Genomic DNA, 228835 nt, shown 5'->3' with positions numbered 1-228835 from the left:
TTGTTCCTCCCACATGCAAACAGGAGTAATTAAATCAAATCTCCACCACTGCATTTCTTACCATCCCCACAGAAAGCTTTGGAGCCAGATGGTGCAGCTTGTGCCCACACTTGAATGGGTGAGCTGTGGCTTACTGGTTACCTCTGTTACCACACCACACAGCGGTAGGTAACTGTTCCAACACCTTGCCTAGGTTGGGAGGCACGCTGCAAGGCTTTTATTTAAGCAGTGTCATTTTCTGACCTTTATTCAGTTTAAGCAGAATTGGCAGCACTGCCTATGTTTAAGCTTATTCAGTATTTTCTCTTCTCAGTTCCTGTCTCCAGTTATTACATTACATTTTTAATCATTTAGGATGGTGTTGTCTGAGACAATAGCTATCTCAGATTAAATTTTACACTTAAAGCAATGTTTTTCCCCTTGCTGACATCGCCAGAAGACTCTCTGTCTCTCCCTGGAGATGGAGAACAAGAGAGATTGAGAGCAGCAGATAAAAAAGGAGGAAGGGCATGCCAGAAGGGGCAGCCGTTTGTTACCCTGTTAAAGCAGGCAGAACGGACCCATTGCTGCCGTACAGCAGTTCAGAGCCAGCTTGAACCAGCTGCTCCGTGTCTGTGCTGTAACTAACTGAAAAGAAAAGAGACAATCAGCTGCTTTGAGAAGACCCTGCTTGCGCTGCAGTGTATAGACGCTCTACAATTACCATGAATTCACTGGCTGTGTGAATTTCTTCTGTCACAGGCTGTCACCTCACAGTTTTAAATACATCAATGTGCTTCAGAAGGATTTGCTCAAGAAAGTGAGCTTTTGTGACCGTTCTCCTGATGTCAGAGTTGCCACGGTTCTCTTTTCTGAGGTGACCTTTCCTTTCCAGAGTGACATTGTAATAAGTTACCTCTCACTGATAACATTGCAGAAAACAAAATTAGCATAGTTCCTACCATTAGGTTAGTATTCATGCATGAATGTGTTTGACCTTGCTTCCTTAGCTATTTTTCTTCCAGGAGCAGAGCTCTGTGTTTAAAGAAGAAGTACAAAGTTCAATAGTAAGTGATAATCATGCTTGGCTAAAGATTGGCAGTTGAGCAATTGGCTAATATTTGGGTTAATCTCAGTTAAGGTATCACCTATAAGAGAAACAGAGAAAGGTCTATTTTCAATCTTACTTTCCTTCCCATAAGCCAACATTTTGTATTTTACTACTATATTCACACCTTTGACAAATCTCTTCTTTCTGTAGTAACTCATTTTCCTGCTCTATCAAGAGAGGTGGATACTTCCTCATTGGTGAAATGCTTTGAGAATTATTAATATGAGGTTCTCTGTCTCTCTTGCTCTCTCCTTGTTTAAATTGGTAATACTAAAGATTACTCAGTGCTAGACTGAGTCCAGAGGCAGATTTAAATGTGCACCAGTGTTCTGGAAGAAGATTTTTATCTGAGTTAATGATTGATCCTTGCTACACATCTATGAACTGTACATAGCTAAAGTTTACAGGAATCTCTAGCTCCTTGCAATAAAATCAGCAGGTACTGGTGCTCTTCATAATGTAAATATATTCATCTCATATTCCCAGCCCAGGCTGAGTAACTGAAGTCAGGAAATAAATCAGGCTTTTACCTCTGCGTCACTGCCTTTTTTGTATGTTTGCAAAAGTAAAACCTGATGTTTGCAATTGCAAGCACATGAATAAAATCCAGGAGGTGATCTGACTGTCTCATTTTTAGTGGGAAATGAAAGGGGGTGGTAGGGTGAGGCTGTGAGAGATCAACCCTTTTCTGGGAGAGAACGATTTCACAAAGAGACCAAAAGAATGAGATCCTTGGCATGTGATGGCAGATGTCCCAGCTGCACCAGTTCCCCCCCAGCTCACTGCTGACCTGCTCTCTAACGTTAAAAGCAGAAGACCCACTCACTTGACTTCTGCCTCATGGTCCTTTGCTGCTGCACATGTGGTATGGGTAGCACCACCATGGCCTCTCTCTGCTGCTGCACCTCCCGTGTGTCAGACACGGCTGGTGCTTCACACAGATGGCACCTTGACATCAGGAGAAGGTGTGTTACCATTGGGTCCTGTGCGTCAAGGAAGCCCACAGGAGCCCAAGGAAGCTCAGCAGGAGCCTCACACAACAGCACAAGACTCTGGAGGAAGGTGAAGCCCCCTCGCATGATCTCCCTGCACAAATGTGGCCATGTTGCATGCATGACTCTGAGTGCTGATAGGAGGTATTCTCAGCACTTGGGAAACGAGGAAGTTGCAAAGTCATCAACTTGCCTGAGCAGTCCATAAAATCTTATTACTGAAGACATAAGAGCATAAGAGTGGCTGTATAGGTCAGATGAAAGGTCTTTCTCTTGCCCAATTTCAATCTCTGACAGTGGCCAAAAAAAGACATAAGAGTGGGGCAAGTACAGAGGGGTACTTCCCCAGAATATTCTTCCAGGCTCCAGCAATTCATGGGCTTCCTGGGAACTAAAGGTTGTGTTGAATCACAGCCAAAGGGAGAACATCCCTGGAGTGTAGCTGACTGCAGTCCTTCTCTTCTGTGAGGAAATCCTCCAAGTGTGGCAAATGAGGCAGCATGTTACAAAACAGAAGGCCATCTTTCAAAAAGCCCTAGAACCTTGAGTTTCCAAAGCCCAGGAAACCCCTGTGCAGTGGGAGCACCACTTCACAACTGGTTTGCCTCTAACTGCACCACATCAAGCTCTCTGACAGACTCAAAAGCTCTCATCCTGCATACCACAGGCTGCTGTTACCCTCTCTCATGGTGGCACAGGTGAACATGTTCTGTCCCTAAACATCATATCCCAGTTAAGTGGATAAATGGGTGATTTCAGACACTGTTGCTACATAAATGAACCTAATGGTATGTCTCACAGCTGTATAGCCTTCTGATTGCCTTTTTCAATTAACCTCGATTAAAATTTAGAGAGGCAACAGCTTTGGCCTGAATGAACCATTTTAGGTAGAAATATTGATGAAAGCATTGCAGTTTCATCTCTGGCATCAAAACTCACTTTTAAGTGCTAGGACTTGGGCATCTTTGAGAATTTTCTCCTTGGAAGAGGGGGACTGTGTTACGGCCAACTTCTTTTACGTACACAGATAAATCTTATAGGAACTGGGCCTCCTTCCAGAGAAGACATTTCAGAGGAGAAGGCAAGTGGATGGAACACGGTGGGGCTGTGGGTGAGTGGGGCACTGCGGGGTTCACCACCACCCCCAGTGACAAGCCCGGGCAGGCGCCCGCAGAGCACAGGGGAGCTCAGCACCAGCGGGGAGGCAGCAGAGCAGGTGCGGTACCCAAGGCACCCACTTCCCTGCGTGGTCCACGGGGGAAATTTTCGCTGCCGGCCCGCGGGTGCCCGGCTCGGGGAAGTTGCTGCGCAACCCCGGGACGGGCGGCGGAGGGCTGGGACTCGCCATGCCGGCGGGGGACCGCGCCCGGGGCTGGCGGCCGCTGGGCAGGTAACGCGGGGCAGGGCGGCGGGAGGAGGCGCCCGGCCAGGTGCTGACGGGAGGGAGGGAAGGGGCGGGGAGCGGCGGGCAGGTGTGGGGCCGGCGCGGGAGGCGGCCGGAGAGGGAGGTGTTGCCCTCGGGGCTATGCCAGCCCCAGCGCCCCCGCGGCGGGAGGGACGCTGAGGACCCCGCCGCTTCTCCCTCACTCTCCTTCTCTCCGTCTCTGCCCCCACCCCAAGGATGAGCGGAGTCGAGGGCGCGCACTTCAGGCGGGCGGCTATCCGCAGGAAATTTGGCGCCACCACCGTCGTCTCCCACGGAGCAGTGCCCACCTGCCCCGCGGGGCCCCCGCCGGGGGCGGCCACCCGGAGGACACCCGCAGGTAACGGCCTTGACGGTTCCTTCGGCCCGGGCCGCTGCCCCGGGTGCAGCTGTTGGCACCGCAGCGTTGCGGGGGCACACGGAAGAGCCCCGCAGCCGGGGGTACCCGGCAGGAGGTGCCGGCGGGCAGCCGGGCCCGGCTTGCCCCGGGGGGAGCGGGGAAGGCGGCAGCGCAGTCCTGCCCGGGTCACGCAGCCCTGAGGGTTCGGGGCGGACTTGCTCCTGCGGCGAGTTCCCACGGGCTTTCTCTGCCCATCGGGCTGGCAGCGGGCGGCGTGTGTAAATAACGAGGTGGTGTTTCCTCGTCGAAGTCGGGAAGGAAGCTTCAGCGCATCAACTTTTGCCATGCGTGCTGGTGCGGTGCTGGCACGAATGTCCCCACGGGCGGCCGTGGCGGCTGCAGATCCGCTTCACCGAGGGGCTGAGTTGGGGTGGGGGACACCTTACCGAGCCCTCGGAGTTGGGGGCAGCCACAGTGCAGCTCATACCCTCATCCCGGCACGAAATGTTCTGAAGTTGTATTTTTATCAGCTCTTAGATGGGCAGGAAAGCAGTCTGCCTTCTCTGACAGACCCATGTGTCATGCCTGCCCCTCCCAGATGCCTCTTTCTTTGCCCCCTTGAGCAACAAACCTGTGTTAGACCTGTTTGATATGTTAAGCTTCAGAAGGCACCTGCTACACCTTTAATGCAGTGCTGCTGAAAGGGATGGTCACCCTATCTGGTTATCTGTGTTACCTTGGCCATGCTGGAAAAATAAGCAATTATAAAATCCAGACTTCACAAGGCTGTTGCTTATGAACAAGTTAATGCCCACAGCCGTTTATCTGTCTAAACTTTGTGATTCTGTGATGTGACACCAGGTGTGGCAGACTGTGCTTCTGCTTGTGATGTCACAGTGGCTTGATTTTATGGATGTGGAAGGACAAAATGGATGAAATAAACCTTGAAATCTCTGATATATGCTTGTTATATTGTTGGGTATGATTAAATGACAAATATAGGGACAGAGATTTTTTTGCTTGGGGGCTATCTTTTTACAGTTTCCCAGGCAAGAGACCTGCTTAGTTTAACAACAAATATGCACAGATAAGAACAGATTATTGTGGTGCTGTTCATAGGGTGTTTAACAGAACTTTAACTGGTAGTGACTTTGGATATGTGCATGAAAGCACGATTTTTTTAGCAGTGGGTTTTTTTCCAAGGCTTTACTTGTGTATTTACGTTGGGGGAAAAGGTCTATGCATAGTATGCAGGCTTAGTGGATTTCATTTTCCTCTAATAGAAGTATGCTTACAAGGGAAACCCTGTGTTTTCTGTGAGTTTCTACTTTAGTTTCATTAGGCTTCTGTAGTTACTCACTGTTACCTTAGACTCCTGGGTAACAGTTTCATACTCATCTACAATATCTTATTGTTACTCTTTTCATCTATGCACACACCAACACCACCCCATGACTTCTATTTACTAACCATATGTGCCATGCGTAGCTTTTCAGTGTGAGCATTCTTGTGGCTTTTAGATGGCAGAAAGGTTGTGAGGGCCATGACAAGAGCAATATGCTGCTTATCAAATGTCCCTGAACAGCAATAACCCATTTTATAGTACTTTCTTACATTGTGATTGCAATATTAAATACAAAATTCAGATAAGGAAATGAATCCTAAAGATATGGGAAATAAAAGGGAGACGTGGTGATGATTTTTAGCTTTTCTCATGGATGTACATAAATCCTCTCTCTTTTTTTTTTTTTTCATTCATAGTCCATTTCTCCTAGAAAATTAGGTGAAGAAACCTTGTGTGTGAAAACATAATATTTTCTCTTAGTGGGACTTTGACTCCTTATCTGCTTCTCGTGTTGGCAGTGGCCACTGCAGCATGTGCTCCAGCACCCTTTAATCCCAGGATAGCTTTGTAGCCTCCCTCTCTGTTCTTTGTAGTCAGAGCATGCCTGCATTTGCTTCTATTGTTGATAAAAGTGATCAAACTGCCTCAATTCTGCAAGCATAAACATTCATCCAGGTGGAGCAGAAAGCTGGGTGTGTTCTTTTGCTTATTAAAAAAAATGGGGTGTTTACACTTTTTTTGGGTTAGAAAGTGCTAACTGGATTTTAAAGGGGTTGTGTAATGTAGTATGCTTTTGACCTGCTTGAAAACTTTATGGGGAAGGAGGAGTTAGTGTAGCCCACTCACCTCTGATCCTCGTCTCTGCCAAGTGTTGTGAAATACGCTTGTCACTTATGTTACTGTTTGGGGACAGGACTCTGGCAATTGTCTCAGATCTGTATCTGGACTGCAACTGGAGAAACTAGATGTCTTACATCAGCTGTATTTGCTTAGAAACGCATTAGAAAAAAATCTGGATTATATGTGGCAGGTATATCAGAACTCTTCTCAGACTCGTAAATTGTATATTAATTAGTGGGAAGACTTAATAACAACTGTTATAACTCCTGTACACCCAATAGTTTCCTCAGAGCCTTTGACACTGGCCTGATGAAATAGACACTATCACAGGATTTTTATGCTGAGAGATGGAAGACCTCAAAGTATTTCCATTCTTGGTGCTGGTTAAGAAATTTCTAATGCTACAGTGAGGTTTCTGTTACAGCATTGAACTTCTGTTGTGCATTGCAATCTAAGTGTCTGACTTGTAACAGAAGAATCTTTCTCCTCTCCAACATACTATAGTCTAACTCATTCAGGTTAATTGTCATGTGCAAAATTGCAACTGAATTTTGTTAACATTTGAGTTTGGAAAAGCTTGGTGTATTAAACTACTTACAGGACAAAGCAAAAATTATTTCCTATTAGAAGTTGACATTAATTTAAAGTTTTGGATGAAAGAGTACTTTAATATTCAGAGATACTTTGAAATGCCTAGCAAAATGTCAAGGCTGATATCTAGAGACAGTTTAGAGAAGAGCTTTCAGTGGAGTAGCATGATTAATAATCTGTTTTTGAGGGGAATAACTAGTGGAGATTTAATGTCTTTTTTTTTTTTTTTTCCCTGCTGAATTAGAATTCAGAGTTGCTACTAACTGGAACAAATCTTTACTTCAAATGCATGTGTGCATGTTAACTCAAAATCAGCTATCTGCCAAGAAGCAGACATAGGTGACTGCTTGCCTGGTCAGCACCTTTCACAAGACGAGCTCTGCAAAGTGTGAGCATGACAGTACTTTGATTCTGCATCGGATTAAGTTATCCTAGAAGGCTGTATTTCGCCTTAATTGACTTGATTTAGCTGCGTAATGAAAACATCGCTTGGGACACAAGGGCACAGTAACTGGCTTTCATAGCAAGAAATAACTTCTTCCTGATATCAGTACAGTCACCCTTGTCATTGCTGCACAAGTTAGCACTTTGTGAAATTCAAATCTTGCACTGGTTCCTTGTGTTTGTTTGCTCCAGTGCAAATTTACACCCTTTCTGGACCATTTTCACCTGTTCTCTTTTCCTAAATTATACTGACATTATACTGCATATTGGCAGTCTCAGACATTGCGGTGTGCCTCTTAGGGAGCTGAGGTAATTTGCATTCAGGACAGCGTTCACTGCAGCAAGGTGTCTGCAAACACTGACAGGGAAAAAAAGTAGTTCCCCACCACTACAGTTGTATCTCTGCCTGTTAAACAGATATGATTTTATAGGATTATGTTAGCAAAACTTCAGTGGTCTTTTGGGTTTTTATTTTGCAGTGGGAGATAACCAAATGAGACTCTAATAACATGCTGCTCTAGGCTATGAAAAATGTCTATATAGTTGAGGGGTTTATTCTTTAAAAACTTGAACAATAACTATGCCCTGCCTGATAGTTTTGGTTGTGGGGTTTTTGTTGTTGTTGTTGTTTGTTTGTTGTTTTCTTTAAACAATTAACTTTGGACTCTCATTTTCCTTGCTCCTGGCTTTGTGTTACCCGTTGCATTTTGTAGACTGGTCTGCAGTGACTGAAAATCTGATTGCTAAATAGTGTGTTCAGGAAAAAAAACTAGATTAGCCTTAATGATCATATAAGCAGTGATAGGAATCTGTAAATGCACCATGAAGGAGAACTATTTGCACTGCACGCCTTTCTGGTGAAGGCAAGGGGTTTTGAAATTTTTCTGAAGCTGAAATTATTCAAGGAGAGCTGATACTTGCAAATGCTGAGAAGGGATGGTGAGTATATAGGAAGTGTTTCTAAATATTCCTCTCCTTGTAAAAATGAGGGGAAAGGAAAGTATAAAAAATTGCTTTATGCAGAACTTGCATGAAAATACATTTTCCATTCTGTTATTAGAGACCTTCCTGTTTCTGTGGGCTAAATTAATCCCATGGGGCCCTTATTGAAGCAAATGTGTTGTGTCAAAGTGCCAGGAAATGGAGCTTAGCTTCCTGAATGTTATTTTACTATTTTCTTATTCCTTTCTTCTGCTGCTTCTCCTCCAAATATTTGGAATCAAAATAATCTGTCTGAAGCCAATAAGAATGTAGCGTTTGGTTCATAGACTATCCAGAAAAGTAGCTTATGTGTATCTTGGGTTGGCTTGGCAAGGCTATTTAGTTCTTCCAAACAATGTCTGCTTTACCCAATGATTGTTTGTTGGTCTTGTAATACTGGCTTCCTGGTGATCAGGATGGTGATTTCCTTCAATAAGTTCGAATTTGTGTTCACGCTGCTTGTCTTGCTAATGACAACACAAAGGGTTTCAAAGAAGAGTGACAATTTGATGTGAGTTTGTTGAAAACAGAATAAGTCTGCTCTGTTCAGGAGAGGCTTCTTTAGAACACGCCACAAGAGGGCAAAATTGCAGAGGTGCTGGTAAATGCCATTCCCGAAGTGCTTTTAGGCATGTCTGAAATTGGGAAGTAATAGTTTGCATAGGCAATACCAATTAGTTTGTTGTACAAAATCACAGGAGCAGGTTGCCTTTGCAGAAAAATAAATATGGTTGTGAGATTTTCTGATTGGAGGAGGAGAGCTTGCTTGGAGAATGTGTTACTTTTGAGTGACTGGTAAAACACAAATATTGATAAAGGAAGGGTTTCATACCAACAAAAAGTTATTATTTGTCCTTCAACGTCTATTTTGTCCTTTGTCTGTTAGTAGCTGTGCTGCTTATAACTGCAGTTGTCTGACTTGTCACCCACTTCTTAAGTCATGGTGAAGGTCCATCTCATCTCCTGCATTTCAGTCAAAATCCCATTTATAACTGGGCAGTATTTTTATTTGATGCTGTTTGCCAGTATGTCCTGGGTACAGTGTGATCTGTGATAAGGCATTCTGACTGCTGCATTTTGCACTGTTATGTCTTAGTGTTACACATTCGCTGTGTAAGACAAATTATCTTCCCAGGAGGAAGGATTTTTCAGAGAGAAAGGAAAATATGAAGCAAGCAAATTTTAAAATAACATACTTGTAGGCTTTTTCCTCTAGTTCATTAATGCTGGGTAGATTTTCTTCAAAATGTTACTGTCAATTCAATATTTCAATCAAACTGCTGACTTCATATCTTGTAGCTGAGACCCCTTTTTCTATGAGAGAAAAAATGTTTTTCTGTTCCAGTATGGGTTACCATGTGTAATAATCTCTCCTGAATATGAAGTGATCTAGCATGAATACACTTAGATGATCAGAATGATCCCTTCCATCCCGTGAAATCTATGAATAAACTTTGCCTCCAGCTCTTGCTGGTCGAAACGTTTTAATCAAATGCGTAGCTGTGGGCAGCTCGATTTATTCAGGCTGTTATCAACAAACTCCTGTACTTCTGACAAGGGGAGAGAGAATTCTGTTTAGAGAGAGTATCCCCAGAGCAAGAGTTTTGTCGATAACCCCAACAAGAAAAAAGAGGAAATTGAAAGGGGATTTTTAACGTTTTCTTCAACTAGCTGCCTTGGAAGTAGCATTTTAGCAGAGATGGCTTTAGCAGAAGAAACTACTTTTGAAATGAATGTAAGGAAGGGAGGATGGGGCTCTGCTGAGATGTTGATGAACCAAGTAAAAATCAGAGAAGTGGTCCCAGTGCACAAATACACAGCAGGAAGGCGATACCAGAAGATATGGGGAAATGAATAAAAGCACAAGAGGAGAAAAATTAAACCACTGCAGTAATCTGCAAAGCCAGACATGTAAAGAAATGTGTTTTTAACGAGTTTCAGAGCAATTTGACACCTCTGATCACACTGAAACTCAGTAAAATGAAGCGTGAAATGGATTAAAAATTGGAGGCAAAAGACGCTAACTAGAAGATAGGGCAGAGTAGTGAAACAGTGTTAGTTACTAAGTATTAATGCTAAGTGTGTCACAGATGTTAATGTAAAATAAGCTAAATAGCCTGGAACAGAAGAAAAAACACAGTGGAACTGTAATGTGAGATGTGAAATCCTGTGATTTATTCCTGACTTCGGAACAAATGTTGTCTTGCAGCAGCTTACAGGTCTAGCCTTCCCCTCATGAGTAACTGCAGATACTTGCCCTCCCTCTCAAATAGATGTTAGTGTGCCCAGGTGGAGATGAGGATTGGGGAGAGAGAATGGTGACCAACGATCAAAAATAAGTCTGACTGGTTCAGTATCTGGTTTCCTATTTGTCTTTTTAAAGATTTGGCTTTCTACTAGTTTAGCATGTGATGTTTCCATACTAGGCTTTTGGTCCTGTTGTTGCTATTCTGACTGAGTCCTTATGGTGAGGACTTGCAGCTACTGTAAGGTCACCCATCCTTGTGGCTTTATAACTATGTTCTAACTCTGTCTGGCTCTTGCATACTTGAAACCAGTGGGGTCTGAGCTGCCCCAAGGGCTGGTTCTGTGGTACCAGGGCTGCTGGTGGCCCTTCCATGGGTGGCTGTCCTACGCCCTGGTTCAGTGCTGGGTGCTGCTTCTGCATTCTCGATGAGGTTTCTATGGGCTCAGTCTCTTTAGGGACTTTATGGCACCCAAAGGAAAACTCAACAGAGGAGTTTCTAACTGCCTCTTTATTATGTCTTCTGTTTCTGTGAATTGCTGGAAGCCTCGATCTTGAAAGCTTGAGAGCAGATCCTTCTGCCCATACCTGGTGGCTTCTGGAGGTAGAAGAGGGAGGGATGGAGTGTAGAGCAATCTGCTGTTGCTTCTGATTCTGGCTGGAGATCATGACCTGACAAGTCACTGTTCCTTGCAGAGACTGTCTAGTCTTTAAGCTCCAGCTTATTTATTTATTTACTTCAGGGTTATATTCTTTTATCTTCCTGCTGAGCTGAGGCATTCAGTTGCTTAAGCTGTTTAAGACTCCTAGGTTCTCTTTCACCATGAAACAGGTATTTTAAATCAAAAATCAAAGTTAAGGTCTACAGCAGACTTAAAAGAAACAAACAAACAAACCCCAAACAAACTATAAATTACCTGAATTGTAAAATTGTTATTTGAATATAATTTTTAAAATGTTTTGTCTTGTATCAGAAGGCCTGATGACAACTTGCAACGAGTAATCAGAATGATTTTCCTCTCTGCTCTTGCATGTGACTATTCACTGTCTTGTCTGTGATACTTCAGTTTCTTAATAGAATACTAATATATGCATTATTTGTATTAACATCAGTAATTGAATTAGGAAATGAAAATTACTGGCTAATTACAATCGCCTTCAGAATTCGTGATTTAAGAATCAAAACAAAATCACTGATACAGACACAAATTGTTCTTTATAGAATTGAAACCTTTTTCAGTTTTATGCGATTATAATGCTAGCCTTTTCTTCAGTTGACTCTTGCCAAAATGCCCCTATTTTAATAAAAGCATACTGTACATTCCTTTTCATTCACTCTGACATTGACTTTTGACATTAAGATATTACATTTCATCCACGAGGGCAGAATCCTTTTGTACTTCAACTATTCCCCTAGGGGCTATCAGTGTCAGCATTCAAGAAAGTTATATGGGATGCCAGACACCTGAGGATTGTTTTCAAGAGTTCTTAGGGATCTTGTTTATGTGCCCTTTGAAAGCCTATAGCTTCTGAATTCTTAAAAAAGAGGGCTTTTATGTCTTTGAACCAAAAGCTTGGAAATTCTTGGGTGAAAATGTGATTCTAGGGGAGGCTTTGCAAAACACCCAATTTTTGTGGTATATACAATAAAATGAGAATTTATGTCAGGGCATAAAGTTATTCAGCATTTGTGTTTTGGCTTATTTTAATTCTAAATATAGAACTAGGTGAAATTTATTAAGATGCACTTTAAATTTGAAAGCAAGTTGCATTTATTATTACTTAAACTTGTGCATTAACAATCACCCTGTTTTCTAAAATGAATAATGATTTTAAGTTGACTTTCATCAAGTTCTGATAATCTGATCCACCTGTTACTCTGTAATCACCTTCACACTCTATTGAGTTATGCAAGATAATGCAGTAAACAGTATTCTTTATAATTTATCAATCTATATCTGATCCAGTGGACAAATATGCTCACATGTGTTACAAATGAAGGGCGAGCTAATGGTTGAGCTGGCTGTGAACATGCTGTTTAGAGACTGCCAAGGTAGGTCAGGTACCAGGAGGTAATTGCCGCAGTGCTCTGTGGTGGCTTTTGTGCTTGAGTTGAATGGAAGGGTGTAAGCAAGTCAAAACACAACCACCAAGTCATTGGTTGTGCACATTATCTATCTCTAAACTTCCTTCTGTCTTCTCCCCGTCCTGTATCAAGCATAGACGATCTCTTCAGAATAACATTCCTTACATGCAGTCAAAGTGGGAGGAAAAAGTCTGTCCCAACTGCCATGTAGAGCCAACAAGAGACCTGGCTGGTAATGGCATGGGCTGCCCTTGGGGTTCAACTTCACTGTGGAGAATTGTCCCTTTAAGCTTTATCTTATTTTCTGTATAAGGACTTTACTGCTTGTGCACAGGATATATTAATAGCCTTTTATTCATAGAAATTAGAACAATATTAACATTGTGTGTATTAACAGAGAAGTTAGAGGAAGTTCAAAACCCCAATGAGTTACCTCTTCCAAGGGTCTTGATAGAGCTTAAACAAATAAGTGTCTGTTCATTCCAACTATATTTAATTATTTCTAGGTTTTGACAACTGTTAAAAGTTAACAGTATAACTTCTGCTTATGTAGCTGATACCAATGGTGTAGTTAACTAGTGTTATGTGGGGTTTTTGGTTATTTTCAGTAAATTCAGTTGTGCTGCAACAGGAAAATAGGTCTATCATTTTAAAATCAGAGTAATATTGGTATTTGGAATGTGGTGATTCTGTGATGTGAATCTTACCATTGTAAATATCGTGTCCTCTTTGTTACTTCCTAAATGCTATTCAGCAGTTGTGTGGGACTAGATCCTGATTAAAACTAATCTTAACTGGTTTTTGTTCCACACACAACTTACAGAAAATGTTGAGATAAGAAGGTGGTAGCCTCTAAATGATAAAGGAAAAAGGGGACTAAGTAGTTTCACTGTGCCTGTCTTATGATTAGCTGATTTAAATATTTACATCATTTAGAACACTGAGTAGTGTTTCTAGGGGTGTCTCATGCAGCTCAAATTATCAGATTACTTTTTTTTTCTTTTTTTTTTTTTTTTTTTTGTCCCCCACACAGGGTTTAACAATCATATGTAAAGGTATTTGCCAAGCCCTTATTGATTGTTTCTGTCCTGCTGAGGTCGAGGCATATGTGTTCAGCATCCATCTGAAATAGCATGCAGTATCTGATAACTGAGCCGGACCATGATCCTATTATATGAGACATCAGAAAGCCTTCACAGTCTTCTAAAACTTCTTTGATACAGATAATTCACACTTTTATTCTCTAAAATTAATGACTTGCACTATGGTTTTGTGAGAGAATATTAACATAGTCTTTTCAAAAAGGAAAGTGGTTTCAAAGCTGACACAGAGAAAAATGGCCAGTGTCAGGAGGAGTGGCTTGGTAATGCTGCAGAAGCATCTGCATGCAGAATGGCTAAGGGGCACAGCAGTTTAACATAACTCTTTCCCAGTTAAACGTGTCTAGGTATGATGTAATGAATATTCAAATATGGTGTAGTTACAGAAACTAAACCCTCACTTGTAGAGAAGTGAATATGCAGCACTCCAAATGAATACTCAAGTTATGTTGTTCAGGCCCAGGAAATGTTGTAAATTCCCCTTTGCAGCACTAGGCCTTCCAATTGTTTCCTTTTGCCTGGAGATGCTTGGGAGATATTTTACAGATGAGGAAAAATACAGAAATTCCCTATTAGAGTGACATTTTGGAGACTTTGCTGCAGGAAAAAAATCAGACCAATGCTGGCCAAAAAAATCTTTCACTATTTCATTCCTTTGGTCCCAGGGAAGGAGATTAAGAAGCTGAGCAGAAGTAGATGACATGTTCTTTGAAGAATCTGGGAGTGCATATATTTAGTAGTCTTCTGTTTTCTACTATGCTCTGCTCAGCTATATGTGCTTGTACAAAAGTACATACTGGAAGGAAAAAAAACCCACTCCTGCCCCACTCAGCTTCCCATATGTTCATTCTGAGTATTTGGGCTGCCTTTGTGCCCACGTACCACCCTGAATCTGTAGTTTGGGATGGAAATTTGTCTAAGTATTTTTCCCTCATGAAATCAAATAAAACAGCTGTTTGCTGTCAAATGTTGGCTTCAGTTCCAGGAAGGAAAATGCATTTAAATATAAAAAGTGAGAATATGTAATGCCTGCTAAGACTGACAAGGATTGCATACTTCTTATAGTCGGTGAGATGATAGGCAACCTTAAGTATAGGTAAGGCTAACAGTGCTGGAAACTGAAATGCCCAGAGCTGAGGTGTCTGAAGTGCTATAGTTGGATTTGATTTTTTTTTTTTCCTTTGACTATATGTGGAAGTGCAGATTGTTTGAAGTTGAAATACAGTGTTTACAGTGGCTCAGGGTGTAGAAGCAGGATTGGCTTTCTGATAAGGGTTTTTTTCCAGGTACACAAGGGATTAGATTTTTTGTGAAAGCAGAAGCTATTTAGTAACTGGAAGTAAGAAGAGGGGACTGCAAACTCACTGCATGGTGCTGAAAGGACTCTTTATCCTAAGGATTTTTCTTTCTTTTTTATTTTTCTTGGTGTATGGGCTTACATTCAGAGAGGACAAGAGGATTTTGATAGCTGGTAAGCATGTTAAACTTTAAATGAAAACTTTTGAACTGCTTTACAACAGCTGCTAACAAACCACATAGAATAAAACCTAGGTAATAGTGTGCTAATGAAGAAGAACCTCCACTTTTACTATAAGCTCTTGAATGACAAACATTCAAGTAAATAGAAGCAAATTATCTGTGTTTCTATGTGGAATGTATACTGTCGTCTTTGCCTATCTTTTTTCTATGTGTGGATGTTATACCACTGAATGATCTGCTGTTTAAATTATGATGATAGAATTAATTATTTGGGGAGTGTGGTCCTTAAGCGTAGCATGGTTCCTGTTAGCGCGGGTTGGCTGGGTGTGAGTTGTTTTCTTTGTTGGTTCTGTTTTTAATCCTGTTGTGGAAAACATAATTTTTAAAGACTAAGTTGAGTTAAAATCTTTTAGCAAATTGGAGGTCAATTTGAGGGACTGTAACCTTGACTGTGCAGGTCAATTAGGAGGTTTCAGTGCTATGTAAAATAAAGAGGTTTGATATACTTATTTGTGGGGATTTTTTTGTTGTTGTTGGAAAGATTATAGGTGGTTTGCCACAGACAGAAACTGCTGTAGGGAAAGAAAAGAATATTTTTTTAAAAATTATTATTTTTATAAACAGCATTGGGTCACTGTTTACCCATCTGGGACATAACAGCAACGTACACAAATATTGCCTAAAAGTTTGTGGAAAATAAGGAACACCTTCACAAGCTAAAGTAGAAAATAAGGAACTGAAAATAGTGATTAAGAAAATACAAAGGTCTCTGAGTAGAACGTGTTTCATGCCAGGTGTCTCCCAGCTCAGAGCGCTCTGAGTGCACAGGCTGCTTCAGCCGCTGTGGTGCTGCATTGTTGTAGCAAAAGGACTGATGTCTCAGTGCATTGGCTTTGTCATAGGCATTGCAGTAATAGGTGGTTCTTCTAAGGCACTTTTATTGGTAATCTGAAAAGATCCCCTGTGTATAAAACAGCAGGAGGCCAATCTAATCCCTAATGTAATTTGATAGACTGTACTGGACCTAAGCATTAGGATATGTTTGGATATGGATACAGTTTTGACATAAGCATTTGGGTATGGTTAATACTTTCAAGTATTAAACCTTCAGTTGTATAATGTGATTTTTTTTTTTTTTTTTTTTTTTCCCCAGACATAAATCCTGACTTACTGTTCATGTTAGCAGGTTAAGGGCAGGAACAATGTGTACTAAGCACATCTAACTTCATTTTTTTTGAACTCCAGTTCATTCAGAGGCTTTCGGTTAATGCTTTTTGTCTTACATTGAAAAAGAACAGTCTGCCATATGTCTGTGGAGTAACAGGGGAAAGGGCTACACAAACTGAGGTGATTCTTCAGGATTTTCTGTCCTCATGCATGTTTAAGGAATGTTGCCTGCCCAGCCTGTTAGCACAGTGGCTACTGCAAGCATGAGGCCAAAGGTAGTAAGTCACCATTTTTTTTTAATACTGGCTTTGGAATATTTTCTATTGACTGGCTAGTATTTCTTTTGCATCCCATATTGAATTTGTGTAGAAAATGTAAACTGAGTGAATTTTGCCTGTTGGAAGTAATAGTTAATGCATGTCTGATATTGTAAGATAATTTATTAGATAATAGGAAAGGTTCTAGTAGTCAGAATTTCATGACTGTTTTGATTGCTTGATTTCATTAAAAGTCTTTGTGATAGCTCAGCCAAGTGACTTGCATTTGTCTATTACTACAGCAATCAAATCTAGAAATATATCAAGAGCCTCAAATGTTGTCTAAAATTTAAGTTTTCCCTTTTTGAATGGTCACTTTGACTGTGCTTTTATCAGCATTGTGCAGTCTGGCTGATTTTTCTGTGGATGTTGTGAAGGACGGTGTCTGCTGCAGCTTTTGCAGAGTGTTGAGGCACTGGCACATGAGGGAGCAGCTTTGGTGGCACTGGAACCTTGTTCACTGAGGTTCTCCTTCTGTTCACATGTTCTTCCTGGCCCCCTTAGCATGGTATAGAAAGAAAGAAAGCAAGTTCTGAACAAATTTAATGAATAATCAATATACAATAATCTCTTCTGCAGAATGACCGTTTCTTATTTTGCTTACTTGTTGCATGTCATGGTGAGATCCAGATCCATCTGGGTATAATAAAAAATGCTCAAATAATTCACTGCCAATAATTTAATTTAGCAGCAAACTATTACACTATAGGCTGTCTTTTTTTTTTAATTTTGCTTTTGTGGTTCCTACAATGATTATAATGTAAAAGAAATAAGCGGAAGATCCTTTTTTCACTGCATGTTGAATCAACAAGAGGCTTTTCTTGATGTGACCTTGGACTGGTTGGTTTGTTCCTTCAACTGATTGTTCCCTGTGATTACTTTTCCTTAGCAAAAACGATCTAAGAATCAAGCCAGCTCTTACTGTTGGCTCCCTATTAACTTGTGGGTATTTTTCTTCTTGTTGGTTGTTTGCTTGTTTGGTGGGGTTTTTTTTGCTTTAAATATTATCCTGCTCCCTAATTAGGAGTTAGCAGAGATATTTAGGAATATACAGGTAAAACAATTTTCTGAAGAGATGCCTCATGTTTGTTTCCAAATCAGTGGATTGTGGACAATGTCTGCATGTTCCTTCTGATTCACTTGTATGATATTAAAGAGGAGGCAGGTGTGTACTTGTTCTATTAATTCTAATGCATGTGTTTGAATTAACAACAACAACAAAAAAGCAATAAAGAAAACCACACCTGTGCTATGTGACTCCTCAGAGGCTACAATGAAGGTAACTTCATATTCTAATTCTATACATATGACAAGAACCTGATTTTTTTAAAAAATCTAAACCTGAACTTTATTCAACTTCAGTTAAGGTGATTTTAATATAATAAGATCAATAAGGTAATTTATAGCAAAATAATTTTATTCAACTTCAGTATCTTTCAAAACTTGCACGATTTTGGTTTACAGACAGAACTGTGCCTTGCTATGTTGAAAATGTGAAAATTCAATATTAGTGCATGGTACCTATGGCAACTTAAAATACGAGCAGCTTCATTATGCTCTTTATTGATAAATATCAATAAAACATTGTATGAGATCCAACAATATGTAGGCAATTCTTGACAGATAAATACTTAACTCAGTGTTGGTAAGCAAGCTTAGGTAGGGATCCTGCACTTACTAGGCTCAAAACAAGCAAAGTCAGTGCAGTAGTTTCTTTGACTTCATATTTGAATTTAAAACCACCTTATTTCCCACATGGTAGCCCACTGAATTCTCCACAGACTACTACTGAAGAAAGAATAATAAATTGCTTCCTTGCTGGAACCAGAATGCATAGGGTACAGCCTGGTTTATTCTGTCTTCGCTATGTCCATCACAGCAGCTGCAGTCACATATCAAAGGGGAGAGTCAGCTTTAGATGTCTGAATATCACATTTTCCCAACTCTTGCTGCCATTTTTTTGGGCTGGAGCTGGTGGGGTGGCCGCTGTCACAGCCGTGATAGTGCTGTGCTCTGCTGGAGGGGTTGCTGCTGCATTTCCAGCTGGCTCCAATTCAGCAAAGCTAGCCTGTTTTTTCCATCCTACGAGTGATTATGGGCCTGTCTTGCAGATCGCATTTTGGTTTAGTGGGTGCTAGGGATGTAATTTTAAAAGCTGAAGAAGCTCCTTGGAGGTTCTGAGTTTTTGACAGAAGGCTAACTGGGAACAGTGTTGGTTGTATATGGAATGCTTTCGACTGTATGGAGGAACATGCTCTCTAATGGATTACAACAGATCCATATGTCTCTGAGTGATGTCATCATCCCATCTGACAGTTATCAAACCATTTTGCATACTTCCCCGTATCTTCTTTACATGTATGTTCAAATTAAGCTCCTTTCTCATAGTTTTTAACAAAAGAGAAAACTGTCTGATGTGGAAAAGAACTGCATTCAAGATGAATGTTCATACACTGAATTTTTTTGAACTCTTTGAAACTCCCGAGTATTGACCTACAGCCAGTAAACCAGCTTTAGTTTCTCTAAGGTTTAGTTTAACTGTGAAACACTTGTAAATATTCGGTGCCTGGTAACGTTGTGATTCAATAGAAATGGTTGGACTGACTAAATTGGCTGTGTGGTATGAAAGATAAGGGGATTTCTACCCTATCAACTGTATATTAATATCTAATCAGACCTAGTCTTTTTATGCTCAAGGTGAAAAAAATATTATTAGGTAGAACATAGGTTTGTTTCCCACAGACTTCATTCAAAAGATCTCCGTTTCACAGATTAATCTGTGATTAATCATAAAATGGTTACCTTTAACAGTAGCTTAGCATCTTAGTTTTCTATCCTCAGTTCAAAGTCTAGAATGAAAATAGAGCGATTTACCTGCATATTTCTTTCTTTGTGAGTGGCTAACTTGGAGCTGGAGATCAATGACAAAAATGTGAAATTGAGAATAAACTGCCTGTGAAAATGGATGAAGATGATATTGCTGGTAAAAGACTCTTAACATTTTAGTGGTTAGAATTCCTCTTTGCTGTGATTCCTGTGCCATCCTTGTCATATCTGGAATCTGGTTATTTATGCTGAATAGTGAAATCTTTCTAAAACTCTGTTTTGCTTTCTGCTTCCATGGCAATAGATGCCCTTATAAAGAAGCAAGTGCAAATGGAACCTTCTCATTTTCTAAGGCTCCAAGTAATTTAGTAGTTCACAGTTGCCTTCAGAGACTGCTCTGAAAGTTTAGTGAATCCTGCTGTGAATCTGAATCTCTGAGTGATTCTGCTGATGGTTGGCAAAATAAATTTGTATTGTTAGCTTTCTCTCTTGACCCTCCTTCTTGTGACCGAGCAGCATAACGAGGAATGGCATATGAGTTAATGGCTATATTCTTTTGGTCATAAGAAGCAGATGTAAAGTGTGCTTCCATCTAAATAAGAACAAATGATCCTTAGGACTATTTTGTCAAATCGTAGGCCAAAACACTGTACTATATATTGGTCAAACTAGTAAAAACATCTGACTGGTGGTTTTGAATGAAGTGTGCAGTTGTACTAAAGCTACTTAGAAATCATCCTTCATCTATCTCAAGTATTTCACATTGCCCACTTCAAATCATGGATGTGACTGGGAAAGTCAATCCTAGTTTTATTGAACTATCATTTTGAGTGATCAGCAGTAGCCCTCAGTACAGTGACCATAATTCTCAAGATGACATGGAGATCAATGGCATCATGGACTGAGCATTTCACAAGGCTGAAATCTTTCATTTGTCTGCAGTTGGAGATCATGTTGCTGCTGTTAGATTTCTGGGATTTTAAGTCCGACTTGAGAGGTATTTTTCCAGTGAAATGGAAAACCAGTGTTTTTTTCGTCTCATTAGAAGTCTTGAAACATGCAAAATTTTCTGTTTGGAATATCCATTAAAAACAAAAAAATCAGAATCAAAGAATGGTTGAAGTTTGAAGGGATCTTGAGGTCATCTTGTCCAACCACTCTGCTCAAAAGCAGGTCACCTAGAGCTGGTTGTTCCAGACCACATCCAGATGGCTTTTGACTGTCTCTAAGGATGGAGATATTAGTAATATCTCATTAATAAATAAGATAAGCAAAACAACCTATTGTAGATATCCAGGATTTTGATAAAATGCTGGGTCTGTTTGAAATGTTTGAAACCTACATTGTTAATATAATATCTAAATTTTTATTTTCTTTTCAAGCAGATGGCAGATAATACAACTTTGAAAGGGTTGAGATTCTTTACAACTTATTTCTTCAAAACCAGCGATGTTTCCTTTGTATTGTTGTCATTCATAGATGTATTTTTCATCTCAGGAGCAAATCATCAGCCTTCAAAGGTTCTGCAAATATTTGTTTTGATAAAATTTTTTGACCTATTTGTCATAGTCTGTAGGAACGGTGGTATAGTTTTACCTCCAGAATTGTCTTCTAAGCAAAAGAAACCTTAAAGGATCAGTAGCCCTCCCTCTCCTTTAGAAAACAGGCGGTGGCTACTAAGTGTTATTCCATTGATATATCTGTATTACTGGACAAATATGCATTGAAGCTTCATGTTGCTGTATAAACCACTTGAAAAGAGTACTGTGTACAAGGCTGAAGGTGATATTCTCTATATATTTTAGGGTGTTTTCACACCATAGATTATCATATTAGAGAAACCAGAACGACTTAGATGGTTATCTCTTTTGGACTGCTCTGCTAATACTGTGACTGCTTTGACAGAATTGTGAAGAGATGCCCTTCAAAAACTTTGACCTTGTATGCAATGAGTACAAGATTGTTTCAGCTGCGAGGCTATTCCAAAACTGTTTGATATGATCTCATTACTGTAATACTTGTAAACCTGAGAAGACATTACTTGGAAGCTGTGACATCTTTTGTGTCTTGGATCTCCTGTGAAAAGCTACTTTTTCCTTCAGACAGATAACTAGAGTAAGATGAAGTACGTTTACAACAATCTCATGTGTATTTTCAGTGTGGATGCCTTGTTTTAAAGATAAACTGGCACGGATCAGGCATCTTTTTCAGACATCTGATGGTCCTTGGGTACAGGTGACAAAAAACCCACTTGTTGATGTTAATTTAGGCTTTCCTATGGAAATAACAGGCAATACTCAGCACACAACTAAATTGCTCTGTAACACATGGTGAAGTGCAGTCTAACAATATATTCTTCTAGAAGATACAGAAGTGCACTTTCCATTCATCCAGACAGACTTTTAATGTTCACTTAATTATCTGCTTTCTGGAGCATGTGTTACACGTGCAAAATGCAACACTAAGAATGAAAGGGAGGTATTTGGAGTTTTGTTTTTGGCATCTTCCTATGCATCCTTAGATAGGAGCCAACTACTATGAGAAGATGTATCAGGAGGCAGGAGTAAAGCTCTCACTTTAAAAAAAAACAGTGTATTCATGAAGTAACTAGCAAAGTGTGATATTCTGGTGAACAAAAGCTCACCCTCATTTTGGCCTTTAAAGCCACAAAAGGAAGTGAAAACTGTGAGCCCTTCGGTTTGTAGGTTGTGCAGCCGCCTTGGGTGTTGGCATTGAGGATGTGAGCAGGAAGTCAGCTCAGTGCAGAAAGAAATATCTTTTGACCTAAGGAAAAGAAAGGAGTCCATAACAAGTACTCTTAGATGTCTTCACTGGTAAGTAAATAAATCACTGAGATTAGATGAAACTACTTTAGAATAGGAAGGGTATGGTATTGGTTCTGTCATTTTCCATAGAGTTGTTTTTTTTAAGACAGATATTTAATGTAGTGGATATTCAAGGGGGAAAAGTGGTTTGAGGTGGTTTGTTTACCTGGGAACATTAAAGGAACAAAAAAGAAAAAAGAAAAAATATTTTAACTGTATTATCTTCTGCTGACAGTGTTATTCAGAATTAAAACAGCCTTTTAAATTCCCGCCTGTAGTTAATTAGGATTATCTGTTTCTAAATCATGCTTAGGGAGAGCAAAAGTATTGCTCAGTGCAGTTAATCAGAGAATTGTGAGAGCAAGTTTGGAACTGTTCTGTTCTGCAGCCAGGATTTTCTATATAAATGTAAGAGCTAAATAGCCTGTTTTTCTGAGCTGCCGAGTTTGAGCTCTCCTGAAAACCGGTTCTCTAATTTACAAGTCTAAATACTGGATTTTTATTTTCTAACTTTAGATATGTAAACCAACAGGTTCAGGAACATAATTTGAAATATTGGTGTCAGTAAGTACATTTCTAGGAATTGTGGCTATTTTTTGAAATCTGACAAGTATGTATCATTTCTAAAAAAAAAAGTTTGCCTGCCTCTTTTCAGAGTGCTAAATTGTCAGGAAAAGCAAAATCTAACCTGGGCAAATGGCATCTGCAGACAGCTGAGGTTTGTGCTGCGGTGAAAATGTGAGGGCTAGAATGCAGTAATTAGAGAGGGTCGTCAATACTTGTTAATGAAGGCAGTGCTTGTGATCTGTCTTTGAAAGGGGAGCAAAGCAATGCTGCCCTTTATGTGGTGCCTTATTGACCTGCTACTACAGCCACTATCTGCTCGCATGGCTCATCCATGGAATAATCAGCATGCTTTCTTTAAGAATAAATAACCTATTTTCCAGAAGTGCTCAAAGTTGTTCAAGAAAAATCGTGGACACTCATGACTGCAGGGGCTGTGTCTGGGTACATTATACATGTGCACAATTATAAGGTTTTTTTTTGGTGGGGTCTACGAGCTCCAATAGCTGCCTTTTAAGAACAATTTTCACTTTTTTTTTTTTATGTAGCTTTGATTTTTGTTAAATAGATCAGCCTAACAGGTTTTTTACACCTCGTAACTTGAAGGAGAGCTATTTAGTCTGTGAGCTACTTGCTACTGTGGAAAAATAAAAGAAATATAAGGTGTTTGGCAGTCAAGCTTTAGACATACTTTGAGTGATTTAAAAACCTCGCTGAGAAAGACTTCTGCCGTGTAATTCCCTTAACTGCATGGAATGCCTATGCAGTAGCCAGGCATGTTACTACCCTGGAATTTGCATTTTGTCCAGTCCTTTATTTGTGGTATTCCCATGAACTGTTTTTCTGCCTTTTTTTCCTGTGATGCCAGCTTCTAGGAGGTGATCAGAATAGTCGGCTTGTGGAAGTAACCTCTTCTTTATTGTAGCTGTCAGAATGAGTTTGCCAGAATCAAAGATGGAGAAAGGATTTCTATTAGAAAGTCTTTGCATGACATTTATTTTAAGGCTATTCTAAATCTGTCTTAAGATGAAGCATATGTCACTGAGGTCTCTGCTATGCTATTTAGTTCCACAATTACAGAAGAAAGTACCAAAGATGGAGAGCTGTTCATTTTCCCATGGAAGAGGTAAGCTGCTTTTTTCTTTTTGGAGCAAGGTAAATGAAAGACAAAACTTTCAAGAATTCCTCTATGAAAAATTCCTCTATTAGCAAATAATTTTAACTAGTTTTATTCAAGATAGGTGCACTGCTGTAAGAAAAACTAGTACAAAACCCAAATTCTGCTTCTTCAATTTATCCTGCTTGTTGTGGTTATTAGAGTGATTTGTTAGTGACCAAGGCTGTTCTCAGAAGCTCTTACAGCAGCACATAAACATGCCAGGTGAGGTCATGATACAGTGCAGTACTCCCAGAGCAGCACCACGTAACCCAAAATGTCCCTTCCTTCTGCCAGTTCCTGGGGTGGCAGTGTTCATGATTCCTGAGTCTATCACTTCCAAACCTGCCTTGAAGTATAACGATTTACTTTTTCTATTATTTAAAAAAGCTTCAGATAATTAAAAAAAAAAAAAATTTAAAAATTAACTATGTAAAAAAGCTTCAGATATTCAAGACATTGCCTTCCTCAATCAATAGTGAGAACCATGACCATTTAAAATCATGTGTTTCAATGGAAAAGACCTGGCAATTTCCTGGTGAAGGTCTGCTACAGGAGAAAGCTGGGAAGGATTACTGTCTGTGCTGCTTTAAATCATCATTTGCATTGTTCAGTTGTTTTTAACTGAACACAAGTTCATTTCCTTGTGACTCTCCTGACAAGTTGAAGAGAGGATGTAGATGAGGTACTTACAGACATGGTTTAGAGGCGGATAGTGTTAGGTTAGTGGTTGGACTTGATCTTAAAGGTCTCTTCCAACCAAAATGATTCCTTGATTCTATGAAGTGACTTATGCCAGGACTGCTCTAACTTAATAGTTGCAAGATGGTGCAGTGAGAGACCACTGGTGCTAATAGTGGGCTTTAGATTACCAGCCTAATCTGATGGACATTTACAACTTCTTTTTCTGTGATGTTTACAAGATGCCCACATAAACTTTAATGGGGTCGAGCTGCTGGTACGTTGAAATCAGTTCTAGACACGTATATATCAATGGCTTGCTTTGTAGATTGTTTGTGTTCTGATGTTTACAGTCCTTTAATTTCTCTGTGATAAACTTAGTGTGGTGGGATCTTGATCTTACTGTGAAGGCTACTCCAAATATTACTTCTGTGCTAATAGGTAGAGGGTTATGAATTCAGCCAGGTGAGGGCCACAGAGGTGGTGTCCTTTACACTGGTACAACTGAGGAGAGAAAAAAGGGTAGAAAGTCAAGCTTTTGAGTATATTGAACTCCACCAAAATTGAATGTTGCAGTTCAGGCTTATTTTTCCCCTTTCTCTCTCTTGTGAATCTGCTCACAGTACTTAACTTGAAGTACAGCTGGGGCCTTGTTTGAGAAAGCATACCTCAAAGCACAAGTTTTGTATGACTAAAGAATGAGCTATATTGGGTCTATCTGTTTGTACTGTTTGACAGATGAAAGGCCTTATTTAGCTTTAGATGCTGCTTCTCTGCTGCCTTGATGGGACCATGAAGTTGTTTTCCTTCGACAGGGCTGCATGTGCTTTGAAGAGGAAAGAAAATGATGCCTTAAACAAGGCATTTGAGTGCTTATAGGAATTCTGGAAACACAGTGGCAGGAACTGATGTTCTGAGTATGAAATACCATTTTCAAGTGAAAATGTTTGCTTAGAGAAAGTATATTAAAATTCTATTGCTAATTCCAGTTCTGTAAATTCTACAGAAGCCATACGTAGGGGGAGGAGTTCAGTCTTGTTTTTGTAAAGCCAAAGAACAAAACATAGCTGACTGATATACTTTTCATTGTTTCTAGATGAAATGCTGTCTGTCATCCATAAAGGAAAAAAAACAAAACAAAACAAAACCAAAAAAAGCACCACACCAAACCTTCAGATCTTCCTAATCTGCTTCTTATGTGTCTGAAGTAACCAGGACAAACCAAGCCACATACATTTAAAAAAAATATAAATAAATTCATTAAAACGTCAACTCGTGCCAATCCTATACTCACTTCTTTTTGTAAACTTTGTCAAAGGGAGACTTCAAAATTCTTAGTAATAAGCAGCTATTACTTCTATATTAACTTTAAGAGATAATCCAGATATATTTAGTTTCAGCGTTAGTCAGATATATGACCCTAGGGCCTGCAATACTCTCAGGTATCACTGTAAACACCACAGTTATTAACTAAATTTTACATCTGTAATGTGCTTTAAGAAGGCAAAATGGAGGGAATGGAAAAGTGCAAGCTCTTTCCAAACCCGGATTGCAGGTTTTGAGCAGGTGGTGAATTAAGGGTCCTGTGTTGCATTGGAGATGATGCTATCTGCTCAGCAAGCTATTCACAAGAGGCTTAAGTGTTGTTTTTTCCATATTTCTTCCACCCTTTTTCCCATAAGCAGTGGGCTGTGGAGCAAGAAGTGTGTGAGGTCATAAGTGGGATATAATATATATGTGTGTATGTGAAAGAGACTGCTGATATTCATAGACATGCAGCAAGGGGAATGAGTGTTTTGAGGTACAGTGGATTGGAAGAACAGATAAAAGAGAACATAAAAGGTGTATGTGACAAGATGGTGTAAGCGGGATGAGTAGGAGGGTGGACAGTCTATCAGTTGTCCATTTAGTATAGAATAAGTTTTCTCCTTTGACTTTTGGTTTGGAAGTGAACATATGCATGTTCTGTTTTAACTGAATGTAGCAATTAAATGTGCTTGCATACTATCTATTACCAGAAGCCAAATGAATCATGCGGAGCTCTAATGTTCTTGTCTTTCTGGCTGATTTACACATAAAGGGAAATGTGCCATGCTTGTTTGGTTTTTAGACTTACAGCTCAACACCTTTCAGTTTCTGTACTTGACCTCAGCTGACACTGAGCCCTTCCCCAGGCTGTTGCAGAAGACATGAAAGCAGCTCTTTTGGTGCAGCTGATGGTCCTCTGATCCTACCAGTGCCATCCTTTCCAGAAAGGTCAGCCTACTAGGGTGACTCTGTCAAGGGCTCTTTGTTTTCATTTTTTTCAATTACTATTTATTTTACTTTTTTCTTCTTTCCTTCTGATTTCCTTAATGACCTGGTAAAGGGGTTGCCAGATGTTGCTTTGTACAAAGGCACTAGCTGGCTTAAAAGTTGATGTTCTTTTCTGACCTTCTGGGACTACTGGAAGTAATTTTCTTTGAGTTGTCTGCCATAGTTCATGAAGTCCAAGCCTTGTACTCTGTTGCCTACTATCATGCTATGTGATCTTCCTGTGAATTCTTGTCCTTGGCTTTGGGATCCTGACATTCGGTAGAAACAGCTCATGCTCTTTTTTTCCTCTTTTTCTCCCATCAGACTGCACTGTAGCTGAGGTTTGTGGAGCAGAAAGGCTGTGGTATACAGCACAGTAACTTCTATGCAAATCAGTTCTGATGAAATAGGGTGTTTATGGTAGTGGAGGTTCCTAGTGATTGCCTAGGTATCTCAGAGAACAGCTTGTTCCTATGTGAAACTTGACTCGTGTCCAGTTTTTAAAAGAAATAATAATAATTTTAAAAGTTTTATTCAATAATACTTTATCTCCCTGTAATAGTCAAAATAAAACTGGTGAGCCAATGTCAGTATGTGTGGTTATTTTTGAAACTTCCTCTTTCATCTTGACTATATTCCAGATATGTATTCTTCATACCTCCAGAAAATATAAAAAGTGACAGATAGAGATCTCTAAGCTTGATAAACTTCCTTTGAACTTTTACTTATCTTGACATTTGAACTTTTAAATATCATTGTTGCATACCAGAGGAAAGGATTGGCTAAAAAGCCCCATATCTGCTGTTAAGAAGGCATTTTTTAACTGATTTTGTACAGTGTGAATGTTAAATTGATTTATTTAAAATTGCCCTTAAATGTAGTCAAGCCACTCTGTACTTATGATGAACCTCTTTGGTCTTCTGTTCTGTCTTTAGCTTTTCTCTCTCCTGCTGTGTCCCTAGATACGATTCCTGAGGCCAAAGTAGGATTTTGAGGTTTCTGTTACATGGGCCAGTTTGCTCCATAAATAGAGAAGTTAATGGCTGGTTGGCTGCTTTTTCAGCAGGAAGTGTACACTACCTTAAAGACTTGTCTGTCACTGAAAGCTAACAACCATGCTGATTGCTCTGAAACAGCAGTGAAACACAATGACTTCTTTCTTATGTTGTGATAAAGGTGGAGGGGAATACTGCAAAATAATGAACGGTTAGGTAGCAGTAGCCCCTTCTCTCTCTATTTTTTTTTTTTTAAATTTTTTTGTTTGCTTTTTTTTTGGTTTTGTTTGTTTGTTCTTTGTCATAATGTTTGTGGTTTCCAGTGGCTTCTACTTTTTGTTGTGCCCATTACATAGATATTTAAGCTTTTATAACAATACCTGAAGATAGTAATCTAATCTTCTGGAAAATAATAATATTCAGCACAGATTAGCTCCCCACACACATTGAGTACTCATCCTTGTAACTCATAAGAACAATATTACATAGAATTCTAGAATAATTTCTGTTGGAAGAAACCCTCAGGATCATCGACTCAAACCATAACCTAACCCAACTCTAGCACTAAACCATGTCCCTAAAAACCTTGTCTAAACATCTGCCAGTTCCATCAAAACTGGTAAATTTTAGATCATTCTGTTGCTTCTGATTCAAAAGAGAGGGCAGCAGAACTTCTGGCTGGAATGTTTCCACGCGATTGTATTGCGTGGTTAAAATAAGTGTCAGCTGGTTCTGGGGATGACATCATGCTTGTGGGTCTGGGTTTCTTCCTGTTTTTTTCTTTGCTATGCTTTTTCCACCTGATGTGATATATTTGAAACCTAAATGTAGATGTTATATAATGAATCACTGCTTTTGGGTCCAGTCCTGTTGAACATCTTTATTGATGATTTAGATGAGGGGATTGAGACCATCATCAGCAAATTTGCTGATGACACCAAGTTGGGAGGGAGTGTCGACCTGCTAGAAGGCAGGAGGGCTCTGCAGAGGGGTCTGGATAGACTGGAAAAATGGGCCGATTCCAATGGGATGAAGTTCAGCAAGGCCGAGTGCCAGGACCTGCACTTTGGCCACAACAACCTCCTGCAGCGCTACAGGCTGGGCACAGATTGGCTGGAGAGCAGTCAGGCGGAAAGGGACCTGGGGGTACTAATTGACAGGAAGCTCAACATGAGCCAACAGTGTGCCCAGGTGGCCAAGAAGGCCAATGGTATCCTGTCCTGTATCAAAAATAGCATGGTCAGCAGGACAAGGGAAGTGATCCTTCCCCTGTACTCTGCATTGGTGAGGCCACACCTGGAGTATTGTGTTCAGTTCTGGGCCCCTCAGTTCAGGAAAGATATTGAAGTGCTGGAGCGGGTCCAGAGAAGAGCAACAAGACTGGTGAAGGGACTTGAACACAAGACCTATGGGGAGAGGCTGAGGGAGCTGGGGTTGTTTAGTCTAGATAAGAGGAGGCTTACAGGTGATCTCATCACTGAGTGGAAGTTATAGCCTGAAGGGAAGTTATAGCCAGGTGGGGATTGGTCTCTTCTCCCAGGCAGTTAGTAATAGGACAAGGGGGCATGGGCTTAAACTCTACCAGGGGAAATTTTGGCTGGATATTTGAAAGAAATTCCTTACAGAGAGAGTGATCAGGCATTGGAATGGCCTGCCCAGGGAGGTGGTGGACTCACTGTCCCTGGAGGTTTTTAAACTGAGACTGGACATGGCACTTAATGCCATGATCTTGTAAAGGGACTGGAGTTGGACCAAGGGTTGGACTTGATGATCTCTGAGGTCTTTTCCAACCCAGTCAATTCTGTGAGGTGGTCTGATCATCCTTCTCATCACTTTTGATATCAGCGCTATGCCATACAGATTTTTCTGTTTAAAAAGAAAAATCTGAAAAAAAAGTCATACTTTAGGTACAAGTGCACTGTTATGTAGGGAAAAACCTTGTTACTTTTTCTTGGTGTGGGGTTTTTTTTGTGTGTGTGGTTTTTTTTTTTCTGTGTGGTGGTGTTGTAGTCGTTGTTTTGGTGGTTTTTTGTGGTTTTTGTTTGGTGGTTGTTTGTTTTTGTTTTTGTTTTTTTTTAAACTACATTTAGCCCTTTGAAGTCCTAAAATACTTGAAAGTATGCTTGTCACCAGTGCTTCTCTAAAATCTCAAGAGAAAGCATTTCTGAGAGCCCTGTACATGAATAACCTTAAAATACTGAGAGAAATTTTATATCTGCTGCCTTCCCAGAACACCATGCATCACCCAGTAAAAATAGATTTGTGATGATATAGTAGTAGCAACATTCTCAGTCTAGAAGTTGCTCCCTTTGGAGTGGGATGTGTGGAACTGAATTCAGATGGGCACATGGGAGACTGGCAGCTCTGTGGGATGTGAGCAGGAAAAAAGCAACATTAATTGCATTTTTGGAATAGCTGTTTTGCTGCTGAACCTGGGAAACTGCAAGATGACTTTTAACAAAATCCCTGGTATCCTGGAAATTCACCCTCTCCTTTATGGAATATTTCCTTACAAGGTCAGTACTTAAACTCCCTAGTGGCATTTTTTTAAATATACTTTTAGAACAGCTAACTCTTTAAACTTGGCAGAGACAAGCAGCTGCAGCCCTAAAGTGATCCTTGTCATTTGACTACTGCTTTCCCCCACTGGCAAGTTTTCCTGTTGTTTTCCTTTTCCCTTTTGTGTCAGGTAACTGATGATATTTGTTTGTCCTGTAATGGAAAAGCAGTTTCCTCCGTCCTATATTGGAACAAAGTCTGATTTTTATTTTTATTGCTGGGTCACATTTGTTTTATTGCCTCTCTTACGTAACTGCTTAAAACCACCATGGGTGCCATCCAGAACTGTGTGTTCTTTTTTTTCTTGATTTATAAATATCTTCACAGCCTCGAGTAATTAATGATTTTTTCCTCCTTGTATGCTCATAGTCAGTGGGTTTAATGCTGTTTACCCACACAGACGTCTGCGTGGAGAATTAAGGAATATGCTGATGACAAAAAGTTCATTGTAGAGCCGAAGAATTTGAACTTAGATTTCTTAAAGTAATTCAGTATCTTACCATCAGACTTGTTCTCTTTTGTCATGGAATTTTTGATGTTTTAAATTCTCTGTGTAGGATACAATATAGTAATTCCTTCATTGATTCCTGTTTGGATTATGGTGTTTCCCAGATTTAGTAATGGATAGCTTTCTGTTTTCATGGTTCCAAACTTCTCTGAGAAATGCAAATATCTGTAAACTGTTTGTGCACTTGAATGTGAGGATGACACAGTAGTGTGATGAGCTTTCTTCTTTGAAAAGGATTAATGTGTCTTGTGCTCCATTATAGTTTTTAATGAAGCTCATCTATCTTGTAGAAGCTGAAGCCACCTTTCTGAATCAGAGTTTATTCAACTAACTTTTATGTTTTCTATGGTATGGTCTTGATAATCTATCATCTCTTGTCTAAGTTTCATCTCTTGTTTGCCCCAGAGGGCTGTAAATTTTTCCTCTACCCTAAAGAAGCTATGTAAGAATTAATAGTTAGACATAAGTAAAAATTCCAGGCAAGTGAAAAACAGCCCAAATTAGTATTTTCTGAGGTATGAACTGCATTGTTTTGAGTTATTTTAGCAACTGTGAGTATTGTTAGTTTCCAGACTGACACATGTGATGGCCCAGGGAATTTGCTTATGACTTCAGCTAAGGTCCAAGGTGTTGGTGTGCTTCATCCATGCAAATTGTCTGCAAACTTATTTTCTATGAATAATGATAAATTGATATTGTTATTTTTTATGCTTCTCTGTTTTTTCCTAATCCCAGCTTCCCCCCAGTGAAAGCCAAAGAACCCAAACCTAACATATGAATCTGACATTAAGTATGTCTGTTAATTTTCCTAAAAATAGTTGTGCTATGCCTTCATACACCAAAAATGTAAAAATTCTTTCCCTTCTATGAAGTTGCTCAACTCTAAAACTGTTCAAAGAACCCTTTGGGAAAGAAACCCATAAAACGAGTTTTGCAAAGTTCTTGGGTCTTTCTTATTTATGTTTTTTTTCTGTCTTGTACACAAACAGTTCAGGGCATGGAAAAACTTAAAACACTTGAAACTCAGCAGATGAAGAAAGATAATAACAGCTACTGATGACGTTCGTGTCGTACTTTGAACTTTTTACTCCATCAGTTTGCACAATGTTAAATTGTGGTATTTGAGCATGGAGGAGGAGCCACCTTATTCTGTTGTACCTAAGTTTTGAAATGTTGCCCTTTGGGTAGGGACAAGATGGTCAGACAGTGATTCTGGGGATGGCTGTGGCTCCCAAAGCAATTTTACTAGCCCTCTGGAGGACACTGGTCAATTGATAGACCAGCCAAATTATAGCTATTGCCCAGAAGACAGGGAAAGGAGAGGAATTCCTTTTCCCTGGGTTAATACTGGAGCTGATACTGTTCCATGTTGTCATTAACTACCTGGACAATAGAAAGAAGGGCATCTTCACCAAGAGGCAACAGATGCAACTGCAACAAGTGAAATTATAACTATACATCAGGGGAAGAAAAAATTGTCATCAGGATGGTCAAACACTGGAAGAGGTGCTCAGAGGGTGTCCTGGTTTTGTTAAAAAACAAGTTTCTCTTTTAGTGAATTTTGCCTGTCAGCTAAAGCCTTCATATTAGCTGCATTTTCCTGGAGAACCAGACACCTGTTTTGGTAAACCTAGCAATGGAATGTGAAGTTATTGATAAGCACTGATGGACATCTTGCGAGAGGGGCAATGAGAAACTGCTGGCCAAGAAACTGACCAACTGTGTATAACATTCCATTCACGTGAATACTTCATATAAAAGTGGGAGATCATGAGGATCTCGTCCCTTTTTGTCCCTTTTTCCTCATGGCTGACATTCAGAGAGGACCTTGCTAGTCGTCCCTGCAAACTGAGGCCTAGTGAGAGACTGAATCCAGCTCCGGTTGGCTACGGCGTCCAATCCAGGACTTCGAGGGCCAGCTCTGCAGTTGCTGAGACTTTCAAGATTGGTTTTGTATATTTTGTATTATTTTCTCTATTCTTATTAGTAGCATTAGTAAAACATCTTTAATTTTTTCAACTCTCTTCTCTTTGTCCTTCTTTCCCTCCCAAACCCCTGTCCTTAGTGGGAAGGGGGGAGGGGGAGGGGCAAAAGGGGGAAGTGGGGGGGAGAGGAGGTTAACAATACATCTGCCAGGGTTTGATTGTCACCCCACAATCTAAACCCTTGACAGAGGGCTTGTGGGATCTCCATCCCTGGAGGCACTTGGAGCTCAGTTGCCAAGACCTTGAGCAACTTGATCTAAGTTTGCCCTACTTTGACCAGATCATTGGACCAGGTTACCTTAGATGCTCCTTCAAAACTAAATTACTGTATGACCCAAGGTAGAGGGGAGAGCGGCTTGAATGAGATGGGGTCTGACAACCTGCCTGTTATGGTCTGCAGATGTTCCTGTAAGAGTACAGGTGCCTGACTGCTTAGCTGGAAATTATATATATATAACATATATATTAAAATACATGTACAAGGTTTCCTTTTTTTTTTTTTCCTTACTTCAATAATGTGCACTAACACTTAGGGCTGTGACTGTCTTACAGCAGTAAGACAGTAAGGATATGTATTATAGAATCATAGAATGGCAGAGGCCACACTGAAGAAGACCTTACTGAAATAGTCTTTGTCGTTGTCTCTTCTTCCAAGTAAGGCAAATAAAGTAGTTGTTTTGCCTCTATGGAAAAGAAAGGAGGACAAACTCTCTTGTCTTGGATAGTAATAGAAACCATGTAGAGTGTTGTGGTCATGATTCATGTTTCCTCTTGTTCAGCATATTAGCGGCAAGAAGTTACCTCCTGTGGATGATTTTATTTGCCTTCCGCACCTTCATTTTGTAAAGAAGCTATTCAATTATATACTCATTGAATATATCAAATAATATGTGATATAGTATCTTGAGACATCTTCCTTGGTCTTTTAGTTACCATGGTCATCTGTCCTGAAGGAACTATAGACTTAATACATTATTTCTTCTGGAACGGTCCTTTTTAATTTTTCTTTCTAGGTGTCCAGGTACATGATAAAATGCTGGATAAGATGATAATGTGCTCTGTAATCCAAATCTTGCAAAAGTGGATTCCTCAAATGAGAGCAGCAAAAACAAGCCTGTTATAGCTAGGTCTTTAGTTGCTTGGTACTGGAATTGGTTGCCCTTTGATAGTCTTTTATGAGAATATCATCGTATAGACATATAACTTCAGTTCTGGAAGAGGTAAAAATTCATCATTTCGGCCCTCCCTCCATCTCTGATCAGTCAAGGTAGTTGATAGAAAGGCTCAACAATCTATTCTGACCAATGCCCAGGACATATTCCAGTACAATAAATATGTTGGAGTCCTATACAGAAAAGGTCAAAGAAATCCTTGGAAAAGGCAAAGCTGACCTGTTTTCTTTTGTGGTTTGTAAAGGATTTTTTTAAATTTTTATTTTCTTAAATGTTTGAGTGTATACCACAGAGGTCTTCAGTCTGCAGTATGACTTTCCATGTGCAACTGATTTCAAAGTCATGATGAGGATGTCCTAAACCATAAAAAGATGAGGAAGCAGCTAACAAATAAGTAGCAATGTTGGCACTCTCAAATGATGAGTCAGAGTTGTGGGTGTATGTGGCCATGGACTTGGCAAAATGCAGGGCAGCTGTTCAGAATCTGCAGGAAAGGGAGAGGGACCCTAATGAAAGTGGATCGATCACCTAAACACTTCCTCATTTAAAAACATTTTTTTTTTAAATCGAAATCTAAAAATCGAAAAAGGGAATGTTCTTTCATCTTGGTTAGTTATTGAAGAAAAAAAGTAGTTTATTGAATGTAATGAAATACAGCTTTTGTTTTGTTGTTCCTCTGGAGATGGGAGAGACTGTGGTGTGAACATGGAAAAATTCCTCTGAACACACATAACATTTTTGATTATTTTGGGCTTGAGGTTGGTAGTCTTCCTAAAATACAGGCCCTTGGCAGACTTTAGTTTCAATATTTAGTGAAGATACATGCTGTCAAAGGGGGCAGGGGAAAAAGCAGGAATGTGTGCCATCACATACTGTACTTATTTAGGCTTCCTGTGGATCCCAAGAGAATGTCTCAGATCTTTCTTCTCCCAAATCTAGCTAACGTAATCCCTTAAATCTCCTGAGAGATTGCTGAAGAAGGCAGCAAGGGTTCTTGTGGTTTACAGTTTCCTCATAGTCTAACTGTGAGTAGAGTCTTTCAGCTACTTCTTTAGTATTTCCTGAGCTCATGATGGAAACAAAATGATTGAATTTCTCTTTTTAAAATAAAATGTAGAGCAGTCTCTCCCTCCATTCAGTGAGCAACATGGATGTTTCTAGCTGTCAACTGCTGCTTTAGGGGGAGGTGGCAAATGTACGGACTGTATATTGTGTTCAGAGGAACACACTCACGGTCAGTTTGGGAGTCTTCAACTGCTTCTGTGTTTTGTTGAGTCAGTTGAAGTATTTATATCCATTTTCAGCATCACTTTTGATAAATCACAGATATAGATGCCTTTGGTTTGACAATTGAGTGTCTTAAATTTGGGTGTGCTAAATTTCCTCTGAGTTGAGGAATGGATGCATTTTTGAGATTGATTGTTTTGCATATGTAGGACTGAGTAAAAAAATCTATTTTGGGGTACTCTGTTTTGTAGCTTCCGGGTAGGAATGTCACAACTTATTGAAGTCTTTACTTGTTGTGGAATAGAGTGAGAGATTATTAACTGAATCTGAAACCTGTTAGACTACAGATTTTGCTATACTGTGTCCCATCACAGCATAGGCTTGCCTTAAAATTCGATTACAATTTACTGAAGCAACAGAAATAGACTACTTGAAGAGGCTGAAAAAATACTTGCCTTATAGTGCAGCCTTAATTACTTGTCACAAAAGGCTTAAAGTAAGCTTAAATAAAATAATAGAAGTTTAAATAAATGACAGCGTAATATACGATATACTGCTACGGTATCCTGGGCAATTGTGGTCCAGATGAGTAAGTGCTCTCTGTAGACTGTCGGATGCAGGTGTTTTCCTGTTGATGACAGCAATTATTCTTGATGGTTATAGTGCTGAAATCAAATATAACTCTGCAAAATGAAAAGCTGAGTTTTTGTTTCATTCACTTGTGTTCAGCTATCACTTCCTTCTATAACCTGAAACTGCTGGGAGAAGAGTGTATGTAGTGTGTCTGCTGTTAAAGGTGCAGGAAGCTGGTAGAAGTAACACGATCAATAATATCATGAAAATTCATACTGGGATTTCAAACACTAGCTGCAGGGCATGAAGGAAAGGGTGAGAAGGGTTTCTGGGTGAGATAGTGGGCAGTATTAGAGACAACAATGTTTAAACTCCATTGTCTCTGGGAAAGCCAAAGGTTTGTAGCCCAGCTAGTTGTTAGAAGAAAATGAGTGATTGACGCTAGTACCATCAGATGGCTTTCTGGTGAGGAACCATTAAAAAACAAGTCTGAAATTCATTAGCTGAACTGTCTGGCTGCACTGTGTTTTTCTTTCTCTTCTCTTAGGCTGAGGTAAATGTAGTACACACATTTGATGGTGTGGTTTTTCTCACAGCCGTCTCCACAGGACGGGACTAGGCATAGCAATTATATTTCAGGCCTAAGCATTGGATTATGTAGTCTCCTGGTAGTGTTATTTTCTGAAATCTAAATTTTCACACTTAATGAAGCAATAGTGCAGAAGATACATGTTCCACTTCTTGTTTTAGCTCATAGTGCCTCCTGTTTTTAAAAAAAAATCAATTTCAGGATGAGGTAATCCAGTGGGTATCACCGGAGTCGCTGTAGCGCAGCTCTTTGTGAAGGGCACTCTTTTGCAGGGATCCTTAGTATATGTGGAGTAATTCATCCTGACTTTGCAAGCATGAATTATGTTGTTTTTTTTCTGCTTTGCCCTACGGTTGTGTCTTACTGTTATCAAAGTCAACACAGTCTTCAGTAGTTTCTTAAAATAAAAGAACAAAAAAAAAATCCCCACAAAACAACAAAAAAAAGCAAACCTCCAAAATCACTGTAAAATATTTCATCTTTTCATTTACCTACTTTTGTGACTTTTCTATTATTTCAAACTTTTCCCAATATGAGGGGTGGGAAAATTTCAAGTGGCACCCCAGATTTGCTGTAACTGTTGCTCTATTGCCAGGAGTTGGGACTTCTAATATATTGAACAATAATGATACTACCTAGTTTTTTTCAAGTAATTTTCTGCAACTGATGCCTTTAAGTTGTGTTTGTAAAGGAATTCAAATATTACAACTTCAAAGGAAGAAGACTGTCTGCAAGAGCAGTTGTTATAGTTACTTACACACAGTGGTTGTTATGACACAGCTTAGACCTCCTTTCTTTAGAAATGTGAAATAGGTTGTGGTGTTTGGGTTTGTTTGTTTGTTTCCCCCATGTATGTAATGTTTTTAAAATGAGCAGTGGAGTATTTAATGGACTTCTAAAGAAACTGTGTGGAGAAGGTAACGTGACAGGTACATATCTGGCCGTCTAGAAAACTTTCTAAAGAAAGAAGCTGGCGTCACCTTTGCTTTATGCCATAGGATTTTGTCATAAGTGTTCATTATTGTGGTGTGATGGAAATGTCAAGTCTTTCATTCTGCCTGAAAATTCTCTAGTATCACTTCAGTAATGTAATAGTCAACACAGAAAAGACTCGGAAGGTTTTGGCAGTCACTGCTTACATGTTTTTATGCTACATTTTGCATGACTCAAACACGTAGCAGTAGAAGGCTTTGAGACCTTCTGCTGAAGTTGAGTTTAAAGACCACAAAGATGAGAAACAAAAATGGAAGAGCACCAAATGCAAATGATACAACTATCATGTTCCTAAGTTTCTTAGTACTGGAAGATAACTAACTCGCTACTAGACAGTTTAATACTATGAAAAGAGTACTAAGACTACAAGTGAAAGTAACTTACACAAATCCTTTCACTGAATTAATTAATGTTTTTCTAGTTCTTCACAAACCAAAACACGGAACCACTCTTCTACATTGAGTGACATCCATTCTGCATTGCCAAATCTTCCCATTATTTTCCTAGGAAGTGGAGGTTCTTAAAATGTCTTTAAGATGTGATGGGAATATAGTTAATGTGGATTAGAGCATAGCTATAGAGTTCTCCTTATTGATGGCACTGAGTCAAGTGAATCTTGACCTGTAAGGATTTTATTTCTTTTAAAAAAGCATTTTCTTTGACTTAAGTGTCCACTTGCACAATCCACTGTAGGTTGTGTTGAAATATTTCTTGTTGCTTATTTCCTGAGCTATGTCACTAAGTTATGAAATTCAGAACTTCCTATTTTTATATATTGAGTTGATAGTAATCATTTTATGCCCAGTTTAAAGGCTGTCTCCTAGACGGGTGGAGTTACTTACACAAAACCATTGGAATGTAAGGATTTCTGCTCGCAGTAATGACATTCCTATATAAGGCATGGGTAGCTGTAAGTAGACCTCTTGTGTCCTATGTGGTGTGGTGTGTTTTTGTTTTGTTTTGTTTTGTTTTTTAATAGTTTGCTGTTTCTGAAGTGTTTTTACAACCTGTGGGAGAGTCTTGAAAATATTTCAAAATAAAGATATACATAGTTTTCACATCCTGGTCTGTAGCTGCTATACTTGTAGATCTCTTTTAAAGAATTAGAAAACAGCAGGAGTGAAGTAAGTTCTCTGGTGGCCTGTGATCAACCTTGTCTATGCAGGAGTGCGTTCTGTAATCTAGATCTAGTTTGTCAGCTAATATTAAAAAGAAAGCATGTTTCTTGCTGTCAGTGAGGAAGAAGTCATCTGTCAGTGTCCAAAGGCAGTTGCACTGAACTGAATTTTCATTGCTTGGATGAGCAGCACTGTGTTGATCCAAGGCATCTAACTCCACAATAGAAGTTGAATCTTGTGACCTTCCTCACAGCACACAATGGACTTGTGTTCAAATTAGAACTTATTTTCTGACACTTTCCTAACCTCTCCTTCCTATTTTTCTGTCACATGCAGTCTGAGAATAGTAATGATCTTTAAACTGTATGAGAGGGAACTGATGCATGTCACCACAACCCACCCACATCATTAGCTAGCAGTACATTGTCAAATGTGCTCTTTTCTTGAAAGTGAAGTTTAGATAATACTGACATCTACTACTGTGCCTATATTCTAGCTGTTTAAAATGTAAGTATGGGCAGACTGAATGGAGAGTGTTTCACTGTAGTGTATATATATATACATTAGCACTATACTGTATTACTTGAGGGGCATAGAAATGCTATTAAATATTCATCCCTATTTGTACTGGATGGTTTTGACTCGATGAGCTCAACAAAGCTGTAGCAAAGACTGACAAAACTTCAAAAGTGTTTTCAAAGTGTTTTTTTTTTTTTTCTGAGAAAGATCGGTTTATTAGTTCCACTTTGTATATATGTTAGTAATCATTATTTTTTTTCAGAAAATGTAGAAGTATTTCTTTGTAGGTATGGCTTGTTTTATGCTGTTTGTGTGTGGGGTTTTTTGTTGTTTTGTTTTTTGTTTTCCTTATGCTTATGTGTAGTAAGTACTTCTACAATTAAAGACAAACTATGAAAAAGTCTAGATCTTTCAAGATATTGGAGTGACCCATGTGCTGATATCCTTCCCCCATCCCTTGTAGCAGAAGAACAAAATTACTGAAAGATATGGCTCCCTCTTTGTATGTTGCTAAGAATAATACAAGCCTTCGTTATATTCTTACCACAATCAAAACGTGGTACAGTGACAGGCTATACTGGCCCTATTACTTACCTTGAAAATAATCTGAAATAGGACCTGTGGGTTTGTGCTATATGTGTTTAAAGACATGCATCTGTCATGGGTCCACCTGGAAGCCCCAACTATGGCCAAGACCCCCAGCACTCATCACACTTTTCTAAATAGTCTTTGCCAAAACCTTCATTTTTTTGCAGCTGTCGAACTGGTTCCTTGTCCTTGCGGGAGGAGGTAGACTGAAAAGAGAACTTTGAGCCATTGACAGGTATACAAAATAATAACAGGACTCTTTTTGGGTGACTCTAATTGAACAAATGGTTACTGTTGACCTACATGGTACTGTAAATTTGGGTTGTAAAGAAACTAGCTCAGTTGTGTGAACTGTCATGGGAGGCAGGTGGAATGTTTAGGTTTTGTTGGTGTGGTCTCAGCAGCTGTCGGTAAATCCTGTGATACTGGTCTCCCTTTTGTCTGGCAGTGGAGCTGTGGGCATGAATGAGGCATTCTCTGTTGCCTGATCAAATACCCAAACCTGGTTTCTTTAGGCATTGTACTGCTGGCTGATCTGTCAACCTGCTCAAGGAACTTCAAGCTAGGGAAAAACAAGATGTTTTTTAAAATTAATCTGTTGCTCAGTCAGAAAAACTGTTACAGACTGCTCAGAAAAGTGTTTGTGTTGGAAGTAACAGAGGTGTTTCTACATCTTAGAAATCTGTGGCAAAGCGGCGCCTGTTGAGTTTGGAGAGGAATTTAAATCAAATCAGTTTGAATTATGTGGGTCTGCTAAAATGCGTTTTAAGAATTTTTCTGGGTTCTTTGCCACTAATAGTTTAGCCACCTGCAATGGGCTAAAGCACAAGAATGCTGATGCAATATTTACTACAGCTCAAATGTCACTGCTCTTGCTGTACCTGAGATTACCTCTGTGAAGCATAAATTAAAGTTCTGGAGTTAAAAAACTCTAGTTCTTCTCAAGTCTGAAGTACAAGAATTTCCTGTATCTGCATAGAGGAGACTAGCACACTGAATACCCATAACATTTTGAATTATTTTATGGAAGCATGATATTTCTGAATTTCCTTATTCTTCTACTCTTCATGGTTTTTATTGAAGGATACTTTATAGGGAAGGGAATGTACAGGCTATTCTTCTTCCAGAGACAGTATTTCCATCTTTTATTTACAAGTTCTGTTGGGAGTTGTCCAAGCCAGGGTAGAAGAGCAGTCCTGTAGTTCCTGTCCCTTCCTAGAAATGCTTTAGTAAAACGTAAAGAGAATGGAAAGCCCCATGGCTATGGTTCCCACCCGTGTGCTACTCTGATGTCTATTCTGCTTTCATTGGGATCTTAACTGGTAAATAAAGAGCACAGGGCAGGGCCCCTGAGGTTAGGCTCTTCCCTAGAGCTGGTTTTACTCTTGCATTGCTCAGAACCATGTCCAAAGAGCTGTCTGTGATCTCTCTTGGAGCCTTGTGTGTCTGAGCTCTGGCTGGCTCAGCTGTCAGATGCTGAATGTCAAACCTAGGAGGCTGCTGCTTTTCCATGGAAACGCTCTGTGCAATTGCAGAAATAATCAGGCATGTCTGGTGGTTGCTGTGCCCTATTGTTGGATGCTTCCAGACACTGACCTGAATTGTCCTACCTTGACAAACTGAGTTTTCAGCTACAATCCAGCTCTGCTTTTGTCAACCCTCTTGCTTTTGTTTTGAATGCAGATAGATTGAAAAGCATTAGTGTGTCAGTTTATTCTGATTTTGGAGTGTAAATCCCTAGATGTTTGCTCTCCCTTTCTCTCTGCTCATGCACATCTTGCAAAAACAGCTCCAGACCTCTTGCTTCTGGGCAGGTACCACCAATATGAGCTGTCTCATGCCTTGTATGTGCAAGGCCTGAGCTGAAGTATCCTCTTCAAGGAGGCTGTGCTATTGTGTATTCTTAACAACTCTTCTGCGCGCTACACTTTACTATCGATGTAAAAATAATTCAGTGTTTACCTCTTTGTGATCAGCAATTTCCAAGAGGATTTTCTTCACTAGAGAAAGGAGGTCTAATCTAGGGCCTTTGGATGAAAGGATTTTTTTTTTTTTTTAATGTGCCTGAATAACTCTAGGTATGCTTTGATGTTGTTTGAAAGAAAAAACAATGTGCTTTTTGACAGGCGTTACTAACTCGGCAATGCTACTGATACAGGTCAGTGGGAGAGGTGCCATGAAGTATCTAGAAACTAAAGTAATTCCAGTTTATGGAATAACTTTTTCAGTATATTGGGCTGGTGCTGCTTCTAATCTGAAAATAACTAACTTTGGAGACATAACAGTAGAAGTCCTGTTTATTCTACTTCCGTAAAGAATTTAATTTCTTAACTTGAAAGTTGTTCTGGAGGACTGCCTATGAAGGAAGGATAACTTTCAGGCTTGTACACCAAATAGGTCACAAAGATGGCCTAGTATGATCTCTGTCCATGTTTCTTTGGTTTCTTTGTTATCCTTTAATGATAGTTGCCAAAAAATAAACAGCTGTTGTAATAATAGAAGACTAATTGCTGCGGTAGATGGCGACGGTACATGTCATTGAAATGGTGAGAAGGAGACGGTGCATCTTCCTACTGTGAATCCCACTTTTGTAAACAGTAACAGTGTGGAAGGGAGAGGTTTATCGCTCAAAATGTTGACATCACTTAAACAGTGGCTTTAAGAACAAGAGAAAAACATTTGCTGGCCCCTTCTCCCACACACAGCATACACGTGCCCCCAGCCTACGGGGGCACCAGGTGAAAGAAGAAACTCTATGGTCTTGCTTCTTGTGGCATTGTGCCAATGAAAAACTGTGGGGCCTGGAAACACTTGGGAAGTAAGGGGAGTGCAACTCACCCAGGAGTGAGGTCTCCATTTGCTTTATATCTATGGAGATGCTGCTGAGGAAGCACTTGCTGTCTGCAATGCTTTAATTTGTTGCTTTTCTTCTGCAAAGTAGCATGTTTTTTGATTGAGCAACTAATTTGAGGTAAGACTGGAAGAACATCTCTGCTATACGGATGGATCTTAAAGGACCAGTGTGGAAGCCTTACTTGTTCTGTGCTTATCACAAAAATGTTAAATCTTGGAATTGTAGACAAGAAGAAATTTTGCAAGTTTCAGCCCTTACAATTGCTTACAAAATATTTTTTTTATACTCTTAAAAATGTAGACTTCCTATTATCTTTAAATGAACTTTCTCAATAGCAAGTGGTATCAAGTTAAAAGAAATACATATTATATTGAAACTGCTTTCTTTTTAGAAACAAAGGTGATAGTATAATAGAGGAGATCCATGGTCTATTGTATTGCTTTATCTCTGTTGGTAGAATACAATTAGTACAGCTGAGATTTATGAGATTTTAGTAAATGTCCAAAACCAGGTATGAGACATGGGCAAAAATTGAAAATTATGTATGCATGAGGCCTTGGGTCAGTTACTGGGATGCTGTGTTTGCTTTATAAATAAGGCTGCCAAATCTCATGCAGAGAATGGAGACTAACTTCTGTCAATATGACTTATTCTAATCTCACGTAACTTCTTTTGGGTGAATAGTTTTTAAGTGGTCATCACACGTGCACAAAAGTATCCAGTTTGAAAAAGATACATTTCTAAAGTCCAGTTTGAGTCCCCATCAACTTGCATAGAATACCAAAGTCTTGATCCTATCAGGTAGCAACTGGGACTCGAATAAGCTGAAGCACATTATATCAGTATTACAAAAGACAACTTCTTTAAGGGAATCAATTCAGGAGACAAGTTATCAATATGTTGTTTATTTTTCATTAATATCTTCCAGTTAAAAACGATTTATTGTAGAAGACCTATCTGGTTTAGAGTGGGCCAAAGAATAAGGGGAGTTGACTAAGTTTTCTTTCTCTTCAAAACCAAAACCTGTTTTCCTCTCTCCTTTTCAAGTAGCTTGAATAAAACGTTTGTTACATAGGGTATTTGCTTAGTGTTGCTCCGTGTAACTTGCCTGTTGCTTTTGCTAAAATTTGTAGTGCATCCCATTGCCCTTTTCTTTGTTTGATGGCTACTCTGTGTAGTTTATTCAAATTTTTGTGCTGTATCTGCAAAATCAGACTTAAGAATTAGAGAAAATCCAAGTAAGAAGCTGAAATTAATTTTGACTGCTGTTGCCCTTTATTCTACTAGCGATCCTCCTATAATGAGTACAGCTAGTACTTGTTCAAAACCAGATGGTTTAAGGGTCTTTGTTGATGTCTGGAACAGGTTTTCCAATGCTGAAATTGCTTATGATATTTCAGTAAACAACATAATTTTTAAAATATAAAGTTATAATTAACATAAATCTAGAAAATTACTTTGTAGGAGGTCTCTTTCATGAAGGAAAAAAGACTGAAACTGAACTTGAATCCCTGTAATTTTGAAGTCAGTGTATTTACCAAGAGTTGTAATTGCTACAGTTTGGTTTTTTTCCAGAAATGCATAAAGATATAAAATCAATTAGTATATTAAAAGTAATTTCTGACCCATGGTCTTTATTTGAAAGAGGCAAAACAAGAAATGCCATCAGCGTGTTTCATAATGCTTAAATGCTGAGAAGTTTATATTATTGGCAAGTTTAACAGGAAATTGGCTTCCTTCCTTACATTATTTTACCCTTGTTGCCAACAGATGATTAGGTTTGGTGTCCACGGTTTCTTGAGAAACTTTTGGTAATGTGAAGATGGCTTATTTAGAGGAAGAAAATGGGCTGAAATTAGCGTCATGAGTTAGAATGATCTGCGAGTCCTGGAAGGGAAGTTGGCAGACTTGGGTTTGGTCCCATGCCTCTCGGCGGTACCCACAGCGCCCTTGTGAGTCCCCTCCGAAGCCTGGGTCCTCTTCAGCTGCCACGCTTTCCATGGTGGGGACTCTCCCGCCACTTATTGGGTGCTCAAGCCTTCTGAGCAGTGATCTGAGGGGCTTCTAGTGTTAATGCACTAGCAGTTCAGTAGTGGTGTTTCTTACTAATGTTAAGAAAAACATCACTGCACTCACTGTGAAACAAAACTAACTTCCTTATGCAGTGAGAATGAGGGAAACTGAAAATTTGGAGGGGGGGGAAATTACTGAGCTCCGTGCCTGGGACCACCCAGAGGAAAAGTCATGTGTTTTTGTGGTGGTAGGTTCCTGCATAGGGTTTTTCAGTCTTTTACAGGAACAAACACTGCCCTGCAGGACCAGCTATACAATCAGAGGTGCCATTAAGGGAGAAAGGAAACCATTTTCCCTTCCTCAAAAGAATAATTCAGCAGACCTGACTTAGCATGTAGGAACTTGAAGTCCAAGTTTGGCTCAGCTTTAAGTAAAATTACTCACTTTTTTTTTGACGCACTGTTAGTCATAAGTGCTGCATGGTTTTGAGAGCAAGGGAGAGAAAGTTTGAATGCGTCAACAGTCAGTCCATGAACTATGGCACTGCCATGCTTTTCCACATCCACTGGTTCGAACCTTAAGTGTTTTGAGACGTGGTGCTGTGCAACTCATCAGTATTTAAAGCCTTAATACGTTCTTTCAAAGCTCTTTTTATTTTACAGACAAGATCATTATCAGTTGGTCTTGAAAAGCCACCTCCCTTTCCATTCCAGATAACATCGGTGGGAATTTTGCTGAGCTGGTGAGCGCAGTCAGCGTAGGTGTGTAGCTGCACAGGATCTGGCCGGGTGAGACCAGTGGTTTCAGGCACAGCTTTGATGCGAGAAAAGGCTTTTCCAGACACGCCTCCCCCGGCAGCCTGGTTGTGCAGCAGAGAGACACAGTGGTTTCGCCTGCTGCTGACTCAGCATTGGTCTTGGCAGATGCAGGAGCAGATCAGCCTGACAGAAGCCCTAAGACCAAAAGCAAGGGTCTGTGCAGTTCTTGCTGAGTAAAACTCAGGCTGGGAGGTGATTTAATTCTTGAGGGGAGCAATTTCAAGGTATTGGAGACAGAGATCAGGCAGCAAACATTGCCATCATTCTGAAATCAAACCCATTCAGGGGAAAAGAGCATGCCTTCAGAAAATAATTTTGTTGGGGGGGGAAGAACACTTAGCTAATTTCTCTGAACCTTCTGCTTTAATAGTAAATGAAAACTCTTGCTAGCTTCACCTCCATCTCAAGTGTGTTTTATCTCACCCCGCCCCCTTGCACAACGCAGGAATGGGCAATGTCAAGGTTAAACCTGTTTGCGAGCTTTTGTTAAGGTGTTTTGCCTGCTCGGAGAGGCGAAGCACCTGCTAGGCATGCCCAGTGCACGCTAGGAGCTGGCTCTCCCTTCCTTCCCTAAGGCTTTGCAAGGCTGAAGCACAAAGAGCGCTTGTTGCCCAGTCCCCGGGAGTCTCCCAGTGCTACCACTAGCTGGGGAGGACTGGTTACCATGGAGGCTGCCATCTGTTCGCTCCCCGCTGGAATGTGATTATCCTTGCTGGGTTGGGAACCAGCAAAAAGCAGGGGAGCGTGTGCTGTCGGCAATTATCTGCAATGGAGTGCGTTAATGGAAGGCTGGAATTAGCTAGCTGGAGAAGCACATAAAAGGGTTTTACCAAAATTATTAATGATTTCTAGCCAAGAGGAGTAAGCTTTTTGCAAGGTCAGTACTAAATTCATTATGTATGCAGGTAATTTTTAATTGGTGCAGTAGCTTTATGATTTAAGGATGGTAGCAGCACAGAAATAATGCTTATTGTTAAGAGGGTGGGGAGGGAGAATTGTATTTTAAAGATCTTTGTCCGTTTCAGTTCAAGCAGTTTAATTTGGGGTCGTTAAAGTAGTAAGTCAGAACAATAACTGGCCAAACTGACACAAATGGAGCAATTCATATCTCTTGTCTTTGTGAAATGCTGTTCACTGCCAAATCTATTTGATTTACGTGCCTTTTCATGCTGATTGCTTTGTGTGTAAGTGATTTTTTTGGATGTAGTACGTGTTTGGTTTTCGTACTGGCATGAAGAGTGAGACGAGGGGAAATGTTCAAACGGAGCTCATGATACAATGGATGTTTAGGGTGTTTTATGCAGTTTGCTCAGAGGAAGCACCCTAAGGGAGGCAGAATGCAGGAGCAGCTCTTCTACTTTTCGTTCCCACCCTCTGACCCTCTTTCCAACTCACCAACTGACCAAACATTTTAGACTCTTTCTCTTATGGAGCTTAATTGTATGGAGACCTGACATGAGTTTTCAGGATGCTCTGCAAATGTCATGGCTGTTTTGATGTCAGGATTTTAAAGGGGAAAATAATATCAGAAATTATATGCTTATAAGGCTTTTGTGCCCTATAGAAGACATTTTTTGTTATACTGTAGGAGCTAGGAATATTAATTTTTTTAATAGTAAATGCATGATGAACATTTGTGTGCAGTTCAAATTACTGACTTAAACAAGAGGCATTAAAATTAATTTGTATCCCAGATAGACCAAACGTTACTTCAGCAGATATTTTTAGTGATGTATGGGCTTTCCCTTTTCAAATAAAGCTCTTATACTGCATCCCTGTTGTTGCCAGGACTGCCATTTTTATTTGATACAGGGGAGGACACTATCAGAAGCTTTTAATTAAAACTTCCACCTATCTGCCCCCTGCTTTGATGCAAGTAAAATGTCAGTACATTAGAGTTTGGGAGGAAAGTTAACAATGGGGTTAATAAGTCACAATTGCAACATATTTGACTAGGATAAATTTTTAACCTACATGATGCTTTCCAAGTCTTGGTGCCTAACAAAAGTGTGTGTGTGGGAGGTTGAGGAGGTTTTTATTTCTTTGAGTACTTTAACTGTTTATAGTGTATGAGCTTTTCTTGTGCGTATAGGAGCTGAGTATATGTGTCTTAAGTCCTTTCAGACATCATGTCACACTTGCACATTGGTAGAACTGGGCGAGTACTCTTAATGGAAGCTATATCATCTTGTAATTAGAAGGATTTTTTTTTTAACCCCTTCCTTCCCCAGAATTCGAGTATTGCATTGCCATTGAAGGTGGTGCAAAACTTGCTTTTAATGGGCTGCAGTGGACTCATTCACACGTACAACTTGCAGGTCTGTAATTGTGCTGTTAAAAAGAGCGCAGGAGGCAGATTGGCTTTATTGCTGGGAAAGAGATTAGACTTTCACCCTTCAGATGCTATGCTGAACCTAGCTGGAGGGAAGGGCAACGACCCCAAGGTTGCCCTGTGTTTGGCGTGGGACAGGTTTCAGTTCTCTGGTCTGTTTCCAGTACAGTAGCTGTTACCTACAGGATTCGCTGTCAATGTGGATGTGAATTACTGTCTCGTTGGCAAGTCTTCACAGAGAGCAACAGTCATATCGACATGAAGGTAATGGCTTGTATATACCCCTTCCAGAGGTGATTTCTCCTGGGGGGCTGAGAAGCTTGTTTTTCCACTGCCTTTGCTAAACCTGTTTCAAGGAGAAATAGGGGACTTTACTTTTACCATTCTCCAGCTATCTGCATATTCTCTGACAAGCACTGTGTAAATGTCCACATAGTCTTGAGCAAATATTGTTTTTATTTCCTGCGTTGAATGCTCTATATGTGACTGTTGAATACTTTTTTTTTTCCTTATTAAATTTTACTTCAGGTCACTGGGTCAGTGTTGATTTGCAGATGCAGGACTTAAAGACTAGACACTCTTTAATCCATTTGAGCATCTGGCCTTTCATAGTAGAAATCCCATTTCTGTGTGACAGAGGAACTGTTAAATGTCTGTTTGAAATTAATGATTTTTTTTTCAAAGATTTTTTTAATCTTTGGTAGATTATTACAAGCGGCTCTGATGTTTATGCTTAATGCAAACAAATGAGGGTCAGTGTAATCTGTTACATGATCTCTTGAAGGAGATTTACTCTGAAATACAGGCTTTGGGGGGCAGCAGAGGTGATGGGTCGTACTGAGTAGGGTTTTTTTGGGGTGTTTTGTTTGCTTGGTGTTTGGTTTTTTGTAGAGAATAAGATCAATTTAGGTACATTATCTCACAAAAAAAGGACATTTTGAATGAACTCTCAACTAAATAGTGCCTAGAAACACAATCTAGTATACAGTGGGCTCATAATAATTTTGCTTCAGGGCACTTGTCATTAAATGGTAAAATCCTGAGTCAATATATAGGAAACTGGCTTGCATATAAACTATCACAATTGTTTTCTTCAAACAGACAAGTCTTTCTGCTTTTCGCTTGACACATGACTCTGGAATGCTGTTTGGTATGACTTGGATTTATTTATACATTGTATTCAGGCTGCTACTTGGTGGGCCTTTTAAACACGCGTAGTTCTCAATACACGCTTTTTCCTGCCATTTACTCATGTATTCTGACCATTAAAACGAACAAAAAATCCCAGGCTCTGTGCTTTCTCCTTATAGCAGCATGGCTATTTCAAGGTTAAAGCCTGCAGCTCTCTCTGAAGGGCCAACTGTTTTGAAAAGTCCTTTTGCCTGTTTACAAACTGTTCTCTTTGCAGCTCCCATGAAATAATGGAGTCCTCGGGATGCTGGATGTGGGAGGATAAACCCGCTGACACAGGCACTGCTGCTGTTGGGCCGTTTGCTGGGCCTTAGTCATGTAAAATCTCTTTCGTCTTTTATGCTTTGTATGGGTGGGGACAAAATGCAGCCATTGGCACTTTTTTTTTTCACAATGCTTGAAATTGCTGTACCAGAGTTTAGAAAAATCAGAATTGTTGAATTTGTTCTACAGCAGATCACCCTAGTAAACTGGTGCAGTGAGATGATGAGTAAGTAAATGTGAGAGAATGGCAATGTGCAGATTAATGAGGTGTCTGTGAATTGTGGCAGGTTTTGTTAGTCTTTTCCAGAGAGGCTTGTATTGTTCTTTGTTGTTGAGGTGTCTAGTTGAAGAACCTGAAGACACAGAGCTGTTCTGCAAATATTTTCAGACAACATTCTTCCCAGAGAAAACTTGTTCACAGTTGGGAGAAGAAAAGGGTGGGGATAAATTGCTGCATGCCAGCAACAGAATATCATGAAGTGGAATTATTTTTGAGGTGGGTTGGTGTTGTGTTTTGTTTATGTTTTCCAGTTCATCCAGTTGCTCTTACTAAATGCGATAATTAGCTGTTCATTTTAAGTATAAAAATACTTCTTGGACTGAAAGATACATGGGAAATTTTTACTTTTTGATGAATATCTGAGCAAAGTGAGTACTTGAGTACATTTGGGAATGTGGAGCTCAGGACTAGAAGGAGCCATTTGGTCACTGAGGATTTTTGTGGGTTTCTTAACCTGCCCCCCTTCTCCCCTCTCCCCCCCTTCCCCACCCCGAACTTACATCTCGTTTAGATGTTCAGATGACTTTTCTTCTGGCACACTGAGAACCACAGGCTGTTTGTTACTGGCTATAGGAAATGAATGAACTTTAAACAAAACTTTATAGTGACCAAAAGCCAATGCTATGTTGTGCTTCAGAAACTGAGCAAGAAAGATTGAAGTCATTGCCAGCGTCACGAGATTCCTGTTCGCAGACACTTCAGAAAAAACTCTGCTACCAGCAGGATGCTTACCTGGACTCAATAGCCATAGCCAGTCTCCAGTGCTTCAGAGGAAAGGGAACAAAGGGGTCAAATTCTGAATCAGAGGGAAGAAGAGTCTTATAGTCCAGCCAGATGGCCAGTAGTAGTAGAAGTGCTTTTCCAACTGCCGATCTTTGGAGGATCATTCACTGCAGTTTTTTATGCTTGCTCTTGACTATCTGTAGACATCTGCTGGCCTGTGCATCCTTTGGACTGTGCTTTGATGCCAAAGAAGCACTTTACCTTCATGAAGTTCATATAGATGCAGCTAAGCCTGGTTTTAAAATGTCACAACTTGTAGTGACACTTTGGGGGTGTCTAAATAAGTAGTTGTGGTCATAGTTCTCAGTATCCAGTCTATATTTGATAGCTCTGATTGAAACAAAGTACCATGCAAGCCTTTTTAGCAAAGACTCATGAACTGGGTATTGAGGCTTCAGAATACTTGAATTTCAGTCTCTTCTACAGTTAAGGGTTTTGTTTTGCAGGCATTAAGTATTGCCATGGGTGGTGTGGTGTATTCCCTGGAGTAGTGTTGAACATAGCTGCTGTTTGAGTAGTAGAGGGAAAATTAGCTCAAGAGCTTGTAATATTACTTGAAAGAACAAGTTGATTCTGTAATGAGTTATTCCTGCAGGGCATGACCTGAACTTCTCACTTGGAATTTTTGTTCCTTTTAGGTTTTCCTCAATCCTGGCATCTCTTATGCTCCTGCAGCCCAGTCCCATTTCCTACATGACATTTGTGTTGTGTGTGTGTGTGGTGGTGTTTTTTTTTTTTGTTTTGTGTTGTTTCGTATTCCCTTGATTAAGGAGGTCTCTGGTGCTCAGGAGGATGAGTGGGGGCATGAAGTGTCTTTTCTGTAATTCAAGATTACCCTGATTGCTTCCCATATCATGTTTGCAGGAGTTACATTGAGACTGAAATTTATTACCTTAGAATAAATAATTTGATGCTGTTTTTACTTGCATTCAACATGGTCACGTATTGTATACTTGTTAAGTTCCCTAAAATATCAAAAGAGTTCATAGGTTATGTAAGATTACCTGTTGCTATTCTTTAAAGATGCTGCGCTGCTTTTCTTTACAGCTGTAATAGTTCTCTGACATCTTGATGTGCCAAGGCAGTTTCCATGACTAATTTTGATGTCTGTTCTCTTCAGTAGCTCTTGTTCACACCATTGCTTGGAGCCCTATGTTGCTGTCAAGACTTGACCACCCACTGTAACGCAACTAGCAAGTGTTTTTGTCCCTTGGCTTGTCAACATTTCTATGTATCAGTTTTAACTGTGGAAGCTGCTGCAAACAAATTCTTAAAGATAGCTGCTATAGGCAAAAATAAAATGGAAGACTTAGTGGTGGAATTAGAGCTTTACCTAAGAATTGGAACACAGCAGTTAAATGCTAACACGATGAAATAGTCACAGTTAGCAGTGTGAGCACTGTTTGCCCTTAGTAAAGTCAGCAATGCTGCACCCTTCTGTTATCTGCTCATATCTATTATTTTGGGTAAAAGCTCTTTTTAAAAACTTAGTCTAGAACACTGTAGTCAAAGCACCTTGTCCACCAATTTTTCCCCATTTTACTACTTGTTCTGCAAGCTGTGGCCTAATTTCTGCCATAACAGGATAATTACTGTCTGTGGATTTTTGTATGTGTTTAGGAAGCTGATCTTATTGATTGTAAAATATAGTCTTTCTAAACATTTGACTTAAGCAGTAAGACAAATCTGGGAAAGTTACGTTAGTTGTCTTACTGCTGATGTTTCTCTGGGTTGAATGAGAATATTCCAAATATTTTGTACTGTTGAAAAATTCTGAAGACTGCAGAATGTGTTTTTCCATGCTGCTTAACACAGTAGTAAAACTTCAGGTGGGAGCTGAGGGCTTTTTTTGTGTGTGTCTTCTGTGGGACATCCTCAGCTTCTGTGAATGATTCACAGAGCTTTCAAAGTGTGATGGTACTGCAATCTGGTATTAGACCTTTTTAGTGCAAAACAATGCTCAGGACATAGTCATGACGAGACGGAAAAGCCGCTCAATCCAACATTATCTACTTAGTTCTTTGATACTGTAGTGTATTAATCATGTTTTGATGGATTAAGATTTTCTTTGTAGATCACTGAAACTGCTTTAATCCAGTTTATCTCAAAACCGGGTGGCATTTTAGAATCTCTTTCTGTAAGAAAGACAACAATGAAATTTGACTCTGTTTTGTAGCTAACATGTTGTCTGATTCTAGCTTTTTAGTGTTCATAGATAGCAGTAAAAGAACTGGAGGGAAAAGCTTATTGATTGCTTCAGTGTTAAAATAAATGATGGAAAGCTATTACTGTCTGCCTGATGAGGTCTGGGGTGTGGATAGCAATAATTTAAAGAAAATTATAGTTTCATTAGTGCTGATGTGGTCTCTGTAAAGGCTGTGTTTAACTATTAGCTCAACTTCACTATGTAAAACATATGCAACTGTCCCTGATCTTGCACCCTTATTGCACCAAAAGTTGAAATGCACTTCTGCTTTTTCTTATTTGTCACCACCATCTGTATTGTAACTTTCTGTTTTTGAAAGAATTTGTTTGTGGAAGTTCCTTTTGATCACTTTTCTCTGAATGCTTGAGAGACACAAGGCTAGATGGACTGGAAAAAAGCAGGACTATGTATTAGTGGCAAGGTGAAAAAAAACTCTGTAAAGGAAGTCCTGATTTGTTGACTGTCCTATGAGTATTAGGTTAAATTGGCCCTAGCAGGACAAAATCAGGAGACTAAGGCTGTTTATATACTTGAGGCAGAAGGAAGTAGTCATGATTAGGTAGTGGAATTTTCTGTTCTGAGACCTTGGTCTACTCAAAGAAGTCCCTGCTCACAGCAGAGGGGCTGAACTGAATGATCTTTACAGGTTCCTTCCCATGTAAACCATTCTGTGGTTCTATAATTTCAGGAACTGATATGTTCTGGAGAAAGTTAGTCTGATGCCTTCTATAATGTGACAGGGAGGACGGAGAAAGGTGGAAAGGGAACATGAAGTGTTGTGCTGTCAAATATCTTTTTGCAAGAAAGCATGGAGTGAGAGTTAAGGTAGAATAGATTGAAAATGCCTATACTGTCACATCTTATGTGGAAGTATAAATGGGAGTCAGGAAGAGATTAAGCAAAATCATGGTGACTATGTCTTCCAACAACTGGTAAAATACAGTTGCACAAATGTGTCTGCTGGCATGGCTGATCCCTGAAAACTGATACTGGAAGCTGTGCAGATTGGGGCAAAGATAATTGTGTGTTTGCTGCCTTCTGCTGTAGGTTACCCAAACATTTGCTACTTCTTGTTTTCAGACACAGATAATTTGATTTAATGATTTTTTTTTTTTTCCTGACCCCATGGTTCGTGCACTTTTATCTACTCTGTATATGTATTGATGTTTCTTGTGAATCTTCCATGCTGATTTTTATTAACTCAAACCAAGAGTAAATTTGTACTTTATTTTTCGTATCTGTCACTGCCCAAAATTGTTTTTTTTTTTATATGGAAGCAAAATCTCTGTCACTGCATTCTGACCTGTTTCACTTATGAGTCTTTTACTGTTTGGATTCCTAATGTGGCAGGATAATATTTAAGTTGTAGATTGTGGTTGTCTTTCTGTTTAAGGTTGTGGGGTTTTTTTGGTCTTTTGGGGGTGTGCGTGTGTGTGACCAAAAGCTAAATTAACTGGAAAATGATGGTCTGTGCTGCAAAGATCTTAAACGAGTGATACATTTAGTCTGTGGAGGTGAATGGTGGCACAACACTACTAGGGTAGGTCACAAACTTTTTCCTCTTTCCTTTTTTCTGTTCTTCTTTGAAGAAGGTATGGGTTTCTGTGGTAGCAACTACAACATGGTCCCAAACTGGTGGGGCACCAGAGCTGCTCTCCTAGCTTTGCACTATCCAGCTCTGCTGTTCTAACCGTGTACGGCTGGCAGGAGAGTATGGTGGCAAGTGGGAATGTCACCATCAGAGGTAATGCTGTCCCTGAAGAAGGAGCAGCAGCTGCAGTGAAGGCAGGAGGCCTGAAGAAGCAGCCTTCTCAAGGGAGAAGGCATGTCAAGGAAAAAGCAGTGAAGGCAATATGAGAAAAGGCAGAGCTTCATGGCCAGAGCGTCTTCTCTTTGTATTGATTTGCTAATTGTGTTTTAGTGTAGCTGAACAGATAATGTTATAAACAGTAATTTCCCTAAATCATAACTTCAAACTTTCTTTCAATTTTGTAATATACAGATAGGTAGATACAAACGAGGTATAAGAAATAGTGAACTTTTTTTTTAAGCAGGAGAATTGGCAAATCCAACCCAGTTGATAAAGGCAAAGCCTTTGACCACTTCCCACATCTAAAACCAAAATCCTTTAACAATTGCTGATCTTTCTTTGCTAGAGAAGATTAATTGAAAAATGAATCACAGATTCCTGGATTATTTTTTTTTTAAGTATGGGAAGTACTTTAAGCTACAGAAAAACAGCTTTATATGATTAGTGTAAAATATACAGTTGCCATAGCAAAAACACTCTTGATAGAATAGATATCAGTGACATGACACTCAATGATCTTTAATATAGTTCTTTGATTTTGTAGAACTACAACCATTTGATTATTTGTTTGTTGAATTTTGTAGTTCCTTGTATTACTTTTGTGCTTCAACCAAATTGCAGGCATCAAGATGCTACAATAACACATGCTGTACAAATGTAGGACAAGACAGCAGGCTTTTCTCCTAAGAAATTATATTGCATGTCCTTTTGGTTTTTGTGCAGGCTTTCCCTTTGGGACACATGATACAGCTGAGCTGGAAGAAAAAAAAGAAAAAAGATGGAAAAATATTGCTATTTACTTTCTAATTATGGCATGGTAGTTGTTCATCACACCTGCTTTGAGATTGCTTATCTTAAACCCAGTTCCTTGCACGAGAACCAGGAGAGCTACTAGGGGAGGGAATATTGAAATAGTAATTGGTTTCAGAACTGGGAGGAAAAGTGTCCTTACAACAAACTTGTTTCTGTTTTGGGCTTCAGATCCAGAGTCTCCCCCCATAGCATTGCTCACCTTCCTGGAGGCTTAATACCCATCTTTTGAAGGTGCTATTGTTACTTTTCCTCGTAGCAGCAGTCCTGAATAACCATTCCTAAACTCTCTCCCTCACAGCCCACTTCTGTGTGGACTTTTCCTCCTCCTTCCTCTTCCTGATGGTCACTTGGTCATTTGCTTAATCTGGAAAATTTTTTCCATGTCTGCTTCCTCATTATATACCTGCAAATCTCGAGTTACCAAAAACTGTTTCTTCTTCCTCATACAACTGTGTGGCAGAGCTTTAAGGATGCAGCTTAACAAGACAATGAATTAACTGTGTCTGTTTCTTGGAAGGATTTTGTTCTCACTCTGTTCTTCTCTCCCACTTTCTCCTTCTGTTGACACTGATGCTCATCTGACCCCATGGACCACCTCAGCCTGCTAAATTAACAGAACAATCCAAAAGAAAATGAGTAAGTTTCTGACAGATGAGTGAGCTGAACTGGCTTGCTATGGTGCAAGGGAAGACCCAATGAGAGGAGAGGAAGAGCCAGATGTTCCTTTGCCGGTAGCCAGCCACTAGCTTGGCAAAACGTAGCTCTTGGGCTGCATGCAGATTTTCTCATCTTGCCTCTCCCAAGGGTATTGGGAAACTATGTGTGAATTTAATCCTTCATGTACTCATTCAAGGGTCCTTGTCAATGCTTCACAGCTACTGCATTCAGTCATCATTAACCTCTGCAGTCCTTGGGCTGACCCACACTACTGTCTTTGGGTGAGATGCTGGAGCTGAGTTAACATGACAGCTTGGCACTGGGAAGGGCCATCATGTTTTTTCTGTCTTTGCTGAACTATGCAGCACTATGGTCCCACCACACACCTCCTGAAGTTTGTCATATTGTACAAAACATTGATTCAGCTTGCTCACCTGGAACAGCACAGTTTGCTTTGCCTGCCACTTTGCATTGACTTATCGCGGGCTGGACATTCTTTTAAGGAAGGAACATGATATTAGCTGCAAGGGGGAATGATGGAAGTGGGATCTGTTAATCTTGGAAGCAGAAACACTTAGCTGAAATGCAACACTAACCACATTCTTTTGGGCTTCATGTCCTTTTCTTTGGCAAAGATGGTAAACTCCTGCACATCCATGTGGTGGTTTCTCTTGTTTGTAGCTCTTGGTACTTGGCTGCTTGAATTTTAAAGCCATTTACTTTGCCACATTTTGGCTTTGCAGTTTTACTCTCCACCCATGGTGATTAGACTCAGGAATGCCCATTGTATACCCCCTTACCATCAAAAGAAACAACAAAGCACCAGTGGTAGGCCTTGCTTTGAGCTCTTTCACAGTGCTCAAAAAGTAGAGGATAGTCATCACTTCAGTACAGCAAGAAGGTGCAGGCAGGAATGGATGATCACCTTCACTTTAGCATAGTTGGAGCAGTGCAGCTTTCTCCCAATTTTTAACCGAGACCAGTGTACGTATCTGCAGATCCAAAGGTGTCCTTTGATTTGTGTGCCTGCACCCCAAGTGGATTTTCAGACTTTTTTGTGTTGTTGCAGAAGTATCTGTTCAAAACTACAGTATTTAGCAAGTTGTGTGCCTTGTTTGTTTTGTGGGGTTTTTTTTTTGTTTTTTTTTTTTTTAAAGGTATGGTTTATATAACCATTCAGGCTTCTGCATAAAATCACTTGTTACTGGTTTTAGACTATCCCAAGAATCATGAGGAGTGCAGCACATGGAAGGTCTGACAGAAGTAGGAGGTCACTTTGCGACAAGGGTGTTTGGTGTCTCAATAGCTAATCCCATTGTCTTAAGAATAGCTGTCAGCCAAGTTGAACCCCTCTGCAGACTACTGCCAGGCTTTTGAGACAGGCTTTTAGTAGTACCTCAGAAGCTTTTTTGGGATAAGGACTGTGGTGGGTTGGTCCTGGCTGGATACCAGATGTCCACCAAAGCTGCTCTATCACTCCCCTCCTCAGTTGGACAGGGGAGAGAAAATATAATGAAAGGCTTGTGGGTCAAGGTAAGGACAGGGAGAGCTCACTCACCAACTACCATTGTGAGCAGAACAGACTTCACCTGGGGAAATTAGTTTACCCTACTCTGATTTGATTGGTAATAATAAGAAGTAAAACTAAACACCTTCCTGCCACACCTCCGCCCCAGGCCTAACTTCACTCCCAATTTCCATACCTCCTCTGCACCAGTGGCACAGGAAGATGGGGAATGAGGGTTGTGGTCAGTGCATCACATGTTGTTTCTTGTTGCTCCTTCCTCCTCAGGGGGAGGACTCCTCACACCCTTCCTCTGCTCCAGTGTGGGGTCCCAGTTCTCCACAAACTTCTCCCATATTGGTCCTTCCCACAGGCTGTAGTTCTTCATGAACTGCTCCAGCATGGTCCCTTACATAGGGCCACAGATCTTGCCAGGACCCTGCTCCATCATGGGCTTCCCATGGGGTCACAGCCTCCTTTGGGCATCCATCTGCTCTGGCGTGGGGTCCTCCATGGGCTACAGGTAGAGATCTGCTCTACTGTGGACCTCCACGGGCTGCAGGGGAATCTCTGCTCTAGCAGCTGGAGCATCTCCTGCCCCCTCCTCCTTCAACGTCATTGGCTTCTGCAGGGCTGTTTCTCTCACATATTCTCACTCATTCCTCTGTCTGCTATTGCTGTTGTGCAGTAGATTTCCCCTTCTTAACTCTGTTATCCCAGAGGCACTACCACCATCACTCATGAGCTCGGTGGCAGGACTGTCTTGGAGACGACTGGCATTGGCTCTGTTGGACGTGGGGGAAGCTCCTAGCAGCTTCTCACAGAAACTGCCCCTGTAGCCCCCGGATACCAAAACCTGGCCATGCAAACCAAATACAAGGACAAAGCATGCTTTCATTTTTGCCCAGGACCAAACTGCGGTGCTTTTGAAGTACTGGGATGAAAAGGAGAAGAGAGAGGGGTAGATAAGTGTGAGCCAACCACAGCTACTTTATGGGAGCCCTGTGAAAGGTACCGTTTTAGGTGTTGTTTTTTCTCTCCCTTGGACATATTGAGATGTCTAAAGATCTCCCACAGGGAAAAAAAAAAAAGTTGGGAGGTGCTTTTGATACCGAGAGTTTTAGAAGTACTCATACCACATTCTGTGCTGGGAGAGCTCATGGGTTACTGATCCCTTTGGATAGGACAAAAATAATGTTCTCTGTCACTGGCTTGCAGAACTGTCATGGTTTAACCTAAGCTAGCAATATAATCATGATAGCTGCTTGCTCACCCCCTAAATACGGGAGAGAATCAAAAGGGAAGGGAGAAACTTGGATGGAGATAAACACAGTTTAATAAAATAATAAGATACTAATACATTACTGGTAAATACATATAAAATAGAATATAAAATAAAATACACTAAATGGAATATCAAATAAAAGATACTCAATGCAATTCCTCGTGAACTCCATCCACACTGAACAGCCAGTCCCAGGAAACAGCACCTGGACCCAACAGCTGATGCTGGAGAGAGAAAAGAGGAACAAGACAGGCCCAGAGGCCTCTGCAAGATGGCAGGATTGCAAAAGGCTGAACTAATAAAAGTCCCAAACAGAACTCCCTCAACTCTGATTAAAAAAAAAGTGAAGAAGGTGAAGAAAACCCACTCGCCTTAAATATGAAGCATGATGCTAATGAGATAGAATACTCTTATTCATCAGTCTGGATGCCAGTCAAGCTCTGCCCCATCCATGCCCCCCTTCCTCGGTGACTCACACCTGTGGACAGAGCACTCAGAGTGTTCTTGCCTCTCAGACCAGAGCAATTAAAAACATTAGCTCTGTCCTGGGGTGTTATCTCTTGTTCTCAAACAGTCTAAATAATGACTTTGCTAGCTATGAAAAAGGAAGGTTTCTAGCCGCATGAAGAAAAATTCACTAATTTTTCAGTCAAACCAGCATGAGAAGCTTCATATCATGTCCTGATGCAGCATCCTCAGCAAACTTCTTCGAACACTTTGTGCTTGAAGTTGAGACTGCAGTAATGAGGAGCCAGCTGAATACAGCCATTTGGAATGCTGGGCTGTGATTCACCATCACATGAGCTAATTTGTTTTTATGGGGGTGTGTCAGTGGCATACTGCCTATGTAGCTCCGTAGTACTTAGTTTGGGTTTCCTAAGAGCACTCATACTCACGTGACTTCCTTCTGAAGTCCTCTTTTGTCACATTAAGCATGCTCAAATAAGTCAGGTACCTAGTTTGAGTCCCCTTATATGCAAAATAGGGAAAATACTGAGAGAAAGCTTGTGATGTTTAGTTTGAAGAGTGCACAGCAGTGGAGAACAAAGTAAGTGCTGTATTATTGCAAGACATTTGTAAAAACTTTTAATTATTGGAGTGATGAAGTCATATAATGAACCAATAATTTTGATTTAAGGTAACTTAGTTTCATAGAACTAGTCTGCTGTGCAAGTCTCTGGACTAAGAACATGCAGTTTGACTAGCCATGTTGTTCACTTGTTTTAGTAGTACAATTTTTAATTACTCACTAATGAGAACGTTTTAATTAACTTGTTCTCCATGCCTCTTCATCTGCGTTTTAGAGAAACTTAGTAATCCTATTTTTTTAATTAACTTTGCTTTCAAGTTCACAGGCATGTTCTGGTGTCAGGTAAGACATAGCTGCACCTCTTGTTGATGAGTTTTCATCTAATACTTGATAGCTGCATTGTGCAGTTTGTACTTTGCATATTTCTTAAAGTAAGCAATGTTGGGTATAAAACTCATGTGAAACCACAGGAATAAGTTAATGAGATGTCCCAATCGTATAAATTCTGATCTCTCCCAAATCTGCTTATCTGCAAACTAATCAAATGGAGAAGAAACAACTAATCTTTTATCTGTTTTTAAAAAGGAGGAGTGAAGAGTTAAGTGTGTGTTTTGAAATTGGGTTTTGGAGACTTCTTTGCACCTGCCTTAATGTTGCTCCTTGGTTGCCTGCATGGCCGAAGGTGGACCTTTTGGGGATGATCAAAGCTCTGATCTCTTGCCTGTTCTCTGCATTGACCCCTGTAGCAGGGACAGAAGGAGAGCAGAGTCTGGTAGCTCAAATGTCATCCCTCCCACACACATCACTTTACAGTTTGTAACAGTTTCTGTATACGTTTCCACAAAACAGAGACTTGATTTCCCATCTGGCCCCTACTTCTCCTTGGGTGACCCATCCTGTTACCTTACCATGGTCAGTAATGAGCATTTATGGAGCTGCTTATTGGAACTAATTGCTTCTTATGCTATTTTGTAGCCATTTGCCTTGCAGCATTCCAACCTACTATATTGCTTGTGTGAAAATTGAAAACTTTATTGCTGATCCCATCTGACTTTAACCTCTGTCATGTACTTGTATGACAGGCATTGTCAGTGTGTTCTCCTGGTTAGGAAGAGTACATCAGGATGAAGAAAGGCTGACAAAGCCTCACTGGCAGGTGGACAAACCAGGCTGGTGGGGAAAAGGGTTTGTTTCAACTATAGGAAACTGAGCAGAAAGTGTGTCTTCTCTACAAAGGTTTTTCTGGAGACAGATATTCTGTTGTAGATGTACTTCATGTGGAAACTCGAGTGAGAGGGCAAGCTTTGAACTCTTGGAGGTGAACTTTAAAACAGAAAAGTAACCTATGCATTAGAGTTACCTTAGTCTGGTTATGAAATTCAGTTACTGTTGTTTTAATGATGCATCGATGACCTAAGTGAATAAAATTTGCATGTGTCTTTAAGAAGCCTGCTATTTCTTGCTAGGGGTATCAAGGATGGGGAATTGCAACTTCCTAGCCCAGCAGTTTAAAAATAAATGCTCTAAACAACAAAAAAAAAGTGCAAATCTTGATCCGAGTGCTGAAAGTAGGTTCCATTTAGATTTCAAATCTGTATGTGTGGAACTTGCATCTGCTCATCTCAAGAAGAAAAACACACCAAAGTTCTGAAATAAGTGAAGGAAAATAGTTGTTTTTACTGGCTTTGGCAATACCCCCTCTGTTCAACATCTGTAATAGAAAGGAAATAATTAGCTGCCCTATTCCAGAGAGCTGTCTCCTCAGTGAAAAACAGATATTCATAACAATGGATTGTTTTGCAAGTGTATTCCCTGATACCCTTCAAAGCAGCTCTGCAGCCATGTGCTTCTACATTGCTTTGAATGTGAGGACTACAAGTGGCCAGTGATGGACGTGGCTGTAGGGAGCTGTGGTTTGGACCAAGGCAGTGGTCGAAGATGACCTCAGCTGCAGCAAATGACAAGCTGGCTGCAGTATTCTGATTCATGTTATCCAAACTGACAGAGCTGGATTTTAAATCCTGGTTTCTTTCTCCTGCTGGGATGAAAGTGTGCCAGGCTGCAATCACATGGTGTGCGAGCTGTTGTGTGAACAATAGGGAAAAGAAAAAAAAAAGTTACTTTTAGTAACTTTTCTTTTCAGATAATCCTTTCACTTTTTAAAAATGGGCATTTTCACAGTTCAGAATTCACTCTAATATCTTCGTATTTTTTCTGGGAACACTGTATCTAGCTTTTGCCATTAAAAAAATTATTTTAAATTATTCTAGTAAATTTTAATCTGTGCCAAATAAGCTAATGTTTTCATAACAATTCTTTAGTGTAGACTTTTTTTTTTTGTCACTGCTCCAGTATTTTGTGTGTTGTGTTTACTTCAATACAGGCATAAATTTAAATACGGATTATGCAATGAAAAAGATTATTAGAAATTAGCGTTGTGCAATATAAAGGGAAAGTACCAACCAGGGAAATGTACGAATTTGTCCTTTAACTTTGCTCTTTGAAATTAAAGCAGTATCAATGCAATTAATAGTGACAAAACTTTCGTAGTAGCTGAGGCATTAGACAAACAACTTAGAGTAGTCCCTCCTCCTCCTCCTTTCTCCAGCAGTTTGTAGGTTACATAAGCTGATTTCTTTGTTTTTCCTCTTTAATAGTGAACAGACTTCACTCTCTCCTCTAAGCGGACTGCTTTGCATGCTTACGTTTTTCCTCTTAAAACAGGCTTGCCTACAAAGAGGAGGAGCATAGCATAATTGAAAGACCCAGCATGTAAACTGTCGGCATATACCGAACATCTGGCAAGAAGTCCTTGCTGGCCGCTTATAGGCCTTGTAAATAGGATATATGTGAGCCTGTCATAGGGTTATTACAGTTGTGAAATCAGTTCCTTGGGCGGTGGTACTGGATTATATTTATAAACAATGTCTTCTGAACCAGGTAAGGCTGAACAGGATGCTTCTGTTAAACCTTCATCTCTTCGAGACTTGGGGGGTGTATTTGTGTCCCCAGAGGTGCCAAGAGTTAAACTTTTCTAGTTTGAAGCAAAAGAAGCGGTGAACATTCAGCTGCCCTGTGATGCAATACGGCTGGAATGCTCCGGTGGCTTTTTCCTCCTATTCTCAGTAAATGAGCTTGAGGTCTCTTGAACTGCTTGCCTAATACATCTGCCACACTGAGAACTCTGCTGCTTTTGGCTCGTTTTGCCGCTGTTACCACCAGCTTGAGACTTTCTTAAAAGCAAATCAGTTTTGTGATGTTTGTAAGTGGGTGTTGTTTCTGCTTATTTACCAGATGCATTGAGCTCTGTTTATAGCTGCAAAGTTTCTACAGGTCACTTCTGTAAGTGAGAACTTGCTCTAAGAATTATATCTGTCATTGTTTTAGGAAGTAAGTGTGCACTTCTGACTTATGCTCAGCTTTTCACATACAATACTGCAATAACTGATGCTTATGCTACATTTAATGTATGCAATTGACTTCCAGAATTAATTATTTCTTTTATTGCACCATCCCATGAAAGGGTTGGATTTTTTTCATTGCAAATATGCTTGTAACGGATTTTTATGAATACTATTCAAATTACTATTTTGCTTTACGTGAGGGCATTTTTCAGTCCTGAGAAAAGTTCGGTTTAGGGTAAGTTAAATTAAAATGCTTACCCAGCCATAACAGCTTACTCTAAGACAGTAAATATTCTAAATTAAGTTTTCCACAGAGAGAAAGAGCAAACAGATCTGTGGAAGGATTGGGCTCAGAATGCTGCTTTCCCTCTGGAAAGCCCTGTGAGACTAAACAGAGGAAGGGAGTCACTGGCTGAGCTTGAGAGATTTGCTGGAGAAGCTTGAAGTAGATCCATGTGAATAGCTCTACCCCAGCTCTCCTGATTTCAGTACTTGTGGGCATCTGCTTTTTCTTGAGTACAAAGAACACTTGTTTTAAAATAATTCTGTTGGCTCCTTACCTGTTTTCTGATCAAGTTTGAAATTGCCCTTCTCCCTCTAGCTTTTGATAATCAACCAAAAGAATGGGAGTCACACCTTTCCTTCCACTTTTTCATTTTGCCATATCCTGAGAAAAGTCTACATGTGGATGCAGAAAACTTTTTTGAAGTGATCTAGCTCCTGAGAGCTGTTTTCTAGGATCTGTAATGCCTAGTCTTTTCCTGTAAATGCAACATTAAACCCATCCGGATTTTCAGGAAGCTCAGTGTGGTTGCATACTATTTTCAGTATTACAACTCATTTTCCCTTTAGACTTTTGGCTTATTTTGGGTTATTTCAGCTTGCAGAGGATTTACACTGTTCGCATCTAACAGTGGCAGTCTGAATGTCAAATGTTATCAGTGAAGCTGTGATTTCTTAATTTTTTTTAAATGTTTCTTTTTCTGTGATCAAATGTATGAAGCACAAATATACTTATATGTGCTTTAAGGGTGACATAGGTAATACTATCAGGATATTTTCCAGGCAGTGTTTCCCAGACTCCACTTAGAATTTTATGAAAGCAGTTAATGCATGAGTGGACTATGGTGCAAATACCTGGCTTGAAGGGTAAGAAGGGATGAACTTCTATCAGCCTATAGAACAGTATAGAGATATCTCCTAAGGTGATTCTCTCAGAATGTTGTGAGAGACCTATAGGTGTAGACAGTATGCATAGAAAAAGTGACAGCAAGTAGTTCCAGTCTGTGTGGGTTTGAAATTGAGTGGACAAATATCCCTGGACTCTCTTAAATAGTATCTGAGAGAACCAGCAAGTCGTTTGCTTGAAGCACTGGCTGCCTCCGGTCCAAAATGGAAAGAAATCATTCCAGTACTGACTGTTGGGACTGGGTGAGAGGGGAGTAGCACACCTGAAGGGACAGTGCCTATAGGAAGGTATACATTCATATGACAGTTTATTCATTGCTATTACAATGTGCCCAAGCAAAGCAATTTTTCCAAGTACTAAAGACCCATAGCAAGTATGGAAAATATGTAGAATGCACCTTTTCTAGGGCTTTGATGCTTTTGAAGACTGGAGCTTTACAGATATATATATATATATGTATTTTTTAATGATAGCATTCACTATAGGATGAAAGCATCACTGAAAAACTGATTTCAAGCAATCTCATTTTGAAAAGCTCAATGATACTGTGACTCAGAGGTCAGCAGAGAGTTAAATGTTTCCATTAGTACCATAACTATGCTTTGCTTTGTGACTGCAGCACCCTGAGTCTTATGTTAGTCTTTTACATGGTAGGTGCTATACAGTCTAATGGTTTACGTCAATGTTTGTAAAACCCAGGGAATTTGTTGAGTCTTCACTAAAAATTAAAAATAATTATGGAATGCTCCTCTTCCACATCTTTTCTCCTCCCTCCCCCTCCCCAGTTTATGATTTTCATAAAACAAAAGGATTAAATTCTTTTAACAATGAGTTTTGGATTTTAGCAGTGCCCGTATGTTCCTTACAGTTCGACAGGTAATGATTGATCTTGAGAAGGTTAGGTAGTTAGGGAAAACAATCTTTCCTTTAGATTGACATAAAATACTTAACACATTGTGACTACTCTTGCTTGTTAAAAGCCCCTTGCAACCATGATCTGTCACTAAAGAAAAAGGAAGAAGGAGCAACAACTGGTTAAGGTCAAGTAAGGTGCAGAGGGATTGGAGTATTGCCAAACCTTGTATTAGGAAACTAAATGTTTAGCCTTAAACAAACATTATATTTTTAAGAGTCATTTCATAGAATTTTTTTTTTTTCTCTGTGTTTTGGAAAACCTTCTTTCCCAACATGCAAACCATCAGCTTTTTTTTTTTTAAATGAATGTTTTAATACTCTTTCTTCTGATGCCAAAAACTGAGGCTCTAAGGAAAACAGTAAATATTGCATAGGAGTCAGCAACATTTTTTGTTGGGCTGCAGTTGTGTGAACAGCTGAAGTGATCCGGTGGGCAGTTGCTGCCAAAAGGCTGCCCAGTCCCTCCCTGGGACTTTCCCAGACTTTTGGTCTCCTTCACAAACCAGTCCAGCTCACTCACACAGCACAGAACTCCTGTGGCAAAACCAGTGTCGGCTTGGCTGCAGAGGTTACGCTGGTCTGGAGAGAGACCCAACGGGTGTCAGAGCGGGTGAGAAATAAGCAGCTGGAGCTACGGGGATGTGGAGGGATAGAGGGGATAAAACTTTCTCTTCTTGGTGGGGGGCTGTCTCGCTCTGTCTGGGGTAGCTGCTGTTGGGGTTCGAGCAGCCTTTTTTGGTCCGTTCTAAGGCCTCAAATGTTTTCATTTTCAAAACGTTTGCAAAGCGAAAGGTTGCACGTCATTCAGATGTGTTGGGCAAAACTTGAGCTATTACAGAGTTGTTTCTCTTCATGAAATGTTGTTGGGCTTAATGTTTTGGGGTTTTTTCTATTTTGTTTATTTGTTTTTGTTTATTTGTTTTTGGTTTTGTTTGTGTTTTTTTTTTTTTTTACATTGCATGACTTTTTTTTTTTAAAGCATTTCCTATCCATTTGCGCACTCAAAGATAAACATTCATATGACTGTTAAGCTTTTTGGAACAGTATGGTAAATATTCATCCATGTCTTCATGAAAACTTATTTTACTTTTTGCAACTTAAGCTTTATGAAAAGGCATTTTAAATTCATCATATAGTTGTGTTTTGTTTTTTTTTTTCTTTTAACAAAAAACCTGTTTTAAATGGAGATTGGTAAACAGAGGAGAGGACTAAACAATAGAGTTGTTCTGAATTTCTATATCTCAACCAGTTCATAGTATAAAATTAGAGCTGTTTCAATTTGTATAATATTCAAGAGGCAGCTGTACTGATGTGCATGTCTTAATCTGGAGTGAGTTCTATGGATGGTGCAAACGGTGGTCAGCCCTGGCAATTTAGGGTTAAGGAATTTTTTTCCTCTTTGCCTTCCTTCCGTAAGGAAGATTATGAACCAAGGAGTTGGTGTGAAGTGATGAGCACGCTCTTTTTCCTTATGGACAAGAGACAATGTAAAAGCTGACATAGTTATGGGAGGCTTTAAAGGGACTGGACAAGGAAGGTCCTTCTTCAATAACTTCACAGGAAAGCCCTAAATGTACTTAAACCAGGCTTTTTTTGTGGCTATTCTTACTCTTTTTTTTTTTCCAACCAGGTCAAAAGCAGGAAGCACTTGAATTCTTGTGAAGTGTCCAGCTTTGGGTTCTTTATATTTCTGGTTTGATGCAGTGAGCATTCCCAGGGAGCTTCTTGTTTTTCTGTGTTTCATAGATGATGGTTGTTAATTACTTGGCAGGAAGGATTAAGTGTTTGGAGAGCCTGATGGCGAGCTGCCTGCCCCAGGCTGGGGCAGGGGGGGGGATGACAGGCATTGGGCACCCAGCAGCTGGAGCTCTGCACAGCTGCACCCCTGGTGCTGCTGGAAGGGACAAGCAGCCGCGCTTCCCTCTCCACCCGCGCTTTGTTCTTTATTAAGTGCATAAGTTTATATTTACTTGTAGTCTTTCAAATGACAGGGAGTAGCACCTGGTAGCCTGTTGTGATGTTGTACAGTTAATACTCTGCAGCCTGTTCTTTGATGAGGGCATATTACTTTAAATCTCAAGCTGCACACTTTTAGAGAATAGATTTTTTTTTTTATTTATTTTTTTCCTTTCCTACTGTTTGCTCTGACCCTGTTGAGTTATGATTCAACAGAATTAACATTATCTAGTGGCTTCTTGCTTCTGGAAAGGGAATCTTGTCTTGCATCTTTGCCCAAGCTCCGGTGCATCTAAGGTGAATGAATGCATGAAACTGGCTGCTTTATTTTTTTGGGAGAGGTTACATTTCTGATGGCATAGCTTTCCCAAACTGCCTCTGGGGCTAAACATGTGCCAGCACTGATGCACAGAAAGTGGTAGGAGGAGGGAGGTGAGTGGGTGGAAGAACTTGTGTCCGTGACAGTTGGCTGCTGGATGGGCTTTGGCTTGTCAGATGCTGGCTGGACACAAGGACTGCCTCAGCAGTTGGAAGTGGGAAACAGTTTCCATCGATCAGTGGTAGTTTTGTTGGCTTGCATTGAATAATTTACTTCTGTTTGGATGTTCGGCTCTTCTGCATCTTGGATATATTATGTTAGATATTTATATCTTTAAATTACTTGAATGCTATCAGCTTGTATATTTATTCAGCATCTGCTCAAATCTTCTGAAATAATAGATCAGTTAAAGTTTCAACTTTCTGTAATTAAATTATTTCTTCCTCCCCCCCCCCCCTCCCCCCCCCAATGTGGTTGTGTGTCTGGTTGGTTGTCTTTTGGGGTTTTTTGTTTGTTTTGGTTTGTGTTTTTTAGCATCCTGCTTCTAAAAATGCTTTCTCTTAGCAGTCCTTTTATCAGCAGGAGTATCTGGTTTCATGTCTCAAAGCATACGGGGGCTTTCTAAAATAGCTCTGAGTTGAGATGAACATGAAATAATTGCACAGACAACTGGGCCAAGTAGAAGATGAAAATGTCAGTGACTGACTTGTTGGAGAAGTCTTCTGAAGCAGTGCATGCTGAGCAAAATGGTGATATTTGTAGTTAGATCAAATTTATCTTATTTTTTAAAAAAACCTGTTAGTATTTGTCTAAAAATCTAAGCACACTATTTCATAACAGTTTATTAATTATAGGTCTTTTTTGCATTGTCCCAGATATTACTGTACTTGCCTAGTAAGCATATGTTAATATATCCTCTTCAATCATTCCACTGGTTTGTATGAGATACAATCAGCTGCATTTTTCCTTCACATGACTGCAGTAGTGCAGGTGCTCTCCTTAATATGAAGTTAGATTGTGCTGCCCAGCATGGTGTAATACTGTTTATCTTATATATGATAACAGGAGGAAAGTAAATAATCTGAAGACTTGACAAATAAAGTGAAAAAACCACAGACAAGTGGTTCTTCTGTGATCAGTGAGTCTGCTTACACAAATGAGGTGTCTCATTTGTTAAGTAGGAGCTCAGGACATTCAGAAAATCAGGATTGCCAGGTATGCAAAATAAGCTTGTGTCAACTGAAAATTCAGTGAAAAAAAATTCAGTGTTAATTAAAATAATGGTTGAGGGGGCACTGCTTACACAACTCTACACAGAAGACTGTAAAAGGAAAAAAATTGTTAGGAGAAAACTCAGTGGAGGTGCATCCTGTTCATCTTTCCTCACGCTAGGGTTCATTATTAATGCAGTAGCAATTAAAAAAGCCACACAACCTTACTCAACTCCTTCCTTCATCAAGCGTGCAGGAAGCTGTAAAGAGCTGCTGGGGCGGGGAGGGGAGGAAGTGACCCTTGAATATAGAGCTTGTCATTCTTCCCATGATCATGACCATGGAAGAGGTTGATGTACGTAGTCAGGGTGCTCCTGGGACTTTGTGAAATACAGCCACATGAGAAGCCATCATGTGTTACAGCACTGGCAAAAGGTTGTGCTGCCACAGAGGGAGGAATTACCTGAAGTTACCTGGTGTATAAATGAGGCAGTAACAGCAGGGTGGCTCACTTTGGTGACAGCATCAACTTAGCCTGGAGTGATGAAACTGCTGCTACTTAATGTACATGTATCTTGGGGGGTGTGGTGGGTTTCATTTTTGTAGGGGTTTTTTATTTGTTTGTGGGTTTTGTTTGTTTGCTTGTTTGTTTTTTCTGATAACCCTGTGGTTCCTACCTCTGTAAAGTTCATGGTATTAATACATGACTTACAGGGTCAGGAACTGTGGTCACTCTAAAGACTTGTAGATAGGTTGAATAAAAAGAAAGAAAAAATATTTTCCAAAGCTACTGAGAGAGAGATTGATGTTATTTTATGAAAAACAGACTATGAGAAGTCTCTACAAGTAAAAGAACATTATTGCATTTTTGTATTTTGATTTTAGGCTTGATAATACATCTTCAAATACCAAAGTGAAAACAAGAGTTTGAGGGAATATTTTGTAATACAGGAACTAAGTATAATATGTGAAAGAGCAGTTCTTGGTTCCTGTAAACAGAACTCCTCTTGCTTGGAGCTCTCTCTTCAATCATATGTCTTTCTGGAGGCATGGCTTGAATGTTGCTTGCTTCTGTGCGCATAAGAAACCTCTGTTATTCATTAAATAGTTGATGAATGACCACTATCAGCAAAGCTATTGTCCCAGTGTATGTGATTGTAGGTGACTCATAAGAACCTTAGTGGGAGAGATGCTGTGTTTTTGGCAGAGGACCTCAGTCATAAGCTACTGCTTTCAAACTGCAAGCTGTGCATTGGCAACCTCTTCTAAATCAGTGTTTTCCAGTCAAGGGAGATGCTGGTGTGCATCAGCCTCCAAGCTGGGTAGTTCTGCCTGCTCCCTCCAATGCCCCTGCTCTCCTGTGGCAGGTTTCTGGAGGTCCTGCCAGCTGAGGCAGCTGCTCAGTCAGTAGCCAGGCCCAAAGGTTTGCTGCCTCCCCACCCTGTGCTGGGGGAAGAGGTGGGAGTAGAAAACCACAGCAGCAATGGCAAGTACTAAGGTTGTCATGTTATCTCCGTGACTTGCAGCCTTTACAACCTGCCTCATGAGCAGTGCTCTGTAATTCTGCCTGTGTTCATCAGCAACCCCCAGCTTCTTTGTCCCTAAGGTGCCTCACTATTGATTTCACCACCAGTTGCCTCCAAAAATTGGACAACTAGTGAGTGGTGGCGCTGCTAGACTGCAGGTGACAGTGTGAAAGCAGTGGTGTAGCAAGGGAGAGTTGAAGATGGTGACTGCAGGGGACTTGTTCTCAGAAGCCTCAAAACTGTCCCTTTTAATAGAGTTTTAAAACCTGTTCACTGTTTCTTTTTCTGTCTTATTTTACGTGAGTTGTTAGTGTTCATAGTATATGCCACTTGGACTTCTATAAAATTAACTTTGAGTTTTAAAGACTCCACATATTGAAGGTGTTTTTTTTGACTTCCCTCACGTTGCATCTTCATATTCCAGATTGTGCCCTCTCTGATGAGGAAAGGACTGTAATAAATGCATGTTGCATGGAGAAACTATAATTATTTCTCAGGAAATAGTTTTTTGGGCTCAGTCTGGGCGAAAAGCCATTTGAAGTCCTGTACAGTGCTTTTTGTTTCACTGGAATTTTGTTTAGTTGGAACAGCACCAGCAGTGCATGTTAAATTATTGTGTTAATCCAAAATTTAGACAAATATTGAAAAATAATTCCATTAATTTCTGACTTACTCATTTTACTGAGACTCACAGCAGATGCGCAGGTCTGCCTGCTTAGAAATGACTATTGGATTAGAGCCAAAAGAACAAAGATCACAGCCAGACAGGACAGCAGACAAAGGCACACTGAGTCTGCCTGCTGTAGCCAGGGTTGGCAGGACATTTGTAGTGAATATGCAATTCACCATTTAGTCCTTTACTTTGCATGATATACAGTGGACTGAGTCTGAGATAGGAGATTATTGATGTTAAATCTTACTTTGTTAACATTTCAGTGCTTCCTTGTAAAGCTTGGACATTTATACTTAAAGCAGGTAACCTAATTAAATGTGGTGGCATCCATAGCTGGTAGTTTGGTGTACTGTAAGTATTTAGTAGCAATTACTATACGCTCTATTTTAGCTTAAAAATGAAAGTTACTGTAGGAAAGATTCACGGTTTCTTTTGCCCAGGAGAACTATAAAGCTTGACAAAACATAGAAGAGGGAACATTGAATACTTGGGTCTCAGGAATACCCGCAGACCAAACCAGTGCAGTAATGTCTCATCTTAAACCAAGCAGACATGAGTATGTATCTACTTTGAATTGGGTTCTATCACCGACACTGTGCACAACCCACCTTAGTTCATTAGAAATGACTTTTGAAAGAATTTCACAGTCGTTTCTCAGAGTATCTTTTGTGTGTTGTCCGTGGTTAAACTTGCTTGTTTCAGTTCTCCTCCTGTATTACTGCTCCCTGTGCTTTTTTAATTGGCTCTCACTTGATGTTGTACATACCATGATTTGGAAACCTCTGCTCTATGTTACTGTGTAAGGCAGCATATCTACCAAGAAGTCGAATATTTTCTAGTTCTTAGCAAGTATTGTGTAGGAAGTGTTTGGCCTACTAGTTTTAAGTTCAATGTTGTTTCATCTGCTTAACCTCACCATCAAATGTTGTGAGTGCATTCAAGAGTCATTGAACTAAAAAAGCAATGTTAATACACTCTTTTTCTCTATACAATTTATACCTATCATATTTACTTGAAGATTTATTTACTCCAGGCAATAAATGCTATGAAAGGGAGGTTAATATTTGTTTGGTAGTCCTTGGAATGTTCCCATGCAGTGGGGAATAATTGCTTTATATGCATTACATCTTCATTATACCAAGAAAGTGGTCTACCTTCATCTGTTGAACTTAGAATATTTTTGCCTGTGTCTGGAGAATAGCTTTGCAAGGAAAAAAACCCTAGATTTTAAAATTTTGCCAGTGTATGTATCTGAACTAATCCTTTAATAGAATCTGATATGTGTCCTTTGCCAAGATTCCACTCTTCAAAGATCATTCTAAACCTTCTGGTATTTGCCTTTTATTTTCTTGGCCATTACCTTCTGGCAGAAAGAAAATTAATATCTTCAGTGAGACAGCCGTCCTGACTTCAGCAGAAGTTATTTTTTTCCTCTTTTTGCAGCGTTGGGTTATCAACTGTTCGCAGTATTTCAGCAGTGGCTCACCGCAGTAAAGACTGGTCTGATGTTTAACCTTTAGAGCTCACGTGTGCACAGCAGAATATCAGTATGAAGTTACTGTGCTGTTCTGCAACTGCAGAACATTCACAACTCTGTCACCACTGTGATGGGGGACGTGAAGATATATCAAAACACAAATGTGTCATTAACTTGGGAGGGGTAGCATTTCATAGAGTTTGGAGGAGGATACTTGGACCTCCAGACTTGCTACTGTTCTCCTTCATGCTCCTAATTTTCCATATAGTTTGAGCTTAGTTACATTATTTTTAAAATGTGTTTGGATATGCATCAGCAGCATAAGCCTCTTAGCAACATGTCAGTTCCTCTCACAAACAGGACAAACCTGTGAAGGTTAGGTACCAATTTACTAGATACTTAGTTTTGAGGGGAGGTTTGGACACAGTTGTGGGCAAAATCCATGACCTGATTTACTAGATTTCCTGCTCAAGCCTTGACAAATCTGTTGTTGTAACTGCTTGGGTGAGAGGCCGCTGGCTGCCTTCTTGTTTATGCTCAAGAAGCTGATTACTCTTGTCCTGGTGTTGCTACAGCTCCTGTGGTGTTTGGTGAGTGAGTGGATGGTTTGGATTAGTCTGTGTAGTTTCAGTGCTCCTTAATGCTCTTCTGAACAGATCAGGAGATTGGTTAAGCCACAGTAACCAACCACACAATGTTTTGATAGATAGACTGGTAGCTGAACCTCTACATATGTCTAGGGTGAGGAAGGGTGAGGCTTTGCATTGATCTTCCATAAAAAGATCTAGCAGTAGAACGTCATGGCCATAGCCATTATGACAGGTAGTATATATAACTATGTAATTTCAAGAGAAGTAATTTTGAGACTTAAATTTTGCCTCCTTGCAGTCACAAGAGAGCAACCCTTTCCCAGTAGACTTTGGTTACATCCAGAAATGCTGCATTTCTGTCATCCATAATGTATGGTAAGAGTGGGATCACAATGGCAGTAAAAGTTAGACAATGCTGTGACAGTGTGAATATTCTATGTGCTGTAAGCAGGACTGCAAATAAATATAACATAAGACATCTGATGGAGGACCTATCCAATACTAAAACATTAGTTTAACCTTTTGTGAATGTAAATTAGCTGTATTTTCTGTGTTACTGGCATTTCAAGATGGCTGATTGTCCAAATGTTCATGGCTCCAAGTTATTTCTAATTAAAATGCTCTGAAAAAATAGCATCACCTAACTTCAAACATTCTTGCGGATACAAGCACATCTGCAAGTATTCTAGCTTCTAATTTCCTTGCAGATGATAAGCAAAATAAGTGCTTATCAAATATGCAGTGTTTGTTTCTGTTTTCTGTTAGTTGTTACCTCCTCTTTCTTATTACGCTTTTGCCTGCCGCCATTTTATTTTATTTTTTTTAGTCTTTCCCACCTTTCTCTCCGCTTCAGTGTATTTAATCGTCCTTGCTTATAATAAGTGGTGTTAATCATGTACTAGTGAACACAGTAACTGGCTGGAAGCATTTTGTTGCTGGTTGCATTTCTGAGTTTGAGTAAAATATCTGTTATTATAATGCATAGGAATAGCATTAATGTGCAAGTCTTTCTTTAATCAGGTCAGAAATAATCACAATGGGAGTCTAATTCAGCCCAGTAAAAACTGCAGGGTTTTGCAGCATGTCTGGCTTTTTGCATATCGAATGGTATTTTAAGTTGTACTTAGAGGGCAACACCTGTATTTCTAACAGGTAGACTGTATTACTGAGTGCTAAAATAGACAGAATTGAGCTGCCCTACTGAAATGCATACTGATGACTATGGACCAAGTGTTTGGTATTTTTATAGTGTGTTGCAAGTTATGTGATTTGGGATTTTGATATACTATACCTACAAGTCTTTTTTACTAGATAGAGGTCTGTGGTGAAAATTCCTGTATTTTTGCCATCATTTTCTTGCCTGCATCACCTGGAAAGCAATACCTTCTACTAACTAGAAACCAGGACTTAGATCTCCAGGGATGTTAAAGGATACTTTTTATCCAGAGAATTTGACTACCTAATTTTGTATGAGGTATGGTGCGGCTAGAGTTAATTTACCTTTTTCCATTCCAGCTTTACATGAAGAAAACTGTTCATCCTGAGGTGGCTATATTACTCTTTAAAACACATAGCTTGAGGATATGACATGATTAACAGAATTACTAGTTTGAAATATAGGTTAAATGTCTGTTGGATGTCCATCTCCAGCAAATATGGCTTCCAGACAGGGTGAATAATTTGTGTAACAGCTTGTACAACAACAATAAATTTGAAGACATTCTGTTTCCCTGCACACCCTGTGTGCACAGTTGTTAGGTGTGTGAAGCCAGAGCATGTCTTGGGTCACAAGTTCTCTCGGAGTTTTGGTTTTCTGTAGGCAGTTGCAAAAGATCCTGCTATGGAGAAGCGATCTTTCCTGTTGCTGGTGTTACAGTTTTGTATTACAGTGGACAAGCTTTACAAAATGACTTTTGCCCGCTGAATGCAACTAATATTTGCCAATCGGGGGGGGGGGGGGGGCATGTGATGCCGTCAACAAAATCGATTCTTAAGGCAACCTTATGTTTTTTGCATTGCAGGTTTGTTTTCAGCTGTTCCTGTTTTTTCTGAACTTTGTATTAAGGCTCTGTGTTTGCATGTGTAAACCAAGTAGAATCAAAGTATAAATATCTGCTTGAGGGACTGGGGTTGCGTTTAAATGATTGCTTCAGACCGATCTCAGTAAGGGCTACTGCCGAGAGGAGGTGTCTGTCCTCTTCCAGACATATTCCTGGCTGTCCCCTTGTGCCAGCGGTAGTGCTTGGGTGACCATGAGGTCAAACCGATCTAAAATATACTGCAGCTTTCAACTGCATCATTTCTGACGCTCATCTCACTGTGGTTGAACAAGCACTGATGGTAGCACAGGGAAGGAGCAGCCAGAAGCAGAAGGTGGAGTGGATGGTGACAGAGAGAGAGGAGGAGTGACAAACCACAGAGCTGCTCTGTTGAGCAGCAGCTCTGTATCTGCCTTGGCTTAAAGTGATCATGAGTGATAACCTAAAACAGGAATAAGTGCCTTGATAAAGTTCTGTGTATAAAACAAGTTCCTATTCTGACCTAAGCAGTACCTTGTTTTCTTAGGGAATGCTTTTAATAAATAAGGTACAATTTTGAGAGAAATTTCCAGCCCTGGGCTGAAGAGTTGACAGCAGCGATGACCCTTACTTAGCTGCAGTTGGGGGAATTTGAGATTTTTAAGTGTATTAGCTGTCTAATCTGCAGGCAAAATAGTTTTCAGAAAGCTCTAAGACCACGTTTTCACCCTCATGGCAAAGTTATGACTGATCTGAATGTAGTATTATAAATTATGTTCAGTTGCCAGCCTGACTTGTGGATCGTACCGGTCCTGGCAGGAGTTACTCTTTCTTAAATTTGTTTTTGAATTGGGGATACCCCAACTGGAGTGTAAACTGTGACAGTATGGTATAGGATTCTGTAGAACAGGGAATTCAGCCTGTTGGCTCTTTAGAGACAAGAAAGACTTGCTGGTATGACACCCCGTACCATCTCTTTGGTCTGTCTAAGAGCTTCCAGTGCTCCCACCTCCATAGGAGAGACAGAAATGGCACTTAAGGTACCTCCTTAGGGATTGATGAATGGTGTGGGGTGGAGCTCCCACTTCTGTAGTACCCAGGGAAACAGAGCTAAGGAATTTCTGACTGAGATCACAAACATCTGAGAAGCTTCCATATGTGGTGGGCCTCACTAAGTTCTCTGCATTTGTCTGGGAGCATCCACCTTTATGTTCTCAGGAGATCTCTTGCTAATTGAAAGAAATAGAAGTGGGAAAAATGCTGTGTTGCAGCCACAGATGTCCTGCGTGTGTTGTGATCCAAGTACTGGCTCTTTGGTAGGGCTGGGTTGTTGATCTCTGTGTGGACCTCTGCAAGTTTCCATGTTTGTAGAGACAGTTTCTTGTAGGGCAACTTCCGTATCGGAAATGGAAAAAAAACGTTTATAAGAAATAAAACATAAATACTTGAAAATATTATTGGAATCCACAAAACACTGAAGAGTCTTTAAACATTGGTGAACAATAGCTATGGCATCTCTTTCCACTTCTTGTCTAAGAGCAGGCTTGGCTGTTGCTAGGAATGGCTTGATAGGATGGATTTTGCTGTGGGATAGGAAGATGGATTAGATCAAAGGGTCCAGACCTTGCAGACAAGTTGTTGTTCAAAATCCATCAGAGAATTGCCTTGTGAAATGATGGACTGGGATTTGGATTTGCTTTTCTGGAAACATGCAAACAAAGCTCCACTCATGTTTGCATTTCTACTAGTACAAGCAAACAATGAAGACGAATAATAAAACCAGTAAATTTGTGTTCAAACTCTACCCTAATAATTTTGTTGAAGATGAAAATAATTATGACAAAACTGCAATAAATAAGTGGGCTTTTCGCTTTCCCTTGTTTCTCCCCACAAAAAAAAAAAGTTGTAGAATTTTTTTGATTCAGAGATGAATTAAGATTGGCCTAAGTGAGATCTCAAGGTCTTTCATAGTATTTCAAGTTTTTGATTGTGTTTACAGAACTGCTTATTTCCAAACCCCACAACAAAAGCCTATGGTTCAGGCTTGTGTGAGCATATTCAAATAAGTGCTTTTATTACACTTGCCATTGTTTGGATATTATTTGCTTTATATTTGCTTCCAGTTTTCCTACATATACCAGGATATTGATCCTCTTAATCAGACTAAATTCCATTCTGCTAGGAAGAAATGTAATAGCAGTATCAGCTGGTTTGTGCTTTGCTTTTTTAATACTTACAATAGGAGCCCTTTCTTACAGAAAAGTTGCAATACATTTATCTAATTTTTGGATGCTACCTTCAATAATAAAAGAAACATTTTGAATGTATAGCATTTTGTGAACACTTTGAATACAGAAGTAGAATCACTGAACTAAAATGCTGGTTTTTCTATAGTTGTGTTGAAGAAACCCATTGACAATTCAGATAGGAAGAAGTCTGTTAGAGACTTTAATCTCTCTGTAGGAGAGCCTAGGCTAGGCATGGTGGAGATCTTTATATATCCAACTCTTCAAGGTTTAAGCAACATAATAAATTTCAGTGAAAGGCAAAGCATGTCTTTAGGATGAGATAGTCTTCAAAGGGGAGACAAGTATTCTGTTTTTCTCTAGAGAAATGTTAGCCCTAAATAAATGTATTTATAAACATTCCACCTTATATATTTAATCTGGTTTCTAACTTTTTTTTTGTACCCATTTGCTTTTCAGGCAGCAGCCTCTGTCCAAAGTCCTTAATATTCACTAGATCTTGTACAGCAAGTGTGACAACCAGGCTAGTTGAGCAGAATGTACACAATGAAGCGGCTCAGGGAATAAATGGAAGCGTGCCAGTCAAACAGTCCCCACGTCCAGCTTCAAATCCAAAGCCACAAGGTAAGTAGTCTCAAGTATTTTGGTTAAGGAAGTTATTCTTCTCCAACTTTAAGAGAAATAGAGCACCTTGAAAGAACTTTATTTGCCAGAAATAAAATGGGTGGGGGGGAGAAGGCATGCTATGGAAATACAGTAGTTTTGTAAATGCTTTATGAATTGGTAATTTCTTATAATAATTTCTAGTAATAATTTCCTTTCTGAAAAAGGTTCTCAGAAGGAAAGTTGGACTTGCTAATGTAATATGATACAAGCACGTAGTTACAATTTTTATCTCAAGCATCTAGTAATTTGCTGTGTACTTACTGCCAGGTAGCATGAGTTAAATTTGGTCTCCGCCCAAGAAGTAGCTAGTAGGTAAAGATGGGAGAATGCGTGTAAGCACCTTGTTTGTATTAAACTATTGACAGGACTTATTTTTCAAAAGATTACTGAAAAGGTTGTGATACTATTTTTGAATTGGAGGGTTTGGCAGGCTGGCTTCAAGGCGGAGGTAGTGGGGAAGATATTTATTCAGGGCCCTTGGGGTTCAAGCAGAGTTCAAGAGGAACCCTCCTGCAGGAGTATGTGGAAAGGAGGGAACTTTGTGGTTCTGCAGTAAAAGCTGACCAATAATGTCTCCAGAGAAGATTTCCCTTCTTCCTGTCCATATATAGTGTCTTCACTTTTAGAAGCTAAATAGGTCAACCTACATGTCGACTTTCTGTATCTAAACCTCAAACCATCTTATTATGTGATCTTCTCAGTAATATTGATTCTGCAGAGGTTGATAACAATAAAGAATTACCGTATTTTGGAAATCTGTTTCAGTGCAAATCTGGATGGATGTCTTTAAGCAGTGACATGCAATAGGAACTTCATTCGTGTCACAGGTTATTAAAAAAAAAAAAAAAGTAAGTTTAGAAGACTGATATCACAATCCTGCTCAGTGAATTGGATTCTGAGACACAATGCTGCTGTGACAGAAACGAGAATTACTTGTAGAATACTAGATCACATCTAAATCATGCATAGAAACTAGAACCACATAGAGTCATCATGTAGTGGATTTAACAATCTGTGTAGCAATTAATGGGAAAATACATCTTGAATTTTGCATCAATCCTGAGGAGGGAAGAAACTTATTGGTGTGTCAAGAAAGTTGTATTTACTTCAGGAGATAGCAAAATAAAGCTGTAATTTTTTGTATTGTTTGTTTTTATAGAATTTTTACCAGTATTGTTTGCTAAACTGAGATGCTCATATCAGTCATATGTAAACATTAATCACTGAGTAGTCTTTCTGCACCAGTTCCTAGGTCTCTGAAATGTGTTCTTTAAAGCTCAGTTAACAAGATAACAGGTATTCTTCCTAAGAAGAATATTTTAGACACCTGTTAATGGATAAACAGAAATGGGCAATCAATAAAAAGATTTTAAGCCTTTCAAAAACAAATCCAGGCCACTTATTATAAATTTTAGCTGTAAGATAAGTTAGAAGTTGGCCATTACTGGATCCCATTCATTCAAGTAGTTATGCAGCTGTTGTTGCTCTTTGCCAGTCATGACTTCTGTTACTGTCAAAATTGCTTGCTCCAAAATGTGGCATAGCTAGGAATAGCATTGTAGTCTGAGAAAGGCAGCTGTGTAGATTATATTCAACAATACTGTTGTAAATAGTATTTTGTGCCTGCTTTGTTCATGGGTTTATGTCTTCCTCCATTTGTTTCTATTAAATAAATGCATCATAGCAAAGTTATATAGTTTATCTTTTTGGCTTTTTATTGAATTGGAGCAAAACAAAATAGAATTAATGCGATTTGCATTTGAGAGTGCAAACAATCTAAGCAAACTAAATTGCTCTAGTTAAATTGGGTTTAAATGTGGATGCTTTTTTTTTTTTTTGAACAGCTTTCCATGTACAAGCACAGAAACATTTTTGGTTTATAGTAGCAGGAAGTGTTTTTTTCCAAATTGTTGTTCTAGTCATGTAAATACTAAGTGTCCTTTCATAGTGAAAGGAAACAAGATCACAGACCTGAATTGTAATGCCGGTGTATTTGATTGTCAATGAACTAACTGCAAAATGCCCTTCATCTAACCTACCAAAATGTGTGTCATTAAAATGAGTGATAAAAAGATGACTTTGAGGTTGCGTTACAAGTGGGGTACAGCTATTTGTAGTAAATTTAGCTTGAACATAGAAGAAAAATGTCCAAAATCTTGCACTTGAAGTGAACCCTGGACTCTGAACCTCTTTTGTCTGTACTTGGTTTCTGAGAAGTAGTTTAGATATTTGGAAACAGATCACTTGGGGCAGCTAGATCAAGTGAATAAATTTATCCCCAGAATCCAATATAAAATTCTTTCATTTGCATTTTTTTTCCCTTGGCATCTCAAGGAGAAAACAAACTAGCTGTCTGATACACTGGCAGAAAAAGAACCATTTTTGTTCACCAATAATTCCTTCCATCAACAGTTTAGCAATTGGTATGTCAGATTTCTGTGTTGAGTACAGTTTGATTCATGAAAGTCTTTGCACATCTGGAACAAAGCCTGAAATTGGCTGAAGGCCGATGAGGGAGTTGAGCAAAGAAATCAGGACTGCGAAGCAAAGCAGTCGCAGTCTGTACCAGCTGTGAAACATGGTGTTTTGCCTTTGCATCAGTGCTGTGCATCCTTGGATACAGTGGCCTAATCAAGACTGGAGGTAGTCAGTGGAAACAGCAAAATACACTAGTGAGTTTCGAGGCAAATATGACGCATGAAGCAAATTGGTAGATAAATTGAAATTTGCCCTTAACTACAAATATTTGGGCAGCAATGTGACCACAGCAATAGCAGAATGTGACATGTGCAAATTGATAATTTTTTTCTAGTTTCTTCTATTCCCTGCTCTTTGAAGCTCTTGCATGAGCTTTATATGATGCCCAGTTACTAAATGAGCACTGAAACTGTTCTCTGATCCAGGCAGTATAGAAAATATGTTGAAGTGTTAATACTTCTTAAAAGCAGTGAAGTGTCCTGTCAGTTCAAGCCTGTGCATCAGTTGCTCATTTAAATTTATCTAATGAATGCTTAGGAGTACTTCTAAATCTCCTGCTGAGGTTGAAGAGGAGTTTTTGTTTGGGAGATTATTTTCCACTGATTTGTGCTACTGTGAAATAATATGGTCACACGGCATTCAACATGTAGACTTCAGCAGTTAGTTTTAGCTGGCTGTCTACTGTGTAGCATCAGTCCTGTCCTCCTTTCTCAGTTAATTATAATATAGTCTATGGCTTTGAAGTTATTTCTGGGCCCAGAAAAGCTGAAAGACCTCTTAAAGGCCTGGGATGTATACTCTGCTTCTCTGGCAAATAAAACTGATACAATTAAAGGTGACTTGAACTAAAACTGAGAGCTGCTTCTAGCTACACTTCTCCAGTCTCAGTGGTGCTTTCAGAAACCTGTAGCAATGTCTCTTTTATCACCAAAACTACTAAATCCCAAACATTATCTTCAGGAAGAAGACAAAAGAGAGGACAAAGCACATGATTATTTTTGGTCTTCTTTATTAATATATTACTGGAAGATATTTGTTCTGATGTGATTAAAAAATGTGGAAGTGTACATTCTAAAGAGGAGGTGACTTTTCTCTCTCTTTGTGCTGAGTCTAGGATACTAGATGGTTTTTACTGTTCTTGTGAGTGTAAATCTTTGGTATCTTTCCAGCTGTGCTCATTTGACCTTCCTGAAAGTGATGGAGCATGCAAGGAGGTGATGAAGGATGACTCAGGCAGGAGAGCCGCAGTTGCTTACTGCAGGAACTTTTCACTCTCTATTTTCATTGAATCAAAGCACAGCAACATTTTTAACCAGCAGGAGCTGAAGGCGTAGAGGGAGATTGTACATATACATGATGGAATGGGAGACAATGGTACAAATCGCTCAAAAGGAACAATCATCTTTGCTGACTCTAAAGAATATTAGCAAAGATTGTTTATCACTTCTCTTGAAAAGTAATGTGCTCAAAGTTGAATGTAAAACTAGGCATTGCATCTTAAATCTTGATGAGCTATTTTGGCTAGTGTTGTATAGTAGCAACTACCTGTGTGTACTGTGTGGTTTTCTTTGGGCAGAATATGCAGTTCATATCTCCTAATGAGCTCAGAATTGTACAGTATAGAGACAAGAGTATTTATAGACTCAAACAGAGCTCTGTATTATGTGGGGCATTACAATGGGCTAGTCTTTTCTCTCCCTTCTTTTCTTTAAGATCCTTGCTGTGTGCACATTGAAAAATAATCTGATTAAAACAAAACAGTTCAGAAGTACATTGAGGGGAGAATTAATGGAATTTGTTTTCCATAATCCCTGTTAACAAGGTTGACCTTACAGGAAGGTTTGTGGGCTTTTTTTGTCTTACATTACTGATTCTTTTCATTGATCTTGTGACTGTCCTTTCCCATTGCTCTATTTCTAAAACTTACAGTAGCTGCAGCAGCAGTTGATTAAGGGAAATACTGTCTGTTACATGGTAGTAGGGAGTAGAGAAGAAAATATTTTGCATTAGTGAATTGACATGGCTGGCTGGTTTCTGGTTCTCTTCTGAAGGCATTACAGGGATTTTCAGTATGCTGGGGTTGTCCAGTTTGACCAGAGGTTCCTCATGCTTACCCTACTGAAATGTTGCTAAGCTGAGGCTTTTTTCAGTACTAGCTGCAAAAGTGTGCGACACCTCCACAGAATGTCCTAGAATTTGATTCTTGTCCCAGTGGATCCAGTATAAAAATAGCTTCCAACTAATTCCTTCTGCTTTATGACTAGATATTAATTCCCTCAAGTTTAATAGTTTTAATATATCCTTGTGAGAATATTAACAATTTATGAGATGTACAAAAGAATTTGAGATGTACAAGCCTGTTAAATAAGAGAATACACAGGTCCGCAGATTATACAAAATCCATGGCAAGAACAAGAAGTGTTTCTACCAACTAGTGTAGTGCTGGTCAGTAAATCCACCCAATGTCCCTTTTCCTTCTATCTCCTCCCCAAGGGACTGGCAGTGCCCAAGCTCAATTATGTGTCCTGCTTTTTCCCAGCCTGCTTGTATCACATTTTTCAGCTGTCCCGTTGCCTTTGTCAGCACAGCAAGCTATTCAGTGCTTGGACAATTACCTGATGCTTGTTGGCCTAATTCTGCCAGACCTTCACTGAACTCAGTAAGAAGAGGGAATGCAGGGAAAGCTGCTCCACCGCACTGCAGCTGGGCAAGTGTATGCAGCTTCTCTGGAGAGGCTTCATTTATCACATGTACTCAAGCGGTTACGCAATTCAATTTCCTGCTTGTTTCAGCATTGCACTGTAACTATTTGAAAATCGCAGTATTTTAAGTCATCCTTTCTGCACTCCATCCTTCTCCAAACTTGCTTTTTTGCTTGTGTTAATGTACATAACATTAAGCTTGAAAGGACCAAACATGTACACACTAAAAGCGTCTGATTTACAGTAATTCTTTTCCTTGTCCCTCTGATTTCATTTGTGATCTCTTGTAGTTGATATGATTGAAGTCTTAAGGTTTTTGTGGTGCATTCATTTCTTCATAGAGTCCCTCATGGTAACTTCAGACTGCAGCTATCTCTACAGTCCCTCCGATGTGCAATTGGATTACTGGAAGCACAGATAAATGTTACCTTTTATAAATTTAATGTACAGTAGAGGCGGAGAGTCATCCTAAATCAAGTATTCCTTCAAATTTATCATAGTCTATGATAGTATATTTGCACAGATTTTTTTCAACAACTCTTTCAAATGTCACTTGATAGGATTTAAGCTAATTCCTGTGGTGTACAAGTTTTCCAGGGCAACCCACTCGGCTGTTCTAGAGTCAGCGATGCAAGGAGCATGGCTTATTCACATCTATCTATTGTATATCCTATACTAGTGCGTATTTTATTTTCTACCACAACAGTTGCACATGATTCCTAATGCCAGTTCCTGTCCTTCCCTTCGTGTTTGCCCCGTGGCAGGTCTGTGCAGTTGCTGGAGGGCTGGTGCCTGGGGAGCAGAAGCTGAGCCCCTGGGGCTACCGGTTCTGTTGGAACTGCATTGCCTACTCCTGCTGATTTCTGCCTGCCTTTTAACAAAGGACAGATATAGTCCTTTATTTTTCAATTTCATATCAAATGCTTTTGCTTCCCCTCACAATAAGTTTTGGGAGTGTGTGTGGAAATGAACAGTGTCCTGTTCTTGGGAATAAAGGGCCATTCCATTAAGTCTCTCTTTTTGATGCAGCTGGAGGTGTGTTGCTCTGATAGTGGGACACATTTGAGCCCTGTCTGTAAAGCATTTTTGCTGGCCACAAATGCTGCATAGTCGCTTAAAGGGATAAAATTTAATTGAAAGATCTCCAGCACATGTGACTTTATTTGCTTTATGTGTCACCTTGTCCTTTGTGTTGTAGCCACTGCTGCATTAAACAGTGGCTGATCATTAACAATCTGTTTAGAAGGACTAGGAATGAGGAAAAATCAAGAAGAATAAAAATATTTTTAGGGGTCATGTTTTCAGCAGGATAAATAGAAAAAGGTTCAGTGAGTAAAGGAAGCTCAAAACTGAAGGCAAACAGCTTTTCCACTGTCTATAATTATTGAAGTCACAAGGGAGAATGTAAAGAATGAGAACAACAGATTTTTGGGGCGGCAATTTGAATCTGTCTTGAGCTCTACAGCACAGCTAGATCCTCTGATGATGCTTACTTCTTTTTTTATGATAAAAACTGCATTTATGGAGGCCAAAGATGCTTACTACAGTACAATATATATATATAAAAAAAGGAAAGTCCTCCAATTTTCTAGCTTGTTGAAGTGGCACATTATTCAGCTTTTATACAAGAAATATAGCAAGATCCCTGATACCAGATAGTTCATTAAAATATATATGAAGTCCCTGTGTTGATAAAGTAAAGGTTAAATAAAGCCAAGAGCAGCTCTTCTTCATTACTGTAGTACATTCTTATTAAAAAATCTCATATGTTCTAACTTTTCAAAGAAACAGTTCCTGAGCAATTGCTTCTTGTTGTTTTTTGCAGTGCCTCCAAAGCCAGTTCATCTGCAGAAGCTGTCAGCTGTTACATACCAAACCTCTAGGCATAAAGCTTTATCAAATCAAAAACCAAGAATGGAGGAAGAGACACCCACCCCTGTTTCTAGTGTCACAAAGGAGAAGTCCAGTAAAGTGTCAGATCTCATCAATCGTTTTGAGGGAGGCAGGTATGTAACAGAATTTGAATTGGTTTGTAACTCTGTGTGTGGGTTATTGGAGCTTGAACCTGTGAGGAAGAAAGCTGATGCCAAGATAGTGCTCAAACCCATCCCTGCCTGAGGAGTTGATAGCAAAACTGCGCGTGTTTTGAAATGGTGTAACCCAAACGTACAAGGTGTGCTTTTTCATAAGGTACTAGTCTTGATTTTTATTTTACAAAAAAGAAATAGACGAACTTTAGCATTTTTAAAACATTGTGGAAAAAATATCAGCAATTTGAAAAAGTACTGATTTTCCAATGAAACATTGGTGACAATCTTAAATTCTTTCGTTCTTGCAGAAAAAAATATTTATTTTTATAAGCCAATAGAAAAACCTGAAATCCTGATTTTCCTTTTATACTGACTTAACCTCTTCACATCATTCATGTGAAGATGGCCAACTGTGTGACTTATTTGTATTGATATGGCATACATTCACTAAACTGCTTTGTAGTACTTTGTGATTTTGGTGGAATATCTTCATATTATATCTTCATATTTTTGAATTTTGATGCTGGCCTTTACAGGAAACATTTGGTAGTTTGAGAAACAGAAGCCACAGCAAGCTCTGCTTTCACAAAATAGTGTTAGCTGTGTGTCTTTAATTAGATGTATCTGACAAGCATTATAAGCTCTGAAACAGAAGTTTTGAAAATATCTGCTCTGTGTAAAGAGAGCGACCCTCCAGAAAGCTTGTGGCAGAGGAGCAGCTGAAGAAAGAGTCTAGTGACAGCTGGGTGTTGCAAGCTTTGGATGTGGCTTTCTTTTGTTTCCTTGGGATACTGATGTTCTGAAGGCAGGGCCCCCATGAGAACAAAATGAATGCATGATGTACGACAGAGCACGTCCTTCTGAGAAGCCAAAGTATTAAGACTTTAATTAAAAGAATTTCCCCTCAAGATGGGGGATATTTAATCCTTTATACGGGAGCAGTTAAGCATTGCAAAAGTATGGCTAGTGGAAAAGAAATAATTTCAGAGCTTCATCTGCAAGAAACGTCTGTCATTAGACCAAGACTTAATTGCACTTCTGTCATGACAGCTGCCAAAAGATGAGAAAAAGAAATTACTGCAGCACTGAAGGTCCTGTGAATTCTTCTAGCACAGGTCTCCAGTCCTGTTATCGCTCTGTTTCCCAGTCTTCCTCCAAAGCATCATCTAAATATTTTTAACATTGTAGTACTCTTAGAAAAGTAATTTTATCCTTTGTGAAAGGAACCTCCTCAGGTTTTTTGTACCCTACACCAATGAGCCCTACATTTCTTCCTCCTAGACATCCCTGCTGCATTTGTAGAGGGAGTTATAAAGTAAGCAAGGAAAACTTTCTTGTCTGTAGATTTTTTTTTTAAATAGAGATGTTTTGTTTTGGGGACTAGGAGAAGCCGAGTTGCTTTTTGGCTGACGTAATTCATTAAGTACACCAAATAATCTGTCTAATGATTAAATTTTCCTCAACTCTATGATCTCTGCTTATGAGAAACTTTCATAATTAGCATGCTGAGTGCTAGCATATCCTACAGTGGCTGTGGGAGCAATTCCTGGTTTTGAAATGAGCTCAGCTCACAAAATGTGTCTTCCATGAAAGTAAACTTCACTTGTAATTATTGGTCTTCAAATGACTAGGTAGGATGTTCATGAACTGCAAACTGTGATTGTCAATTATGATAACATTTTCATTAGCCTGTACAGCCCACAAACATGTAGGGATGGCAAAAAGTTAATTAAACCTCTTTGCTGTCTGCATGCAATTGAAAAATGTAAATTAATTCTGTCTTTGAGTTAAACTTATTTTTAAGAAAAGACAATCCTTACACAGCTAAAGGAAAACTGATTTAAATTTCTTTGTTATATGATGGGAAAAGATGAAGGTAGTGTAAGATATTTTTTGAGCTATGTGTATGAAATTGCAGAATATGTTTACAGTATTTGTGTAAACTGTCCTATAAATAAGGAGTAAACATACAGTTTATAAGCAGTCTTCATCTTTCCAGAAGATAAATGGTCCATACTAGGAACAGTATGTTAGAGGATAGTCATGGTATCCTTTTGCAAGGTGAATGTGCCTTGTTAAGTGTACTTCAGACAAAAATGTATAGATTTTATTTTGGTTCCAATTTTATTTTTTTTAATTCCAAACTATAATGAAGCCAAGCACATTTACAGAGTAGGCTACCATTTATATTAGTCTAAAATTCAAAATCTCTAAAACAGAGAAAGAGATAATGAAAGTTATGAACAAGGGATGACATATGTTTAAAGGAGAGATACAATTTGGAGGAAAGAAAACTTCAGAAAAGATGCAGAATGATGAAAGGACACTGCTAAATAAACATTCTGGGGTAAGAAATGGGCTAAGGATTTAAAGCTTTTCCTGCAGTATGCTGAACTAAGGAAAGGGATGCTAAATGTTCTTGGATGTTTTTTCCTGCATTTTTATATAATTAAAGGGTAATTGGGGAACAGGCTGCTTGTTAGTTTAAGCATTGGACTGGGACTTGGGAGACCCTGAGTCTTTCTCAGTTTCTGCCAATAATCTCCTGGGACGCCTTGGGCAAGTTGCTGCGTGTGTCAGTGCCTCAGTTCCCTTGTCTGTTACTCTAGCTGATCACACTGCCTTCCATTTTACAAAGGAGATTCAAGAGAGATGAGGATGTCATGAATCAATATGGATGGCATGCTGAGTTTCCAGTAAGAGATGTGTGTTTTGATTGAATAATGCAGTTCTTAAGTCTTGATGGCCTGGACTTCCTAATATTAACATAGAAAAAAAAATGTTTTGGAGGGAATAAGTTATATGGTGCAACTCTCCTACTCCCCATACCAGGGATTTTCTATAATGCTATGTTTAACTTTTCTCTCATGTATGTTTTCTTTGGTGTTTTTGCCTGTTAAATCCTAGCGATTTGAAGAAAGATTCCTCTGTTCTCCACATTACTAAATCTCAAGGAAGATATGGGTCAACACCATCACCTCAGCCAAAACTCCCCTCCCAGCACCCACTACAAAAACAGGGAAACAGTAATACCAACAAAACTCAGGTTGCACAGCTGCACACAGCCAACGGAGTAATAGCACAAGACCAGATGGAAGATGAGGACAGATTACCTGATCGCGGCTCCGCTGTCTCCACCCTGGTTCCGGATCATGCCATTGACAGCAGCTTGATAAATGGGGAAAGAGAAAGTACCTCCAGAGAGTCACTGCAAAGTGTGACAGCTTGTGAAGGACAGATGCTTAACAGCTGCTACAGGACTCCAAGCAGGGATACACTGCTCCCACCTGAAAATGAAACTCTAACAATTAATACTAACGTGAAGGAAGAACCAAATGAGGAAGTCAGTAAGCAAGAACAACCTGTAGAAATAAAGGTAAAGAGAGAAGTTGTTTCTTTCTTGCTGTATTACTACTTTGTGTTTTCTGTAGGTTTTAATTTACAAAAATAAGCTTCCCAGAGCAGGGCAGAAAGTTGAAAATCTGTTACTATTTACTTTTAAAAAAGGCGATGTTAAAAACATCAGTAAATTTGTTTTCAACTACAAAAAGAGAGGTGGGAATTTGACTATCCAGTGACAGTTCAATGACCCGGTTCTGAAAATAGCAAGGAAAAAAATTGCTTTGGCAAATTTTTTTTGGTGTTGGTAATTTTGTACTGTTAGCCTGGAAAAATGTCAGAGATTTTAGAGCATTTGCATCAATATCCAAAAGACTATTGATGTTTCAAATGTGTTCTCAGAGTATAGAAGAAAATTAAAAAGAGAGGGAAAATAAAGGTTTGCTCTTATCTTCCCTTTTATCTTCCTCCCTTAGGCATCTGAGAGTTAAAAACAAAAAATGAAGCTGAAATACCTGTACATATTTAGCACTAAGCTTCAGCTATGCCAGACTACAAGGGACACGTGTTAGTGGTGCATATAAAATAAAATTCCACGTGTTGTAAACTGCAATGACGGGGCTTCGTGCAGAACTGTTGTGTGAATCCTTAACTTGGATGTCATTGCCAATTCCGAGCTGAAAAGGCAATGACAGTCTGCTAGCTGTCAGATAGACACCAGGTTCAGAGTATAATAAATATATGCCTTGGTAGCAAGGAGAACTTATACCACTTGAGCTTCCTCATAAGTTGGGTTTTAAATAATTAAGCGAAATAAGTGGGTGGAAGAAAGTCTGTCTTGGGAAAATTAATTGCTGCAAAATTGTGCATATTTCCACTTCTAAAAGCTTAATTATGCAGTTCGCCTTCTCATATTAAAGCACTGGTAAGTCAGAGAACATCTTTAACAGTTCTGGTCCAGCCGTGCTGTGCAAACTGTGGTGGAAGAGCTGGGCTGGACCCTTCCAGCCTTCCTCTTCACCACAGAGCCAAACAACTGAGCACCAAGTGTCCAGAACAGAGCCACAGTTGGTGAAGGTTTTGGAGGGGAAGCCATATGAGGAGCAGCTAAAGTCACTGGGTTTGTTCAGCCTGGAGGATTCTGAGGGGAGACCTCATGGTGGCTACAGCTTCCTCAAAGGGGAAGAAGAGGAGCAGGCGCTGATCTCTTCTCTCTGGTGACCAGCGACAGAACCTGAGGGAATGTCAGGAAGATGTGCCAGGGGAGGTTTGGGTTGGATGTTAGGAAAAGGTTCTTCACCCAGAGGGTGGTGGAGCACTGGAACAGGCTCCCCAGGGAGGTGTCACAGCCCCAAGCCTGACAGTGTTCAAGAAGAGACTGGACAAGCCCTCAGACACATGGTGTGAGTTTTGGTGTGTCCTATGCAAGGACAGGAGTTGAACTCGATCCTTTTGGGTCCTTTCCAGCCCAGGGCACATTCTGTGAGTCTATGATTCTAGGATAAAGCTCTCACTGCCTGCAGGAGTACACCTGCATTAACTACCCACAGACATTTCCAAGCGCTTGAGTTTAGCGAGCCAGGGGTCACATACACATGCACTTGAGGGTAAATTCTGTGTAGGGGGAAGGTGGGTCTCAAATTGTGCATTACAGGATAAAATATCGTAGGTAATGCCAGGAAGGTGCTGTTACATGGGGGATTTCTTGTCTGTTTTGGGGATTGTTTTTGCCAGTGGTGAATGAACATTACGATTCTTATCTGAACATAAGCCTGGTCTTGGTCCAAAGCACCTTTAACCTGCCACACCTCTCATTATATTTCTGTCTCCTGTTCAGTGATGCCTGTTTCCCCTCACTGTGCCAATAAAGTGATGAACACTCAGTGGGCAATGATGTTAAGTTTGAATCCAAGTCACACAGTAAGGTGCTGGCAGCATTTTCAGGAAAAAGCAGAAATGAGAGGCAGTCCTGTTTGTAAAGTCCGGGAAGGAACTGGGCAAATGCTAATGGCAGCAAACTCATAAAAATCTGTCTTTGAGCTGCGAGGTGACAAACACATGCGATCTGCCATATACTGACCAGGAGTCAAATTGTGAGATGTAATGTGACTGTTACTAGATTTATAGTTTGCTGGTGCTAGAAGGGCAAAAAAATATAAAGGGTAACCTAAAACAACCCTATGCAGGATGACTCTTATGTTGGCATCAGTGGAGAACTCAATCTGTAAAGCTGAGCTGGGTCACAGACGAACTTCCTAGACACCAGCTTGCTTGCAATATAAGGGTGTCCCCTTGAGTCTAGTGAGTTTAAGAAGCATGTCTACCACAGACTGATCCTAAGGACCACGCTTGACAAAATCAAGCCGTGATTTAGTTTGGGTTAATGCAACCTATAGGTTTAAATCACCCTTGTGGAGGTCTAAGTAGCTGTTGCAATGCTGTCTGGAATAGGAGGAGGGTGGTGAGGAACAGCAGAGGTCTGGTAGAGCTTTAAGCTGCAACTGTGTCCAAGCAGCCACTGGGAAGAAGCAAAAACATTTAGACAGTCTGTGGTTTTGCTAAGCACTTGGTCAGTAAAGAATCTTAAAACTGGGATGCAGTCCAGCTGAAGTTACACTGTGCAGACTAACAGCACTTTTCCGCTCTTTTTAATTAAACAAGTGTAGGTGTAATTGGGTAAAAGCAATAGAAGCAGATGTATGTGAGTCATAGACAAACTTTAAATTATGCATCTGATACATAATTATTATTTTTTTTTAATACTGATGCAAAGTCTTGTCTTTGTCTCCTGCATGCCATATTTGCTAATTCAGGGAAGATAAGAAAGTAGTGCTATTGCATTGTAAATGCATACATGTACAGCAGAAATAAAGTGCACTGCTGGAAAGGGTAAATTAAACTGGGGAATGGTGCAAAACCAGAGAAAAAATTGCTTTTTCGACTTAAAAGAGAAAGCTTATTTTGAAATAAAGTTGCTCTTGCCATTTAATTTTTTCGTTCCTTAGCACTGTAGATCTGACTAAAGTCAGATGCATGTAGGTTCTGGAGAAGCTTAGACAAAACTTACTAAATTTTGCAGGGTTAAGGAACATTTTCACCAGATGACCAGAGCAGAGTATACTTTATTCCCTTATTTCCTGTATTAGTTTGAACATCAGAAACTACAAATATCACAAATAAAAAAGACAATTTAAAGTGAAAAGTTTCCTGCCTTGCAGCAAAAGTACCTTCTGTCATAAAGTTTGGTTTGCCTAAAATGTGGAGGCTGAGCAGTACGAGAACATCCCAATCAGTTAACTTCCTGGATAACATCTTGTGAGAAATCTGCTGCCAGAGCCGACTGAAGACAAGAAGACAAATGCTTCAATATTTGTTGTGAGACTGGTAGGAAATAAGGATATAGACTGCATGCATGCCACAGATGGAGAAGAATCCATTGTGCATCTTTATTAAAGTCCTTACTTGATGTTTCCTTTTAATGACACCATTGGGGCATCTGGTGTTCAGATGAAAAACCTGGTGGCGATCATACATTTCTGAATGTAAGGAGGAGTTTTGATTTAAATAGAGTGAAGATTCCTTGTTAAGTTAACTTCATGGCAGTAAATGTTAATGTTGCAATGTTTGAGAGGTTCTACCAGCTTCTTCCTGGTTCTATAGTTTTATGCTTATCTTTAGCAACAGTATTTTGTGAACAAAGCTGTTTATCTTCAGCACCCAGTATAAATGTGTAAGTTCTCCTGAGAAGAATTGCCTCTTTAGGGATACCAGGATCTTTACTGCTTTTCTTGGTTGCTGTGCAAGAAACTCACCCATCATTCCTGCAATGGACTGTTGCATGGAGTTAGTTTGACAGAAAGCAATGGTAGCATTCAGGATTTTCATTGCAGGGCTTGCAAAATTTATTCCATTCCTTGATTTCAGAAACCATAAGGACTTGACAGATTAAAGGGAATCTTAAATTCTCATGGAAATTTACATTTATATTGCCAATGCTTACAGAAGAAAGCTTTGGATCATGAAGCAGCTATGACATGAATGGTTTTAGGAAAGAAACCCCCACTCTGTTCCTTTAGACCAAACCCAGCATTACAAACAAACACAACATAAATTGGATGGTATTTTTTTCTTATTCTACATCACTTACCCTGTCTGTGTTGGGGCAAGGGCTACACTACATAGGGTTGAATCATATACAGCATCACTATTAAGTTGGTAGGGATAGTTTTCTAGATGGGAGATGACTCCTGTTTGGTTTGGGTAATAAGTTATGGCTGTATTTTGATTTAGTTTTATGTTAAGTATCATTTACGTTAGTGTAATTTTTGCAAGTTTAGGACAATGGAAGAACAATTTGAGGAAATATGAACACAGATGCAAAGAGTTCATATTCTCAGCAGCTTTTTCCATACATCATCTTGACTTGAGAGTTCAAGAACAATTTAGGTAACGATTACTTTCTTTAGTTTCTTAAGCATCCATAATAATGTAGTGATTCTAAGGATGTGTTACTTTGTACTGAAGCCCAGGTGAAATACTTACTGTAAGCATCCTATGTAGAGATAGGAGTTTGCAGTCCTTACTGATGAACTTTTTGACAAATGTTTGGATAGAACAGGAAGTATGGTCTGATTGAGATTATTATTTTTTAAATACCTCAGTTAATAAATGATGCAACCAAAAAAAATTTTTGGGTCATTAGAGATGATGGTAACAACTGACCTAAGTTACCTTCATGTCCTGTTTTTGCTAAGCAATAAAGTTGTTTCTTGTTTATATACCCATGTTTAGCATATGAATTATTTCATGGAAAGAAATAAAAAGTTATAATATTTTGAATAGTTAGGCACCTTGTTGAATTTTATATGCTTATAGCTTTATGTAATTAAAAATTCTCTGAATTTGGGGTTTTCAAAGGTTACTTTGTGCGATACAAGTAGAACCAAGAATTCAGTTCAGTTGCAGCCACAGAAAGGATAGTTATGTCTAATTCAATTTTTGCCTTTTATTTGGAAAAGACTAGGTGTTTATTCTTTTTAATTGCTTAAGTGCTTGAATAAGCTGCCTGTCTTTAATGTGGCTGTTTTCTGCTTTGAAGCAGACATCAGGAACATAACGTTACCTTACACTTCTGGTAGTTTCATCATCCATGGAAATCCTGCACCTCCCATATGAACATTGTTTATCGCACTAACCATTCCTGATTGTTTTAATATGTTAAGTTGCCATGTGCTAGGGATTGTCACAGAAGTTTGAAAATTCCCCTGAAATCATCAAAGTTGTACTTGAAGCGATAGAGTTTGTGTCCAGGTATACCTTGTAGTAATTTTTTGTCTCAGTGCTTTTTGTTAATGGTAAGGAACCCAATATAAATACTGAATTACTAAAAGCGTAAATAAATAATAGAAGGGAAATATGAAACTTTTCCTGAAAAAAAAAGTGTCTACATCTCTCATTTCTATTATTTTATTATTCTACTTGTGAAAAGAGATGTGTGCATTTATGGTTCTATCCTGTGAAAAGAAAGCTTGACTTGTGACTTAAAAGGAAATTAAAATTCCTTTTTACTGTTAACGATTAGATTTGATACAGTAGCTCTTTACAGATTTGATACAGTATTTCTTTAGGGGAAGCACTGAAGCTCTCAGAAGCTGAGTTCTATCTTCATGTTTTCCATGGTTTTTTGAAGTTTGGTTTTGTTTATTTTTTTAAGAATTTCCCTCCATTTTCTCTGAGGTTTTTCAAGGCTGTTTTGTTGAACAGCTCTAATAATGAAAAGCTCTGTGTCATTCTTACTGTCACAGAACATTATTCAGGATTTATTTCTAAATTATGTTGTGAGATTTGCTCCCTGCTACTTGGAATAGCCACATTTGGGTCTGCAGGAGCTGAGCCCTTTCTTGGGGTCTGCCTGCCCAGAGCCCTTGGCTTGGCTGGTCCCTGCATGCCGGCTTCCAGGAGGGCTGGGTGGGTGGGCAGCTGGGGGCAGAGCTTCAGTGCAGTGTGGTGTGTGCCACAACAGAGCTGGGTTGGCTGCAAATGAATCCCCTGAAAGTAATAAATAAATAAATGTATATGGACACATCTATACCAGCTGTAGCGCTGGCTCTGCTCAGTGGTGAGTCTTTCCACCAAATGTATGTCGCCGTGTGGTATCCAAAGCCAGGACCTGTGCATCCACCTTTGCGTCTGGACTCAGTCTGTCCCACGTGCTCAGGGAAAGTGTCTGCCACTTCCATCAAGAAAAGTGCCACGGGAGATGGATCCACTACTAACAAATAGCCCCAGTGACGTGTTGTTCCCACCAGGAAGGGAGCTGGAATCACCTCGTGGAAACAAAGTGCTTTTCTTTAGATGGGATACTATACAGAGCACTGAAGTGAGCAAAGGAATAGGGAGGAGGATGGAGCTAGTAGCAGAAAATACAGCTGGGAGTTCATGTCACATGTGGACAAATACTGAGATGGCGAGGTGGGAAACGAAGGACTTCCCTAAAAGAAAAGCAGCAATACAGTTTTGTGTTATTCTTGCACTGGTCTAACCCTGTAGGTGGGTGTTCTTATGCTGAAATAAGAACAGGCTACCGTGATTAGAAGAGAGCTCATCTGTGGTGTGTATTTTTCCCGACGCAGAAGATTCCTGAGTCAGGTAGTGTGACAGATGTAGAGTCTGAGGTTCAAGAATTAGGAAGATGTGCAAGATTGATACTGAGAGGATGGAGAACTGGGGTCAGAGTGTGGTGGGAGAGTAAGAGAGATTTGCCCTGATTTAAGAGTGAGGATTAAATGCTTTTTCTGAATTTTGTGTGGTATTTTTGAGTCTGTTATGTATGATTTTTTTCCCTCTCTTAATTAGTTCATGTTCTCTTCTGAAAAGTGCAGATTGATTCTAAATCAGTGCTTCAGGGAGCAAATGGGGTTTTGGGGAGAAAAAAAAATGTGTCAAGGAAGCAGAAGCTTCCATGGTTTTGTGCCTCAAGCTCGCATGAGAGATCCCTTGTAAATGGCTGCACTGAACATCATGCTGTAGCTGTAACAGCTAATCCTCCAGCTCCCTACAATGTCTCTTGACAGCACTTAAAATGCCGTTCTGTAGGTTACTGTGATTGCTATGCTGATTTAAACAGATTTAATGAACAGCTTTGAAGTCACTATTGAAAGCCTGTATTTAGAGAGGAGGCTTGCAGTGTAGCAGTGCGACTGTTAACAGTGCAGATTAGAATTGAAATGTGTTCGAATTTGGAATACTTATTGAGTACTGAAAAGGGGGAAAAAGCCACTGGAGTCCTTTAAATGAAAAGACTACACTTTAGTATTCAGTATTCTCCAAACTATCTTTATAAATGTACTTGCAAATGTTTACCGTACTCGTGTGGAAAGCAGTGTGCAGTTTGAAATCAGAAATAACTCTTTCAAGCTCTCCTTTATTTTTTTTTATATGAAGACTTTCTATGGTTTGTCTAGAAAATTACCAGTTTCCCCTAAGCACTGTGATAAGGCTGTCATTTACTTAGGAAAGACTCAGATGACGTTAGATGTGAATACTTTTCAGTGCTAGCACTAAATCTGGAAGAAAAAAATCTTGTAATGGAAGTTTTACTTTGTATGTGACTTTTATAAGCATGAGGCATTTCCCTAATGTTTTAATATTTCAGGAAGCTGTGCTTTCATTGTTTGTTTTGAAGTAGCTTCATGTAGCAACTCATAATACTCATACTCATACTCATAGCATTTAGTTTAATATTGAAATTGGAATACAAGTTTTAATCAAAAATGAACATTTTAAAAAATAAATTTTTTGTCTGAAAATCTTTTAAGTTCTCTAATTGCAGTCAACAACTAATCAGCAAAGAGTGTACTGATGAATGTACAACATTTTGTACAGTATTTTTCAGTAATTCCGTTGTGTAAAGAACATGCAGTTCAAGTAGCTTTCAAACGGGGGCGGGAGCGAACACCAACTAATCCCATCTGTTCCCTCTTATTCTGCAGATCAGTTCTTCCAGCTCTGAAAGGTCAGTGGTACTCGATTAGCAGGATGTTGTTAAGTAAGGAGTTGGTGCTTTGGCAAACATCCCTGTACGAACTGAGAAATACTAAATGTTTCAGACTTTGAGTTTTACTAAGCAGTTGGATTTTTATCCTCCTCTGACTTTTGTATTTGTTGATTGAACTGCTGGAAAGTTTGTGGTTTTCAAAATGATGTATCTATTACTAAATACAAGGTTTGGATTTCAGGTGCTTTTTGGACAGTAAGGTATTTTTTTTAGAATACAGTTATGTTTTCTCCAGTATCCTAAGAGCTCTTCTTATTTTCCTCCAGGAGACAGATGAACAGAAACGTCACAAAATTGCCAGTGAACTCCTGCAAACAGAAAAAGCCTACGTTAGCCGACTTGACCTCCTCGATGGGGTATATTTTCCTTGAATTTATTTTTTTCTTGCCTTGAATTCACTTGAATGACTAGGCATAACCATGTATATAAATTACATTAAAGAGGTGGTATGTTTTTCTTCACTTTGCTGACTTTTACAGTCAGTCATTTGCTCTTTCCACGTAACTTTGCCTGTGTTTCTATTTTACAAAAACTAGATTTTTAAAAGTGATAGAATTTTCTAGATATTCATGCAAAAGATTCTGTGTGTGTGAATGTTACCATAAGCAGTAGTTGTGCAGACCTCATTCTAGTAGCCTTTCTGACAAAGAGGATGGATAATCTTATGCTCACTCATTTCTTGGCTTCTGGTGAGACAAGAAGGGTGTAATTTTGTAATACTGAAATTTCCTGCCCACTAGAAAATTACTAAGTCTTTGAGCCACCTGGACAGAATTTTGCTTTAGTAACAAACAACCTAGGAAGATGCCCATTCTAAACTGTATATGCCGTGTTTTCCTCACCATATGTTTATAATAATCCTATTGAAATGAACAAAAATTACTTTTATTTGAGGAAAGATTTTAATTCTTTTGCTCTGTAGACTAAAACTGATATTTCTTAAATGTGAAAGTGTGTGGTTCTTGAGTATTTTCCATTTTAAGGCTTTCTTTCTTTCTCACTTAACACCTAAATCCATTTTGCCTGGATACCTGTAGTTAATGGATTGCTTTACTCCATGATGTTTTTCTCAGATATCACTGTTTAAATTTCTCAGGTCTAATGCATAAATCTTGTACACAGAGTTGAGGAAAAAGTGAAAAGACTCAACTCATAATAGTAATTGTTCAGACTGCTTGGAGACCTAAGTAATCAACCTCATAAAAGTAGATTTACCTAGCTGGCTCCCATTGGGATGGGTCTGATGTGTGTTTTAAAAGACTAAGTATTGCAACCCCCCCAAATAAAGAAACAAAACCAAACACCACTTTGATTTAGAGAAGTTTAAAAATAAAAAAGGAAAATGTTTTCTTCATAGTTTGTTTTTGATGAGTAATGTACAATTATTTTTCTTGATGTGATCATAAGTGCATTACTCCTATGCCTAGATATTAACTGGACAGAGTTCTGAAAAATGAGTTTCAAGCACAGCTGCCTGAGTGCTGCTAATGAGAGGAAAGCAGAAGACTGGGAAGGGATTGTTTCCAAACTTGGTTAAAAAGTTATGTAGCTTTTATAGTCTTGAAAGTAACTTGTCAAAATTAACTGTCTTCTCAGGGATACAGCAAGCGAGCATATTTTAATATACAGGTGAAAGTGTATGGTGCTTTTTTTTTTTTCCTTTTTAGGACACTTTTGCTGTCTCACTTGGGATTACTCAAGTTCCTGTCTTCAGACTCTTCTTTCCTAAACTTCTGAAGCCCTTTCTAGGGAGAAGCAGCCTGTTCAAGTGTGGGAGAGGGAGATAGGGGGGCCATAGCTCGCCATAAGCTCTGTTCCATGTGATGTGCACATTAACAGCTGCACGCATTTAGTAGCTGTGTCTAGTCAGGTAAAAACCCCACTGATGAGGAAGGAATATATGTTTTTAAAGAGGCTACAGAAAGCCCACTCTGAACTGGGATCCTTTTGTGCTTTAAATGACATGTTGGGACTCCTTATAGTCCACTAGCTACTTTATTTTCAAAAGGATAAGGGGATACAGCATACAAAGAGAGCGGTTGGGCTAATGGTGATCAGACATCATGCTAATTGAAAAGAAAGCAAGAGTGGAAAAAACGACTGGAAGACTGGGAAAGCTGAGGTGATCTAGCTGTTAAGATGGACAGGATGCTTGGTGTCCATCCAAAATAGCAGTACTTTGGTTTGGCTTTCCTTCTGCCTGCTCCATCTGCAGCGCTTTCCTGGCTCACAAGAAAATGTAGGGTGTGAGGGGAAGACAAACTTCAAACTTCTGGTGAGGGAAAGACGATAAATGAGCTTGTCATTACCTGTCTATATTATTTAAATATTAATCTTGTCTCAGTTGGACACATGGTCTTCCATTGGTTAAAGATAACGGACTAAGAGGTTTAGGGCTGTTTTTCTGTGTTGCAGGTATTCTATTCCAGACTCCTTGAGGAAGCCAACAGAGGTTCATTTCCAGCTGAAGTGATTAACAAAATCTTTTCTAACATTTCATCAATAAATGCTTTCCACAGTAAATTCTTACTTCCAGAACTTGAGAAAAGAATGCAAGAATGGTAAGAGGCAATTCACTGGTTAATATGTTATGCTACTAAAACCATGTCTGTATAAACTCTGTCATACGGTTGAGGTAGGGAAGGTACCTTCATAATGAAGTGCTCCAGGCCCAGGAAGTACTGTGGGTAGGAGAACATCTGCTCTTCCACTCTTCTTCAGGATCTGACTCAGTAGAGGACTTGCGTCATTTGCTCAAAATAGGGGACATGTACCTCACTGAAGCCAGTGAGATTACTCATGATTAAATGCCTTACTGAATTAGAGGTTTGGACTGAAATCCTGCTACCTGATGAATTCATTGCACGTGATACAAAATTGAGATAAATAACGTATGTGTTTTATGCTATCCTTGTAGTGCAATAACCTTTGATGTTATTGCTTTCTGTAATAAGGTAGGATAGGACCTCTATTTGGAGCAAGCAAGGAGGATAGCTGAGGTGTAAATATACTCTTTAATGATCATGTTCTGTCCTATTGCAGTATCTTTCTCCTGCCTTGCTGTATACCATTCTGGAGATATTAAAATATTGGTCTCTCGTGTAATTGTGGGGGAAAAAAAAAAAAAAGTCCCAAACCATTGCTGTTTCCCTATCTTATTTGGAAAAAGGGGACTCTTTTTTTTTTTCTTTTTTTTTTAATTAAAAAAAAAAAAAAGTTGTTTCATTCAGTTGCTTCACCTCAGCACCTATTTGGTTGCTGTATTCCATGTTATCTGGGGTTTATTGTGAGGAATTCTAATGTTTGTCCAGATATAATTTCCAGTCGCACTTTCATATAACACCTTAAATGTAAAAAAACACAATAAAAACATAAGAAATAGTGTATTCTTGTGACACGTATGAAGAAAATCTCAGACCACACAGTGGTGCTTTAGAGAACTAATGATGCTTCTTTAAAATAGAATAGTTAATATGCACAAATGTGTTAGCCCTGTGTAGTCTGTAATGCAAGAAAGTAAATAAAACCTAAGCATCATGGAATGAAGCAAAACTTATACCTTAACTTGTGTTCCTTGTAGAATGACTATGTAGGGTAAATCCAGCTTTTCTTCTGACCATTTGAAAAAATATGTGTTAGGAAATATGAGGGGTGGAGTTTGTCTTAGTCCAATGAAGTTTGAAAAGCAGCTTACAGTACATCATGTCAGTGCTGTATATATTTGAAATGAAATTTGTGATGTACTCTTCAAACTTTGTGCTAGAAACTTTATAGAGCACAGAAGATGGGTTGTGCTACCTTATGTACTCACAGATTTGCACACTAATGTGTATAAAATTACATAGCTGCAAGGGTTGGAAAGTGCTTTTGCAGATGAGCTTATACTTTTAGTGCAAAACTAATTGCAGCATAAGGATATTATCTTTCCAACGTTGTTTGGAAATGAGGAGGAGTTAGAAGAAGGTGCAGTTGAAGGGAACAATTTCTGATCATTCCTGAAAGAAAAATCTGGGATAGTTTTCGGTCTCCATCACCAGTCTCTGAAATTGTGTGGCACAACAGCTTCTGCCAGATGGAGAGTTCATTTTCCTCAGTAGTTCCCTTAATTGGACATAGAAAATACTTATGTTCTGTTAGTAGGTTCATGTCCTTCTATTGAAAAAGAGCTGGATAAAACTTTCTGACACTTTCCCTGACTTGTGGTTTGTTTTGAAAACTTAAGGTAAAAATACATAGGCTTGAAACTGGCCAAGGCGATCAGAAGCAGATTCTTCTTTCTTAGAAAAAGGAGAGTGTGAATCTAAGCATATTGGGTGGAAATGAAAATGTCTGAATTGAATGAGTTGGGCAACAGCTGGAGCTGAATCTCTTCTACAACATATGGTTTGAAGACATTGGAAACAGCCTTGTTGCAGTATATTTCCCATGAAAAGAACATAACAGAGCATAACAGTGTTCCCACATTAAACAAAATACCTATCTAATTCTGTCTTTTGTGCCTGAGGGTGACCAATAGCAGATACATGGGGAAGAATATAAGAATACAGTGTGACAACCTCTGAGGGGTGGTGTTGGTGAATAAATTATTTCATTCTTTCAACACAAAGTTGTAGAATCTATGGCAATTACAGAGCTGACCTCCTTATTATTTGTTTTGCTTTGAAACTGCAACTTTCAGTTTTGTTGGATGCCTGTTAGCTTGTATATTGGAAAACAGTTGTTCTATAATCAGTTTTGCTGCGGTTTTACAGACCTTTCCTTAGTTTTCTTGCAGACATGACAATTTTAAATGAGATGTTATAAATCATGTTTAAGACAGCTATTTAATGTTTGAGTTTGTAGAATGCAAACGTGAATGCCATTGTGGTCTAATGATACAGAAATATGAAGTGTTTCTGTACCTACATTACAATGAGAAGTCCTAGTTCCTGACCCACATAACAATGCTGTCTTTGTCTGGCAATAATGCTGTGCTGATTTGGGTCCATAGTAATCAGTCCCTTTCTGATCTGTCTATCAAGGAGAACAATAAGTGTCCCGGACCTGATGGCATTTAGTAGAATTTAATATTTTGGCTCATGGTGCATAGCATTTGAATATAAGATGGACTAATTTATATTTAGAAGTCCATCAAGGGAGGATACTGTTCGCAGAAGGTTCTGCTTTCCAAGACTTCCCTGTCTTTCTGTTCTTCCAGAGCTCTTTGTATGATGTGGACCTTGTCTTCCTTACCTGAAATGATGATGAATTTATATTTTTATAGCCTCAGAGTCTTTGGACATATGAGGACCTTGCATGAAAAGTAGTTTTGAAGTTTTTCAATCTTCAGAGACAGTGAAATTGCAGCACTCTGTAAATGAGCAGCCATAGGTATCCAAGGAGCAGGCATAGCAAACTGTACCTATTTCTTGGTTTATAAAAGTTTTAACATTTTCTTTTAATGTTGATCTAGTAATAGTTGTGGAACAGTTAAGTATACTTCTTTTGGTGGCAGATTCTTTAGATAAAAAGGATTGCCACAGTCTTTTCTGCTTGAAGTTTTTTTAATTGTAAAATTTTAAAATTACTTATCTGTTAAAATTATCAGAAAACCTTAATACCTTTTTTTTTCTGGTGATCTTTAGAAATGTATTCACATTTATTTTGATTCTGCTGGAATTGGCATGATTTATGGTTTGTTTTCAGTTAAAAATTGTGCTGCTGCATTGCAATAAAATTCCAACCCAGGGAGATGGCATTCAGTGAATCAAAGGAGTGGGGTTTTCTTTTAAATTGCTAGCTTGCCTTTGGAAGTGTCTGCTTGCATGTAAAGTGGTTGAACAAATACATTAAGCTAATTAAGAGTGGAGAGCCATGATGATTTCAGACACCAACTTCCCAACCTATCTTGTGCCCTTCTTTGGTTGCCAGGCCCAGCAGTAGCTCAGACCGCTGGCAGGTTTTACATAGGTACCTTCTGCACCCCCCAGAAGGAGCTTGACCAGCCTTTGCCACTTCTGACAATATTCACTATTCAAATAATTTTTTCCTTTTGCACAGCTTTTCTTTTGGAAAAGTGGTGTGCTGGCGTAGATGGCTGAAGTAATTGCAGTAGATTGCTTCACTTTAGACCACTATCACAACACTAATTTCAGACTTCCAGAAATACAGAAGTACTGAATTTTGCTTTAAACCACTACCACAACATGGATTTCAGACTTTCAGAAATCCAGAGGTACTGAATTTCTGAATCTGTCCTTGAAAATGTAATGTGAAACATGTTTCCTGTTGTGGTTCTTGGAGATGCGTATGTACCATTCCCCTTTCATTGTGTGTGTCAAGAGTTCAGCTTCTCTCTGCCTCTCCATCAGTTTCTTTACTACTCTGTTTTATTGGAAGATGCTGTTAGTAATTGGGAAAGTTCTCATGAAAGACTGGAATCCAAGGGATTCTCTCTACTTCATAGGTTTTCTTAGATAAACAATGATTTTTAAAAGTTGCAAATACATCTGTTTATATGAGGCACAGAAGGAAAGCTGTACAGTATGGATTTAGTCCTCAAACAAAACTACAGGTTGGAGGTTAGATATTGAGAGGGTAAAGTATCGTCAAAAGAAGATAATGTAGTTTTAAGGACCTACAAATGAAATAAATTAGGCCACGTTTTATAAACAAAACCTTGCTAGTTTTTCATTGTAGATAGCTTTTCTTTCTTTACTGGTCTACATGACTTATGATGCTTATACGTTATCCAAGAGGATACAAACACTCTGTGTTAATTCTGGTCAGTTTTAATGGTTACGTTAGAATTCTATATGAGGCGGTCCCAAACAGAAGGACTCTCTATTAAACACTTGAATCCATTTTATAACCTTGTGTGACTTTTTTTCTTTCCTGTTTGCTCTGAGATTCCACCCTCTTCCTTTGCAGGACTACCACCCCTAGAATTGGAGATATTCTGCAAAAGTTGGCTCCTTTCCTCAAGATGTATGGAGAGTACGTGAAAAATTTTGATAACGCAATGGAATTGGTGAAAACATGGACTGAACGGTCACCTCAATTCAAATTCATTATTCAAGACATTCAGGTAATGGGGAGAGTAATGTAGACCTCCAAGTAATACAAGCGTATATAAACATTTATAGGCTTGTGAGTGAGAAAAGGATTAAAGAGGAAATTAAAAAACAAATCCCTTGGATTTAAGGGTTCTTGGTTTTGTCTACATCATATTCTGTTTCTTCTCCTTTTCCTTATGTGCACAAATACCCACACAAATCCAGACTTTCCATTACAAAATAGATGACCAAAGTATAAAGGTTAAAATATAAGAAGACCAAAATAATACTACATTTTGTTGTAGATACTGAAAGCAAATACTATTTTAGGACAAAGTGACCTCTCAGTGCACCTATAGTTCCTTGCACTGAATCCATTAAGTATTCTGTTGTTTCACACCAGTGCTGTTAAACACATCACTATGCTTTGGGAGTTAAGTACATAATCCTAAATATTGAGCCACAAAAGGTGAAGAGAAGTTAATAGTTAAGCAATGCATCGGCCTCTTCAAAAGTGCATTTTAAACCCTTGAGTGCTCCCTGTAGGTTTCTCTGTGAATTGGCAGGTATGTGTCTTCCTACAGCAGACTGAGCGGCTGGAAATAGGATAAGGTCTTTCTGCTTAAATTTTACTGCTCTATAGGGTCTTGTGCTTCTAAGCCAGGGAAGACAACTATGTGTATTTTAATGTAATCTTTCAATTACATCTAAGATTATGGAAATGAATATGCATCTTAAAACACTGCTGAAGGGGTTTACATTTTAAATGAAACTCAAGGAAAGTGATCCCTCCTCAGATAGGTAAAATATGCCTTTGCAGCCCATTTGAGTGACTTTCTCTAACACAAGTTCACAAACTGTTCTCGTTCTGTACTAATTCTCTTGTTTGAGTTATTACAAACCAAATTTAAAATACACTGGAGTTTGGGAGACTTTTTGGCGTAGGACTTTTATGTATGAATTGAATACTTACTACTGGATACTTAGCAAAGTTTTACAGTTATTTTTAGGAAAGAATTTCTAATTATTTGGTTTGCCAAAGTAGTTCTGTTTTCTTGAGGTCTGTCATACGTATTTCAAAATACATTGTTTGTTTCATCAGTCATAACTTTTATTTTACTGTATCCTAATAACATTTTTGCCTGCTACATTCAAATATGTTTACAATTTTTTAGAAGGAAAAAGTGTGTGGAAATTTGACATTGCAACATCACATGCTAGAACCAGTACAACGCATTCCACGCTATGAGATGCTTCTAAAGGACTACCTAAGGAAATTGCCTCAGGATTCCCTAGACCGGAAAGATGCTGAAAGTAAATATCTTCTAGACGTTGAAATAGCTGAAATAAGATAGTTGTAAGAGGATACTATAAAGATATTTTCAGGAAAAATAAAGTGAAGGAGCAAAGTCCGCCTGAAAATGATAGGATTTCTTCAGTGGAATTGTAAGATTCTTTGAAAAACAAAACAAAACCTGTTTGAATAGTGGATAAAGTTAAAAAATATAAAGCTTCTAGTATTCTCCTCCTGGAGTGTGTAAGTTTTGGAACAGTGCACAGATTTTTGCCTGTTTGCTTTGTGGGTGTTCAGGGCTTGTGGTGACTTTTCCCTCTGCCTTTTTCCTCTCCCCAGCATTTTAGTTTGCTTTAGGCACATTTGGAATATATGTCTCTTATTTGTAAAAAAGTGGAGTTAGGCTCAATATTGTATTTTTAAGCTCTCTCAGGGAGGAACAACCAGCTATTTTTAACCTTTTTCCCTTCTATATTTACACAAGAACAGTTCAAGATACTTTTGTGGATTGTTCAAAATTACTTGCCAGAAATATTTTTTTAAATATTTCATTTTTTTCTATGTAATATATAAATTTATAAAAATGCGGCTTTTTGTTTTTACTTTTTTCTTTTTCCTCCATCTAGAATCCCTGGAAATTATATCTACTGCAGCAAGTCACTCTAATAGTGCGATAAGAAAAATGGTAAATGATCCTTGTTTTCCTGTTTATTTTTTAATATATTATATTTGAGTATTTGGTGAAGCTAGGAGTGTAAATTGCAAATATTCTCTAAAAAACAGATGGCACTATGCTGGATTCCTGTTTCATCTGTTTCTGTCAGTGGAAGGGTAATGTTTGTAAAGCATAGTTACTGTTTTTCTGCTATCTTGGGCTGGCATGATAGGTGCTTCATTAAGTATGTGAGGTATTTTGGACAAGAAATAATGCAGCCTATGTGTATAACTGCATTTTTAAAATTACATTACTAGAAGTACTTTTTACTTTATCAACTAAGTTAATTGTTATGTGTGTCTGACCATATATACCAGGTATATACATGTTTTTCAAAGCTGACATTTTCTAGAATTATAGAACCACCCATTGCTTCACTTAAACATGCTTAAAGATCTGTGCTTTTGATTAATAAGTCTTATAACTATATTTGCACTGTGAAGGAGAATCTAAAGAAATTGTTAGAGATCTATGAGATGCTGGGAGAAGAGGAAGACATCGTGAACCCTTCAAATGAACTGATAAAAGAAGGACAGATCCTTAAACTTGCTGCTCGCAATACATCTGCTCAAGAACGGTATCTTTTCCTAGTAAGTACAGTGTTTACAGAAGTAGCTGTGTACCTTTCTAGACTTGAACTACCAAAGAGAGAGGGAAATCCTCTTCCAGTTGATGTCAGTGCGTCTCCACTAGTGATATTAGAGCATAGGAAAGCACCATTTAGAACAGAATATATTTTTTTAAATAAATGGAAGCAATATCCAGCAACTCAGTTTCAAGTAAGTGGCTACTGATTACAAATGTAGATCCTAGAGCATGAGAACTTCAACATTTTCATGAAATTGAAATGCAAAGACTTAGGATTTTAGACCTGACTGATTGTGTGTGTTGGGCTCCCAGTAAGTCTCATGGTCCTGTGGGAGCTTGTTATCACACACATCATCCTCCTGTCAGTTGCCCGTGTCCTGTCTTAGAACTAACAAACTACAGCCCTGCTTCCTTATAGCCCCCGTTGGAAGAGGTTTTTGGTTCATTGCTTCCCATGCATTAAAAACTGATAATATGTTTTTGCTCATGGGCCTCTGGCATTGCATGTCTTTGGTTAATAAAGACCAGTAACTGGTGGTTGAGGCACAACTCCTGCTTATCTGTGCTTCACGCAAAAGGAGAAACTGTTGAATAGTAGGACCTCAAATGAGGCTAGACAGCTGATTAAAATGATATGCGCTTCATGAGAGGTGATGAGTTCAAATATGCTGTTTCTGTGATACAGACTAGGCAATAGGTTAGACAGGGTTTCTATGAAACAGGATTTGACTGAAGTGAGTTTCTCTTTTTAATAATTAATTTTGAGAAAAATGTGAGGAAAATTAAACACTATAGATCTGATATAATAGTCGTGCTTCTAGGCTGGGGCTTTAGACATTTAAACATTATTGAAAGTTCTAATCTTTAATGAAGGAATATATCTTTGTCATGCTCATGTAATTTTTTTTCCCCCCTCTGTGATATTCAGGGTTTCAGTAAATAAAAACTGTAAGACAGAAATGTTCTTTTATCTTGGAGAAAAGATAACTGATGTTATTTGAAGACATTATTTATAACTTCTACAAATCCAAATGTTTTTGATACAGGGTAAATATAAATGTATACACTGAAAAAGAGAGTTCTTATTCTGCAGTTTGGAGTAGATTTTGCAGATTTGGAGCATAAGAACAGGCTTTTCTAATGAAAGGTTTACAGTGGTATAAAATATCCAGTCTGAGTATAGTTGATAAATGCTATGAAGACTGCTGCATATACAGAGCAATTATTCTTATGTCCACTGAAACTGTTCTTTAATCTTATTTCTAAACAAAAAACATGAGTTGTCTTCCATGAGAGCTGTGGTCTTCTCATATATCAGCTGATCAGGAAAGAACCTGCTTTTTTACCCACTGGGTCCAGCTTTGCGATTTTGTCTCAGATCTCTGTACCTGTGGTTCTGTTAACACAAAGCCATGTGTTTATTTTCTCAGTTTAACAATATGTTGCTCTACTGCGTCCCCAAATTCAGCCTGGTAGGATCAAAGTTCTCAGTTCGAAACAGACTTGGCATAGATGGCATGAAGATTATAGAAACTCATAATGAAGAATATCCACACACTTTTCAAGTGTCTGGAAAAGAGCGAACACTGGAGTTGCAGGCCAGGTAAGCAAAGTCTTTTTATCTGTTTTTTTTTGAGGATTTTGAGGATTAAATATACACACAAATGTCAGTGCTTTGAAAATAGCCTAGGCTGCCAAAAATCAGAAATTGTCAGTCCAAGGATCTTTTGGAGTAGAAGACACATCTACAATGTATAATGCATTGCCTTGCTTTGCAGAAATACCCAAGCTAGCTGTGAGTGAGCTGACTGGAAAATTGAAAGCAGCATACCTAAGCGATGCAAAGGCAATCTGTCTAATTTAAGCATTTTGGGACACTTAGTGTGTTAATATCTGGGCCTTGATGCTGCCTCTGGTACCTGAGCCACCTTGGTACAAATGGGTCTGTTTCACCTCAGGGCACGTCCACACAACAAAACCCTCCACACCCACAGAACATAGTTTTCTGCAGTGGTAGATGGGCACCTGGTTTCCCTTGTTCCTCACGCCTTTTTCCAGTCTACTTGTTTTCTTCCAGTCCCAGGTATCAAACTCACCCTGGAAGATGAATTCTCCTTTTAGTTCTTGGGTACTTTTCCTCCAATTGCACTCTTCTGACTAGGACTTTTCTGCTTTTATTAGTCATTGTATCCCTCTCTCGCTGGGTTGCCTTCCATTGCTGCTTTTTGCATTGCCAAGAATAAACCTTCCCTGTCTAGGCTGCCCCACTTCAAATAAAGTAGGGTGCTCCAACCTTTCCTTTTGGACCTGCTTAGAGGTCGTATTCTTAGCGGTCAGAATTTTATTGCAGAGAGGCAAGGATTAAATAGGCAGGAGGGTGTCCATGGTGGATAGAGTTCTGCATTGATACCATCTATTTAGGGACAAACCAAAGCTTGCTAGCAAATTGTCTTGCAAGCTACTTTCCTTTATAGGGAAAAACCCACCTTGTAATATTTAAGGAGAGTAACTGCAGTGAATGTAGAAAGGTAAGAGCATATAGAAATTTACCTACACTATCACTGAATTTGAAATTAAATATATACTTTCAAAATGACAGAAAAAAAGCTTTCCACTAAGTTCTGCAAGACTTTTGGGGCATGTTTTTGGTTATCATCAGTCACATCTACAGTAAATTGCTGTATGATGTGTTGCTAAGTATCTGGCAACTTGTTATGCCATATACCCATTTCAGTAGTGAAAGATGGCATCTTGCTGTACTGTTTATGAAGTACGTTTACCTGGAAGAAAAATGATACAACAAAGTAAGTTTATTTTGGTAGCTTTTACGTATTACTGGTAATGGAAAGTTTATTGCATTAGTTTATTTTAGGTGTGAGAAGAACTTGTTTTCATGTTTTGTGAACGGTTTTAGAATGCAGTAAGTCTGTACAAAATTGTGAAGGAACAGGTACCAAATGAGATCTTATTCAATTATATTAGAATAATCTTGATTAATATATGAGTATTGTATGTACCTTATACCTTGATGTCCTTAATTAATGAGCCTGTATTAACAGTGTTGTAATGTTTAGTTTATCCTTGGGTTTTTCTTTACTAGTAGGCTTCTATTTATTTTTCAGAATACTATTTGAGTACATTTTCAACAGATGATAGATTATTTCTTTGAGAGATTGCTGATCTCGTACAAAATTTAATAGCTCAGCTCTTGTTTTTTAATGTAAGCAGGTAGAGAACTATTTTGGCTTTTTAGACAGGCTTGTTCTGCCTCATATGCAGATGGTAAGTGGGAAGGGGAAGCATTTGTTTAGGATTCTGCTTGCTTGAAAGTTGTACTGATACTGCAGAACAACATGTGAGGAGCCATTTTTATTGAGAAGCTGTAAAAGCTCTCTTTCACATCCTCAGAGCAATCCATAAAACAAAAAAACAATTGCATGGCTACAGAAGGTTTTTTCCTATATTGTGCAAGGAGGAGGGCACTTTTGAAGAGCCAGATATACTGTCGTGTTAATTCTCATTTTTCTGACTAAAAATTTGCAGACAAACTGTTTTCATTACTAGTATGAGCCAGTAGTTCCTAATAGTGCTATTAATTGTGATGTAAGATGCTTTTCCAAATATTGGAATGTCAAAGTCCTGCTGATATATTTTTAAAGACAAGGCTGTCGTACAAGACCAGAGTTGAATATGCTTCCTCTCTCATCTCCGCCTTGTCTCTGTATTAATCTGTACTTACTGTTCAGTCATCTATATCTGCTCTAATGCATAAAAGGGAAATTTCCGTTGTTTGGTTTATAATATTAAAACACATTTTGCCTTTTTTTAATTGGATACTCTTGTTGACACTGTAGACAAGTTTAAACAGCAGCAAAAACAACAAAAAAAGCATTAAGGAAATTACTTCTATTGGGATGGGAGGAAGACTTAAGAGATACACAGGAGGAATGTGTGTTAGTATGTGAACTTAGTAGCGCATGAAATAAGAGAAGAAGAACCACACCTGTACCTAAACTTTGTGTTGTCCTCTTTTCCTCCCTATCCTGTTCTCAAAGGAAGAAAAAAAAAAAAAAAAGTCAAATAATGCAAATACTATTACTACTTTTAAATGCATTTACATTTATCTTTCAACTTGAATTCACTGATTAGTGGTTGCAAACTTGTGAAACCTGAAGTCATGCTTTTGTTTTCTGTTTTGTTTTCATGGGGGTTTTGTTTGGGTGGGGTTTTTGTTTGTTTTGTGTTTTTTTTTTTTTTTTAAGTTGGACTGTTAACAATTAGTGTTGTTTAAATTCCTGAGAATTCTTGCAAAAGCCAAGCTTCTGAAATAAGTTCTTGATAGCAAGATAATGTTTCTTGAAATAGTTTTGGACTAATATGTCAAATGTTTCTTTTAGTTCAGAACAAGATAAGGAAGAATGGATAAAGGTAAATTCATCTATATTCTTTACTTTATAAACACTTTTCCACTGAAACAATCAAAAAAGTAATGTGAATATTCTCTAGCTGTAGCTTCCCTCAGCTAATCAATAATTGGGCATAATGCAGAGTCCATTAGAAATGTAACATCTTTGAGGAATTTCTCCACTGTTTCCTTAGGCGCTTCAGAATACCATAGAAGCTTTTCAGCAGAGGAATGAAACTTTCAGAAACGCTATTGCTAAAGAATATGAAGACATGCCTGTTGAGGTTTCTGTAAGTTGCTGCTATTCCTTTGTAACCTTCCTAGTACCCATGTTGTTCTTCAATAACTGGAAGAAGCTTGGCAGAAACTTTGTTTTCAAGTTCATCATTCTTATAGTAGAGGAATTACAAAGCAGTCATCTTGCTGCTAATTGTTTTTCTTTATAATGCCAAATCTTATAAACAAGCCTCTTTTTTTCTTGACATGTATAACAGAGTACCATTTCAGTGATGCATAATGATTTTTTGACTGGGTTCTTTGTTATTTCTTGTATAGTTTTCAAAACTCATTTTGAGCTGCGTTTTGCCATTTCCTTTGCAGAGGAAGAGAAAAACTATTTTCTCTATTTAAAGTACCAAAGTACCACACAACTTTTTATACTGGCTTTTTTTTTTTTTTTCCTATCTTTTCCCTGCCCCCTGGCAGAATGCTGAGCTTGGGAAGAGGGCACCGAGGTGGATACGAGACAACGAAGTAACCATGTGCATGAAATGCAAGGAGCCATTTAATGCACTGACAAGGAGACGGCACCACTGCCGAGCGTGTGGACATGTAAGTGCAGAACCTCAGCTGCTGTAGCTGGGGAGGAGGCTTGGGAATGGGTCTGAGCATCTGCTTGAGTTCCGGGGGCTGCTTGTTATGCTGCGCTTGTGGCTGAAAGGAGAAGCTGTGTATAGCCTACCACAAAGGTTCCTCTGTCTGCTTCAGTTGGCATGGGAAATGTGGAAGTAATTTGGAGCAGTGGAAGATGTGTGTTTGTGTAAAATGTCCCAAGCCCCTGGATATACAATACACTTATTTCTGAGTGGCCTCCACTGATCTCAACAGTTTCACGACTCACTACAAGAGTTTCCCCTCACTACAAGAAAATACATTGAGGTGCTGGGGAGAGTTCAGAGAAAGGTAGCGAAGCTGGTGAGGGGTCTGGAGCACAAGTCTGATGAGGAGCAGATGGGGGAACTGGGGCTGTTTAGCCTGGAGAAAAGGAGGCTGAGAGAAGACCTTATCACTGTCTACAACTACCTGAAAGGAGGTTGTAGCATGGAGGGTGTTGGTCTCTTCTCCGGGCAACAAGCGATAGGACAAGAGGGAACAGCTTGAAGTTGTGCCGGGGAGGTTTAGATTGGGTATTACAAAAAACATCTTGAAGGAAAGTGTTGTCAGGCACTGGAACAGGCTGTCCAGGGAAGTGGTGGAGTCACCATCCATGGGAGTGTTTATAAGACACACAGATGAGGTTTTTAGGGACATAGTTTAGTGCCAGTGTTAGGTTAATGATCTTGAGCCTCTCTACCAACAAAAATAATTCTATGATTTGTTCTGTTCTATGATTCTAAGACCATATTAAGCTGGCATAAGCCAGTGTTATCCCTGATAGCAGTGGCTGCCTCTGCTTATCGTTCTACTATCTCCTCTCTCCTCGTCCAGAAAAACTTGTGAAGCCCTGCAGTTTTGTTTTGGGGTACCTTGGGGCTGTTCCCAGCTGGGTTCAGCATGTAGCATGCACGAAGAAGCATCAGGGAAGGACTGAAGGTTGGGATGGGGAGAAAGTATTACTGCTGCTTTCCGTGTATGATGCAATGGTAACATACGCCACTTTAAAACAACCATGAAATACAGGATGTATCTTTTGATGGACCAAATTTGAAAATTTGAAATCACTGGATATCTCTGCAACCATTAATGAAACACTTACCACTTGAAAAGGTGGGACATAGTGTTTCAGATTATTTGTTTGTAAATTTTTGTGTAATTGTAACATGTTGCCATTGTGAAATACACTGCTTTGAAATTGGATCCATCTTTTTGAAACATCCTGTAGTGGAATGACTGGAGAGTGCTTTAGTTGCCATCCAGCAGCTATGCCTTTCTCCAGCAGATGGTAGTGCAAGCCCAGGTTTAATATTTGTCTTGCAGGTTATCTTGCATGATTTCTTTCTGATGTTTTTCACGTGGTGTGATGACTTACTACATTCATAATGCTGGTTTTCTGCTTTGCAAGACACTAGAGATGTTTTCAGAAACTCGGAATTATTCATTATACAGTTGTTATCTGTTTTTTATATTTTTTCTAGATCATTCTGTCTTAAAACTCCTTCATTAATCTTAAGATCATACACTTCCTTTTTTTCTTCCTTTTGTTTAGAGTCCTAAGTACTTCCCTTTACTACAGTTCACATCTCCTTCCACTTCAATTTTAAACGTATTTTAATGGGAATTAATTTGGGTCAGTGATCATGTCTTTCCAGCAAGAACTAATTAGAAATACTTAACTAGTATTTTTGAGAGATACTAGTTGAAGGCAGAGATTTAGATTAATACTGCAGAGCCCTGGTCCACAGTAAAAATTTGTTCAGGTGTTTGAGTGGTTCAAGTCCATTTGTCTACCTTTCTTTCTTGAAATAACTGCACTCATGCTTGTTGTGCAGGCCCTCTCTTTCTCCTGAAAGAACATTTCTGTGGAAAAATATTTGTAATGGAAGAACTTCTCGGAGATCTTCTTTCATTTCAGTTTTCTGTATATATTTTGTGAAAAGACAAAAGCCAGTGTGACAGTGGTTTATGCTGTGTACTCATCAGCAGATTCTGAAACTGTAAATTTAATATTTCTTAGGTTAAAAAATTAACCATTTCTAATTTTATTAGTTTTTTTAATCATTAAAAGTGCATCTCAGCTCTACATTTTGAGGTTATGTAGAAAAGCAAATGGTAAGTGTACCTTTTCAGAGTGGCATCTAAAGAAACTGAAGGATTTTCTTCCTGCGGCATGGTTTGTGCTATATTCTGGTTCTATTCTTTAACCTACAGATATAAGTGAAAGCCTAATGTGATTTTATACAAAGTTCCCACCAGGTAAATAGTAAAAAGCACTTCTAGTTAAGAAGCAGTGGCACAAATTTGGAAAAAATGTTCATTTAAATTAAGTTACTGTTGACATAACAATCACCACAAAGCAATTAGCTATCTTGTTTTGTGTAATTAAACAAATATTACTAATTAGTTATAATAACATTAATGTTAAATTAAATTCTGTTTCCATAAAGTTTTGTAAATCCTTAAATTTCATATATTTGGGGTTTTTTTGTTTGTTTGTTTGTAAGGTGGTTTGCTGGAAATGTTCAGATTATAAGGCACATCTCGAATATGATGGTAATAAATTAAACAAAGTCTGTAAGGACTGCTATCATGTTATAATCGGTTGTACAGACAGTGAAGAAAAGAAGAAGAAAGGCATCTTAGAGGTATGTAATTTAAAAGCACTGTGCAGAGTTGCAAACAATTTCAGTAGGTGAAAGCAGCATTCTTGCAGGGTTGTTTTCTGTTTGAGAAATAGTACATAGACTAAATTCATCCTATACAATAGATTTTTTTGTTTTCACCATTCATCTCTTACAATACTACTTTGTTTCAGACAACTTTTTTTAAAGGGGAAATTATGAAACTTAGCTTGTTTTCTTCTTTCCAGTTATATCAGCTCATGTGATAAAACATCAACTTTCCTTATAAATCTTCAGTTTTCTTCTTCTGCACTTAAGCTATCATAGCAACAAAACCCACTGCTGCTACAATGATTCTTGAAAACATGAACCCAAGCTGAAAAACTGGGGACAGAGGAGAGGGGGAATGGGGGAGAATTTTGCTGTTCAGAGTCTGTGTGGTTACTGTTTTGATCAGTGTATACAACAGACCTCTATGACTTAAAGTTGCTCTCAGCCTTTGGCATCTAAAAAGTCAAGGTCTCAGTCAGACAAAGACCTATGTTTCTCTTATGATTAAGGGGAGAAATAGGCATCTTACAATTGCAATTAACCATCACGTTTCTTAAATCCCCCTTTATAGGCTCTTTTAAAATGCCTGACGTACATTAGAGAAATATCAGCCTAACTTTTTCAAGACATATTTATCTTGGGATGTAGCAGAGAAGGGGTGACCCTAGAGCTGAAGACCAACAGAAAAAGAATGCAAAAATAAGATGCAGATTGTAATTCCATACACCATTCATAATCCATGTTGCCTTGAATACAGTTGACTACAGTCTCTTAAATGAGAAAGAGTAAGGAGCATAGGGCTCCACTAGCTTACCTTACAGTCAGGAGACTGTTGTTTCTTGGCATGATGGCTTTCTTAAGGTAGATGAAGGAGCTATAGAGTCTCTTGGAATTATCTGTCTGTATGCTGAATCTCATGACAACGGAGTAGTTGGTACCGTGTTGCAGCATCCAGACAGCATCACCACTGGGGGCAGGAAAAAAAAATAGATACAAATAAATATTATCACATAATCATTTTGTGTTCTTTCTGTTCTTCTCAGGATCACTATTTATCCCAAGTAGTATGTCACTCTGTCTTCAGATTTTAAGCAATTAACCTAGTTTTTCTCTAGGATTAGTGCTTACATTCTGTGATTCTTAGAAATGTGTTTGCATCTGATCCTGCAATAATATTTTGACTGCCAAAATAAAGTCCTTATCATATTGGCTAGTTTGTAGCACTTGCATGCTAACGTGATGTTATCTTACAAATAAGATATTGTCATAGATACTAAGATACAGAGAGAGGCTAGCTGTGGTGGTGAAATGAGATTTATAGTGATCTAGAAGTGTATAATCCAAAATTAGTGATGAAAGAAGGGATTGATTACATATGTGATGATGGAGTACACATTGTGATTACATGTATGCGTTACATAAATATTCTCCATAAATCCAGTCCTTAACTTATTTGGGTATTTGCTCAAGCTGTTTTGCAGATGTTATCTAAGATTATATATGAATGGTGATTATTTCAGCTTTTCTGTTCTATGTGTTTTGAGTGTCTTTTAAATAAAGTTTATTTTCCTTTTTATGCTTTATGCTCTCTCCTAGATTGAATCTGCAGAAGTCTCTGGAAATAGTGTCATATGTAGTTTTCTTCAGTACATGGAAAAATCAAAGCCCTGGCAGAAAGCGTGGTGTGTTATACCTAAACAAGAAGCTCTTGTGCTCTACATGTATGGTGCTCCACAGGTATGTACGGAGAAAATGGCAAAGATTTTAGTAATTATTGTCCCTGACATCTGAGGAAGTCAAGTCAAATAGCTTGGGAATGGAAGAAGGACCCAAGTGTTTTTGCCAACCCGTATAGTAAACAAGGGGTAGTGGGCAGATGAGTTGGCTGTTCTTAATCAAGAACTTCTCCTTCTTAGGATGTTAAAGCTCTGGCTACAATTCCACTTCTGGGCTACACAGTAGATGACACTCCAAGAAGTGCTGACCTCCCGCACAGCTTCAAACTGACTCAGTCTAAGTCTGTGCACAGTTTTGCTGCGGACAATGAGGAACTAAAACAGAAATGGCTAAAAGTTATCCATTTAGCTGTCAAAGGTGAGACGCCAGAATGTCAAAATGAACTGCAAGTGAATTTAGAAGAGCAACGTGAATCTTCTAAAATGTCTGAATGCTGAAACTCAAGAACACACATGGTATTTTTAAGAGATTTCAGTTGAATTTGTGGTTGACCTTTGTGTTAACCTTTCTTTGCTGAATCAAGGAAGAAAAAAAATATATAAAAAAAGAAACTTCTTACTACCGTACACATCTTAGCACTTTATGTTTGGGAAAAATTCTGGTCTTTTTAGGGATCTTTTTCTTATATTTATGTTCTGTCAATAAGTGATGTACAGGTTCATTTCAGAGACTTTTTTAAAAATGTGAATGCTATTAAAATACGTACTAACTTTACTGTACTGTTTGTTTGTTGTGATGCAAATTTTTTCGAAAATCCAGTTGCTCTTTGGTTAACATTTGCTACTTTCATTAAGAATGCGAATATTGAAGCTTCCTACTTACTTGTTAGGACTTGCAACAGGATAAAAGATATACCTCCACATTGCCAAAATAGATCTGTAGTTATATATCCAGGGACAGTTTGGTTTAATGTATGTAGTTTATAGATGGAATTCCACAGATCTGTACATATGTTGTATTCACTTGTCTCTTTTTAATTAATGCAAATTGCTTTCACAGGTATATTGGCTTTTAAAGTTTCAATTTATCAAGGAAACAATCTAATGATTTTTCAATCTAGATGAATACCTAAAATATGAGAAAACAATATATAATATATGTACAGTATTAAAAATGTACAATACTTGATTTTTGCTTTGATTTCATGATACTGGGTTCCTATTAGTGAATAATTTATTTAAAAAGCATGTTTTCTATTTGAAATTAAACACAGTCCTAAATTAACAAATACTGTTCAGTGATTTGTTTTAATAGCAGACATTTAATGATATTGATATTTTTATGCATTAAAAACATAGCAGTGATGTAAGTGGCATGCAATGGACAAATATGTTCCAGTTGTGCTTAAAAAACTAGTTGCCTCTCTTAGGTATCCCATCACTGTTCTCTTTTAAGAGTGCAGCAATTCATTACTAAAATGCAGTATGTGGTCTGGAAAAGCAGCAGATTCTAGTAACCTTTTGGGAACCTGTATTTTTGCTATTGCGGTTATTGGAACAAAATAACATTTTGAACTTAACTTTTAATTTTTGCAGAAAATCAGATACTGTAATACTTATTTATTACAACAGTCTTCAAGAATTATTGTTGTAAAGTGGAGCCTGCTTTATAGGAATCTAGTATGAGGTCTGAGCCTGCAAATCTCAAGTTGCATTAACTAACGTTATTTACATTCTGCTGTGGGAGTGAAGACTTGTTGGCTTTACAGTATTAAGTCTGTTATAAACTTCCATTGCTATTAGACTTTTTATAAAAAATGGAAAATGACCTCCCTAAAATTTTTACTGTAACATCCTTGGATGAAATATGATAAAATCAGAGGTAGCGATCGACTATCAAGAGGACAAAATCACTGCCATCTTTCCTTTCCTGACCCCTCAAAGGAAGGAAAATATGTAGCTCGTGCAATCAACTCGTCATAAGAGCATTCAGGAGTCTTACTTCTCAATATAACTGCAATCTGTATTTTAAATCACGTCAAGCTGAAGAGCTCAGATTCAAGTCCAGTTTTATTAGTCGCATGGGGGCAGATTTTTTATAATGAGATTTCCAGACAAAGTATTAATCAAACTCCCACTTCACTCTTTTTGTGACACAATAGGGGAAAAAAATCTTTAGCGTTTAACAAAGGCTTGTTAAGGTAACCTCTGTTTTTAGTGTATTATTCTTCGGTAAATATAATGTCATGAAACTTCATGTTAATGGGCTGGATTTTGCTCTCATCTGCACAAATCCAAAATCTACCATGGCCTTTAGACTTCAGAGCTTTAAACTAGTAATTATCAGGACATGGTATTGTAGAATAGTAACTCTACAGTTGACTTTGTGCGTGTCCGTTCTGAATTATTCCTTGGGTGCTCCACGTGTCCAGGTCATTCTGCATGTAACCCTAGTATTACTTTTATCTGATATGCAAGCTCTTCTGTAATTCTCGAAGAGATTTAAAGTTATTTCTACTGTCAGCTGTATTTATCTTTATTTATGGGCAGCTCAAGTCCATATGGATTCGTGTTGGTGAGTACCATCAAATTGTTGCCTGGGTCTTCCTAGCTACTATGTGTTGTCTTGTGTATACCTTGGTGAGGGATGGGGAAACATTCAGGTAAGCAAGCAGAACTCTCCATGGCTAACTTTCTGACACAGTAACCTCCTGAAAATGGGGTAACTTCTAAAAGAGTCTCAAGTGCAATCGTGGGATCTGGAGGGGGTCATTTTACAACATCCTGATGTATAGAAACATTGTCTCCCATGGTCAAGTGGTTGAGTGTAAGGGGAGAAGTTGCCTTAAAGGAGTCTCCAGATAAGACTGAGTGAGCTACTCTGAAAATAATACAATGGTATGACTGCAGTCATGTAGTACATTCTGTTTTCTACGCTCCTGCAAACTTAATTCTGAGCCAAGTAGGAAGACCTATTGCAGCTAAATGACTAAGGAAATGGTTAGAAGCAGCAATTCCTCAGCTGCTTTATTTTTTATAGTGGTATTGAGTATCTGAAGCAGCTTGAGTGATTTCACCATCTCCCAGACGAAGCCCTACATTTGGGCATAAAAATTTTGAGATGGAGTTAGCATTGGGAGTTGTTTATTTGGATGCTAGCCTCATGTTTGCTCTCAGCCATTAAAGTTTATATAGTGGGGGATATTTTATTTACCCTAGTACAACCTATTTCATGTTCCCATAATCATTTGTTTGGTTAGAATTGTTCTCTTCTGAGTCAGAATGTCTTGGAACTGAAATGTATGGTTCTTGTGTGTATATTGTAGGAAAAGTACATACCATCAACATTAAAGGAGATCAGAAGATGGAGAAGTTGCTACTAAATTTAACCACCCTGTTTTGCTCCACTCTCCACAGACAAGCCCCCCTTACAGCATCTAAAACTTTAGATTGTAAATTATGACCGCAGAGAAACAAATTCAAAGTAGTAACTGCTGTGGCTCAAGTATCGTGACCAAAGCAGTCACATTAAAACCACAATTATAATAAGGGATAGGCTGTTCCCATTTCAGCTGTTAAATTATTTTTTTTTAAATAGCATTAAACATATTAGTGTAAAGCTGTGTGTGTAAGGTATAAACTATAACTGAGCATTCATTCATAATACATGAATTATGTGAATGGCTCTGCTGAATTATTTAAGGTTTGCAATGCTTGTGCTCAAGAAATGCTTGTTTCTCACTTTAAAAATGATCAGTCTTCTGTGCAATTTAAATCAAATCAAAACTTTTGTGCTTTTTTATCTGTGTTCAACCAGACCAATGGCTTAGTTTTATCATGAATATTTATTTTTAAAATTACTAATTATGTTTCCCCTATCATGGAAAAAGAGTGTATTGTGACATCTGCATGTTTGCACCATTCTTCCAGATCCTCTAAAAATGGTTTTCTGGTGTCAGGTACTCCTGCTTGGTTGAAGAGCTGCTGTAAAATCTATAGCATCTAGTACTTTCAGATCCCTTTACACTGAGTAGTTTGGTTTATTCCAAAATGTATTTCATTTTTATGTGCAAAATGGAGATTGAGAATACAAAACATTCTCCTCCATTGGGAGTAGAATATTAAACCACTTTAAATGTATGTAATAAATAGTGGCACCTTTTTATGCAAAACCATCTCAAAGTGCTTTATAAATCACCTCAAAGATTCTAAATCCCTCTGATAGAAAAGAGGGTTTTTATTCTTCATATTGTTACATTACGGATGAAGCCAAGGCACTGATTAAATGTAGAATAAATACACTACCATCTGCGTAGATTTTAGATGAGGTTATAGAAGTATGCTCTAAGGAGTTCCGAGTGGAGTCAGGAAAAACAAACAAAAACATATATATATGTTATATGTAAATTTGTGGGAAAGATTTGGAAACAGTTGACAGGTTCTTTGGGTTTTGTTGTTTTCTTGTTTGTGTTTTGTTTGTTGGTTCTTTTTTGGTTTGTTTTTTTAACCTACATAACCACATAGCTAGTATAAAAACTGGTCAGCTTTTCATTTCAAAACAAGAATAAATAAAATGAACAGAGGGCAGTTGTTCTTAATACTGAAGGAGAGGCTTTCAGGAAAGAAATAAACATTCCATGTAGAAATAATTCTAAGCAATAAAAAAGGAGTTTTCTCCATAAATCTATTTACAGATCTTTAGCTGGTATAAACTAGCAGAGACCTGCTGGAGCTATTATACCCTCAGTGATTTAAATTAATGTACAATCTGCCTTACATGATATAAAGACAGTTGGAGAAAATCAAGATTTCACTAGTTTGAGAGCTGCTTACTTACTACATCTCATCTGGAATCATAGCACTCATTGAACTTCAGATGGGTTTCAGTTGGAGATAATTGATACAGAGGAGAATGTAAACAGCTTGAAATACATATCCCAGAATAAATGACTGGAGAGATAATTCTATGACAGAACTGACTATCCTGAAGATAAATCCATTGGTGAAATAGGCATCAATCTTAGTCTGTGGTGTACTGTTATTTGAAATCTGCAATGAAATGTATGGAGTTAAGTTTTTTGTCTCCAGTCACTGGCCTTGTTGGTATGAGCAATTTACCTGCCTGATTCTGGCCCACGGGACTGTAGTGATGTTCCTTGGATAGGAGTTTTAATCTGCTAGTCACATTGTTTCCTAAATTCTTTTCCTTTAACAGAACGTAAAATTAACATAATTATTGTATATGTGTGTAAATATACACATACGCATATGTATGTGTATATATGTGTATTTATGTATCTGAGACTATTATTCAGGTGACCTGTTTTCAAGCAGTATTTTACAATCAATAAATGCACTGTGCTGCATTCAAGATATATGATGTATTATTGACTGTGTTGAGTATGCTTTTCAGAGGAAAAAAATGAGAGAAGCAGGTATACTTTTGTGGCATGTTTATTATTTCTGCCTAATTACACACACAAAAAAGACCCAACATGCTAAATTCAGTAAGGCATTCAATCTGCTTTCTTTAAAACCTTGGGATTAAATTTCTTCCCAGACTTCAACTATGGCATTTTGCTTTCACCCCTTCCTCTTCCTAGCACAAGTGAAGGTAGAACCTGGTTTTTTCTCTACTAAAATCTTCAAGCAGATTTTTTTGAATAAAACATGTTTTCTACTGTATAACACGAACCTACTTCAGTTTATAGTTCATCCTTGTAGATTCATTAACTATTTATGATGAAAACATTTAGAAAAGGGGGAACTGTGTCAAAGCATTTTCAGATGTATGTGCCCTAGGATTTTTAAGAAAGATGTTAAATTTGTTGCCTATAGGGAACAGTTTGCAATGGAAGCATTGGGTTTTTTTTCTATTAGCATGTTTTGTATTCTGAAGCCCTCAAGGTTGATTAATACACTTAATTTTAGTGGGAACTGGATCAGCTGTAATGTTTGACATCAGAATTATAGTCTATACATGCTAGTTTTCCTTCATTATGGAAACAATTGCGAAAATACTTTTTAAAAAAATACCAATATTTGGAAGAGGTGTAAATTTGTTCTGGTTTTGCAATAACGTGAAGAATATTTAAAAGGTGAAATATAAATGCCGTTGTAAGTTGTGCAAATGTAAGTGGTCATTTTTATGGTCAAGAAATACATGAATGTAAAAAAATTTGAAGATATTGTATATATTTTCTGTAATATATGTATATTGGGTCATAAGGTGGGTGGAGAATTGTACAAATTAAGCACTTTAATTCCTGTTGAGTACTGAAAAGAAATTTGTATCCTGTAAAATAAAAACATCATTAAATAAATATTGCTGGTTGACTTTTCATCCACCTACTGTGTACTTTGCTAATGAAATCTTTAAACTGTGTTTCCAGTTATTTATCACTGTCTGTTTTGAAACACTGGTAGCTAATTTGCTGAAGTGCTGGTTATTCACAATAACTGAAGATAGATCCTGAGTAAAAGACTGTATATAATGCTGTGACACCTTAGACTGGGAAAAGATGCAGTCCTCCACAGTTCATATTCATATTTCTACAATGAAAATAATGTTCTCCCATGTGACTAGGATGCTAGGAGTGTAGTTGATGGGTTTCTTTATTGCCACCCCTATAGAAAAGTGGACAAAGAGAGGGACGTGTTCAGTGCAGCCCTGTAGTACGACTCAAGCGCTGCTCTGAACAAAAGGATGAAACAAAACATTGAGCAGCTGTTCAGCACCATCTCTTGTTCACTGAATGCAAGTAGTGCTGCAAAATGATCAGGTAATCGGATGGATCATGAACCTTGGCACATGCAACTTCTGTTCTTTAAATTCATCTGTTAGCTAAGCACACGTTCAGTTTATGGAAGAGCCACTTAAACTGCAGCTACTCCTTTTCTACGTGTCCTTTAACAGACAGAACCATTTTCAGTTGCCTCCAGTTTCCATCATTTGTACACAGTAAACCTGTTATGTTTGTGTCTTATTCATTCTTGGTCTTCTGCAGGAACAGAATGGACAATGGTGCAGAAAAGACAGAGAAATACAGAGAGGAAAATTTACTGTATTACTTGTTAGTTCTTGTTGCGTACAAGAATTTTCTTTAGTTTCTACTTTTTCTTCTCTTTGTGAACACCATAAGCAGATTAGTATTTGAAATAAGTACTGATGAAGCAAAGAAAGTAATGCTTCCCTCTCTGTTTACAAAATTTTTTCCACTAATTTTTCTGTTTTGTTTTCCCTGTGATTAAATCTGTTCCAAAACCACTGTTTTCCTCATTAAACACAATGCAATGCCTTCTACATGGAAACAAAAATAACAGAATTTACCTTAAAATGTGCTTTAATTAGAAAACACAATTATAAAATTCAAACGACAGCAAATCTGTCATCACAGCTCCTACTTAATTCCTTCCTATCAGCAGGTTTAATCAGCACTGAGATATTTCCAGCAAATTGCCTAGGAGCCCATCTAAATACAGGGTTGGTAAGTGGTAGGTGGCATCTCCTCTGGCTCTCCCTAAGAGCCTGACTAATTCTGCCTCATTACCACAGAATTGTTCCTGGCATTGCGTGAGCTTCCTGACATGAGAGAAATGGCATGCCTGCCTTTTGTAAACACAAAATTTGGAGCTTGTTTGCTGTAAAGAAATTGCTCTGCAGGTTCCTGTGGTATGTTTAATGAGCAAGTGGAGGGACCCTTATGATTGTTACCGTTTTGTCACGGAGCTGCTCATGTCCTGCCTCCTTGGCCCTGACCACTTGACAGCTGTGACGATATTAAGCCTCATCACACCTGGTTCATGTGGTAAATCAGGATATGCCCAGCTGAGTTTATTTGCTTGAGGTCTACCCCATGTCTGTGGTGCTAATTTTTGTCTATGTCTCAAAAGCGTAATACTCTGGTGTCATGAGCAGGATGTGCTAACTGCAGTCTATCTCAAACTTATTTATTTATTTGTATTACAGCATATCTTTCAAATTACCCTAATTTAAAGTCTTAAGTTATGAAGAATCCTTCACATACACAGGTAAGTTTTCCAGTTGTTAGCTACACTCTCTGTAGTCTGGGGTTTTTTGTTTGTTTGCTTTAATGATTCTTATCACTCCAACCATCAGGATCTTATCAAGAGAAATCACCAAGAATTTCAACCACGGAATTTCAATATATTTTTGTTTGTTAAATGAAGGAAATCTCTGCTGTCAGAAGCATCTCCTCACAGAACAGAGCTCTAGCTAAGAATCTAGAGTAAGGCTTAGTGGGCTGCAGATGGATTTCTACATCCCAAAAGTTTTTGACGTTAGTTTTACTGAATACCACCCTACTTGAAGATTCTAGAGGTTTCTGGGTTTGATTTATGCAGTTGTAATATTAAAGTAGCCCATGGTTCAAGAAACAGAAATTGTCTTGAGAGCGGAATCCAGGATTACACTCTTTTTGTTTGGCCTCTTGTAGCCTCACGTTCCCTTCTGCCCCTTCCTACCCCTGCCTCAGAACCAGGCAGTTGCAGCACTTGTGTGGGGAACACCTGGGAATGAACCTTCTTTTGGGTCTGCTGGACACTCAACTTACATCTCCAACTTAGTGAGCTTTTGTTCTAAAAGCTGGATGTTTTGTGTTCTTTTGAACATATTTTAGCATACTATGCCCAACTAGTTTTCCCAAACTCTAGGTAAGGGTCCCTGCTTCAGAGAAATGCACAAGAAAACATGTATTATCAAAATAAAAAATTTACAAATGTTCCTCTTGGCATACCATTTTATCTTAAAAATACCACAGGAGACAGCCTAATTTAAAGTACTAGATCCAGAAGTAGGAGGTACAAGCTCAACTCCTCCTGAATATCAGCACATTTTGGTTGGGGTAAGTTTTTTTTATTTTCACAGAATCACAGAATGTTAGGGATTGGAAGGGACCTCAAAAGATCATCTAGTCCAATCCCAATACATTTTCCTCTGTAGCTATATTACCTCAGCTGAATGCTAATTGTGCATTTAGTTTTCCGATAAAGTTCCTTTCTTGATAGTAGACAGGAGATTATTGCCTTTATTCCCAAAACCCAGGTCCTTTAAAGTAAAAAGTCTTCACCTTAAAACTGGATTGCAAAACACTGGAGTGGTGAAAATCATTTACTGAAGCAACTCTTACTGTTGTGTTTGTTATTCCAACAAGTCTGACCACCCCACTTGCCGGGTGGAGCACTGTTGTACTGGAGTTCAGAACGATACAGAGATTAAAATAATCTCCAGCCAAAGCCATTACCTCTATTAGCCTTGTGAGAAATGCTGATGTCTCACAAACACCAGCATGCTCAGGCTTTGTTACTGATTGATGAACTTTGACTGTTGTTTGCCCTGTGGCTCTTCCCCTCTGTGCTCTGCCTCTTCCTTGAATTTAAACCTGCTTTCAGTTTTGCAAGCATGATTATGAAAAAATTGTGAAACACCTCAAACATTCAATGAATTTAGATAAAAATCTTCCCTGTGGACAGAGTGAGAAAATATAAGGAACTCTCAGTTATTTAGTTCATCGTACTCTCCAGCAAAGTTCTGTTTTGCCAGCGATGAGGTCTCAGCCCAGGTAACATGTAACTCGGGGATTCCTATCAGCACTGTGACCTTCTTACAGCCAGCTGAAGGGCATAGGAGAGCTTGCTTTGGCAGTTCAGCAGAATCCCTGCACTATGGATTTGAAACCTCTGATTTCTGCTTCTTCTGGAAAAAAAGAGCAAGGTTTAGCAATCCATCAGCTTGGGAAATCTCTGTAGAACATCCAAACAAAGGGTCATGTTGTCGAAGGATTTCAGGAATTTATTTGTCTCAGCTTCTAATGGTGTTCACTGTGTAGACGTCTGGTGTAAGTGCTATGAGAATGTGTTACATCTGTGATGAGGTCGCCCTGGAGAACACAAGAACACCATTCAATTTGGCTTCACATAAAAATCAGGCTCTGCCAGACCCGTGTAACCACTGTATTGCATGATTCCAAAGGGCGACACTAGCAAGGAATAACTTAGAGAAGTATTTTGCTAATGGTTTTTGTGCAGCACAAAGTAGTATGACTATGTATGCAGTGCGAATGTTATGTTACATACTTGATACGTTTTAGTACAGTAATCATGTTTCTTTCTGCAAACAAATAAAATGGCAAGCAAATATGCTTTACTGAGGTGCTAGTTTGTGGTCTCCTTGTCTGGCATGAATTAAATGGCAAATGACTTGTCCACTACTGTTGGTATGTCAACATAAAGAGACTCCAGCTATCCGAGCAAAAACAGAAGCAGATGATGCAAAACTATAAAGAAATTCATATCACGGAGAAGAAAGACTGGAGATTTTGTTCTCTTGACTTCAAACATAAAACCAAGTCAGCTTATAATGAAATTAGAAGATGACAAATTTAAAACTGACGCCAAATTGGGGCTTTTGCACTATGCATTAGATCATGAAATTTACTGTCACAGGATGTCATTGGGGCCAAGAATGTTGTGTGATGGGACAGAAAAGCCGTATTATATGGCAAATAAAGCAATCTTGTTTCAAGTAATATTAAATGGAAGAAATATTGAACTGTCTACTTCAGATCTTACAGCAATATCAACATTATTTAACACAAATTTTGGAATCAGAAGATCTTATTACTCTATGTTTTCCCCCGAGGGCTGATGCTGTATGGTCTTAGAGATGAGATTCTGAGGTAGACAGATATAAGGTCAAATTCAGTGTGGCAGCTCCTGTTTCCTCATGTCAATTAACATTTGATAAATAACCAGTCTGACTACTACTGCTTTTTATCAGAGCTTTGATTTTTCTTGCTCAGTAGAACATAGGTTGGACATGGAAAGTTAAAGCTACAGTTGACCACTGCTTGTTAAAATGTTGACCGCTTTGGCACTGTCTTCAACTGGGCTGAGGTAAGCGCTGAAGTTTGTAAGTTGGTACAGGACATGACACTCCATAGCAGAGGCATTTCTGGCTCTCACGGTTTAGCCACAAATGTACAATGTGTTCAAATTTGCATTCTGATGTTTCTTAGTCTTATATCTTCTTTAGTACTTTTTTCCTGCTTTCCTCCTTCTGCAGTGTACTTCTCCATTTGGATATATCCAGCCCTTGACAGGCCTTTCAACATCTCTGCTGGGCAGGCTACATTATCTCAATTCAGTTCAGCAACTGATATTTTCTCTGTATACTTCTTGAAATATTAGACTGATTAAATTCTAAGAATAGCCATGATGGCTCAGACTAAAGGGCAAGTACTCATGGTGCTTCTGCATGAGACTGTCCCAGCTTCCAAACATTGTCATCCCAGAAACATTCAGAACTAGATTTGATTCCTACATACCTGTTTATTTACATGCCATACATTTCTCTTCCTGACACTTAAACACCTCCTGAATCAATTTAAACTTTTACGGTCTACAACATCCTTTGACAACGAACAAAACAACCCACCCATGAAGGGATACTGTCTTTGTTCTGAGCTGGCTCCTTCTAGTTGCTTTAGATGCTCCCAAAGGGCTTTTATTGGAATGGAGAGTAAGCAAAACTGATGCTCTTCTACCAGCTCCAGGCTGCTAATGATTACGAAGACCTCTAACCCTCCCTGCCCTTCACCATTTATTTCGTAGAGTGAAGACTCCTAGCTTGCTTAGTTGGTCTTGAAATTGAAGCTGTTCCACACCTTTCATCATCCTTGCTGTCCCTCTCTGACCCCTTTTCCAGTTCTACATTCTTTCCAAGCTCTCCCACTTCTGGTCTAAATTAAAACAGAAAACAGGTTCCACTTGCTGTATTTCACAGTGGTGTCTGTGAGGTCATATGGCAAAATGAAAGTGGCAAGAGAAGAGAATCACACAGAGAAATTAGCTGGTGTTATCTACCTACTTGCCAGCAGCTTCTATACAGATGCCTTTTTTAAAATTTCTTTTTCTTCCAGGGACTCAAGGAAGGAGACAAGAGGATACAAGACTCTATGCTACACAGGGAATGGCAAACCCTTTAGAAAGACTTTTTTGCTGTGTCAGGTGTACAATACAAGGAACTTTCATCATTGTCCTGGAAGATGGAGAGGCAGATGCTAAATGGCATCCTGATATTGATGATCTCTGAGAGCCATCGGCTCCAGCACACTGAAAGCCAATGGATGAAACTACTGGAAAATCATGCCTGTGTGGCTATGACAAGAATTCCTCATCAGTAACTCATTCAGGACCTTTTTCACAAAGTTTTACATGTATTGCTTGTTTCTCTCTGTGCTGAATACACAAATGTTTGAGTGTTAGAATTTGCTTAGCCATCTTTATGCTTTCGTCATGAAATATTAGTCCTCTGACAAGCAGTGTGAAATCTCCCAGGTAAGAACAAGAAACTTCATTGTGAAGATATATAGATAAGAACATATTTCCTTTGTATCTTCTTTCCTTCAACATCTGAGGGTTTCAAGACATGAAGATGGGAAGAGGTTAACTTGTATAAAATAAGAATGTAAAATCTAATATCCTCCAGAACTTGAAACTTTCAAAAGCATTTTTACATTGTTGGCTTAAAAGAAAGGATAAAGCAAGAATTCAGTTCTGTGCTAGCGTATTCATAATTTATCTTTGGGAAAATGCACTCAAGGGAAAAACATTTAGAGATCAGACAGCCTATTTGTTATGATCTCACATCGCAAGTCATTCTCTAGTTTCACTCTATCTTCTTGTATAATGTAGCTGAGTATTAGGTCTCCCTTAGTTTCCCAGTTCCCAAATCTTGCCAGACACTTCAGCCAAACCTACAATTGTGCATCTGAGTTATAAAAATTTCACATTCAGAGTTTTGCAGTGAAAACAAAAATATCCACAAAAAAGCAAACAAAATAAATACAGCTGTTTTAAATGTGTGCACTGTAATTCTCAATATGAAAACAGAAATGGGAGAAGGTTCTTTTTGCTGTACTGTTTGTAGGACCAGATCTTCTATGATTCTTTTCCATCCTCGAAGAGACCTCCCTAATGCTTCCTTGCTGCTCCCAGCAGTTTTATTTGCCTGCTCTGTTGGCTTTGTGACACCAGATGCTGACAAGGTCCAGCAATTTGCCATTTAGCACCTTTCCTCGCTTTATTCAGGCAACAGCGCCACCACACCTGGTGGAGCAGCAGTGAGGGCAGTGCGGACACCCGGTTGTTTCCTGCTTTTCAAGGGTTTTCAAAACATAGTGCCTTGAATAAATGTAGCCACTTCATGCTGTTGGCTGCCAACTACCTACAGCAACTGCCCTGGGGCAGCCATGAGCCTGCCTGCCCCACATGGGCTGCCTGTGTCACCTCAACTTGCCAGCTGGACTGCTACTGGTTATGCCCAGAGGGGATCAGCTTCATCGCACCAAAAAAGAGAATAAAGCCTGGGAATAGCTTGTAATACAAGACTACAGAGACTATGCTCTCTGATCTGGGGATATGGGGGTGTTGATTGACAGCCAGCTGAACATGAGCCAGCAGTGTGCCCAGGTGGCCAAAAAGGCCAAGAGCATTCTGGCTTGTATCAGCAATAGTGTGGCCAGCAGGACTAGGGCAGTGATGAGGCCCCTCCTTGAATCCTGTGTTCAGTTTTGGGCCCCTCACCACGGAAAAGACATTGAGGTGCTGGAGAGAGTTCAGAGAAGGGCAACGAAGCTGATGGAGAACAAGTCTGATGGGGAGCATATGGGGAACTGAGGCTGTTCAGCCTGGAGAAAAGGAGGCTGAGGGGAGACCTTATCGCTGTCTACAACTACCCGAAAGGAGGTTGTAGCATGGAGGGTGTTGGTCTCTTCTCCCAAGTAGCAAGTGACAGGACAAGAGGCAATAGTCTCAAGTTGCACCAGGGAAGGTTCAGATTAGACACTAGGAAAAATTTCTTCACGAAAAAGGTTGTCAAGCACTGGAACAGGCTGCCCAGGGAAGTGGTTGAGTCACCCTCCATGGAGGTGCTTAAAAGGTGTTTAGACGAGGTTCTTAGGGACATGGTTTAGTGTTAGGTTTAGGTCACGATTGCACTTGATCTTAATGGTCTTTTCCACCCAAAATGATTCTTTGATTCTATGATCTTCAAATGGGCCGCTCGCCAGGCAGCAGCTCGCCCTCCCCGGCGCCGCCCCAGAGGGCGCTCTCAGGCTTTCCCCCTGCACTACAACTCCCATGATGCCCGGCGGCGTTCGCGGCCGTGCTGCGCCCGGCAGGCGCCCGGCAGGCGCGCACAGCCTGCTGGGAGCCGCGCCGTGCGCGGGGGCTGGCTCCAATGGCGGCAGGCGCAGGGGGCGGCTGACGGGAGCCGTTGCCCGTCGCGCCCATTCATCGCCAACGCCTTCCCCGGCCGTTGCCCTGCCCGCGCCGCTATGGAGGCGCTGATCCCCGTCATTAACAAGCTGCAGGATGTGTTCAACACGGTGGGGGCCGACATCATCCAACTGCCGCAGATCGTGGTGGTGGGCACGCAGGTGAGGCGGGGCGGCGGGCAGGCCAGGCCGAGGCGGGGGAACGGGCGGTGCCGGCCCTCGCCTCCCTGAGGGCAAAGTCGAGGCGTCCATCGCGCCTCGGGTGCTGCTGACCCGCGGACGCCTCCTCCAAGGGCAAGGGGGGACGCCCTTGGCTGCCCGCGTTCCCCCCCCGGCTTCATTCCCTCCCTGTGCTCCTGCGGTCTGAACGGCCGAGGAACTCTCGAGGGCGGCCGGGACGGCCTGTCCCTCACTCTCCCGTGGCCCCGCGTCGATCCCCCGGACCAGGGGGCCGTTTACCGGCTCCGTGCTTCAACCTGACCGCCATCGCCAGTCGGTGGCTTCTCTTCCGTGACAGCTGCCGTGAAGTGGGGGCTGAACAAATAAAAGGAGGGATGGTGTAGCGGAACGGCACCTCGCGGGCGTGGGTCGTTTGCCCTCGCTGCGAGTTCTTCTGCCGTTTCGACCTCATTGTCGTAGCTGATGGATGATGATGGGGAGCGAAGGTGAGAGGCACAACCAGCCGGTGTTGGCTGTGACAGTTACAACGTGTGCACCTCAGCCCGATAGTGCTGCTGCTGGGCCCGAAGGTAGCTCAGACCCCTTCACATCTTCTTCAGCAAAACTTGTGGCAGCAAAACGTGTATGACCAGAACTGCAAGAGTCCTCAGGCAATTGAAAACAAAACGTTAAACACAACTCAAACTGGAAGTCAATGCATCTCTCTTTTTGTTTATGTGAAATTAACAGTGTTTATTGGACATGTGATGTTATTTGGCGATAGCCTGCCTACCTAAAACAGTAATGCCAACTACTTTGCAGCCAGGTATTTCATTATATGACTTAAAACATGTGAGCTGTATGTTAAACTTGCACATTGATGAAGCATGGAATAGGTGTGCTCAAACCCAGCTACAGTGACCAAGTGGTTGTGAGGCAACTAGCTGTCACTGTATTTTACCAATATAAATCAGATAAGATTCATTGCCTTTATAAAATTTTTTAAAAATATTTGAATAGGTTTTTTTTTTCCCCTGTTTTTGTTTGCTGCTCTTTTTTTGCTTTACTTTAGTTCTGCAACAAAAAGTTCAGGGCAGAGGTGTGGCATTTTTCTATGTAAAATTAATAAAGTTTCTGTTTCACTTTATGAAATGCTTTGAAGTGGCACTTTTAAAATTATCATCCTTTTAAACAACTTTGTCCTACTTAACTTTTCATGTGTACAGTAGGTACTAAATTGAGACAGCATTGACTTTCATTTGACTTCAGTACCCTACCGATCAGTATTAATATCCATACAGTGCTGTATTCAGTATATTCATAAAAACACTTGAATAAGTATGATATTTCTTAGCATGCCAGAAAAAAAGTCCTTTAGGGACTCCAGGAGAATATATAGCAAGATGTTTGTAAGCTTGGGTGGTTTTTGTTTTGTTTTGTTGTGGGTTTTTTTTTTGGTTGGTTGGTTTTTGGTTTTTTTTTTTTTTAGTCATGGTTGTTGAAAGAAATAACTGTCTTTATTGACATGGTAATTCTGCAGATTGTTATTTTATGCAATTAGTCTTAAAATAATTTAAATAAATTTTTGTTATTTATTTGTAGATGTCTCAAATATCGCCTGAGATCTGATGTTTTCAGATATTTTTGGTTAACTGCTTTCCACAAACAATTTTGAATTTTGCACCGCCATTTTTCTTTGTAGGAAACAAATGCTACCAGTTGAAAATTCTGTAACTCTCTGTTAATTGATTTATGCTTTTTTCCACTTCCAGTTTACCTGTTGCTGTTCTTAAATGACTTTTACATATGCAGCAAGGAGAAAAAAAAAGCCTTTTAAAGTAGTTTTTGCTGTTTATTTTTTTCACTTGTCTTCTGTATCTCTTCTCTTCCCTTTTATTGTTTTGTGCTTGTGTATTCAGTTCTCATTTATTTCTACTTCTGTACATCAAGTTATTTCTTTTCTAGAGTATGTAGAACTAGGAACTGCTTATAATCCTTAATTTAGCTTTGTCTATTTTCTATTTCCCACCTCCCCTTCCTTGATTCTAGTAGAGACATCATGGTGAGATTGATCTAACAACTAATGAAATTCACAGTGAGATTTTTAAATGACCTTCCAGGTGTATATTTGCTCAGTCTTCAGTTAGTGCCATTTTGGGACTTGAAATGGGAGATGCAGTTTACAATATTTAACACAGACTGTTCTGTCGGATGTTTCCATCCAAAAGAACTGTTTTGTTAGCCTCTGCGATTAGCTCACAGATGAGCATGACTTTTTTTTTTTCTGTTTGAATTCAGTATCATGTTTGATATTTCAATGCTAAACCAATTGTTGTTGCCAGGGAGAAATGTTTCTTGACCTGAGAGAACAGCGTGAGCATTTGAATATGTATGACTATGTCCTGTTAGGCTAAACAGTTAGGATGGTAATTTGGCTGCTAAGAAGATGACAGCAATGGGAAGTTAATGTATGATCGTGACTTCTGGGATGAGGAGAAGAATCCGGTGCCTGCTGCTGTATTTGGTTTGAGAGAGTCTGGCACTGTGGTCTTAAACTTTGGGTGCTCTACAGAGCTTCTGTGACCTTTCTCTGTCAAGGAGGGTCAGTGGAACAGAAATTTAAGCCATTTCACCTTGTTCAGTTTATTCAATGTATCCTACATTGTGTTGGCAAAAAGCCAGTTTTTGGTGGTAGAACCTCCAGCTTGTACCAAGCAACCAGGAAAAAAAACATACCAAGCTCAACAGGGGAATATCTTCCTGCCTCCTCTCTTCAGTTTGTGGGGGTGTGTATGTGTGTGTTTGGTTTATTTCTTCGGACCAGGAATCTTGCTCGGGATTTCAGGCAGGTGCAAAAAGACGTTCGTATCTACATTTGTAAAATGGGATGTAACTAGAGCACAGCTCCAGTGCTGGATCTGCTGGCTGGGGAGAGCTTGGTTTTTCTCCCAAATATTTTGCAAACTTCCTGGTGTGGTTTTTTGTTTGTTTTGATATCTGGCATTCACTGTATTGTTTTTGGGCATAACTGTTTTCCTTTTTGCCATCCCTTCCTCCTGTTAAATCATGATTTGACTATTCTGGTGTCTGTTTCAGGCAAGCAGCAAAGTAAAACTGACATTAATTAGCTGTTTACATTTACCAGACATAATACAGTGTTGCTGCTGAGGTTATACAAAGCAAACATTTGGCGTTCTACATTTCTTTTCTCTGATGGGCCCTCTCAGTTTCTGAATAGGGATAATATTTAGGTTCTGAAGACTTATACGATTGGAAGGATGGCATTTTCACTGTGTCTGTGTGCAGACTTTATGTGAATTAAAATAAAATTATTGGTCTAATAACTGTGATTCTGCCTTTAATCTCTACGTATTTTTGATAATGAAAACAATATTAATCATCTTTTAAATTAAGATACTGATTTTATTGTTTGCAAATACCCAATTATTTTGGAAGAGTGAAGAGAATACACAGTTGTAGAAGGATGTGAAAGAAATGGGTTTGTGTGTCTCGCCTCTGCCCCCCCGCCCCCCTCACTATTTCATGTGCTTGCTGTCAGGGTCCTCTTAATCTTGTTCATCTTCATTTTTAAAATTTGAAAATACAATTTGACTTTGTTTTGATTCATTTTACTGAAAAAGTAATCAATATAATAATATAAGCAATACTACCTAAGGTCAGTCAAAAAGCTCTGGAATGTGGATCTTCAAATACCACAGTTCCATGACCTAACTTATAGAAGTTCTGTACTCATTGTTTCTAATTACATGAGGTATTTTTTTCTTGAGTGAATTACTGGAGGACTTTGGGAACTGATGTATTGTGAAATAAAACATCTCCAAAGCTTTTTATCTATTTGCTGTTGTTTGGCATGTATCTACATGTAGATATGGTATAAATACAGGATTTCTGAAGAATTTTAACAAATTCTGGCTTTCCTTACTACTTGTATGTAAGCTATCTTTTATGAAGGGAGTTCCTGTGGATTCCAGTTTTTTCCTGACTGATTCAGGAAAGCTCTCAAGTGAATGGGCAGCAGCCTGCAGGAAAAACAGTCTTGTAACCCAGACAATATCTTTCACAGAGAAAATGGATTTTGCATCAACCGGAAGTGCATTATGCTGGTTTCACTGCCTTCTTGAGGTCAGCCTGTGGCTCTTCAGAGTCTTTCTAGAATTATAATTTTGTTTCAAAGAATGTCTTACAACAATTCATGAGGCCTGCTTAAAAGTTTTAAATTGTCTTCTGATTAGTAAATACATTTTGAAATTTTTTGGCAGATTAGGATCAGCCTTGCTTTGTGTGTCCCTAGTTCACATAGGAAAATTTTGCCTCAATAGCTGTTCCAACCAAAGCAGTTCCCTTGTGGAACTGCTTGTGTGTTGACATTTTAGTTCAGAATAAGTCATACTTTCCAAACAAGGAAAGAAAAAAAATCTTGCTGCTCTTTAGTTATAGCATGCTGAACTCTTCCAGCATAGCAGAGAGCTGCTTTTCAAAGCACCTATCTGTGTAATATTCCTGTGGATGAGATCCCAGCAAAAATGTGCTATCTTATATTTCCCAAGAATAGATTTAAAATTTAGTAAATCATATATGTATGTATTGCTAAGAGCATGATTTAGCCAGCAAGGCTTTTGTAATTCTTACATGACAGAAATGGCAAAATCATCACCATTCTACTTTGGGTGTCAAAGTAGATAGATTGCTTTTCTTAAGAGAATTCTTCAGGAATTATTATGCCACACTGAGAAATCTCTCCTACTTCGCAGTTCCTTACTATTATTCTCAAATATTTGTTACTGTTGTACCGCTGAAAAAGTCATAGGGGATACTGATATCTCTGCCTTTTTACTTTTTTGTGGTGTCCTGCAGTAAATCTGTATTGTGTTGCAGGAGCTCCTTGCAGTTCTTTGGATCAAATAATAAAAACATCAGTTTGTCCTATCAAAAGCAATGAACAAGTTTTACACCAGTTTTCATGTTGGAAGTCCCCCAGTAGCTTATTGGACATGTTTCCGTATGAAGTTTTTTTCCACAGATGATTTATTTTACATTGCCTCCACAAAGCGAGTATGAAGTATAAAGATAGAAGACAACAGATTCTTGTAAGATGAGTTGAAATTTGTTGTAGGCAATACAATTATCATTTTAATAGTACTTGAAATATGCAACAATCAACAATCTGAGTAAATGACTGTAAAAAATGTTGTGGTTTGTGTGCAGCAGTGAGACTCTGGGTGAGTCTTGTGTTTACTGCTTTCTTGCTGGACAGACTTTGTAAGAACACCAGCAGGCTGAGGCCTATTTAATGAGCTAATTGATGTGATCTGGTGTGTTACAGGGCAGTGAAGCTCAAGAGACCTGGCATGCCTTTAAGGACAGCCTTCTTGGAGCACAAAAACAGTAGTCCATACAAATGCACAGGAAAATGAGTAGATGTGTAGGGCACACAGTGCGGAGGGAACTCATGGCCAAGCATCAATGCAGCAGACTTAGGCAGGAGGTAGAAGTGAGGACAAGCTCGCTCAAGGATATAAAAACAGTCCCTGCATATGCAGAGATGGTATTAAGAAAGCCAGCTTTTTTGCTAGAGTAGAAACTGGTGTGGAACGTCGAAGTCAACAAAAAGAACTTCCAGCAATTTAAGAAGAAGAAAAGAGAAGCAAGGGAAATGTGGCCTTGCTGCTGATTGGGACAGGAGAATTAGTAACTAAATATGGGATAGGCTGAGGCACTTGCTACTTTCTTTGCCTTGGTCTTCAGTAGCAGGATCTTCTAGGCCTTTGTACCCATAGACAGGGCCCAAAGAGCAGTGTAACTATGAGTAGTGGAAGAGGGTTGAGCCAGGGTTCTCTCTTGGATATGGCGAAGGCATCTTTGCACACTGTTGGGTATATGGTGCAAGTCTTCTAAAATTAGGAAAGCTAGTGAGGACTTAGAAAAAAGAATAAGAAAACCAGTGAAGTAAATGGTATTAACATGAATTGTTGTTCATAGTGTTACATCAAATTTTTCAATACAGAGTCTCTTCCATTTGGCTTGTCAACACCATGAAATATTTTTGAAAGTGACATCTTTTGCTGTTAATGAAGCTGGACAATTATAAAGTTATGCACTGATGTCTTCTGCTTCTGAATTCCTGAAAAAGGTGGTTAGCAATACAGCAGGTTGCAAACCAAATTTTCTCATAAGAATTAGTGTAATGGATTGAAGCAAATGTCTTTTGATACTTAAGAAGTGCACACACTTGAAATATGCAGGGACAAATAAAGAAGGAAAGAAAGATAGGGAGGCAGAAACAAGAAGGTTATTAGGACTGTTATACTGTCAAAATGCTGACTTTTTGGAGTGGATCACAGTTCTTACAGATTTCAGCTTTTTAATTTGTGACAGTATGTGCACAACCATTTCCCTTTTATTCTACCCTTCATCCTTGATGGTTTTAAATAAATCTGAAAATGCTGTTGAAAATGATGAAAACATAACTTTTTAGGGAGGCAGTGAGAAACCTGATAAAATTTATATCATCTACACTGTCAGTGTGTATTGAAATAAAATATTTAAGTCCCTGTGTGGATCATATCTTCTTATCTTAGTACTTCTGGGAAAAATGGTTCTACCATCCATCAAACTCAGGTGCTTATCTGCAAGACTGACGATGGTTAGCAGAGCACAGTGTTAAACACTCAGCAATGGAAGTTTGACACAGTGGTTAAAGAAAGAAGAGACAGCAAGATCTTCATTTGCCTTTTTTTTTTTTTTTTTTCTGATCAATCTGTATAAAGTTCCTCTAGATACCACAACTTACAGATATTTCAAGTTACGATCAGGTATTAGGGTCCAAAGGAAAAGGTTAGAGTTCATTAATGCTTTTCTGGACCCATCATGAAATGAGTTTATGGATTTTAGTCTCTGCTTAAAATCATGATGAGTATTTAAATGAGATGACAAAGTAAGCCTGGTGCTGCTGCAGACTTATTCCTAAAAGTTCTGTGCTACCTTTGGTCATCACTATTTTTCTCTGTTTACACCTGTTGTATGGAGGACTGGCTGAACTGAATTTGTATTTTGAACAGACCCATAGCCCTCACTTACCCCCACTGGCAGAACAAGATCAGCTTTGTGTTTACTGCTTTTCCCACCACGTGCCGAGACAATTCTTGGTAATGGATGTGTGTGGGGCCCAGATTAAGGAGTGCGTCATTAGGTACTGTATTATATTCCAAGAACAGATTGCTTTAATAAGGGAACGTAATGCAATTTGAAATGAATTTCCTGATGTGTGGAGCACTGTAGTAGTCTCATCTGATGTGTGCCTTCACATTTGCAAAGGATCCAGATCGTTCCTTCTACATCCAAAGATAACTGTGGGAGTGGTGTAAGACATAGTGCTTTATTTCCATATGTAGCTTGCTGTGTGCCCATCTCAGCTTCCTGCAATATCGCTCTTTTGGAAAGACCAAACCATGAGCAGTAGTATGCAGCAACTTGTCCCTTGGATTTTGGTTTCGTGTCTTGATGAGGTTATTCGTAAGGGTTTCTGCTATTTATTATGATCCCTTCTCTGCTTGGTTATATGTTCAGGAGAAGCTACTTCATCTAAGTGTCACCTCCAGCCCTTTGAGACTGGGTGATCATTCTACCCATGTGTAAGAAATCTTACTCAAAAGATGTTCGAGATGTTTTTAATAAATGAAACCCTGGTGTTTCTTTTTTTTGTCGTCTTTTTTTTTTCTTCCCGCGCTCCAATGCAGCTGATGAACCTTTAGCATGTCTCATCTTTCTGAGCAGGCATTCCACTCATTGTAAATTATGAAGTTGGTTAAGAAATCATTTGTTGTTTGTTGCTCTGAAATTTGTTTTTTCACGTTCTGTAATATAAGTTCTTCAGAGGTATGGTACAATAGGAGCTCTCTCACAGAGGCTTCCAGAGCTAATTTGTGCATTGGCCAGATTGTTCTTCAGTTACTCTTTGGTAAGATTTCAGTGCCCAATGTCCTGTCATAAGCTCCTTGCATGGGAGGTGCCCAAAGTTGGAGAAGGTCAGTTGGAGAAGAAAATTATTAGTTGCTTTCTAGGGGAGTCTTCTCAAGCAAAAAATCTTAATAAGGCTTTATTTGTTTCCTGTGACCCTGTCCTTCTCCCTACTCTTTCTAGACAGTTTACCTCACTGCTGTCAAATTTGAATTAGATTTACTTTGAAAAATATGCACACTGCATTGGTTTGTTATTCACCTATTGAGACAAATGATATTGTTGATAAAACAGCATTTTTCTGTGCCATAAACCATAGTTATACAGTAAACTGTTAAAAGAAAAGAAAGATACAATTTGTTGTTGTTGTTCAAGCTTTCTAGGGGTTTGACCTTGCATTTCAACATTTTTTTTGTGGTTCTGCATACATGTTGTATTTTAATAGGTTCTAGTGCTCTCATGTAGTATGTTCACATCTTGACTTACTGCACTAGTAGAAACATGCTGTCTGATGGTACTGTGTTACTTGTTCTCTATTCTTCATTTTTAGAAAAATCAGCTAAGATGTCATTAAATGTATGATATTTAAAAGGTATTCAACACTGCTTTTATTTCATGTCATGCCAAGTTAAGGTCTTGTTTTATGATTCACTTGAAGTCTCAAATCTGTTCTTTCAGAACTGGTGTGCTGAATTGAGGTTGTATAGCAGTAATGCACATTCTTGCTGTCAGAAACATCTGTGGTTTTTTTGTCGGTTGGTTTATTTTTTTGTGTGTGTATGTGGGTTTTTTTATTATTGTATTTTTTTTTTATTTTAAGAGAATTATTTGGTAGTAGCATTAATATAGAAACATTTCCTAGCTGACAACAATGATTGTCAGAGTGGGTTTCTAACATGCCATGCCCATGTTGACTTTCCAGATGCAGAAAACTGAAAGAGTTCAATACAGTTCTATTAAAAAGACAAAATCTTATCAATCAGTCTTTCAAAATATTATGCTGACGTATCTGTGTCTATTGTTTATTGTTAGTTTTAACATGACAGTAGTCTTGAATCACTCTGAAAACCCGTGTGTTCACAGCTGCTTATTGGACCATGTAGCCCAATTCTGCATTTTATACACAAATGCTACAGCAAAACATTTTAAATGTAGATTCTCAAAGCAAATTTGTAACTTCACAACCTTTAGATATTTCACAGCTTCTTACAGTTTGTAATTACGTAGACGGATGTTTGCAGTTAATTCAGTAGTAAATACTTACAAAAATATATACACAGAGAGTGGGAGAAACAGTATAAAACAATGTTTGTTTATATATTTAGAATATAAAACAATGTCTGCACCTATAAAGCTGATATAATATGTTCTACAAAAGAAAACAAACTGAAAAGAATATTAGACTGTAATAGCTAAATGTACTCAAGTTTACATAGTTAATATCTTCTTGTACAATGCTTCTGTTAGTATTCACATGGCCACATATGAATACTAACAGCGGGTTAAATTCCTTAGTCTGCAGGGTGAAGTGTTACTGCAAGGTGTTAGAAAATGACACAGTAGAAGACATAGAATTTCCTTCTGATCATTGTAAAGAAAGAATATGTTTTTTCTTTTCCAAAGCTGTTTCTGTGGAGATTAATATTTGGGGTAGAAAATATTAAATAGGATATTAATTTTTCTGAAACCTATCGTGTTTAATTTAGCCTTAAGATAGAAAATACATCTATCTACATTGCTTTTAAGTGCATCAAGCAGGTTTAGACAATTACTGGTTTATAGCAGACTTGTGTCCTTTAGTGCCCATGCAGTATAATACTGCTGTGTTAAAAGCACAGAGTCTATCAGATGCTCCTTCAGGCACTGTATAGCAGAGGACAGAATAGAGCACTGTTTGCATGAGTGATGAAAGCAAGCTAAAGTTAAATATTTACAGCATTTTGATGTTTAAGAAAATAATGTAGCTGCATTCTAATTTTCAGAGCAGCGGAAAGAGTTCTGTGTTGGAAAGTCTTGTGGGGAGGGATCTGCTCCCACGAGGTACTGGAGTTGTCACCCGGAGACCCCTTATTCTGCAGCTGGTGCATGTTTCCCCAGAGGATGGTCGGAAAACAGCTGGAGATGAAAATGGTGAGTGTGATCCAAGAGTGTGTTTTGCCTAGTAGGAAAGAGCCTTTTAATCTTTATTGTTCATTTGACTGAAAAATCAGTTGTTGTAACCTTAAAACCAAAGTGTGCTTTTTAAAATTTACTTGGAAGAAAATGCAGCTGTTGTCACATCTGTTCCATCCATTTAGCAAATGTCACGAAGTCAAAATCTTTTGGATATTCAAAATATCTTCAATGTTTTAAGCTCTCCTGTTTCTTCTTAGGAAAGAAACACTTTTATTTTGAGAAAAGCAAGCCAAAGACAGCATTTCAGTTACAGTTATGATTGTGTAAAGTGTAGAGAACATGTGTTTTTGTGTGTGTGTGTTTTTCTTCCCTTCTCTTTTGCTCTATGAGTAAGGTTTTACCTTGGGAGGATAAGTACATGACTTTTTAGGAGGTTAGGAAATAGATCAGCTCTGGATAGAGTGAAAGAAGAAGTAGTGAAAACAAACTTGTAGGAGATACAAGCAGAATTTAATGAGCACATTCTGTAGTTTACAGGTGTTACCTTACTGGGCTGCACTGAGAGATTACAAAAGCATCAAGAACAACACTTTAGATATTCTGAAGCTATCTGGTTTGAAGCTTGTGTTTTCTGTAGTGTTTCTAAGTTATCCTTTAGCAGATGCAGAAAGTAATCTCAGTTGTCCCTTGGGAGTTTAAATGCTCATTCTTTACTAACTAGTGCTCTTGATCTTATGGAAGAGCAGCAGGAGCATATCCACCCTCTGATCGTGAGATAAATCTTAGCTTTTTGATGTAGGCAGTAAAAAGTACACAGGCTTTTGATGATGTGATAAACTCGGGACTATAACTATTAATTCTCATTGTCTTCATTGTTTTTGGAATTTATTTATAGCAATACTAAGTCAAAGTATCAGAAGTTCTTTACAGCATTTGTGATATTTATAGCCTTTGGTTTCTGAAGAACAGTTACTAATAATGTGCAGTTTAAAAGGGTTAAGCTCCAATTCTCATTATTGCTGCAAGCAGATAATTCAGGTTCATAACAATTAAGAACTTTCAGCGTGCAATCCAGGGTGTGCTGGATTGTGAGAGGTTGTAGGACCATTCAGGTTGGAAATGATCTCAGGTGGTCTCTACTTCAACCTCCTCCTCAAAAAAATGGCCAACTCTGAACTAAAGACCAGGTTGCTCAGGACTTCATCCAGGTGGGTCTTGAAACCTCCAAGGGTGGAGAATTCAGAGAGTCTCTGGGCAACCTTTTAGAAATGGCGTGTTTGATCTCTTTAAATGTGGTTGCATGTTACTTGAATTGTGCGGTGTATAGTTTTTAGTACTTTTCAGAATGCTATGATTTTGAGTTATAGGATAAAATATGATTTTGTTCTCCTCTGCAACTTCACAGGTATTAAAGATTTTGTAATTATCCTGAGTCAAGGCAGAACCTTTCTGTTGTAGGTTGCATTTGATCTGGGGATTCAGATTTTGAATTTTAAGTGGGGTGATGATAATATTTCACAATGGGCTAAATTTAATAATGTTGGGCTAAATTAATATTTATGAGGCCCAGTTAGATCTTTGGGGGAAAAAATCAATATGTAAAATGTATGTTATAATCTTTTCTTGGTGTTCTTTTGAGAGAGACATGGACTTGTTTGATAAGAACAGACAAACCTTTATGACTTAGAGTTGTATTTGAAGAGTCTCTCTTCTCCCTCCAGAATTCAGGCAAGTTGTGATCTAAATGATTTTGTCACTGACCTGGTTTAGCATATGTACAGGCTGTGATGCTACATCGGAGAAGATGGGATCAGGTAGCTTGGAAAGAAAAAAGATGGCAACCTCTTATCCTGGCTGTGCTGTCTGACATTGTAATAAGTCACTATACTGTTACAGGTCATATTTTTGTTTGTTATGAGGTGGATGTTAAGATTGGGTTGATCATGTGTTTGGGATTTCCAATTTGGAAATTTTTCCATAGTCTTGCAGAAAAGGATTTTCTCTGTTCACAGATACTTTTATGCAACTGCCTCTTAGTTTTATGATTTCTCACCTTTATCCATCCTAACACCTAAGGTGTCTCTGCTGTTCCACAAAATCACTGATGAGCTATGTGATACCCTTGTATGGTGGTCACGGCCATAAATGAAGATAGTCGGAAAACAGCAGAGAGCTGAATTTTCAGTTAAATATGAAGTGCTGTGTTTTTATAACATATTTCAGACTGATACATATGTTCTACGGGGATGTGTGTGATTTTGTCTAATTATGCTTTTGCTGTTTATGGTTAGCCTCTAGTGATTTAGCACATAGGGTGTGTTTGTGGTGATACCACACATGTGATGTTCTCTTATCAAATTGCAAGAGAAGCAGCTTTTATGGGAGAACTGGGCCTGGTCTTGTGAATTATTAAATTGGTGTTGTAGCTAAGACCTGTTCTAGTAGCTTATCCTTTTGTTAGGAAATGGAAAAAAGAAGGTAATGTATGAATAGTTAATTAGTAAATGTTAGGTTCTTTTTTTGTCCAAGGTAGGAAGCTGAACATTGTTCACATTCTGAACAGATAAATTGATATATTACACAGGAATAATTAATACAGATCTGTTGCTTGCTAAATCAACACTGTTTTGTCAGCTTTTAGCTTTCTACTTCAAATGTGAATCTCTTATCCCTAGCTCCCAAACTGTGGTCTTCTTCATTGTACTTAGCTTTGTAGAAGCACAAGAGAAAGAGTTTTCACTCAAAAGAGCTTGCTGAGGATGGAAAAAATAGTACAACATACAGAAGGGTTTTGAAGATGTGCACGTGCTTTGTTCACAAGTTGATTTTCATTTTTATTTAGAGAAAGAGGAAAGGATGAGGTTATAGGGGGAATAAGACAGTTCAGATGGAAGTCTGCTGGGTCCAAGACTTCTGAGGATATAGGAACCCAAAAGCTAGGAAAATAGCTAAGATTATTCATGCTTTCCTGATTTTTGTCCTTTTTAGTGTTGGGGAAATTCTCATTGTCATGCTGCAAGAAATTCTCTGTGGTGATGAGACTTTTATGACTCTGAACAGCTTCTTGATGCTCTTATTGTGTGTGAAGAACATTTCTACTGCTTTAGGAAGGGAGAAGAGATAACATGAATAACTGAAGTCAGGTAGCATTGTACTGTGTTTGAGCTTCTGAGAGGAACATCGCAGTACAGGAGGTAACAGGTAACAATTTGGTGGAGGGCAGTCCTGAGAAAGATACTACAATCATGTCTGGTTTTTCCAGTATATTAATTGAAGTTTTCTGGTCTCACTCCAAGATGTGAAAAGCTAGTAAAACAAAGAGGTTTTTATTTTATTCAGGAGATTTTTGTTTTGAAATGTAAGGTCTGTTTGTTCTTAACAGCTGCTGTTTTAGTAAGTTCTTATAATCTGTAATACTTAATATTATAATGACCAAAATATCATTTCTGCACAATTTTATCTAGCATTCAATCTTGTGTGTAATTGGGTGAGAATTCACCTTTAAAGTTTTGCCCAAAAAGCTTCCAGAAAGCAACGTAACCAGGGAAGACAAATTTACCAGTGAAACTAGTGATTAAAAAAATGTTCTGCATGTAAACCAGGACATTAAGTTGTTGAATGTGGACTAATTAAGGTATTTTTCCTTGCCTCAAGCATCCTTGCATTTGGAGTAATGCATATCCTTCCTCCTTTCCTACAAACTCCCTTGCATTAACTTCAAACTATTGGAAAGTTTTTCTGAAATATGAAATGAGCGTCAGGACAGACTTCCTCAGAAGAATGGGGCAAGAGTTTCCCCGCTGTATAAAATTAAAATTCTGACAGCTTATACTTGGACCAGAGGAGTTTTTCTGTACACTTTAGGAAACTGCATTTATTCTTCAACTTATTTTCTTCTCTTTTTTTTTTTTTGGTGCATCAAGGCTGAGGTTAAGCCTAAGTCATTTATCATGGCTTCAGTTTTGTGTTGTATATAGGAAAGAAAACTTGTGGCTTGTTAAAGCTTCAAAAATATTCAGTCTCCTTTGATCTGCAGATGTTAACTAGTTAAATTGCCTCTGGCTAGAATGCATATTTTATATGTATTTTTAAATGTTGATAGATTATAATAAACCAAAACATTTATTTGTACCAATAACTAAGCCTAATACCCAGCTGCAAATTTGTGTGCCACCACAAAACCAGTAATTTAAGACTAAAACAGTGTGTCCTAGGTGAATGTCATCTCCCTGGGAGGAACATTACAGGAGAGTGCTTGATCCATATCATTCAAATGTAATGGTGGCATTTCTTGCTGTATCTTTTTCTTCCTGGCTTTATGCCTGTCTGTAGTTTCTTAGATGCAATTTTTAAGAGAGGATGATCAATACAGTCTTGAAGATAACTGTAGTTGTTTCTTGTATGTGCATTTTGCTTTCTTTCCTCTGAACTGGAAATAGACTAAGCCTGTTTAATAACCTACAATTAATAAGCCCTTTCATTTTGCACTTATTTTGGAGACTGGTGTGTAATTTTACCTGTTTACCAACCAAGACAAGCAAAAGCTGCCTCCTAATGGTGATTTCTTCATAGCTCATGTGCCTGCAGAACAGTAAGGATAAAAGTAGTTTGTTTTTAAATTTTATTTTCTTAATGGATCCAGTCTGTGTAAATCAGCATATTTCTATTGATGATAAACCTTTGACTTATCCACCTGAACAAGACATGGAAATAACTCCCCAGATCTACTAGGCTTTCCAAACTGATGAACTGACAGTTGCTGTGCTACTTGCATTTTGTGCCAAACAGGCATGTGCCAAAAATGTCTTCAGCAGTTTGTTTTGATTCTTGCACTTCTGTGGTGCTCCACTGGCATCCCATGCAATACGAATAGAGAGTCGTAAACTCATCAACTCTTCAATAAAAAGTGTTTTTTTATTTTGTAATGGGATTTTCATAAACGTTTGCAGAAAATTAAAAAGTTTAGAAGTGTGATAGCTAATGTCGTCTCTTCTAAAATCTGTCTCAGAACTGCCATAATTGGTTTTTTAATTGAGCAGTAGAAAGATTGATGCAAAAATTCACATTTTTTTTCCCATACAGTAATATTACTTCCAGTGACATTAAAAACGTTTCCTTACTCCCACATTCTTGCCATGAATAAATGATGAGAAACATACTTCACCAAAGAAGTTCAGCTTTGCAGAACCTAATGGTGGTGTTTTCTGTGCTCAGATAAAAATATTGTGAGCTGTTGGCATTAGATGAACAGCAATAATAATGTCATCATCAAGTAAACTTTGTCATATAGAATATCTGATTATTATGCATCATTTGTCAGTGTTAAGATCTTATTTCTGTGCATATCGTTAATGTGTTACATGTTCTCATCAGTAGTAGAATAGCGTGCGCATCTGTCTGCATGCATTTGTGATCTTTGTAATACAGCCTGGTACTGAAAATTAATAAAATGCTATATTAAATATGATTAAAAATTTTAAACATCATTGAATGCTGTTTCTCTTTAACTGCAGACCCTGCTACGTGGAAAAATCCAAGACACCTTTCTAAAGGTTGCCTTTATCCACTTGCTTTTACTCCCTATGCATAAAGTGCATGCTTACATACACTAAACCACATACATTTCATGCCACTTTGTTGTTGATTACACTTTTATTTTTACACTTCGGCTACTGTGGTGATTGATTGTTTTGCTGAGTTCTTGTGATCTGGTTGATTTTTTGTTTTCTGACCTTGTTGCATTAGAATTAGATGATTTTTGCTTTTCTTCTGTGCCATTGCTGCTTCATAGAATTTCCTGCACTTCTAATTCCCAAATCCTCTAAAAAAATCTCTGTATTGATCAGTGTCTTGAAATTCAACTGGAGTGGAAAAAATGTTTTGAAAGATTACTTCATTGTAGGTAAGCAGTGTGTTTACCAAATGGCCAGATTTCTTGTAGACAATCTTCTAGAGCAGATTGCTGAATCGAGGAGCAGAGTGGAAATAACCAACAACAAAAAAATTTGAAATGGAAGTTATCACTAATACCTGGAAACCCCATTGTGGAAATGTCAGTATCTCACAGTATGACTCAAACTGCTGCCTGTGCAACTGAGCAGGAATTGACAAAACTTCTTTTGCTGTTTTTCTGGGACTGTGCTTGAATAGTCCCCAAGTAAATCTGGATATCAGTGGTGACTGACAGGAGTTAAGATGTTTGGTCCTTGACAGATTTGGGAAGAGACATGTTCTCCTAAGATGTCATTGTTATGCAGAATTCTTATGTATTTTCTGTTTGGGTTCTACAGGTTTTTCTAACTTTTTCTTTCAGCTGTAATTTGATCTCACTTGCATGGTAAAAGAAAAGATGTTAAAAGCTGGTATTTTTTTTTTAGTTTTTTTTTTTTTTTTAAAGCTATTGCTAATAATTCTTTTGTTTTCTGTTGCAAGCCAATATTTAGTGGACTAGACCATTTCTGAGAAATGGTAGGATAGCTGATTGGCTTAGTCACAATTAGGAAGGTGTACCGTGTGTAAGAGAGATGCGGTGTTTAAATAAGCAGAATCATGAGCATATTTGTACTGAGCTATTTAACATCTAACTGTGGAAAGCCGACTAATTTTTCTCTTGCTGCTTGAAAAAAGAAACCCACATAGCTTTCAACAAACATGCTCTCAGAAAAACATCATTGAAACATCTACTTCCTTTTCCTCATGTATCAATTATTTGTTTTCAGAGATAGATGCTGAAGAGTGGGGTAAATTTCTTCACACGAAAAATAAGGTATGTTTACTCAGATAATGGAGTAGCAGCATCATAAATATGCTATCGTATCTATACTTATTTCTATATCTCTTCTGTTGACTTTCCCTAAAAGGAGATTATTCTACCTCCTGTACTATATGCCAACGTATTGAGGATTTTCTGTGTGTTTTTTTATGAGTACCAAACTTCTGAAAACATTCTTTTAAACTCAAGACAGAAAGTTTATCAATGGCTGACTGTTGTGTGGATCATTGATTCTGCCAAGTTATTTGTCTTGATCTTTTTTGTGTTATTTTGTTGATTTTTCTTTTTTAACATTGGGAAATTAGAATGGGTATTGCAAAAACAAGGAAGTATATAATCACAAGTTGTTTCAGGCCAGTGAAGAACTTACTACTACAGAGATTTAATAGAAAACTATGAAAAGGAAGGAAGAGCCTAATGTACATCACAGGGGAGAAGCAGAAACTGAGATGAACTAGAACTTCATTAAGAGAGTCAAAACTTAATTCCTTGCTTGAAGAAAGTCAGCTTTTTGTTGGTGGATGAATTATTTCATAGAGTCATAGAATGGTTTGGGTTGGAAGGGGCATGAAAGGTCATCTAGTGCCAACAGCCCTGCCATAGGAAGGGACACCTTCCACTACATCTGGTTGCTCAAAGCCCTGTCCAGCCTGGCCTTGAACAGTGTTTGTCACTTCAAGCTGATTTTCTCACCTTCTAGTGAGTGCTAGAAATTGAATGTAATGTAGAGAGGAAGGCAGCAGGAACCTGTGCAAGGGTAGCCCTGTACTAGCTTATTTTGGATTGGAGAATAGTTCAGACAAGAGTGGAAAAATTTTGAAATGAAACTCTGTCCTTGTTCATCCTCTTCGAAATGAGAAGAGGTTCAGGCTACATGTTTATTAACTTCAAAGAATTGCAACTAGATTAGAAATAGAATTAAGTGTTTGAAATTCACTTTAGGTAAACGCTGTTCTACACCTTGTCTCACATCGATGGGATAATAAGTGCTAATAACTGTAATCTCATGGTATTAATCAACAGATTAAATACCAGGATTCCAACTTGTGTAATTTTTAGCACTGATGATTGTTGGCATTGTTGGCTTAAGGGCTAACCTTCTCTTGGAGAAGAAAGCATTGTTTTGCAATTAGGTAAGTGGATGCTCTCTTTGATTTTTAAACATTTTTTTTTTCTTCCGTACTTCAGATCTATACGGATTTTGATGAAATTCGTCAAGAAATAGAAAATGAAACAGAGAGGATTTCAGGAAATAATAAGGTAACTGTTGCACTGTCCATCTTTGTCTTACTATAGATTCTCTTGCTGCTTAAACCTCTCTTAAACACTTTTGGCAGCTAGAAGTGAAAAGCATTGAACTATTCTAATGAACACAGTAGTGCTGCTTGCTATCTTGGGATTTTTTTCACAGTGTTCATGAGATCAATGATTTCAGCTAAAAGAAACTGCAGAGAATTGCCGTTGCTTTACTTCAAAGTTTCTGTAATAATGGTTCAGTAAATAATCTTCAGGTTAAACTTGCTTCCATTTTTTCACATACATGGCTTTATGTGTAAGTATAAAATTGAGTGTTGTATACTTACATTTCTATGTAATCACTGAAGTATAAAAGCTTTTATGGATTATATTGAGGAGGAAAACAGGGCTGCTTCCAAAGCCAAAGGATTTGTTGGCAGATGTGGCTGGCTTTTTGTCCTCACCACATAGTGACAAGGTATATGATAGAAGAAAACTTTTTCTTGTGTGAAAATACAGTTTCTGGCTTTCTAAAGGGTACACTTAAATAATCCAGTACAGTGATTAATTTTTATTATTAATATATTTCTAGGGGATCAGTCCTGAACCTATTCATCTTAAGATTTTTTCATCTAATGTCGTAAATCTGACTCTTGTGGATTTACCTGGAATGACAAAGGTAAGATGCAGAATGTTTTTCTCCTGACTCACTTTGAACAGTGTATTTTGAAACAAGATGTGTATGTTCATTCTTTGGCATTATTCTGTATTTTTAGATAAACAGCTTTCCTCAGGTTAGGTAGTTGGTTATATAAATTTGAGGTGTCACCATCTTCTGGTGTAAGATTTGGGTTTCTGGTGCTCTTTGCTGTTGTAAGAGGTAGATTTGCTTAAGTTCTTCCTCTGTGTATATACGACTGAGGGATTTGAAGCGTGCGGGCTGCAGGTTCTTCTGAGTAGAAAAGATAGCACACAGTTTCAAAGTTGTACCTACAGAGAGATGGGTAGTTGACAAATTTGAAAATGTTTTCCACATTGCTTCTCTGGAAGTTACTCTGCATATTTTGTGTAAGAAGTTATTTAAAAAGAGGATACATTAGAAGAAATGTTCAGGTCCTGTTTGTTCAGGTTTCATACTGAATCATTTTCTGTGGCACAAAGATGACAAGATGACTTATTTCCCTGCCTATGCACATATACACACCCCATTCTGCCAGTTGTGCAGGTGGTTTTTGGATACTAAGTCATCTTGACAGCAGTATCAAATAGTTAATTCTTATTTCTGTAAGAGTGTTTTTTATTTTTGTATCTTTCAAGATCTTCCTTTCCTGTTTGTTTGTGAAGAGGAAAGGAGCGGGCTGGAAAACTTTTGTCTTATACCATGGTGTAGGTTGTGAACTTTCAATAAGTGGTCTCATGCAAGCATGGTTACGCAATTTTGAACAGTTCTTTGTTGTTTTTTCTCTAGGTGCCTGTTGGTGATCAGCCTAAGGACATTGAACTTCAAATAAGAGAGCTAATCCTTCAATTCATCAGCAACCCAAATTCAATTATTTTGGCAGTCACAGCTGCTAATACAGACATGGCCACTTCAGAAGCACTTAAAATTGCACGGGAGGTGGATCCAGATGGTAAGCAGTAAGAAAAACTAGATCCTGTCATTCAGCTTCTTTTTTAAATTAAATCCTAAGATAAAACTAAAGTCGTTTGAGCAAAAAGTAAAAAAAAAAAAAAAGTCATTGAATTTCCTAGAAAAAGCAATTATTATATTTACTTAAGATTTCCTGCTGCAGCCTCTGCAGCTCAGAGAATGCTGTGATGAATTAACATCCAATAGATTTCTGGCTTACAAACAGGTCAAAGAACTATTTTAGTAGTCATAGGAGCCACTTGTGCTTCCTGAGCAGCAAAACAGCATTACAGAATGTTGGTGGTTTTGAGAATTTTAGTAGTTTACAGTGGTCTGTTAGGATGAGTTCATGCTCTATTGTCCAATGTAGTTTATTTTACTAGTGAAAATATGCCATCCTACAACTAGTAATTGACTGATTGGCTGTTAATTTAGTGGCTTTTAGTAAGAGTAAAATTAATATTTACTGTCAGTATCCATTTTAGTGACCTGCATTTATGTGACAGAACTGATTTGAATTATATTTTAAAAGAGGATTATAATTTTATATTTACGTACTGACTTTGAAACTGATCTGAAACTACTGGGTGTCTGCTGCTTGTTTATGGAAAATGCTATTGACTAATAAATGATACTGTGTGATTTGAAAGAATATGGAAGAGTATACTTGGCAAACAGGTATACTGAAATTAGGCTAAAGTTTAGTGTTGGTATGCTGTACCTTCAATTTTTTTTTCCCATAAAGTATAACATTTCTTGATTGTTTTCAAACTCTGGAGTCTACTTTGCCCTGTCTGCCTAAGCCTTTATGGTTCCACAGCCATGTAACCTTGAGGGAGAACCTCTTCCAGCAGTCTTCTCAGTCAAATTGTCCTGGTTCAAGGCAACAGACCCTTTACATTTAATGTACCCCTGTAAAAATGATCAGCTGTAACTTTTGGATCACTTCCCAAAATTCTAAAGCTTAAAGGTCTGGAGAGCTCATGTTGCTGGTTCTGTAGGAATAATTGTATGTAATGAGAACTTGAAATACTGAAGTAGGTAGACTGTCTGACTTGCATCATCTGAAAGTTTCAGGTCCTAAGAACCTACCGATTTCCCTGAGATACTGGTTTATTTTTAGACTCAAAAAGTGTTGTTATATTTTAAAGAAAAGTTATTGCTGTGTGTTTTTCAGACCCAAGAGCCCAGGAGGTATTGTGGTCCCAGACAAATCCTGTGTGTGTTAGCCTGCCTGTTTAGATGTGCAGTATTTACCTTCTTAATGAATTTAAGTTACTTTTTCCTCCACAGTGTCTGATAAGAAGCTTAATTTTAATTCAGAAAACATTGAGTCACATATTCAATACAAATGTGTTTCATTAACAAAGTTAAATCCCCTAAAGCTTCTTCAGTGGATGGATTTCAAGCTGTTCGGTCCATTGGGGCTTTCAGCTGTGTATTTGATCCACTATGCTCAGAGTGAGTCTGTTGCCTCTTTTAGCAGCTTCTCCAGTGGGCAGTGGTATTTCAAATACAGTTCTAAACAGATTACCATTATATCTGGTCCTACATATATGCTAGAAATAGGTTCAGTCCACTCACACTTGCGAATCACCTGCCTTAGTCTTCTCCATAAGTGCTTGGTAAGGCCTCTAACTTTGTGTAGTGTGCAAAAATCTTTATTGTAATCAGTAATGACTATAACTTCAAAGTGCATGGTGCCTGAACCTTTTTCTTTAACCAAATCTTTGTGGGGAGTGCTACCTGCCAAATGCTTTCTTATAATCCTGTAAATAAGGGGCTCCAGATGGACTGATACCACATGGTCTTGTGCTCGTCTTTGCTAGTTTGTAGCATTACGCTTCATGCAACTGTCTGAGGAACTTAGTGAAGGATGAGTTTTAGCTACCCTGATCAAGACAAAACACCCATGTGAGTGAGTTTTCCTTTTGGTAGGTCGGAGAACCCTCGCTGTTATCACAAAGCTGGATCTCATGGATGCTGGCACTGATGCTATGGATGTGCTCATGGGAAGAGTGATTCCAGTCAAACTTGGCATCATTGGAGTAGTGAACAGGTCTGTGAGCGCACTGAAGCTATTTTTAAAACTGTGTTAATATAAAGTAATGCTTTTGTCTTTTTAAACCATGAATATGGTTTTAAGAATAAGGTTACTTGATATTGAAATAAACTTTTGAATAAACAAGCGAGAAGATTGTTGCTCACTTTTCAAAAGCCTGTCTGTTCTTCCACTCAACCAACTGCTAATTTAGAAAGGAGTAAGAATAATTATTTAAAAGAACTGTAATGTCACTTCTTTCCACTGTTGTTTTTTAGCCTGAGGGATGCTGCTGGTCAAGCTGCTCACATTAGTACTGATACAGTACAGATCTTGCATATATTAGTGATAACTGTATATGGCTATAGTACCGTTCGCTTCATTTTTTTGCATTAGCTAGGTCAAATTGCATGTAGTTTTGATAAAAGTGTTGCTTAGTCTGTGTACATCTGCTGCCCACACTGATTTGTTGACTATGTTGTGTGGTACAACAAATAAAACCTTTTATTGTGTAAGCAAGATGAGTTGTGTGTAAAGCAAAAACCAGTTAGATGTCCTGTCTAGAGAAAGAGGAGTGTAAATTGTTTTTACTTTGCATCTTTTTAATAGTGTGTAACTCTGCTTTTTAACTTCAGGAGTCAGTTGGATATTAATAATAAGAAGAGTGTAGCTGATTCCATTCGTGATGAGTATGGTTTTCTTCAAAAGAAGTATCCTTCCTTAGCCAATCGAAACGGAACCAAGTATCTTGCTAGGACACTGAACAGGTATCACGTATTATGTAAAATAAAATGTATGCTTTTAAAGATACTTTAAGATATACATTTGTGTGTTAGAAATGTGTAAACGTTACTTTTACCCTTCCTTTCTCTATTGGCATTGTACAGTGATACATTAAGGAAAACTCTGGTTCCAACTTCAGTTTATGAATTTACTGTAATTTTCCGGAGTAAATGTTTTACTTTGGTGATTACTGTCTGTCTGTTTTGATGGATATGATAAAGCTTAAACTTTTCCTCCCTTCTAATGAGGGACTGTTTTCTGTTTTTAGACTACTGATGCATCATATCAGGGATTGCTTGCCAGAACTGAAAACCAGAATCAATGTTTTAGCTGCTCAGTACCAATCTCTCCTGAACAGCTATGGGGAACCTGTTGAGGATAAAAGTGCCACTTTGTTGCAGCTTATAACCAAATTTGCCACAGAATATTGTAACACGATTGAAGGAACAGCAAAATACATAGAGACTTCTGAGCTGTAAGTACCAAATGGTTTTCTAGAATATTGACTAAGCAGTTAGATCGACCCAGTGGCTCTTGCTGGCTTTCATTGGCAATAGTACTACACTGGAGTGTAACATACTCAAAAATGTTTGAATCCAAGCAACTTTAAGAAATATTTGCAATGAGAGCTTTTTTTCTTGTTTGCTACTTCAGTTGTTATTTTATTCTTTCAGATGCGGTGGAGCCAGAATCTGTTACATTTTTCATGAGACCTTTGGAAGAACTTTAGAATCTGTTGACCCACTGGGTGGCCTTAACACAATTGACATTCTGACTGCCATTAGAAATGCTACTGTGAGTGTTCTCCACTGTTTCTAAGTGTAGTTGCTATATACTGGATTTAAAGATAAAGTGTCAACAATTTTTGCTGCTTGAGTGCCATGGATTAATGATCTCATATGAATGAGTTAATATGAAGAGGCTGAATCCTGCTTTTTGGTATTTTAAGTGGAAAAATAACAATATCCAAATTTGCAACCATTATCCTAAATGGAATGAGTTTAAGGTGAATGCTTACATCTCATTACTGTTATTTATAGGCTGAACTAAAGCTCAGGCCCAGCTTTGGCAACCCTAGGCTGAAGCTATTAGGTATTACAGAAATTGTGATGGAAGATTGCCTCTGCATTTTATTTCACATTAAACACTTAACTTTAGTTACAAAGACTCAGCCTGAGATGTATGGGCTGGGCCACATTCAGATATTTTAATTCTATCTAACTAACTCTTCAGTGGTTCAGTGTTTATATGACAGACTTGATTTCTTGTGAATAAGGGAGCTGGTATTGCTAAGAATTAACAGAGTAAGTTCACTTTTAAATTTTGCGGTATGTAGAATGTTCACTACTTGGAGCTTGACTTTGGATGTCAAACACGTAAGTCTGCTTTTGTACTGTGTTCTCTTGGGTGTGTACAGACAGTCAGGTTTCTGCATAGTCAGTAAGTACTCTACAGGTCATTTAATTTAAAAAAAATATATATTTAAGTTAAAAATGTTTTATGTATAGCTAAGCGTTGGTTTGTACGGTCATAAATGAAATTATCTCAAATACTGTAAATCAATACCACTGCGTTATGATTATACTGAGCAGCAAAACCACATACTTTGCAGTAGGACCTGTACACCCAGGACTGTCAAATGGTGGTAACTTTTCTCTCGAAAGTTAGGAAGGTAATGGCTTTGCTTTATAATAGATTTAAACTTGGAACCAAAAATGTGAAAAAATTGTTCATAGTTGTAAGCATAGAGTGACATTAGTAGGTATAAATCATCAGGATTCTGTAAAGATGCTGGTTAATTGTTATTTATCACGGAGTTTGTCTTACAAGTAATAACTTTGTATTATAGATTTTATATTTAAATATTCTTGTATCTTACTTTACTCTTAAGACCTATTCTGAGTGTTTTTTTGGATGCGAGCACTGTGACCTGATTTATTCTGGGCTTCGTCAGATGCTACTTCTCAAAAACGCTTATTGTTTTAATACACAGTTCAGCAGCTTTTCTCCTCCTTTTGAACTAGGGTCCCCGTCCTGCCTTGTTTGTTCCTGAAGTTTCATTTGAATTGCTGGTAAAAAGGCAAATCAAACGTTTAGAAGAGCCCAGCTTGCGCTGTGTGGAGCTGGTTCATGAAGAAATGCAGAGGATTATCCAGCATTGTAGTAATTACAGTACACAGGTAAAAAAGCATGTTTCAGAATTATAGTTGTAATTATTGGGCTTTTTTTTTTTTTGTCCTTCCCTAAAAGATTCTGGAAGTGTCATCAGTAATTTTTTGTTTTGTTTTTAGGAGTTATTGAGATTTCCTAAATTGCATGATGCCATAGTTGAAGTAGTAACTTGTCTTCTGCGTAGAAGACTTCCTGTCACAAATGAAATGGTAATTTCCCATCTACTATAATTTTGCTGGAAAAAGTGTGTGTTTTCTGGATTCTTTCTTGATGCTTCTGTTTTATCTGTAACGACAGGGACTCAAATTATTAAAGGAATCTTAACTTGTATTTGTTAAGTAGCTAGATACTTAATATCTAGATGGTTTGAAACTTCTGCACTAGTAGATAGATAAAAAACAAAGGAGCAAAGGGATGGGGGGAGCCTTCTTCAGCTTCTGTGTTTCAATTTTACATCTCCTAGTCTTTCTGATATATTTCCCTCCCTTGTAATAGAAACTGTGCATTTACTGTAGAGTTCGGGGTGCAATGATGAAAATTAAATTACAGTCCTTACTCTGTGTTTCGCAGATAAAATCAACACCAAATGTTGGTTTTGCTTGTAATGCCCTTTAGTGAGAACTAAAAATTCAACTTCTGTCTTTGAGTAAATATGTTTTAATGGAAAAGTCTGCTTATTGGGGAGGAAACAAAGTCTTTCAGAGTTTGCATATGTTTGATGTGAAAAGCAGAAATTGTTCTGTATGCTCACTGTCCCCAGTAGTGACTTATCTCTTACTGGTTCAAATGTTGTAACATCTAAAATGGCTTAAGGTCTGCATGTATTGCAATGAATGAATTCCCTTCTTGCCTTCTGGATTTGAACTTCCGTGTCTTTGGGGCAGTAAGAACAGTCTTTTGCTGTGGACAGTGAGCTTGTGCTTTCTAGCATTGTAGGTCATTGCTTGTCGCTAGTATTACATTTGCTCACTGAATTTTTGAACTATGAATGACATTGCATTGCAGGTTCATAATCTAGTGGCTATTGAGTTAGCATATATCAATACCAAACATCCGGACTTTGCTGATGCCTGTGGTTTAATGAATAACAACATAGAGGTAAGAAAATACATTATCTTAAAAAACTCTTTTGACTCCCTTAAGTGGGACCCTAAATGATTGGTAAAAGAACAAATGCTTCAGTTGCTTTCACTGAAGCACACTTCTACATTTTGAAGTATAAAAATGTGATATATTACAAATATGGTGTATTCTCTTGTGATCTGTTGATTTGTTAGATTTATATTGCATATTAAATTCGGGAACAGTGGTTGGTATTTCACTGAAAACAATTCTGTCTGTATTTCTGTCTGGAAAGTAAAATGGGTACCTGATGGAGTATTTTCTATTAGATGAAATTTATAGAAGAAAAACTTAAAATAGTTGTGAAATGCTCTTTCATGTTGAAGTAACTGCATTTTGTCTCTGACAGTATGAATCAATAGCTATAATGTTCCTCGTATTCATTAAAGGATAATACAAGTATTGTTTTCTCTATTTAGGTTCTAATTTCTGTTTCCTTTTGGCATTGTTTGTGAATATCAGTGTTACCATGCTTCCCTAAGACAATTTTCTCCATTAGTCTTCCATAAGCCTTTTCCAATTTCAGTAGTCTTTCTGGGTTTTTTTTAAGCCCAGATTTGATTGATAATACTTGTTGCTGTCATTTTATAGAAGCAGTTGTTCTACAACTGGTCTGCTCAGTTCTTTCTTGCAATCTGATTTTGTTACAGTACTTCATCCATCTAAGAGCTCGTTATTAATCTTGTGTTCACTTGCTTATCCAACACATTCTTTCATAGCAGTGTTCTTTATTGAGATGCTTATGTTATCACTTCTGCTCTTTAGTTCTAAGCATTTACTTTCTTCTGTACAAAATTTTCTATTGACTGGATATGCAATTTAATTTGTCTTGGTAGACTGCTCTTGAATCTAGTTCAGAAACAATGTGTGTGCAAACTGTCATGAGTACAAAAATTAGGACTTTGTGAAGTTGAACATATGAGATTATTGTGTTACAGTGTGTTACTTAAACTAGTTCTTTTCCAACATTTTCCTGAACAGGACATTGAAATTTTTGAAGAAGCAAAGCACGTAAAACATCTTATCCTTATTCAGTGGACAATCAATTCTTAATATCAAGAAAAATCAGACCTTTGTCCTGATAGCTTCAAATTGTTTCGTTATAAAGTGAATTCTGCCTCCTTCTTACTTTTGGGCTAATCGTAGTTAAACCTGCTGGCTGCAGGATCAAATCCTTTTAGATTACGTTGAAGACTTAAAGGTTAATGAGGGCTGTAGGGTATCTGTGCTAAGCTGAACTGTGTATCTTTAATCTTGGTTTTTAAAAGATCTAGCTTTGATTATGGAAAGTGTTGAAAAATGTTTTGCGTAAGTTTTTATATTGAGAATTCACATTTGACCAGGTGATGAGAGCAGTTTTATCCAAATAATTGAGGCTTTCATAGGATCATAATATGACTAAATGACTCTGGATGAGATGAAGTTACTAGTGTTGGCTCTATAATGAAAGTCGTCTGTAAAAGATGAATCTTGCAGATGTGTTTGCACAGAGTAATACATAATTGAGGTCTTGCTGGATTGTTTTTCAAGGAACAAAGGCGTAACAGGCTAGCCCGGGAATTGCCTTCTGCTGTGCCACGAGACAAGGTAAGTAAATGTTGCATTTTATTTATTAATTTTAAGTTCAGTGTATTCTACTTTGATCCAATCTGAGTATTGGAAATTTTGATACGCTGTCCTAGTAACAGTCTTGGGTATTGACATTTTTTGTTCAATTTCATAAGATAGAAGTGGAATGTTATTTTCTTCTTCCAAAGATGCATTTTTTAGCACATTTTAAATCTGGGATTTCTGAAGACTTGCCTATAAATTTACATTAATATTACACTTATTACTTGAATGTCATCTGAGGTAAGACTTAAAATGCCTGCAGGTGTTAAAGATGGAGTCAGAACTTGGATACATAAATATATGGCTGAGACACACTGATTTCAAAAGATAAACAAGTGATTTAAAATATTCAGTGTGCCAGCATAGTGACTTGATGGTTGGTGGTGGTTGTTTTTTTTAAGTCACTCTTAAAGCTGCAGTTTATTACAGTCTTGCTTTCTTTGGGAGAAGATGGTGGGGGTGATGTTTTCAGTTGATCACCATAATGCTGTTATGCATTCTGTCTCTGGAGCTCATGTATTTTTACCAGGTTTTGGGATTAGTTCAATGACAATTAAGTTCACGATTGGAAGAACCAAGTGTCATGGAAAACATTGCCTGGTGGTAGAAATGAATGGTCTGACAATCAGCTGGAATTTTAGACAGTTAGGTACTTAATATTATGAGAAGTATTTAGAATCCAAATACACTGAACATATTTTAAGCTCCTCACAGGTTGTAGCAGGAGTTACTACAGCTGATAGAAATCAGTTCAGTAAGTTTGTTAGCTTAGAAAGTAAGACAAAGTCCCAGAATGGATCTAATATTACTGCCTTTAATCAGTAGAAGCCAGCTGATGGTGAACTGGGAATTTTAGGTAGCTATGTAGAGATTGCTTTCAGTGCTTTTTGATCCTTCTTTTTATTGCCTTCATATTTATATCATCAGTGTAGGAGCTGAAATGAAATTAAAGACCAGATAAGCCCAAAATCTCTTAACTGTCTTGGAGATGCTTTTTTTTTTTTTCTGCTTATATTACTGCTTTGATTCAAAATATCTTCTTTTTGGGATTTTGAAAGATGCTAGTAGGTAAAAGTGTAGATTTTGTGGTCTTCAGTTGAATTTTGTTTTTTTCCCTCCCTGCATTTTTCACCTTCCTTAGTCTACTAAAGCTACAGGTGCTTTGCCACCTGCTTCCCAGGAGGCCGTTACTGCTGCTTCTGCTGAGGCTGATGGCAAGGTCTGTCTTCATCTTTTTTTTTTTTTTCCTGTATAAGCACTGCATGCACATCTCTGTTGTGGTGCACCGCAGATAGTATGGAAAGCAGTTTGTATTTAGTGCTCTGTCGCTGACACGTTACGCCCTATAGAGTGTAGATTACTTAGCATTACTGATTTTGATATCTGCAGTGGCAGGTAAAGTTGTGTCAGTAGGGGGCAAAGTCACTGCTTTCTGTTTCAACTCTTGGTTGCAATATATTGTGGTGCAAGTATGCAGCATAATTTCCCTCAGACTGTAGTCAATAGATTGTTTGGTGCAACAGTATTGTAATCAAAAGTGTTCAGCATGGTTGTTAAACTGCATGTTCTTAATGTGTTGACAGTTAAAGAAGGAGGACAGAAGATAAGCTAAAAATGTGAGTTTCCTGCTTCCCGCAGGGAATCTTTATAGGCTTTGTTCAAACTGAACCTCCTTTTGTTGTTCCACGTAATCATTCAGTCCCCGGTTTACTTATATTTGTGAAATGTGTTCTGCGGTGGTTGTTTTTTACGCATTAGGTGTGCTGTCTCTCATGTTAAAATAACAGCTCATTAATGTAAAGACTTTTTCTTTGCTAATTGCTTTCACTTGGAGTCATAAAAGATGGGCAGTCACAAGTTTGTGTATTAGGAGTACCAAGAGGACTCAGGCTTTCTGCTTCATTGCATATGCACATTCAACTTCTAGTGCAAAGCTGCCATTTCTGTCCTGAACGAAGTAGTTAAAGTCAAAATCTAGTCAGCAGTAGAATTTTAACTGTTATTTTCATCACAGTTTTAGAGGTTCTACATGCTGCAGACATCTAGTAAGAAATCAAGAGCTACTGTTAGGATACTGGTGTGATTTAAGAAGTTGAAGGAAGCTGCCCAATTTGGCTTAATTTGTATTTCCCACAAAGCCTGTCCTTTATGAGGTGACAGATACTTAACACCGTTTCTTGTGAAAGAATGTAGCTTGGTTTCTGAAGCTACTTTGGGGATGGGGTAGGCTCCACAGCAATACTGAATGAGAGCGGCATAGGGAGTTTTTCCATTTTGAATAGCTGTTTTGCAATCAGAAATAATATAATGGAGCTTTCCTCATCAACAGCTCTCTCTTATTAGTAGAGGTTGATTTGGATTATTATCGCGTACTTTTTTACAGCACCTCTGAACAGTTGTGCAATTGTAATAAAATTTCCGATGTGCACAGTTCAGCTGGATTTCCTCCTGGTATGCAACTACTGATATTCTGTTTGCTGTGCTTTGTTTCTCACTCTTTTTTACACTCAAGATCAGCCTGTGGTGGTTCAATTTTAAACACAACAGATAAATAGATTAATTTAGCTTATTTTCCTATATCTGAAGCAAGACATAAGTTGTAGTAGTTCAAACAGCAATAGATTTTAAAGCATAGTAGTAAATAGAGCAGATACTAGGCTTATGGAGAGGTACAAAATAAAAATTGCCACTGTTCCACATCAAAATAAACAGTCTTTTTTTAATACTAATTGAACATGTGGTGGATACCATCTACTAATATTTCTTCTGTCCGATGATTCCTAATGTTGGGTATTATGTCCTTTCCTCAGGAGATGAGTGAGTCGTTCTTTGTCTGGAACTCCCCAGAAACTCTGATCTTCATTTCCAGAGGGTGGAAATTTTTTTTTTTTTTAATTATTATTTTTTTTTTATTTGGTACAAAAAAATGCCATCTGTGTGGTGAAGTTTGGCAGCACAAATACGTTCATAGCTTTGGTACCTGGAAACATAAATGTGCATATTTTTTAGCTGTTATTGTAAGAAACTTCTATTTATATTCAAATAAAATACCAAAGAATTTAAATTCAAGTCTTCCCAGAGGTGTGGTAATCTTCAAAATGTACTTTCAGAGTGATCCTGATAGTATAGGTTGTGTTGCTCCAAGGGTGTATGGTAAAAGTGGTAAAAGCCAAATGATGTAGGAAGCCCATTCCGTATTTCAGAAGTGATTTGTAGACCCTTAAAATGCTGGGAAGATTATCTATGAGGCATTTTCATACCATTATTAGCAAGAATGTGAATTATAAAAGCTTTTGTTTTACTGCTACTTTGTGTTGGCTGTAATCAGCAACTGGAGAACAAAGGTGGGGAATGTGAAGAATAGAATGGTGGGAATATACATATTAAAATCACATTAATCGTGGGTCTTACCTATAGCTCAGCAATAGAAGATTCAATTAGACACTGCTTTGCAGTGTCCAAGTTCTAACTCTCCCATGTTTCTCCATTGTGCTGTTTGTGCAGGCTGCTCCTGGAGCGGGAGATGTGCCTCAGGAGCCTGGAACAGGCAACTGGAGAGGAATGCTGAAACCCTCCAAAGTGGAAGAGGTATCGGCAGAGGAAAAATCCAAGCCAGCTGCAGCCCTACCTGCTAGTCCTCAAAAAGGACATGCTGTAAACCTATTAGATGTGGTGAGTCATGAAGGACAAATACTTCCTCTTTGTAGTTCATATCTTTGTAAATAATTACCACTACAGGGACAGGGAGCTCTTCTCAGTCTCTTCTTCTCCTTCCTTGCTCAGTCCTTCATTTCTGCCCCCCTCCAGTTCCAGCCTATGATTTGAGATAACTGGCTTCCTTTCACAAATTCTTGTGCAAGTAGACTTCTCGTCTAGATCGCTCTTTCTACAGAAACAAATCTCAGCTGATGTCTCAACTCAAATGCCTGCTCTTTTTTGCTGAAGTTGGCATTTTAATATTACAGGAAAAGAATCATTAAAAATAAAAGCCACTTAAGGTAAAAATAGATTAAGATCCTTTAAGTATTGCGGAGAGCTTTGTTCCTTTAGTGAGCTTATGAAAAAAATGAGTAGTGGTGCCTTCCGACTTTTGTTTTGCAGATCTGGATTTTGACATTTTATTTATGAAGAATTAGAAATCTGTGGCAAGACAGGTTACATCTATCAAACTATCAGAGCAATAGTTTATTGTAGACTGCACTGTTTGAGTTTTATTTACCTAGGCAAATGAGCAGAATTAGTAAAATGAGGGTTTTGTCTTTTTACATAGCCTGTACCTGTTGCACGCAAGCTTTCTGCCCGTGAGCAACGAGATTGTGAAGTGATTGAACGACTTATTAAATCTTACTTCCTTATTGTCAGGAAGAACATTCAGGACAGGTAAAGCAAAACTTTATAGAAATGTTTAAGCCATACAAATGTTGTGATATCTCATATATAATATGATATCTCACATATATAATCTTGTTACTTTATCATGTTCTTATGTTTGTAAGCAGAGAGAAAACATGTTTTTTTTTCTTTAGAAGGGACAGCAGCAGTAAAACTTACCCTTTCACAGAATTAAGAAGCCTGAAGAAGCACTTGTTTTCGCTAATGGTTTGAGTTCTGTGTTAAATAAAATTAAAGGTTTAATTAATTATTTAGGAGGCACCTGCTTTTGCAGAGTATAGTACAATTCAGATGGATGATTTGCAGCAAATAACTGGGATGAACTCTAGGTGCTGCGTAGCCCTGATGGAACTCAACGTTGCCATCGTCTTATTTCAGAGGGGGAGATCAAATAGGAACTACTGTGCCTAAGTTTTCTAATACTTAACTATAAGGCTGGAAAGAGCGTGAAAGTGATATTTCTGCAGTATGCAACTATGGAAAATGCCTTTAAAACCTTGCTTTAAAACTGGCATACTTTTTAAAATGAAGAATGATGTAAAGCTTCTGTTTAAGTCTGTGTGGAAAGACCTAACTTTTTATATATATTTATAAATATTAATATATATATGGGAAATACAGTAGTCTGGAAACCACAGTTTAGAACAGATTAGTGAAGTCATATAAGTTTTATTCTATCTAGTGAACTAATATTCTCCTCGGTATAATTTTTAGTATTTCACGGCAAGGAATTGCTTTGTTTACCTTAATTTTACTGCAGCGTTCTTACTAGTAGTGTTACCTTCTGGCATACTCTAAATAAACCATTCACATTTTTTGCAGTAAATATGCATACATAATGAAAAAAATAAAATGCTATCTCAAACATTATAAATTTGATGTGTTTGGACATCTTCGCCTAATTCAGAAATATTTTTAGGAAAGATGGTACTTATGTCCATGCTGTATCATACTTGCAGAAGTAATTCAGCCTCTTACTTGGGTGGTTTGGATGGTATCTGTACCCACACAGCTTTGATCTTGAATTTTGGGCTGCTTTTACTCTTAGCCAGGTGACTAGGATTCCTGAGTATTCTAGCCTGCTTTCTTAAGCTCTTCTTTTGGTAGACCTTGCAATGCAATGCAATTCTCAGCACACTGAGAAAGATCAAAAACTCTTGATCTGCCCATAAAAATTATTTCGATTTAGGGCTGTGGGCACATGAGGAGAGCGATGTTGTCAGTACTTAATGAGTAATGGTGCATTACACATCAACTCCCAGCCCACTCTAGTTGTAAAATACCGCTGCTAAGAATTTCAGCAACAAGCTTGTCTAAACTGAAAGGTTTCATTTCCCAGTTGGGAGCAATCATCAGTGATTTTATTGTTGGTTACTGTCACTCTGATGAAATAACCTGAGGTGCACTCATATGGTTTGGTTTTTTTCCACCCACTTTTTCAGAAGAGTACTGTTACACATATCCTAAGTCCCAAAGAAAACCAGCTTCAGCTACATTCAGTACCTGGAATTTCAAGAAGCTTAGTGGCATGGAAATCAGAGCTAAGACACAGGTTTCTTTCAGGTGTTTTAGCCTGATATAGAGCTGAAAAATATTGCTCTACAGATTCTGTAGTGTCTTTTTGATGGATTGTTCTTGATTCTCACTGATTGCTGTCTACCTTCATTCCAGACAAGTGTATTTTTCACACTTAAACTTTGCAGTTTTAAATTGCCTTCACATTCTGCTCTTTGCTACCAGAGATAATATGGCCCAGTGTTTGAACAGTGATCCTGTTTTCAGTTAATCTACTAAGTTAAGATCGGATATATGAATTCTTTTTTTGCCTCTTTCCTTTCTCATACACACAGTAAGATTGATTCTGAGCTCGAAATACTTAGCTTTTTGCCATGCCTAACACAGTGGAGACTCAGACTGGTCTCTAGTGAACAAAGTAATTTATTCTTCTTTTTTTACACTATATATAATAATGTTCTTTACAATGCAGCTATCCTATTTGGAAGAAATTTCACAGCTCCTAAATTGCACAAGATACTTATGATATTTATGGTAGTGGTAAATTCCTGGTAGTTTGAGCCAAGTTTGTGTATAGCCACTTGCTCTCACTGTGCGTTCTTCAATCTAGAACAGACCTGATTTTGAGTAATTCTTTTTGAGGAAACAATCTTTATGTGCTTGCAGTGTGCCAAAGGCAGTGATGCATTTTCTGGTGAACCATGTGAAAGACACTCTTCAGAGTGAGCTGGTGGGCCAGCTGTATAAATCCTTGTTGTTGGATGACCTTCTGACGGAATCCGAGGACATGGCACAGCGCAGAAAAGAGGCAGCTGACATGCTAAAGGTATTAAAAAGATTGGGAAATCACTGGAGTAATGAATGAGATTGAAGCCATATAACTGTGATATTTTTTGAAGACTTGCTTTTTTGTTTTGTTTTGCTGGTTTTTAAGAGTATGCCAGTGTATTACTTTTCTCTGTTAGAGGAATTTAAAGCAATATGTGACCAGAAAGGATAATGTATATTGACTAGTTGGGAAGAGGTGACTTAAACTATATTTTAGGCATAAAGCAGAAGTTGTAATCTGGTGTTATTTTCAATCATACATTTAGTTTTAGTAATTTGCTTTTGTTTAATTTTGTGTTCAGCAGTTCTCTTTTGAGGGATTAGGTTTACAGTGTTTTAAGTGCCATTCAAGTGATGCTTCAACTAGACCCTACTGGCCAGTGGCTGGTGTATCTAGACTGTACCCTGTAATGTGAACAGCGGGAATGTTGGGGCACACTAATGATGACCCCTGTGTCTGTCTTCTGTAACACAGACATGTTACAGACACTCTTCATTTCTTCATTGTTTAGTTATGTGGTATATCAGAGTCTGCTACACCTGCAGCAGAAAAACGCTGCTTGGGATTGAACTGGGTAGAAAAGAGTCCTGCTGCCAGTTCAGCTCACTGAAGAAGGACCAAGAGGTGCATACACATACACAGTCTGTTAAACTGTGCACTCTATAGGGCCAAACTCCTAGCTCAGATTTCCCCAAACTGGAGTAATGTAATGCTTTAAATAATGTTAGTATTAGTTGGGTATTCTGAGCTTTTAAATTTGCAAAGTTTAGCAGGCTAGACTGCAATGAATGCATCAGAATGCTAAAAGTGATATAAAATAGGTGCAGTTTCCCTTTTATTTTGAGGAAGGTTTAAAGCATTAAAACTGTTTGTGGTGAAAAAAATTGCCCTTCTTGAGAATTTCTTTATAAATACAAAATATTAAGACAATCATAGGTGTTGTTTGGAACACTGAGTATGTAAAAGTCGCTCAAAATTATGACAGTGAGGTCTTTTTGCTTCTAACCGGGAGTTCAGTTTTCAATTAATTAACGTCTCTAGAGAAATGATTTAAAGATACCTATGCTAAGTTTTACTATTACCTTTTGCTTTGTAGTATTTTCTACTTGCGTAATCATTTGCAGATGGAAGGGTTCAGGGTTGTCAATCAGTGTCGTTGCAGGTTGTTAACATTCATTTCATAATTAAAATTATTAGCTTTAACTTCCTTTTTAACATCACACTTACTATAGTGCTGGTGTTATCTCTGGGAAGTCTCTTCAGAAAAACTCAATAACTCTGGTTTTCTGTCTTTCCGTGCACAGGCCCTTCAGCGAGCCAGTCAGATCATTGCAGAGATTCGTGAGACGCATCTTTGGTGAAGACTGTACCAGCCACACTATTTATATGCATCGGAGGTTACCTTGACTTGAAAATTGCTAGGCATGGTATACGGAGTAGAATTTTTATTTATGAACTCTTATCTGTGTACTGCAACTGTGTAAATCTGCTCATGTAAAGACATTTGGTTTGATTTGCAAACAGAAAAAAATATGCTGTATTTTGCAAAATAAGTTGTATTTAATCCACATAATATATGGCTCTAAATGTTTCCTTACCATCTTCTGGTGCAAATTAAAGCAGACCAAGTCTACTGTTTCTGTGACAGTCTCACTTGAACTTGGGGGAAAAAAAAAAAAAAACATTAAAGTTCCAGTGCCTGACTTGCTAAACAGGTTGCCTGTGGTTAAGATGGACAGTGTAGTCTTGTGGCATAGTTTTAAGCTGCTTTACAATAGAAGTTTAAATACTGTGAAGAGAAGAGAGCACCGAGTATTTTCTTTCATGAATATATTGCATGCACTATGACAGATGGAGGTATCCATTTTATAGCACAGTAGAGATGTCTACCGTATTACTATGTATGTGTGTCCCCATTTTTTTCCCCCAAATGTTAAAACTGCAGACAAAACTTTGAACTTCATTGAACGGAGTATCATGTAGGAAGAATTAGCCTGGAGCTTGCGAACAATAACAGCCTACTGAAAAGTTGGGTGCAAAGTTATTAATGTGCACTGGAGCTTGTGTATAAATGTTGGGGATTATAATCAGGTACAAGAACACCTTCCCCTTCCTCCCCCCTGGGACCAAGCCCCTGGACCATCTGACAGTAAATTTGTTCTGGCAGAACGGAAAATAAAAACAGATTTCAAAACTGTTATGGGATAATAAGTGTTTCTTTTAAAAACAGATTAAATTGGCCAGGGAGAAGGGGATCCCCACAACTTCTTGCAAATGTTGGAATGTATGACAGTATGAAAGACAGTCCGTGGGATTGGAATATTTATACAAGAGATTACAGTTACTTTTGAGGAAATTTTACTGTGCTGTAAGTAGCTTTTTATTTTCCTTTTTCTTTCTTTTTTTTTTTTTTTTGAGGACAATCCTAAAACTGTGGAATTTTGGGTTGGAAATTATGTCGATGAGTTACTTCTGATTATAATTCATACAGATAAATATTGATTATACTGGCCTTTAAAAAGTAAACATTTAAATTTTTATGAATTTAAATTTATTTAAACTCCAGCCAGTGCACTTGCATGTACTTTTCAAGCAGATTCACTTTTTTTGTATAAAGTAAAAATGTTTACTATGGTGTTGCTCAAATTTTATATCTCGCACAACTTGCATGAAAAATAGGACACTGCTGTTAACATCCATGGCTTGCTTTTACAATGTTGGGCCAATATAGTGAAGTTTTTATTACGATATTCAGTTCTTTCCCCACTTCATCAGTTAACAGAAATGGAATTCTTTTTGTAAGCTGCTGAGGACTGAAAATTTAAAAACCTCAGTTTACAAGATGGTCTGTTTAAAAAATTATTTTTTTCGTGGTAATCTTCAGTTTGGCACCAATATAAGCACAAGAAGTTAAGTCTGACATGCAACTTTTGAATACTTTTATGCATGATCTGAAATAATTCCTGCAGAACACAAATATATTGTGTGGTTTTAAACAGCCTAGGTTGTCATGATGTATGCATTACATGTGATGAATACAAAGGAAGTAATTTTAACTTCTTGTATTGTATCTGGCGATGGTAGTTCTCAGAATTAACAAATATGTGACTCTCGTGAATTTCAAGTGCAAGCCACTTTTCAAATCAGTTTGGGTGAACAGTGGAAGCTTTTAATAGTTTTGTCAAAGTCATTACATTTCTGGTTAGAATTCACTTGACACCTCTCTCCCCATTGCTTTCGACATCTAAGAAGTCTGTTTTGAACAGGGGAGAGCTGTCCATAAGTGAACTGCTACCTAAGTGTTAACTCCCAAAGTTCAGTCAACAGTCTCTTGTGAAGAAATACTCTGACTTGTAAAGTTCTGAAATGCTGCATAAAGCAAATGAATTCCATTTATTTAAGAAATTCCTGCAAGTGATAACTGGCTCTGTAAAGTCATGTGACATTTCCACAATGTTAATTTGTTTTTTTGAAATGTTATGACTCTTCTTGTTTAAGTTTCACTGAAATTTTCAATTTGGTAATGTTTGAGTGCCAAGAAATGAATTGGATATGTAATCCTTAATGCAAGTCTTTAAAAATCCATGCTGTAACAATCCTGTTATTTAATAAACAAATAATACGCAAAATTATATATTCCAGAAATAAAGTTTTGAACTGACTTGTGGTTCAGGTGGCAGGACTTATATGCTCTTACAAATTAACAGTCCAACTACCTACATTTGTACAGCCTTATGTATGTTTGCACTTGCCCTCACGCAATTCTACATTGTTAGTTCTCATATAGTTGCATATGTAATAGTGTGGACAGGCTGCTAGTGGCTGTGAATGGTTTCTAAGCAATCTGTTGTCTAGAATTGAACTATACTTAAAATGCTACTGTTACTGCCACCTTTAACATAAATTATGGTGAAACTGGGGGAAAAAGCCAGAGGAAGGCAGCAGCTGAAAAATTCCCAATTAGACTGTTTACAAATGTCTTCTAGTTCACCTTATTTAATTTAAACTAGAAGTACTTTTGCCATCAATGCACAAATTTCAGCTAACTTAAAATAACTTGCTATCCAGTGAAACACAATCATGGGGGAAAATAACCACTGTAGCCAAGTTTAGAATAGTACATGTTTGACATTAATACCTGACCTATGTGTGGTACTACTGTAAATAAAACGCAGTATACCTATGTGAACAGAGTTTGTCAAATTACTTGGGTTTTTTAGTAGTCAGTTACAAATTTCAGTTAGTGGAATAGATGGGTAAGGGTTGTGTCTGTGCGCTTCAAACTGTATTCTGAAGTAATTGAGGTAAAACGGGCCTTTACCTTGTGCTTTATGGAGGATTGACTTTGAAAGATGACAGATTGAGTGTTGCAAACTCAGGTCCCTGCCTTACAGAATACAGCAAAGGAAACAACTTGCTAGTCTGTTGTGCCCTTCTTGGTCACTTGAATTGAATTCTCTTTGTTTTTATTCCACAGTTCAATCCTTTAGCTAGAAGAGCGATTGCTAGCTAGTATTTTCCATAGATAGTGAAGATCTCAAATGCATGTGCTTTTTAATGTGTTGCCAGTTAAACTCTATGCTAGGTGACAGCTAGATGATTAATACTTCAAAGATTAAGAAAAAAACACAGTAGACCACCTGCATATGGATTTGTGCCCAGTGACTGTTTCAATTAGTGAAGGTGCTTTCAGGTTCCAACACCTCTCTTTTAGTTGACTTGCTGCACACCTGTTCAACCTTTAGCTCTTCCTTGCTAGCTGCTACAAGGTTACATTTACCTCTTCTAGTTTTTGCTGTCCCTTAGATGCTTTACAAATGTTGTTTGTTTGTTTGTGTTTATAGCTAGCCCAAATAACTTATTTTTGCACTTCCAAATCACACACTTGTAGACATGATTAATACTTGAATACTTTTTGAACAAGCCATGTCTCTGATTACCTGACCATACCTGTATTGAGGTACATGAGAAATAAGATCAAGCTAAGAAAGAATACTCTTTTTTTTTAATTATTGTTTTTTATTTTCAGTCATCCTTGATTTTTGGCCTAAGTGTTCAAATGCTCTGTTTTGATATCCCGTACAGTCAAGGAAAGTTGTGGTTGTGTCCATCTGTTTCTTTGGAAAGATTCAAGAACAGATTTAGATTACTAGGAGTTGGGCAAAAGGAAGCATGGACTGAATTTCTTGGAGTTAATGGATCTCACTAAAAACCTTGTATGCAAAGAATTTAATTCCCTTTTTTATTTTGTATTTGTAAAAAAATAAAGCCCTTTTAATACCTCATCAAAGTGGGTACTAATGCTTTTAAACAAAGCTGAAAAGTGTGGATAAATGCATATCTGCACCATTTGGAGATGAAGGAAAAAAGGCAGGAGATAATCAGAAACGAAACTCACTCCTAGTTTATTTCCTGTAACCAGAAAGTACCTGTCAATTTTGATCTCTTGTGTCTCTCTGGGGAGTAACATGGGTGTGCACCAGTGTAGTTGTTCCAGATGGATGTTTCTGTATTGCGATAGTGCTGCTGCCATTTAAGAAACAATGCACCTATATTAAGCGGATGAAAACTTTCCCTTCCTTCTGCCTTTTTCCCATCGAAGTTGTGATTTTTTTTTCTTCCATATGGTTTCTCTAGGATAGTGCTGATCATCACTGCAGTTTAAAGCAAAGCAACAAGCAACACAAACTGGTCCTGAGAACTAACAGGATCTGTAGACCTTTTTTTAAGGTAGGAATGACTCAACTACTCTTTTTTTTCATCATACAGATTGGGATAGAGAGATCTGGGATCTAGAAACAGAAATTAATAACTCCATGTGCTACCATATTACAGTTTAATAATTTGAAGAAGCTGTGATGTATAAGCAGCAAGCTATAATGTACTACTGTTGAAATCTTGATTGACGGGGCAAATACAGCCAACATCAAATAAAGTAAAAACACCACCACCCCTCCCCCAGCAACATTTCTTACCATTTCCCCATTCTTTTCATAGGCTGGGTGGTTTAAAACCAGCTGAATTACCATTACTTGACCTTACTTATTCTAACAACAAAAGAGAGGGTGATGAGTTACCATGTTCAGGCTTCTCCCCTTGTGGCTGCAAAACTGTGTTGTCTAGGAGTTTCTTGGACTAGGAAATTATTTGCCTTGGCCTGAGTGAGGATTACCATAAGCGTTGAAAACAACACTGGAACCAAGGCCCAAAGTGACTACACTGGGGCAGGGAGGGTCCCTTAATAACAAAGTTATGAGCCAGCCAGCTCTGCTGCTGTATTCTAAGTCAATTAACCAGTTCTAAGTAATTCAAATAAGAGCTTGTACTACAAATAATCTTGGTAAACGCATGCAGGTTTTGTTGTTCAGGTGACCTGGCTGTAACTACTGTTACTACGCCTAAGCAACCCAATCCCAAACCCTACCATGGGAAGGGACTTCAGCAAGGTGTTGTACTCCACTGTAATGGTTACAAAAAGGGGCTGTGGTGTTTCGGAGCAATAATGCAATACTATCTTTAAATGTAGATGTTGCTAGTCTAACAGTTCTAGAAGCACACTCCTAACTTTTGTGTTGTCTTTATAAGAAAGTGAGGAAGCTGTGATCTCAAACGTTGGCTGGGCAGTAATTGCTAAAGCACTACAGTGTCACCCACATTCTAAGTCACACAATGCATGCAGAAAGCATAAAAGGGATTATTTGGGCTGATACAAGCTTTGAAAGGCTCTGTTTTCTCTCACATTTATTCTCTTACATTTCAAAAAGTGCCTTTGTTCTGTATTACCACATTTAGGTTGGAAAGCTTTTTGTGGCTTGCCCCCATGTATAACCAATAATAAGCTTACATATTAGGGCTTAATAATTCTACTAATTTATTGTGAATCTTCTGGTGCCTCCTTCAAAGCAAACCTGTTCAGGAAAAAATGTTCATCATAGGCTGCTTGTCCTCACCCACTCTGCAGGTTTCTTTTGTTAGGATGAAGTAAAACTGGACAGCAGCAGGCATCCTCTGTAAGAAGTACTGGCTTCCAGTATGCTTTTGCTCATGTTGCTGTGGATTATTCTGTAGACACCGGGCCACTTTTCTTTTCCTACAACATAGAGGGTTGTTGAAGGACGGGAAGAGCATCTCCATCTCTGGACTCTGAAATTCATCTTTTCATCTTCTTGTACACATCCTTTTATGAATGGGGTTTTGAATAAGGCAGAGGATCTAAAAATCTCTTCAGTGGTATAAGTTACTTGCCTTTATTTGAACTCTGTTGGTGCATTTTGAGAATGAAACTATGGTACTAGGCAGTCTGTGAGCTGCACAGTAATGCACAGTATAGAAACATCATCAAGCAACAGACCTCAAAATGATACATGACGTTAGGGAGACGTTCTGTTGTCACAACTGCAACCATTTTATGATGTAGTAATTTTTCTTTCCAATTCTAAGCAGTGACACTCCATTCTTGAGAATATGTTGTCCAAGAATAAGAACAGTCTCAGGATTAGTTACTCGAATCCCATTTATTGAAACTCCACCATCTGTAATTTTCTGGTACCTTTAAAAAACCAAAAACAAACAAAAAAACCCCGTGGTCATTGCAAGAAGAAACTATTTTTTGCTGTTAAATATTAAAGGTTCAGTTAGGAGTTTTTTGGTTGGATCTATAAATGAATAAATTATAATCCTCTTGCACTTTCAGTCTAGGTCAAGCGTGACTGAAATTAACCTTAGCCTCTACCACTCCCATTCTTTATGAGAGGTATAAGGAAACAAAGGCTGTTGTTTTAAGTCTGTCCCTTCATCGGGTATAGCTAAGGTACACGACATTGCATAATCCTACACTTTCACTTCAAAATCGAATGAGGCCACCTGCCCCCTTATTGTGTAATGCTGGAATGTAGATCGCTACCCTCTGACTACTTGATTTGGCTGTCCTCTTCCTTTAAATTCTGAAAGCAGACCACTACAGCGTGTTTATATGAGGTATTACCAAGGGGCGCGGGCGGTAACATACCCACTGGGTCCATCTGGAATGGCATTTGCTTTGCGACACAAGTCAAGAACATTCATTCCCGGTTCAAGCAGCAATTCAGCTGAAGGAGCTTGTTTGAAAAGTTCCTGTAGCTCTTGGTCAGACATAGCTTCCAATGCCTCCATGCTGCTGTAATAAAGGGCCTTAGTGCACCTGTGAGAACAAAGATAATTCAAAACACAGTGCTAGCCTCATCTTCGCAAAAAGTACTACCCAACTAATCAGGTTCCCCTCCCCAACTTTTCTGAGGGTCCACAGTAACAGAAGTAACTAAAGTAGAGCCCAATTTATTTTCATCATAACCCACTGCACTGCATTTTTTTTATACTGTTGCTGTATTTTTAAGCCTACAGAATTACTACATTTTTCTCTTTTACAGCTGAGCAACAACTAACTACATGAAAACAGTCCCTGAAAAGGCTATAGATAAATAACATTTAATAAATCTGAAAGAAAACTGCTCGACAAATCAGACTTCACCTCTTAGCAGACTCTAGCCCCTCTCTGCCATGAACAAGCTTGGTTACTTCTGCAGCAAGTCGTTTCTGAGGGCCCCATTTTTCAGGTTCTTTTGCATGCATTTCCATAATGTGGTCAATCTCCTCAAGAGGAAGGAAGGTGAAGAGTTTCAGGTATCTACAAACAAGGAAAAAATATTTTTGTCTATACAGGCATTATTACAGATTTTCTGCCTTTCTCATCCAAGCATCATGAATTACACTAAAATTTTTCTTAAGAAATCCATATTCTGTGCTTTCAAACAACTCTTTGGTTTTGCCCACATGCTTAAGCTTACCCAGATAACTCACGTTTTATTTATGTCTTCAGATATCAGATAGTGTCAAATGCTTTTATAAAACTTGTTTTTCAATTAACAACTTGGTTTTTCTCTGCTTTACAGTATTTCTTGCAATTGTGTCAGCTAACAAGGTTTTATATTATATTCTTAGTAGCTGCACAATATGCTAATGCAAAATATCCCTGCCATTCTGTGGTGATTGCGGGACAGAAGCATGCCATGTATTGACAGCATCTCAACAGGAAGATTATTTAGGATAATCGAGAATTTAAAGGTGTGTACCTAAGCAGAACCCATTTTAATGGGCTTCTAGTATTAGGAAGTGCAGTTTATTAAGAAAAGTACCCTGACTGTTACAAAGTCTGAACACGTGAAACATTTTAATGTTAAGAAGTACCCACGTACCCTTTTTATCAACCTGAAAAGTGTGGATGCAGAACCTAAATTTGAAATATCAGGGCATAAATCTTTGAGGCAGATAACTGAGTTAATGAGACAGGTCACAATATGAAAGGGAAGAACGTGTCTGAGATTTATGAGGACTTAGATTTGACGGTGATATTAACATGTAAAGAAAAGCAGATTTAAAAGAGAACATATAGCAACTTATTAAAATTAATGTAATACCCTGAATAAAGCTATTGGTTATTTATTTTCAGCCATGTCACTGGCACACCAGCAAGGAGGCCAGCCATCATGAAGGCAACCTGTCAAATGGTAATTCTTGTATTTTTGCTACTATTTCATGTTGTCATTATATGAATTTTTTTTTTACACTAGTCAGTAAGAATATGAATTATGGGTGGTTGATGCAGATTCAGAGCTAGCACAATGAATCCAAGACCACATTTTGCTCATTGGAATTGCTCTACCCTAAGTAACGCTTATTCAGAATTTTGTCTATGTGCTACAGTTTTAAGTAGTAACTGGACAGTGTAACTGTCCCCTAGACATGTTTTTATCTAGACCAGTGGTCTCCAGAGGGGGTGCCAGCACCCCAGGAGGTACACAAGATCCCATATTGGGGTGCAAGAGGACAATTTTAGAACTTCAGTAGTACATTTTATATAAAGAAATATACATGTATTGGGAGCATATGCTTAAATTTTTTTTCACTGATAGAGGTGCATGATCAAAAAACCTTAGAGAACACTAATCTAGACAGTTAATACAATCATAATTAGGAACATCTTGGCTTTTTCCTAACAAGGCATTATTTCAAGTTGCTTAGGGATATGCAGTTTTTAATGTGATGCAGTTCCTGAACTTTATGTGTTTGTTTATAACCAGTTAAGTAGCTTCCTGCAATTAGAATGTGGTGTTTCTGGATACCTCGTACTAGGTAAAAACTTGTACTAATTGATATCTATTGAACTGCAGTTGCTTATTACTCAGCAGGAGATTTCCTTTGATACTGTGATGTTACGGTGCTGAAACTAATGTACCTCAGAAGAAAAAGGCTCCCCACTGGCAAAACAAAATGCATTATGCTTTACTTGTTTGTTCATCCACATAGTAATTTGATGACACATATGCCAATATATAGAGACACTATATACTTATACTCTATACTTATGAACCAGTCATGCCTGCTTATTTAAGGAATGTACAGTTATATGAACATATACCTCTACAAGGAACTCAGACTGCACGCATCTCCACAAAACAGTTACAGCCAACAGTGAGGATCAGGTTTTATAAAAAACAACGAGAAGCTACTTACTTTTCAACCACGTTATCTTGTTGTCTGACAAAAAACTGATATAGCTCAAATGGAGAGGTCTTCTCTCTGTTTAGCCAAACTGCATTGCCAGCAGTCTTTCCCAGTTTATCTCCAGTAGTACTGGTAATAAGAGGTACAGTAATTCCAAACACATCTGTTCCCGTCATCCTGAGAAAATGAAGAGTCACTGCATGTTAAAAAGAAAAAAAATCACATCTTTGTAAAGTTGACTAAAATATAAGCATTCTATAAGATTCTGTCCTTGATATAAAGCATTTAAGTAAGACAGGGGGAAGAGGTCAAAAGATGCAAGAACACTTTTATGAAAAGTGCTTTAGGAAAATAAAAAATGGAAACTTGAACTTAAAAATCTAAGTACTTTAAGTAGTTTCATGAGCAACAGCAGTAGCAAGTTCAAGTGTCCTGTGTCTTCTGCTCTGAGCACTAACTGAAGCTACTTGTGTGGCTTTGACACTTGTAAGGCTTTTCTTCTGTGCAGATGCCCTAATGGCTTGTAATAGTCAAGCACGTACTGAAGTAGAAGCATTGCCACATACTCACTGATTTTCTTGTATACTTCTGTGAATTTTGTAAGACTCACACCAAATTCGGTGGATAAGCAAAAGCTCATCATCAGGTTTCATTTTATTTCCAAGAGAAGAAATGCAGCCATCCATACCAACATACCACAACTGCCTCTGCTTTGGTGTTTACACCATAATGCATTTGCCAGCAGAACTGCCTTGATCTCCCATTTTGGGATACCTGATTTTGGTTATTGGGCAAACACGTTCACTAAAACAAAAATCCATCCCTTTTGTTAAAAATTCGTTCATGTTTCATGGAAAAGACTTCAAAACGTGGCCAAAACGTACGTACGTGCCACACTCATGTTCAGGACAACTACTTCTTAAAACCATATAACCGTTTTGGTTGGAAAAGACCTTTATGATCATCAAGCCCAACCATTAACCTAACACTGTCAAGTCCACCTCTAATCCATGTCCCAAGAACCTCATCTTTACGTCTTTTAAACACCTCCAGGGATGGTGACTCCACTACTTCCTTGGGCAGCCTGTTCCAATGCCTGACAACACTTTTGGTGAGAAGTTTTTCCTAATATCCAACCTGAACCTCCCCTGGCACAACTTGAGGCCATTTCCTCTTGTCCTATCACTTGCTGCTTGGGAGAAGAGACCAACACCCTCCATGCTACAACACCCTTTCAGGTAGTTGCAGACAGCGATAAGGTCTCCCCTCAGCCTCCTTTTCTCCAGGCTAAACAGCCCCAGTTCCCTCAGCTGCTCCTCAGCAGATTTGTTCTGTAGACCTTTCACCAGCCTTGTTGCCCTTCTCTGAATCTCCAGTACCTCAGTTTCTTCTGGGCCCAAAACTGAACACATGATTCGAGGTGGGGCCTCACCAGCGCTGAGTACAGAGGAACGATCACTGCCCTAGTCCTGCTGGCCACGCTATTCCTGATACAAGCCAGGATGCTGTTCACGCCAGGATGCTGTTCACCTGGGCACACTGCCCAGTGCCAACTCCCCGAGGTGCTACTTCTACTCCTGGCACTTCAAATGTCACATGAAGCGGCACAGAGCTGGGACACGACCCCGCCCCCGGAACAGACTCCCCGTACCCGCCATCTGCCCCACTCGGCCCCGCCGTACTTGGTGACGAGCTCGTAGCCGGACATGATGTTGCCCATCTGGTCGGCGCCCCCCACCTGGACGCGGCAGCCGTGCTGCTGGTGGAGGTGGAGGAAATCGTAGGCCTGCAGCGCCGGGTAGAGGAACTCGGCCAGGCTCATGCCCTCGGGGCTGCGCAGCCGCGCCTGGCAGCTCTGCCGGCTCAGCAGCGTGCCCATGCGGAGCCGCCCGCCGGCCCCGCCGAGAAAGTCGAGCAGCTGCTGCCGGCCCAGCCAGCCGGAGTTGTCCAGCAGCACCGCCTGCCCCAGGCGCTCGACGCCTGCCCCCCAGAACAGCTCCCGGTGGTTCTCGAACAGCCGCTCCAGGCCGGCCCGCAGCCCCCGCGCCTGCGCCCGCACCCGCTCTGCCGCCAGCGGCTCCCTCGCCCGCTCCCGGCCGCTGGGGTCCCCCAGCCGCGCCGTGGCACCCCCGACCACGGCGATAACGTTGTGGCCGGCGCGCTGGAAGTGCAGCAGCGCCATGACGGGCAGCAGGTGCCCGACGTGGAGCGAGTCGGCCGTGGGGTCGAAGCCGCAGTAGGCGGTGAGGGGCGGGCGGCCCGGCGCCAACAGGTCCAGCAGCTGCTCCTCCGCGCTCTGCGCCGGGAACACCTCCTGGAAGAGACCGCGCTCGCACTGCACCGCCAGCAGCCCCGTGGCGCCCCGGGCCCGCCGCGGCTGTTCGTGGGCTCGCCGCCGGAGCGAGAGTGGCGGCGGGACCCGGTGTGGGCCGCCCCACAGCCGCGCTGCCCGGCCGCACCGCCGGCCCAGTGTGGGGGCCGCCATCTTGCCCAGGGGACGCTGGGAACGGGGCGGGGCCGCAGAGCGGTGGTGGCGGCGGGCGGGCCGGGGCGGGGCCGCCGGGACCTTCGCTTTTCCCCGCTGCGGTGTCCGAGGGCCGGGCCGGGCTGCGGTGCCCGGCGTGAGGTGACCTGGCTGGAAGGAGTCGGGGAATGGCCGTAACGGTCGGCGGTGAGAGTGCTGCGGGACTGTGCGCTGGCTGGTTGTTGGCCTCCGGGATATTAAAGATGATGCTGGCAGACACGTGTTTGTGGGCTCTTCCTGATTTTTCCAACCCGAAATACCGGGATTTTCCACGGGGCTGGAGCAGCACTCCTATGAGGACAGGCTGGAAGAGTTGGGGTAGTTAAGGCTGTGGAGCCCCTATTGTGGCCTTTCAGTACTTAAAAGAGGCCTATAAGAAAGATGGGGACAGACTATTTAGCAGGGACTGTTGTGACAGGACAAGGGGTGATGGTTTTAAACTAAAAGAGAGGAGATTCAGGATAGACATGAGGAAGAAATTTTTTACAGTGAAGGTGGTGAAAAACTGGCCCAGGTTGCCCAGAGAGGTGGTAGATGCCCCATCCCTGGGGACATTCAAGGCCGGGCTGGACGGGGCTCTGAGCAACCTGATCTGGTTGAAGATGTCCCTGCTCATGGCAGGGGGTTGGACTGGATGAGCTTTGAAGATCCTTTCAAACCCAAACTATTCTATGATTCTATGCTTCTACTGACTATAAAACTTAACAATCTGAGAGGTTATGAAGAAGGTATGCTTATTTGGTGCCAGGTGCAAGAAGGATCTTTCCTCTACTCTTGCGCAATTGATCTTGGCATGAAGCGTGCTTAAATGTAGCAAGGTGTTACATATTCATGGTTATCCCAGGAATGCCTATATATATTCATAACATTTCCCTCAGAAGGCTGTTCTTATTAAAATAAATTCCAGGAAATAGTTTCCATAGTCTTCTCCTGTGGCTCCTCCCTGTTGCGCCTGTGCAGTGCCTGCTGGTGGTCGTGGGCTGGGTTCTGGGGTGAAGGCTGCTCATGAACATTCTAACCTTTGACCTAGTAGGCTGGGTTGGCCAGAGCTGAAACTTCTGGACTGGTTTTAACTGGATCATCGTCCTCCCTGTGCTGAACACTCTAGTTATTTCATCCACTCGAGGATGCTGCCAGATGCTGCAAAACTTATCTTTGCAGAGTTTGCTCTCTTCAATAAGGCCTTGTTTCTAATATAATTGGTTACACAAAGCTCTAAGCTAGACACTTGCTATGTGGTTAACCTTTAAGTGTTAATTCCCTCTATCACTACTTTCAGGTTAAAATGCATGTGCTAGAAATGAGGTGTTCAACTTTGAGTAGGGCACCTAGCAGAATGGATACCAGATGTGTGAATTAGTAACATTGCAGCTTTAGAACTTGTGAACCCCAGAATCTAGAAACTTTCAAAGTCTGAGCCTGTTTAAAACACTGCCCAAGAACTTCCTCGTTCTTCCCAGCTGTGTTGTTAGTTAAAATAAACCAATTCTGCGGGCATGGCAGCACAGAGAGAGGAGCTTGCACCCATCACATGCTGCTTCGAGGAACCGCCAGCCTGAGAAAAACAACATGTTGTTATATTTTTAGAACTTTCCAGAACTGTTCACACCTCCTTTTGACTGACTACAATTTAGTGAGAATGGGAAATGAAACTGAGAAAAATCTGGAAATGCCATATGCTTCATATGCTTTGATGCTTTCCTAAAGCACTATAGTAGGTAGAAGTCAGGAGTAACAAAATAACAACAAAAAAAGGTGTGAACGGCATCTTTGACTCTGGAAAATAATACCAAGTGTTTTAGAGAAATTATATCATTTTTATAACAAGCCCTTCCAATCATGGACAATCCTGCTTTGTATATAGATTACAGAGGTGAGCATTGGCAGGTTGTATTTCAAAGGTGAATATACATCATAAAAGGGGAGGTATTTAGATTGTCCAGTTACCGTTGAGTTCATGTAGCCCAGAGATGTTTGAGTAGAGATTTGAGGAATGCTAAGTAATGATACTGATACTAATCTGTATTTTAATTAATCATTTTAAGTTGGAAGGAGAGCTTTTACCTGTGTTTAGCAGTCATAGGTCAACATCTAGTTGTCCTGATCAATTTCTCTGATTCAACAAACTTGATCCCCACATGGCACGGAAAATATTGACAGGGTGGGTCCAAGGCAGTGTCAAAGACGAAACAAAAAGTACAGGACTATGACTCACAGGAGAGAAGGAAGATATAAAGGTGTTAGTTTTACCACTTGAAAGTTATCGTCGTTGAAGACATCTTGCTAGCAGACCAGTGGGTAAGTGGAGTACAAAATCGTTCTGTTATATCACATTGGGGATAAATGTTGTGGGAGAAAATCAGGTCTTGGTGGAAAATAATGAAAGCAGAAAAATTAAGTCCGTTAAGCATCAGTGAGCTAATACTGAACTGATGAAGGGTCTATCAATGGGTAATATTTTATGTGTATGCTAATGGTGTTTTATAAGAAAAGGTGCTGTGAAGAACTTTGTCATTGGACTGGTAGATGCATGCTTACCAGAGATGGTATAAATTTTTTGTTTTTCTGAAGAATTATTGTGCTGGCATAAAGAAAGGCATCGGCAATACAAGGTACCACATTTTCCCTTATGGTTTTTTTTGCATTTATGTGCAGTGAAAGGTGTTTATTATTTTTTAAAACATAAATAAACACAACTAAAAGTTACATGTTTGTATATACATATGTATATGCACACACACACGTACATGTATATTGTCTTTACTACACTACTTTGCTTCAAAAGTAAGTTAAGACTTATTTTTCTTTTTTTTTTTTTAATTTATTTTTTTCTCTCAGAGGTGGAGACCTTCTAGAGCTGAAGACACGCACACTGGTTTGTATCTCTTTGCTTCAGTTAATCATCTCAATACAGTCAACTGAAATGGGTACATCTCTGAGCATCACAAAATATTATAATACAAAAACAAGGCATCACAACTGAAGTTTGACTATTTCTTGGTAGATAAAGTGAGCAGCAGGAGATTAACCACAGCCCAGAGCTTTTATTTTGAGTACTAGTTGCTGTGGGGTTTATTAGATTTGTTATTTGTGTGGTGGTAATTCTTCATGGGTGTTAACCAGGTCAGTGTCGCTTAGCAGTAAGTGGTGCACTCCTTAGGCAACACCACCATAAACCTTTCCCTATCTCACTTCAATGTATTTTATGACAGTTAATCTGTGTGTGCAGTCTATAAACAAATACATCTGCTATATTTCTGTCTTCCTTTACCCAAACACGCTGCCTTCATTCCCCATATTACTGAAAGTGAAACAATCAACAATATGTTTTCTGAAGCACGACTCTACTTGGATTTGCCTACTAATTATGACCTGTTTATTTGGACCCGTTCAGAGATGCATCCATGGATGCGCTTAGAAAAGAAAGATTTGTATATGTTTCTAGCTCGTCTTATGGAGGAGTTTCCAGAGTGTCGTGCCCTGTCTGATGAGGTATGTAACAGGCTGTCATGGCTAGGAAATGTTTTTACTGCTTATTTTACTAAGAATTATCCTTTAAAATATCTAATGTTATCCATCAAACAAACATTTACAACATAAACCTCTATTGTGCAATTGCTGCTTTTGTGGTGGAGTGAATCTGGTGAGTTAGGTGGTCCATTCTAGTCTTGGGTTTTAAAAGTTGCTGGTAATAATCGATGCTGCTAAGTTTTTCATTGTAATCTGATGAAGTTACAGAAGGATACTGGATTCCTAAGCATCAATTAATATCAGTTTTTTACATCCCATCACTATGTCATATCACTGAGACATACCAACATGCCCTAATTGTTAATGAACCCTGTAATGGAATAGGAGGAGATTGCCAGGGGAAAGTGTCACTGTCTTGTGTTTGCTTTGCCTACTTGAAAGCTGCAGATAAAATGATGTTCAGTTGTTGGCTTTCTTCTGTCCTTCCTGTGGGTACTGACCCAGATTCACTTTCTGTTCCCAGTGGTACTGGTGACACATAGAGTTGCAGATCATCCAGTCCAGCCCAGACGCTAAAGCAGGTTCACCCAGAGTAGATCACACAGGAATGCGTCCAGGCAGGCTCTGAATGTCTCCGGAGAAGGAGACTCCACAGCCTCTCTGGGCAGCCTGTTCAGTGCTGTGGCACCCTCAAAGTAAAGAAGTTTCTCCTCATATTCAGATGGAACATCCCGTGCTTCATTCTGTGTCTGTTGCCCCTCATCCTATCGTTGGGCACCACTGAAAGGAGTCTGGTCCCATCCTCTTGACATCCACCCTTGAGATATTTATAAACGGTACTAGACAGCATGAATAGTGGAAATGTGTTTCCTCCTTGGAGTAGTTTTTAACTCAGGGAGTACAATTGCTCATGTGAGTGTCTCTGAAGACATTTTTATACTTCTGCCCATTTATGTAGTGAGAACAGAGCATGCCACAGGTAGCAGCAAGCCCAGCATGGTCTGCCTTTTGTGTGCCAGGCTTTTTCAGTGTTCTGAGTCTTCCTCAGGTGCAACTCAGCAGAGCTGTGAACTCACTCATGTAAGGAGCAGTTTGGGGACAACAGTTGGTAGGCGAGAGAAAACAGAAACCTTTGTGCCAAGAGCGGCTGTAGCAGCAGCACCTTGTTAAGCAGAGCTCCTTAATCCTTTCCTCACAGGATGAGAGTGACAGACTTTGCAGTTCAGACTTGGACTGTTGTTTAATGATAGCCAGATTGGTCCCAGACAATCTAAGGACCATTCTGCTTTTTTGAAAGAAATAACTGAAACTCCCATTTTGTCATTTATTCTCATTTGCACAGTTAAAATAGATCATAACTTAACTTTAGTTGTGAATACAAAAATATTGACGATTTTATCTTCAGTTCCACACACTGTTTTGCTTGTCTAGAAAGCTTTTCTTCTCCAGGTTATCTGAGAATGGTTTATAAAAATATAGATTAAATACTACACAGTGATAAAGTTAGCAGATAACAGTAACAGTGATAGTTACAATTTTAAAAAGTTTAGGAACTACTTCTTAAATATTTCTGATTTTATAAACAATTGATCTGTTATGGAATCTACTAATAACAAACAGCTTCAAATGTGAAACAGTGGAATCAGAAATGGGCTAAAATGACCTAATCCATTTTGTTACAGCAAAGGAGGATTAAGTCTAATTACACCACCCTTATCAGATACTTGTCTAACCTGATCTTCAAACCATTTTATAGGAGCAATTTCTCAACCTTCTCACATCAAGCTTCAGTCTTTCTCCTAGATTGTTGTTTATTTAGTTGGCTGGTTGGTTTGTTTTGTTTTTCTTTTAAACTTCTAGGATTCCTTCCCTCCATTGTGCTTGTATTTTTCTTAAAGTAAAGTAGGACCAAAACCTGATACGACACTCCTTTATGCTGAGTAACTACAGCCATGTGATTCCTGGAAACATTTATCCTATGTGGAGGTCAATAGTAATGCTGTAGTGTTGGTCTGTTGAGCTGTATAGTTCACAATAGTCTCCTGACTCTTTTATGGCTCACATATGTTTCTGTATTGTATTTGCTTGTTCAGTTTCTAAAAGAGGATATTGCTTTAATTTGTTTTGGTTTCATCTTGTTGCAATGTAGCCTTTTCTGTATTCTTGTTTGCTCTCCTTTCCTGTTGTGTAGTATGATTGTGCCTCTTTTGATTTTCTTCCTGTGTTTTTGTAAATACCCGTTTCTTTTTGCCTTTTGTATCCCTTGCTAGTGGAAGCACCTGTATTTTTTTAGTAATTTAGTATTCCTAATCCTATCTGTACATGCTATACTATTCCTTTAAGCTCATTCTTCATACTGCCTTTGCTTCCTTTTTTCGTGATTCTGGTTTTAACTTTCAGACTAATAAATATCTGTTGGTACAACCTAAATGGTCTCATGGTGTTACTGACATTTCCTTTATATCAGGATATTTTCTAGTGAGACTGTCATGTTCCTCAGATTATTTTCCAAGAGACTTCCTAAGAGTTTCATAAATTTGATGGTATATGCTTTTCAGAAGTCATTATCTTTGTTCTGTTCTTACAACATCCTTTCCTATGTGTCACATCATCATAATTTTTATTTGAATTACTTTCCATTTCCAGATTTACGGTAATGTTTTCTGCGCTAGGATCAAATGTAAAGTATCTCTTTTCTCATTCATTGCTATAGTGAAAATAGGCTATGGCATGTTTCCAGAGCTGCAGGTGTATCTTAAATGTGTTAGTTTTTGAGCTGCCATCTCCAATACTTAGTCTACTGTTATGAAAAGGTTCTTGGATGCATCAGATGGTTGCTTTGATCAGATGCTTAGTAATAGATCTCTGTTGCTTTGCTTTATGCTATTATTTCTCGGACAAATATATGTAAACATGTTTACAGTCTTTTTGAAACATGTTAGTGCATCCCAAAGCTGCCGTTCTTTTCTGAAAAGCGGCATAAGGTGTTCAGTTCCCATGCAGGCATCTGCTGGGGCAGCAGGGAGGAGGTCCTATGTTCAGTGAGACATTGCCTACAGGAGTTACTGAACTTCAACTGAATCCACAGATGATCACCTAGAATAGATTATGCCAACTACTTCTGTGACAGAGAAGACAAAACCCGTTACCTAAGAAAGAAGTGAATGATCTAATTTTGAAGTTGTCCCTGCTCTGAGCAGGGAGGTACATTAGGTAACCTCCAGATTTCTGGTTTGAATCTCAGTTACTGTGTGGTGCATTGACCAGCCTTGTAGTGGGGCTGTATTCAGTGACAGTATGATTTATTTTTTGCACTATTGTAGCAACAGTGTGCATTAGAGTACCAGCCATTACATGAATGTACAGCAGATTTAAAGAATCTGGATACTCATTATTAACTTTAATACCGTTGTCAATTGTTTTTTTGCCGTACCACAGTGTTTATGAAGAACCCAGGTACATATATGTATGTGTGTTTATTCTTCAGAAATTTGGCTAAAAGAAACAAACACTTCTGAGAATGTTCTAGAAATCTATAGTTTGATCTTTCCAATTGATTCTGGTTTTGATTTCATGTGCTTCTTAATTGGAGCAGCACTGGATTTCTTGAGAACTAATGCATAGAAAAAATTCCATTAATGTATTTACATTAACTTTGCAGAAAGTTAAGCTGTGATCTAAAGATTGTGGGACTACAGAGCAGTAATATGTAATACAGTGTGGCAAAACCTATAGTGTGTTTTTGTATTTGCATAATGCATGCATGCTTGTGAAATCAGATCTGCTGTGAAAAGTAATCTTTCTTTTTTATTCTCATCAGTTCAATAAGACTGTGATTGTAATATGCGAATCAGACAGAGTACAGAAGATTGTAGCCATGAGTTTCTCCAAACCTGGGTTGCATGCCATAGAGCAAATTATTCACTGTCTTCCCTCTTCTTTGCGTAACTGCACTGTGTATTTGTCGAGGAAACCATGCACAACTTGTGCCACATTCCTGATTCAAGGTATATAATACATTTTTAACCAATCTATGTTAACTGCAGTTCTACCTGAATAAGAAGTTCATAAATGACCCCACTAAGCATCATGCCTAGAAAAATGTTGTACATGGCTCAGTCCAATAAATCCCTCCTTGTTCAAGTAATCCTTTTTCTTTTTGCGTGTGTGTGTGCATGCATGTGCAGATAGCATTTTAGAAATAAATGCGACTTCTTGCTTAGGAAAGGATTGGTGAATGATGGGAGGTCATTTATGAAAGTGAAGTGCCAGTTTTTGCAATAGTTCTACATTCAATTCAGGCCCCATTGCAGTAAAAGTGGTTTCAGATCTGTGGGTAACTATAATACATAGGCTTTGGTCTCTACTGTGTCCACAGAATTGCAATGCAACAGAAAATTCGCCCACTTTTTTAACCAAAAACCATTTTAATTGAATGTCCCACCTAAGTGTATGGCACTTGAAGTAACTTTCAGTGTTTGTTTCCAGGTTCGGTTTCTTCAGTCTATTACTGGCCAATGACTCCTGAAAAAAAAGGAGATGAGTCAGAGGTTAAGGAAGATATTCAACAATGTGACCATGTGCTTCTTAAAAGTCATACAAGTAGCAGTGTTCTCTTACCCATGACAAGCTTTGAAACTGTGAAAGTGATTGCAAAAAAAATACCATACAAAGGAAAACCAAACAGCGAATCCAAGTTGCTTGATGATAAAACTGAAGAGTTTAAAAAATATTGTTCACTGTTTAACATGCATAGCTGTGAAGACGCATTTGTCAAGCGGATGAAAAATGCTTGACGCTGCTATGACTTTTTACTGGCATGCTCCCAACTTGAGAAAAAAAAGCCTGAGGATGCTGTTCATCAACATGCTTTGCAGCTCTGTTATTTTTTAGCAGCAAGATCTAGTAAGTTATTATGAGAATGTATAAAGAATAGTAACCAAATATAAAGGATAGATTCCTGTATATGATTTTTGTTATCATTGTTGTTGATTGATTCAGCTACAGCAAAGAGTAAATGTTTCACAACATGTGTGGGTATCAGAGAAATTGGCATGCTTTCCTAACATAACTGCTAGAATATTTTTCTTTAATGTATTTACTACACTGATGTTGAATATTATTGTTTATAATGTTTGTTGCGATACTGAACTTAAACCTAAAACAGAAGATAGAAACACATATCATAGAAATACAGAAAATAATATTTTGTCACTTAATCACTTTTGGGGGGAGGGAACGATACTTTTTAGATATGTATAGTGTATTAAGGTACGCATTCTAGATATGTTGTTAATGTGCCTAGCTGCATGTACAGCAAATCTCATCCGTGGAATATCTTGATGTATTTATAACCTTTTAAAATTCTGTTATCAGGATTTTGTATCAAGTTAATGCTCTGCAATTACTAATCAAAGAGTAACTGTACCATGAGTTAGATTTTAAATTGTTGTGTTCTTCTGAAATATGACATTTGTTGTGCTTGATAATAGCTATAGCCCATTGTGTTACTGTGTATGGGTGTCTGTCTAGAAATGGATAAGGTAAATGCATGTAGGGATTCTTTCAACCTATAAGCAGTCACTGTGGCTTCCATTTCAATATCATTAAAGCAATACATGCTAAACTGTGAAATATACTTTTTAGTATTATAGAAGTATGTTTTTTAAGTGACATTAAAATCTTTCTCTCTTCTAAAAGGTGATCCACACTGAGGTGTGGGGTGTGTTCTCTACAGTCAGGATGGGTATTTTGTAAGTAGATGGAATTCTCCAACACTTTTTAAATTTTTATTTGGTGCTCCAAGGGGTGTGGTTTATTTGAACCAGTGTAGACACATGCAGTATAGATTCCTACCTCTGAGCTGTTTGCCCTGCCTCCCCTTTATGGTTGATGGAGATTTAGAGTGTCATTCATCCCAAACCAGAGTCTGGAATATGCCTTGAATAGAAATGGAGTCGAGGGTGACTAGTTCAGTTATAGACATGTAAAGAAGGCGAATTTCCCTCATGAACACATTCTCCCATAATAAATATGCTAATACTAATGATAATATTTTATAATTCAACTTTACAAAAATAATCTCTGAGGCCCATTAAAAGGCAGATCTTAAGTCTCTAACAAAGGGAGAGAGACAAAAAGATGGTGATGAAATTGATGAAGAACAAAGACCTCAATGGAAGCAAAAGCAAAATTAGCTCTTGACTGTATTAAAACAGAAAACATGACTGGATGGTAAGATGATCATGGCAAACTGTTAAAGCTGATTAAAAAGCTGATATAAATAGCCACAAAACTTTGAAGTTGTATGTTTGCCTTGATGATCTCTGAGGTCTTTTCCAACCCAGTCGATTCTGTGATTCTGTATCTAGGAATATATAGACAGCAAGTATTTAGGGCTTGAAGCTGCATTAGTATGTGGTTAAAATGTTGCTGATGTTTAGAAGAGTCTGTTAAGTTTTGATTATTTTATTTCATTTGTTTTTTTTGGCAGTATGGGGCAGGTTATAATGGATACCACATTGGCATATTATATGCAAACTTACCCCGCGCGGGGAGAAAAAGCCAAGCACATGGATTTGCAAAACGAGGAGTTGTTCTCCATGCTGAAACAAATGTTCTGCTATACAGGTTGTTATTACAAATCTAGCAATGGAGTGACTTTGCAGGCATTCTCTATGACAATCAATGCGAATAGTGCGTAGTGTGAACAAGTCAGTGACTGACCATGAATTTTCTCTTTGACTTTTCTATCTGTTCTTCACCTGTTAATCCAGTTTCAAAGACTCAACATTTTACAGCTCTGAGCTTACCATCAACCTTTTAATGTGTGTGTTTCCTTTCCTCCACCCCCAGAAAGTTGTGGTACCACCTTGTATTCCCACACTGCCAGAATGACCACCCAATCTCATTGTGATGAAGCTCTAAACAGTTTTTGGAAGACAATCTGCAGCATTCTGTCTGGCAGCCTTTTTTGGTGGTCCTTAGGCTAGCAAGAGTAGTGTCAAGTCAGCCAGATCCTTACGATTCTAGCTGTCAATAGTTGGAGAATCATTAGCCTGTAAAACCATATGGCTCAGCATAGAAGCACTTTCATATACACTGAAGTAGAGGAAGCAACAAAGATCAGATATTTCAAGGGAAAATCAAGATGAAATCCTAATGTGGAAGAAGAGATAGAGATAAATCTAATTTGAAATAATAGTCTTCAATTAAAATGCTAAATTTATTTTAAAGTAATGCAAACATTATGCTTAGCTTTAGCTTTGCAATGAATTAATTGTGCATATACATATGTTTTTCAGATCAAAGCCCAAAATAGAAGAGAGTGATGTTCTTTACTGCACCAAACCTCCCTGTCATGACTGTCAGAACCTTCTGAAGGATATGAAAACAAAAACAAGTCATTGTGTAGAAGAATCATCCAAACAAAGTGAAAAAGTATGCATATGTAATATTATTTAATTATTCTTTATTTTCATAATGCAATTACATGTTTGGAGGCAGGAAGGTCGGTTTATTTATAGTTGACTTACAGAAAAGCCTGTCAGTTCTTACACTTTTATACAGGAGAGGAAATATGTATATATGTATATGATCACCTGTGAGATGCTTCACTTTTCATACCCATATACAGCTGAAATTTTACGACTTGCTTTCTGCCTTGGACATCTGTACACTCAGTTACTTCTAAAGTCAGAAAAGGAGGAAGTTATGTACTTTAGGATCTTGCACTGTGAAAGTCCAGTCTCCTGTTTAGTTACATCTATATAGCAGAGCTCTGAGATGCTTCCTGATTTTGCATCTGAATGCTTCTTCTGGTTGTGCCTGAACTATTATGACGGTGACAACCTGGATATGTGTTTTGGTTGCTACATGCAGGAAACCTCAGCATAAATACTGAGGACAGCTATGGCATGCTTCATCAAGACCTCCAATATGAAGGAGTACCTCTGTCCTGCATTGCAACACACTTAATTTTTAATCCCTCAGGGTAAATGCAGCAGTTTTCTTTCTAAGTCTCATGTTCTCATATTTGAAGTGTCTGATGAGTTTGGCTTTACAGTTTACAGTTCTGTGCCAAACAAAGTATTTTTGACTCCATCACAAGAGATAGCCCTCCGTTTAGTGGAAAGAACAAGTATTTTCTGAGTTTGCAACAGAGTATTATTCCTTCCAGGGAAGTCCCTTGATTACTTAACAGGATTTATTTGGATGTAATTGAAGTCAAACACTTTGTGTATGGCTTTGGAAAAATCTTTCTGAATGAGTAAGTCTCAGTCTTGGTTCAGGCCCAAGTATCTAGTTCATGTCCATATTCCAGATTAAATTCTACCCCTATAAAGACAAGCATGGCTGAGGTATTCAAAGTCATCTTTGCCTTGGTTTTTACTGCCAAGATTTGCCCTCAGGCATCCCTAATCGTGAGACCAGTGGGAAGGTGTGGAGCAATGAAGCTTTACCCTCAGTAGAGTAGAATCTGGCTATGGAATACTTAAGGAAATTTGGTACACACAAGACCATGAGATTTGTCAAGAAGGTGACTTGGGAGTACTTAGCTTGGATTTCTGAAGGGGAAAACATGCCCGACTAACCTGGAATCTTTTTATGTTGAGCTGACCAGCTTGGTGGATGAGTAGAGAGTAGTGAATGTTTTTGATCTGGACTTGCAACAATTTAACAACTTGCAACAACTTACAACAACTTGCAACTTGCAACAAGACTTGCAACATTATCTCCCACAGCATCCTCACAGACAAACTGATGAAGTGTGGATTAGGTAAGTGAAGTAAATAGGCAACTGTTTGAACTGCCAGGCTCACAGGGTTGTGATCAGCAGCACAAAGTCCAGATGGAGGCCAGTCCTCAGTGGTGTTACACCTGGGGTGCATCGTGGGACCAAAACTGCTTAATAGTGTCATTAATGACCTGGATGATGAGTCAGAGTGACCCTTCAGGAAGTAGTAGATTATCCAAAACTGAGAGGAGTGGTTGGTGCACCGGGTGGTCGATTCAGAGGGATCTTGACAGATTGTAGAAATGGCAAAACAGGACTCCATAATGATGTTCAACAAACGGAAGTGCAAAGCCTGTGCACCATGGGAGGGAGGGTCCCACACCCCAGTACAGACTGGGGCTGGTTGACTGGAAAGCAGCTTTGGAGAAAAGGACCTGGAAGCCCCAGTGAGTAAGTTGACTAGCATGCAGTAATGTGCCCTTGAGGCAAAGATCAAGAGCCTCCTGGGCTGCATTAGCCAGGGCATCGCCCGCAGGTTGAGCAAGGTGATCCTTCTGCTCAGCACTGATGAGGCTGTGGTTGGGACATTGTGTCCAGTTCTGGCCTCCCCAGTACAAGAGAGAGGGATTTGACATATGAGAGCAAGTCCTGCTAAAGGCCATGAAGATGACTAAGTGATGGGAGCATCATATGAGGAGAGGCTGAGAGAGCTGGGACTGATAAAGCTGGAGAAGAGAAAGCTCATGTGGGATCTTATCCATGTGCATAACTACCCAAGGGGAGGGAGTTAAGAAGACAGAGCCAGACTCTTCTCAGTGGTGCCCAGTGATGGGCACAATTTGAAAAACAGGAAATTTCACTAAAACAGAAGAAAAAGCCTTTTTGCTGTGAGGGCGATGAGCACTGGAACAAGTTTCCCAGAGAGGCTGTGGAGTCTCTGTCCTTGTAGACACTAAAAATCTGAGTGGACGTGGCCCCAGAGATCTGGTTTAGTTTACCCTGCCTTGAGCAGGGGGTTTGGACTGGATAACTGCAGAGGTGGCTCCCAGCCTCCATGATTCTGTGAGTACCTGGTTTATTTGTTTGCTTTTAAGTTTTTGTTTTGTTTTGTTTTCTTTTAGGGTCATCTAGATGATTTAAAGAAAACCTATAACTATCATGAGGTAGGTTTGCATATTGAAGATGAGACTCAGGGTTGTACTACTAAAAAGTATTTTTTAACATTTATTTTATAAAAGCATAGAATAGTTTACTTTTATATGTGTCATTCCTCTGGTTTATCTTGTTTATTTTTTTCCTGTTGTTAAGAAGTGCATGTTCATTAGATTTCATTAAAATACTTTGAGTGTTCATGAACCATTTGATGACATGTAAACATGTATTCACCTCAATTCACACATCAGAGCTTTTCAGTCATTATTTTGAACTCCATCGGTAGTTTTGGGAGTCAGTCACTGCCAGATGTCATAAGAAATAATTCAGCCAGCAGAAAGCATGTCAGAAGTGGAAGCAGATGATGCAGAAAATCATTGCTTCACTTTCCAAGAACTATCAGATACATCTGATGAAGGAAGAGCAGTCTGAGTTGGGGAAAAAAGGGAACTGCGCCACACTATAGGCTACAGATGAACTGGATAAATGCTTAGAGGAGAGCAGACTGTGTAACTGACTTGTGTCTTCCTCTGTAAGACAAGAGCTTTAGAACCAGAACAGACAAGAATCAATTTGGGAACCCATGTTTGTCCAGTGGCCCAACAAATCTTCAGGGTAGATTGATTAACAGCCATTAGATATAATGGCAGATTTGAGCAGACAAATTATGGAAAGTACTGAATAAGTGTTCAGGTATGCTTTAAATAAATTCATTGAGTCCTTGCTTGATTGTTTTTTTCCAGTGGAAACAACACTGAACTCAACTTACGGCAGGTGTGTTAAAGATTAATTTCCTTGTCCTTTTTTACTATTCTATTCAGTTTCTTTTGGTATTATGTGGTGCTTAAACTTAGAAGCGGACTATGTTACTGAGTATTTTTTTTTTAAAGTCCTTTTTGCAGCATGCAATAAATGCAACAAAATCTGGTTATAAATTGCATATAATTACTATAAGTTTAATGACTTACCCTTAAATTAGTTATGCGTGTTCCAACCTTCTTTTGGAACTACATATTATAAATATCTGTGACATGCAGATTCTGCTTCTACCACAATATTTCTGAATATGCAGAAGACAGAATTATATGGAAGTGTTGCTTCTGACGTCTGTAAGTGGCGAGACCTCATAACTGGTTACAGCTGAAAAGACAGGGGAATAACATTGCAAGTTTCTGGGATTAATAGTTTCCCCTCTCTCTTAGTCATTAATGTTTGTTTGCCCAAATGACTAATCAACATCCTTCATGACAGTTTTCTTATTTCAAGCCTTTTCTGTGAATTTCTTCTAGCCTTAAATTGATATATCCAAATTCTTGGAGGTACTGGGCTTGAACACCCTTGGCTTTATACTGTTCTGAATTATGCCAGTTAGAGCACACAGAATCACAGCATCAGATCTCCTACCACAGAATGATGTCATTAATACTGAAATTGCCTTAAATAAGTTATAATTTTATTTAGACTAGACAACCAATAAAAAGTAACAGAAGTTTTTAAGAACACTGAGCAACATTTTGAGAATAAAAAAAAAATTGTATAGTTCTTGCTCAGTTTAAGCAAAAACAGACTTGTAACTGAACTAAAATTTTGAGATCTTAGTGATCAATAAGATGAAGCATCATTGCACTTACTGAGGAGTACAGGGATTTGAAATCAAACCAAGAATTGGAAGAAAACTGAAATTAGAACCTCTAAAAAGGTTGCTGACTACATCTTCCCTGGAGTGTGAAGATAAAATGGACAAGTGAGTTGGGAAAAACTAGGTAAGTGAAGAGAAATAAGGGATAGATTATTTTAAAATCAAGGAGAACAGTATATACTATCAGTATAGAGTATTTCAAAAAGATGGACCAAATTTGGAATCACAAATGACTTTTTCTTGTGAGGATATTTCAAAGACGATTTTTTTGTGCCACCATTAGCAACTAATCTGGATGACCTCAAAACCAGAATCACGGCAATGGTGAGCTCAGTGGAAGAAGACACTTGGAGAGGCATTTGAGACAGATTCAACTATTGTCTCGATGTTGTCTGTACAGCAGGTGGAGGGAACATAGAGAATTTATAAAAAAGTTACTAAAACTTGATAACTCATGATACCGTTTGTAATTTGTATGTAATTGTAACATGTTACCATTGTGAAATATACTGAAATTAGACCCAACTTTTTGAAACACCCTCTAGAAAGAAATCAAACTGATGAGAAGAGTGAGAACCAGGGTGATGAAGTTCACATAAGGAGGATGACGGGCTGACAGAAATGAACAAGCAGAGACTCAGTATCAAAGCCAAGAAGAAGCAATCCTGAGTGTAAGAGCAAAGTGAGAGAGAGACAGGGCTGGTATTGGCCACTCTGTACATGAGGAAAGCATTGAGGATTTGTAAGTTAAAAAAGTGGAATTCAACCTTTAAAAAAATGCCCAATAAGAAAAACCCAACCCCCTTGTCACCACCACCAACACCTGGGAGCCATATTTCTTTCTACATGAGATTCAGTTAACTGGTTTTGTATCTGGGCAATTCCCACTCATTTTAATACAGTTTATTTCTGAATAAAGTATCAGAGCCTGGACCTCTGTGTCCTGACAGTCAAAACCTAAACCAATCGTGGCTTCTGAAACACCCAGCTCACAGTGGATAGTCTGTCAGTGTTAGCAATGAGAGGACGAGGGCTGATATACTGCTACACTTTATATAATCTCTTTTTAGGTGATATTCCTAATCCAACCATTTTTTTCTGTCTTCCAGTATCTACTGATTCAGAAGACAATGGAGGAACAGAAGGAAGGGATGATGAAGGCAAGATGAAATAAATTTAGTAAACTTTTCACTGTTCTTCATAGTTTTTGGTTTCCCTAATTTCATTTTGTTAAACAGAGTTGAATAACTGCAATTGTCCTGAAAGCAGTGAGCTGGATATTAGACAGTACAGAGAGCTGATACCTGAACTTACGATGTGTCTCTCAGGCACCATATTTGTCTTCATTTTAATTTTACTTCAAGTAAAAGTAACTGTATAATTTTTTTTCAGTGTTAACTAATGTCATTGAAATCTTAGAAGAAAGTATACCATGGAACTGAAGTTTTTGTAAAATGATAGTTGAAAGATGGACATTTTGAAGAAGAGTATGATATAGGGGACTAGAGTTAGGTATATATATTAGGTATTTTGTATGTATATTAGGTGTTATATATATATATATATGTATGTATTAGGTATTCAGATGCTGTTTCTTTCTTCTTGAAGTCAATAGAAATAATTTCCTATGCCAGCAGAAAAGAGTAGATAACATAAAACCAAGCCAAAACCAAAGACAAACAAAAATCCAACAATCAATCAATCAATCAATCAAACAAACAAACAAAAAACCCCAAACAAAGGCCAAAACCAACCAACCAAAAAACCCAAACAAACAAAAATACCCAAACAAAAACCAAACCAAACCCCCCCCAAAAAACAGAAAAAAAGAGATCCATACACAGAAATTATAACCTTTTTCCCTGAGTTTTCACCTAGGACTAGAAATCTAGATTATTATCCTTTCAATCTCATTACCAGTATTTATTTGCTAATTTTAGGACATTACCTACTTGTTTCTCCAAGAGTCTTTTGATAAACTTTTCTTTCCATTGTTGCTTTCTAGATCCTCCTGCATTTACTTAGCTCTGCATATGGAAAAAAAATCAGAAACTGTGAGTTAACTGGACTGAAGCATATTGATTTTTATCAAGGCTAAAAACCTAATAGTTCCCACTAGAATCTTAAAAATATTTTTAAATTAGCAACTTGGTGTTGTGGGCAAAACAATCTCTATTTGGGGAATTTTTACTTAGTTCAATTTATTGCCGATAAATACAAACTTCTGCTTGCTGAATTAGATACGAAGGAACAAAAGGTAAAACATAAGGCGTTAAACACCAAAGTAAACATCCTCCATCCATTTTTTTTCCAAGTTCAAATTAAGCCAGACACCTACCCTCCCACCTTCCTAGTTTCAACTTCCCTTGTTTTCACCATAAGTTACGTTTCAATAGGTCTCAATTCCTTCAGTGAGGCGATGGGTAGTGTAGGAGGTTGGAGCTGTGTGCGTAATGGTTTGTCTGCAGCTCTTTGGTGCTTTTTCCCAGATTTCCTCTCTATGCTTACCGACTGGCTCTGTCCTGGCATGGGTTGTCTGCTGGCTGCAGTCCCTTGAAATTGTCCCTGCCGCAGTGTGGTTTGCTTGTGGGCCACAGTCCCACAGATAGGATTTTAATCTGACTGTATGCTTAGATTCTAATAATTTTTGGTAAATCACGCTGTTTGATGTTTTGAAGCTACAGAGGTGTCTGGTGGTCCCTACCATATAATATCTTTAGAACAATGTTGGCATTTGTTTGAAACTGCACCTTGTCACTCCTTTTTCCTGTTTGGTCGTCTGCTGGGCCAGCTGTTGGGATATACATCTCTTTACTTTTTCCATGATTTTACAGACTTACAGACTTTCCAACGGTCTACCTGTTGCCTCTTTCTGAACTCCAGTCAAAGTACTTGTGCTGTTGATCTAGAATAGAACAGCTGAGTTGTTCTGGTGTACTTTAGACATACCGGAAGTGACTGAAAATCCACAAGAATCAGCACTTTTCTAGACTGCTTCATCGGTGTCTTTTTGCAAAAAATGACATTCTTTTTCTGTGGGATCCTTTGGTTGCTATGACTTTGCATACGCATAATGTGGATGGACCCACTGAATGGTTATACATTCATTGGTATACGTGTACAGTTATTTGTGTTTGTGTATGCAGGCTGGGAATGCAGGAATTGTTGTCTGCGAAGCAAGCAAGCCAAAAAGGATTATTGCCCTGGGCTGCACAACAAAAGAACTTCATGCTGTGCCAAAAGTGCTGTTAAGGTTTCCCAATGCACTGAAAGGCTGTGAAGTTTACATGTCTCGGAAGCCTTGCAATTATTGCGCAATACTGCTGGTTCAAGGTCAGTATCAGAACTGAAGTATCTCCTAGACTGACTGCACATGTGGCACACTTACAGGCTGGTAACCTCATCATGCCAGTCGTGTCCCTTCCTCTTTATTTTCTTCCATTTTCCTCTCTGTATTTTTCCTCAGTTGGTTCTATATGAATCACTTAGATTGCTGTCAGAAGCTGATGTAACTAAGCATCTTGTACAACAGGTAGCTGTGACTATTAGCAAATATTAAGATTTTATTCATAATGTCATTGTACAAATTGTTGATATTTAACTGATCGGGAAGAGTGCAAGTGATTAAATGAAAAAAGAGCCATTAGAGCTTGTAGAGATGGTTGTTAAATGAGATAAAAAATCCAAGGAGTGGTCCCAAGTGATGTGGAAATCCTGAATAAATAATGCATAATTGACCCCCAAATATAAACAAGAAAGACAATAGCCATTCCCATTTAAGTCATTTATCAGACAAGAAATGTACCTCAGATATTAGTATTCAGGATAACAAGGGAAGTAGATATATTTTTCCTTTCTTTTCTTTTCTTTTCTTTTCTTTTCTTTTCTTTTCTTTTCTTTTCTTTTCTTTTCTTTTCTTTTCTTTTCTTTTCTTTTCTTTTCTTTTCTTTTCTTTTCTTTTCTTTTCTTTTCTTTTCTTTTCTTTTCTTTTCTTTTCTTTTCTTTTCTTTTCTTTTCTTCTCTTCTCTTCTCTTCTCTTCTCTTCTCTTCTCTTCTCTTCTCTTCTCTTCTCTTCTCTTCTCTTCTCTTTTCTCTTCTTTTCTCTTCTTTTCTCTTCTTTTCTCTTCTTTTCTCTTCTTTTCTCTTCTTTTCTCTTCTTTTCTCTTCTTTTCTCTTCTTTTCTCTTCTCTCTCTTCTCTTCTCTTCTCTTCTCTTCTCTTCTCTTCTCTTCTCTTCTCTTCTCTTCTCTTCTCTTCTCTTCTCTTCTCTTCTCTTCTCTTCTCTTCTCTTCTCTTCTCTTCTCTTCTCTTCTCTTCTCTCCTCTCCTCTCCTCTCCTCTCCTCTCCTCTCCTCTCCTCTCCTCTCCTCTCCTCTCCTCTCCTCTCCTCTCCTCTCCTCTCCTCTCCTCTCCTCTCCTCTCCTCTCCTCTCCTCTCCTCTCCTCTCCTCTCCTCTCCTCTCCTCTCCTCTCCTCTCCTCTCCTCTCCTCTCCTCTCCTCTCCTCTCCTCTCCCCTCCCCTCCCCTCCCCTCCCCTCCCCTCCCCTCCCCTCCCCTCCCCTCCCCTCCCCTCCCCTCCCCTCCCCTCCCCTCCCCTCCCCTCCCCTCCCCTCCCCTCCCCTCCCCTCCCCTCCCCTCCCCTCCCCTCCCCTCCCCTCCCCTCCCCTCCCCTCCCCTCCCCTCCCCTCCCCTCCCCTCCCCTCCCCTCCCCTCCCCTCCCCTCCCCTCCCCTCCCCTCCCCTCCCCTCCCCTCCCCTCCCCCCCCCTCCCCTCCTCTCCCCCCCCCTCCCCCCCCCTCCCCTCCCCTCTCCTCCCCTCTCCTCCCCTCTCCTCCCCTCTCCTCCCCTCTCCTCCCCTCTCCTCCCCTCTCCTCTTTTTTTTTTTTTCAGATGAGTTAATCTGTATTACTTCACAAACGATAACACACTACCTGTATATTGAATTTTTGGGATTTTTTTTTTGGACGCCTAATTGATATATGTACTTTTCCTCTACAGTAACTTTAATACTTCCTGCATCTTTTAAAAATAATTTTTACCATTTGGTAAATGTAAGGAGAAACAAAAGTTTAATCACCTGGGAAAAAAAGTCATGAATTGTATATAAAGGTTCCCTTTTTACTATGAAAATAATGTGTTAATTAAAAAAAGTTAACATTATTTAACAAATATGTGGAAAAGCTGCAGCTTGCTTAGGAGTATTCCATGTCACTTTATGTTTATTAATGGAAAAAAGGACCATTAGTGTATTTCATATATGATATTAATCTTGCATATTTATTTTCTTTATTCAGCACAAGTCTCACAAGTGTATTATTGGCCAAATATTGAAACAAACATGGCAGAAAAAGACAAAAAGGATCATGTTGATGCCATCTTTACGGAAAGCTATGTTGTTGCAGCAACATATGTACCAACAATAGATGATCTAAGAAAGATGCAAATACTTAATTCGAACAGAAGAGCATCTTCTGATGATGGTAAAATTGAATCTGTATTAGATAAATCTACCTTACAGCGCTTTAACTTGGGAGACCTGAAAGAAAAAGAATTGGAAGAATATAAAAATACTCTTAGTACAGCAGAGCATTGTTTTAAACATCTGACAAGTTGCAAAGATGAAGAAATAATGATCTTGGAAGACAAAGAATCCACTGTAAAGAAGAATTGTGAATATACCCATGCATTACAGCTCTGTGATTTATTAGCATCCAGAAGTGGTAAGTAAAATAATATTACTAAATGTAGCTCAGCAATTCACACAGTGTAGAAAAATCCTACATAATTGCTAATTCTGTTCTTGGAGATGCAATGTACTGAAAAAAATCTTTAACTGATTACTTTACGTTCTGTTAGCTAATTCATGAAACTCTGCATATCTGGCCAACATTAGTAGCACAATAGTATTTCTTGTGTTACAAAATTTAGTCATATTGTGTCATTATCTTACAAAACATATTCAGGTTAGCTGAAGAAGGCTAGTACTGCAAACTGGGCAAGCATCTCCCTAAGCAAAAACAAAATATATCATTACTACCAAATGGGGGTTTCTTTGCTGAAGGGAGAGTTGCTCCAGCACAAGCCCAGGGCTGAGTAAGACTAACGAAATACAGTGAAGAGGTAGTTAGTCGATCCTTTCCGTATTGCTGGCTAAACTGGAGGAAGATGAAGAATGTACTTCTCTTGTCTTCCTCACCAGGTGGGGATTTCTAACTCCTTAGGGTGACTGGAAGAAGCTCTGGCTGGGGCTAGTTTCTCCGTGGCATCAAACGGCAGGCTGTCAGCTCTGAAGCTGGTTTTTGATGAGATTTCCTATTTTTGCATTAAAGGTTTGCAAAACTCGAGAAGAAATGCTACTATGACAGATAAAAAGAAAACTAAGCTGGATGTAATTATCTGTTACTTTCTCATGCTGCCATTAGGCTGACTGGTTGTGGTTGGTTACACCAGAGATATCAGGCTGGTTTTTGTTCGATCCTACCTATGCAGGTTGAGAATAGGGTTCACTCAGAAGCGCGGCAGGTGTTTTCTACTTTATCCCAAATCCCTACTACTATTTAGAATCGTAGAATCATTTCAGTTGGAAGAGACCCTCAGGATCATCAAGTCCAACCGTAACCTAACTCTAGCCCTAAACCATGTCCCTAAGAACCTCGTCTAAATGCCTTTAAAACACCTCCAGGGATGGTGACTCCACCACTTCCCTGGGCAACCTGTTCCAATGCCTGACAACCCTTTCTGTGAAGAATTTTTTCCTAATATCCAATCTAAGCCCCACCTGGTGCAACTTGAGGCGATTTCTTCTTGTCCTATCACTTGCTACTTGGGAGAAGAGCCCAACACCCTCCATGCTACAACCTCCTTTCAGGGAGTTGCAGAGAGCGATAAGGTCTCCCCTCAGCCTCCTTTTCTCAAGGCTTTCCCAGTGCTTCTCCTACTGTTATCTAAATGCGTTTGGCTGTTTTATGGAAGAGAAAGCATTGCGGATTTTGATTGATTTTAATCATCGTTACAGTTGCTCCTTGCTCATAGATAAAATGGTGGAGTCTTATGGCTCCCAGCTGTATGTTAGACAGTCCCCATCTACCTCACACCTGCACCAAGTCCCCTGGGTCACCAGAAAGTGGAAAGTTTCTAGTTTTCCTTTCTCACAAAAGACACTTTTTGGGGGTTATTTCTTTTTGTGGGGGAAAAGAGAGAGTAACAGATCCTGGGCAGGAGATGCCATTGCATGTGCCTGTGCCTTGGGGAATATCTAACAGAACTTGCTGTTCAGTCAGAGAAAGTAGTTTCTAAACTCCTTCTGAGCTGCAATAATAGAAAGCATGCCAGTCTCAACAATGGGGAAGGTCAGTGGTTTTGGTACTTCTACACAGGAGCTCGAATAAGGCAGTGGAGATGGACTGCAGGAGACAGCAACCTATGAGGACTGGTGATAAGTGCACTGATTAGCTTTCTGATCTGGTTAGCCTTCTTGTCAGCAATTTACCTGGTTCAATATTTTCTGGAAGCAGTCGAGTAAGGAACAGTAACTTTTGTCCTAACAGGTGTGTCCTGCATCTGTCTGTACCAGCAAGCATCAATAGAAATGTCACACCTTTTGACCAGCAGGTTTGCTGCAATATAACATTGTATGAATTCATAACTGTGATTATTTGCTTGTTTATCCTCAGACACTAAAAATGGAGTGGAAACGGTGATTTACAAGGAGGACAACATTGTAAGTAGAGGTTTAGGTGGTCTAGGAAATTGTGCTCTTCTTATAAAAATATCTAGTCATGATCTGTTTTTATATGAAAACAATACTTGTAAGATTGCTATATAATAATTCATCGGGCATGGAAATGTTTTAAAAAGCCAATTTCTGCCAGAAGAAATGCACCTAAAGTTTACCAGGCTTGTGTTTATGCATGTAAAGGAGGAAGTTAACTTGCATCATGTGGACTCTCTTAAAAAATATGTTAGTGGAATTGCAGTAACATAAACCAACTTTTTGTGAAAAAAATTTATATTCCCTAACTCTGATGAATTATTTAATGTATAGTCAGCAGTTATTATAGAAGAGGTGAAGTCCCATGTTTGCTAAACTTCAAAGTAATGAGCTAATGTTCCTGATGACATTGTTACTATTACCATATTGAAATTCCATGCTTATTCTTATTTTATATGTTTCCAAAACGGACACAACTAAGAAAACATAGCGAATGTTTTCCAAATCTTTTAAATGACTTTGTGTTTAGCAGCCTCTTGCATGTTAATTTTTATTTCCTAATGAATTTTTCCTGTGTTGATTGTTTATAAGCAGTGTACTTCATGTTCATAGGAAAACGTATTTCTGGAAACAAAGATGATTTATCCTGAACAAAGTCTTCATGATTTTCTGAAATTTCACATATCATACTACTATATGATTAGGATCTACAATCAATCATTTTGAAATGGAGATCTGCATAAGTACTGCCAAACATGAATGCTCAATAATGATGATGCTCAATAATGATGATGCTCAATAATAATGAACAGCGTTCACTGAAGTTATTAACAGCTTTTAAGTGTTACATTAGGCTGTAAATAGCTAAAAGTCCCAGAAGAACATTACCTTTTTTTTTTTTTTTTTTTTTAATATGTTATTTCTTTCTAGGTTGCTCTGGGCTACAGTGGATATCCAAAAGGGTCAATGAATAGTTTATTTTGCAAGGGGGGAGATTTTGACCAGCACGCAATTGTATGTGCAGAAGCTAATGCAATTATTATGAGGTAGGAACTTGTTAAATATTTAGAAGGAATTAGACCAAGGCTTAGTGTTGGGTGCATCGGTAATGAAGAAATAGCTCTCTGACTAGCCTACCATGGGAATTTCCAAAGCGTGGAAAGGAGATGTTGCATAACACAGAAAGGAATTTCTTCTTAAAAGGCACTGAGTGTAATTGTTTTTTACAGAGATCTGGGTCCATGTGATCTTATATTCTAATACACCCAGCAAACTTCTGTGACAGTGTCAGAGGTTCCTGCTGGTCCCCTGTCTCTGACCTCATGTATACCCAGCCTGTTATGGGTAGGGGTCTTCACATGTACTGGAGATGGGAATAGTCAGTAGCAGAGCTTCTGTGTGGGCTCTGGTATTACTTGGCTGTTGGAATTGCAGGGCATCGCAGCTGAGTGGTCAACTCAGACCGCCTCCCTTGACACACGGAAACTGAGGTTCATCAAGTTTCCTGCTTATTGAAAATTTCTCTGCAGACTGACAGAGCAAATGTGTGCGGTCGTGTCCCTGGCTGATGGTCCCTCTTCTGACAGCTGCTTAGTGGGCATTGTGTTGACCCAATGCTCTGCCGTCACCTGTTTCCATATTCAGGTGATTATGGTTTGGTGGTGAAACGATTCCTGGATACACATTTCAGAAACCATAGTATCTGTCTTTACGGTGCTGTGAGTACACAGAGAGTAGTTAGATCAATGCCCTACGTTGGCAAGCTCATGGTACGTACTGCAAGTATTTCCTTGTCATGGGCTGGACATCCCTTACTCACATCCCTTGGCCAGTGTTGGAAGAGGAAAAAGTGAAGAACCCACTCTAGATTCCAAGGGGAATAATTTCTCTTGGAAACACACCTTGTCTGTAATTGTGGCAATATTGTATTTTTTCAGTTCTGAGAGAGACCTGAGTAATGCTGAGCTCATCACTACACGTAGACCCTGCGATGACTGTCTGAAGCTGATCCGAGCAAAGAATATAGCAAAAGTCATTTGGCTTCTGCGAGACGGAAATGTAGGTGATATTAGAGATGGTTAAAAGCCATGGTTCAAGGCTTGCTGTTCCTTTGTCTGCTCCCTGGGACATCTTCCTAAAAACTCTGTGCTTTCTCTTTGCTGGGGGGGTAATTGTGCACTCTTCACCCTTTCAGGCTGAGCACTCCTCTGCATTGCCAGCTTCAAGCTCATCTGCACCACTGGAGGTTGGCTGCCCGCCAAGGGAAGGATACTTCCCATAGGGGTGTAGATGGTAGAGCTTGCTGCTCCCACTCTGGCAAGGAATGGAACAAGCAATGAAAGGTCATGCTTACAAAGCTATTCCTCATCTCCTTCATCAAGCAATGAAGGCCCTGCCTACCAGTGCACATAGCTTTTAGATGGAGCTGCAGATGAGGCTCACTCTGCCCTCCTGCCTCACAAAACAGGCTCTGCTTTCCTGTCCACCTACATAGGGACAGTTTGGCTGTGGCAGTTCCTTCGTCTAGCAGGACCTGTTGTGATGGGACAAGGGGTGATGGTTTTAAACTAAAGGAAGGGAGATTCAGGCTAGACAAGGGGAAGAAATTTTTTACAATGAAGGTGGTGAAACACTGGCCCAGGTTGCCTAGAGAGGTGGTAGATGCCCCATCCCTGGAGACATTCAAGGCTGGGCTGGACGGGGCTCTGAGCAACTTGATCTAGTTGAAGATGTCCCTGCTCATGGCAGGGGGTTGGACTAGATGAGCTTTGAATGTCTCTTCCAACCCAAACTATTCTATGGTTCTGTGTTCTGCTAAAGTCATGTGTATGGCTCCCTAGAAATTCAGGGTCTACATACTTGCCTGTCTTACCATCTAAATATCCCAGCAAGGCAGCTCTTACCTTCGAGACAGTGCTAAGTACTTTATAAACATTGTTAAAATCTTCATCATTCTGTCATAGAAGTAATGTGTCGAGGGGATAATACAATGGGGAACAATAAGATAAAATACTGTACAGAATGAGAAAAGTTTAGATTATTAACTGTCCAGATAATACTGACAAGACGAGAATATCTAGCTGTTGCACAGCAGAAACCAAAAAAATAGCCATTATCTTATAAAGGGCCTGGTAAGGTTCTCCCATGCGCAGCTTTCACGTTCAGCTGAAGTTGCTATTCTGTAGCACATATAACTGTTGGTAAAAGCAATTAGTATGGACAGTTCTTCAGGGAAAGGCCTAGCTGGAGCAGATGGGTAGCTCCTTTGTGCTGCTGGGGGCCACTGACTTCAGATAATCCTTACTCCTTCTTCTTTTTGTTCATACTGTCTCTCCCTGAATTAACTTCAGAGTTTCACTCCAGTTTGAGACAGTATTAAAAACATAGGACAATTCACAGGTGGTTACAAGGGTTTTCCTGATACATCGCCAAATCTAAGCTAAGCAAAACGTTGGGTTTTTTTTTTTTTTTTTCCGAGTGAAGACATTTTTAATACTTTTCTTGAGACTGCCTAGATCAGAACAGGATTGAATGTGAAATACCCAGCATGATCTGTATGCCAGTGCAAGGGAAGAAGCCTCTTATGTGTGTTGGCCCAAGAATGCTGATACCAAACAAGTATTGCAAGGCAGGCAGCATCACAGCTTGCAGTCTTCTGAATTCATGATTTCTTAAAGCTGCAAAACTCTCAGTAGCAACACACAACATATGGTGTCCCAAAAGGCAAAAAGCATGAGAACTTCTCCACAAAGTGGAATTCAACATGAAAAAATGGAAATGTATTGCATTCAGAACCTTTCTTTTCTAATAAGACAGTGATATTCTGTTTAATGCAGTCAAATAGAATTGCTACAGGAAATCTAAGTTTGAATTATTTATATATCACCAGCCATGAATGGTGATATTTTGATACTATATTAACACAGCTCTATTTAATAGATAGAGTACATTGGGACTACTACACGTTCTCATTCTTGCAAAGAATTATCTCAGAGGTTATGTGCATACAGATCTCTGTAGAACTGAGGCCATACAGTTTTATTGATATGAGATAGTGTTAGTGAAGTAGAGTTATTTTTTCCTTTATCAAAACATAGCATGGATTATTTTTAATGAGCTTGATTTTTAGAGGCTTTTTTAGCACACTGTTAATGTACATCCTAGATGATTTAGTTTATTTTAAAGACCATATCAGATAATATAAAATAGAAATATAAAATCAGAAAATTGTTTTAAAAAGTCTTTCATAGATTAATGGTGTATATCACAGGTCTCAAACTCAGTTTATCCGGGGGCCACATCAGCCTTGCATTTGCCTTCAAAGGGCCGAGTGTAATTTTAGGACTGTATAAATGTAGGAGTAGTTACATACAGTTACTGTATAAATGTAGGAGTGGTAGTATATGTAGTATATGTTTGCCACTCATTGTGTTGTTTTCTTTTCTTATCAGCAATCAGGAGGGATAGATGAAGATCCTTCAGGCAATTACATACCAATAAGATAATAGCAAATGTGGAAAAGACAAGTCATATTAATTTTTAGCTACAGTGATGACTGGCTCTGAAATATGACCATCTCAGAGGAGAAGTGGAAGAAACTAAAATGAGGACATGCTAAACGTAAGACCAAGACATGAACATTTTGATTATGTAGGTGGTGAGGAACGGAATGTTGGAACAGGGACAGCTCACACCAACTTGGAAGCAGAAAAGATGTAATGGTTGCACCAAATTACTTCTTTGAAATTCCTGAGATGCTGCATTTTGTCAGCACCCCTCCCTTTGCAATGAACTAGTTAATTCAGTTACAGAGCTCAGCTTTGCCAGTTGTTCCTTAATAGTGTCTCTAATAGTGTCTCCTGTACTGCTTTCTTTTCAGAGGGGGCGTCCGTGGCTGGTGCTGATGGTGAACCAGAATAAAGCTCCACAATGTCAACATAACCTCTGGGACCCAGCGCTGCTGGGCCCTCCAGTATGTTCAGTGGTGTTGGGATAATCACCTTGCGATGGCAGCCGCTCTGTTTGTGCCTCCGCCCTTCCAGAAGCACACCCCATGCCAATCCCTCTGCCACCTCTTGCCTTATTATTACTTCTGCTGTGCTCTACAGGCATTTGCTCTGTCTGTGGCCAAAAGGTGGGAAGAGCATTTGTGTTCGATGTGCCTCTAAGGGTAAGTCATGCCTAATTGTGTGGTGTCTGTAGCCATGAAGGCAAGTGGTTGTTTTCTGCAGCTGCATTCCCTCTGCAGCTTCACTTCTCTTGGATTAGTCAGAGCATTTGAATGAGCATTTTTCCTTTTCATTTATTGCCATTTCCTACCCTGCCTCGCACTTATTTAATTTGTTTTTTTTTCAATTTTTTTGTTTACCTTGTGATTTTTTTTAGCTGAAAAGTGAAGAGTTCCCTGTTGCCCTGTCTCTCTTATCCCGGGGGTATTTGGTGCTCTTGTGTCCTTTCCTCTTTCCTTGTGTAATATAGTGCTTCATTTTATTTCTTATTCATGATCCTCTTCATATGCCCTCTGATAGATGCATACCTGTTTTTAATTTGTCTTCATGCTGCGTTGATCGTGTTTTAGATTTAAATTTGATCTCTGTCCTTGAAACACCAGACCAATTAATGTGGAATATACTTTTGTATTTTTCCAGGCTAAATCATTTTGATCTAAATGAGCCAGGGCTTTACAGACTACGGCACTGACAGATGCTTTTGTCCTTGCCTTTAGACTTTCTCAACTGCACTTTCAATACTAGGATTTTTCTAGGGTTACTCCAAACCCAGAATCAACTATGAGAATCCTATTGATTTTTAAATTATCATAGTGAGCATTCTGTTATATGTAGCTCGTAGACTTTCAGCAATTATTTGTTTTACATGGCCTCTTTAGAGTGAGATCACTGAAGTCTTTTACATGGGATTAAATTGAAAGTTATGTTATTAAAAAAAGTAAATAAATTGTTTGCCGTTTTCAGTGTGTCCTCTGACTGTGTTCCCTTTGGAGATGGTAAGAACAGACCATCACAAAACAAATGGCAAGGAGAATAATATTTGGTACTCTTGTTGGAGTGGATGTTGCTATGACTGGGCACGTATTTGTTTCTCTTACTCAAAGTACATGCAAACCTCTGTTGTTCATTTCACTGTTTCCCTCTCTTGTCTGCTATGAAAACATATAGGCTCCGTGCTTAGTGTGGAAAATGAGAAGGCAGCTGGAGAAAAAGATTTTGGTACAGGTTAGCACAGTAGTATGTGTGTGTATATGCATGTGTGCAGCAAGGGCATGAAGAGTAGCTGTAATTTCCAAGGACATGCCACTCATTGTATGTAGGTATGAGTGTGCAATGCTACAGGCATCCTGTAAAGGGACCTTTACAGAGCTAAAAGCTAGATGTAAAAATAACACGATAGTATCACAAGTCCAAAATCTCTCCATTCTTCACAGTGATACACAGGGTTAATTTTCAAATAATAAGAAGAAAGTTTTGCGTCTCCCATTTTAACTGCAACACCTTCCCCTGGGTCACGTAGGAACCCATGGAAGTATCAGAAATGTAATGCCCATTGCAATTGCACCCCAGTCTGTTTTGAGTGCATGCCCATCACTTCCAGTAAAGATGTAGAGAGAACTTGTGTGGAAAAAGTTTGCAAAGAATGTTACGCTTCTGGAAAGACTCATTTGATTCCAGCCAACATTGTTAGATTGCATCTAACTCACTGCATAATACTAGGTCTAACTTATCAGAGATGATGGTCATATGTGTCAGACACTGGCCTTTTTAAATCACTGATTTGTGTCTATTTTATTGTGTATGGCTATAATGTATGATTTTAAATAAATGTCATACTATGCTAACGACACTGAAATGTGAATAATCGCATATTGTATATATGCACATAGTGCCTTTTTTCCTCCGAAGTTTACAGGTTGTTATCACTTGCTAACAAAATATATGCTTGTGGCATTACTGAGAAAGTTTTTGTGACTGTTTCACCATGCTGCCATACTGTCATCGTCAAATTACGTGTTCTAAGAACCATTCACTTAAAAGAGTAAGACAAAGCCCATGGTGATCTCTCTTGGCTGTATTATGGGATACCAGTAACATAACCAGGGAAAGTAGAAACTCTTCAAGTCTTAATCCTATTAGAAGACAGGCTAAGCCTAAGCAGAATAAATGTGAATAGCTTTAGACAGAGATGATTAAGGTGTTTAGCCTATTTATTATGAATCATCAAGCTTTGTGTGTGATCATCTTCCTATAAATCATAAACCAATTTATCTTAGCCTTGTAAGCAAATGATTTTTGCATGCATTTTGCAAGCATTTGCACAAAAACATAAAGAACTGATAATAACGGCTCAGCCTTCCTTGTGCTAAATAGCATAGCCACAAAAGGATAATTATTTTTATGACAATGTACTTGGATAAATAGCATAGATTAGCACAAGAACTAACAAGAGCTAATAATGAGAATAAGAATATTATTTTTTCCGGTTGACTTGTTCAAGGATGAATCCTTTATCCCAGCTGTCTGATTTTGGATTCTGGGCAGTGCTAACACTGAAGTGATGGAGGAAGCCATTCTGGTTTCAGACTAGTACCATAAAAACTCATTTGAAAGTGAACCCCGCCTCTGCTTGCCACCGCAGGTATATAAGCTTCTTGGTGGTTTGAAGGAAATTACTCTGAGAGTCCAGGGAACTGCTGTGTGAAATTAAAGTAAATATAAAAGGCTAGCATAGAGGGCCCTTGTGGAGACTGGGGAGCACCCACACAGTTCTCTGATCAGTAATTGATGTTGATGGTGGTAGCAGGCACCCCTGCACCTGTGTTTTCCTCCTCATTCTTTACTGGGTCCATGGGTCTTTTCTTATTCTTAAGCAGATGTGGACATAATCAAATTCAGACACTACTGTATTGTGCGATCTAATTCTTGAAAGAAGGTGACTTTTCCTTTAAACCACAATTGTCTCTATCTCCATTGAAATTCAAAGCACCTGGAGGCCTTGGAAATTATTACAAGAATTTCCCAGAAGGATGACTTAATTGGATTAATTGTGAAGTTCCTTATTAGTGGCAACATTGTCTTTTGTGTCCTACCAGCAAGAAGGCCAGGCTGAGTGCCAACTGCACAACTGACACATCACAACCAGAGTGGATACTGAAGTTTTCGCTTCATATTTAAGTTTTCACCTAGTATTTGATTCATATTCTTCTTGCAGAGAAGAGTCTTATTCCGTTGCAAACTATCATTATTAGATATAACTAAATTTAAAATTCTGCTTTGATTTATGCCAGCGTTTATTATTACATCCATGCAGTACAAGCCTTATCTCCTTTCCTTTCCACAACAAAGATATACATGCATTAGCCACAAGGTGGCAATACAAGAGCTTGATAGACTACATTTTGGTGGCATTCTTAGCATTCAGACAATTTAGGCTTTGGGATGTTAGCTAAGTAAATATATTTGCAGTGCTAGTGCAGCATTTGACTCTGTCTGCCAGTGTGTAATACGTGCTCCATATCTGCATAAATGACTTCAGGCACAAGCCAAGGAAGACTAAGCTGATTTTCTGGATCAATAATTTATGCCTTCTGTGTCACTAATAATTGATATCTGTATTTAAGTGTCTCAGTAGTCAATGAGAAGTGTCATGCTAGGAACTCAGCTGCTGTTAAAAGCAAAATATCTTAGGAAAGGGGATGCGCTGGTGACATACAGCTGTCCCACTGTGAGTCCTGTTCTGGCTTTAACTCCAGACCTTCCTGAAGTCCAAAGGGACCTGGACACCTTGTATGTGAAGATTTCTCAGAGACTTTGCTTCACTCCCTTAGAGTCTGTTTCTGTCATCCAGGTTTTTGATTCACTTTTCAGCATGGCAAACACTTGTTTTTCTGCATGATAAGAGTGTTCAACAGTGAATCAAACATAGTGTCAGCTGGAAATGCTTTATTTCCAGCCTTTTTTCATCCTTTCTTGTAATTAAAAGTATTTGTGTCATTTGCAGGCATAGAAAAAGTAGTAATATATCTGGTTTTTACACATATTTTCAAGGACTAGTTTTCTGCCCATTGTAATAGAGAAAGTATTCTAAGACATTTTCTACGTTGGCGTTGCTTCTTTCAGAAGTCAAAACTACAGCTTTTTGGAAGGTGGGAGGTTTTTTGTTTGTTTTTCTTGTTCGATAAGATAGACTAAAAGATTTCTAGCATAAGAAATGGATTGTGGACTTGGCATATGTCTCATGTCACTATATTTACCACAGTATTTTTTGGGGCATGGAGAAGTTATTATGGATGTGCATTTTGTTATTTCGCACAAAAGTGATAACAGCCTGCCACTATCTTCTCTCGACATGGTACTGGTTTTCTTCTGAGCACTTTATGGGAACTCTTATTGTCAATCAGATGATACGTGATGAAGTCAGTGTGTTAGTAAATGCATCTTTCAAATACACGTTTATGTTTTAATAAATAAGTAGCAATATAAAGGAGAGGAACACAGTAGGAAGACTTGAAAAAGTAAATAACTTCTGAGATGTGAACTTCTATCAGAAGGATTTGAGATTGAATTCTGCCTGTAGCTGGGCATTCAGGCTGTCAGATCTGCTGTGGGCATGCATTGAAACTGCTGTGTATTTCAGACAACATATTTTAATAGCTATTTCTGCAAGTCCTTTGACAGCCTATGCTCGTTCACTTTGCTGGGCCAGGGGTTTTGGCCTTGCCTTCTCAGAATTCAGGTTTCACGGTTTCCAAGGCTTGAAGGAAGCAGCTGGCTGATCTACCCTCTGCATAATACTGATGCAGGGATATAGCAGTTAACACAAACGGGGGCCTGTATTTGGCAGGGGCACATACTTTTGAAAGGCACCTGGGCTGTGGTGTATCTCTAACCATGTCTGATAACATCAAGCTGCCTGCTTAGACAGTTGATAAACAAACTTTGTCTTCAAAGCTGATAACAGCAGATTTCTTCTGGGAAAACATGCCGCAAGCCTCTTCTGTTTCTGGAGATAGTTTGCGTGCATGTTATCAGCTTTCTTCTTTACATACTGCACAGCCTGCAGCCACGCAAACCCCAGGCTGTGCTCCTGGCAGGTTGCATAAAATAAGCTTTAAAGGTTGGCTGGTGCTTGAAAAAATGAAAGCGGGCTTTGGGACATGGTGTTTGAGGGCCTGGGTGGCTTCTGCTTTTCCCTTACAATTTTCTCCAGTCACCTTCACCAGCTCATGAGGGAGATATTAGATATAAAACCCTGATGTGAACCATTTCTCAGAGATCACGTGTAATTGGCTGTACGAGCAGAAGGCTAACTCAGCTCAGTGTTGATTGTAATAGGCATCTCAATTGTTCTGTAGTGTCAAATGTAGAAGATAATGTCCTGCTTTTATTAATACATGGGTTTTGGACATTACCCTGACAGCTGTGACTACAGAATAGCATGTATGCCTGGGGAGGGGGAATTAAAAAGGGAAGAGAGGAGCAGAATATGACTGCTAGTCTGAAAATACAGTGTTAAGGAGACTACACATGATATACTTTTCTTTGAGAAAAATAAAAGCCATTCTTAGAAATGCCTGGTGTTCTGTATTGTAAATTCTCCTCTGTGAATGAATATTTTTAGTGTACTTCTTCCTGTAGCAGCCACCTTTTCTTCTCTAAATTTTATTGCTTATTAGCATGGGTAAGATATGAAAAGGGCAGAGAAGAGGAAAGGACTTAAGCATTCAGAGGCAGCCACAGAAATATTTACTGAAATATTTCTGCATATGTTGACAGGAACAACCCAGAAAATCTTCCTAGACTGTACCAAGGTGTTTCAGTGGGGCCTGAAATGGAGAGTGGGCAGTGTCAGTGAAGTGCTTTCCAGGCTCTGTTCAGATCAGCAAATTTAATTCAACTCCTGTTCCTCCTATCTATTCAGCATTTGTTGAGCTGAGAATCAGCTTTCGCTGAAGTCAGTAGCTATGTCTTAACTGCCCTCAAATAGCAAAATCCAAATAAATCTTGCTGAAACTTAGTGTCATGGTATAACCCCAACTGCAACTAAGCACCACGCAGCCACTCGGTTACTCCCCCCTGGTGGGATGGAAGGAAGAATCAGAAGAGTAGAAGTGAGAAAACTCATGGGTTGATGTAAAGACAGTTTAATAGATAAACAAAGGCTGTGCACATGAGCAAAACAAAACAAGGAATTCATTCACTGCTTCACATGGGCAAGTGGATGTTCAGCCATCTCCAGGATAGCAGGGCTCCATCATGTGTAACACAGCTCCCACTTCCTTTTTCTTCCCCCAGCTTTATATACTGAGCAGGATCATATGGTGTGGAATATCCCTTTGGCCAGTTTGGGTCAGCTGTCTTGGCTGTGCCCCCTCCCAGCTTCTTACGCACCTGGCACAGCGTGAGAAACTGAAAAGTCCTTGACTACTTAGCAACAGCTAAATTGTCCGTGTATTATTACTATTATTCTAATTCACACAGCACTATGTCAGCTACTAGGAAGAAAATTAACTCTATCCCAGCCAAAACCAGGATTCTTAGCTTGTGTTTATCTGATACCAGATGTTATGCTGCTTTGACTTAACACAATAAAGTATTCAGTGAGCTGGGGTGAAAATATCTTATTTAAGATATAGTATAGAATAGTAAAGTATTCCTTACTGCCTCCAACCTCTTTTTCCTGTCCTCACTTCTACATCTCAAAAGACGGTTTTCAAACTGGAGATTGTTTGCATGCATGTTATCAACTTTCTTCTTCACTTACTGCACAGCCTGCAGCCACACAAACCCCAGGCTGTGCTCCTGGCAAGTTACATAAAATAATCTTTAAAGGTTGGCTGGTGCTTGAAGAAATGAGAGTGAGCTTTGGGACATGGTGTTTGAAAACTAGAGTTTTCAAGCAGGGTAAACTTTGGTTATGAATAGCATGTCTCCATATTTCCATGAGACACCCATAACGTTTTGTAGCACTAGGCATTCATGTGTGACATGCTTTGTATTCTCTTACTATGTAGTTTGTTTTTCTTGTGTGCATCTTGACATGGATACTGAACATTTTTTTGTATTGCATATTTCTGTACCTGGTTTAAGGTATTCAGTATATATTTTAACCAAAGAGCAGGAGCCTGGTGACCACTTAAACAAGTGGTAAAATATTATGTTCTCTGATGTAGACAACAGTGTCAGCTTTCATTCCAGGTTGGTGTTTATTTTCCTTATAACGCACCACATATATAAATAACTGTCTTTGATGTTCACAGGTGATTAGTTTGATGGGTTTGGGGTCTGAAAGCTAATAACTTACATTTCGGCTCCACTCCTAGAGAGGACATGCTTGCTCTTTCTTCTCAGGAATTGCAAATCAATGTATTCTGTTTGAGCTATTTGTACCTTGTGTAAAGCTACATGAAAAGGGGAAATTATAGAGTGGGATTCTGCCTGAAATCTTTTAGGCCTGTGGAAATTCCCCCAACATGTCACAGACTTTTCCACATGCATGATAAGGTAAGCTGCAAATACTGATACAAGCTAGAGAAAAATATTTATTTTTTGCAACGGATTTACCAATTTGAATTACCAACTGGAATCCCATATGGATCTACATTAAGCTCAGTGCTGTTTAAAACACCTATAAACAATGTGGAAAAGTAGGTAGTTAGGTAGTCAGTGAATGGTTGATGATGAGAAGTTGATATCAGCTCCCAAAGACATTTCAGGATGCTCTAATCTAATCACATTTAGTGATTTTCTGTGTCAAGGTGCTATTCTATCTAATCTGGCTTGTCAGATATCATGGGGACATCAGAATGAGGGCTGAATGGAATTCAGGAGGGGGTGAAACCTTAAAATTAATGTTTCTGGTAGGTTTGTAAGAAATAAAATCTTTGTTTCAAAAGCAGGATCAGTTATGAAGAAAACCACGTGTTCCTTCTGTCACCAGAAATGCTTTGCTACAAGTGTCAGTTACAAACAGCGAAAATAAAGGTGGTTTGTGTCTAAATGCATTTATAGTTCAAATATAAAGTGAAGCAGTAGCTGCTACAAGCAGTCACAGAATATAAAGAAACTATGGGAAATGACGAATAGTCATAATCTAAATTGCAGCATGATGGAAAATATATTTAGGTTAATGTATGTATCTTTGCAGTTCCATATTTTTGGAGAGATATGTAGGTGTTCTTACAATAATAGTCCAAGAAATGGGTGAGGTTTTTGCACAATGCAAAATTGTGTACAAATGCAATGTTTAACTGCTCTTATCAGCCGAGGATCAAGAAATACTTTAAATTCCTGTTGCACATCTGTGTGTTGATGTCAGAAAGCTCAAGTATGGGAAAACTGATACCAGGGATTTGTTTTTGGTCTGTCCTCCCAGTAAAATGAAGTCCTGTGTAACGAACAGGCTTGCAGTACAGCGTAAGTCTCCACCAGAAAAAAAAATGGCAAAAGGTATGAACCGGGGACATCCTAAACCACACCCTTGAGGGATTTGTCTACCACGTGGGGGGAAGGTGTATGTATCACCAGATGGCACAAATACGTCTGGTCTCTCCTGGAGATCAGCCCTTGGGCTGGGTCTTTCTCTCTAAGCATGTGTCAGAGTCACCAACTGTCTCCCTGTTACCTAAAAATCCATTAATGATGGTTTTTACCTGAGATATGGACACGAGGCTCAAGTGGCTCAGATGAGGGAATCAAACAGATATTTGGAGAGTCTGGCAACACTGCTTGCGGATGAACCCAAGGGATGTGTAGATAGCGTGTCATGCTCTGCTCATCTAATGAGAGATCAGGGAGCCTCCTGGTACGGTGGGTGGAAGAATGCCGAGCCTTTCTCTCCTGGGTTAGGCACTGTGACTTTTGATGTTGTTGTGGTGTCTGATGATGTCGTGGTGTCTGTTAGGGAAGATCTTTATGTATTGGGAGACTTCAGTGGTAAAAGACCTTTGTGCAGCCAGAGGACTCTTTCCGGGATGGGCAGCAACCGTGCAGTAGATTTGCAGAAATAAAATTGAGACCCATGCAGGTGGGTAACATGCAGGTGTTAAGGCCTCACAGCAGGTAATTCTGTGTGTCCCTCCTGCTTTTAGGAGCCCCTCTGGCCTCTGAGGGCATTGCCAACCTTCACTGCCCTTCCCAGCCTCCCCTATGGCCTCCCCATCCTAACCAAGGTCTGAGACCCTGTTGCAGCTCAGCCCTAGGCACCCATCCTGGCTATGTTACTGGGGTGCCCATGCCAAGCCATGTGTCCAGCCCCATCTCCTTTTGCTCCTGATGGAACCCCCTGGACCTGGTTTACCCCTCGATGGACCTGTGGGGCTGAGTCCCTTGATGAGGTCTGTTAGGTAGGGGTTACCCTCAGCCCCCTCCTTGTCCCACCTCCTGAGCAGCCCTGCATGTCGCTCCCCAAAGTGCTGGGCAACCTGAATGTGGCATTATAGGGCATGTGTAGGAAAGGCAGGTCCATCAGGATGCCTAGGGATGCTAGGTGTCTCAGAAAGGTGTGTTTTATTTTCCAGGTTCCCTGCAAAGAGCCTGCCTTCTTCTGAAGCTCTTGGCATGAACCCGTTCCTAATTCTCACTCCTCTGTGATACTGGTAAAAATTGATAGCCCAGAACCATGTTTTCAAGAGGCAATGGGTTTTGCTGGCCATGAGCTTCAGTGAGTGTCTAGGTAAAAGCATCTGTCAACCCAGAAGCCTTGTTTTAGCTGTGAAATTATAATGTTGGCTCAGACCAAGCCAGCAGAGACCAAAGAGCAGCCAGAAATACCAGCTTCTCCACGGTGATTCAATCCAAGCCATAATGCCTCCCAACAATGCAAGAAGTTAACTCCTGGAGGCGATGGCTGCTAAAGAGTGTTAGACCAGCCTAATGCTCCCTCTCATTATTGCTTGAAATATGGCCATTGTCTCACAGGTCCCCAGGGCCGTAAAGTGGTGGGGTTTGGCCCATGATCTACCTTCCCTTTGCTAATCCAGCACGACGCAGCAGCTGCAGGCTGGGAGATGTCCATGGAAATTGAAACTGCTTAGTCATGATTTGGGTAACAGAGATTTCCTTAATGTATTGAAACAGCTCATGGCAATGGACAAACCTCCTTATTTCTGTGGGACTCCAGTGACACAAAAACCAGGCAAACAATGACCCTGTATATCTCTGTCTGCAATTGCCCAATTATCCTTGCAAGTAAGGAGAGTGACAGTTCCTCAGTATGTGTATCTTAGCATTATGGCCTGCTACAGGGTATTGTTACCGTTTACATTGCTCGGCTTTAATGTTAAACAAGTCAATCTGTTTCAGAGCCCAGGATAACTCTTGGATTCCAAATAGAAGGGAAGAAGTCCAGGTGCAGCTGTGTAAGCACTTTAATTTTTTTGTGTCAACCTCAAATAACCCTGAGGAATTCATTATTCAATCTTTATCATGAGCACACAAACAAACATAGAAAAATAAATAGCAATTTCATTTTTGCATGTGTGAGTTTGATATTGTGGATACTCACAACCAGTGGATCATTTTTAACATTTATTAGCTATAACCACGATTACTATGTAACTATACATATATATGTATATATATATATATATATGATTTTTTTCAGTGTATGTAAAAATAAATATACACACATACATATACATAAATACAACCCTGCAGCCCTTTTAAAATACATGGAAGCTCATGTGAGGAAGAAAGTGCAAAACATGGGGAGATTAACCTCACTGTTGCAGACTTTCCCGGGTGGCTAAAACCATTTGGCTCTATCTGGCTTCCAAAGAGCTGAATTATGGCCTGCTGACATTTGTTTGGTCAAGCACATTTGAGTAAAAAACAAGAGCACAGTTAACTTCAGAAGCCAACTTGAAAAAAAAACCAAAACGAACACTCAGAAGGATGATGCCTGCATGCAGCACAAGCAGCTTTGGCAGCTACTGCAATGGCTCTTCAAGTGCTACAGAAAGCTTGGTAATCTAAAGCTACCGCTAGTTACATCCAAAATATGTTGAGATATTTACTAGGGACTGACAAATGTTGTAAATCCACTTTCATTTACAGTGACTAGTTGCTTTTGGTTCTCTAGAGTTCTCCACCACACGTCTCTGGTCACAACAGTCTCAGAAAGGCCCTCTATTCCCAACTACAAGAAATGGAGATGTTCAGAGCCTTGTGCCCTCCATGGACTATTGTTTCAGCTTAAACTGTTGACAAGTCCTGAGAACAAATAAAATCAGAGCTGGGGAATGGGAATATTGCAGAAGAACCAAGTCAGGTGGGGAAAAATATCTGGGGAAGAGACCCTTCAGAGAAAACTTCTTTACCTGAGAGATTTAAGAAAGGCGATCCTTGTTTGACCAGGATCTCCTCAGCCTTTTGTCACAATTGTATTTGCTCTGTGTGACTACTGTCCTAGGGTAAAAAGAAAAAAATACTGAAAACCAGAGGGAAACCTTTCTGCTCATCTTGACTGCCTGCTTATATAAGATAATGGTTCTGTCTCAGGATAAGTAAAGATCCTCCCTGCTTTCTTCTTGAAGCCAAATTTCAGTGTTGATTTGAATGACAGATATAGCAAAACAGAATCAAAGAATACATTGATAAATGATCAGGATAAAAGGGATTTAAATGCAGATGTTCAAACATAAACGGTGAATCCATTAACTGCAATCAGAATTGTTAGACTATAAATCAGTCACAAAACCTTCAGTGACACATCAGCTCAAGATACCAGGCACCAGAGACTGGGACAAAGTACTTACTTGGAAAGGTAAGCAGTCATTATCCATGAATCGTGCTTGTTACCCATGAGCTACATGATACAGATGTTTTATCATAGTGACATTTACACTTAATTTATTTTATCTGAAGCACATAAGTCACTGTATTTTGAAGGCAGCATTTTTTTCATAAGGCTACATTTTAATAGTTGAAAGCCTTTTTACTTTTTGCTCATTTATATTCTACTCGCACTTTCCAGTTTACAAGCAGGTTTCCACGTCAGAATCTTCACTTCTCATTATTTATTATTTTTGTTTGCTGCCTGGCACACAGCAGCATGATCCTTGTATCTCGTGGTGCTTACCTAAAACATCATAGCAACTATCTGCAAACACTGGGGGAAAAAACAAAGCTGACTTCCAGGTCAGTGGTACTTTGGGGTGGAAAAGGACTTTGAGTGTGCAGGGTTTTGCTGCAGAGATGATGTTTCACCTGGCTAGACATAGTGTGCAAAAAGAAGCATCAGTGCAGGCCCAGAACCTCCAGAGAGCATCCACACTCCTTGTGGGGACAATCGTAGCGCAAGCAGTTGCTGCTGGTTCAGCTGAGACCCTTCAGGGATTGCTGGAGGCTCCTGAAGCCGGACAGGTGCTTGGTGGTGCTGGGATGTGGCCACACTAATCGTTCCGATCATGGTGTCCCCTGTGGTCCTGCTGAGGGAGTGGGTGGTGAGCTCCATCCTGCCCTTGCTGTCCATATGTCCTGTTGCTTCTGTCTGTAGCTGGGGAGTAAGAGGAGTGCTACTCCAGGGCTGTGGTCCTGGGTGGCCTGGTGGACATCTCTGACCAAAGCAGAGCTTCAACCTGTCTTCGGGAATAATGTGCTGCAGAAACAGAGGCCTAAGTACTTTTCTTATGTTTTTTCCCCCCCTCTTCCCTTAGTAGTGGAGTTATACCAGGAATTCGTTTATCTTTGGCATGTATAATTTCCACTGTGTTTATAATGGATTTCCTTTGTGCTCAGCAGCTTGATTTTTGTTTGGTTGTTTAATATTACCTGATCTGTTGCACTGTGATGAATGATTAATCTTTACCAGTTATGTAATTAAGCAGTTCCTACAAAGTATGAATTCGTAAAGTCTGCACTTCACATTCTCCCTCGACAGAAAGCCTGGGCATATGTTGCATTTCATTTCTAATTACATATGTTAGGGTGAATTATGTGCTATTACTCAAAATAAATTGTTCTTTGATGTAAGTTTAGCATATAGATGGCCAGTTATAATTATACCAAGTTGAAACGTAATTTAGTACTATTGTCCCTAGTCCAAAGTAATTCTGTGTTTTATAATAGAACCAAATCAGCAATTTTCCATTGTTTCTTGGTTCAATGTGGCCATTGTGAAAGAATTTTTTCCTTTGTAGATTTGAGCTAAAAATTCAAGTGCTGTTATGACTGGCATTGACAGAGGCAAAGGAAAGCTGATCCTTTCTGGTTTGCTATCTCCAATTTCCATATCCCTTCAAAAGGAGCAGCCACTGGGTGACTCACTGCGCTGTCACTTCAGTTCATTGCGCTTTTGTGAACATGCTGAGTTCCCACTATCTGTGCAGATATTTGTCATAGGAAGACAACGCTCCGGAGTCTTAGCTGCTCTGTGGAGTAATATAAAACAGAGTTGAATAGAATTTGGGGTAGGGGGAGAAAGGGAGGACACAGACTCCGTTTTCAGTCATTTCAAGATCCCGTGGATGTTCCTGAGGTTGTTTTGGTGATAAATACTGATCCTCTGCCACACTGGAATGCACAGGCAGTGTTCTGGTGGAGCAAATCAAGCATTTGCTTTTAACGCAAACAAGAGGACTAAACACATTCCTGGTGTCAGGCCTTAACTTCAAGGGGTTTGGTTGTTTTGGTTAATCTGTAGCTAGCACACACATTGTGCTGGATGGAATTTATTATCAGCCATAATTACAGGCAGCTCCAAGGCTGTATCGTACTGTGAAGCTCTTCAGCCTTCGCAGTTCTGCTGTGGGGCTGCCTGTTTTACAAGAGCGTGTGTGTGTTTGCTCATTTTTTAATTTTAATTACTGGTGGTAAATATGCTTCAGGAGTGAAATATGTTTTGTCAGGAGAAATCTGGAAGTGCTTTCTCAGGAGAAAAATAATTAGAAAGGTTAATGCAATTCACTCTGTAAAAGACTTTAAACTCATTTGCTTGGAGATGTGAAGCAGATGCTTTGTTCACAGAACTATATTAAATTAGCCCTGGAGGGGGTCCCATTACTATTTCTCAAGTACAGCAAAAATGGCAAATTAAATATATATCAATTTTTAAATATTGAGGATAAAGTCTGCTTCCAAATGTGTACAGTGCCCCACACAAACCACAGTAATTTTACTGCCTGCTGTGCTTCACACAGACCTTATCAGAGCGAAAATTGGAATTGCAGCTTTTCTCTATTAAAACGATCGATCTCCTTGGGTAGCCTATGTAGGAATGTGATTTTAAGAGGATGACAGAATCAATACTGAAAGCCTTGACCTGCAAGTCAGTTCGTTGCAACAGAGGGAGACCAACTTTGGGAACAATTTCCTATTGAGGTAAACAGACAGAGCCAATGGTTTGCCCCAGGTTGAGAAGGGCTTGCTCATTTTTTGTAGAGACGTTTTTCAGGAGAGGTTGTATGTGCATACAGAATTATAAAAGGCCTCATCCTGCTCCTTTGGGGCTTTCAGACTACCTCTGTGTGCTGGGCCATGAGAAACTGAAGTGCCCTGGGTGTCTGGCCCAGCAGCGATCTTGTTCTTGTTTGATATTGCCATGGCAGTAGACCAGCTTCTATCAAGTTTGTTCTGGCACAGCTATAGTAACACTCACCTAATGCAAATCACGTCTGTGACTCTCACTCAACACCTGCTTGTGCCTATCTGCGCTTCCAACATGCAAACTTCCTCGCAGGACATTATGACCCAGATGTCTCAGCCAGAACAGGCAGAGGATAGTGCTTAGTGGAAAAAAACTTTGATTAAATATTTCAAAGCTAGCTAAATCTGTTGTTGGGCTGCATGTAAAAACAGCCTTAATCTCCCATCAGTTTTAGAAATGTTGATTGTGCAGATCATGTTTCCTCCTGTAATCCAGAGAGGAAGCTGATTTTACAGCACAAAAAGCTTTGTTCAGGTGTTGGAGTAAGCGTGCCTCGAACCTACTGTGACCCTACTGTCGGTGCTAATGTAGGATGAATTGCTGGTGTGAGACATGCACGAAAATGATTAAAATGGGAAATTTTGAGTTCTGAGAATTTCCTCCCTTAGAGGTTATTAGTTTCATCTGTCATTTCAGCTACAATAGGTTTGTTATCTCTAAAAATATTTTTTCACTACTGAAAGCAGAGCTATCCCTCTGCTGGTATTAAGGCAGAAATTTGCAAGGAACAGAGGTAACTTTGAGGCTAAGATAAGAGAAGCTATTTCTCAAGAAAGGACTTGAGAGGAATTAATACTGCCCAATGTGTTTCTCGATCATTGCTTGAGCCAAAATCTTGTGCTTTCTCAGGCCGATGGGACAGCAGTATAAAACTTCTGCATTTTGTTCCCTTGTTGTATACACTCAAATTTATTGCTTCCCCTTTGTCTGGCTAAACCCAAAGATATATGATACAGGAAAAGCTATTTGGCATAAATACAGAAATGCAGTTCAGTCTGAGGGACAGTGAGAACAACTGCAGAGGCAGATTTCTGAATTGTAACGTGAACTTTTCATGTCGTCTTTTCACTTCTTCCCAGGTCATCTGTCTGGGTGACCTCGATGAATAATATTCTTTAAGCACAATAAATGTGTTCCCCTCGGGTACGCTGTTGAAGGGCCTGGTTCCAAGCTCTCCTCTCACATTTGTGAAGTGCTAATAATGTAGTTGCCCAATAGCCTTTTGTTGTTTCCTGGTTGCTTTTGAATTTTTTTAATTTTTTTTTTCATACAGCATTCCTGGCATCTGAAGTATGATTCATTTATCTCTTGTGTCTACCCAGCCGAAGACATAACAACGCTTGTGCTAGGTAGTGATGCCCTTCTCAGTAACTCTCTGTTTGGCTACCCCTTTCCGTGGCTTGAACCCAAGGTAACTTCCCTTACGTTGGGAAAGAGGAAAGCCCATCCCCACAGCCTCCAGCCTCTTCTTCCCCTTTTCTCCTAAGCTATTTCCCATTGGGAAGTGGAAATACTTCTCTATAAACTCAACGTGTGGTATCCAGCCATGGTCTGCCTGGCTAAGGGGTCTTCTGCCCACGTCATGCTGGCTGTAGTTATTTCTTTTGACTGGCATTTTACTCTCCTCAGAATCAAAGTTTACCTACATCTTTGAATCCAACCAGGATGTCTTCACTTGAACTAAAAAGCAGCCTCCAGCAAAGAGGCCCATTGTCTTCAGCTAACTCACCTACTGTATGTGAACCTGGAACTGCCGTCTTCCTGGTCCTGTAATGCTCCTCATTATCTTGCTTTTATTTCCCAATCTCTCCAATCCCCCTCTTTTTTACCCTGTGTTGGTTTACCTGCCCAAAGTGATTCTTACAGAATGGCTACAAGGCACTATGATCACGCCTTTAAAAGCCCAGTTGCTGGTATGTGGGAGGGAGTTTGTGGTTAAACTGCTTTTATTCCCTCAGCAGTTATATTGCAAGTTGATTAGAGTGCCAGGCTCAAAAGTGTCTTTTTCTGACTTAATTCCTTTGTCTCCTCACTTGTGTGTGCTTGTTTCATAGGAAACAGGGGCACGTTCCAACAGCAGCAGCTCTGGCCCCACCAACATTTTCTCATTCCCCAACAATGTCTTAAATGCTCAATGCTATCTGAAAAGACTGTTAAACTGTCACAGAGGAGTTTCACCTATCTGAGGTGTTGTATAATGAAAAGAAATAAGAGTATTCGGTTAAAAGTGTTTTTACCCCTTTAAACTGAATGTATTTAAAAACAGTATATAGATTTTTTTAATGGTAGCATTCAGAAATGGAATAGGGGTACTTGCACATGAAACTGCAAATGATAGTTCTTAACTTTAGATCAATAAACATTGATTTTATTGTCATAATTACTCTTGTTTTACTTGGACGCCGCCTTATCAGAATCAGAGGCCCTACAAGATCTCTAAACAATACTCTTACTTTGTTATGTGGTAGCCTCTCAGGTTTTATTTCCTACATATGTTTCAAGTTACATCCACACCCTAAATGCCTCTAATAGTTTGATTCTGTTATGTTGAGGCTACTAACCTCGTTGTCAAAATGCTCTTGAGTCCAGCTCATATTCACTTAGACTGCCTTATGTGACTACATGTCCTCTTGCAAAATTGTTGGAAAAGTGATGAATAGGTTTGCAATGAGGAAAGCACACGTAAGTCCAACTTACTGAAACCAGGACTCATGGAAGGGTGGGGTTCGTGGTACTTTGTTAACCAAAGGATTTAATGAGAAGAAATCTGTTACCTCTGGAAATTTGCTACTGAGCAGCACAGGAATTCTGATTAATTGCTCCTGGCAAATTGCTCCCGGCAGTGTTATGTGATGCCTTCACAAGAAAGGCTCACTGGAACAGGACCTGGACTGCCCTGTCCCTCCTGCCAGTGCTCTGGAAGCATTTAGTCCTTTTTTGTTCTGTTTTGTTACCTTGGGGCTAAATATTTATAGCACCAGCTGTGAAAGGGAGATTGGCTGGTCCTATCACCCTGCATTGTGGAGGAACAAGCTGTGCTGCTATTTGCCCTGTGGGCTTCTAGGATACCTGAGCTGCAGAAGTTTAACTGGGGCTCTCCCACTTTTATTTATTTTGTGTGTGTGTGTGTCTGTGTCTGTGTCTGTGTGTGTGTGTGTGTGTGTGTGTGTGTGTGTGTGTGTATGTCCCCTCCCCTCTACTTTTGGTAATACAAAAAGAAAAAAATAGAAGTAGGAATTTTTTTTTTTTCAGTCTAAAATGTAAGTTTTGTTTGTTTGTTTGTTTGTTTGTTTGTTTGTTTGTTTGTTTGTTTTTTCCATTGTAAATCTTAAACGAAATCTTTTTCAAGGTTTCTGAAATTCTCACCCAACGTTATTGCGATTTGGTTTATAAGAGAAATCACCATGCTTTCTCTTTCATGGTGATTGGGTTAATATTATTTGGGATCTGCTCTGCTGTGGCAGTGTGGGAGGGCTTGCCCAGCAAGCAGGGAAAGTTATGCAGGGTTGAGTGCAGCCAGAGGTACAGAGCTGCTTGTGCTAAAACTGGTAGATTGGAGCAGACAGGCACCGCTCTTCCCAGTTCATCTGGCGTGCTGGGGAGAGGATGCTTCAGCCCCTGCTCACAGGGCTGGCTGGGGGTGCCTCTTTTGTCCCCTCTCCTTGAGTGCCAGCCACATGGGTTGCCGGTCTGTGAGCAATCCTGTGTCTCAGGAGAGTAGAAGAGCCCTCGGAGCTGTGCCTCCTCTGCAAACTGACTCTTGGGGAGACACGGTGCAGCAGAGCAGAAGACTTTGGTGTGGTCTTCTTTCATCTCCTCCACCCTCAGTCTGTGCACCCGGCTTTGCTGCAGCCACACTGTTGTTGTTGAGGCCACGACGGATAAGGTGGCAACAGGCGCAAGGTCCCAGCAGCAAGGCTGGATCCTTTCATCAGTGGCTCTACTAAGGATTATTGCTCCCCTGCCCAGATAAGTACTCAGGTGTGGCAGTGGAGACAGTGCCAGGTGAGTCACCCGTGCACTCCCTGTTGACAGTTCCCGGACGGAGGCCAACGCCTTCTCCTTGCTGCTCCCTGGGCTGGCTTCAGGCAAACCCAGTGGATCGGTCCCAGCAGCAGTGAAGGGCTGTGCTGGGCATGGGAGGGGGCAATGCTCTCCTTCTGCCATGGGGGATTTCCTTATCAACTGTGAATTCACAGGGATGCCTTGATTTCTCATAAACCGTGGCTGCAGTAAAGCAGAGGAGAGACCTTCAGTAGAAATGACATGAAAAAACAGAGTAAACCTATTTAAGCTGGAGCTGAGGATGGGTGTGGTTTTCCTGTCTAGAGTTCAGCTGGCCAGCTGTAAATGAAATAGCTCCAACAGCCTTTTATTCTTATGAGTGATCAGATATGGCTTGTCAAGTGTAGATAGGCTTTGTTTTGCAGTGGTTTCCTTTGCCAGCTACAGACAAAGGACCCAGGGGAGTGAAACCGTGTGAGGCAATTCCTGGTGCATACAGTGCAGAGCTAGTGTGTAAATATGACCCCACCCTGAGCTTTTAACTCCTCTGCGCTCAGGCAATGATAAGCAAGGAGAATGCCTTCCAGAGCAGTGACACTTGGAGACCTGAACCCCTTGTTCCCATCCCACATCTGGAATGGCTTAAATCGTTACAGCTGAGGCAGGCTGCCCTTGGATGCTTTGTTTTCTTCCTCTAAGGTTTGTTCAAGAAGACTGAGGGGGCACCAGGGAAGTGTGGTACCACTAGTTAGTGATATTTTGGGTACCAGAATTTCAGATTTCCTCCTGACTGGCAGATATAGATGAGGAGAAAACACACAGCCTGTTACCCAACCCTTTATTTTAATGAAAATCCTAATGTTGGTTCCTGTTTCTCCACAGAAATTGTCCTAGTGAGGCCCGGCAGTAGCTAGTGAAGTCCCTTTTTAACAAGGTCAGCTTTTGACTTGGACACCTACACTTTGTTCAAGGCTCAAAATATTAATTTAGCTCCTTCCCTAAATTCTGTTCATTCTTGTAGCATGACAGCTTTGACTAGGGACTACCAGAGCATGGCCCACCTGTGGCTGACAAGATGTAGCCTCTTAGAAGTCTGATGCTGCAACTTTCCACCATGAAAGTCCTCAGCTAATCCAAAGTAGGAGCTTGCTTTGGCCAGAGGTTCAGAATCCAGCCGTTAAGTTACCAGGTGATATTCAAACAGGTTGTGTTTGTGGCTTGTATATAATACATACTACTGCAGTTCTTCGAAGATTAATGAAATAATGGGCTCTGATACATATCTTTATGGCTTGTTTAGTGGTTGAGTTCCTGACTCAGTGGGCAATCTAAGACAATGCTTCCTGTAATTAATTACTTTTGAGGCAATTAACATCATCCGTGATCATGAAACAATGCAAGCAACAAGGCTTCTGTTTTTTCTCATCTCCTTAGGGAGGAAGTACAGGTCTGGGACCTGAGTCAAATAGCTTCAAGCAAGACAAGACTTGAAAAGTATGACTCCTCTTGTCCTCTGAAGGAAAGAGGAAGGGAGCAGCTCTTTGCAGACTCCAACATATAAGGTTACGACCCACTTCCCTGGTTAACCACATGAACACGATGGTCTGGTATGAGAGGCATGCATGCAAACATTGAGATACTATTTTCTTGGAGTGCTTGTCTTCTCATTAGCTAACACTCCACTACATGGGACATGGCTTACTTTACCATTCCTTGAAAGTCCTGACCTGCAGGTGTGGCACCACAAACTGGCCAGCGATGAGACTGGCTGGGGACTTGTGGCAGGACTCAGTGGCCTCACTGAAAGGCACATACATATCAACTGCATAAAATAATAGCAAGAAAGAGGATAGCTCATTGTGGTCTTGATTTCTCTTAGTGCTGCAGCAAGAGTCTTCCTCGTTTGATGAGTAAGGTGCCTGTCAGGCCATGCATGTCAGAGCCATAGCCAAGGTTGGTGACATGACAGATTGACTGATGCCAGAGCATCTGGAGGTAGAGCCTCAATCTGCCCCTGGTGATGCATGGGTGCCTGACCTAATGGAACACATGCCTGACACTGAGGCAAGCTGTCTGGAGAGCCACACAGGCTCCAAGGAGCCACAGCAAAGAAGGTGAAAAACAGAGAAAAAAGTGTTGAATAAACGCCAGAATTGATGCAAGAGAAGGCGAAGTATAGAGAGCAAACAGCAACTGTTTTAAGTTGGTTTGAACTATTGCAAAACCACACTCTGAGCCAGCAATGACATCCAGACTGAAACACAGGATTTCCCTGTCCTGTATGATGCTGTTGTGGCTCACTGTCTTTACTTTGTTGTCCACAGTAAACATCCTTCAACACAAGCTTTGGGCTTCTAAGTGCTCCATAAAACTGCTGAATAATCATATGTTGAATAACCTTGCTAAGGAAGCATTGCAAATACTTGCAGTTTACAACTAGTTGAAAACTAGTCAGCAACCACATCAGACTGGAGAGCCATTCTTCACAAAGAGAGTCAAAGTACAATTAACTGATGGTTCATAATACCTTCAGGCAATTTCTCTTCGGTTTCAACCATTTGGTTTTTTCTCTTTCAGTTCAATTCAAAGTCATTTAGATCTCACCTTAAATCGCAGGACATCTTTTTCTTGATGTCGGTCTTGTTGAGCATGTGTGAAGATACAGTGGCGACGGCAAATAAGGGAGTCTACTTGCTTACTATTGCTCCAGTTTAATTTCAATTGTAGAAGCATTTTTCAAATTTGGGTGATAGAAGCCATTGTGAGATCACCTAGTAAATACTTGTCAGGCAGTGTACTAGGCACTCCTGGTCTCTGTCCTTATCTATTGTTGGAATCGAGGTTCATATATTGTACAAGAGATTAAGTTGGTGTTATTGTCTATAAATTCTGACCTGCCTTTTACCCTCTCTAATGATAAGCATAATGTTTACCATTCTGTGGTCCTTTTGGTCCTCGGCACGCAGTTGTCTCCAGAGATTATCTGAGTTTAAGTATTCTAGTATATGTTTTCCTAGACCCTAACAGCTACAATATATATTTTATTGCATTAGTGATTAACTTGTTTTTGTCCAGTCTGTCTTGTTTCATCTATCTCCCTTATCTTAGCAAGATTTTGTGTGTAGGGTCCTCTTAAAGCACTGCCTGAACTACATGAAAAATTGAAGATGGGCTTAGGCATTTAATTTGGCCAATTCTGATGCTGTACTGAGAGTAACAAGAAAGCAGTCAGGCCACCGAAATTAATACAGTCTAAACTTCTTACATGGCTCCATAGCTGGACATGCTGCAGGCCTTGCTGGAACAATTTTCTTCATTTGCCTCTTTATTTTAAATCTGGAAAAGGTGCACAGGTGAAATGAAAGTGTGAGGAATGATTTGATTAGCATAAACACCAAGGTGAGCATTCCCTGTGAAGAGAAACATATTATTCTAAGAAGAAAGCTGAGCAGTTCTCAGCTTCTGTAAAATAATTTCTGTGAAGTTCTAAAACTGTAGATCTGAAATACAAAATACTATGTTCTGTCTGAAAATCTGGTCATTTTAATTAAGCTGTCTTCTTCCATTCTGGCCAAGCAAGAAATGCAGTTTTCTTGAATGCTTAGAAGACATTTTTAGTGTTGTTAAAAGAGCTACATTTGCACGAAGCCTTAGACACCCTGAGCATTAACTGGGAGCAGTTTGCAGTCAGGATCTCTAGACAATTCTGCGTTGTGTCCTTCTCATCAGGCAGACCTGCCCGGCTGCGTGTTCCCAGGGCGGAGCAGTGCTGTGGTGGCACTGACAGGTTCTCACCCTTGTGGGTAGTGAAATGCCACACCGATATTTCAGCGACAGTCCCGAGTGCAGATTTCTGTACTGAGGCTGCCTATAAAGACTGTGTTGCTTTTAGGCAATATCTCCACCAAGGACACACACACGTCTTGTGGGAAAACTGTTGTTCGCAGTCTGGAGAGCCAGAGGGTTGCTCTGACACGCTGGCACATCTCTGGTACAGTCAACGTAAAATCTTTTCCCTCTGGAAATGTTCAAAACTGGCCTAGATGAGCAGTAGCTTCTTCAACATTTCACATTGACCTTTTGAAGTCCCTTCCAACCCAAACTATTCTATGATTCTATACATACTAAAAGAATAAATTTTCTTGTATGTTTTTTCTGCTTCTGGCAGAAAGACGTTTTGGAAGGCTATGCTTTCATTTGTGATTCTATTATCATTATGAGAAGCGTATCCTGAAACACAAAGGCTTTGTTTCTAATAAGTAGTTACTTGCCCAAACCAGGCTAGAAAAACCAGCTGTTCTAGTTTACCTGAGCTGTTTGCTCTTCTAGCTTTCCTTTGCAATGTGAATGAGAAACAAGATCTTGTTTTTCTATGTTTGTATGTATTAGGTGCCAGGTGGATTTGTGGGGCTGGCAGGTAGATAAGTCAATGCTGCTCATCTGTGCAGAGTACATTTAGAAGTGATACTGTACATATGCACCGTTCTCACTTTTCTACAGGTAACTTTTGGCATGGGACTTCACTTTGTGGTTGTAAATGCACTGCAGACACATTTTAATGTCAACATTCAAAATGTAGCAGAAGCTTAAACCTAAACTTGGCACCTAAAGGCCTCCTTCCAGGATTGTGGGGATGGGTTGCCAAAGTAAGCTCTCTTCAGCATTTATCTGTGCATCTCACTCACTGTTGGCATGGGTTGGGCCTGTGCCGTGTGAAATGAAGTTACAGCTTCAGCATAATGTTGAAATGTAATAAATAAAAGCTTCTAGCCAAATTAAATTTGTAACTGGTATGTCACTTTCAAATGAGAGAATGGCTCAGGCAGGTTCAGTGTTCTGCCCAAGCTGCAGAAGTGCTGTAATTATCCTGTGTGGTTTTTAGTATCGCTGAGAAAAATTTAGTGCACTGGTTTCTAGAACTACAGTCTGCTGTCAATATGCAGCTGGCATCTAAGCATTTCAGCCAGTGGAAGTGTTCATGAACAGTAAGGCAGGGTCAAAAATTGCTATTGCCAACACAGGCTGCATTGCTTGTAAAGTGCTGTGAATTCCTGTGGATATAGACACTAGACTGTCACTAATATTGTAATTTAATTTCAAGATTAAGCTCTTCTTTTCTGTTCCAATGCAGAGAATATGCTGGAAACATAAAAGAAGAGAGCAAAACATGTAATTTTACTACTGGTCCTTCCTAACTCTCAATGCTTGACTTTTTTCCCTCATTTGTGAGGACATTCTTCTTATAACCACTGTACATAAATTTGTACAGACACACAAAACCACAAACACATATAGAAAGAGACATTGAAATTTGGTGTGCCTCAACAAATTTCACACCTTTCTATCAACAATATGATATGAAAGCTGTTTTGGCAAAAAGGTGCCCTTAAGCTAGCATATTGCATGAGGAAGTTCCTACAATAAGTGTGTGTGGGAGTAGCTGAATATATTTAATCTGTATTTGT

At 39.1% G+C, this 228835-nt stretch overlaps 3 protein-coding genes and 3 long non-coding RNA genes across 15 annotated transcripts; 5 read left to right on the top strand and 1 right to left on the bottom strand.

Moving 5' to 3' along the window:
- The first annotated feature begins 3594 nt into the window (after positions 1-3594).
- On the top strand, positions 3595-121831 carry FGD4 (FYVE, RhoGEF and PH domain containing 4). 6 transcript variants are annotated; one of them, XM_065842627.2, is made up of 17 exons: positions 3595-3845; positions 77437-77601; positions 84649-84829; positions 87761-88229; positions 96515-96604; positions 98664-98809; positions 103158-103314; positions 104458-104596; positions 105203-105261; positions 105735-105881; positions 107310-107482; positions 110277-110307; positions 110479-110574; positions 110990-111115; positions 113665-113805; positions 115429-115569; positions 115749-121831. In XM_065842627.2, the coding sequence occupies exons 1-17, from the start codon at positions 3704-3706 to the stop codon at positions 116004-116006; spliced, it is 2661 nt and encodes an 886-aa protein (XP_065698699.2). In that variant the 5' UTR covers positions 3595-3703; the 3' UTR covers positions 116007-121831. The 6 variants fall into 6 exon arrangements, with proteins under 6 accessions (XP_065698699.2, XP_065698675.1, XP_065698683.1 ...); XM_065842603.2 differs by lacking the exon at positions 3595-3845 and adding an exon at positions 38280-38298; XM_065842611.2 differs by lacking the exon at positions 3595-3845 and adding an exon at positions 45880-46175.
- On the top strand, positions 21983-25747 carry LOC139829501 (uncharacterized). Its single transcript, XR_011741989.1, has 3 exons — positions 21983-22100; positions 23722-23781; positions 25589-25747. It is a non-coding gene; the product is annotated as an uncharacterized lncRNA (long non-coding RNA).
- Positions 121832-129741: 7910 nt separating the features above from the next.
- Positions 129742-168348, top strand: DNM1L (dynamin 1 like). Of its 5 annotated transcripts, XM_065842197.2 has the most exons (20): positions 129742-129967; positions 139924-140071; positions 145570-145608; positions 146776-146822; positions 148017-148088; positions 148657-148743; positions 149533-149695; positions 151633-151753; positions 152371-152502; positions 152787-152993; positions 153193-153313; positions 154543-154698; positions 154810-154899; positions 155696-155788; positions 157343-157399; positions 158565-158642; positions 160928-161095; positions 161694-161803; positions 163997-164156; positions 165464-168348. In XM_065842197.2, exons 1-20 carry the CDS (start codon positions 129866-129868, stop codon positions 165518-165520), a joined length of 2208 nt encoding a protein of 735 aa, XP_065698269.2. In that variant the 5' UTR covers positions 129742-129865; the 3' UTR covers positions 165521-168348. The 5 variants fall into 5 exon arrangements, with proteins under 5 accessions (XP_065698269.2, XP_065698286.2, XP_065698277.2 ...); XM_065842214.2 differs by lacking the exon at positions 158565-158642; XM_065842205.2 differs by lacking the exon at positions 145570-145608 and having other exon boundaries at positions 165464-167820.
- Positions 168349-170885: 2537 nt separating this feature from the next.
- YARS2 (tyrosyl-tRNA synthetase 2) lies at positions 170886-177200 on the bottom strand. Its single transcript, XM_065842232.2, has 5 exons — positions 176381-177200; positions 174708-174875; positions 172666-172821; positions 172168-172338; positions 170886-171708 (listed from the first exon to the last, which is right to left on the bottom strand). Exons 1-5 carry the CDS (start codon positions 177181-177183, stop codon positions 171549-171551), a joined length of 1458 nt encoding a protein of 485 aa, XP_065698304.1. The 5' UTR covers positions 177184-177200; the 3' UTR covers positions 170886-171548.
- A 10002-nt stretch (positions 177201-187202) lies between these two features.
- LOC139827050 (uncharacterized) lies at positions 187203-189451 on the top strand. Its single transcript, XR_011737235.1, has 3 exons — positions 187203-187323; positions 187998-188133; positions 189317-189451. It is a non-coding gene; the product is annotated as an uncharacterized lncRNA (long non-coding RNA).
- A 12468-nt stretch (positions 189452-201919) lies between these two features.
- On the top strand, positions 201920-205092 carry LOC139827049 (uncharacterized). Its single transcript, XR_011737234.1, has 3 exons — positions 201920-201986; positions 204380-204548; positions 204808-205092. It is a non-coding gene; the product is annotated as an uncharacterized lncRNA (long non-coding RNA).
- Positions 205093-228835: the final 23743 nt, after the last annotated feature.

The sequence above is a fragment of the Patagioenas fasciata genome, chromosome 1, assembly GCF_037038585.1.
Source record: "Patagioenas fasciata isolate bPatFas1 chromosome 1, bPatFas1.hap1, whole genome shotgun sequence".
NCBI classification, from domain to species: Eukaryota; Metazoa; Chordata; class Aves; order Columbiformes; family Columbidae; genus Patagioenas; species Patagioenas fasciata.
The sequence above is the reverse complement of the archived record's forward strand: the minus strand, read 5'-3'. Positions and strand labels throughout refer to the sequence as shown.

What these genes read in the sequence shown, in the direction of transcription:
- FGD4 (XM_065842627.2), top strand. Translation starts at nt 3,704, where the DNA reads ATGAGCGGAGTCGAGGGCGCGCACTTCAGGCGGGCGGCTATCCGCAGG. An exon ending in GACTTGACCTCCTCGATGGG is followed by an intron (nt 96,605 to 98,663) that starts GTATATTTTCCT and finishes TCTGTGTTGCAG; the next exon opens with GTATTCTATTCCAGACTCCT. An exon ending in ACATGTATGGTGCTCCACAG is followed by an intron (nt 115,570 to 115,748) that starts GTATGTACGGAG and finishes TCTCCTTCTTAG; the next exon opens with GATGTTAAAGCTCTGGCTAC.
- DNM1L (XM_065842197.2), top strand. Translation starts at nt 129,866, where the DNA reads ATGGAGGCGCTGATCCCCGTCATTAACAAGCTGCAGGATGTGTTCAAC. An exon ending in ATTTACCTGGAATGACAAAG is followed by an intron (nt 148,744 to 149,532) that starts GTAAGATGCAGA and finishes TTTTTTCTCTAG; the next exon opens with GTGCCTGTTGGTGATCAGCC. An exon ending in CTGTAAACCTATTAGATGTG is followed by an intron (nt 161,096 to 161,693) that starts GTGAGTCATGAA and finishes CTTTTTACATAG; the next exon opens with CCTGTACCTGTTGCACGCAA.
- YARS2 (XM_065842232.2), bottom strand. Translation starts at nt 177,183, where the DNA reads ATGGCGGCCCCCACACTGGGCCGGCGGTGCGGCCGGGCAGCGCGGCTG. An exon ending in CAAGATAACGTGGTTGAAAA is followed by an intron (nt 172,822 to 174,707) that starts GTAAGTAGCTTC and finishes CCTTGTTTGTAG; the next exon opens with ATACCTGAAACTCTTCACCT. An exon ending in ATTCCAGATGGACCCAGTGG is followed by an intron (nt 171,709 to 172,167) that starts GTATGTTACCGC and finishes GGTTTTTTAAAG; the next exon opens with GTACCAGAAAATTACAGATG.